The sequence below is a fragment of the Choristoneura fumiferana genome, chromosome 2, assembly GCF_025370935.1.
Source record: "Choristoneura fumiferana chromosome 2, NRCan_CFum_1, whole genome shotgun sequence".
NCBI classification, from domain to species: domain Eukaryota; kingdom Metazoa; phylum Arthropoda; class Insecta; order Lepidoptera; family Tortricidae; genus Choristoneura; species Choristoneura fumiferana.
The window spans coordinates 15,902,920-16,187,949 of NC_133473.1; the positions used below are offsets into that span (position 1 = coordinate 15,902,920).

General features: G+C 36.5%; 4 protein-coding genes across 7 annotated transcripts; 2 read left to right on the top strand and 2 right to left on the bottom strand.

Moving 5' to 3' along the window:
• Nucleotides 1–2,896: 2,896 nt before the first annotated feature.
• LOC141444844 (FGFR1 oncogene partner 2 homolog) lies at nt 2,897–12,057 on the top strand. The gene is made up of 5 exons (XM_074110566.1): nt 2,897–3,190; nt 3,266–3,400; nt 4,324–4,575; nt 4,816–4,944; nt 8,484–12,057. The coding sequence occupies exons 2-5, from the start codon at nt 3,266–3,268 to the stop codon at nt 8,595–8,597; spliced, it is 630 nt and encodes a 209-aa protein (XP_073966667.1). The 5' UTR covers nt 2,897–3,190; the 3' UTR covers nt 8,598–12,057.
• Nucleotides 12,058–12,601: 544 nt separating this feature from the next.
• Spase22-23 (Signal peptidase complex subunit Spase22-23) lies at nt 12,602–20,129 on the bottom strand. Its single transcript, XM_074110583.1, has 7 exons — nt 19,969–20,129; nt 17,564–17,728; nt 16,576–16,692; nt 15,927–16,031; nt 13,684–13,846; nt 13,334–13,600; nt 12,602–12,807 (listed from the first exon to the last, which is right to left on the bottom strand). Exons 1-7 carry the CDS (start codon nt 20,012–20,014, stop codon nt 12,678–12,680), a joined length of 993 nt encoding a protein of 330 aa, XP_073966684.1. The 5' UTR covers nt 20,015–20,129; the 3' UTR covers nt 12,602–12,677.
• A 10,606-nt stretch (nt 20,130–30,735) lies between these two features.
• On the bottom strand, nt 30,736–168,422 carry LOC141444921 (uncharacterized). Of its 3 annotated transcripts, none has more exons than XM_074110704.1 (9): nt 168,333–168,422; nt 126,276–126,299; nt 96,671–96,715; nt 78,711–78,748; nt 43,505–43,652; nt 36,418–36,588; nt 33,587–34,676; nt 32,599–33,127; nt 30,736–32,517 (listed from the first exon to the last, which is right to left on the bottom strand). In XM_074110704.1, exons 5-9 carry the CDS (start codon nt 43,548–43,550, stop codon nt 31,333–31,335), a joined length of 3,021 nt encoding a protein of 1,006 aa, XP_073966805.1. In that variant the 5' UTR covers nt 43,551–43,652; nt 78,711–78,748; nt 96,671–96,715; nt 126,276–126,299; nt 168,333–168,422; the 3' UTR covers nt 30,736–31,332. The 3 variants fall into 3 exon arrangements, with proteins under 3 accessions (XP_073966805.1, XP_073966796.1, XP_073966812.1); XM_074110695.1 differs by having other exon boundaries at nt 126,276–126,302; nt 168,333–168,396; XM_074110711.1 differs by lacking the exon at nt 78,711–78,748 and having other exon boundaries at nt 126,276–126,302; nt 168,333–168,396.
• On the top strand, nt 168,421–187,184 carry LOC141444938 (trypsin 5G1-like). Of its 2 annotated transcripts, none has more exons than XM_074110733.1 (5): nt 168,421–168,736; nt 183,528–183,720; nt 185,435–185,684; nt 186,204–186,347; nt 186,801–187,184. In XM_074110733.1, exons 1-5 carry the CDS (start codon nt 168,700–168,702, stop codon nt 186,951–186,953), a joined length of 777 nt encoding a protein of 258 aa, XP_073966834.1. In that variant the 5' UTR covers nt 168,421–168,699; the 3' UTR covers nt 186,954–187,184. The 2 variants fall into 2 exon arrangements, with proteins under 2 accessions (XP_073966834.1, XP_073966825.1); XM_074110724.1 differs by lacking the exon at nt 168,421–168,736 and adding an exon at nt 182,699–182,760.
• Nucleotides 187,185–285,030: the final 97,846 nt, after the last annotated feature.

Consider the following 285,030-nt stretch of genomic DNA (forward strand, 5'->3'; position numbering starts at 1 on the left):
ACATCTTTCTAACCATGAAAATAAAAAAGTTACAGGCGGTTAAGGTAAAATCGTTTCAGTTGTCCCCGGTCTACCCTAATAATACTACTTACCTACACGTAAAAAAAAGAAACGCTTTAGAACCTGAACGTGCACTTCTCGTAAGTACGTGTACCGTTGTACTATTTTTTTTATTAGCGTACAATTTTGTACATTTCTCGTACATTTTTTCTGATTCACAAGGATTCACAAGATGTTTGAACAGTCGACTGCTAGGTACATAGTGGAATAGATAGCACCCGCCAGAAAGTATCCTTCCTGGGTGACATATATTGATCACTGTATTCTTGTAACTACGGGTAGTACATTTTTTTAAATTAGGTTACAATTAAGTAATTTTTTTCTGATTCACAAGAAATTTTAAAACACAACTGCTACGTAATGAAATAGATAGCACCCGCCAGGAAGTATCCTTCCTGGCGGTGATAGATTGTTCATTTTTTTCTCGTAATTACGGGTACTTATTAGTACATTTTTTTCCCTTCTCATGCTCTTAAAATGTTACTTTAGTCTCTGCATATCGGGAATAAAGCTCCTTTTTATTCTCTAGGGAGTAAAGTATTTTTTTTTTTAATTTACGTTGGAAACCCCTAACCAGCCAACACGGTGTTTGTGAATGAAGGATTTTTAGGCGTGGAAATAAAATGAAGTGTGCAAAAAATATAAGGGCGGCGCGAAGCTGGCGCTGCCAAGAGCGCAGTCAGCGGTATCGGCACTTTACTTGCAAATGTGATGAAAAACATTGTATGTGGCACGGGCGGTACTAGAATTACGAACATTGACTCATTAAAGCCCTCAGTCTTCGACTTCGGGCTTCTAATGGGCTCTCGTTCGTAATTCCTTATTTACCGCTTACCGCACTTAAGACACAATGTACTAAGAAGAATTTACAAAAGATATTTTACAAAAATATTTCTGACCTAAGTGGCAGCTGACGTAAGTGGAATAATTCTTTCATTTGTGATTTTTGTGTTAAATATTTGACTACCTATCGATGTACAAATGTATGAATACATACATTTGAATTCAAATAGGTAAACTAAGTGACAAACAAAGACTGTGCGACCCTTTCAGTGTTAAAGGTACAGACAGTATAGCTTCGCAATGTGAGTACAATCCAGGTCAAAGATTAGGTACTATTACTTATTCTGTGCCACCACAAAACAACTTCCTACTAATATTATAAACTTAGATGAATGATTGGTCTCGAGCGAGCGCGCGAGACCAATCATTCATCTAAGATTATAAATTTAAATGCGGAAGTTTGTAAGTCAGTTTGTTTGTTTGTTACTTCATCACGTCTAAACCACTGAACTATTTACATGAAATTCGGTATACTTACAGATAGTTTGAATCCCGGAGAAGGACATAGGATAGTTTTTATCCCAAAAAAAAGCATGGTTCCCGCGGGGATAGCGATAAACGAATTTTTCGCGGACGGAGTCGCGGGTAACGGCTAGTAATAAACAAATTTCAAATTAGTGTACTAATAGGTCCTAATGTTAGATTGATCGAAATAATTATCGCCAGTATTTTTTATTTCACAACTGTTATGATTTTCTCCGCTTTTGTTTTAAATATTCCCGCGTCTGGTTTCTTCTTTCCTGCTTATAAAGCAAAAGTATCTATGCCTATACAGACATGTCTTAATAACTATAATAGCATTTTTCCTTCATTTTTCTGATGAACTGAAACTCAAACTTTTATTTGTCTTTCTCCATACAACGACAGAATAAGTATACGAAACAAAATATTGAAAAGCACAATCTAGATTATCGTGTTGTGCTCTTGCTTTCTACATGCCCATGAACGGTTAAGTACAATAGTTTGAGCAAGTTTTGAGTGACAAAATGTAGCAGCCGTTATAGGTCGACGTCATCGACTCGATGAAGCGGGCAGTGGCACAAAAACGCTTTGATTCTAGGACTCATTAGCTCATTTCGGAGTAACTTAGGGGGGCTACTTACTACTTACTCCGTAATTCGAAATAAGAAGTTCGTAATGAGGGCTATCGCGAAGGAATTCGCCGCTAGAGGCGCTAGTGTAGCATGAGGTCTCCGAAATGTCAAATCTCATAGTTTTTGGGTGAGCTACGCGGGTTTATTTATAATTAGAATAATTTTGTGAATATTTTGCAATATCTGAAATTAATTATGGCAAATATGCGTTCCGGGGCAAAGAATTTCTGTGTTTTGAGACAGTTTTGTCTTTCGGAAACCTTTGTCCTCCCTTTTTTCCGAACAAAACAGGGACTATGCAACACTGTGACATGCTCGATATTTATATGGTACGGTTTTAAGGTGTATTAAATATGATTTTAATCTAAACTTTGTTTTCACGCCCGTAATAACAGACTTTGAAAGCCACACTTAAAAACCTCACGCAACAGTGCGCCATCTAGTGAGACAAAAAAACGATAGCCCTCATTAGAAGTGAGTGCTCACTCACTCTCGTTCTAAATGCCATTAGCTTGAGTGTGACTGCACGAAACGAAGTTCGAATTTTGAATTTCGTAATGCAAATCACTCATTCTCATCTTTAGTGACCTTAGTGGCAGATCAACGGCAGAATGAAAAATAAAATAAAAACGAATGAGATACCGTGCTACTATTTAAAATGTTTGTAAATAAATATCGATTTTCAAATAATTAGTCCTGAATAAGATTTCTGAACAGTCGCCTTCAAGGTCATGTCGGATAGTCGGCAAGTTTCCGATACTTTCTTCAAGCCATCTACTTTCTCTTTTACACTAATGAAAAGTTACGACAACGTTGCTTGTACCTTTCAACTGCTTTCGATTCGAACGCCTTCTCTGAATTATTGGGAGTAAATTGCCTGCAAGGCTACTACGAAACTCAAAGTTCGTTCGTGTCGTGCGGTCCCTCTGACACTTTTACTATTTAATACGAGAGCGAGAGGGACGGTAAGACACGAACTTCGAGTTTCGAAGTAGCCAAAGACTAATACAGTAGTAGCCCTGCTGTGCCTGCCCGTTCGCTCCATGAAAGCTAATGGCCGCCAAAGTCTATCCACGAAACAGCTGATGTGCGTTGTTGTTTCTCAATTTTAAATTATTATTTCCACCTAATTAACAGTGGCAAATTACTTAGATGATACGTTATTTGTGTAACTGTTTGGTGTGGAATTCAGGGTTTGTTTATTTCCGTTACTAATCTGTTTTAGGGGGCATGTTTTAAGCAGATTTTATATTGTTGGTTTTTTTCAGATGTCACTGACCATACAACAAATCATTTTGGATGCAAAAAGACTTGCAGGGCGCCTCAAGGAACGCGAAACAGAATCGGATGCTCTGTTAACTGAAACTCAATCTGCGTACCGACAGATTCATACCATGAAACAGGTACTCTATGAGTGTTGAAATCTTACTATAATTTTTCCCTCAACAATTCTTGTTTCATACACTGTTATTCCACGTATGAAACTTACTTCTTATAACATTGAAACATACTACGTTAAACTGCATTGATTAACCCTGAAAGATTCAAAAATATTCAGTAGAATAATAAAGTTCTAATATATTTTATAGGACTTATGATTTATATTTAAAATAACTTCCATGTTTTGCTTGCGATTAAGTACCTTTTAATAAGCTAATAGTTTTAGTAGACTATGTGTTGATAATTAGAAATTTAAGCATACAATAGGTACAAGAATGTTTACTAGTAACCCATTGTTTTGTCAACATTAGTGAAAGTGTAGATTTTGTCATCCTTACATTACATACATCAGTAATAATCATATCCAATACTTCTGGTGCTTCTGAAAGACTGTCTATGTGAAAGACTTTAGAATGAAGTGGCTGGCCACTTCAACAATTATGGTTTAGTTATAATTGTTATAAATCATGAATGAAGGATTGTCATGTTTACATATACATATTTATGAGCTATATGGTGTTTCTAAAATTATGATTTAATATTAGTGAAGACATATTATTGCACATGTAGCATATACATACTTATCTGTCAAACATGTCTATACCTACACATTTAGATGTTCCCAAATCTATGATCTTAATGATGATGCCATTTTTTGAGACTTTCGGCTGTATAAATATGTTTGCTCTTGACTGTACTATTTATACTTTTTAGTTTGTTGTAGGTATTTTATCAATTTTAAGGTTCTATATAATAAATAAATGTTACTTATACTTCTGTTACTGTGTTACTTCTAGATCAATGATACCACGTTGATGAAACAGAATTATGGCCCTTTTTAGTTATGCTTACTGTTGTTTTTATAGTAATTTCAATCCCTCCACAGTACAAAGAAGAAGTTGATACATTGAATGAGGCATCCCGTGAGCGTCCGCGTGGCGCCCTCATAGCCAGCATAGAACGGGAGTCCCGGTTGATGAGAGATGTGCAGCGAGAGAACGGAGAGCTTCGTGCTGCTTTAGAGGATCACAGGAGGGCTTTGGAGCTCATTATGTCCAAATACAGACAGCACACAGAGAAACGAGTTTGGGAGTCCAGAATAGACTTTACGGCGGCTGTTAATGAGAAACAACAAGAGGTAAGTTACTAACATGATTATTGCTAACTGCAGAAATCATTGCATCTCCTTCTAGCTCACATTAGGAAGCACAAAAAATTACCAGTAACAAGATACGGGGAAAAAAATCAACTTTCTTATTGAAATGCCCTTAATTAAGTATTCAGACTAGTCTAGTTTACTCAACTTATCATTTTAGCTTGACCTTATAATAGGACCATTTTGAAAGAAAGTGTTTTAAATGCTGGTTTTTTCCCTCAGCTTATTCGTAAGCAGGCAGAGAGGATCAATGAGATGACTAGTATTATGTACAAAGCAGTGAATATGGAGGAGAACCGAGTCGCAAGGAGGGAGGAAGAAATCTACCACAGACTCATTACTGAGAATAAGGTAACAAAACTCTCATTTTTGGTTTTGGGGTTCCATAGCTCTACAAGGAACCCTTAATGTTTCATCTTCTCCATCGGTCCGTCTATTTGTGGCTTAGCTTAGAGATTTATTTGGGGGTAATAGTCAATTAAAACTAATATTTAATATTTGCCTCATATTAGTAGAAACTTACTTATTAGTAGTTTTTATTTTTGATTACATTAATCTCATTAATAAAATCAGATAGTTAAATACATTTCGATGGTTGAAAGGAGAAATTGATTAAGCAACATTTTGTCAAAATTTTGTAACAGCTCAAATGACAGCGGTCGATTTGTATTTTTAAGAGAGATGATTTACACAAGGTTCGCTACCGGTTAAATTTCTAAACTGTTATCATGTACTTGGCGCAAAACCTTTTCATTTTGGTTTCGTTCGCGAAACCGTTATTTTAAAACCGGTTTTTAAGGGAACATTTCCATAAAGTTCTTGCCAGATTAACCATTTTAGAACAATAAAAACCGGTTTATTCCGGCGCAGGATAAACGTCGCCGCCCGCCGCCGGCCGGCCTGCTGTCACTCGTCGAATAAACCGTTTTATTTAGGTTATAGTTAAGTTCTTAAAGACGTTCGCGTTCTTATGAAAGTTCGGAGTTAAACCGAAATAAACCGGTATTTACCGCTATTTTATAAACCGGTTCCTAGCCTTAGATTTACAGAGTTGACTTTTATAAAAATTGAATACAGTATTGATACTATACATGGTTTGGATAGGTATAGGTACTTAACTAAATATAAACAAACTTTAGTTGCCAGATTTGGTACATTAAAGGATTTTAAACAATTTATCTATCATTGTAATACAAACTAGACTAGTATATTGCAATACAGAAATGTAAACGTTTAGATAGTTTAATAGGGGAATTTCAATATTTAAGACACCAATTGACGTTGTTTTGTTTACATTTAGTTAAATACCTATCCAAACCAAGTTCATTACGCAATAATAGCGAAATTCAAAATCGAATTCGAAAAAAAAAGCAGTGCATACTTTTAAATTTGGAATAAATGGCATTTAAATAAGTTGCCAGTAGTGTTATTTTTGCAACAAAAAGTTTTGAAATCTTCGCACGGAAAACAAAAAGTAAATCGGGAAAAATGTGGGTGAGCGTGTATTTTTAAATTATTTTGGTCTTTTGAATTTAAATTCGAAAGGTAATTACTATTTTTAAATTGTCAATAAATTGGCATTTTTTTAAGCTTAATGGCAACAAGACGGTAAGTAGTTTTTTTTTTATCACCATGAGAGCTGAAAGTCCGATCAATGTAGTAACTAATAATTCTCAAGCAAAATTAACCGTTATAGTTTTCCTTGAAAGTTTGATAAACTTACTACTTACCATCCTGAATTTTTTGAAATTTTTCCACCCACCGGTTTAGATTTTTAGAGGGGGGGCTCGATTTTAACGAAAATTTGCACTTTAAAGTTGAATATTTGGCAAACAGATCACTGAATCGAAAAATCGTCTTAGAAAACCCCTAATGGTTTTAAAAGACCTATCCAACGATACCCCACACTATAGGGTTGGATGAGAAAAAAAAATCACGCCCACTTTACGTCTATAGGTACCCTAAAAAAAATTTTTATTTTTCTTTTTTACTATACCATTTTGTCGGCATAGTTTACATATATAGGGGTTCTGTCTAGTAATATTTTTGCAAATACCTTGTATATGTTTGACATCAAGCTTATCGGTATATAATTGCCAATATCTTGTCTCCTTTTTTGTGTATCAGGATTATTATATGGGATTCAGTCCACTGTTCTGGAATATGACCACTTAATAAAATCTGGTTGAATATTTTTGTTAGAACTGGTATCAGCTCCTCCATTGTTCCTTTCATTAGTTAATTGGTTATCTTATCTGGGCCTGGTGCCTTAGCACTCTTTTGGCTCACAATGGCTTTCTAGAGAAAGCCTCTTTTGGTAAGATGCAAGGAGGGATTTCTTCATCTACAACTTGTGTGGAATCTTTGTGGCTCCAGTTGCAGGCTTTTACCCCTACAGGTTCTTGTTATTTGTATAGTTGGCGATAGAAGTCTGTTGCTAGATCCTTAATGCTTTTACGCTTTGAAACGGTCTTTAACTTCTTTTTTAGCCTTGGTATCCATTCTTTCCCTGTCTCCCGGAGTTCGTTTAGCGCTTTTTTGACGCCTCCTGTTCTCGATATATGCGATTCTAAGGTTTGTATTCTTTTTATTTTGTGGTCTTTCCTGATATTTTCTCTTATCTTCTTGCTTATTTCATTTTTGCGTTTCCTTTTCCTATCTGGCTCGATATTAATTTCTTTCTTTCGCCTGTAAGGGTTGGATCACTAAGTTGGTATTTACTATGTGATTTGTTCCTGTTTGCAGTGATATGCTTTTGCAGTTGTTTCCCAAGCAAGTTATATTTTTCCTTAACTTCCATCGCTTCGTTATTTTCAGGTCGTCGACTGCATTGTTGTAAGTTAGTCAGTCAACTAAGGTTTTGTTTGGGTACTTCCTAAGTGAACCCCTTACCATGCGGTGGTCTGTATTGAAATTAAGCGCAGATATAACTGCAGTATCTGTGAGTGCCTTAGGGTTGTTGCTTTTTATGAAGTCAATCTCGTTTTTGTAAGTTCCATCTGGAGATATCCAAGTCCATTTAGTTTCTAACAAAAATTCCACCAGCTTTTTGCCATTTTTGCTTCTTTTGCCGCTTCCAAATTTTCTTAATATTGTGCTCTTCTCCAGGTATTCGAGCATCCACTTGGGCGTTAAAATCTCCCATGACTACTACATAGTTTTCGGAAAGTTTTTCGGTTACTTCGCTTAGGTTGTTGTAAAACTTGTATATATCTGTCTTGGTCGCTTGTTCCGTCGGTGAATAAATTTGAATGATAGTCCAGGGTTTTGTATATTCTGGTATTTTGATGTGAATTGCTGCTATCCGATCCGATATTCCTTCAAATCCTATGATCTGGCTTTAGAGTTGACTAGTTTTGATCAGAAAGTCTATTCCTCTGTGTCCAGCAACTTCACCTTTATAATACATAATATAAATAGTGACTTCTCTCATTCCTTCGCATCTCGCTTATGCCTTGATTGTTTCGATAGCCAACTCTAGCTCCTGCAAACTTTCTGGTGTTCTCAAAGTTCATGTGTTCCGTGTGCATAAATATAGACAACAATCTTTTCATTTCTGCTTGCCTTGTTTTGTTGATTTTGTCAGATTTGTTGGAACGTGATGGTCAGCTTCCCCCACGGTGACCAGCCGGCTTGGGGTGTGCATTATTATTATTGATCTCGGGAGGGATTTAGTGTTGTAATTATCATTAGTTTCATCATCGACAGTTTTCCTCTAAATCAAGCATTACCATTGATATTAACAATAATATTAAACTCTGTCAATGATGTTGTCTATAGGTACATACGTACATATATAACAACCCATCAAACAACTATTGATAGACACTATACGGCATCACTACCTCTAGTAGTGTGGTATATATGTATGTCTGCTGTTCCTATTCCAGGGACTGCGGGAGATGCTGGATCTGTCAAGGCGGTACGGCTCGGACCGCGCAAGCGCGCCGCCCACAGAAGACAAGGACGTGCAGACGGACGGGCCGCCGCTAACGGGCGCGTGACGCCCCGCGGCGGATCCCTGCCGCCTCTGAACATACTCATAAGTAGCCCTCACGACTTCTGGCTGCACATGTGAACAATCCCGCTCACCCAACACTTGTACACAACACTCGCCCTTGTGATGTGGCATATCAGATGTGCCGGCACGAACGTCCGCCCTGACGAGTCACACGGGTCACACCTGCAATCTACAACTTGTACTCTACAGTTACACAGATTTTGGAACTTAGGTCTTTTGACAGATATTAAACTCACATGTCTCAGTTTTGAAAAAGGAAATGAGAGCCACAAATACAGCGAATAACTTATAGCTATCAATCAGGTAACAAATATGTTGTCCTTTGGTTGTATTGATATTGAATATGATTAGAAGTAAATATGCTTATACTGTAAAATTTCAAGTTAGCGCTCATGTTGTACGTACATTATTGAGAAACATAGTTTCTTTTATCAAATCAAATTGTAACATTATTCTTCTCTTAAATCACACTTATGGCAGACTTTGATCTATTTAATACTTGCCGGTAAATTAACTTTTAAATCATATTTTGTGACGAAATATATACTTAACATTCTTGTAATCGATTTGTCACTTTAAGAAGTTTTGTTTTGGTTTTATTGTACATTATTTGGTGTTTATTTCTTTGAAAATACCTGGCATAATAATTTAAATTCAATAATGTTACAGGTCTGTGTATTAGCTTTCAGTGGCATTCTATAGGTTTTATGTAAATTCCGTAATTAATCTCGAATCCTTCATACTGAATCTGTTCATTAGAACAGATGTAATTTAATTATAGTGATTAAATTAATCATAGAAATAAATATTTTGCAATACTTGTTCATGCAAAATCCTTCAATATTAATTACATCTTGGGCATTATGTGATGCAAATTATTTACTTCTATGTTAATTACCTATCGAAAATTAATTTGATTTTGATCAATACATTTAATGGCTTTGTAAGCCATCTAGATTGATTCAGACTGGGACCCACTACCCATAAAAGATTTAGGTAAAATCATATTTTAAACATATTTAGTTCAAATTCAATCATCAATAAGTATCATTATTACAAATAAATTAATATCCTAAGAGCTAGTCAAACTCTATTTCTTGGTAGGAGGCAAATAATCCATTTAAATCATTAGTATGAATTGTGGTGACATCAATATTAGTCTTAACCTATATTTTATCTCCTTTATCAGTAAATGTAAAAAACTGAGCTAACCATTTTTTATCTTATAAACATTTTGCAATTTAATTATTTTCATGATATATTTTGTAGGCTTTTATATAGCTCTCAAGAAAAACGCTGATTTTAAATGTTATCTAAACAGAAATATTAAGAATGTTAATTAGAACCGTTTTTTGAATATCTGAAAATATCCCGTATCGTGTATAATATTCATAACAAAAAAATGTTAGTCATGTTTGTGGCTTAAGAAGGTGATTACCACTAAAGAATTCCTTAAAATAAATATTTTTTCATGCTATCTAGTAAGGTCGGCTTTAAATGTTAGGAGCATCATAATCATAGAATGACAGTCGTAGACACTAATTCTTCATATAACTTAGCGAGGTTTTTGTCTCATGTTAGTCTCAGTCTCTTCAGGTTCTTGACTTGATCATGTATGTAACTTGATGATGATGATGACCAGTACATGAATAAAAGCGTATAATAAAAAAATGCCGTCCTTATTTTTAACATCATCTGGCATAAGGTATTTTTCACTTAATCAATCATTCATTACTTTCAAGTGGCATTTGCTGTTTATCTTATTGGCATTTATGAGTGATGTAGGCGTTTTGTAATAGGTACCTTAATAACTTAAATAGTATTAGAGAGTTGGCCAAGCCAAATTATACAATGACTATTTAGAGCCAAAAATGTATCTGCGTGAATGTTAAATTTAAATAAGAACTTCATTCTTTGTTTTGGGTCTCTAAATTGCGATTTAAATTAATTAATAGTAGATACTGATTATGTTTATTTAGAATTTAACTATAATTAATAAAATAATGTAAATCTTTTCGCTAGTTCACAGTATGTTGTTATTAACATTACACAAAATATCAAGATTTACGAGTCAGGTCATAGTAAAAGTTATTCGAATACAAATAAATATATACAAATGCATTTGGTGGTAGTGATTAGTAAAAATATTTATTTTTAATTTGAATCTGAGCAAAGCACAAACTGTTGCAATGCAAACATTGAGAAGCAAAATTTCTTCTTCATCATTCATCAAATACCTAATTTTGCTAAAGTGTAGCTGTATTTAGAAAGTGACAATTTAGTATTAGCACAAGTAAGTATGATTAAAGTGAAACCCATGACAAATGTTTTGCTTTTAATAGTGCCAAGAAATAAAACGATGTTGGTAAATAAATATTGTATCTGTGTTTGCGAATTAAAATCTAACAACTTTTGGGTCACCTTTGCCATGACTACAGACACCATGTTGACATTATTCAACTCTGCTATGTAGCCATACTGGTTTCGCTGCAAATAGGAAATGAATAATTGATTGTAATAAGTATATAAAAACCGCGGAAAGTGATTATGATAAAATTAAAATATTTAGTTAAATTTAAAATTATGATATGATAGTATAATTTACACTCTTTTTTTGGCTCTAAAATAATGAGATTTAAATGCATTATATATATAAATAATGCATGTAGGATGGAGTTTAACAAATTAATATTGTTACCTGGTGGTCGTATAACAGTGACGCCTCATTCGAAAAGTGCTTTTGTCATCACTGTGATTACATACATACAATTATTTGGTTAATATTGTATGGTTATAAAGTCTGTTGCACAGCGGATTGGATTATTGATAAAAAAAATAGCTATCAGCTAACAATGTCTAATTTTTGGAAAACCACCTGTATAGGTATAATGTAAGACATTACCTCATCTGCTTATGCGTGGGAAGTTAAATATAGAGTTAAATAAATAACGTAGATTACATTTTAGATTGTTAATTCTACTGTATCCTAATATGCGTATTTCCGTTGTCTAAGGGGACATCCTGATTGTTTAAAATTGAAGAGTTAGAATATTGTACTCTTACTAAATATCTTTTATCCTGTTGAAATTCACATGTCCTTTATTAGACTAGACTATCTAAAGTTGTTTTGAAATTCATCCCATTACTTATGAACTTGATTTAATGTTGTTTAAAGGACCACTTTCCTCTTTTTCGAATTAATGGACAGTATACTTATGATAATCATAATTTGTAAGTAATGGGGTAAATATTTTGATGAATATACTTGAGGGTACTGCAACTATTAACAAATTGAGGTTGGTAAAATGTACCTTACATAGATATTTTTACTGCAAGCAAAGCAATGATTGAATATAAATGTACTAGTTTTTTCTGCTGTAGAATGACACATAGAGCAAAAATTATAATAAATGTATCTGATAATATATAAAAATTAAAACTGGGTTTTAGACTTTTATTTTTCGATCTCTTTTTATTATCAATTATATTCCAGTGAGGATAAATTATAAAGCTTCCGTTAGGTACCCTGCAAAATTTATAATTAATTCAATGCGTCGGTGATACTGTACTGTACTAACAGTATTAACATTGTACTGTTCTGACAATGAAAGTTATAACTTATGGAAAATGCTAGTTGCGCGGTATTGCAGTATCACTGTTGAATGACATCAAATGTTTGGGCTCCATAGCAAAATGTGGCAGTAAGCATATCTTTAGGTATTCAATATCAATATTTAGGCTATAACAAGTACTTATTTATTATGAATGTCATAAAAACTTGCTTACTACCCAGTGAATCTATGCCCACCTTGTACTATGGAATCTGAAAAGCTGAAACTGCATAGTTTTTCCACATATAATGTTGACATGGATTTTTTGAAATTGTACATTTGTTAGTTCAATAATTTAGAAAACAAGAAATCAAAAAAGGTTGACATACTATTTAAACACAGCAAAGGGTACATAAAGGTAAAAAAACTAATAAGACTTGTTTCAGAAATCATGTATTATCTTATGATTTTACAACATCCAACACAATCTTACTGAGATACTCTACAAGTGATCATACCCTCGTTTGAGTGTACTCTGTGGGGAACCTGAATGAGTGGTAGCCGAGGGCCATGATGTTTGGCAGCAGGCCGGCATTGGGGATGATGTTCCAAGACAGGGTTAAGGTGACATTGTTGTGACCTCTGTAATTACAAAAAAAAATCATAGGTACAAAAATTTGATTCTTAAGAATACTTTTGCAACAATGGAGTCCATGGAAACACAAGCTAGTTTTAATACTGGTTGGTAGTTTTTTTTTTTTTTTTATTCGAAAGGATGGCAAACGAGCAAGTGGGTCTCCTGATGGTAAGAGATCACCACCGCCCATAGACAACTGCAACACCAGGGTATTGCAGATGCGTTGCCAACCTAGAGGCCTAAGATGGAATACCTCAAGTGCCAGTTATTTCACCGGCTGTCTTACTCTCCACGCCGAAACACAACAGTGCAAGCACTGCTGCTTCACGCTGCGCTGCTACAGGCGCAAACTAATAACTGCCTGGGATTGACCCACTGTATGGCATTGGAATGGACAATATAAAAACATATCACCCATATGAATCTATGTTTCACAGAACTGTGAATAAAGAATGGTTATCATAATTTGGATCAATTTTTACAGACTGTTAAAAGTGGTAGCATAAATTTTAATTTTATAAAATGTCTTACTTCAAGCCTTTGCCATCATCCCAGAAATAATATTTAGTGTTCATATTCTTGAAATCTAGAACAGCATTTTCTCCTCTCAGGATGATCTTGTCCCAGAGAACAATTTGGTTCAGCTCGTTGTTAGGTGTAATGTACTCTGCAGTAAGGTAGAGGAACAACTGTTTTACGTTCCAGTTGAACAAATGAGATAGGTCCGTCTTTAGATCGAAAGTGAGGAAACCGAGATCATTCCTTTCCCTAGAAACCCCGTAATCCGGGACGTTCTTACTGTAACAGATAAAGAAATTGCTACATCTAGCCAGATATTTGAAAAAAACTTCATGAAATTCCAATTTTCCTGTTATACTTACACGACTACTTTTACTGTGTTCATTTGTGCATTTGTTCTGTAATCCACGGTTAATGTGGACAAAAAACACAAGAATGTCAGGCATGCTAACACGCTTAGAGTGTACGTTAATATCGCGTTACCTCTCGTTAACACAGAATACATTTTTAAAGTACCAATAAAAACTATCAACACAATTTTCTTGTTGCAGTGCAGTGGCTAACCTCGATTCATCGGTCCTTTGACGTTTCGTTTCGGGACACGTCAATTGTAAACGTCACTAAATAACAATGCGTTCGAAAACTACTTTCATTTAATACAATGTTTGGGTTACATTGACGAAGCGATTCGCCCGTTAAAAAAACGATGTATAGTCTGGCAAAAAAGAATAGAAATTAAAAAGTGGCAACACTGTAGTGTCCTCCCTTTGGCTTGGTTAGCACATAATAGGGCCATTTTTAGGGTTCCGTAGTCAACTAGGAACCCTTATAGTTTCGCCATGTCTGTCTGTCTGTCTGTCCGCGGGTAAGCTCAAAGACCGTTAGTACTAGAAAGCTGTAATTTGACATGAATATACATATCAGTCACGCCGACAAAGTGGTACAATAAAAAAAAAGTAAAAAAAAAATTTTTTAGGGTACCTCCCGAAGCTAATAAGCTCATGTCAGTTTCTATGGGCGTGTACATGGAAAACAGGGTTTGGTACATGTCAGTATTATTCGGCCCGGTAAATAGTGTCACCCTACGAATAAATAGTGTCACCTGTCAAAACGATCGAGTCAAAGAGGGTGACACTCTTTCCCGGCCCGGATATTACGGGGATGGAAATACCGACTCTGTTTTTCGTGTAAACGCCCATAGAAGCTCCTGTCAGTTTCTATGGGCGAGTACATAAAAAACAGGGCCGGTATTTCCATGTCGGTGTTATCCGGGCCGGGAAAGAGTGTCACCCGTCAAAGACACATAAATTCTTTTTTATTTCATGTTTTTTATTCTAGACTATGGAACAACCCGTAACAGACCGGACTGTCGTAATTTGGCAGTAAGAAAAGTCTTTAATTTTTTTTAATTAATTAATGCTACTTAAAAATCTGATATTTTTTTCTGTTAATTAGAAAGGTTCCTATTGATATAAAAAGTTGCAAGCGTTTCTAAAGTTTTCAGATATTCTATATTAATAATTTCGTCAAGGGGTACGGTAGACTCGAACGAAATGCACATCAAATTGAAGAGTGTAAAAAATTAGTAAATCCGAGTCGACAACTTGTAGGCGGAAAATTCGGATTATCGAGTATTTTCAATATAAACTTGAATAAATTACTAAGTCTGAGTACGACAGACTTTACTGGCAAAAATTTTTTTTCAAACATATTGTTATGAGTCTACATTTTACCCGAGCGAAGCCAGGTTTTCATCTAGTAAATAATAATTATAGAATGAAGTGAAAAATGTGTAAGTAACTACGCCGAACATTTCGAACGCTCGTCTACATTTTTTTTTATTCGACTAGATGGCAAACGAGCAAGTGGGGTCTCCTGATGGTAAGAGATTACCATCGCCCATAGACACCTGCAACACCAGGGGGATTGCAGATGCGTTGCCAACCTAGAGGCCTAAGTGCCAGTAATTTCACCGGCTGTCTTACTCTCCATGCCGAAACACAACAGTGCAAGAATTGCTGCTTCACGGCAGGATTAGCGAGCAAGATGGTGGTAGTAATCCGGGCGGACCTAGCACAAGGTCCATTAAATGAGATGAGATTTCATTCAATGTATTCAACTTTATTTTAAGTTGGTTAGATTCTATTACGTAGCATTAAGTGTGGTATGAATAACTGTAGGTAAATCATAAAAAGGTGGGTGTAACAATAATGTTATTCTTTTTTTAATAATTGCATTAACGGAGCAGATTCATAATATAGTTTCGTGAGTGACGAAGGCGGCAAACGCAGGTATGCAAAGCCAAGTGAATTGTAGTGAGCTATAAGAAATATGACTGCTGAAAGACAATATACCTACCTACTGCAGTTTTAATCAAAATTGGAGACGTGGGGTGGGACACTCACTTATTGCCAATAAAATGTCGAAAGTAAAACACGCATCCAGCCACGCAACCAAATTTATTGCAGTATACTGCTGAAACAAAAGTCAATAAAGCTTCAGTGAATGACTAAAGACAAAGCTAGTATAACGGTGAAGGTAGACAGGACGGCAGAGACGTTGGAGCTATTGCACGGCACTCCTCCAGGGATGGAGCGGCAGAAACAGGCCCTGGTGGATGAACTGCCGTTCCTAGACTCGAAGCAGCCGCTGTTGATGGAGTGGCCCAGTTGGTCCACTGCTCTGGTGCACATGTACGTCGAGTTTTCCGCTGTAACATAAAGCACATCGTTGGATGTTACATGATGATGAGGGACTGATTAAATCCAAAAGACTCTAACCTAGGTACATACTCGGCTAGAAATCACGTGGGTAGTAAATAAATCGTGAAGTGAATGGTTCATTTTGTGCAGCTAATTCTCTACGTGTACTTTCGTTTTTAGTTATCTGCTTAATACTTTTCTTGGTCTGTGAACATCAGGTTGTAAAAACGTTAATTGAGCAACCTTGAAGCATCATCAGCTAAGAACCATCTCGAAGGATATTGATAAATTATGTAGATAGGTACCAGTGGCGTAGCCCCGTAGCAACTTGGTTCCCTTGGTTGCTTATATTTTCACCACTCGCCCTCATTTCTCTCTAGTTTTTAAGTAGGTAGAACTCTTTTTCTATGTCCTGGTTGTCTACCATAAATTTTCAAGCGGCGTCACTGTAGATACTTACCTGCTTTAAAGGTAATAAAACGAACAAAATAATGTACTGTTATTGACTGTTTTCGGGTGAAAAAAGGAAAATATATTAGCTAGTTAAGTTACCGATTCCGTTGAAGTAGTAGGTGTACTGCGCGCAAACGTCATTAGAAGCCATTATGCAGGAAGCCTGGAGTGAGTGATGGGTCCAAATGTACTCCACGTCAGGCCACGAGCCGTCAACTGGAAATGGAGGGGTAATGCCGTCATTCAGAGTAGACAAATATACGGAAGACTATTTGGAATGATGCGTTTATGTTATAGATTAGCTGAGGCTGCGGAATGATATTTTTCAAATTGATTCACTTCACTATATTTGCTTCTTGCACCTCACAAATGTAGTCCACTTAAATTGTATTTTTTTTTGCTCTTTGTACTTAATTGAAATGTGAAGGTAAAGTTTTGGTGGCCTAGTGGTTTGACCAATGGCCTCTCAAGCAGAGGGTCATGGGTTCGAACCCCAGCTCGTACCTTTGAGTTTTTCGAAGTTAATGTGCGAAATAACATTTGAGATTTATCATAAACTTAGTGGTGAAGGAAAATATCGTTAGCCAACCTACATCAGCGCGCGCGCCGCCAGTTCAATTTAACTACTTAAATTAAATCTTACAACGAACACCTATTTTTATCGATATAAAAGAAAGCTACACTAAGCGTATTATCACTAGCTTATACTAGCTAGTTATTATTACTAGCTTTCGCCCGCGTGGAATTCGGTTATCGCGCGCTGTTCCCTCGGGAACTGTGCATTTTTTCGGGATAAAAAGTAGCCTATGTCACTCTCTGGCCCATAAACTATCTCTATGCCAAAAATCACGACGATCCGTCACTCCGTTTCGACGCGAAAGACGGACAAACATACAAACACACACACTTTCGCATTTATAATATTAAGTATAGATATCATAGGAGTGAGGAGGGTTTTATTTTTATATCATAGGAGTGAGTGAGTACTCAACATAGGTATGTATGTCTAAAAACACGCCCTATTGTTTGGGGGCACCTAGATGGTTAAGGCCGGCCCTGCCCTGCTTAATCCATAGCCAATACTTACATGATGCCACTAGCGGTTCCTGGCACGGTACTCCGCTGGCGAGTCTCGTAGCATCTTGGCAGGTCGCGTTCAGGAACACACTGTCGTTGTGAAACCGCGGGCCTAGCCACGTGAACTGGAAGCAGCGACTCACTGCATTCGTCCGAGCGACTACTACAGCAGCGCCTGTAGTCGGTTGACGGAAAACGTTTAGTTATTTGAAAATAAAACTCACAGAAAAACGGCCAGTACCTACTTACTAAGAAATTAAGAACTAAGGCGTACCCAGCTTCTGGCCTAGGGGGGAGCAAGTCAGATTTTTAAGGTCAGATCGCCCGCGCTTGTTTTGTCACACACACTACACAAAGACACAAGTTATATGTGGTGTGTAGGGCAAACACCCGCAAGGAATCCTGCTTCATAGGTAAACGGGGCATAATATATTGTAGAACATACAATTTCCAGGGGGGGGGGACAGCTGCCCTCCCCTGCACCCCCCCCTGCGTACACCCATGGGTCCATCAAAGAACTAAAACAATTGCTTTGCTCGCCCGCGACCTTACCCGCGACCTATGATAGGTATTTAGCGTTTATGCAAGATATGCGTGTTCATGGAGTGCCTCCTCTACACTGTAAGAACACACACAAATCACATAAACCCATCTATCACCACCACCACATTACACTGACGCGTTTCGAACTCAACCAGAGCTCATCTTCAGAGCAACTCAACCGTACACCATAGCAGACGTTAGACACACAGTTCTGAGGTGAAGGGACTGCATGAACACGCATATCTTGCGTAAACGTTGCCATCATAAGGTCGCGGGTGAGCAAGATAATTGTTTTAGTTCATTTCATAAAACATTTACTTAATTGGCCTATGCATTCGTAACATTTAGAATGGGCACAATAAAAAAGGGATTTAAAAACCCACACACAGTCTGATTTAAAATATGTACTCTCAGGTTTTCAATGATTTAACCTAGTATGTGTCGCACCGAGATAGCTATGATATGTGGATTGTGTTTTTAGTGGATTAGTAAGAGAAAATAGTGCAGTTTATTGATATGAAGCTGTGTGGCAAAAGTAACGCCTGAATCAGTCGAATATTGAATGCTGATCTGCCGGTTGCATTATTACCTTAAGCCTAGATTAAATCCGTCCAAATGGATATGCCAGTTGATTTTGTGATTCCCAATTGCACCGCAAGCACTTAATTTAAGTGCGTTCTGTGGTTATTTTACTAAAAGTGAAATCTATGGCTGAAATTCGATAATTCAGAGCAAATCTATGATATTAGGTGTTGTGTTTGTCTAGTGCCTATCAATATAAGTGTAGTGTATTACTTATTTGGTTATAACTAGTTAAGTAGTAACATAACAATTATGTTCATAATGGGAGTTGAATGTTTTATGTTGCCTCGAAACTAGTGTAACAGGTAGGTACACTCCGTGAGCTCTTAAAAAAAACCTTCGGATTTTAGAAGTATACTTCGGGTATTGGCGATGACACGTGATCGTGATTATGCGGTTCTGTTCTGTTATCAACTTGCAAAACTTTTCAAATTTACCGTAAAAAGTTATGTGTAAAGAAAATAAACAATATCAGTACAAAATAAACCTTACTGTAATAATATTACGCTTCTTTATCTTTTTCTAATTTTAATACAATATGACGTTTTGACATGATACAAATAAAACAAAATCAGCATTTTCGAATTCTTCCATCGATTATTTAATAAATAGAGAAAAAACGCACCAGGGCATCACTATTTTAATAAGTAGGTACTCGAGCTGTCAAAAGTTAAATAAACGATTGGAACAATTATAATATTTGGGTTGATCAACTTTTTTTTGTCACTCGTTGCTATAGTTACGTTCTCCAGAGTCATTTAAAACGTAAGTTTACTTATAGGATTAAAATTTACCAAATATGCAATTTTGTGGCTGACCCCTTCTATAATATTGATCATCTAAATAAGCATGTCAGTATAATGTGACCCAACATTTCTTCTATTAAACTGTACTACGTTTGTCCCCTCGATGATGGGACAGAATAACAACAAGAAATAGTTGATCCAACCATTTGTTGATGTCAAAAAACATAATTTAGAACGCTAAAATTTGTATTTAAATCGAATACTTATTGGAAATACGTTTTGCGAGCTTGGAATGTTACAATCTCAAGTTTTTTCAGACATATAGCGACCCGGTGGGTTGCAACACATTGCTTGCGGAGAAACAAAATAATCACTCTGTATAAGTATCTACAAAATGACGTCATCCGCAATAAAGTTCCTACCTACCTAACATGTTCTAATTTTTAAATTATGCGTAGAAAAGAGACAATCGATTAGCCGACTTTTTGAACAAATAAAAAAATACAATAAGGTTTAACATTAGCCAGTTACAAGTAACACTTACATGATACTAAAACTATCGCAGTGATCACCAAATGCACTCGAGTCATATTTAAAAGCAAAAGAGTTGTAAAAACAGAACAAAAAAAAGATAATCAATTTCAAGACACCAAACTAGGCTCCGTTTTCATTTGTTTGTCGAATGCAACTAATTATTTTCCGAACGTCAATTTACTTATCGACTATAAGATATAAGAAAATAACATACATATTTTATAGATAAACGCTATCTGAATTGTGGTTGATTAGATTCATCATCATCACTTTAACAGGAATGATTGCGTTGTTTTTGTATCTGACAAATGACAGGAAGTGAGATACTTATTTAATTTCATCAGATTTTTCTACATCATCACATGAATACCTACGTACTCGTATCTATTTCAAAAATGAACTAATTTCAATCTTATATACTTTTATTATTTTTCCACAAGCGAATCGAAGCGTTGGCAGGTTTCCTCCTTGGTGGACGATGACACCGTGAGAGTTGTGGGCGACCGGTGGGTTCAAGTGGCGAGTCACTAAAGTTTGGCAACCTGATTCATTTCGGAAACTCTAACAGCCTTATTCATAAAAAAAACCTTAATTGAGGTTTGATCGGTCTTTTACTTAGCAGACTCATTAAGCTTGTTAGACGGTTGTCTAGAAGTATGATTCATAAACGCTTGCTAGCAGTCTGCTAGTTGTTGAGCTGCCGATTGACGGATTAGACGCGTTATGTTGGCCATCTTGACAAATCAAAGACAAAAAATGGCCTCATCGATAATTCAAAAAAAAATTTGACGGCAGTGACAGCAAATTAGCAGGAAAAAAAAGAATGCCACCAAAAAAAGGAGTGATAATTGGACAGTGGAGTATAAAGTAAGAAAAGCAATTCATTTACCTTACCTAGCTTGCATTGTCCCGAAAAGATAAAATTTGACGATACAATCACAATATCAACTTTAATAAAAAGCGAGATGTTTGTTTTCCCGCCATTTCCGATCCGCATGTTTATGCTGTACCTAAGTGCAAAAAGCCGTAATTATGTGAATCATCCTAATTTTATTTTTTTCATATTTATTGTTATTAAAGTATTAAAGTTACTACTTTACAATTACTACTGTAATTAATTGTATCATTGTCTGTGGTAAAGAATGATTTAAAAAAGATTGTCTTTGATCGAACATGGCTGGTGTCTGATTTGCACTCCTTTCCAAATTTTAATTAAATATATTCAGAGTCGTCGAAGCCCACTAAAACCTACATCCCAATCACACAGTAATAAATACCTAATTTAGAGGATTTTTAAATAAAAATTACAGAAAATAAATTTTCCCGGATTTTTTTTAATCTTTGCGTAACCCTCCCTTCACTAAAAATATCTTCGGTATGGTTTTTTGCTCTTGTCAAAGTTAGCTGTTTGCAAACTTGTGGCGGCCATTTTTTGACTTAGCAGGGAGATAAAGAAGAGTCTACGGTCGTCTAACTTTAGCAGAGCCTTGATCGACTGATTAGCGCTAACAGACGTTTATGAATCATGTTGTTTAGCATCGGGCCTTCAAGGAGCCTTCAAGGAGGCTCTAACTTTTTATGAATAAGCATGTGAAACTGTAAATATTTCAGGATTTATTTCAGGGTCATCGTGTAGAACCCTTTAGGTTAGGTTAGTAACTAAACTAACCGTTAGTTTTATAAAAATACTGAAATATTAACAGTTTCAGAAATATTAAACGGTTGCGAAATGAAAAGTTGCGAAATTAATCAGGTTGCCAAACGTTAGTTGCAAAACATTAGTGAATCCTTTATCCTTAGATGAATGATTGGTCTCGCGCGCTCGCTCGACTAGATACCGCGGTAACTAAAAACAAAACGTTCGTGAATGCGGCAACTCAATATTGTAGTGTGCGTAAGAACGGTGTAAGACAATTTGCAAGGATGCTAGTGTGCGTGACGAATTGTGTTGCCAGCTGCTCCACTGTTACCCGAATTATTGGGAAAATAAATTATTCTGTGGTCTATTAAGTTACTGGTTACAAAATGTATCTTGGGAAATACTTAGAAATTAAGAAGTAATTAAGAGTAAATGTATTAATATGTTTGTGTATAGGATAGGCGTAGGTTTCTTCTTTAAAAAAATGGTAGGTATGATGTAGGTATATCAATAATCAGGCCTCACTTTTAATTAAAAAATATATATATTTAAGGACATTCAATATTTACAAATTATTACTGAAAATTCATGGACTGAGTCACCAACTAAGAAGTTTTGCGTTCTTAACACGTTGCACCTATAGTGAAACTTAATATAATTTACAGGTTAATTAAAACTAAAATAAAAATAATTGTTTACAAAATATACATACATAGGTACATGCATACATACATACTTACATACGCTTGAAAAACATAACCCTCCTTCGGGCAGTCGGGTAAAAAGTTAAGATTTCAGGAAAATGGGTAGAAATACGAAAAAAAAAATTTTTTCGTTTCCCGTAATACCTAAGTAAATCAGCTGATCGGGCTTTTGACTGGGAAGACGAATAACATTTTTAATTTTAAGACACATTCACCCCTTAATTAAATAGTGTCGGGTAACAATTTATACACCTTCAGTGTATAATATCACAAAGATAAACATTAAATAATATAGAACTAGGTTATGTATATATAATAATTACGTTAGATACTTAAATAAAATAAGTTATTAAATTTATCATCATTTAATGATGATAACAATAAAATTCAATTTATTAAAATCTCAACCATGGGGAATTTGATTCTTGTGTACGCGGCAACACAGAATGGCGTTTAGGGTTCATGTTATTTTATTTTGTAATTTCGAAATTATACGATATTTACTGATGGTATGTGATCCCAGTGTCCTTCTTATTTCTTGTAGTATTATTTTTAAACAGTTTCATTGCGAAAACTGGCATTTTACTTCGGTTTATGAACAAAATTTAACAAAAATTCGGGACATGCACATTACGCACAGTTTGCAACGCGACTGAGTCGCCTCGGGCTCAGGTACGCCGATTTCGGCGTACTATTTGTTGCCGCATTTGACAAGTACGCCGGCGGTATCTAGTCGAGCGAGCGCGCGAGACCAATCATTCATCTAAGCCTTTATCATTATAACACGGGCCAGAGCATGCACATGCATTGTAAAAGAATCTTCGTATGGCATTTAACCTAAGCTAACTTAAAAAAACTTGTAATATTTTTACCTTAACATTTAAACAATACACAACTGTAATCAACAAAACAAAACAAAGATTTACCGTTCGAAAAGGATGATTTACTCACGTATAATGTCTAAACGAATTTTTACTTCAGAGTTTTCTTGACATTCGCGGAGATTGTACGGGCCCCTTATAGCCAAACGAAGGGGTTGGAAACAATGCCATTGCGGGAGACTCAAATTTGTCGCTCCATTTCGGTAAAAAAATTACCAACTTCAAATAACTTTGGTGAAGAAGCTTTTTAGCTTTACCTAATGAAGGGTGTCCCTGATATTGTAAGGGTTTTCCTTATTTGGTAAAATATTTTTGGATTTTTAAGTATAACCGAGGTTTTCAAACCATTTATCTACGCGGTATTTACCTAGTAGAGGAAGTTTTTGTCTGCATAAGTAATATGATAGTACCTATGTATTGATTAAAAAATAATAGAATAGTCATTCTTAGGGCCCCAGCATTTTTTACAAAGATGTTATATATAATACTCGTATCTCGTATAACTTAATGTTTGTTGCAGCTTACCTATTTACTCACCATATTATATAAGCACATCACAACATTTCTTACGACACTCATTCTAGGTATGTAAAATTGAGAATATCCAGTAAATTTGCATGGCGGTGGGGAGGCCAGTGCATACTGAAATGAAAATATTCCCCATTCGCCATCGGCGGACGATAAGCCGATTTCGTCTAACCTCGTTCAATCAGTGAGCAGCTCCACAGGACTCGCGTAGATTTGCGGCAGCGCAGAACGGACGTGCCCGTTTTTAGATAAAATAATTCTATTTACATTTTATAAATGATGAGGCTCGTTGTCTTTTGTTTGTGGCAAAAGTGTAGATACGAGTAGGTATTATATAGCAGAAAACAGAATAGGTACACGATTTAGATAGATTTAATGATGGATGTCTTTAATAAAGATTTTTTCTTAACAATTTGTTGTCAAGTTTTTAATTTTTGAAAAAAAAAACATTTTCTTGGAACCTCGATAAAGATAATCTGGTTTAAACATGTCTTTGTGATAAAAAGTAAAAACCGGCCAAGAGCGTGTCGGACACACCCAAGCTAGGGTTCCGTAGCCATAAAGATAAGAAAATCAAGTAAGTAATATTATATGCGTTATAACATAATTAAAACACTTATCTACTTATCTTAATCTATTACCAGAAAAAGAGCGTATCTTCACGGAACTTACGAGTACATCCTTTTGTTGAGAAGCGCATTTTTTCGGCAATAACTCAAAAACGGTGTATCCGATCATTTTAAAAGCAATTTTCGTTGAAAGTATTTATTAAGCGTTACCTTTCCATATTTTATGCATATTTTTTGGACAAACGGTTTACAAGATAGAGGGGGGGGGGGCACAGTTTTTGCTACTTTGGGAGTGATTATTTCCGGCAATCTTCACTTAATCAAAAAAGATTTTGGGAAACCTTACTTTCTTTTCAAAAGAGCTGTCGAACTATGTGCCACACGTTGATGCGAGTTAAAAAAATATTTTTTCAATTTCTGTTACGTGTATGGAGTGCCCCCCCCTATAAATATTTATTTTTGTAATTTAACTACAAAACTAAATAGCGGCTTTGACAAGACATCTGTACTGCAAATTTCATTGATATACATCTTGTAGTTTTCGAGTAAAATGTCTGTGACATACGGACGGACAGACAGACAGACGGACTTGATGAAACTATAAGGGTAAAACGACCCCAAAACACTAAAGAGTACGGGACCTAGTTTCTTTAATTTACTTACCAACCTTTTCTTCTCATATCCTTGCGACGATCAATCTATTAGAACAATATGTATACAATTATTGCTAGTTTCGGAGTCGGTGTCTTCCTATTATTTCTTATGAGTTGAGCTACCTTGTCTGGCTAAAATATGGCTGGTCAAAATGAGTCTGACCTGACTAATCTGTTTAAAGTCGTTGTCTCAGCACGAGCCAGCTGGAATACATCTTACCTACATACAAGTACCTCTACATACTATCTTTGGGCTTCTATCACTCCTGCTGACTCGCGCTGATGCACCGACTTTAAACACATCAATAAAAAACAATTATCGTGGTATTTTGAAATCGGTTCTATTATATTTTATAATGTTGATTACATTTCCTCAGTGTACGAGTTTAAAAGCTTTCTTTGATTGATAAGTACGAGTACCTACTGTCAGGAAGAATCATCAAGATGGCTATAATTTTGCCAATATTCTACTAAGTCTATGTCTGCGCATTAAAATTCAAATTATAACTGGATCACTTCAGTCCGCGCTGAGATTCGAATTCCGATTGGGATTTGTAGAAAAGGAAAATAGAGTGAGCTTAGTCGATGATGCCAATATGATTAAGCCGGTTTAGGTCGCATTCGCAGCGAGTGTGCAAGTCTCAAGTGAAATCGATCTGGTTAAACTGGGATATGGTATTTTGAGCTTTGAGTCAATACTAGCTTCTACCCGCGATTCCATCCACATAGTTATGTAATTAACTATTACCTAAAGCCAAAGCTAAAGCTAAAGGTAGCTCATGTGTTAACTCAGATCCAACTTTTCACATCCCACTAATATCATAAATGGGTCATTTACAGAAAATATGTACCCTTCAATGTGTCCTAAATTTTTTTATAGTAAAACATTTCTCATGTGCATTAAGTTCATAGAAATAAAAAAAAAATCATACAAAAATGTAACGAACCGAGATGGAAAATTTGGGGCATATTTTTCTTGTGTGAAAAAGAATCGATTCTGAATAAGATAAGCTTCAAAAACAATTTTCTGAAAAAAGACTAAAGGCATATATTTTCTGCAAATGATTTAAATGCGAAAGTTTGTAAGTCTGTTTCTACGAGTCTGTTTATTTGTTTGTTACCTTTTCACGCCTAAACCGACATAGGATAGGACATAGGATAGTTTTTATCCCAGAAAATTGCATAGCTCCCGTGGGATAGCGTTAAACGAAATCTACGCGACAGGAGTTGCGGGAAATAGCTAGAGTATAAAATAGTCAGTCAATAAAATATCATCAGCTATCAGCGTCTGGTTGAACATTCAATTACAAAAAGGTATATAATTTTTACCTAGTTACCTATGGAATAAGTGTAACAAGTTGTTATTTTAGTAGTCAATCTATATCTATACTTACTATAATATTATAAAGAAAAAAGATTTAGATTTTTGGATTTTTGTATGTTTGTATTTTTGTACTTTTGGATGTTTGTTACGAATCAACTTAAAAACTACTAGACCGATTTTAAAAATTATTCCAGTGCCATAGGCTATATTTATTACCAGAAAAAAATAGGGTTCCGTACTAAAACTTCAATAATGTAACTCAAAGTGTAAAAAAAGTTATGATTGGTTTTTTGGAGTATTTTTGTAATTTTTATTACAACTCCAAATTTGTTACTTTTACGGGTATCTCGTGAAACCATATCGAAAATACAAACTGAGACATGGATGCACAGAAAAACCAGAAAAAGAGACTAGCACTGGGAATTGATCCCAGGTCCTCAGCAATCCGTGCTGCGTGCTTTAACCCCTACACCACTGCTGGACAGTAATCTAGACACGAATTTTTCCCATGCATACATATCTCAGGTTGCTTATTTCTACTATGCTACTTAAGTAGTAACACTAGCGACATCTATGTTTCGTCGACAGACGTCACATTCTTTCGGAACTAAATGCTCACCCAGACAAGAGATGTCGCTACTAAGCAATCAAATTATGATTGTTTTTTTTTGGAGTCTTAATACTAAAAACAGAATGAAATAAATATTTAAGGGGTGCTCTTTACGGCAACAGGTGCGTTTTCATTCACTTTACAAATAAATAATTAAAATAAAATAGAGTAAATATTTAAGGGGAGCTCCCGTACAGCAAACGTGTTTTTTTTGTCGATTTTTGCTAATGTCTAATGTAATATAGGTACGGAACCCTTCGTTCGGGAGTCCGACTCGCACTTGGCTGGTTTTTTATTTTGCCCGTGCGAAGCCGGGGCGGGTCTCTAGTCTAATAACAATTTGACTGACTAGTTCGGTAAAGGTTAACCAGACAATGAAATATTGATCACTACGATGTCAAAAGAACCCTTAATGTCAATTATTAGGTATCGTAGAGTCGTTTCTACTGCAGAGAGTAGATTTCGTATTTTATTTGCTAATCAATTCGTGATATAATGCGTCATTTTCCATATGAAATCTATGTAAATTTGCACAAAAATTAAATAATCTTTATTTAATTTAGGTTATAATACTTATGAATGTCGAAAAAATCTACCACTGGTTCGAAATAAAATCTCTGTAGGGGAGAATCTGGTGAAAAACTACAATATTTGCGATGAGGCGGTGGTATCTTAGTAGTCTTAGTACGTAGACAATAGGTAGCTACGTACTGGATAGCGGTGAGTTTCCTGATCATATGATGTCTTGCAAGTGGTCAAGTAACAAAGGTGCTTAATTTGTTAGACAGACATGTAATTCCTTACCTCTTGCTAAACTAACAGTATTTTGCAGATTCGCACTCCTCAGTACACTTTCAGAAGCCGGTAATCCTCGCCGTCGTAGCTAGGTACTACGTCGCCGGCAAAATAGAAAAATATCAGGCAATATTTGCTTTGTGTATTTTAGGAGGCAGGTGGCGGATATTGAAGATGTGGAAGCAAAGAGAAATGGTCAGTCTGGTGCGCGTTAGCGACGTTTGTTCGGTGCACGGCTTGTTCTTATTTTTTTATATAGCATTGGTACAGCATTTTAGGAAAGGATTAGGATGAAAGGTTGCTATTTGTCCGTGTAATGAAGTTCTCAGTGTGTTTTATTTACTGTTTTAGTGATAAAATACCTGAATCACGTTCCTTGCTGCTTTACGACTGGATAAAATATTTACCGTAAAATGCTGCAATTTTGCACGAAGTTTCATATTACTTTATAAGAATATTTGTTAAAGTATACGTTATCTGTGGCACTAGTTGCTGCGTAAGCTAATTGAAGATATGAGTCGCAGAAATCAGGGTTCAAAATGCCTAAATTAATCTTATTTTCAACAGAAGCAGACAAAGTTGGAACCTAAAACTGCAACATTGCCTAGAAAACAATCATTCTTTCGAACAATGAAAAGAGTATATTTTATTACCACAATAATATTCACGGATTTACATATCTACAATTTCAACCTCAAAATCAAAAGTTGCGAAGACTCCTGAAAAAAGTGTACCTTACTTCTGCGTTGAGTTTGACTTCTGTGGATTAATAAAAGACAGTATTTCTCCCATTACAATAAAGTTAAAAATAGATAGCCTTTAAGAAAATAATCGTAGTTTTTAAAAATTGGAAAAGTTGCACCGTATTGGAATTGCTGCAGTAGGTATTTTATGATTGACTGAGTGTAAGATTACACATGACTCAAAATTCAAGAGTAGGTAACATAAATTTGAGCAATAAATTAAACTTCTTCATCTATTCTGATTATTTATTTGTACCTAGTCATTTTTAAATAAGTCTGTACACACGCCCTTGCATCAAGTGTTGGCTTTACATACTAGAGTGTTAGTGTTAACCTTTTATACACACTTTCCGGATTGTATAACAAAACTTATAATTTATCACAATATCACAGGGATTTATCACATTTAGCATGTTTTACTTGGTAAAGCCCGGTTTACCTTTTTGAAAAAGCTTTCCTTACCTTGACTTGGATGGCAACTGTTTTCTCCTGATGCTGCCACAACGCTATCGGATCGCGCCAGCAAGACAAAGCCTGTCATCGACAGCACAGCCGAGTGATGGAGAAAAGAAACTATTACATACCCTGTGAGCGCTCAGGTAACGCTTTTATTTTGGCTTTGTAGTTTTATTTATATACAAAACATTTACAAGTATGAAAAGTACCTCATAGTAAGCAGACTTTACCAGCACTGTTTTTTTGTAAGCCGTATCTACTACTGAATGCGCGTTAAATAGCAACTAGGTTTCCAAAATGAGAACGTGCCAAAATACAAAAAGTTTAAATTACACGAATTACACAATATAGCACATGGTCATTTGATATCTAGGTAATATCATTTTCGATGAAACTATCAATTAAACGAGCTTTTTACCCGACCGCCCAAAGGAGGTTTATTTGATCACCTAATCTACAGATTGGTTTAGATTGAGTTAGAGTTATTTCTAACAATCCGGTAAAATTGACAATTACTGAAAAAAAAATGAAACGACCATTATATTCTGTCAATTTTTTTTTTTTTTTATTTTTTTTTTATTCGATTGGATGGTTAACGAGCAAGTGGGTCTCCTGATGGTAAGAGATCACCACCGCCCATAGACACCTGCATCACCATTGTTCATCTTAATGTTATTTGCTACGTTCCGCACTACAGGATATTTCGTTTCAATACATGTTAGACGTTCATTAACATGCCATCTTCCAGTACAGTCTTGCTTTTTATGCGGAGCTAGCGTCAAATCGAATTATTTATTATATTTATATTTATATAAATCAAGCAAACATATTCTGCGTAAACTATGACGCATATTTAACTTAACTGTCAGTTTTGGCAATAATCCAAGTAAAGGCTTAATAACATCATTACTGCCTTAATTTTGAACAAAAAAGTGCGAGAAAGGTTTATTAAGTTTACAAAACAGCTTACATTAATCTTAGTTTCATAAGTTGAGGCCGCTTCGTTTCTTTCCGCGCCCCCGCGCGGTGTGGAACGACTTTAATTAAGATATCATGGGAAATAAAGCAAGCTCTCAGTTCTCTGAAATATTACACGGCGGAGTAAATTTGATACAAACACAATATTGAGTTCTATCATAATATTATAATACCTCCATGGATACGAATTGGTTCGGCAGTACAAAGGCACCAGGCTCTTTACAACCGTCATTATTAATGAAGGGAACGTGGGATCATTATTTCGCTCATATGTTTGAGCTGCTTTTGATCTACCTGTATATCTCATACAATTAACAGGAACAAAAACGTGTTTCATTTGTGATAGGTACCTTAGAATGTATGTAGAGTAATAAAATTAAAATAATCGGTTTTAGCTTCATTTTGGCTCTTTCGGTGTTGTCGTCCGGTAAAAGTGCAATAGCCTATCGGTAATAATAGGTATATGAACTTTCAAATGTAACCAAATTTTTCTGCACGCAAGTTTTCTTTATGGACAAAACGATTCGAGACAAAATCTTTCGAAAGGAAGCGAGATGGGTTAAGAGAATAAATTGGTGAGCGCTCAGATTGTGGCGACAGGTCATTAGTAAAATGTCTCTGTCGCGGCCGCCGAGCAAGCTTCCTGGAAATATTAATGACACTACACTGTGTGTCACATCCTACTTACTTACTTACTGGTATGGAGTTAAAGATATATCAGTTGAACAAGTACAGCCAGCAGCAGAAGTAGATGAGAAGTTGTGGTGCTCAAAATGATCTAAACACTATCTTATTACCTTGGCAGTAGAGTCATGTGTAGATAATTTTGAGCACCGTCACACATCCACTTCTGCTGCTGACTGTACAGCAAGCATTTCGGGATGACAGAAAATCATATTTACGACGCACTAAGGCTTAATTATTTATTGAATTTACAAAAATATACAAAAAGTACAAAAATTGTTTAAACTGTACTTAATTAAGTGTAATTCTAGTATTGTTATATCTAATTATAATTAAGTATGGTTTATGTACAACGTCATTCCAATATAAATAACAATATTTACACAGCAATAACTAAAAATTCGTTCATACGTTTATATGAATATTTTAGCTTTGCTTAATTACTCCATATTACACATAGTAATTACGTTACTTCTATATCCCTACCACAGGTACGAAAAATGGAAAGCCACATAAAACTGGAAAACTTCACAAGAAAATACACAACTTTCAAGTTTTCGTGATCTTCACAAAGGCTATAAATCTCAACATTCTGCAGCTTTTGCACTGTTTACTGCTTACCCACTCGCAATATAGTTTATCACATGTTCTACAAATAACAACGCACTCGCTTTAAAGTTTGGTTTTGAAAACTAGCGTGCTATCATAATCACAGTCACTGAACGTTTCGCGCACTGAGTTACACACGTTAGATTTATTTAAAGTTTTTTTCTAAAGAGGAACCTACATATGGGAACCCGAGACATCTTTTTAACCTACATATGGAAATGGTGCGAATGGCGCTGGGAAATATCCAGGGAAACCGGCGCTTGGCTGAACAGGCAGCGAAGAAGTGACGTAGGACGTGAGCACCGTGGGCACAACTTTGGTCGTGTACAGCGTTGTGTAAACAGTCTTCGCACCGAATGTCAATTTCAAGACTTGACTGTCTGTTGCTGTCACTTCCGTGTTCATGACAACTGGCGTCGAAGTCAGTGAGAATTGTTGTTGTTGAGGGAACAGTGGATTCAGTTGCTGTAATGGCAGGGCGGGAAGACTACTGGTTCCTATTTCGTATTCCGTCTTGGTTACAGTAGCCACTGGTCTAGATATAGTGCTATGGACAGTGCTCTTGCCATCAAAGAATGGAATCACATGGGATTCGTAAATTGTTTCGTATTTCAGGACTGGTTTAGATGTAGTTACCACGTTCGGTATTTGTGCAGCAGCAGCTGGGTTAAGGAGCCTCAGCAATGCCAGTTGTTGTGCTTGTTCCGGAGTTAGAGCGGGCGTCGGTGGTGATGGTGCTTCGGTAACATGATTGCCTTTATTTTGGCCGTGAGCTTTCTTGAGCCTCAAGTGGTTATCTGGTAATCTGTATTTATCTACTTCAGCTAAATCGAAATCAGATCCAATGTTAGCCAGATCTAGGTCAGGTGGGAAGACTCGTCGTGGCACACCGTCTTCTTCTTCATTACTGTCTCCAAAATCTAATTCCAAATGTAGTTCAGATCCTGCTTCGTCAAGCCGACTGTTAAATTCTTTGAGAGTTTTACTAGGTATAAATTGGAAGTAGTCCATTGGTGGCAAAGTCTTAGTTGCAGTAACAAATCTTGTTATTTGATATGTTTGGATGAATGTTAGACTGCTTGTTAAGTTTACATCCCTTACGACAGGCAAAATGTGAGTTTTCAACATGTGCTGTGTTGTGCTGAATGTTTCGGTTACTGTTTCTAAAGGTGGAGTTTCCATGTCCGAAGACAATGTTATAGCCGGCAGGGTAGCTATGCTTGAGTCCAAATTATGATCTTTACCATAAGGAGATGCAGTAGCTAGTATATTTTCAGTCAGTGGTTCGTTCAAAGAGCTTGGTGTATTAACGGATGCTGTTGGTTCTATACGTTTTTGAATGGTAGACGTGACGGTGATAATGCGAGTATTTTTGACGCGTCCAACCTGAAAAAAAAAACAAAAACAATTTTTAGCACTACGAAAAAAGAATAACAAATTTGTGGTTTTTCAAGTAGAAAATCTAACCTGGAAAGTGTAGGGAGACTTGATTGTAGCAATTTCGTAATAAACGTCTTTAAAGTCAGCAGGGGTAGATATTTGAACCTTTAATGTTTCAACTGGCGGTGGTTTTTCAATTGAATTATCATCGTCGTCATTTTCTAATAAAGAACTGGCACCGTTTTGAGACCCTTGTAATTCTAGATCGTTGTCAACTCTAGCTTGTGGAGAAAGATCGTTGAAATTGATGTCCTCAAGAAGAGGATTTGCATTAGGCGTCGTTGGTTCATCATCACCCATGATCTTTCTGATCGTGACTTTGGGTTTGGGGCTTGTTTTATATTGCCAACGTCCGGAACCTGGGGTACGATTAAGTTTAAATTTATAGACACTAGTCGATGCGACCGGTGTAACTTGTTCGACGGGAGTAGCTTGTACACGGGGTTTGAAACCGCGCCTCGATTGGTTGTCATTGTTTGAAGGTGTGACAATTGTTTTATGACTAGAGTTGCGGTTGCTCTTTCTCCTGTTGGAGAACCCTGGGGTGGCGCTTTCACTGAAAACAGAGATAGTTGCCAATTGAGGTACAATTTGTGGTCTGCCGAAATGGTGGCTGAAAATCGAAAAAAATCAAAATATTATATTGCTTATGAAATGAAAAACCTGTTATCAAATTGTATCTTTAAAAAATATTTGTTTTAGGCGTTACTTTGCGGAGAACTATTTTAATGAATTACATTTTTATCTTGCTTCTCCACTACCAAACGTGCACCATAGCCACGTATGTGCGACATATTTTTAACATGCAGAACCAGACTTTCTTCGCATCACATGTGTGGTGTACTTGTTAGTTGGATATGTGTGACTTTTGTATTGTTTTATGTGAAAAAGAAGGAAGGCGGGTAGTGGAGAAGCAAGTTTAAAGCAGAAGCACATTTAAGTTTAAACTGTTATTTGATCAATATTCGTGGCAGCTGATGATGATGAAAGGTCCCTTAAAAATATTAAATATTACCTTTGAGCTCGTTGAGTATGTGAAGAATTACGGTTTTTAAATTTCTTGCTTGGTGCAGGAGCTGGATCGTGGTTTTCGTTATCAGAATTGCTTTGTGGACGATGACGGTTTTTAAATGAACTACCGCTAGACGTTTGCCTACGTGGTTTACTGAAACTACTTTCTTCATCGCTTATTGAGGGAGTTGGCTCCAAATTATGTCTGTGGTTCTTTGATATCGAAGGCCCGACAGTTTTTAGTATTCTATGAGTTGGGCTAGGAGCAATTTTTGCTCTATGACCGGAGGATTGTACTATTTTCGAGTTGCTGTTTAGAACTTGAGCATACTTTCCAGATATAAAAGTACCAATGACGCTAGTTTCATGCACAGTGGTTACGCCGTCTTTCACAATTGTACCTCCAAGTGTAGTCACAAGGCCGATAGGATGTTCATCGTCATCCAAAGGCGGATTTGGTCTGTGTTTCGGTCCATGCTTAGGTTTCTGTCCGTGAATTTTAGATGGACGTAAATTAATAACTTTGTATGTTTCTTCTACAAACTCTGATGGTTGGCGAGACAAAAAGTCATATTCCGGTTCTCCAATATTGTTGTTCGTTACAAGAATAGCTGGCTCTTCATCAGATTGACTTGATTTGACTTCTACAACGCTACTTACTTTTGAATTATACACAGATTGTGGCGAATCCTGTTTTACTTCAACTTTACTACTTAAAATAGTTGGTTTTGTTTTAGGAGCGTCAGGTTTTGACTTTTTATTGGACTGAGAACTTTTAGGTTTCGAAGAAGCTGGTTTTGCCGCAACACTTTCTACAATTTTTGATGGCCCGGCTACTACTTCGACTTTTGTTATTGTTTGTTTCTGTTCTTTAACAGCCGATTTGGGAACGTTGGCAACTTTGTCGTCATTTTTAGAAGTAACTACCGAAACAGCACTGGACACAGCAGCAGAACCAGCGAGTTTGTTTGTTTTGTCTTTGTCCGCAATTTTACTAGGCTTGATAGCTTCTGGTTTTACACTGGTAACTGATGGCGGTGGGGGTTTGGTATCAATTATGTTTTCTTGAACAGATTTTTCGGTTTTCGGCGGTTCTGAAAAACAGATGATAATGTTAATAATATTTTTTTAATATGTAATAAGTTGTGAATTTTCCTATGGACCTCACATATCTTAGGTTTGGTTAGGTTTATATTCTTGGGTTTCAGCATAGCTGGACGCTATTACTTAAACAAATAGTTCACTTCGATAAACGTTAAAGCGTTACATTTCAGATATTTCTTTGTTTTCTCTTGAGACACACCGCCGGCCGGCAAGACGTTGCACTTATTTATATCTCAGCTTGCGTCGACACTGCCAGTTTACCTATTTGCTGGATTTTTGTGTGAAGATATCGGTATTATAGAATTGAGAATCAGTAGCCCAACATCCTGGCGAAGGCACTAGACCATACTGGGGTGGGCACGGCCCACCCGGCCCCCCTCTATACGCTGTTGCTGGCCCGAACGAACTTGTCAGAACAAGTATTGCGCGGCGCGTGTCTCTTTGTTAAATAGTCGGTACTCGGTACTTGACTAAGGATAAATGGACTTGAGGAAAGTTAACGAAACGTAACGAATCTGTTAACTTAACATTTTTTTTTCACATAAAACTGACCGTGATTAACCCTATCTCACCTGAGGTTAAGTAACAACAACTACTGAAATATTTTTGATACCGAAAGCTCTGGGTTTGAGTAACTCAAGTGTTATAGTAAAATGGGACAAATGAAATCATTTGACCTAGTCCCAAACTAAGAAAAGCTTGCCCATATTCCTCGTAGTACCTACCACCAACTTGTACTATGAGTAGGTATTAGGCAACGGATAAACATACATATATAAACTAGGGTGGAATTTTCAACAACGTTAAAATACCTACGTGTTTTTTTTGCCCATGACTTTGTACGCGATATAGGATAAATAATTCCCGCAGGATAAGAATAAATGAATTCTACGCCCGCGGGCGTTTACCTTTACTTGCCCGAATTTCACTTGCCATACCAACGTTTGCCATAAAATATATAGAACCGTGCTGTTTTCAGGATTTTTTTAAATGTCATCATATAAAATGCAATAGGTTAGGTTAAGTTAGTTTAATATCAACTCTGAAGAAATTACTATTTCAGAAATAAATTACTTTATGGCAAATGAAAATTCTAGAAAACGATACATTCGGGCATATGAAATTCGGGCAAACGATAAAGAACCGCCCGCGGGATAGACAACACCTTATGATTTAAAATAAACTTTTTTAGCTACCTACTTTTTCCTCGGGAAAACGTGAAATTCCCGAGAGATAGAAATAGTGACCTCTGCCTTTAGAGTAATAAAAAAATCTTTCACTAATAAGAATTGTAGCTTTTTCTGATTGACAAAGCGTCGGTGATACTGCAATACCGCGTAACTAGCATTTTCCATAAGGTCTAATTTTCGCTGCCAGAATAGTACCATATGTTAGTACTGTTGGTACAGTGGAAATTATACCTTATGGAAAATGCTAGTTACGCGGTATTGCAGTATCACCGACGAAAGGCTACTTTTATCCCAAGAAAGTGTAAAGTTTCCGCGGCATATTAATAGGATCTATTTTAAAATTCTTTAAATGTCAATAAGAGACATGGTAGCTTTATATTCTTTCGAAGTTGAATTCACTTATTTTTATACCGCGGGAATTTTGCATTTTCTCGAATCTAATATTTGTCCCGGTCGGGGATCGAACCCGGGACCTCAAGCTTCGTAGGCAGTTCATCTAACCACTAGGCTATCATAAATAAAAAACAAATGTATATTTGACCTGGTGGGGGTGCTGACTGTGGTGAGAACACCATTACGGTATTGCCTATCGTCGTAGTGAAGTCCAGGAACCCGTAGACTGTCTGCGTGAGGAAGTTCCCGGCCGGCGGCGGACTCGGCGCTTGCGGTGCTCCTCCATCGTACACCGGGCCGTCAGCTAATACTATGCTATCTGGAAAACCAAAAAATATGGAATATTATTAATTGCACATTAAATAAATAATTGCCTATCAATTTATTATCATCATTTATATACTTTTGTACATCAATTAAATTATTTCAATACAAATAAACTAAATGTTTAGCAAAACTAGTAGGTATTGCAGATAATTCGAAAATGTACATCAATCTACAATTACAAAAATACTACAATCACATCAAAAACACTGACTGCACAGCAAATTAACTAGAGCGTGCGTAGATGATACTCATTCTCATAGCAAAATAACTTTTATTGACAATTTGGCACCGGAAAATTAGGTGCGACCACAACGTGCGAGCCGAGCGAGCGAAGCGAGCGCGCCTCGGTAGCGGTCGGCGAAGCGTCAGAACCTAATTTATTAAGGAAATATGGTTATGTAATTTAACTTGATGTTAAAAGTATAGAAATGCTGAAAATAAATTGATAGGTAATAATTATGGTGTACTTCATAAATAATAAGATGATATGTCAAATAAAATACTGTTTCATTTATGTAAACTGCTGTGCGTTATATGAATATAGAAGCTAGATTTAAATAAAAAAGAGTTACAGGGTATGATGTGCGTTAGTCATTTTTAGCTGTTCAATAATAAAAATGCTTTACTTTAAGATAAATAGCGGTGCGCCACGAATATAAGTTGCGGTTTATTACGTAATATTTTGAGTGGAGTATTTTTCTGTGCAATCAGTAATTTTGATGTGAATTCGGTTTTTTTTTTACATTTTATAATGCTAGCTTTAGACACTAGTCCTCAATCTCGTAGGAATTTCGGAAAATCCCTCCCGTCTTTGTGCTCCTGTATGACCCTCAGGGAATATCTTTATTAAAATTCAATTCTCTAGCTCCAGTGGTTTAGGGTTTGCATTGCCTGTCGTCAGTGAATCAGTCAGTCAGTTACGCTACTCTTTTATAGGTTTAAAACAACTATAATGTTATAAAAAGGTTGTCTTAAGTCTTAATCATAATTAGGATTAAGCAACAGGTCTGTTTACCGTACATATAAAATTGTTTCGATGATCACTAAAACTTTTGACTTGTATTATAATTTGTCATTTACTTTCATCGATTCGTATTTAAATCCATTTGTGCCAACAAAAGCTTCAAACGAAGTAAGTACCCTGATAAAGAAGAAAACCAGTGTTGGTATTATTTCAGTGCCATTGGCTGGCAAATGATCCGTGATAGCACCTTCATATGGCTTAAAAAAGAGGGTGTGTAGGTACAAAACAAAGCCATCGAAGAGATAAGAGTATCTTAAAACTAATGACGTGTTATGCCGTTTAGCATGGCAATGTTATGTAATGTTTCTACACAAATATGATTACAAATAGATCAATATTCGATCAGCTATGAGGTGTTAAGGTTAATACACTTTACATATTCTGTGGCTGTAAGCTAATATTTTCGTTACTCAAACCCGACAGACAATCTAAAAATCTCAAACATAATTTAAGAAATCACCATTTATAGGGCTTGAATCTGAGTGTTGGTCGTATTTGTTGGAAGCCAAGAGAGACTTCTATATTACCATAGGAAAAATATAATGTTGCTATGTACAAAAATAGATTTCAAAACTTAAGTACAAACAAAATAGCAGTAGAGTCAGATAAAGCCAGGAAGTTGTCCATAAACATAGGTAAACTATCGGAACATTTTGTTGAAAACTGTCTCCGAGGGTAACATTGTCGCCGTGCATTTAATATCCGGCTCCAAAAGGTAACAAATTCAAAGGGGATTGTGTTGCTGTAGCTCTTCCCTTCCGGACCATTTGCCAGCAAGTGGGCTGAGATAGTCTGCCTCAGATAAGGACGGAGAACCTCAGGCCTTGTGATGTTTATACTTTCAATTACTTAACTCCAAACATTCCTACCTATACACTTAGAAGCACGATATGTGATACCATTCCGTGGAGTACGTGTGCTTAACCTGTGTAATGGTTACGGTTCCCCGAAGTACCTTCTTATCTTAACAAAGGAATACGCAATTGTAATTGAAAACTGCCTTGTTCGTTCATGTAGCTTCGATACGAGTGCCTGAATGCATGCCGAGTTTATATAGGATGAGTATAACATTTATTTATAATAAGAGTGTACTTGTTAATAGTTTAAGAATTGAGAAACGATTTAAGGTAAGGTTTGGTTGGATGAGTTTTTGAAGTATTATAGTGGTCTGAAAGATGCAGAAGCACGAAAATAAATGGATTTTCCTACCAACGAATATAATTCAATAAAATTCTGTTTTTTTTCAAACGGTTGAATCTGGCTTTTGTATTGAAATTCCGGGATTTCACATATTTAGTTGATTAAAAATAAAAAATAAATATCACGGGACATTTGACACAAATTATTGGCCTACTCCCAAAGTAAGCAAGGCTTGCGTTATGGGTACTAGGCAACGGATAAACATAGATTCCTAAATAGGTACACGCATACGTAAATACATATTACACCCAAGTCATGAGAATAAATATTCGTATTTTTCATACAAATCTCTGCCCCTGCCGGGGATCGAACCCGGGGCCCCAAGCTCAGTCATTTCCATGTTGCATGAAGGACATCCGCGTCGAGCTTAATGCCTTTGGGCTTTTCGATTATGATACTCATCGAAAATTAAACTAGCTATATTCAGATCGCGAGAATGTCAGGATAAAAAGTAATCCACGTGTTTAAGCTATTTGGATACGAAAGTGTCTCCAAATCTGTTCTGATTTAGCGTGACTTAGTAACAAACACATAGGTACACACACAATCACAATAATAATTAAAACCCGGATTTTTAATCCCAGGGAAAAAAAAAATTTCGTCATTGTAAAAGTGACTTTTCAGGGGATTTCAAGGTATGGGCCCGCTAGAAATATTATATAAAGTTCTGTTGTTACCATGTTTTGTCTATTTTCGACAAAAGAGTCGTTTTTACGGGAGACAACTTATAAAAGTCGTCTTTTGACCGAGAAGCACCCGGACTGGAGTCCATCCTTTCATACAACAATGAACGAAAAATAACGGAAACCCTAACAATGAACAACTTAACTACAATAAAACTATAACACCAATGTGGACAGCGTGGACAGTAAAAAAAATTACAGAACAAGAGTTACAGGAAAACACTGAACTGACGTCTAGCATCAAGTGGCCCACAGCCACAGCTTAAAAACCCGGGTGTAATACCAGGACAATAAATAAATTATGCATACGAAAACAGTATTATCTTTGTAAATTAATATATCAAAGTGTAAATGCCAAAATAAAGATCAGTAAATTAAAATATTTTATCTTGATTAAGAAATACAGTTTTTTAATGGGAAGTCGATTTCTGGCAAATGTGGAAAGAATAAAATATCTTGAATTCTGCGAATGTTTTTTGATAACAGCAACACCTTTGCTTACGTTTTATCCATGGGATTAAAAATCCGGGTTTAGAGATGGGCCGAACATGGGTTTCACCGGATACTAATATTCGGCCGAATGATCGGCAAAACTATTACTGAACCAAATATTCGGCATAATTGATTCCTTTACGTAAACAATACAAGTCTGATGCGCGGATGGAAAAATAACCCTCCCGCCCGCTAATCCCGCTGTACCTACCCGATGTTGTTCTTGCATCATCTAGTAAATAGTAAAACTTCAACACGTGCGTTTGTTTTGCTTATTATTTATTTCAAAAGTCTCTTTTAATGAGTTTCTTTTAACATAATATAAAGCCTCACTGTACCTCAAAAAAATAACACATTTAACTAGGCTCAATACAGTAAAAAGTTTAAGTACCACTTTGCCGAACATTCGGTGATTTAGCCGAATACTCGGCCGAATACGTATATTCGGTAAACCTGCCGAATATAAAACGAATATTCGGCCCATCCCTAATAATAATACTACATATTAGGACAAAAAAGTCGCCCACCCAGTATACTCGTACAAATTATAGAACATCACATATTTTAAGCCGATCCAAACTTCGATTATCCCTTGACTCGTAAAGAAAACACGCTTCAGTTCATGTAGATATGTCTATAAATTCCTCTTAACCTTTTGATTCAACCTTTTCATGAGCTTTGCATATTGAAATGTTTACCCTGTTCGGATCTCTTTGGAACTCCTTAATAACCGCAACGATAGGTATTTAAACCCCTTTACTGAGTAGCGTCGACGTCGTTATTGGAATATTTTTGAAGGTAAAAATATACGCAAAATGAATTCTCGCTGGCGTAAAGGAAGAATACAAGAGTATAAATAAAATTCAACGTCAAGGGAATTTTATTTACTTATAACTAGCTTTTGGCCGTGACTTGGTCTGCCAAGAATTCGTGTAGCGATATCCTGCGGGAACTATGCAGTTTTCCGGAATTTATGTGCAAAATTACATCTGAAAATTACGGTGAAGGAAAACATTGTGAGAAAACCTGCGCTAACTGCGAAGAAATTGTATGGTGTGTGTGCAGTTCCCAATCCGCAATACTGCCCAGGTACCCTCATTCTTAGAGAAGGCTTGTGCCCTGCCCTGGACGTACATAGACCGTGCTAAATATGTTCTTCCCAGGATCTTAACTAATCTTTATCAATACAAAATTACATCTCAGTCAGTTCAGGCGTTAACTTAATAATTAAGTGTGAAGAGCTAACAGACAGACAGTTACTTTCGTATTCATTATACTTATTATTAAGTATGGATTCCACAAATAATTATGCTCGGTGATTCATTTAATTTCAAATCAGAAGATTCACAACACATAACCGTACGTTTGCATGGAATGTTGCGTGAATAGCTTTAATTAAAATTGTGGTATTAACATTTACTGCAAATTGGAAATGTAAAATGCATAATGTAAGTTTCCTAAGAAATTTTAATTAGTCCGTAAGTTAGATCAGAAAATATTGGACTCGGGTTCTTTCTTTTGCCAATTAAACAAAAAAATATGAAGATATACCCATTTAAGTTTCCGCGTGACGACACTTTTAGCACGGCGTAATGCCACGGGCGTCGCTCTCGAACTTTGACCCGCTTCATCTTCGTCTTTCTTTAGGGTTCCGGAGCCAAAATGGCAAAAACGGAACCCTTATAGTTTCGCCATGTCTGTCTGTCTGTCTGCGTCCGTCCGCGGCTTTGCTCAGGGACTATCAATGCTAGAAAGCTGTAGATAATTTTGCACGAATATATATGTGAACTATGCCGACAAAATGGTACAATAAAAATTAAAAAAAATTAAGGTACCTTCCATAGACGTAAAGTGAGGGTGATTTTTTTTTCTCAACCAACCCTATAGTGTGGGGTATCGTTGGATAGGTCTTTTAAAACCATTAGGGGTTTGCCAAGTCAATTTTTCGATTCATTGATTTTTTTGCAAAATATTCAACTTTAAAGTGCAAATTTTCATTAAAATCGAGCGTCGCGTCGGTGGGTGGAAAAAATTGAAAAAATTCAAGATGGTAGCAAGTATATCAAACTTTCAAGAAAAACTATAACGGCTAAGTTTGCTTGAGAATGATTAGTAGTTTTACTCTTAAATGGCAGCCTAAGGTATAAAATATATGTAAACTTGGAAGATTCCGTATAAAATACGAAATCCTTAGAAAAATATTACTTAATTTTTTTGGAATGGCTACGGAACCCTATTTTGGGCGTGTCCGAAACGCTCTTGGCCGGTTTTTGTTGTCAAATAAATTTCCAATATTTACTGATAATATAAGTGACGAACTAGAACTAAATAGTGTTAAAAACTAACTAAGTAACTCACTAGTTTGGCTCAGTGACCCAAAATGAGTCTTGGCCTCCGAAACGAGAGCTTGCCACTTAAGCCGATCCTGCGCAACTTCACGCCAATTGCCGGCTAGAAGCTGTCGCAGATCCGCCTCCATAGCGTCAGCCCAGCGATACTTCGGCCGACCAACCGGACGACGACCAGTTGGCCGTCCCAAATACGCCCTCTTGACCCCTCGATCCTCCCCCATTCGCAGCAAGTGGCCGAGCCACCGAAGCCTATGAGATTTAAATTCGCCGATTATATTAGGCTCAGCCACCAACTCCTCAATCTCGGCATTCTTGCGGATCCTCCAGGTGTCATCGTCTCTTCTGACGGGTGCCAGGATCTTCCGAAAAATCCTACGTTCAGTCACCAGAAGCTGGTACTCTTCCTTCTGGGTTAGAGTCCAAGCCTCGCACCCGTACATAAGAATAGGTCTTATGACGGTCTTATAGATACGCATTTTTGTACCTTTGCTGAGAAGCTTGGACACCAGTACCCTGTGGAGAGCTGCACTACACCGCAGAGTATTTTGTATGCGATTTTTTATTTCCTCCTCTCTTGTGTGTGTATCGGTAATAGTGCAGCCAAGATACCTAAATTTTTGGGCTCCCTGGTAGACTGAACCCCCAACCCGAAGACAGTCGCGCCGAGCACGCGTGTCTCTGTACCGCCTCATGTGGAGATACTCCGTCATGCCGTGGTTAATCCTGAGACCAATCTTTGACGCCTCGTGCTCCAACACCCCCGCAGCCTCCACCACCCGCCCGCGGCTTTCCCCTAATAAAGCCAGGTCATCTGCGTACCCTATCACCCCTACTCTACCGGCCTTAAGCAGGGTGATGCCTTGTCGCCTTTGCTTTTCAACTTAGCTCTAGAGCATGTCGTAACGGCAGTGCTGTCATTGGATGTAGGTTTGGAGCTGGGTGGGGTTAATAGTGTTAGTAACATAAAAACTTTTTTATTTGGCGAAACCTAATTTGGTAATACTGGCCATCAACGATGCCAAATATTTTTTAAAATAAACAAATAAGGTTGCTTTTCTATCATAAGAAAGTTAACACGCATTTTTATTTTACAAATTAAATTAATGTTGTTATAAACAAATATAATATTTTTTATACGAAACTACCAAATGTACTTACACAATTGGACGCTCACACCGAGTAGCACGATTAATTTGAGACTCATGGTGGCGGCGGAACTGCTTGAACCAGAGGATTATCAACACGACTTGGCTTGATCTTGACGTGTTGTCATTTTGAAACACAAACGTGATGCTTGTGGCGACACCTGTAACAAAAAGAAACACTATTAAAATCACGATTAAACGTTACCATGTAGATGGAATGAGGGGTTTCTGTGACAGACTAGTCGGCACTAATTGTCATGAGGTCCATTTGACAATTTTGACATTTGTGCGACGTTTGTGATTGGTTGAATAACAAAATGAGCCAATCGCAGCAAGATTGTAACGTCATGCGGACCTCTCGACACTAACGCCATCTAGCGATTTTTGGCCTGTTAAGAAACCCTCATTGAGAACTTTACTAATGAAAGCTTTTATTTAGGTTCACCGCCTTGACATTTAGCCGTTTGTTGCGTGTGTTTTTCTAATAATAAACTTGTGAGCAAAGATGTGATCAAAAATATCTGAACCACGACTCTATTGTTAACGGCGTAGAAGCGTGTTCAGATATTTTTGAGCAAATGTTTGCTCACAAGTTTATGAACTCGTGTGTGTTAATCCAGGTTGTAAACTATCCGCGTGTCTATTTCTTTCAAATCTGTTCAGCCGCTTATGCGCGATGGAGTACCTAACAAAAATACAAACATCCCAAATGACTCATTTAAGACAGAAGCATATATGTGAAGATTTGATGACAATGCGAGTCCAGTAAAATACAATAACCAAAACCGGCTAGTACCTATTAAGAACAAAATTTCGTAATAGTAAGGAGAAGGTAAGGAGCACCTGAGCACCCGAGCTTTTCGAGTAGATACTCCAAGAGAATTTTAGTACCTAATAGATAGTTCATGAGCTGTTATTTTTCTCACTGTAAAATATATCTCGAACAACTCATTGCTTAACTACATCGAAAAATTGCATCTAAAGAAATCGTTAAAAAAAGATAGGTAAGCATGCTCATTTAAATTAATACCATACATTATGTGTATAAAACGTAATGGCGACAAAGGAAATGCGCTATCGGAATGGGCAAGTGAATGCTAGTGCATATTTAAAACGTCCCCAAACCACAGAAACATACTAGTAGCTGCGTTGGACAATAACAATTATGGCGGCACTGAACGATCGGGCAAACATGTTAAATTTAAAAGCGATATTGGTTTTGCACAGCGAATTGTTCGTTGATCCAAATGGACACCGCCACCGCCGTTTTGCATATCACTGATTATATTGTTCATTAATGTTGATCCTACGATCATATGCGTACTCACTTAAGTTGTAATGTGTTCACAATATTTTGTGAAATAAAACCATTTTGACTGAGCTCGTGTTAGCCTCTTATGTTTCTTAAAATTGTGGCATTTGTGTTATTGTTCGTAGATTTTTAAATATATGAGTTTCTGTACGACTGAAAAAAAACGGAGTACACGTATTTGTCAAATTAAATATAATAAAAAAACTGATGAGTTTACTTATTTCTATTCTTTATTTTAACAAACACGAGAAATAAACACTCGTAAAATCTAGGTGTTTATTTTCAGACCAATTTAGTTAACACTACGTCAATTAAGTTAATTTTACTTGGACAACAGTAATCCTACACCGTTAGCTAAAAGCGTTAAATCGGTATTTATTCATTAATTAATATGTAATACCAACCTGAAAATGCTATGTGACAATGCAAATTCCACTAATACATGGTACTAGTACGAGTAATATTAATAATAATAAATAAATAAATATCATGGGACACTTGACACCAATTGACCTAGTCCCAAACTAAGCAAAGCTTGTACTATGGACACTAGGCAACGGATAAACATACTTATATAGATAAATACATACTTAAATACATATTAAACATCCAAGACCCGAGAACAAACATTAAATTAATAATTCATACAAATATCTGCCCCGGCCGGGATTCGAACCCATCATATTACATCAACCTATATTATATATTGTAATAACCCTTATTCCATGTAATACCACATGGCACCACCAACTTGTTCCACCAGTGGTAATACGCGATTAATGTTTATTCAAGCTTTTCTTTTCTTTCTTTTTCGAGATACTATCCTACATGAAATTACACAACCAATGAAAATGATTTTAAATAGGTACCTAACCCTAAAAAGTACTTGGAGGTCCTTAGTTATCTTAGCAAAAAAATATGTACTCAAAACAACATAAATCGCAGGCGATTACAATAATAATAATATAGTATAGTCTATGTAGTCTATTCATGTAGTAGGTATACGATGTGTATTATTACCAGTAATCGTCTTATGTAACTTTAATAACTGTTTTGAGAACATATTGTCAAATTTCCTCGTACCTATATTATGTGCCTAGATATCAATTGCTCAGATTAGTGTAGCTAAATACGGGCATTTACGTATCACGGAACAATGAAGAGCTGAGTTAGATTCCTAGTCTCAGAGACTCACAGTACTTTTGTGGTTCTAGTTTTGGTATAATTTAGTAAAAAAAGTATTTGACGTGATATATATATATATATTTATGAAGTAAGTAAATCATGCCATCCGTTGTCTGCTAAACATAAGCCAATAAGACACTGACAAAGGCATTAGACTCGGTACATCAACTGGCAAAGTTTCGTGTTATTATGTAGAGTAGACAATATGCATCTTTTTTTCTAACTAAACTGACATTATGTATTGAATTTACCGTCTAACATTCACCAAAAATTCCATTTCTATGTAGTATTTAGTTCTTGAAGTGCTCGAAAACATTCCATGAATGCCAATACATAGTCGGCATTATTTCATGCTGAGCCTTGTGGCGTAGTTTATTGAATGAAGCATAACCGTAGGTTCCTACCTAGGTACTTGGCGCGGTATATGTATGTGAGTAAATAATTATTTCACGCCACTCAGCGTCATTCGCAGTTTTTCTTTTTTTCTTTCAACGCTGATATGCGAGTGAGATAATACACATTCAATATATGAAATCCAGCCAACCGAGTACGTAATATGTCTCGAAAGAGGCACTGAAATCAATGACTTTGTGTATGTATTCGATGTCGCAACTAGTGAAGTAGGGAGGGTAGATTTCGACAGTACAAAGAAAAGCGAGCAATAGTAGTTATTTTAAAAGTGGAAGTAAAATAGGACACCTTATACATATGATTCGAATGTTAGATTACCTAGTTCAAGCCAGTGCTTAAGTCGCCTAGCCCTCACTATTACCATCAGAGTCTATTGACTGATCACTTCTGCAGATGAAGGCTCCAATTGTATCTGGCGTGTTGGCGACACATCCAAGTGTAGGTAAGCACAAAGCATCATCCAAGCCGAATTTCCGTGTAGATTGGCATCTATTGTTCGAAGTCCAGCCTGTCGACTGGCATTGCTGAGCGGTGAGCGTATTGAAAGCATTTGAATGGTTAGTAAGTTCCGATTGGAGGCAGCAGGCGCATCGCTGGAGTACTGAACTGAAATGTATGCACTGGAATTCTGTGTGACATTTACTTCAGTGATCTGAGCTGAGCTGATTTATAGATAGTTCAGTAAAAGTAGTTAATTAAAAACAAGGTAAAATATTTGAGAATAATTAATTAAGTCAGGCATTATTCTGCGGAGGTTCATATACATTAACTAAAACCTTTTACAAGTTACAACCTTCGCTTCTGGAAGTGAAGTACTAAGGTAGCAAAGATTGTAGTTTATTTTAAATACTGCTGGACAAAGATCAAAACCTTTACGGCACAAAAGAGGCATGAAAAGCGGCAATTTCAGCTGTCCCACACGCTGCACTCAGCTCAAAGATCCGTAAAGCAGTTTGCTTGCCACTCGAACGGTACCGTGACGATCGCGAGACACCTCATCGGCGCGTGAAAGGCTTTTGTGCGGTGTTATGAGCTGTGGAGTGTTTGCGCGGTGATGGCCGCGGCGGGGTGTTTGGCTGGCGGCCGTCTGGGCCATTCAGACGACGCTCATGTTACACTGGTAAGGACAGAGCAAAAATGTCTTATGCTTCAGAAAAAATCAAGCAAAATAATGCAATTAGCTCTGGCAGGTTACTCTCAGTCGTTCGTCTGCATCGCTTTAACGCCCACTGCGAACTACGGACACATACCTAGTTCGCACACTTTACTGATATTTATTTCTCGCTTGTCCGCAATATGAACAAAATGGTAAAACAATCAAAAATAAATAGCCCACTCTGCCTTAAATAAATCGAGTCATACCTAATAGCGAAAGATAACAAAATAAAAACGAATAGCGAAATAATAGCGAATTTGTTGGATAAGAACATCAAACAAGATTTTTTTCTGTTTAAACAATAGACTACATAATAAAGCCAAATTAACGTTAAACGTCTAGCCTGGCTCAATATATACATACACATATTGTGTGAAACCGTGGTTTAAAATACGTTTGCCATTAAACATTTAGCAGGCGCCGCTACGAGGCGTTTTAATGACTGCTACGCCGCGCCGTAGCCGCGCTCGTAGATAGTACACGGGTATCAGTAAATATATAAGTTTCTTTATAATGTACTAGCTGTTGCACGCGACTTCTTCTGCGAAGAATTCGTTTATCGCGCGCTGGGGATAGTAAATTTTCTGGGATAAAATTTATCCTATGTCGTTCTCTGAGTCTCACTGTCTCAAAGTATCTCCTTGCAGGTTACCGGGAGTTGGTCAATAAGGTCAAAAGTAAAGGCTTTTGTCCAAAAACTAGACATTGCTGATGCAGTACTTTTGACACCAGTCAAATTATAGCCAAGACATTACATCCTAACCTATTTTTCTTTATCAAGTTAACTTCGTCTGTGGCATTAATTTTTAAAAGTCGGTGTAAGAATAGATTGCTTCGGAATAGAATCGATTGTATTTGCCGTCGGTACCGGAGCAGAGAGCCGCTGGTTCATCCCTCTATTCAAACAAAATTTAATGAGGCGGCCTGCGCTGAAAAACTTAGCGGCGCTCCCACCGCACGCCGTGCTTTGTTCATATGATAAAAAGAATGACGATATTTTGAATACGCATATTCAAATTGCAAGTTTTTTGGTTTCATCCTTTAGTCGCGTACCAGCAAAAATATATTAAATTTCGAGACTTTCAATTTGGCAGATTCTTGGTAATTTATTTGAAGTTACAAATCCAAAACTATGATGGCTCGATCGTTTATTAATTATATAAATATTGTATCATTGCCAGCTTTCCCACCAGATGAAACTAGCATCTTGAAATGATAATATCTTTATTTTTCAACAATATATATATATATATAATGTGTGTATACCATGCATTTTAATTATATATTTTAGTCTCGCTATCGCAATAAATCATTTCAGGTTTCAGATTAGCAAAAAAACATAGTCAGGAGCACATAGAGTCTTTTTATTGTTATTTTGTAAAGCCTTTAATCTGTCTCAGAAATGTACAGATGTGCGTCACAATACATCACACCTTCGCGCCATTTCTATAGAGTAAAAGGTACCATTCTCCATCTAATTCCAAGAAATATAATGTAATAATGGCTTCGCGACTGAAAGGATTTCATAGCGTTTAGAAAATCAGGAACTGTTGTGAGCTAATAAGTACTTATTCCGACGATAAAATGGTTTATGTTACGTTGAACTGAATCGGGTTGTTGCAATTTCTACCTATAAAAATAATGTCCCATGCTTTGATAAAGAGAAAAAAGGTCGTGACCTCAAATAGATCCACGTATGTCTCAGAAGGAAAAACAACATCCAAATGTTATATGGGGTGTAAATCTGTCGTGAGTCGGTAGTATGTAAATATTGGGCGACCCCTGTAGATAAACTGGAGACGAATGTTGTCCGGTAATTTATGTTGGCAAGCCTGCGCCTATTGCCGGCGGACAAACAACGCGTCCGTTCGAGACCAAATTTATATTCCAAGTTTTGGCGAGCCGACGCTACCCGCAGGAACGTCCCGCGCCGACCGAAACCGATAAAGAACTTACCAGAAGTGATACAAATGAGCGTAAATAACAGAAAACCCCGATGCTTATTCTTTGTTTGCCAGAGAGTTTTCGTGTTTACACAACGGGAAACTTTGCGGGATCACGTCTGAATTAGAAACGATGTAGCGATGAGATGTTTGATTCAATGAAACGTAAGGATGCCAGCGTATACGAGGTTGACGCTATATTATGTTAAATATACAAGGCTCGAGGACGCGGCCGGCGGCGTACAGCCGTTTTGGCTGCATCCCAGACACGTTTTGCATTTTATTCAAAACGTTGACTTGGAGGATAAAGTTTTATTATTTTACTACTCTGACGTGATCCGACTGCACCTGGGCCGCGTGTCTGCAAGAAGCACTGATATGTCTTACTCTTAGTCGGATTCTCGCAGGTAACGTATAAATTATGACTAGGTACGTTTATAGCGAGGGAAAATTAAATCGTTGAAAGTTATTATGGCTGGCACGCACTCTCCGGACTATAATAAAGCGAAAATCGTTCAAGGGTGAGAAGGGGCTAAAAGGTTATGAAAATATGTTTCAGAAGTTTCAAGTCTATGTTTTTGCAGCGACGTGTTAAATGAACAAATCGTCTGAAATTATAAGTGTTGTGCGTCGATTTAATGGCATGGTACATACAAAACAAGAGCGTGGTTAATCGAACTTGTAAAATAGCTGAAACATCTAGGTTATTACATTTGAAAACCCCGCACCTTGACCTATAGCACTGTACCTACATACCTGCCTGGAAACATAAAATCCGATGATCTTTCTGCATCTAAATGTGGCAGACAGCCCTCTGCGCCAATGGTAACCGTGGTCTTACAAATTGACCTTTAGCATGTTTGCTAAAGTTGAACATTCCAGACGAGATTCCGTTAATCGAATACACATTTTGGAAAATCCCATTTCGCATGACTTAGGTTTGAGCTGAATAATGTTCTGTTCATTCAAATCCAAATCCATTACAAATCCCATTGGATATTTTTAAATGGATAAGCGCCCCACAAAATATACACAGTATAATGTACCAGCGTATAATGTCCAACCAAACCGCTTTTCATTTTAGACATTCGACCGCATCTCATTCGAATGCAAATCCATTATGCGTACCGCGAAACGTCCAATACGAGAATACGTTTTACATGCGCAATGAATATTAAAATAACATAAGCGGATGTTTTATACAGCTTTGCCTTTAAACTGGAACATTGACAAATGCGTTCGAAAATAATGCTCATAGCTTTCGTGTTTCTCTAAATCATTTGCATAGTTTACTAGCACTAATAAAACTTATCGTTTCCCAGATTGAGAGGGATAAGTTGGGCACGGCGCGAACAATAACTCATATTAATCAGAAATACAATCCATGCATTCGCTAAAAGCGAATAAGTCGAGGCGGGTTGGTAACTTCCTCGACACGATTCGAGTTAAATGCTTGGGTAATTTCGTAAGGCGAAACCCGTGGGCTCGAGGCATTTGATCAGCACCGCGGCAGTGAGTCATTGGCGCAGGCCACGAGCCGCGAGGGCGCGCCTCCGACACAGTTTAGCACGATAACAACAATAGATCCTACCTAACAGCCAGCTAAAGGTTATCGCCGAACCTCCCACGTTTAGATCCGCTGTAGACAGCGCGCCGTTTATGAGCCTAAAAGCGCCCGAAATACAGACTTTAGGATGTTTTGATTTCCAATCAAAGCGATTGCGCTAAGTAGTTTTTCAATGTTATACAACGGTTAAATATCGTACAATAAGTCATAAATTAAGTCAATTAAGGCGCATAAGAAAACGCCCTATCCACTACGTGTCTTGAGCGCACCTGCCTCAAAGGTCACATTAGTCACAACAATATGAAACCACGTATTTATTACAAGGTTGGATGGGTACTCGTTTGAAATTATGGCGGTATTTGGTCGGAATCGATTGCGGGAACGAATTATTGTACGGACCAGAAATTCATTCAAATTATATTTTACGGCAGATTGCTCGCGAGGCAATCGACGGATCTTAATGCCGCCCAAAATATGACATATTTTATCAAAATATAAATTTAATTTATTTCACGGTTTGTAAACATACCTATTTTATTTTTCAAAGTAATAAATACAGCACTCTTGTAATATAAAATTGATTTAATGTAATTTATTTATATTAGACGTAGTAGAGGAACAGACAAATAATATTGAGCGATGTATAATAATTATTATAACCGGATGAAAGTAACTAAGTATTACTGTGTAAGATTTTGCTATGAAACGAATGGTTATTTCACTCTTATTGAGACCTTTTGTAGTTAGGATTGTATAGGAGCATTTGGATGTCGAGATTTATTGCACAGCGTGGCCTACTTCCCGATGTTTGTTTGTCGGCGCAGCAAGGGTTGCCGAGCTGGTGGGTAGGTAAGGTTTGCGCGATCTCCTAGTTCGTCTATTGTGCGCGGTTGAGCGGCGACAGAAGCCTCTTGGCGAGATCTGCGTGCCATTGTTGGAGCCGATCGATGCCCGTCTGCGGCACAAAGGATAAGGGAATATTGTTTGTCACAAAATTTATTACGAGGCACCGCGCGATGGAAACACGACCAATAATACCGCGCCGTTGAGCAAAACATATTTCGAATATGCCAGCTTACGAGTAAACACTAAATAGCTTCCGAACATTATCATACACGTTAACATCCAGAGAATAAGATTCGTTTTGACGCTCATTATAGAACGGCATTTGCAAAAACGAAATAAGGGGTAGGCTTTCCGTGAATGTAACATTGTACCAGTTTCTAATGTTGGCGAAGGAATCACACGACTTTGTTGGCAGTGCTTATGAATTGTTGAGACTTCAGGCTAGACGGTTATGCTATAAAATTTTAACGACCCATGGAAGCTGGCTCCCGTAAAATGGTCGCACAACAAATTGCGATATTAATCTCAGGTAAAGACGGAATAAGTGCTTCTATAACGGTAAATGCTGTTGAATGTGCCGTTAGAACACTTCCAGTCAAAATCTAGATAAAAGATGTTTTGATTATGGAGCGCTTGCAATACGAGTAGGTACATTTGTTTTAAAGTTTTTCGGATAAGTTTCGTGAATGAACGTTTTATGACGTATGGCAGTCGCTGCTACAATGCAAAAACAACGTGAGTCTCTGCGACTGGCCGCGGCCGCGTCTGCGCCCCGTGTGGGACGGCGACTCCTCTCTATACGGGCGTAGCGAAACTAATTAATTAAGCGCTACGAAAACTAACGCTACGAAGGTTGACATTCTTTCCTCTACTACCATCGTTCGATTAATTATGCATGTGCATAATGAATACCATTTAAATTCATCAGTATGACTGCACTCCGTCCGAGAGCTCTGTTTTGTTTCATCGTCGTTAAAATCAGAGCAAAGGAAAATTTATAATTTCCCGTTGCGGTGATGATTTTCATTTGCATTGTAAGTATTGACAGAAAAATCTCTGTAAATCTGTGGGGAATTGCGCATTAAATAAAACATATTGGGTAGCTTGTGATCGACTTAAAATCAGAATATGATTTCCATTTATCTGTTTCAACAGAATTTTGAAATTCAGATTGGTGGAGCTCCTAGCCATTAATGGATGAATAATACCGTCTCTTCGAGCGCGCCGTAATGGTCGCTAAAGTATAGGCCGGGCTCGTGTACAAACTACAAACGTTTAAAGTTTTTATTTATTTTATATGTAATTGTTTCACGGCATTGTGTCACTGATATTGGTTGGCGTTTTTATTTTTTGTTTTCACTTAGGTATTTGGTTATGGTTAATTTCAGGGACCGAGAAAGGAATAGTTGCCCAGTTTTAAGGGTAAATTCGTTTTATCTTAGTTATACTGGGACTAGCTTATCCCTAAAATAGCTAGCTTGACCCTAATAAAATTAAATACAAATAAGTTACAGGTCCATCTAAGGACCCAATTGCCCTAATGTATTTTACCAGACACAGTATTCTGATATTCAGATCAGTGAGCAGGAATCGATAGGACGGGCGCCGAGTTTAGACGCCACATTAGACTTCGTGACTCAACTAACTTACAGCCCCACATGCATCTACTCGCCACTTAAAATGCACAAAGATTAAAAAAAATACAACTATAAGGAACAGCAACAAATATATCTAGTTAAAAAATGTCTTGTTGTTAAGTATAAAGGAACGGGAGAAACGCTTAAAATTATCAAATTATTCAAAAATAAGACGTTTCCTGTGCCGGTCAAATCTGCAACTATGATAGTTTCGATACCTAATAATGTTTTATACTCTGTGGCCGTGACACGAACTTGGCAGCGTAATTTGGGCTAATCGACGCACGTCGCATGTTGATGCATACATTCGAGCTGTATTAAGATATTCCATGTTATTGATCAAAATTATCATACCTAAAACCTGGCAGACACTACAATTGTATACTAATGTGCGTTAACCTACCGACCTCTTAAATGATTATCCGCGGTTAAGACTTCGAATTTGGCACGAGGTAACGCCGTCTAAAAATATCTGCACAAAGTTATTATGTTCTCATAATGTACTAATACGTCGCAGAAATAAACATACATAATTGGAACATCAAGAACATTTATTTGCGAGTATAACTGTAATCCGATTTAATACAGCAATCAAAAAAATGTTTTACTTCTTTTTGAAACTGACTTACTTTTTGAACTGGATCATGCATTGAGTTGCTTTGCATCCAACACCAAACGACGGATATATAGACGACAACAGAAGCTTTGACTACGCCTATGAGTCAGGTACAAAGGTGTGCATTACGTAGCTCCACATAACACGAAAGTCACGTTCGGCTTTCATTTGTGGCGTGCACGTGTATCGGTATTGGTTCTAGTCCGGTCGGCAAGTGCTCTCGTTGCTCCAGCGCTTTGCGGTCCGAATACCACTCATTCAAATAAGCTAGTTTATCCGCAGCCCAAACTCGGCGAGAAGGAGCGCCCTGCAATATCGACAGCCCTCGACCGATGTAGTACTTACATTTCATTCACTTTTACGAGAGGCAACGGACGCTCATTTTGCTTATATCGGTAAAAAGGTAAACGGGAATAAGTGGGGTTTAGTTTGATGAATCTTCAAATGTTGGCGGGTGTGTAAATAAAGGGTTTTCTTCTGCATGTTTTGCAGGTTCGGGGATCTGTGAAAGGATTCTATTGATGATTGTAATTTACTCAGACGTGCCTGGTATAATTCAGAAACTACGCAGAATAGTAAAATAATAAAACCATGACGCGGGTGCTCAGACTTTGTATTAAATTCAATTTAATTTGTCATTTATTTGTGACATTAATTTATTTCATTTGCTTGTTGACTTAGAATTGTTTGTATATTCATTCATTTTCAAGTATTTATTTATTAAATGTGTATTCAAACGTTTATCGGAATAAATAATAACTTAACAAGATTTTCTTAAGTGTTGCAATACTTGAGATGCTTCTACTTGGAGCGAGCGAACATTGAGCTAAATCCGCAGACCCGTTTAGGTCATTTCGTTCAGATTATAATCAGATGGAAACGTAAACAAACTTTTCCAGCCACGTGACCGGCATCGCAACGGCCGAGACGATTCTAATTTCACGGCGTGACTAAGAGATCTCCTCATTTTCCTGACGGTTGCGGATATTTTCAATTTTCCCAACGGCGGCTCCTTTTTATTAGTTGTTGTTTTGTCTTGAATACTAATCGGGAACGAATTAACATTCACGTGACATCTTCCTTTGTTTATCCGAAACGCGGTGTGGGCTAGGTGCCACCATTCAAACGTCATTGCGGAGGCAAGAATGTTCAATCCTATGTTGGAGTTTAGTTTACATTTATTTGTATCCAAGGTAAGCTCTCTTAATAATAAAGACGAGTTCGTGGAAAAAGTAGTAGGTACTTTAACCCTCGACAGCATACTCTAGAGCCTTTATCTGTACACATTTAATTGTACGGACCGATTATTATGTTGTCAGTGCCTAGTGTAACTGTAGATCATTGCTTGCATGTTCCTACCAATTTAGCTCTTTTAGCGATAACCTCAAAATATCATATATCCTTGTTAATGGAAATTCAAGTAAGTTTACTCCTAATTTAACCCAGTAATTGTACACAGCTTCAAACAGTTCCAGCAATTATAATTAACGAACGTTGACCCTGCTGAAGATAGAGCCATTTCGGGCGGAGGCCGCGTAAACAGTATCGATGTAGCGGATTATTAAACCGTCCTCGCAGTTTTAATTAAGCGAGGTTATTACATCGGCCCGCCTACACTATAAACACCTATTAATTCAACCTGACATGGTGCATCTGTTTATTACCCAACACTGTATAATGAATGCTGTAACTTCGAATGGGCGTTCTTGCTGCTACGGATGTAATGGCACTACATTGTCAGACGTCATAAAGCACTCAAACCTCCCTTATAATTCAACGGAGCACTTGCTACAAAATCGCTGTTTCACTAGACTCTTTGAAATGTGTTCGCCAAGTACAAGAATAAGAGGTAATGTCGGATTTCAGTAACAACTAAGTCATTCGGAAGAACATGTTTATGTGGCTATTAATTCAAGTGGCTCATTTTGCGTTTTATTACCACTGAATAGAGATTATGAGCAAAGCTACCTCAGTCTGAGTTTGTGGAGGTGTGCGGGAAGTTAAGTAAATAGTGAGTGGAGTGGAATAGTGTTCTATAATTAAAGTTCAACTCATTATGGTGTCACCAATTCGCGAAGTAGTGCGTATCAGGTGTCCTGGCTGTTAAGATTTTATATCGACTCATAACCGACCTGTGGTGGCCTAGGAATCAAATTGGTTGACTATAAGTACAGTCGAACAAATTTAATTTAATACAACCTTTGTGCTACTAATGTCATGTTGACATCCCATACTTTTGTCAAGGAGGAGTATGGAAGGATAAAGGAATGGAGGAATAGTTAAATTGATTAATAAAGGGTACCTGGTACATGAACCCGTTTGTTCGACTACATACCTGCCAGACTTTTAAAAAGGTTCTTGGTGAAAACAGTTAAGAATTAAACTTATTAGTGCTGTTTGAGTCAGTATCTACTTCTTCATCATCATCATATCAGCCCTAGGACGTCCACTGTTGGACATAGGCTTCCCCCATACCTACCCCTGTACCTACTTATTTATCTTAATACTAATATTATAGAGGTTAGACAATATTAGAACTGGCACATGTACAAAATTGGTTCATGGATTTGCAAAGCTTTAAAAATGTTATAAGCAAGCGCTAGAGCATCCAACCTCTAGGGGCGGCTACTTGTGAATCATAGACGGTGGAATCAACCAAGTTGACTTAAGTGGGCCACAGCGAATCAAACAAAAATAACATCTGCCAATCAAGTTGCTTCATAAAATGCACGGCGTGATTTAATTTATACAAGAATGTAGCGGGAGCTGGAATCGGAGTTCAGTCGGCCGTGACTCGTGCGGCATTCGTAGCTACAGACTGTAAGTGATTCGAGGGGTTTTGCCGCATGAGTAGATATCCACAGATACACAGCTTCATACAATCCGAGTACGATTGGTACGCATGTGCTACTACGCGGTGCAATGAGCGTGTAAGTCCACAGGCCGAGCTGATGTTAAGCTGAGGAGGTTATAATGTACGTGAACTTAACATACACACAACCGCTTTTGTATACAGAAAGGGAGCGCTACATATCAATATTGTTGTATTTTAAAATACTTATTTACCTCAATTCAGTATCAATATACATACTTATTTTGTTCTAATATATCGACAATAATAATTAAGTCGATGAACACTGTTTCAGGCACGAAGGCGTTTATTTTTAACCCCCGACACAAAAAGAGGGGTGTTATAAGTTTGACCGCTATGTGTATCTGTCTGTCTGTCTGTGTGTCTGTCCGTGGCACCGTAGCTCTTATTGTTCATCTTATTGCTCTTTATGCTTGTATTCACCATTAATAGGAAATAATTTCAATGAAGGTCGCACTCCCCCTCCCATTATGACATTGACATTATGACCCCCATTTTTAGACCTCGTTTTTTTTAGAGTTTGACTAAGCGAAACTGGGGCGGATCGCTAGTGTACGATAATTTAAAATAGTTCAATTGTCGTAGTGTAATAATAAACTACTGTACGTACAGTCACCAACAACATTATCTGACACAAAAAAGCGTGCATAAATAGCTGATAGGACGTGTCAGATATTTTTGGACGCTCCGTGGTGCCAGATATTATTGCAGGTGACTGTAGCTTTGACTCTGTACTGTATCGTATTTATTCGAGTGTTTTCGCCGCTAGTAGCGGACAATGCCGCGGGGGCCGCCCGGGACGCGCTGAAGATAACCTTTGCCCCAATATTTTGATTGAACCGATGTTATAGAGCCCAGCAAGGTCACCCATTGTACCTCAAATCTCCGATCCCATTCACGACCAACCAATTATATAACTGAAACGTTTTGAAACCGGTACGTTCTGAATTAAATAATAGCGGACAAAAGGTTGGTGACTCTCGTGAGACAAGGTTTAGGCCTAAATAACTAAAAATTAAACGGTCAGGTTAGTATCGTGTTATTTGGGAGCTCTGAGTTCTTATCTAAAGTGAGTACATTACAACTGCGAATGGAGAAGTTATTTCTAGTTAAGGTTAAGCGTTTTTGTTTGTTTTGAAATCAATCTTGAAACAATTTTCACAAGATTTTTATGGTTTCTTTTTCAATAACACTTTTCCAGTTCAGTCAGATTGCTTTGAACTTCAAAGTTTGAAGCAGAAGCCTGGATGCTGCATATTTTCTGTGCAAGCGACCCTTAGTCCTTACAATTTATTTCTAAAAACAATTTTTAAATTAGTCATTTTGGTATGGTCGCTTATTGTATAAAACCAGCTGTCGTCCGCGACTTCGTCTGTGAAGATTTATTTTATCGCTATCCTGCAGGAATGGTATAGTTTTCCGGGATAAAAACTTTCCTATGTCCTTTTCAAATGTCATCTAAATTGGTTACGCGAATTAAGAGGAAACTGATAAGGTAACAAAGGTAGGGTAAGGTAAGGTGAAAGGTAACTCTGTTCTCTGTACTGCTTACTATGTGCTGGTGTTCATTAAATAGTTATTGTATTGTATTTTAACAGACAATACCGACAGAGTCACATTCGCCAAAATCACTATTAACTGGTATTAAATAGTAAAGAATATTGCGAATACGAATTACTATTATTTGAAACAATATTCGCTGTTGGATCGGGCAATCAATCGATATTCGATTATTCGCCATATCTACTATTCACAGCATCTCTACTTAATTGGTGATAGAGAAGAAGGGTAAGTTAGAAGCCGGAAACCGACGTAACGTATCTGAGGCTAATGAGCGGGCAGGAAGAGGGCGCCCTGCGGTCAGCCCACTCCGCAGGACACGCTTGTGTTGGGCGGAACCCTTAATTAAAAGGCTTCAAATATTCATTTAAAGTAATTTGCAATTAAGATTACACCCAACTTTAATTAGTTCAATATAACGATGTGTCTCATGTGGTATTTGTTCGGAAACAAATGTCCACGGGAACCCTGTTTGTTCAAATTGCTTATTTATTTTGCGGTGGGCAAATACATTATTTATGAACGTCTTCTTTATTTATGAGCCAAAGCTAACAAGGTATTTTGAGGTACGACTCAATTGTATTTATTAAATTGAATCTTGAGTTCAGTAGGTACTTGTGGTTAAAAGGAATTGAGGGCCGTCAGCTCTCATGAACAGAAAAATAAATATCGAATGAACGAGATTATAATAACACAATATATTAAATCGTATATAATTATGCTGCAAAAGGATGTCATACTATAAATAATGCAGTATATAAATACATAAGATATATTTAAACATAATAGACAAATACGCTCGATGGTTGATCAATCAACATCGGTCGAGCTAAAAGTGAACTTCGAGTAATGCCACTAATGCACTTCCCTATTCCAATTAGTAGCAAGCAAGGCTAAGGAAATACCAATTAATATCTGTATCCATGACTGACAACTACAAGCAGTTTACGACAAGCACGACACGGCAAAGCAAAGGTCACCTGCCATCCGTTGGCCACAATAAATCGCAATGTTTAGTTACCTCATGCAAGTAATTAGAACTGTCATCGTTACTTGAGCGGCCAATCCGATGTCAGTTACACCTCCGTGACCTCTGCGCCCACACGATTCCAAACAGATTGATGGCCTTTTTTATCCATTTGGAGAATCAAAACAATGGCCATTAGCATAGCAGTCTAAGCGTCTAAAGCTTCATGATATCGATAATTCGTTACTGGCATTCTTGCCACGGCTTTCTTGGCTAGACCATTACATCCAGCAGTTAAATTAAAATTCTTAAATTTTACTGAATTCCCATGAGAATTACAAAGAACAGGCTACCTATGTCGTATTCCAGAGTTTTGGCGAGAAAGAGGTCTATGATCTAAAGCACTAATTGTTTCACCTCCTTTTTCCCAAAACTGAACCCGCGCGAATTCGGAGCGCGTCGCTAGTAGGTACTATATGAATCATGTATATAAATCTTCAGTGAAAAATGATCTAACTGGTGATCAACGCCGCATTCAAATTCGTAGCTAAGTTTAAAAGATCTAAACTTACAGACGGCGGAAAGTGACTTTAATTTATATATTATGACTATGTTAAGTAACTAATACTGTATCTATGTATCGATTATTTGGAATACTCACCTGATAAACTCTAAGAGCACGGCGTCGGAGAGAATCGTGACCATAGCTAGTGTGATTTTCAATGGTGCAAGAATTTTCCGAATCGGGTTAGAAGTCAAGCAATGCAGAGTACAATGCTCGCTGCGAGTTACCTTGATAAAACGTTTCGTTACAATTTGTCGAGCCAAAGACGAAATAAATTGCATAACTTCCTATAACGAACTTAAATCCATTGACAGGCCAGCTTCGGTTAATCTAGTACAATAACACCATTACAGCCCAACCTTGACTATTTGACATCGAAAAGTCAAGGCGTGTACGTAAATAATCTATTGTAATTGTTTACTAAAATACGCGAAGGCGTTTAGCATTCAGCATTATTTTATTATAAATTGAACGAAGATGAACATCTTTAATGACGCTATCAATCATTTTTACTTAAAAGCGATAATTGGTACTGAACGACGAATTCATAGACGCCTCTACTCTTACATTTTGTGAATAAAGGAATAAGTATCACCTATTGTTTGGAAAACGTCCATTTAACTCCAGATAGACAAGCTTAAATCAATTTACTGTTATCCCTAACATTATAACATTTTAAGGAGTTTACTTTGTGATTAAATTAATGCGATCTTATATATAAGTAACAATTCATTGTAAATATGACTTCTTCTTTCGTCTGAAGTTGCAATTTTGTCTGGTTCAGATTTCAAAATAATTCAAGGCACTGCTCAATTGAGTACAAAGATATGCATTTTAACAATTCCTTACAATCTAAAAAGGTGGAAAAGTGTTTGATTTTTTTTATCTTCCAGTTTCAGTATACTAGCATATATTATTTATTCGCAATGATTTAAGTTAGACAGCTCCTCGATAGAAGAGTGTCTTCAGCAGCTTTGATCCCTTTTGTTAAGTTGAACTACAGCAACTACAATCAGTTTGTTATTCCGCGATGGGTTACCATTCGTGCGTCGTGCCTAACCTCGTGCGTTACCGATACGACATGTAATTATATTCACGACTCTTGTTAACCGCATCCGCCGTTAGAATAGGATGAAGTAAAACTGTACGTATTACTCAAATTGTTAATTGCATTAATGATCATCGTCGCTTAGTTATAAGCCGTAAAGGACAACGGGTCGATTGCTTAAACGTGACTGTTCGCGATGGGCTGGGTCGTAAATTGTGCAATTGTTTCTCTATTCTTTTAAGATAGATTAGTTCAACAATTCCGAGGATATTAAATACTTAAGCTTTCGTTTATCAGTCCTTACAAAAACTCAAAACAAAAATATTACTTTAATAAGACGAAATAATTTGGTTATATCTAGATTTTCCATCCGGCGATTTAAAATAGTTAATTTAAAGTTATTTCTCGGTAATAAGTGCAAAATAAAGCTAAGCTTTCATCGCATTTTTTTCTGCTTCTCACTAATAGATTTTTTTCACCGCAGTAGGGACGGCGGCGAGCGAGTAAAATACCTACTTCCTGGGAATTAACATTTGCGTTAAGAAGTTTCTATTATAGCGAAGATTAACTTTAAACTATTCCCAGGGAAGCGATGGAGGAGAGAATATTACGTGCAGTTTTCTATTTTTACATTTAGCATCTTTTATATGTTATAATTTTATCTTTTGTATTTAATTGACTTACTTTGCGTACATACACACTTCACCAAATCAGTGTTTTTACTTTTTTACTTTTTTTTAGGAAATATAGAACCTCCTGCACACAACTTTAATTCATATTTGATAGTAATTAGGGTAGTTCATCGAGAAAATCATTGCGCTCTGTTGATATGAGTCTTTGTGCCGGCTACATTTTCTAGATTAAAACCATGCACTCTGTGATATTATGCTCAGAGTTGTCTACATAAAATCAGAGCCCCAGCCGGGATCCGTCGGTTTCCACTTGACCGCCTTTTCTTATCCCGGCTGCATTCACATGCAAGTAGGTCGCAGTAGCATACATCAGCTATGAGTGTGGGGTATAACTCTCCTAGTAACGAGGATCTGACATCCGGCCACTGCCGTAAGACCCGGTGAAATACCGTACGTCTTTTTTTTATGATGTAGATTACGGCGAATGTGAAAAAAACCCTTACTTGATAATCTTGATACTTGATAAAGTAATCATAAAATATTTGTTTCTGGCAACTTTTAGGTAAGTAACAGATTCGTTTGTTCCTTGTTTTTTCCCGTTCAAATAGCATGCCATGGAAGCTTAATGCTATTCCTAAACACCTACACCCATTCGAAGATTATAAAATATGCCTCAAAGTTACAAGGATATCATTCATGCGTATGCTGGATGGTTCGAAATACCACTCCGTAGTAAGCGAGGACACCCTTTCACTCCGATTCTTTGTTTCACATTGCGGGTATGACGTGGAACACGATTAGAGCATCGGGTTGACCCCGGAAGCTGCAGCCTATCCATGATGGCCAGTCATTAGCCAGCCCCGGCAAACATGTTACATGAGAAGCAGGAAGAATTACCGCTTCTGTGGTTTCTGAAACCACTGATACTCTCACCTGTGACTGCTTCCGCCCAACAAATACAGTTTCTACGAGTAAGTTCATCTTCCATCGCTAAACGGTTACAGTTATTTGCTCGGATCGTGTCGCCTCCGTTCCAACATATTCAACCCACTAACTTTTAATTATTATTGTTTAGTAACAAAAATAATTGACGTGGGAAGCCCGAATAGCTTCGAAGGTCTCGAATATGAATGGATTTCGTGATATTTACTTTAATCGCGATTATCCTTTCATGAATAATTTATTCGCGGTCCCGCCGAGTCAGCACTACGCCATTGTAATTATGTAGGGAGCTGTCGAAGTTTAATTACAGAGGCGACGATACAATGTGCGAAGCTGTGGCTCTAGTTCCGATATTTGATATTGCCGGGAAAACATGCAAATGAAAGGGTTTACCGCTGAGCGGGGAGGCATCGCCGCGCTGTACTGTACTTATGAATTTATCTCATGCAAAGCTCACACTATTTGAAATGCCGTAGATGTGTTACGTAATACGCAACGCATGAAGCATCTTTGAGTCATTTACTTCTTTTGTCTCGCAGCAAACGTTACCTTTTTATACCGATCTTGCAAAATGAGGTTAAATAAGCTTAAGTGTAAAGATTAGAAATCGTAAGTACTTTTATTTACTATTGCATTACGTAGACTGGCAGAGATACTTGAGCTTGAGAACCTCGTAAGTTTATATAAATGCATTAGGTCAATTAAAAGATTTATGCCTTTACAAAATATATTTGGATTCTGAAAGAGGATTTTAATGCTGTCAGAAAATAAATAAAACAATAGAAGCAAAAATTTTAAAATGCAGACTGCGCTCTTGTGGAGATTTTATTACCGCGGAGGCTTTTATTCGTTGTCACGCGTGCGTCAGCATCATTATTCCCAGACATGCGGCTCGGTCTGGCTCGGGTTGAGCTGCAGCTAAAGAACATGGAGCAAATTAAATTCTACTCTAAGGAAAAACGTTGAACGCTATCTCACATCTATTGCTTAGTCCGCGTTGGTGTGCGAAGATAATTGAGATACGTATCAAGAGGCTTACATTTAACAATATTCGCATAAGCCGTTATACGTGTGTAGCAGCCATTGACGAGGCAAGTGGATGTCTTCTATCTTTGGTGCTCATTAATAGTTGAATGGAAGTTTCCATCACGTGTCGCCGGGCTTGCTGAGAGGCGGGCGGGATTGACGGCCCATATTATCCTGCCATTCCGAACGACCACTTAACTACTTGGCCAAGCCTCGACAGCGACGCTTGCACTGAAACTTTTATGAGGTTTTGTATATATCTATCTCGATTTGTGAGTTACTTGTAATGCCAAAATTTAAAATTTTATATCATGTAATCTAAAACATACGCCTGAGGTTTCCCTTCCACATTCATGAGATTATACGAATTTGTACATAATTTAGAGGTACTATATCTTGTGACCAAGCCCAGAGTAGTTAGTTCTTAGAATTCCGTGCCCAAGGGATCCCTATTACAAAAACTCTACTGTTTGTCCGTTCATCTGTCAGCTGAGATTTTTTGAATCGTAGGTAATATGTAGACACTTAACATTTTCACACAGTGTATATTACCGCTTTTACCATGGCCGCTAAAGAACAAGTAAATAATTATTATTTGGAAGGATTCCATACTGGAATAGTATTTTTTTGCTGGAATAATGTACGGTGTTTTGTAATGTACGTTGAAATGTGTTCGAATCACATTTGGCCGTTTTTTTTATGTCTGCGACAAAAATATTTTTCTGTATGTAAAGTACAGTAGTTTAGGTACTATCTTCTCCAATTCTTTAGTCGTTACAGTGCGACGACGTTATAGGATTTCAAACATAAAATCAGTGGCGTAGCTAGGTAACCGAAGGCCCTGGGGGTAAAAATAAACTAGGGCCCCAACTAAACTAGGTATTTAAAATCGTTTATTCTCTATTCGCCGTGTTGTAGTGTTCCGAATTCGACGTACCTACTCCAGATTCGTCATTTATAGTTTGTAAGTCAGAGTCCGAGGGTCTGAGCTTGGGGGCCCCGGGGCACTGCCCCGTATAGCTCTCCGCCACTACATAAAACAAACTTTTGAAGACCAGCTAATTACATTTTTTTAATTCTTAGATTATTCTTAGATTTTAGTTTTTGAGTTTAAATCTCGCAAGTTGAATTTCACCCACGTCTAATGGCTGACTTGAAATTTGGTACAAATACGTACTCGTAGTTTGGATGACAATGCAAGTGCAGTCAACAAGAGTACAGTCAGCAATAAAAAGCTCTTACATAGTTTTTTTACAAAAACTATACACTGGCAGTTGTTACTCACGACTCCGTCTGCAAAGAATTTGTTTATCGCTATCCCGTGGTAACTATGTAATTTTCCAGGATACAAACTATTATATCCTGGAAAATTACATAGTTATATTATTATTATTATTATAACATCCAAAAAACAACGGATTTTTGATAAACCTTTGTTTTGAGATATTCAATGAATAATTAATATTTCTACATGAAGAGTTTGAATGGTTTCGAAGAGGCACTGCTCTTATTTTAACCTTTTGATTATAAAATGTATAAAGAGTTCTATAAATGTATGGTTATCGCTCTTCAAGCGCCGCGGTCGGACGGCAGTCATCGATTAGCATTGATTAGTCCCGTACAATGGACCTCAGCCATTCGCCTACACCGCTACCCTCGGCTGCGTTCCGGCACATAACATAATTAATTTAGATCTGCACAACCCTGCCGATTACACCTAATTGACGTCTGTGTTTGATTTATTTACTGATTACAACTGATATCGCATTGAATATTTATTTAGTGAAGGGAGCATTGTTTGCAGACAAAAACAAAAGACGGTGGCCTAGTGGATTGACCTATGGCCTCTGTAGCAGAGGATTGTTGGTTCAATCTCGGGCTCGCGCGTCTGAGTTTTTCGGAATTAAAGAGCAATTTTTTTTTCTTTATGGTGAAGGGAAACCTGCACAAACCTGCAACGCAATTCAATGGTGCGTGCAAAGTTCCTGGTCCGTACTAGACTTGTAGGGGGACTACGGCTCAAACCCTTTTATTCTGAGAGGAAGCCTGTGCCAAACCGCGGGTCGTATATAGGCACGGATGATGATGACGATGACGAAAAGACAAAAGGTATAAAAGAGTCTTGATTAAGGACGTCGTCAAGACGTTTTGCATTTTCAGCTGAAATATGAAGCGCCACGCATCGCCCCGCATCCTTTGTGTTCGCATTCGCACTCTAAAAAGACTGTCATAAAAGTCGCGTAATCAGCAGGTCTGCCTCGTATATATATGCCATGCGGGATGCTCGCGTTTCTTCTGTGATTACCCGCGAGTGCAAAAATGCTTGCGTATACAGAGAACGGCCAGGCGAATTAGTGGAAATGAGCACACAATTCACAGGGAGGGCGATCTTATAAAAGCATTTTTTTATATAAAATATTGAAAACGTAATATAAGTCAGTGCCGTGACTGATTTTAGAATAGGACGGACTCATCTCTTCCCGTGCGTGTGGTAAGAGTAAAAGGCGACTGAATGTTAGAGAGGCAGCAGCACTCTCTATTGCTAACTATGAACTCCGGCGGACTCCAGAGGCCGTATTGTCTAACGCGCGGACACTTGCTATTGCATTAATTATCTCTTTCTGTCTCACGGTGTACGATGGCAAGAACCCACGCTTTAGAGTGTTTTCACATTATCCGATCCGATATCGGGGCAAGTAAAATTGCCCAGCCCGATATCGGATATCGGAGCCGACACTGATATGTTGGCGGCACCATCGGATGCCCGTGGGCTGTCGAACGATAATGTTTGTATGTGTGCTATGCGTGTATCTAAATTATCTCTGTGTGCGCGCGCAGAGCCCGATGCGTGCCGGCCGTATCGGAATGATTTTGTCGGAAATATATATGAAAACAGCACATGGTGTCGGCTATCGGGTGTCGTCCATCGTTGTCCGATATCGATATTGGATCGGATATTGTGAAAACGCTCTTTGACAATAAGGCCTTAGGACTGCGGTGTGGAAGGCAAAGGGAAAGCACCACACTATTTTCTCAACTGACCATACTCTGTGAAGCGTGTAGCAACTCAGAAGAAGAAATACTTTAACCCTAAACTTGGCAGCGTATCTAATAAGATACATAATTTTAGATCACCCTTTTGTATTTTTTTTTAAAGTTAATTTTGTTAGCTCTACCAGAATCCAACGATTCTTGAATTCAGTACACTTGTCTCAACTTGCCAAGTTTAGGGTTAAATAGCAAGGCAATAAATTAAAAGATGTCCCTGATCCCTGTACAAGAAACGGATTTTTTTGCCGTTTTGAATATTAGACAGTATAACTAAATCGACAATCATCTAATGAGGGTTTTAACAGAGGTGAAATATCGCTAGATGGCGTTAGTACCGTGAATTCCGTTTGACGTTTGCTTGTGATTGGCATTTAGTTATTTAACCAATGGCGAGCAAACGTCAAAAGGACCTCACTACGTTTTTATCCCTGAAAATTGCATGATTCCCGCGGGATAAACGAATTCTACGAGGACGGAGTCGCGGGCAACAGGTTAGTAAGTTAATAATAATAATAATCTGTTTATTTCTTAGAATATGGTACAAAAGATGGTCGAATTACATTAAGTGCGTCATATCCTGCCTCATCGGCGTAGAAATGTTAGAATTACAAATTTTATATTCGTTAAATTAAATTAAATTATCCAATTATTGGCGCAAAAATTAGCTAAGGTAACTATGTAACGTTATGTGTAGGTAAATATGTAATGTTTTATATTGTATGGTGTACAAAACCTTACGTGTAAGAGTCGGACCCGCACTTGGGCGGTTTTAGCGAGATAAAAGCATTTTGGTCAACAAAAAGTCGTTGCCAACCGCAAACGACATTATTAACTAGACGAGGTTAACGATTTGGTTTTTAATAATGAGAAGTCAGACTTATTAATCACAGTACCTAACTTCGTTTTAAATTGACGACACAAATTGCTAGATCTGTTCTTGAGCAGCAGAATGGGTATTTGTGAGAGATCAACAGTCTATTAAATATATGCTAGCTGTATTAGATTTTAGTTAACCTTTCAAGAGTTTTTTGTTATTTAAGCATCAATTACGAATACGTCAAGATTGACCGCTTGTATTTATTACAAGCTTTTATTTAGTTTCACCTGTCCCGTTGTTTGTATGTCTAACTGTAATCAAATCTTGCAAGTTAAATTCGACCAACTTTCAGTAGTTGGATTGACTTGAAATTTGGTATACTTATGTAACTTGCGTGACAATACATCTGGTATTCCGGCCAGGATCGTCTTCACAGGACGGAACTCTTCAACGGTTAATGGCACCGATTTAAAATTTGGTATGCAAATGTAGTTTGGGTGACAATACAAGTACAGTCAACAAAAAGTACAGTTAGAAAAAGCTTGTATTAAAAATATTTTTTTTACCAAGAACTTATTATTGAACAAGCCTGTTGCCCGCGATTCGCCGCGATTCGTTTATCGCTTTCCCGCGGGAACAATGCAATTTTCCGGAATAAAAACTATCCTACAATCCGTGAGTTCTTAGAAAAACCTTCGGGTTTCGGGGGAAATCGGAAGGATTCGTTAGTAGAAAATGACAATTGCCTTTTTGACTTACTAACAATCCATTACGCGAAGAACTCGTTGTGTTTTCATTTAATTATATATAGAGCAGTTAAAACCACCACTTACATATTTATTTAGTTTGTTATTTTTCGGAAATTGATTTCCATGGCGAGTCAACTTTAACAGGGTATTAACTAACTGTAAATTGCCAATCACGGGAAATTGTTTATAATGTATGTAAATATTTTGTAAAGAAGCTGAAAGTTTTAAGAAAAGTGTTGATCGTAAATATTTTAATAAGGTTCAAGACCGAGTTATGGAAGCAACGGGGATTTCGAAAAGTACATTAAAAAATATTAACGAAAGCAGATCAAAAAAATTCATTTGACATACCCAAAGAGAAGTAGATACAGTATAACAACAGCTCTATATACTTTCAAATAAAAGTAGAGTGTTAAGGCGGGGTGTTCTCAATTTAAATTAACGATGTAAGGATTCGAAAATGCTAATTTTGTTTTATTAGTATCATGACAAAAAGTCATATTGTATTAAAATTAGAAAAAGAAAGAAGCGTAATATTATTACAGTAATGTTTAATTTGTACTGATGGTTATTCTTTACTTAACTTTTTACTGTAACTTTGAAAAGTTTTGCAAGTTGATAACAGAACAGAACCGCATATCACGATCGCGTGTCATCGTCAATACCCGAAGCATGCTTCTAAAAACCGAAGGTTTTTTTAAGAGCTCACGGAGTGTATGTCCTTCCCCGGGACTCAAACTATCTATATATACCGAATTTAATCTGAATCGGTTCAACGGTTTAGACGTGAAGAGGTGACAAACAAACAGACTTACAAACTTTCGCATTTATAATATTGGTTGGATGTTCTTTATTAACAAACACCTACTCCGGTCTAAGATTTGCCATAGACTGGATCGCAGTTTCCAGTTATTTTAGGACAGGCGATCACGGGCAGCTACAGGCCAGTCCCGGGCGTCCGGGCCGTCTGTCCGGTCCATCGACGGTAATTATGCCGGGACACGTCTCGCCGATTGCCACACGAGCCGTGACTACGCATCATCTATCAAGTGTCGTGTATGACGACGACGCTTGCCCTAGATGGGACATTTTTAAATAGTTACGTTTTTAGGGTTCCGTAGCCAAATGGCAAAAAACGGAACCCTTATGGATTCGTCATGTCTGTCTGTCTGTCTGTCCGTTCGTATGTCACAGCCACTTTTTTCCGAAACTATAAGAACTATACTGTTGAAACTTGGTAAGTTGATGTATTCTGTGAACTGCATTAAGATTTTCACACAAAAATAGAAAAAAACAATAAAATTTGGGGGTTCCCTATACTTAGAACTGAAACTCAAAAATATCGAGATTGAATCTCAATTTGTATGGAAACACTAACATCGCAAACGTTCCGCTAGAGGCGCTGTTCGTGTTTCCAACTTTCCATACAAATTGAGATTTTAACGCGAACGCGATCGAGACGTATTTTGTAACCGAAAACTTACACTAAGGGTATTGGTTAAGATCGTGGGATCGCGGTGGATGCGGAAAGCACAAGACCGGTCTGAGTGGAGAGCCTTGGGGAGGCCTATGTCCAGCAGTGGACGTCTTTCGGCTGACATGATGATGATGATGAAGAAAATATTACGCATTTACGCATTATGTATTTTAATAAGAAACAGCAGTGATTGCCTATTGTCTACCTGTTTTTTTATTTTTGTAATGTCTCTGTACTGTTTTTGGTGATCAATAAAGAATATTTGTATTATATTGTAATGACCAACATGCAAAAAGTTTCGACAAATATGTTTCAGTTTCAAAGTGCGACCCGTGCGGCTGCGCGACCCGTCGCAATATATTCCAATTTCAAGTTTCGATTGTGAGTGTGCTAGGGAATGGAAAAAACGGTGTAAAATCAGTATTGGATCAAAAATCGTTATAATAGCTTTAAGCTACAGAATAATTCGGGAGTTTAAACCAAACAGTGTGACTGTTGAGGTTGGGGGCATATACAAAGTTGCAAACTGAAGCAAGCAGCAGTAGACATCGCCTGAGAAAGAGGATTAGGAGAGCCAATTCCGTTGAATATATAGTTGATGCGTTCCGTTGTATGTGTGTTGCTGTCAACTCCCGAAACTTCTCCAGGCAAAACTTTGTTGGCCATATTACAAATCGGAAATCCTACTAGCAATTAGCATTAAACTAAGTACTTACTTACGATTCGATTTAAAAACTAATTTCCGATGTTCCATTTTTAACCGAAAATAAAATAAACTTATGTTATTTTGTCAGTTAACATTTCAGCAATCCCTAGTGCTTACACAGCGCAGCGAATCCAGTAATCGCTACTATATTTGCCACTTCGGCAATTTTCCTTCGAGTGACAAATGCATTCGTTGCAAGAGCGAACGGAACAGCGATAGTGTTGCATGTGTCAAGTATGAACTATGTGTCGTTACACATTCGACGCGCGATGCCGGCACTTTTTAGTGATGTCCGAGTGAAAACATCGATGTTTTATGGTTCTCATAAATCGTGACGTGCCGTTGCGTCGAACAAACATTATAAATGTTTTCATCTATTTTGTGTGGCTGGTGCATTAAATGATGAAATAATCCATACTATAGAAGTAGATTTCTTAACGGTGCTGCTCGCCCGGTGCTTGAACTTGGCTTGACATGCTACCGCGTGTCTAGATTTATTTTACTTTAATGTGCCACTTCTGACTGCGCTGATAAGAGTCGAAACTAAATTACTTAATTATGTCTTCTTTCCAAAATGAACTTATCAATCAACATTATGAAAATGAAGGTTAATCTAAACTCTATCTAGTCTAGATATAAATAAATCAATTGCTGAATGTATGTAAGCAAACACTAGATTGTTTGGAAAAACAAGATAAATATGAAAGAAAATATAAATGAATTATGTACCCATGCAAAGCCGGAGCAGGCAGCTAGTGAAATATAAAAAATCAGTCGTGTATAATTTGATTCTATGTTCAACAAAATACGTCATCGATGTTTTCCATTGATCGATGCTTATTGAACATCCCTAAGGCATTTTGTATTCGTCACTTGGAAATCATCCACTTACGCATTACCGGAGCCGTGCGTACGGGGAATATATGAATCGAATTTCCAGATTTTGTTTTGTCGAGTTGATTTTTACAACAGTTGGATTGTCGCTTTACTACAGGAAATAATCGCTTTCCGCATGGCTTTTATATCGTTAAACTGTTAGATTTAATAGATTATTTTATTCATGAAATAAAGATTTGAATTGTTACTATTCCCTGATTGACGGGCTCAACACACATGAAATTAAATAACTTCACCGTATAAAGACAAACAGATCTCAAAAATTTTGAACATTAAATTACCGGGACACTCACTCATATTAATAATAATAATAAATTCATTTATTTCGGGCACCTTGGCCCATACAATAAATACCTTACAGACAACATACATACTTATAATCAACAATATTTAAAAATAATTTAGTGACAGAACACTGGTAACTCACGTCTCAAATCGAGTTCAGCTCGACTTGTTTCAAGTTAATTCGTAGCCCTTCCTCTGGGAGCTCGTCACACGGACTACGAATTATTACATTAAATATTACATTATATGTATGTATGTAAACTCTTTATTGTACAAAATAAGTAAACAAACACAGATGACAAACTATGAAATATATGTACAAAGGCGAACTTATCCCTTTAAGGGATCTCTACCAGTCAACCTTTGAGTGGATGAGAGGAGCATTCAGTCAGGGACAGACAAAAAGTGAGTTTAAAAATTAAAAAAGATAGTGGAAGCTACAATACATTGCTTTAAATAATATAATACACAAATCTATAATAGAATCCTAACATAAAAATACATTATATTTTTGGTTTTCGTTTTAAAATATTTTTGATAATTGATTTTCTAAACTACTTATTGACAGCTACGTCTGTCGTGTAACTTACGCAGCATTAAAAATGAAATATTCCAACAAAAGCTTATTTTAATAGTTATGTGCCATAAAGTATTTAATTATACTCTTCATGTCTATCTAAATAACAATACGTCGGCTGGAGTCTAAAAGCTTTCAACGTTTTAACTGAAACATTTGGATATATTAATGGATAAAACATGTATTCTGTCCATTTTAATACTGTTGTTATAAGGAAAGCGATTTGGGAAGCGTTCAGCCAGTGGTCTGACAGTCGGAAGTGGAAAATGTCTCTACAGGATTTTAGACTAAGGGGCTGTTTCACCATCCATTGATTAGTGTTAACTGGCGGTTAGGTGTGATGCCGTCTCTATTTGATTTGTTCGAATAGACGGAGACGGCATCACATTTAACCGTCAGTTAACACTAATCAATGGATGGTGAAATAGCCCCTAAATATCATATTAATATTAAGTGAAGTTCTAAGTTTGTGGGTTTGAGTTAATTAGTGGTTCTTTCATGCGTCGTCGACTGGGAGATCATACGATCAGTTTTTTCCGAATGGATTGTTACTTTTAACCTCAGCCTCAGCCCCAACTTACCGGAGAGAATTTTTATTTGTAACTACGTCTAGATGTTGCGGAACTTTATATTTTTGCCGTGGAAAAGATCTCTACAGACCTTAACTGAAACCTTTATCGTTTTACAAGCAAACTAAAAAAAACAGTAGAAATATCAACAATATACCTCGTCACAACGTTCGACTAGTTGCAATCTTTTCGGAAAATCATTTCAAGGGTGGGAATGTGTTCACGACGGTGGCGCCCCCCGTAATTGCTTGCGGCGCGCCGCACGCTGCGCTCGCGCAGAGGCAACAGGGAGAACGGGTACTGTGTCGGTGTTGTTATAGCCGTATGCGGCAAGCAAAAAGCTAACCGTATTAAAAACATATTATCCTGTGTACCTACATCTAGGTGTACCGGATGTCCATTTGGAAACAACTGGCTTCCACGCCACATTGCGAGTTATATCGTTTAATTCTGTACCTAATTTTAAATATATCACGAGAAATTAAGTAACCTAGCAACAATATTCTTTGAATTGCTAGCCAGAATTAATAATACCGTAGGCTATCGTCACTTCAAACGGTAAATCCCGATTTACCCGAACCCGGGGTAAATGGGTCACAGTTCGCAGCAGCGGGGTGAGTCTGACGCGTGTCACCCGCGCCCGGGGCGGGGATTATGACTGTCACTCATAGGCCGGAGTTCAAAATTGATCAGTTAGTACGGGCTCTTTACCACAAAACGGCAGTTTGTTAAATAAAATTTGCATTTCGCAACGTAGTCTAATTACTTACACAAATTTGAAAATTTAATTGTAATTTCATGAGTTTTAGCGGCAGTCAATTAAAATATTGTTTTATTAATACAAGACTAAATCTACTATTAAATTAAAATAACTAAAACTAAACCTTAATTAAAAAAGAGAGGTGGGCCTCTTGGCATGGTGCCTATCACAGCAGTTCAGCGCGGGAATGCTGCCTGCGATTGCGATTCTTTGCGCGAAAAAGCTGCCGGCGCGAGGGTTGCCTGTTGCCTCTCTTAACCTATTGCTGAGCTTCTTGTGTAGCTCCAGCGCACCCTTACCCCAAGGAGGAATCGTTTCTTTGAACATTAAACTACCGTGAGACTCACTCATATTTAATGAAAAAATCGGACACCTCACGTCTTAAACCGAGTTTAGCTCGACATGCGCGAGCAGAGCGATAGCGCGCAGTACGCGTGTTGGAGCAGCCGCCAACTCGCGTTGCTCCGGCAGCGGATTATACGCTGAAGTTCCTTTGGCTGTTCCTTTGATGGAACTATTGCGTTTTTTTTCGCACTAGTTCATTCACAAGACTTGGAGGAACTATGCGAAAAAAAATCGCAATAAGCAGTTCCATAACTATAAACTATAAAAAAACAAACTGAGAAATATTTTTGCTTTCGGAAAAATTTATAGTTGGGAAACGAACCATTTGTCAAACAATAATTGTGCGAAAACTTAGGATACCTGTGAGGGGTGTGTAATGATCGGTATAACAAGATTTGATATAATTTCAAAGGATGGGAGCTTCACAGGACTTTTTTATAAAATAAACCTAACCTAACCAAACCCAAAGTACATCAAATCGAATTAATAACTACAGAAATAAGTTTGGTTTTTAAGATAAATTCCAATATATCAAATGAAAATTATATAAATTGTTGCATTATATCAATTGTTGTTGTATATCCTTCGTTACGCACCGACCTGTGAGTACCTATAATACCTATATCCGGTTTTTCATTAAAAAAGAGGAATTGTCTTTATTGTCTAATCTCATTTTGGAAAGATAAGTTGCCTGTGTACATAATATCTCTGTTTATCTATTTTTGCAATAAAGAATTTCCGTTTATAAATAAATACCCACTTGCATAGAGGTCTATGTATATACTTCAAGTGCCTGTCAATTACCGATACCCCTGTATATTCACTGACACTTACTCAACCACCAATGGCGTTGCACAAATTGCCTGTGATCCACGACTGCACAAATGCCAGCCTCTTAATGCGATATATTAGCGCCCCAGGTGACCCAAGGCCCGTGAGTACCAAGCTCCCCTTGCGGCTGCATTTGTATTGAAGCTATTGAAGGCAATCTATTCAATTGAAGGGTTATATGGAGTTACATATGCTAAACTGCATGTATATAAATTATCAAAGTTATTTCCGATATCGGTCAATATTCATAAAGTAGTACGGAAATTATAATAACCTCTAGGGCTAACCACAAGCCAAGGCTGCTGTAATATTTTTATCCTAAGAAATTAAAGTAAGTAATAGAATAGTAAAACAGATCCACATTTTCTTTGTCAGGGTATTATATTGGTAAATATTTATATCGCATGGTGGGTATTTTAAATTACAGATTTTACTTAAGAAATTTAAGAACAAAATATTTAATACATATTTAATGTGTCCATTCGAGGGTAACTATTGGTCAGCGTTGTGCGCTAATTAGTCTATCGGTACAGCTGTGTAATTAGTTAATTGCATCGTTAATGTAATCAAAGGTAAAACACGCATTGGTATGCAGTATAGTTAATACTTATGCTTCGTGGACTTTAATTCGTTACTCGTGTTTATATTAACGTTGTAATGATATTTAATATTTACCTGCTACAGGGAGAAAAACGTATCCAAAGTCACCGCAAATACATGAAAGAATTGCTGAAATTTTAATTATTTTTCATGCGGTTTTACCATGGACCATGACTGAACGAACAAAATATAAAAATAAAATGTATTTTTTAATAAATGACATAAACATTGTGTTAAATCAGAATTTTATGCAATAATCTTTGACATACTAACAGTAATTCACAATTTTCACAATCCGATAATAATCAATTCGCTGTTTAATAATCATAATTTCAGTACGCTCCAATATTGATATCTGAAATATCATCAGTAATATTGCGTATAGCTATAAAAATTAACGAAATTAAATAAAATAACCGGCCAAGAGCGTGTCGGACACGCCCGAAATAGGGTTCCGTAGCCATTACGAAAAAATTAAAGAATATTTTTCTAAGGATTTCGTATTTTGTACGAAATATTCCAAGTTTAGGTATATTTTATACCTTTGGCTGCTATTTACTCTCAGGGGCTGTTTCACCATCCATTGATTAGAATTAACTAGCGGTTAGGTGTGATGCCGTCTCTATTTGTTTAGTTCGAATAGACGGAGACGGCATCACATTTAACCGTCGGTTAACGCTAATCAATGGATGGTGAAACATACAATACAATACAATACAAAGACTCTTTATTGTACACCAGACATAGTAAGCGATACAGACAACAAATTATTAAAATTACAAGGTGAGCAATAGGCGGCCTTATCGCTTAAGAGCGATCTCTTCCAGGCAACCTTTTAAACATCCCCTTAAACTACTTATAATTCGGAAGAAAACTTAACCGTCATAGTTTTCCATGTAAGTTTGATTTACTTACTACCATCCTGAATTTTTTCAAATTTTTCCACCCACCAGTTTATTTTTTAGACGTTAGGGGGACGCTCGATTTTAATGAAAATTTGCACTTTAAAGTTGAATATTTTGCAAACACATAACTGAATCGAAAAATCGTTGTAGCAACCCCCTAATGGCTAAATTACCTACCCAACGATACCCCATACTACAAGGTTGAATATGAAAAAAAACACCCCCCCCGTTACGTCTATGGGAGGTACCCTTAAAAAATTTTTTTTTTAAATGTTATTGTACCCACTTCCATTGTGTCGGCATAGCTTATATATGGGTCAATCAACTTTTTCTTGTTTGTTATTCTGTCCCGTTATCCAAGAGACAAGTGACAGTTTTTTAAAAAAAACTTTTGATATATGCGACTAATATGCAGATAGTCTATACAATTATGACCTTGTAACTATGGTAAAAATTTATACTCGATGCATTTTAATCACAGAAAACATATAGAAACTCGTGGTTTTAAAAAGCTGTCCAGGGGACGTAACCATGGCAACGAGGTACAAGAAAAGTTGATCGACCCATATACACGTGAAAAATTACAGCTTTCTAGCATTGATAGTCCCTGAGCAAAGCCGCGGACGGACAGACAGACATGGTGAAACTATAAGGGTTCCGTTTTTATCATTTTGGCTATGGAACCCTAATTAAACACAAATACAGACCAAAATCAAATAAATTGGCTATAAGTATAAGTATTTTACCTAAACAGCAACGTCGCAATACTTATATTTATAACTTTAATGACACATCACTGAGACTATAAAACGTGCATACTGCTCAACAACAACTTAAGTGGTCTGACTAAGGTACATGTCTTAACACAAACAGTTAAATAGTTTTGCAATACACTAATTAAGCTTCGTAATTAATTTTAAACGTGAGAATATTTCAGGAACTTTAATTTGATTACATCTGAATAATAATTGTTAAGTTTTTATTTGGCAGATTAAACAGATGTGATTTCTAACAAATGAAACAAAAATATTTAGATACCACTGTTCTGGATTTAGCTTCTAAGTACTTAAATACATTACGGATACGTCTTTTTTACGGTGCAGGTTCACTGAATCGGACCAGTCAGTGGTAATCCCCATGAGCGAAGGACTTGAAACTTAGATGAAAAAGTTCATTATCAAAACCTATTGTTTCTTTTCTTTGTTCATAGTAAAAAATAAACGTACCTAGTACCTACACTTATTGATCCAGGAAACCGAAAAAAAGTTTTATTCGCAGTTTTTATTAATATCAGCGGCAGAGGCCACCTGCATAGTTAAGTCACCTGTCTACTCCAGAAGTAGAATAACTATCATCAAGAACTGCAGGTAATTATTATTATTTAGCAATTGCATTCGCTTCAGCACTTAGTTTAATTCCACATTTATGTTTTATGCTTTTTTTACCGATATCCATTAAGTACTTGATCGGTTTATAGCTCTAAACTCAATGGAAAAGACCTCACTAACAGTGCGTTATTCCGTATTGCTTCGATTTTATTACACTCTAAATCTCATTCAACGTAAATCTTCAGAAAAAAACTCAATATTGTATCAACAGTGCGCATAGACTTTTAAATTTTGGCTCGTGCGGGCACTATCGTGTGTAATGGACTAAAATGCAATAAACAGGATTTATATCGATAAAGTTGTGTGCAATTTCGTAAAGTTTACAATCGGATAGCGATCTGTGCCCAAAGTGAACTAACTATAAATAACAGTCAGTTTGCTAACAACGAAAAAGGGTTTCCGGAAATATTGAAGTTTATTTGAAAACGTTAGATAAGAGAAAAAAGATTTTCGGCACAATTAATTAGTTCGTAGTCATTAAAATGAAGCAAGTTATTTTACGTTTCATTGTTGCCAACAACGTGGCCATTATCAGTTCAATTTACGGCCGGTCTCCAAGGCAGAAGCAGGCGTTAGTTACGAATAACATCGTTTAATACCCAACCTTTAATCCCTTTCACATCGTTTGATATTCTATTTATGATTTTGAAACAATGTGAGTATCCAATTAAAGTCTTAAATGAGCACATTCCTGCCCAATTACATCTGCTGGGCGTCGGATGGAAAAGGCTTTATTTACATCGTGAAAGGTCAGCGGGGGTGCCGTGCCGTACGCCCACGGACCGTTAACTAAAGTACCTACTTAATTAATTCTTCGCCAACTATGTGCTATCGGAAGCAAGCTGTGCTCTCGTTGCCAACCTCACTGTTTCATCCACTACGTATTATGTGATATTTTTTCTTTGCTACAAAACGTTCAGTGTCTTCTGTTGATGTGTTTTCAAAAATTCGTATTTTATTCTTTTACGTTTCCTTACCTTTACGTGTCTGTGGCAAATAGGCAAACTGCGTGAACCTAAAACAAAAAAAAAGTTCAGTGATGGAACTATTATTAAAAAAAAAAATATTTGTGTCTTTCAGCAATTTTGTCGAAACTTTAAAGCATAATTTAACAGAAGACAGCATAGGTATAATATTGATATAGGTACTGTGGGGACTGTAACTTGGTAAGAGCTTAGGTAATGGGGATATACGCGCGTGACTTTAAACTCAGTTCAAATAAAATGGATATTTCTTCAATTATTTACATTTATTGTAGAACTTGGTAGAATTTATAATTAGATTACATAGATAGTTCCAGCCGCTCAGGCTGTCGGGAGCAATCTGTGCTCCGGCATGTATACCGCTGTCAATCGTCTTTTTAAAGTCAAATTCTAGAAACATACAATATAAAAATATTACCCTTATACATAATAAAGTCAATCTAGCCTGCTAGGTGGTCAGTTTTACCACATGCCAGCAGTATACAGCCTAGTCCCTACAGTACCTTTAAATTACGCTGGTTCGAACAATTATCGAACCAACCTTATTTAATGTTTCACTCGAACTTCAATACCACTTCATTAAAGTTATTCGGTGCAGACTGACAACATCGTGAGAGTTGCGGCAAACCCGTGGATGCAAGTGGCAAGTTGTCGTTCATTGTGGCGTTATTCTAAGAGCGGGGGGGGGAGCTTTGTTCAGCATTTGACGTCCCGGCTGATGATGATGATGATGAATCTTATTCGTATAAGGGTACGATTCCTAAGAAGCGGAGCCGAGCGGAAACATAAGAATCGCCCAATCACAGTAGTTGAAATCCATGTCATATTGTCACGTTACAAGTGGAGCGAGCGGAGATGAGGGTTTGAGAACGAGGGTTTCTTGACAGGCAAAATAACGCTACAAGCCATTAGTATCTTGAGGTCTGATTGACGATACAGTCCTGCTTACGAGTAGCTCATTAAGTTGTTTAACCCCTTGTATAATGAGACTAGAATTCAGTACTATTTTTAGTTCCCGCATACGAGGAGTTAACCAATCGCAAAAGTAACACGAATGTTGAAGGTGTCAAACGAACCTCACGATATTAGCGCCAACTAGACCGTTAGAGAAATCCCATTACTTAATTGGACTCGAATATTTCTCTGTTTCGCTCCTCTTTCCTAAAGGGGCGCTCTTATGTCCTTTGCATTATGAGCGGAGCAGACTCCGCGTGGATTCAGTTTACTTACGTCAATCAACTTCTTGGAGGTTGGTTGGAAATACTTCCATACAACCGATCGTTGCACGTTAAGAGTCCATACGGAGTCGCGCTGTGCTTGCGGTGGAAAGTGGACAATAATTGGCAAATCTAACCACCTGCCGAAATATTGATTGTATTGTTATATACCATATACATTTATTATATTTACTTAGTAGCAAAATTTCCATGCATCTTGCATTTTCAACCATATACTCATATAGGCATAATATAATATATTGTTATTTACAACTATTGCGAAATGTAGCATCGATACAAACCGTGATGAGGTTTAAAAATGCCATAAATAATAAATTATATTCTGATAAAAAATATTCTGACCAACTTAGGAATATTGAAAAGCTCCCGACATTGTTGTGTCAAAGTTTAGTGTCACAAAAACGATAGAATCGATTTTAATAGCTAGCTAATAGATAGCTAAACAACCACCACAAGAAAACTCACTTCCACGTAACGTAAAAAAACGAAATCGGTCCATCCGTTTGCGCATCGTAATGCCACAAACAAATACACAGACAGACAATGCCGTCAAACTTATAACACCCTTCTTTTTGCGTTAGGGGTTAAAACAGATTTTGGATAACCTGTTCACGTCTCACAGCAATTAGTAACACGCTAGAACAATTTGCATGTAATATAATAACATAACAACAGTCATTGCACTCTCATTACAAAAGCGCATATGGCTGCGAGTTAAACTAATAATAGTAAATAATCCGCGGCTCCTGCGAGACGGCCGCGCGCCGGGAACCAAACTCAGTTAGCGATTATATTATTATATCGCAGTTTTGCTCCATTTTGCGAACATGTTTTTGTATAAACGCAAATCGAGTTACAGACTTAAATACGGGCGCACCGATGAATACGAATGAGTTGCATTCGCGCACCGCCGTATACATAATAGCTCGGATTGACAGTTAATGGGTTAATCAAAGCGCGTCTATTCCGCCTATTGCGCGCAATTTTCGGGTTGTCATTCGGTTTCAGTGCGTTTGCATAAATCTAGAATTTTCAAATGAAGCGTGAGCGCGCACAATGTGGTTTGATTGAGCCGGGGGACCGGCAAACTGGCGGTTGTTATGCGAATTATAATGACCAGGGGGTGCCGATTTCATAGTTTATCTTCATCATCATCATATCAGCCGTAGGAGGGCCACCGTTAGACATGGGTCTCCCCCATAGACCTCCAGTTGCTTCGGTTCGAAGTAGGAATCCACAGTGAACCCGCGGCTTCAACCAAGTCATCTGCAGTAAAGTTAAATAAATTAAAGTTAAGTTAAATTATTGCGGTCGGTTTGTTGATGGCAACCCTATCTCGTAAAAGCTTCTAGGAACCAAGGGAATAAGGGAAACCAAGCTAAATAAGCTAAATATTAAAATCTTTACAAATCAAACAATTATTCTTGTAATATAATTCATCAAAGCTTGTAATATAATTTTTCTCAAAAATGTCCGTAAAAGTTGACATTATTCTTTACATATCAGAAGGTGAAGTGCGTAGTTTATGGTCAGAGAAAAATTAAAAAGTTAAAAAGATTGCAGGCGCACTAGCTCGACAATAATGAATTAGCGCGCCTTCAATCAGTCACATTTTTTTTAAAGTTAAAAAGGCCATGGAAATGTTAAGATTGGTTTTTTGGAATCTTTTTGTATTTTTTTATTTCAATTCCAAATTTTTACTTTTATGGTCATCCCGTAAAATCTAAATTGTAAATACAAACTGAAATATAGATGCACAGAAAAACCAGAAAAATAAGACCATCACTGCGAATCGAACCCAGGTCCCCGGTATTCCGTACCGCGTGCTATACCGCTACACCACTGATATTAATGCCTCTACTTCCGCTCATTTATTGTTTTACATAGGTACCTAATATAAAAGAGGAACCTGAACAATATAGGTACACCCAGGTACAGCCTTAGTCTTAGTCACTCTAAATAGAGAATTGTAATTTGACACACATCTATATGTGCTTAAGCATCATAGGTTAAATAGAAGAGATCCTTTATGGGATGAGTTCTCCTTTGTACATCTGTTTCTCATTGTCATCTATTTATGTGTTTTATGTTGTGTGTTTTAAGTTGTGCATACTTACATACATGTATAACTATATACTAAGAAAATTTTGACAAAATTTCACGGGAAAGGGATTGCATTTTTTTTCTTTGACAGGATGAAGTCGCAGGCTTAAGTCAATTTAAAAATAAATCCAAACGTTTCCAGGTTCCAAAACATCATTTACGGGACTGAAGTGTAGGTTTTTGTAAAAATAAATCAGCTCGAGTTTCAAGCTGTAAGCATAAATTATACCACGAGCTATTATTGGCGTTAGGGTTGATTACGCTGGAAATGCACGGGACGAGTTAAGCGACCCTTGCCCTGAAAGCGATCGTGCAGCAGCTTAACCGGCGATAATCAACTGTGAACCGAAGGAAGTAATTAGTGTTGAATCAGCAAGGCACAAAAGGTAGTCGCCTATTACGTGTACGGATTGGTGTTCGTTGAGTGGATGGCAACAGCACGGAAAAAAGTAAGTTGTGAAATAGTTGATGATGTCGTTTGTTATCAGTCTATTTTATGTGGTTTTATTTATAAGTGAAAGATAACTGGAGTAAAATTCAAACAATGAAAAAAATGTTAATGTAGAAATATGACATAAGTATTCAGAAAATTTGCTATTTGTAATGTTCTACCAATTTCCATCCAACTTGTCTTCATCATACGTAATAGGAATCGTTGCGGATGAAGCCAAAGAAATTACTTTGAACGTTAACACCGACTAGATTGCTTTCAGAGCGCAGTTTCCGGGAGTCGTCCAATAGCAGGTCGCCGTCGAAAACATTTCCAGATTCCAACGAGACGTGATTCAGATTGTCGGTACACAGACCTGGGCTCGAATTCCGAACTACGAAATTCTCAACTTTCTTCATTCTCTCTCTGTCACTCTCAAGAGAGACGTAACCAGATAAAAGAAACAGGACGAACATAGTTCGAATAGTCGCGTTGCGGAACAAATTTCCTGAAAATTTTACGGAGTCGCTCTCCCATAAACACTCGCTTAATTTGGATGTAATTTATATCAACAAGATAGATTTGTGATACTTAAGTGCACAGTGTTCCGAACAATTTAGTGCATTTACTTTTAAATTGTGCTTTATTGAACACAGATATATTTGAAATGGTTTAATAAGTTTTTAAAGGATTTGTTAAATGCGTTTGTTCTTGATTTAATAACTAACAAGGCTCTCGCAAATAATATATTACAATTTTTGTTTCGAAAATAAGGTTTCTGTCGACAATAAATACCTTTTATCTAAAGAAACGTTTTCGAACCCTTTAAGTAAGTTAGCTTGTAATGTGGTAGTAATTACATACGAGTAATTATTATACGGCTACCGCAAAGCGAATGAACAAATAAACACAATTTCAGAGGAAACGACATTCATAGTTTTCAGACGTGGAATTGAAAACTGGCAGACTCTGCGCAATTCGCAGCGAGATTACCTTAACTAAATTATACAATCAAGTGTGCATTCATGATGGCTCCACCAAGCCACTGCTCTGCAAAAAGATTTACACGTTCTGGCACTGCGAACACACACGTTCTCTATTTAGGTACTTATTTCGCATGGGGAAATATATTTTGTCCACGCTTAGTAAACCATTAGAGCCCTCTGAAGACACGTTCAGCGCTAAAGTAAGCACTGTAAGTACGCCAGTTTAGAGATTCCGCTCAGACAATATTCACCCGCATTATACTTGTACATCTCATTCTCTAAACAAATTGTTTTATCGCTACCTTCTAAAGTGGATACGCTTCGGCGCGTACGTAATTCTTCTCAGTCCGCATACAAACAGCCCCTAAGGAGGCGACAATCCTCACCGCAAACAATAAAAATATACATAAAAATAAATTTGATACTTCGGAGCCGCGGTCCGTGAGACATGCAATCCCGGGTCGCGGCGCTTGCTGCTCGTGCTTTTGTGGATGAATGTGTCAATTCGAATATCGAGCGTACCATTTGCACAAAAAGCATCATTCATTTGATGTTCGCGGAGATGAAAAGGTGGAAATAAGTGTACGCACGGCGTGCGCGCGTGTTGTAACGTCGAATAGCAAATTGCATTGTGCCAAATTGTAGTGCGACGCAGGCGTCGACGTCAAGATGAAATTGGATTGCGCACTATCTAATAATCCCGATCGTGATTTTCGATGATGATATTCGTGACATGTAAGTTGATATCGAACATCCGCATTCGGACAAAATGTCTGCCGTGTTTAAGAATGCCGTTCTATAAAAAATATTGGCCTTTATTACAGTACCCACTGTAAATATGTACATATGGCTATTTATATTCGCTTATCATGATTCTTGTACTGCATTGTATAAAATAGAACGAATAATATAGTTCACTTAACCATAAACCTGACTGTTGAAATATACGAGAGAAAAAGTTGAACCAGCCGATGATATTATCTTAGCGTATATACAGGCTCAATTCATATGTGAATTATTCAATGATATCAAACTAATTAATCTGATACAGGTGTGTTTCGCGCAGAGCACAAAACAATTAATATTTATGAGGATATGCTTAAGCGTCCTAAATGCATAACACTTCAGACTCAGAATGACATTAGCATGAGTATAAGCAGAACAATAAGTCGAGCATAATACATCTGAAACTGATATGATACACATTACACTGACAAATTGAGTCATGCGCCTACTGTCACAACAACTGGATAATTCACTCAGATGCTTTACGATCGGGTGACAAATTGCAAATTTATAAAGCGCCCCATGTTAATAAACTAGTTTAGTTCGGAATAACTACATGGGCATTTGTGAACTCTATGTCTCAATTGTTTCATTGTATCTGTCTGCGCAACCAACGCAACGCGGATTGTTTACGAGTTTGTTACTGAGAATGAAAGAGTGGTTTCTTCACGCTTTTTAATTGTGAATTGTGCTTAAGCGTAAATTGTTGTTTAATGAGGGATTAGGTGTGGTCTCACGCTTCGTGGGAACCTCACACGGGTGCATAGTGCGCTGCAACGGCGCCGCGGCGAGGCGTCTGGTGCAGTCGCGATAACGCACTGTTGCTTGCGCGTTTTGCAAACGACAACGAGCCGCCGCATTGTTTCACACAAAATGAGCTGTGTAAGACCGTCCCATAATTAAATTGTAAGCAGCTGATGAGCTGGCGTGATACTTAGTTCAGGACGCATTAAACCATTAAGATCGGTATTGTAACTTCCTTATTCATAAACTCTTCATCATAATCACCTCGGGCTATATGAGCTTCATTGCCGGCACAGGCCCCCTGTCAGAATAAAGCTTGGGATGTAGTTCCCATACGGGCCCAGTGTGGATTGGGAACATTACTTACACCCTCAGCATTAAATTCTCGTGGTTAATTTCAAATTTCGCGCTTGACTCTGAAAAATACAGAGGTGCGAGCCCAGGTTCAAACTTGCCCACGATCCACGGTTCTCTGCTTGAGAGCATGCCGCATAAACGCTTTTCGGTGATGATGATGATGATGATGATTATGATGATGTAGTCCATGTTGTGCCCGACAAAGGCAAACTTTTAGGCTTGTTCATTATGTGCCCGAATATTGGCTTGTTATTTTGGCATTTGCTTTTGTCAGACGCGAACATACATTTCGCTATACACAGGTTAATATATTTTCACAAATAAGGGAGTAGTTCCTAAGAAATTCTTGTCCGCTGTTTGATTAAGTGTATGTTACGTTGAGGCTCTACATGATATTCAATATGATAATACAAAAGGTATCTGGTAACTTGACTCGCTTAGAGCTTTTTGATTGAAAAACACTTTTAAGGAAAATGTTCCAATTTTCTGTAGACCTCTGTACAACTATTAGGCTCCGTGTTCACCTGATATGTGCGAGGATGTGTTGCGAGGAATATGTTTTTCATGAACCAATAGAAACGCTTTATTTACCTCACCTCGCTCCTCTCAACTCGCACATCGTTAGTGGAAACGTAGCCATAATAGAGCATAATGAGAAAAGCCTGCAGTTGCAATCGTGACGTATAGTATATTATATTATAATCGTAAAATTTCCTTAACTGCACTAATGAAAACCGACAGTGAGGGGGTGGGACAACTCAAAAAGAAAATAGGAAAAATTATTATTTCAGGTGCAATGTAAATAGGTATCATAAAACTGGAACACTGAACAAGGGCCTAGTAGGTTTCTTAAGAATTGCTACACCTGTTAGGCAAAACCTGCGCTCGCGCTGCGAAAAATAGAAATCTCCGTTCTCAAGGCGAATTCGCTTTCGCGTTACACCTCTGTGAACAAAGATTAGTGCACGATTAGTGCTCTGCTCACAATTAGGCACATTTCCTGCAGATTTAGGTAACATCTGATTATCTATTACTAACGACCAGCCCGGGCTTCGCGCGGGCGCAACTTTGAAAAAAAAAGGTGAATAAATAAAGTAAGTCGATAAACAAGGCGGTAACTTCATATTTTAGCACGGAGCTAGGGCGTGTCGCTAGTTATTATAAATTACACATTCCGTAAAGATTTTTAACAAAGATTATGAAAATGAAAATTTTATTATTACACACAAGAAATTTTACATTTTTACTAGTATACAGTGGACCCCAAACTATAATAGGCTGAACCTGTATCTTGGGGCCCGATTATAAAATCGATCGTTCGATTAATGTGCACTAATGCTCACCATCCGCCGTAAGCGGAGCAGGCTCCGTATGGACTTAGTTTAGCTCATACCGATCGGCTGCATGAAAGCACTTCCACCGAACTTCTATGAAGTTGACGTTTCAAGTTAACCTGGGACTGTACGGAGGAGTCCGCTCCGCTTTGGGTGGGCACTAAGCCGGGCTATCACACTATGTGTAGAATCATCCGAGTAGCTATAGATTGCGGGGCTGTCGAACTAGTTATAATGTGATGGAATATTCAAGACCTATATGTTACTAGGATAATTTGACTCGTAACGTGAAAACTACGCTTAAAAATTCAAGTAAAATTTTCTCGTGAATTGATTCTAAATTGCAATCGCGTATCAATCGCAAATGAGAATTGAGAATACTTTTTGTGAAATTATTACAGAAGATATCTCGGCCATTGACGATTGATAATTCTAAATTACGATTTTGCTTACCGCTGTGCAATAATTATTAACTTTAATTAATACATTGATAGAGCAATACACTTTAAATTAATACAATGGTGCAAACTTCAGGGTTACTTCGGCAAGCTTCACGGCTCACAGCTCAGTATATAGTTTCACTTTTCTTGATAATTGCGTTTACATTTTAAAACATAATTTATGGGCTGACATAGATTAAGTGAAATTTAATTATATTTTCTCGGATATTTTCTAGACTCTGGTTTTTTATGATTGTTACAAAAGTTTTGCTATACTGTAGCCATTAAACACTGTATCAATACCGTCTTAAACTGAAGACATTAATTTCATCTGCTACAATGCTTTGTCGGCAAGAACATAAAGTTGTCAGATCATTGACCGATGACTTGAATTGCAGACAAATTGTTAGTTATAAGTCAGCGCTGACAAGTTAGCTGAATTCTAAACCATTCCCGGCGTACGTCTTTTACAAAGGGAGTATTAAGTCACAAGTGGCAGCGTGTTATATGGTTTAGATTTAGAATATGACCAAAATTAAAGGGACAATTTAAAAAAAAACTGTCTAAAATGACTTGATATTTTTGCTGAATAGACTAGAGAAAATTAATTAAGAAGAGATTTGTTTGTTTTTCTGATCGTGTGAAGCAAAAAGAAGCCAAGCTTACGATATTTAGTACATTAAGACACTTATTTCTTAACAAATACAGGGTGGATGGGCTTGGAAGATGACCTGATAGCACAGGTGGGTTTAACGTAGAGACAGTTCTGTCACATCATAACACCTCTCTGTTAGGTACCAAAAAAACCTTCGATGAAGTGACCTTTCTGAGCAGACGTATGATCATAATTAAAACCACTCTCAGAACTTAATCGTCACAGCTTCATTCGTAGCCACGTGTAAGTAGACTTAGGGGCTGGTTCACCATACATAGAATAATTTTATTTGTCAGATAAATGTGATGCCGTCTCTGTTTGTTTTGTTCGAATAGACGGAGACGTCATCACATTTATCCGTCAAATAAAGCCAATCAATGGGTGGTATAGATTGTAAAATTGTTTAAATGCGCGAATTGTCCTTCTCCATTTTTACGTGCGTGGTAATATGGATGAGTACGTGCCGTGCCTGATTTTCGAATAGAGTGGATTCATTTCTTCCCGTGGGTGTCGTAAAAGGCAACAAAGGGACCTAAGCGAGCAGCAGCAGCGGATGGATGCCAGAACTGCAGCGTGGAAGGAAGGCAAGAGGAAACTATCGCACTATTTTCTCAAGAAAATCGTCACGAAGGTTCACTTCTGATCCTCAGCGGACGGTCACGACTACTCTGTCAAGAGCATAGTGACTAAGAAGATGAAGAATTATGGATGAGTATCAAGAAAGTTTAAAACATAGCGTCTATCAGTTTGTAATTCAAAACATTAGTCACTCTAGCCGTGACCCAAAATGTTCTAGGGTTTCACCTATGTCTCATAGCATACGTGTCTGCGCGTGCGGTGTTCCCAGCGTGTTCAGCGCAGCCGTGCCCGCGCCCGCGCACAATAAACAATGGAGCCATTGCAAAACATCGCATTTCGAACACGAGGCATGCACGATCAGCTTATTTATGCCCTACGGACGAACCGAGCCTCGATCCTCACGGTACCAGTGCATTATTGTTGCGAAAACCGCGAACTTCAATTACTAGAAGTTAATGCGCTTCTGGTTACGGCTTATTTATGGGTTTAGTCGTTGTTTGTGTTTATTGTTATATTAATTTTTTGACCCTTCAACGAAAAAAGGCTATATAAGTTTAAATACCGGTTTGATATGTGTGACTGTACGTAGGTAGCATCGTAGCTTCCGAATAGATAGGCCGATACCGATCCGCAGTCATTTGCGGTAATTGTCTTTTATGACAAAGTGAAAAACTGAAACTGATTTATTAGTCTAATAGAAAAGTAAATAGTTTATTTAATAAGGCATGTATAAGTAAACCATTTCGGCATAGTCAAACTCAAGCCAATTCGGACCTCTCAAATTTTCGAAATTTATTATGCGAAATAACATTTTAAAATGACCACGAATAACACGATGAAAAACATCAAATCTATACAAAACTGCGAAACAATTCAATCAAAGACCCTTGAAAAAGTAGGTACCTGTGTGTCAACTATATCACCAGTACGGCAAATAGATGTGATTGAATCTGCACATCTGACCGACAACTTGCCAGAGCCAGAGTGGCCAGAGGGATTCGAGGAAACTTCGCGAACTCCGGGACATCACGAGCCGTCTAATCAAGGGATGGACTATGATCACAGTAGAATTACAGGCAGAAGAGGCCAGACAGTATAAACGATTTTTGGCTGCTGACAGTTGGAATAACAATTGTTGGACGTAGGAAAAAACGACTATGTATATCCAGGAATGGACTGAACTCACAAGTGCCGCGAAGCTGTTCAACTTCACCAAAAAATCAGAGGCCTTATTGCACACTTGGAGATAACCGAGTCCATTTCACACGGAGTTGCAGGAAAAATCGAAAATACAAACTGATACATGGATACACAGAAAAACCAGAAAAAGAGACCAGCGCTGGGAATCGAACCCGGTCCTCAGCATTCTGTGCTGCGTGCTATACCCCTACACCACCACTGGACAGGAGCAGACACAAATTTCTCCTATGCACTACATATCTCAGCTTGTTTTTTTCTTATTTAGTCACTTAAGCAGTGACACTAGCGACATCTATGTTTTAGCCCTCATCGAAAAACTTTGAAACACTCCTTTTTAACTAACCGCTCACCCGGACAAGAGATGTCGCTATTAAGCAATCAAATTAAGATTGGTTTTTGGATTTTACGGGATGTCAAAATTTGGAGTTGAAATAAAAAATACAAAAAGACTCCAAAAACCAATCTTAATTTGCAGGAAAAAGTTCGTTACTATATATCTCAGTTACTGTACTGTTATTTCTCAGTTTTATTGCAGTGTCGGAAACATGAACTGCAGATGTTTGTGTTATGCGATGCGCATCGACTGAGACGGCTGCTTTTGAATACTCGCAGTCGCTCTGCTAATATCATGCAATTTATCTATACAGGATGTGCGTCGCTAATTGGACATAAGAAAATAACGCGTTCATGAACCTATTTAGAGACTAAAATATAGTATCATGTCAAGTCTATTCAACTTAGGTACCTTTTGTAAAATAATTCTAGAAATTCTTAAGATAAGATATATTATTACAACACTAACATATGTTGTGGCAAAGGACATGCACTCAGCATATATGCAAGAAGGGAAATAAAAAGGGTAGTGAAATTTAAGTGACCTATTTTTAACGTTTACTAACTAAAATGTGTCACCAACACAATAAATGGTAAAAATAAACGGTTTAATCAATCGGAACGTAACAAGAAAAAAGTACCAAGTTAATTGGAATGTTATCAAATTATTCGAGCATGTTTTTTGAGATTGGTATAAATGACTGTTTGACAAATAGAATCCGTCCTTTTATTAACTTGATATCCCAACGAAGAATTATGTTTACATTCGTTTAGGCGAAATTGTCAGAATCATTTACAGAGGGAGAAGGTCGTTTAATATTCCATTCATTTGTGGTTCCATTAAGTCAAGTAGGTACTCATGTTTATCCTTTGCTGTTCTCGTACAGGCGGGTACGTATTATAATGTATAAATTTAAAATACATATCGGTTGAAATACATACAGTTAAAATACCGAAAATTGTAAAATATAATGGTTTAAATAAACATTAATCAAAATTCATAAAGCACGTTTTTCATATTGGTCGAAATACGTACAATTAAAATGACTAAGTTCACAATGTATATGTTCAGAATATATACAATCAGAATATATAATAGTTAAAAGAATTAAAAAATAAAATTCCTATAGTATGTTTTTCATAATGGTCAAAATACATACTATAATGCCTAAGTTCGTTCTATTTACGTTGTATTTACATAATAAATTCTGAAAAATCATGGACTGTAAGACAATGTCGACGGAGCTCCGCGAAGCGGAGCTCCTTTACAGCGTATTTAAGGCGCTGCGCGCCTGGACAAAACTCTAACCTAACCTAACCTATAAGAAACCGACTGATCGGAAGCCGTATTGTCTAACAAGACCTTGCATTTTAAACTAAAGTCTGATCATTAATTGAATAGCAACTTTAGGTGCGACGACGAGCGTAGCGAGGAGGAGCGTGTTAGGTTCAACTATGACCAAAACAAGCACGAGCCGAGCGAGCGAAGCGAGCGTGCCGCGGCAGCGGCCGGCGAGTGCCAGAATTGTAATATATGCATTTTTCTTTGTGAAAATTCAGTGTCTAGTATGTATTTCAACCATTATAGAAAACATACTGTATAGATTTTGAACGTATACATTATGAAAATATGCTTTTTGTGCCATATGACTAAGAACCATTATGCATTGTAACCATTATATATTTTGACCACTATGCATTTGAAGCTTATGCGTTTAGAACTTATGTCAAATAACTTTATATATTTTGATGCATTATATTTTATAATTTTCGGTATTTCAACTGTATGTATTTCAACCGATATGTATTTTAAATTTATACATTATAATACGTACGCTTCGTACAGGCACTTAGTTTAATCATATTATTACTTTAAACGAGCAATTATTGTACGTATTGGTTCCACTAAAACCGTTTTAACGACTTGGATGACATTTTATGTTTAGACAAAATTTTAGTACACACCAAAAGAATAGTACATTACTGCAGAGGCCATGTTCGAGAAAAGCACTATACTATCCTTGGCCAGAACAAGGATTGCTGGACTTGTTTTATCCGGCTTCGTCTAAGACTCGGCCGTCTACCCCAAACTCGATCAATCCCTGTTGTGGCCGAGGATTGTATAGTGCTTTTCTCAAACACTGAGGAAATATTTCATCCATCCATCCATCGCATCGCATCGCATCGCATCGCATCGCATCGCATCGCATCGCATCGCATCGCATCGCATCGCTTAGCATCGCATCGCTTCGCTTCGCATCGCATCGCATCGCATCGCATCGCATCGCATCGCATAGCATCGCATCGCATCGCATCGCATCGCATCGCATCGCATCGCATCGCATCGCATCGCATCGCATTGCATCGCATCGCATCGCATCGCATCGCTTCGCATCGCATCGCGTTTGAGAAAATAGTTTTTTTTTACATTGTCTCCAAAATACTAAGGTGCTCAGAATACGCCCCGTTAAAAATAGCTACCTTATAACTTGATCTAGAAAGAATAGTAGGAATAAACATGAAAGATGTCGAACGAATTTGCGTCGCCCACGCACTGAATTACGGTACGCTTGCTTGTTTACAGGCTGAGGATATGGTAGGTACTTATATCATGAAAAGGACAAAACAGATGCTGTGTCGTATCAGAAGGTGAAGGAACTCGTATTGAGAAATCAACTGCATCAATACTTACTACAATTAACTTCTAGTAGTTATCACTTCCTGACAATTTTATTATTACGGACTACTTATACTTATTCCGTTGTATATCCGGTGAGTGTACATTTATGTTAGACAATATGTTCCTGTTTTAAAATATTATCAGGTTTTCCACGACGTATTTTAGAAGAATATATAAAAAATATAAATAAACACCTACAGGGACTAATTGTCACGAAATGATAATTAGATAAATGAACGCTATCGAACATTGTGTACATCCATTTTTCTGTTGTTTAAAATTATTTTTATTAGGCGTTCAGTTCGTGGATCAGGGTTATATACAGGCTACGAACAATCGTTACAATAGATGGTTGGGGGTAAATTCACCCTTTGCATTGCTATTAAATAATATACAACTTAATCAGATCATCTGACTGACAGTGATAAAAACATAATGACAACAATCACAAGATAAATTTTTCTGCGTCGACCGCTCCTAAAATTTGATTACAAATAATACGCTGTTGAAGAACTGGAACGAATTGCCTCGATACTTATAAACAAATGTAGGCATTTCCAAGCTTTGTATAATGGGTTTTGATACGCATAATATCCGAATCCCATTGTGCGACGCGGCAAAGTTCGGTTTGGAGGCATCTTCGACAGCCGGTACAGATATAATTAATGGGTTAGCTTGTTCCGTGTGTTTTACATCGCACGATTTTTACTCCGTAATTTTTATTCCTTTTTAAGAATTTTAAAAATAAACAAAGCGATTCATGACATTATAGAATTTGCATGAACTAAAATATAAATATCGTGTTAGTTTGTTCTAATAATGATCGAGATTCAAACTCTTTATTGCAATAAATGCTCACTCGGGCTAAATCTTTATGAAACGCGTCCACATGTAAGACCAAGCCAAATAGATTGTTAGCGCTCCATCACATAGCAAATTCTATTGACATCATTAATTTCGTTTTCGGGATCACCTTACTAATATTATAAACAAATATCATGGGACACTTGACACCAATGGACCTAGTCCCAAACCTAAATAGAGCTTGTATATTAAGGAAATTAGGCAACGGATATACATACTTATATAGATAAATACATACTTAAATACATATTAAACATCCAAGACCCGAGAAAAACATTCGTATTATTCATACAAATATCTGCCCCGGCCGGAAATTGAACCCGGGACCTCAAGCTTCGTAGTCAGGTTCTCTAACAACTTCATCAACTATGAACTATGCAATTTTCCGGGATAAAAACTATCCTATGTCCTTCCCCGGTACTCAATCTCTATGTGTACCGAATTTCATCTAAATTGGTTCAGCGGTTTAGACGTGATGAAGTAACAAACAAACTTTCGCATTTATAATGTTAGTGGGACTTAGTAACACAGATACAGATATAAACGAGACTAATCCCCTGTTCCTGTTAATTTTTGTCGCCTTCCGTGAAGTCGCCAAGCGGTCAAGCGGAAGACCAGCGTTGGCCTACACGGCCACTAGCTGGGACCGTTTCGCGATTTCGCATATTGTTTTTTTTTTATTTTTATTCTATGTTTTATATATTTAATGTGCGAAGAGCGAATAAAATATTTCTATTTCTATTTCTGTTTCACCATCCATCTCTGTTTGTTTTGTTCAAATAGACATTTTGCCGCCGTTTTTCCACCAAATTAGTTTTCGTATGTAGTTTTAGTTACCTTTATTTTGTTTTATATTATACAGGCATTTCTTCGAATGTGTTAAATATTATTGATTATAGGTATGTTAGTCTGTAAGGTTTTTATTGTATGGGCCAAGTTGCCCGAAATAAATGGTTTTTTTTTTATCCGTCCGTTATCGATATGTTCTGAAGTAAGTGTCCATTAGATACTCGTCTTATTTTAAAACAAAGCTTTAAGCAGCGTCTCCACCAATAATATGCGAGGATGTGTTGCGAGGGATGTGTTTTTCATTAAACTATTGAAACACTTCATTTACACATCCTCGCACAGCACATCTGGTGGAAACAGCTGAGCTGGATGTGTACATTATTGGCGAAAACGCCGCTTTACGATCGCACGGTATAAACGCCCTGTTATCCGTAACAGCAAACAGTCGGCAGCGATCGTGCGTCAACCGGCCTGAATAATGACATCGGGTGACATTTAATTTCGGATACAAAAGCTTCTTTATGCTGTTTACCCTAATCCATTCAGAACCCAGGCCATGGTGACACTGAACCTTTCAATAAATTTAATAATTATTTTCAAACTAACCCTTCCTCGGCCCGGTTGCGTCAAATCTAATGGGGTATGTCAGTTTATTTCATGCTCTTGTATGCATGGAGAGTGGACACCACATTATTAAATGCCATTAAAAGCGCTCACCGTAATGGATACGTATCAAATCGCATAATTATGAAAAGAATAATGGAAAATTTATTTATATACGTCCTACTGCTGGGCACAGGCCTCCTCTTACATTGAGAGGGCTTGGGCTGTGATTCCCACGCGGGCCCAATGCAGATTGGGTATTTCACTCACGCCATACGATGTTTTCCTTTACCGTAAATTTCGTGGTAAATATCAAATGTAATGTTGCACTGCATATGAATTTCGAAAAACTCAAAGATGTGAGCCAGGTTTTGAACCCACGATCCTCTATTTGAGTCAACCATAATCATAAACCTAACCTGTAGATCACAGGATAAGAACAAACTAACAGTTTCACCGAAAATTACCGCTCGCTCGCTTTTATTTTTGACGTAAAGTCGTCCAGTTCATTATTTTTTTAAACTTTACGCATATGAAATTTCATACGCTAAAAGAAAAATACTATCTCAACGGTCGTCCCAATTACTTAGCTAATTGAAAAACTGCACATACTTTCGAATAAATTCGCTTGAATATCTTTAAATCATAGACAGAACTATGATTTAAAAATGCTTTACAAATGATTTGTGTAACTGATGATAGAGATCGACATTGATGTATTTACGATTTGAGATGCTCTATCAGTTATTGAATATAAATAAAGGAATTAAAAGGTGTTGATTTACGCTATCGGCTACATCAACGGTTACGGTGATTGGTGAACATTTAAACAACTCATTACGTACTCTCATTTTCATACAAAAGAAGATAAGGCGGAGTAGATACGAAGGTCGTAGTTTTTGAAATACTTGTTCTAAGCATTTGGCAATATTTTTGAAGCGTACGTCATGTCATATCATCGTGCTCAATTGTTGGCTTCGGAATAGTAATTGCGCTGTTTATTTTAAGTTGAGCAATAGTTCAAGTTTGAATCTGTCAATTGGTCTACACTTGTGTCATCTGAAGACAATGAAGGTTCGTCTAATTATAAGATTCCCAGCGAGAGGCTGTCGGAAATCAAGGTAGACAATGTGTTGCGTTAATCGGTGTGGAGGTCACTGTCACTGCAAATCTGCGTAACGAATAACTTCGAGGCTCCGAAATTGCATGGTTTTTTTTATTTTTTATTCGACTGGATGGCAAACGAGCAAGTGGGTCTCCTGATGGTAAGAGATCACCACCGCCCATAAACATCTGCAACACCAGGGGTATTGCAGATGCGTTGCCAACCTAGAGGCCTAAGATGGGATACCTCAAGTGCCAGTAATTTCACCGGCTGTCTTACTCTCCACGCCGAAACACAACAGTGCAAGCACTGCTGCTTCACGGCAGGATTAGCGAGCAAGATGGTGGTAGCTATCCGGGCGGACCTTGCACAAGGTCCTACCGCCTGCAAAAGGGTTATTGAAAAAAGATAAGCGTTTTATTGCTTATTAGTAATATGGCATGGATTTTTCAACACCTTTTTTAGAGTTACGTACCTGAAAGAAACTGCACCTGCTACTGAGTCTTTAGTCTTTTTATGTCAATGTGTTGAAGATGTGTTGTATCTTTTGAATCATACACCTACTACTTGGGTTGATTTGAGAGTTTTTTATGATGCTGGTAACGTTTCCGGCATACACTCACACAACAAAATTCTTCGACAAAGAAGCGTTTCCGAGATCCCTGTTGTAAATAAATATACAATAATTAAGTACTTGTTTAAAGGAATAAGATTTTTAATTTACTTACGTTTAAGGGCAGCTCTTCATAACCCCCCAGCAATCGATTGCAGATCTGTAACAAAAATGCGCCATTACAGCTTGATTCATATAAATTAGTCCGCACCCGTGTAACAAGGCTATAATTTGTCCCGAATTCCGAATTAAGGTGGAGGGAACAAATTTATACGCCTTTAAAATAAACGTTAAGCGGAGTGTACTCGGAAATTAATTTTATGATCCGTGAGACGGCGAGGGACGCACACGTTGCTGAAACAATGGGGCGCTGTGTTTGGGGCGACCGACGAACACTGTTGCCATTTAGCTTTTATAAAAGTACATAGATATGTTGATAAAGCTAATTAGGTAATTAAACAATTGGATAAAATGTAGTAATGCTCGAAAAAATATTGTTAATGTTTAGTTATGTTAGTCCCAAAAATTGGTAGATCTAAAAATTATCTATCTAATACCTGATACGAGCAAATTGAAATTGAATATATAATATAATATAATATAATATAATATAATATAATATAATATAATATAATATAATATAATATAATATAATATAATATAATATAATATAATATAATATAATATAATATAATATAATATAACATAAGATAACATATATATTTCTGGGATCTCGAAAACGGCACCAACAATTTCAATGAATTTGGTATGTAGGGGTTTTTGGGGGTGAAAAATCGATCTAGCTTGGTCTTACTCGTATCTCTGGGAAAAAGATTGCTAACGAGTTTTAGCCCGAAAAAAGCTCGGTCGCCCAGGTACTAGTTATAAAAATGATTAAAAGGGCAACACTTCGCGGGAACGCTAAGGATTACAGTTTTGTCTATGTTTTATTAGATAACGTACCTATTTTAATTAAAACTTATCCTGGTTGTGATTTCTTGCCTCATCATCATCAAGATTATCATCTTATATTTGTACATGTGATGAAATTTCTATACTACGATCAAAATCTTTCTTTTTAATCAACATCACCAATAATCACCATTGAATGAAGATTTTTTTTAAATATTAATAAAAATATCGGTCTTACCAACTAGTTGCATTGAAAATCTTTTAATCACCTATATGACAGTATACACCGTGGTTTTCTTGATTTCTTGATAAAAGCTACCTGGTAACATTTTGAATACATAGAGAAAAGTGATTCAAACAATATAATAACTTTACAGTCATTGTGAGTCAAGTTGTTAAAATTCTAAAAACCACAAACTGGTGACATTGACGTGACACATGAGAAACATCAGAAAACTTACTCTTTTTACTTATTTTGCTAAATATTACGTAGATCAAAAACATTTTTTACTGCTCTTAATTAATTATGTTAATTCTTAATTTTCTTTCAGACTCTTACTCAGGCAAACTAATATCTTGGAGAAAATTACTTCATCTAACATGTTGGGTGTCCGCTCAAAATTAACGGAAGTCAATAATAACACGTTTTTCCGAACTCAATTCTCGAACTTCGCCGGGATCAACAGAACCTCAATATCTTACGTTTTTGTGTGTTGTAGATTTAAGACGGAATATTTTGAGGCAACTACGAAAACAGAGATAAAACGTGCGTCTCAGTAATCCGTAACTTCATTTGCCAGTTGGGATATTTTGATCTGCGGCATACGTGTTCGAGGAGCATTGTTATTCAGTATCGAGCGACGCGATAGGCCTGGCTACGGCAGCGATTGTCACAACTCCGAATAATTCATGAGTTCCAGAGGGCGGTTCTTCGAGGAGGTGTTCTTTCTAGACATTTTGTAACAGCGACAAGCTCGTACAATTTCGCTCCATTGTGCCATTATTATGCAAAACTCGCTGACGACTGCCGATCGCGACGAAATTCTTCTCGCGAACGCTGAACTGCATTTGTTAAAAGGTTATTAGAATGTAGGTCTCGGTGTAAACACTCTCAAGGTTGGGTGGTGTTATTGTTTGGGAATTGATTTATCCTGCCGCGTGGAATACGACGGTATTTCGGAGTGCCGTGAAATGCCGCGGGTAATGCTAAACATCCATTGATTTAAACACGATTGGCCATTGAGCCGAAGTAGCCAACGGGTAATTCATGACTGGTTTTAAAGAGCTAGTAAAATGGGACATAAACGCGAATTCAAATATTTTATTGACCGCGACCAGATCGAGTGCGGGGTTCGTAAAAGTCGCGTGGGTTACGACATTGGAGCTCTATTTGCGATAAAAGTAGTGCAAAGAGATAGAAACCCTGAAATACATGTTAAATTTAATGTCATGCACGTTCTAAAGTTTTAAAGTAACTAGTCAAAATAATTATACTTAATTTAATTAATGAATACCTGGGCTATCGCTCAGATACACGCGTTTTCCCAGAGGTAAGACCAAGGTGATTGTACCTCCTACACCACATAGCAAGTTTTATCGAAATTGTTAGAGTCGTTTATAAGATCTCCGGAATAATAAATAATATACAAGATTTGGCCTTTTAAAGGTCCTACAGTACTGGGGCGCCCGAGTTTTGCTTGGTGTTTTCGAAATCAGAAAAAAACATTTTTCCAGGGATAGAACCAAGCACGATCGATTTCATCGAAATTGTTAGAGCAGTGTCCGAGATCCCCGAAATAAATTTACAAGAATTGGTCGCTGAAAGGTATTAGATTATATACTCGTACGTAGGTATTGATTAAAATCAACGTTGCAGCTGAGAGCGTTCAAATCGCTAAATAAGTCATTGAAAAACTTCAGCACGTCTACGATCCTCTTCGAATATTTCACAACTCACACTGCATTATACCGAATTAAATTAGTTCCTGAGCTATTATAGTTGTTCTCGGGCTTGTTCATTATTCATTAATATTTCATGCTAATCGAATGTAAGATTGATTACGACATGTTCCTGCTATGTTATGGTTATAAGCAGCGTTACCTATATCATGGTAATTGTAACATCACAATACGATGTAATCAGTTAATCACATTATATTGCGGTACACGGCATTAAATGGATTTAGTCGGTTCTACAGTTGTTATCTCCATTAATTTACATCTTACATTTTAGAACCCGTCTCCTGCGATTAAGTAAAGTATGGCTGCTAATCGGGCCCCTTTATATTCTAGGGAGTTATGAGCTATAAATATTTTACGAATAGTGCTCTAGTTGGAATGGAAAAGGTAAAGTTTCCATGAATTACTTTGGAAGCCAAAGCAAACACAGGAAACTTAACTCCTGTATTGATAGCAGTGTTTGTGGCCAGTATTCCCTTCCCAATTGAAATTGTCATCGGATTAATTCTCCCCTACGAGTAAATAGATGGTATTAATCTCAATTAGCAGTGACTTCCTAAAACCCTATTTGATGGGACTCACGAAGAAAAATAATTAGGAAGTAGGAAGCAAGCCGCTAAGCCTGGCGGTGGTTTACCTATGCAGGGGTAGCGGCCCGGGATCACTCTGATACAGATTGATGACCCCTGTCCGTGGGCGGCCGATGCTAAACTACAGCTGGTTGCGTACCCCTGACATATTTGCTGCTATAATTTTGGTCAAAATGGACATGTTTGTTGCCACGAAGGCGCGACACAATTGCCGGATTGATTTACTTTACAACCTTAAGGGGCTGTTTCACCATCCATTGATTAGTGTTAACTGACAGTTAAATGTGATGCCGTGTCCATCTATTCGAACAAAACAAATAGAGACGGCATCACATTTAACCGTTAGTTAACACTAATCAATGGATGTTGCCACAGCCCCTTAGAGTTACGATGTTTCTGAATTTCACTGCGAACCTTTATCGTAAAACTAACGTTAGTAAATAGCCAGAAGCTTATCTAGAACAATTAATCTCGACTCCTTGAAGTTTTCGTAACGCCGTTAAAAAACTAATTCCGGCCGCCCGCCCCTTTTCATTAAAAATCAAAGGCGATTGCGAAACTCGTGTCAATAAATAGTCCCAGTATGCACAAGTAATTATACGATTTACGGGGCGCGGAATGTCGAGCAGTAAAGTGACAGCAGCCTTCACCTAGCGCACCGTATCAAGGCCGTGTCAAATGTCATGACATGCCACGATCGCGATCTCTAGCCAATGAGAGGCGCTCCATTATACGGCTTTGTTTACGTGGTATACCTAGTGCTATCCACGAAGACGCGTGATTTTCTCAAAATTAAACATTAATGACATTGTAATAAGAACCACGGCACGCGTCATCGTGAATGACTCTACCTATATTTGCAGAATAAATCGGCCACCGTTATTAATGATCGAGGTATTAAATTAGGTTTAATAGTTTAGACTGATCGTTGATTGCGCTGACGGGCTAATCACGTTCGGCTATTCGCTCATTAAGCGCAGCTGGCGTGTGCGCGAATAATCACACGTTTAATTAAGTATTAATTTAATTAGTAAGTTTATTGTATGTAAGAAATCCATAATATGTCTTTACTCTTACTCCCATAAAAAGTGAGAAACCTACAGTAAGTAAGTCTGTCTGGTAAATGTTAAGTTATGTCACGAAGAGGAGCAATTTACATTAAATAACTTAAGTTTAAACTTGAGAAGCATTTATAGGGTTAGTATGAGGGGCGGGACCAAGGGAGGGGGAAGGTTGTTATGTTTATCTTTTCAATGAAAATACAATCACTGAATAAGTAGACCTCCTTGATAACGTGTTCTATGTTTCCCAAATTAAAGTCAAACTCTTTCATCATTGAGTAAAACATGCTTCACTAAGCAAGAGTCCTCATCATCAAATATACCGTTGACAAAAGCCAGGGGAGTAAGCGCTATTTCATTTAGGGGCTGTTTCACCATCCATTGGTTACTGTTAACTGACGGTTAAATGTGATGCCGTCTCCGTCTATTCGAACAAAACAAATAGAGTCGGCATCACATTTAACCGTCAGTTAACACTAATCAATGGATGGTGAAACAGCCCCTTAGTTTTTAATTATTCAAATTCAAATTCAAAATTCAAATGATTTATTCAGTAAATAGGCCGCAATGGGCACTTTTACACGTCATTTTTTAAACTACCAGCGCTTTCGGAAAGACCATCATTGCCAAGAAGAATGCGCCGGAAGAAACTTGGCAGAAAGTCATTTTTTCGTAATAATATAATTACAAATAAAATACTTAAAAACTATATTATACACTTAAAGAAAAAAAATACAAAAAATAATAATAATAAAAATACAGGGATGTATGGGGTCCCTTAGTTACAATACTAAACACTAAATTAAAGGTTAAACCTAAAAAAAATCTATGCCTCACAAATATACCTATGCGGTCAAGGCGCGAAAAGCCACCACAAAATTACAACGAGAACGAAACCACCGCCCTGAAGACATTGGAAAACTATTACACGACTATAATATGTCTTACGCTATCTAAAACGTTATTTATCAAGCCTAGGCATCTAAATTAATGACTAGGACCGGCTACTGTTGCGAAACGCGTCAAAATTAAATTCATGAAATGTCAATTATCAATGTGACAGGTCATTTGCTGATTCCAAAGGTCCAGCCGCTTTGTCTCCGTTATTTTGTTATGACATATCATTAGCAGATAATGTCTTACAAAGACCCGTGCCGTGTTACACTTTCGCTCTTCGCCGCAGAGGGTCAGTCGCTGACAATGAACTCAAAATGTCCACATCTGATGATTGTCGATCGAATGAATTTCTATTGTCGATAGCATGTTTAATAACGGACCCATTGTTTGTTTGCACAATGACCCGAATTAATGATCAACAAAATAATAGCAAGTACAACGCCGTAAAGGTTATAACAAAGTACATTCTGTATAAATACCAAGGCGATGTTTCTGGCATTTCCAATGAAATATTCTTCATTTGATTGTAAACCGAAAGCTTGTATAGCAACAATACTATATCTAGATAAGAGCGGTGCCAAGTTGAGATCATTATCAGACAATACAACAAATCAATAAGATATCGGAACGAGCCGATGACCGAGTCACGACCGCATGCTCGCTCATTGTGGATATTTTATGCATGTTACGTTACTGCCAAACATTGAACCAACTATTTTTGGAAGTAATATCTCAATGCCGAAGGTTGCCCTACCTATATGGAGCAAAGAGGGACATTCATTCGTTAAGATACTTTAGCGCGTACTCGATAGATTATTGTCACGACCAGCAATAGGAAGTTTGCATTCGAGAACATTTATTTTAAAACTTACTTCATAAATCAGTCGAGTCAGGGTCTGAGCGTTCGTTTACTTGCCTATATCAAGCTGAAACTTGAAATTCGTTGACGCATTTAGCATAAATTGCCGGTACGGGAAATTTAGTAATGAGTCACGATTTGGACGCAGTCTAACTATCAATTATTTTATTATGGCAACCCATTTAGGCAATGACTAGCCGGAAAATTTAAGTTTGTTTGATCAGGTTGTTGTTTTGTGGGAAATTAGTAATAAAAGTAATTCAAGGTTTAAATAAAAACTAAAAAGAAAAAATAAAGAAGTCTAGAACTCCGTTAAGTACCTAAGTCAAACTTGAACAGTCGGGATCCATTCAAAATTGTGACCAGCTCAAATATTACCAGTAATGGGAACGGCTGTTGAAGTTGTACTTACCTAGGTGCTTAACAGAGTTCTAGTGTAAGACCTATAGACTTGTTTTTTTCCTTTCTCGTTTTTATTATAAGTTTTTTTAATTCGTTTAGTTTTTTAGTTTCGTAGTTTTTTAGTGATTTAATAAAAAAATATCTCGTATTTTTTGATGTTCCAGTGATAAGAAGTTAAAAAGTGTATTTAACATCGATATATTTCAAATCAGTTACCTATTAGAATTTATTTCATACCGATTTGAAATATTATTTAGGTACATTATTTCACACCGACAGTTTTGTCAAATCTAATGATACCTCATATTATGTTGAAAACTGTCCAGCCGTTTAGGCTACAGAGAGGGCCAAAAACAGAGATATATGTACATAGATACAAATAAGAAATTACCCACCTTGGGGCAGTCGGTTACAAAGAGAGTTTATTTTGCTACGGACCGAGACCGAGCAGGTGGAATGTTGAGTTTTTATGAGCGCGTGTTGGCCGTGCGAAATAGTGCTTGTGCCGACAAGCGCAGAAATTTTTGCTCACGTTAATTCCCCTTTCTACAGCTGCAGGACAATTTGTGAAGGAACGTGTGGTCGAGTCGTTAGCGAAGAACACCAGTTTTGCTTCTTTAAACTGACCACTGGCGTTAACAATTTTGCAGAACAATAAAACCCAACACGAGAATACAAAATAACGTACTGGCAGTCTTGAAATAAAAGCAACACTTTTTAAGAAATAAAACTGGGTACGTACTTGAACAGTAAATACTAATGAATTATGCGACTACCGTGTACTGAAAAGGTAAAACGGTAGGTACTCCTGCAAACTGTTTAGAGATGAAATGCACAATCAAGCAAGAAAGCAGATGATACAGTCAAGTTTGACTGAATATCGCCACAAAGATGCTCCGTCAGAATGAAACCAAAATGAAGTCATGAGGCATATAGTAAATTGAACACTGCCAGTTCCGATTTTTGAATGTACTTAGGACCATAACTAATATTGTTTATTCATGTGCACACAGATATAGTTATAAATAAGGCACTTGATGTGAAACACAAAATTGACAAAGATTAATAAAAAATAAATATCCCGGTTAAAACATTTGATTCCGATAATTAGACCATCTTCTATAAAGTTAATTCAAACGTTCATTTTATGATCATCGTGAAATGGTTCTGCTACTGCTTTACAGTATCAACGAGCTATCGATCAAAACGTTGGACAATGGTAGCAGTCGTCAGGCAACAATTAAGCGTCGAAATGTTTAAGGAATTATGTAACGTCGGACCTTGGAGCTTGACCCTAATCGTGATCTGAGCTGACCGCTGGCGTCGTGTGGCCCAAATGGGAGAGATAGCGGGATGCTAAATGAAGTTTAAATCACTCCAACAGAAACATGTTGCTTGCTACAATATGCTAAGTCTCGGTTGAGACTCGATTGATTAACTGATGATTTAACTATATAAAAAAACCGACCAATTGCAAGTCGGACTCGTATACCGAGGGTTCTGTGCAAATTTTTAGGTATCTATAAATAACCATGGTTAGCAAAACGATTTTAGATTGGTTGTTGACATTGACACACAGACGTAAAAATATTATTAAGGAAGTAATAAAGATACCGCAAATTGCTTTAGTGAAAAGTGAAAAGAGGTACGTACCATAATATATGAATTTAAAAACCATCTACCTACCTATATGATTATATTTATAAACCACCTTACTTTAATTTTTGATCATTGTAATTTGATTGATGATGATTGTGCAATGAATCATTTTTATCTACTTAAAAAAAACTTTTGAAAGGACAGGTAAATGTTGAGCGACCATTTCCATTTCCTTATTGCCTTAAGCCGGGCGATCGAATCAAAACGAAATAAACCAAAACACTGACAAAGAACGATAAGTACGACGACGACATTTCATTAAACGTGAAATTAATTTTGTAACATTTCCAAATAAATAAACCTCCATCAAACGTTAATTTAATACTCGCGCAAATAAGAAATCGACAAAGGCAGAGCATCCTGACAGGTTAAAAATAGCTGAAACAGCCGGAGTTGAAAAAAGGACAGGCGCGTTGAAAACATTCCTGATCCCATCCGACGGGAAGAAGTTATAAGCGCGTTTATCTCAAGTAATTTATCACTAAGTTGGAGGCGGTTTTGTTTACCGCGGCTGCTGGCGCCGGCGGGGCACAGGAGAACAGTGATATGGAAAGACAACTAATTATTGTTATTTGTTACTGTAGGTATGTTTTCTCTGTTATTTGTGCGGTATATAATGTGAAGTTGTTATTCGTTGGAACTAATCCAGCAAATGTTTTGATAGCGGCTTAATGGGTAATATAGTGAGCATAAAGGATAAATCTAATAGTGTTATTGATCGTAAGTAATGGTTTGATAGAAGTGGGTATTTTTTAACTTTTTAATGCTTTATTTTAACTGTAACGTAGCAAGGAATCTCCCTCTTCTTAATCGGACACTCTTGTCAGAGTGGTCGTGGTTGCGCAGACGAGGTACACGGAGAGATGTTCGGTGGGTCGGAGACTTTTTCGAGGACAGCCCTCTTAGCAATGTGCTTCCATTTCTGCTGCTTAGGGGCGTTGCGAGTACATTGGACCATGGTGGACTCAGTATCTTTTTTAATCAGGCCAGTCCAGCGAGTTGCCCCTGAACCACCAATCTCTCCATTGAGTTCACATTCCTGAAGATGTGACCAAAGAACTTTAGTATTCGTAATTGCACAGTCGACAAGCAAGGAATACTCGTAGGTAAATAAAAGTCCTCCTGCTGGGGTGAGTGACAATTTGCGAAAGACGAGTGGCAGAAGTTCGATGCGAGAAACCGAAGACAGAATAACATATTTTAGCGAAGGTCCATGTCCAGTAGCGACCGATGATGATGATAACGATACGAAGATGACAAAACATTCCTCGTTCCGCATGCCCATTTTCTTCTATATAATAGATAAAAAAAACTAAGACAACAGAACTCTCGAAAACTTAAAAATAATAGCGATAGTAAATAAGTATGTAAAATTTCAGCTCAATCGGAAATCGGGAAGTGGGTCAAATTTAGTTACCAAGATTTGACCCATACTAAAAACCTTTGAGTATTTATCTAGAAACCTTTGAGTATTTTTCTAGATAAATACTCAAAGCTAAAAACATACATAAAAGCTTATAAAAAGTATTCGCCTCCTGTAGTTTGAGCCGCATTGCAAGTGAGTCGTGATCGTCCGTGTTCTACTCGAAACCAAATCTACGTCGCCTTTGCCCTGGCGTGACAGACTCGGCTCCTGAAGGGCGTGTAGCACACATGACAATAATACAAAAGTAGGTCCACATAATTTATTAAAGCCCGACCAAGTGAGTCACATGATAAATTATGCTATGTTACGGAAATCGTAAGAATTCACCTTGAACGATTGTTCCACTAACAGTGACAAATGACCTGATTTTGGGTAAAACAAATACCTGTGCATATTACCATCTTATTCAGAGAGCTTTTCGTTGGAATATTTGTCTGAATGGCAGTCGTTGTGGTTTTAAGGACCGCGTGGTGGATTTCTGAAAGCATTACGAATATTGTATATAATGATAGTTTTTAATACCTTAATAATTATGACAATCTCGGCATCGGTCTGTTGCATGTATTTTCTGTTCCATACTACACTAACTGGTTTGGTAACGGTCTTCAATAGTACTCGTACTTCGTAGCATGCAGTGCTTTGTATACTCCAAAATAAATGAAATAAATGTTAGAGAATAGCCTAGAAGCTTTTACTTACTAAAGCAAGTAGGTATCGAGTGTTTTTGGCACCTAAATATTTTTTCATGTCGAATATGACGGACGATGTATTTTAAATAGTTTTGATTATTATTTCACTTTACGTCACAATGTGCACTATTGTGCACGAGTATGAAAGCAAATCACGAGTTTTAAAGATGTTTAATTCAAGTTCTATTATGTCCATTTCGGATTTGGCGTTTTGTTTTGCTATAATTTTAATGACTAATGAATTTTTGTATCAGATTAATAGCAGAATTTAAAAGTAGCACAGTTTTGTTGGTCTAAATGAACCCACAAGCTCTATTAAAAGTGAAACAACATTTTGCTTAATACGTCTGAAAAGTTGCCGGGATTTTACTTAACTAAAATAAGGAAAAAAATAACGTGACCAATGCTAGTTTTCCAAACTTTGCACAAACAACAAAAAATGTGTTCTATTTGTGTAGAAATATATTCAATCATGCACGTTTCCAGTCTCTCACGTCCATTAGTTAATTAAAAAGGCTTTGTTCTTGTTGAGTAACATCTGAAATGATTTGCAGTTCTATTCAGTGATTTTCAATGCTGCTAATTGAATTACATGCTTAAGGTGAACTATTTTTATCTGCTGCAACTAAATAACTATCTTCATTCATGCTTAGTCGTTATTTCCATTGTTATCGACTTAAAAGTAATGATAACACCTGGGAACTATGTTAGAAACAGAATAAATGGGATCCACCACAGTTTGTGTTACAAATGTCTACACTCTGACTGACTCCAATTGAAAAGCGTGCAAGAAATAAGTAACGAATTTATTTACATTATTTTGTTCAATTATGAGTTTACATAATTAAGTTTGAGTTTATTAATTAAATTAAGTAATATTTTTTAAGGATTTCGTATTTTATACGGAATCTTCCATAGTTTAGGTATATTTTATACCTTAGGCTGCTATTTACTCTTAAACTACTAATAATTACAAACAATTCTCAGGCAAACTTAGCCGTTATAGTTTTCCTTGAAAGTTTATAAACTTACTACAATCCTGAATTTTTTCAAATTTTTCTACCCACCGGTTTAGATTTTAGAGGAGGGGGGACGCTCGATTTTAATGAAAATTTACACTTTAAAATTGAATATTTCGCAAACAAATCATTAACTCGAAAAATCGTCATTAGCAAACCCCTAATGGTTAAAAGACCTATCCAACGATACCTCACACTATAGGGTTGAATGAGAAAATAAAAATCACCCCCACTTTACGTCTATGGGAGGTACCTTAATTTTTTTTTAAATCTTTTATTGTACTATTTTGTCGGCATAGTTCACATATATATCCGTGCAAAATTACAGCTTTCTATCATTGATAGTCCCTGAGCAAAGCCGCGGACGGACGGACAGACAGACAGACATGGCGAAACTATAAGGGTTCCGTTTTTGCCATTTTGGCTCCGGAACCCTAAAAAGAACAAACCTATTGAAGATATCTTAACTAAGTATAACAATGAAATAAGTATTTCATATAAACCAAGGTATTTTACAAGCTTTTATTTAGTTTTACTTGTCCCGTTTTCTGTCTGTCTGTCTGTAATCAAATCTTGCAAGTTAAATTTGACCAACGTCCAGTAGTCAGATTGACTTGAAATTTGGTATGCAAATGTAGTATGACAATGCAAAAGTACAGTCAACAAAAAGTACAACCAACAAAAAAGCTTGTGTTAAAAATATAATTTAACCGGTTATTTGTCGATCAGTTTTCAAATATATATTTTCCTTGTCAACGGGAAATAGGTAGGTACACTATATATTTCACTACTTCACGGGTAGAATTCCTACTTGATTCTTCAATGTGTTTCCGATAAAGAGTTTGACAGACAGACAAACAGTCGGACAGCCATATAATCCTACAAGAGTTCATCAAAAAGCGCTTAGGGATATTTTATATCCCTAGACAGTTTTGAATATTTTAATATACAGTGTGTTACCGGCAGCCAGGCTTTTTTTAAGGGAGGTTAAAGTAACATAGGTATTTCTGTAACTTAACCATGAAATTAATTTAATTAATAAACTAATTAGACTTTGTTAACTTTGTAACAAAATTAAAATTGCCAGCAATGTACAGCAAAGTAAATTGACAAGTAATAATCAAAGCATCTGTCCGCTGTCATTTACACTTACTTGTCAATTTACTTTGACCGCACACTGAATCTACCGAACAACGGCTTAACCGATAGTGTCTTTTCCAACCTCGACATTGGCGGAATCATCGATAGTATCGGTGAAGCTATACGTTCAAGAATTGAATTTACTTTGCTGTACATTGCTGGCATTATAATTTTGTTAGAAAGTTGAGAAAGTCTGAATTTTAGTTTATTAATTAAATTAATGTTATGGCTAAGTTACAGAAATACGTTACTTTAACCTCCTTTAAAAAAAGCCTCGCGCCGGTAACACACTGTGTTATTATTACTACTTAGTGAAATTATCAAATTTGTCTAGGGATTATGAGTATCCCAAGGCTTTATTGACGCGAGTACTTTAATTGAATTAACTTGTAAAACTGAAATAGCTGAATGTGAAAATTGAGAAGTCGTTGAGATTAAAAACATTGTAGCTGAAGTGAGAAAGATTCGTGTGCTGAAAAAACGTACATCTATCTAATTATATATACATCTACTACTAGTGTGCTAAGTACATACATGAACGTGATATCACCTCTACCGGACATGTAAAGACCTTGATGAACTCAGAAACGGCAAAAACCATATACTCGTAAATTGTTGTTATCCACTAAAACCCAAAGACGTATTAATTACAGCATATCTATTATGAGGCTTGCGATCCCTTCGACTGACCGCAACTCATCAGGCAGCCACGCCCGCTTAACTCGTGCCCCAACTGTATTCTAGCACATTGAGGTTCATATCTATTTTGACATTTATTTAATCATACTCGTTACTTCATCAAGTAAATCCAATTTGTAACTTTCTATGGCCGCGGTGAGAGTTTTAACGACCTGCACACGCTTGGTTTAATCCAATCCGATAGCCGATATCATTGTATTTTATGACACTTCTTATTTTGCCTATTTCTAAGTTTAACATTAAATTAAGAGCAAGAGAAAGCTGTTGCGCAATACAGATTATCTGCGTTGGGCTCTGATTAAAAAGAATATAATTTTGGTCCAAGCCTATTATTTACTCACCCGTCTGTTTTCGCATCTTGAATTGAGTAATTGTCTCGGGTTTGACGTAACGTTTTTATGGTTACTTTAACAGTGGGTACGGCCTACTCGAAATTACATACTATGATCTACTACTTATCTAAGTGCAATCGTCGAATAGTATCCTCAATTTTAGGAATGAATAGTTAAATTACTTATCTTCGAGCCCTAATTTTCTATGTATTTATTAATAATTTCTGCACCCAGAGGTCATATTTTATGACATATTCTTAAATGTAAACCAGAATATACATTAAATATGCAGGTTTTCATGGCCGCAATGACAATTCCAAGCAACAGTTAACAATGCTTTTACTTATTACGTTTGTTGATCGGAGTCTTGGCCGTGACTCGGTATGGATCAAAGTTATTGACTTTTGATAATGAAACCAGTTTGCGGCGAGCTGACCGAGAGCCTACGGCCCCGTTCAATACCAGTTGAGCTTACATTGAAACTGTCCCATCATCCGACAAATTATACTATTTAATCATTCATTACTAATTTTGCTCAGATCGTCAGAGATGAAAGGCAAATATAGCGAGCAATCTATAACGTAACAGCATTGCCACCGCGGTATCTGAAATTATGGATCGTAAATTAGTGAATGCCTGGCTTATGGTCAGTGACAGCAAGTAGTTTGCTGTTAGCTGCAAATAGGTATGCGGAGCTTTTATGCAATTTTCAATGTTTTTTAATAAATACATTAGGTAAGAAAATTGCTGTTACGGTTTAAGCTCATCTTTGCTTTGTGTAAATATAAATTTTTATTGGCTTTTTTATGCTGATAGGAAACATTTTATTGTCAAATCGACCTTTAAGATCGTGACATTATTATGTAAATTCCACTTTCAACTTGCGTAATAACGCAAGTGAAGTCAATTAGAAGTTTTTGACTAAGTGATTAATTTGTGCACACCTATCAATTTCGCGAATTCGGGTCGATACTTGATACTAATGCAAAAAAGTCAAATGAACCTGTTTAGAAAGTTTCCGAGTTATGAGTTCTGCGGCGGTGCACTACAATGTACCACAATGCTGGTCGTATCAGGATTGCCATCGTCACGTACGACGGTAATTTAATAACAACAGATTTGAAATATCAGCCGGCTAAGTGGGCCCAAGTAATAAAACTGCTCGACGCGGAAAAGCTGCGGTTTTGCGATCACGACAAGTTTCGCAAAGTTCTCGCTTATTTCTGGCAACGGAACAGATATTATTGTGTAAGGCGTTTAGAAACGTAGGCACGGTTTTTGAAACATTTTTTTACAAAATTTAAGTTTGCTCCAAATACAAGCCCATGCTCTTGAATATCTAAAATGTAATTGCTATGTTACTGTAGCGTGACCGAATGCAAATTGATTGCGACAGCTTTTAAGTACAGGTTTGTCGTGTAAAGTAAAAGTAAGTAAGCGTTAGTAAATGGCAGGTAGATTCGCGTTTGTACGATAGTTTACAGAAGAGTAAATATGGAAAGAGATTATGTGATATTTTTGTCGTACGAAATCAATGTATAGATTAGGCTGATATAAGCATTGACATAAGATGTGAATTTACGCATTCGTAATGGTGTCGTAACATAAGCGAGCTGAACTGACTGACATTAACATTATTTACGCGAGCGACTCCGTACATTCTTCATCATTATGTCTCACAAAGGAGTATCAATTTGTGTCTTTACTTTCTAAATAGCTGGAGATAAAGGCGTTCTTTAACTAATGCGACATTATTAACGTATGCGCATATAAAGCGTTGATGTGGAGATGAGATAGCATTATTTATCTGGTGACGGAAAGACGTGGTAACACCTTACTTTCTCGCTCATGCAGGAAGGAACCATTGTTCTGTCTTCGCGCGAGGCGTCCGCGCCGGACTTTATAATGATATATCGCGTAGATCCACATAACACCGGGTATTTGCATAAACAATTTCATTAGCACTGAGCGTAACTTTTGTTATTCAAATACGTGTCATCGATCGCACGATAATTTTGATAAACAATGCAGGCTCCCGTGCACAGCGAAAGCGTATTACGTTAATGACAGTGTTCGAGCTAACACGGTTTCGAGCGGCTTTCATCGCACTGTGTAATTTTCTTAAACGCTCAACGAAAAGGTACCTAGTTGGAAATAGTCTGGTTTGGTTGAAGCGGGAATTTATCGTCTAGAGTTTCTAGTGTAGGTAATAATTCTTCTGCTCCGTTTTAAGACGGTAAAAATACCAGCACGTGTTTCTTGCTTCATTTTTGCGCGTCTGTCAAAATTTCAGTTTTGCTCCTTTAGTAGGTACTCTGCCTTTATTTCTTTCCTTTTCAGCACGGAAATCTTCAGGGGTGGACTATCTTGATGATCGCAATTATAACCAGAATTACTTACAGGCTGACCACGATGTGTCAAGTGATCGTGGTAGGTAGATAATACGGTGTGCATTGCCTACATTATTTATACTTATACACACAAACATCACGCTTGTATTCCCGAATGGGGTAGGCAGAGCACACGAAACGTTACCGCTTCGGAGCCACTTTTAGCAGTTTTAGGTTTTAAGTTACAACATAAGTAGGTACAATAGTATTATTTTTCATTTATGTAAGTATTTTAAGTCTAGGATATTTTTATGTCCATAGTTTTAATTTAATCTGTTGAAAATAATACTGACTTAATTTATGGAATTCAGTTAACCTTTTTTTGTTAATTTAGAGCTTGTTTAAAACTCTATGTTCACCTTCGGATCTCGCAAGGGTTTATTTAGATACATCGATTTCACTATAGATTTAATATTATATTGGACAACAAAAAATCTTGTTTTACGAGCAGCTTGAATTCTGTGAGCATCTGAGCTTAAAAATCTTTTTACTTGGAAAATAAATGTTAGACATCTTGCCTGTAAATTTGAATTGAAATTCAAAACTGAGATTAACAGGACAATATTAAAGGATTTCAGGGCAAAACGGAACTCACGAAAAGGGTTGCGCTAATTTTGGTTTTTGTAAAATCCTCAAATCTAGCAAAATAGGGTAGGCATAAAAATATCTTCTCATTTCACGGGCGAGCATTAATTATGCAGTTTTCCCGCTTAGCCGTCTGCTTAACTTCATCACACTTCGCAATTTTTTAATTACCTTGTAACTCTGAGTTAAACGTTCTCATTCACGCGTTGCCCTTTTTATTTAATCGGAGGACGTGCATTACGCTACAAAAAATTTAGATAATGAAAGAATACCGTTTTAATATTCACCTCGTCTGCGATTATAAGGACCTATTTTATAATAATACATTTTATTCAAAAGTGCCTGATTGGAAGTTCGGAGGCGCAAGGAAATGCTTTCGCTCCGTGAATAGATTCAGGCTGAAAAGGAAATTGAAGGGTCGTTCCGTACTCCGTCTCTGAATGCTTCCATAAATTTGCGAATATATTATTGATATTTATACAGAATGTCACTTCTGATTTTTGTAACGTTACATCTATTGTGTCACTGGAAACGTTCCAATTAACTAACAGGTGATTTGTGTGGCAACGAATGATAAATGGCGCAGCGGCATAGCATAACGCGAGCACCTCTTTGCGAAACTGTAATGGCGTACGAAGTACGAAATTATCAGAGTGTAGTACCGATTTTCTTTTTGATGGCATTGAGTGTTTTGTGGAATTTTGCAACAGTTGAGAAGTTTATAGCTCAATTTAGGCGAATGGGTTACCTTACGGATTAGGTGATCGCGGGAGCATGAAAATATATGAGGGGCGCGAGGCTGGCCCTGTCCGCTTAGGAAACGGTTTGTCGCCGTGTCGAAACGTCCGATTATAAAGAGGAGTTAATGCAGTGGTGTGCTCACAGCCGCAGCCCGCGGGCCTAGAAAGTATTACGTGCGAAACGACGATGTTGTTTTTACCTAATAACCATTTTTGTAATGAAAGTAAATCTCAACGGAGAGAGTCGAGAGAAATTAGCGATCTATTATTCCACATTTTTATCATTGTGCTGATTATATAAGTCAAGTTACTTAAGGTTTACGTCTTAATTATTTTATAACACCCTGTTTGAGCCAGTTCGGTATTTAATTACGCCTTCTTGAGCCTCGAGGATGGATGACAACTGCAAACTTTATAAGCAATTACTTAGTTTCGCTTCGTTCGCACACGTCAATTATTTCTCAGCGCTCATTGCATATTCGCTTGTATTAGCATAAGATTTGTCAGTCCATTAAAAATTCTGACACATACCTGATCAATTAGGCAGGTATAGTTTGTACCTAATGTATCAAAACTGAGGCAGGTGCCAATTACTCTATCTGTATGAAAATATGGCACTGTAATTGCAGTGAATTACATTCCTAAGTGTGTAATAAGAGCTATAATCCGACACCTTGAACGTGCCCGGTGTTCTAGCGTTACTTCCCTTTCCTGCGCCTAAGCCCGTGCAGTAATCATTTACAGAATAATCATACCTAATGACTGCCCAGCGTGCGTGAAGGTCGAGTTTTCTATTCGGAAGGTCAGAATTCAGAGTATTATCTTCATTATATTCAAATTTATTGTTTATTGCTTTTTATGCCAGCGTGTGAAGTCAGTTGAGTAATTACTGGGTATAGTTACATTACGGGCTTGGCGAATAATCACTTAATTGGAGACAATGATAATGGTGTTGCACCCGCGCTTGCTTAAGTAATTAAAACGGAGTAAAAAGCAAAGTTGAATTGTACAGGTGTTTAAGGTGTTGTGTAGATGTTCAGTTAAGGTCAGAAATATGATGTACGTTACCAAGGCGTCAGAATTATGTATAACACATAAAGGCATAGGCCACTAACCATAAGGTTGGTGTTTACACGTGTTTATACTATACATTTTTTGACATGAAGGCTGTACGAATACAAATTTCTGCCTTTGACCGTGTGATAATAGAAGAATGTACTTGTAAGAGAGAAGATAATAAAGATAATAACGTAACCAGGGACTTGTACGGTCACGATCGTTAATTTGGGACCCATTTCGTGAAAAATACAAATGCATACAAAATGACAAATATTCGATCTTAAGTGGGTCCCAAATTAACGATCGCGACTGTAGAACAATAATATTAGTGATGTATCTACAATGATTTTATAGGGGGACGTATCTGAATATCGAAAGCTAATATATCTAATGTTAAACAGTCGACGATCAAAATATCGAAAGTAGGTTAGGTAGGTAGTAGGTAGGTTCTATATTTTGACCATCGATATTTTAATTATCGATATCTCAATTTTCGATATTCAGATACGTGTCCTTTTATAGTTCTTTCTTAGACACGTACCTTTGAGAAAAATCCAGTCAATTGTGAGGAGGACTCGCGTAATGTTGCGCAGTAATTTTGATATTATCATTTTTTAAATATAAGTACGTATTTCTGTACCTAATCTAATCTATATGTTTTCTCAAACAAGTTAAAAAAAATATTACCTACAAGTTTTAATTTGTGTCATCTACGTGTAAAACGAAGTTGTCGTCTTGACACATAAGTACCTAACATTTATCTGCATTAGCATTAACTCAACATACAAATACTTCTATTCAGCAAACCGCGTCGCATGGACATTGACCCACTATTCTGCTAGAATCTTAATTAGTTTATGCAACGCAGGAAACACCAAGGGCTTCGGATTGTTACTGTATCTTCGCAATACGAACTTTACAAATTATTTGTTTTATGTGTTAAAACTTTGTATAGTTTGTGCAGCCAACCTGACATTGTTGCGTTGGAAACAATAGTGAGCTTATTGATGAAGCCTGCTCTTTTGTTTCTAGGTAATTTCTTTAACTTGACTCATCCTGAGGCTTTCGGTTAATTGAGCTCAAATGGTACCATTAACCAATAATTCAAAACAGAACAACTAATGAAACACTTAATTCTAGTCCTTCAGCAACGTCACAGCTTGTTATTGCCACACATATATTATTTATTTTTGATATTTAATGTTATTAAAACTATGTTATTGATCGATGGAAAGATATATCCTAATATTGACGCAACGTCTACTTTTCACGAAGATTTTAATTCCAAGTAATTACCTACATCTCATTCCTTAATTTTAGATATCAATTATTACACAACGAAGGAAGCGCCGTGGAGGCAGTTTTACCTAGGCATATATTTTTTACTATTTATATATTCCTCATAGCACACTTGCCTATAATACTCGTATTATTGAAATAATAAGCTCGTAATATCAGGCAGTACAAAATGATATTAAAAAATATAGCACAGCAAGCTCATAAATATCCAGTGGGCCCACTGTACTCGCGATCACTTCTGATAATGAAAAAGTTGCCTCTTGCCAGCCTACTCAAAAACTCCCCAACCACTGGGAAAAATATAGCAAAAACTTCTTCGTTCTTTGTAAAAGTATTCCCATCACGTTATACAATACGGAGCATGTTTGCGTATTTTTTGTCATGTTCACGCATAATTTGTTTTTTCTAATGATACGAGACAAGCAGGTTTCGTAAGTATGTGACACTTTTCCTTTTAACTAACGCATGCGCGGAGTGAAAGTGTCCTAACGCTCTTTTGATGTGTTGTCACCTTGTTTTAGACACGGTTTTACTAAATTCGTCATATGAATTCCATTTCTCGTATCTCTGTGTCGTTGTTTGCTTTGATCATTTCGCTTCTTGGCTTTCTTTTAAATTATGATTGATGAGACGAGACGTGATCATATCATTATCAGCTGGGATTCTTTTGTTTTTGTTTAGCGGATGCTTTGTGTAAGTGATTATGTATCTGTGTAAAAAATAATTTTATCGTATTAGTTTTTATTGATGTTCGTTTAGTAACCGCTTAATCATAATATAGGTAGAGTCATTCACGATGACGCGTGCCGTGGTTCCAATGCAGCAATGTCATTTTTGACAAAATCACGCGTCTTCGTGAGTGGCACTAGGTATAATTATTGTATACAAGGTATAAGCTGAAATACGTAAGTGCTGAAAGGTATTATTATAATGTTATTTCCACGATACCTTTGTTTTGTTTTATTGGCTTTAAGTACCTTAGCCAAATCTTTAAAAATACTTGTGAAATAAGTGACATCATTATCTCTCCGCTGTCACTTTCAGTATTTTGACATATTGCAGTTTTTAGTAAAACTTAAGTCTTTAAACGGACTCTATACAGTTCTTTCCACTTTGCGTTAGAGGATTATGAAATATGACCAAAATAATGTTGTGCTAAGTGCATGCAATTTGTAAGATGTCATACCGTAAATAATTTGCGAAACTAATGGCGTATTCATCAGGTGGCATTGTAACTGTGTTGTACAAATGTGCATAAGTTTATTTTGTTCTATTGTTTATTGAATAAATATTCTTAGTCCGGTATGGAGATCCGTTAGTGCGTCAGTTTACGTGTAAGTGTCAGGTGTCTCCCTGCCCTTACATGAAGGCGGGAGAGATTATTAGCAAAGGATTTCAAGCCACTGATTCTTACGTATATTATTTTAATGTTTTCAACCGACTTCAAAAACTATGGTTTTAAACAATAAACGTTTCTTATTTCTTATGTTTTTTTTTGTATGTTTGTTATGCGATAACTCCGCCAATTGTGAGCCGAATTTCAAAACTCTTTTTTCGTTCTAAAGGACATACTTCCGAGGTGGTCCCATTGTCACCAAGTCAGGATCTGATGATGGGATCTTATAGAAATCGAGGGCAAACCTCAAATTTTATAAAAAACACCTATAGCGATTTTGGCATTTTTAACATCAAGTTATGTATTTATATTCAGAAAGTATCATTTGGTGAACTGGGCCTGATGAAGAAGACCGTGGGTACCAGTACCCTGTTATAAAATAATATAACTACGAGTATGCCGTGTTGGGGCTTAATGGAATCGTTGTCAGATGCACTTTGGCAAGAAATCACAAAAAACTTTTTTTTTTGCAAATAAGGAACAGACTACAAAAACCGTTAAAATAACTTTCTACTGGTTTGAAGTCAGTGCCTCAGCGCAAGCCAGCAGGATTGATTGAAGCCCAATATATATGTAAGTGCGGTAGACGACTATACTTCCACTTCTGCTGGCTCGTGCTGAGGCACCGACTTCAAACCAGTAGAAAATTATTTTCACGGTTTTTGTAGCCGGTTCCAGTTCTCGTTATTTTTTTATCGCTTATTGTATTGAAAACCACACATCACAGCGGCTGTGTGTTTTTGATACGCAGAGCAACGTATATCCATCAGCATACTGGCTGCAGTCTTTCTTAGGCTCAGTGTGATGAAAATGTTTTAATTTACACGTCCACATTTAACCAAGACCGCTGATTTTGTTACTCGATCATCGGTAGGTTTACCTTACAACTCAAGATCGGCATTAGATATACTTAGCGGCACAAAATTTGGCCCACTACATAATTACCTATAACTCATTTGAGGGCCAGATTTTTTGCCGCTCAGTATATATATACATTTGCAATAGGATGTAGACGTGATATCTTGTAATAAGCTTTCAATATTTCGACGGAGCTACTAGCCTAGCTGGTCAATAAAAAGAATCCATATAGCACCATGATCACGGGCACACCCGGGATGTCATCCTCTGCTTGTAATGCGTTGAAATATCGGGAGCACATTAAAGGTAATTATGGTCTACATCCCGCAGCAAATATGTCTAAGGCGCATCAAAATCTTAACGCTTTAAGTGAACAAGTTTAATTTTATTACTATGCAAGCTAACAAAATTTAAGGGGTGGAATGGTGCAACAAATGGTCGTAACCCATAAGATAAAGTGGCTAAGAAATCCTGTCCAAATAGACAGAAACAAGCTACTTAGGCTTGTTTTGTACTTGACGTTAACTAAGAACAAGTGTTAACAACCGGCTTTCCGTGTCAAGGGAAGCATCGTAGGATGAACTGCGAAGAAAACTACGAACATCAAGACTCAAGGCGCAAGTAGTAACCTGTCAATGTTACACTACTTATAAGTCAAACTGCATGACTGAGAGCTTGATTTGCGCATAAGTGGTTAATTGACTATTACACGAGTCAGTTTTTTTCTATAATTTGTCTACTCATTTTGTGATGCATTTGACGAATTTGACCTGATGTGGTCTGTATGGATGATGGCTCTCAAGTAATTCACTTTTAATTAAGCCCAAGATTCCAGGACAACGTGCTTTGATTTCTTATAAACGTTATATTATGTATGTCATGATGGCCGTCTTGAAGATTGGTTTTATTTGCAAACTACACAGCAAAATTAAAGTCAAGTAATTTAATTGAATTTACCTACCAGTGGCTGCCAAAGTATTCCTTTATTGATTGTACCATCAGCCAAATATGTGGTCTACCACCCTAAAGTTGATAATTTTGCATGTCATAAAACAATAAATGCCAATAGACGTATCTGTCAACTTGAAAGTTCGACTTTATAGTGACATATTCATTTGATAGGAACTTTTTTAATAATTGATAGACCACTTATTTGGCTGATGGTACATAAATAAGTTAGGTACCGTAACTTATACCGGGCGTGGCCTGTAATACGAGCAAAAAATTAAAACAGATCGTCCTCGTCAAACTAAACAAGATTTAGTTCAGCGACTTTTAAAAATAATGGAGTCTTTGAATTTTCCTTTTTTCATACAAATTAAATACTGCTATCAATGTATGCCATCCTAGAACCCAACTGACGTCAATCAGTTCGCTTTACATTGCTTCTTCGAATAAACTTAAAAGTGTAATAAAAATTAAAAAATTAAATTACTTTTAAAAGTCGCTGAACTAATCTTGTTCAGTTTGAGAAGTTTGATCTATGTTTTAATTATTTGCTCATACTTATTACAGGCCACACCCGGTATAGTCGAGCAGATTTCCGCTTGTAATATATATGTGGATGTGACAGCTAAAATTCATCGTCTCAATGTAGATTGAAATATTATCACAATAAAATGGTGATTTAGCTACAGAAAAGCCGGTCGGCGTTAGAGAGTGGGTTATGTAAGGGGTGACTTTATTAGTCACATGAAGATTAAAATTAGGATTTAATATTGATTTAATACGTTTGGTGATCATCTGTTTTAGGACATTTTTAACATGCTGTTTCTAGTTTTAGTGTATTTTAATATTTAAAATACGTACCTGTTGCGTTGGTTACATTTTTGGTAAGAAAAAAGTTAATATTAACCAACACCAACATAGTAACAACAGCATGATTTTTGGCAGTTTTTCAAGCAGAATTGAGCTATAGGTACAGGCAAAAAAAAAAACAGACAAGTGCGAATCAGTTCCGTACCCATTTGTAGGCATCTATGATTCAGTGTTAGCAAAACTGGGGTCATTTTAAGTGGTCTTCAGACTTTTTATATTGGTCTTACTATAAGAGCTGCCACAAAATTTCAAGTTTCTAGTACAACTTCAAGTACCTACCTACCTTATAGATTTTGATTCGCATGTAAAAATTTTTTTTAGGGCTCCGTACCCAAAGGGTAAAAACGGAAACCCTATTACTAAGATTTCACTGTCCGTCCGTCTGTCCGTCTGTCTCCAGGCTGTATTCCATGAACCTTGATAGTTAGACAATTGAAATTTTCACAGATTATGTATAACTGAGGCCACTTTAACAAAAAAAATATTATTTAAAGGAGGCTCCCATACAAAAACGTGTTTTTTTGCCTTTTTTTGCTAATGTCTAATGAATGCTGTATAGATGGCACGGAACCCTTCGTGCGCGAGTCCGACTCGCACTTGGCCGGTTTTAATGAATTTATCTTTTGATTGCGTTGATTCAGACGTTTAATTTGTTTACTATTTCAAGGGACAGCAGGCCTGAGTATGTGATATTCATTTCCGATCGATACCTCCATGCGATTTTGAGAAAAACGTCTTAACGGATGGACAGACCGACAGAAGAACAATAAAATTATCCTGTAAGAGTTCCGTTTTATCCAAATGAGGTACGAAACCTTACAAAAGCAGTTTGTAAAATGCCATCGAAGCTTCAAATATAAAAACATGATTTCTGTGCACTGACCGCGCTACGAGTATACTAGTAAAAGCACATAACATTATGGAGGGAACAAAAAGCTCTTGTTTAAGCCACCAACTTCGATACTGAGTGCATTCAAAAAGTAAGCGCAACCATAAAAGCTGAACCATTGCGAATAGGAAGGTACGCCATAATGACGTGATGCAAAGATGGCTTTAGCTCTGAAAATGGTGGAGAGGATTTTTAGCTTTTTAGCAGAGTATAAACGAAGTTGAAAGAAAATTCCTTTTGTCTTCGTTCCACTTAAGTATCCCAAAACAACAATTTCGCTGACACTAACCAAATTTCACAGTTTTACCCTAAAAAACGTTGAAAAACTGAAGTAAAAAACAAACTCTTTCTTCACGACTACTACACGCTTATAGCACCCGTTGATTCTAAGTTTCGCACCCAAACATTTTTGTTAGGATTTAGATATTTCAAGCCCCACGTGCGGCCGTCACATTTCCAATTCTCATGCGTATCTTTTTAAATTTGACATTTTTCGTAACCCCTGGGCCGGACGTGAAATAAAAATCCAACCGTTATTAGAAATACATTGTGACGTGAACACGCACTGTACGAGTCAACATCGAGACGTGGTCAGTGGTATCTCGTTTCTTAATTTCCCACGGGATAGCGCCTCCGTCCGCGGACAAATCGAAGTGTTGGAAACATGTCATCCACATACATAGCCTCCCCATACACGTATCAGATTACTTTTATAAACAACATTAATGCTGACGGGACGCACTTAGCGGGATAGTAAACACGACTTTACCGCCATGCCCAATTATTTAGAAATTCGCCACTAATGGAGGTCGAGGGTAAGCGGGGTAGGTACTTCACAGATTCGTTAAGAAAACATTAATAAGAAAAGTTTTAAAATATAGATAAGTTAATTCAGAGTATAGTATGTACTGTACTGGCTTGCAGCGTATTTAAAAAAAAAAAACCCGGCCACCACCACGGTTTCAGGTGGTTTTCACGAATTCGCGAATGTTAGAAAAATTGCCATATGTTTATAGTTGTATTTTATTTGTGATATAATACTTTGGAAATATATTTTACAGAAATATGGAGTAGATCGTTTGAAAGTAAAACGAAAGGTTTCAAGAAAAATTAAACCACAGCTAATTCTCTTAACTTGGCTTAGTTAAGACCCATGTCGGAAGCTCATCTCTGTCGGCCTTTCAAAGCCACAGAAAATATTTTCTTAAATAATATTATATTAAGTATTTAATTTAAAGGCTTTTTCTTCAAAGGCCTCATACTACCGGTTTCATATAAAACGGTTCCAACGTAACATCCTTGACAGGAATTTATCTGTAACTCGTCAACTTCAAAACATAAAAGGAACGATATACTCGTATTTATCCTTATTTAAAGCAAGCCTTTGTTATAGCTACTGTCGTGAACTGTAATACATTATTGCGAATACTTTCAATATAGAAATAAAAATCATGTTGCATAGCGCTTCGAGATGTATGAGTAAAGTAATTTGTCTTGTTCAGTCGTATAGGAGAAAGAGTCGGCCTCTGAGTTTTTCGAAATTCAGAGGCGTGATTGAGCAGTGGGACGTATATAGGCCGTAATGTGTGAGTCAGCTGGAGAAATCTGTATCCACTGTTTTACGTTAGGTAAGTATTGCTATAATACTTATTGCTTGCATTGGAATAAAGTTGGAATAAAGTGCACATGCCTGCTCCAGCCATTGAATCCTATCCTATAATAATCATATTCATATTTTTACTGTATCTTTGTTATGATGTAGTGTGTTGTTTTATTACAGTAAATGTTGTGTTTGAGTTTGAATAGTTTTTTTTTGTCTTTAATGTTTTCTCTTAAGTCTTTACGTTACGTAATGTTTGTCAATTGTATTGTATTATATTGTAAAACTCTTTATTGTACATAAAAACAATTGTGTTTGTTTACTTATTTTAAAGAGTTTGTATCCTTAAAATAATGCGACATCAACGAAAATATTAAATTAAAGGGATAAATAGAAACTCAATTTCATATAAAGCTTCGGATCGGGGCGTTAGGTGGGCCCGGCGAGAAATTTAATAAAAGCGCAACGGTTCAATGGGTATTATTAAAATTGGTCAAGACCGACTTTCTGGTAAATGATTGGTTCAATCCACGACCCTTTCGCAATTTTTAAATATCGTATCACAAGTCGAATGCCAGCGGGTACTTGAATTGAAACGATACCGTTTCTTTCGTAGTTATACCAAATGCCACACTGGCATTGTAGTACTAAAACGTTTCTGGAGTGCTTAAATGATCGCACCCGCATTGGGCACAGGTGGCTATGAAATTGATATTGTATTGGTATTTTTGTGCATAGCGTGGTGTAATCATGCCTAATAACGAGTTTATGGGAAATTTATTGCGAGCATTTGCGCTGTAGCGGCGCGGATCGGGGAAATTTATAAAAAGAGTTAATCTAATACCGCTATGGTTTTATTTTCTCATGGATGCCTACCCATGCAATATCCAAGCAACGTTAAAATGAATACGTTTGCATACGATTAATAAAAGTTAACGTGCATTTTTGTTAAAATGACGATTAAGAGGACGATAAATAGTTTTGTTATACATTTGTACTATCGCGTACTGTAATTATGAAGCGGACATTGTTAATGTTTATGTTTTTTTTATAAAAGCAGTAGAAGAATAAAGAATGTTAGATATAATGCGATAGCGTTCCCATATTACTCTACAAATACTTCCAACGACGAATGAACTTGACTCAATCATTATCACGAGTAATACTTCAACGCCGGGACTCGAGTGCCAAACGGACTCCTAAAACCCCGCCTTATATAGCCAATGGTTGAGCGGCAGAACACGTGTCGTGCTTAGCTGAAATCCGTTATCGAGAACGACTCTCAAAGGATTTAATTTCCTGTCGGCGAAATGAAAATCGATTAGTTTGATTTCCGACGCCCGCCGGCACCCGAGGGTCGATAGTTTCCGATGTACCCGGGGCCCAATTTAATAAGACATGCGAGTTAATCTAACTGGGCTACCTTTGGCTCCCACGCCTAATGGCCCGTCCTACCGACTGCGCCAGTAAAACCTAATCAAGTCAATTGTTTTGAGCATATTGGATTGATTTGTATTCAGTTTCAATAAGATTCAGTTTGTAGTCACTGCGTGCCAAATTGGTGTACCTACCGACTTTGTTCTTCAATATTAAGACTTGATGATACGTATAATACGCGTGAACGGCTGGACCGATTTCGCTAATTCTTTTTTTGTTGAGTTTTCTATTGTCTTCTTGGTTCTTGTAAAAGAAGATTTAGAAAACTAAAAAAAAAACAACACCGGGGGCGAAGCCGCGGGCACCAGCAAGTATTGTATAAACATGAATTTGACTGTACCAAATTTATGTGGTGAAATCTTTAATTAAAAATTCAATGCTGCCTGTGACGACAGGTTATAGATATGCACCTTTTTTTAAAGGTAAGAAGTGGATCTTAAAAATGAGTCTCTTAACCGTGCTTAACAAAACATACAGATAGCCTAGTTATGAAAAGAAAATCACCAGAACCAATTATTTACACCAAAATCGCCTCACGAACACCGGCTTATAAATGTTAACTCGTATTTACAGCTTACTAGAGTAGCGTCAAGGTGATCCTTGGAGGAGACCTATTTCTAGCAGTAGAGTATCTGTAGAATAAAAGATAGTGATGATTTACAGATTTCATTCAGGTATTTGAAAGCAAAGCCAAAATAGACATAAAAGCTTATTTTATGTGGTGTTTTCTGATGTTTAAAATTATATTAATCGGAATTGGGAATAGCACTTAATTCGATGGTTAAACTGCTTTATGTTAATTAATTATAATACTTAATGTTTGTATTTTCGAATGTAAAAATATTTCAGATTAATTTTCATAGTTCATATTCGGATCCTAGGTTTTTAAGCACTCATGCATGAGCAGAATAGAGCTTTGACACAGCAACAGTGTATTTAATATGCAACACCCAAAATTTTATATGCAAAGTGCACAGTCTCATTTATCATCCCAGCCTATATACGTCCCACTGTTGGGCACAGGCCTCCTCTCAGAATGAGAGGGCTTGGGCCATAGTTCCCACGCGGGCCCAATGCGGATTAAAAACTTCACACACAATTGAATTGCTTCGAAGGTTTGTACAGATTTCTTCACGATGTTTTCCTTCACCAGAAAACTCGTGGTAACTTTCAAATGTAATTTCGCACTAGTCTAAGGGGCTGTTTCACCATACATTGATTAGCGTTAACCGACGGATAAATGTGATGCCGTCTCCATCTATTCGAACAAAACAAATAAAGACGGCATCACACCTAACCGCCAGTTAACACTAATCAATGGATGGTGAAACAGCCCCTAAGTCTACAGAGTAATATTACAGGGGATTGAACGCCCCTGTTCTTTTTCGAAATTTTTGATCCACGTTGTAGTCACGCCTTTCAATACCTAGAATACCTTGAAGTACATAAAATAAAATAAAGTACCCGGGTGGCCGAGCTTTGCTCAGGCTAAAACTCATTAATAAGCGTTTTCCCAGAGATAAGACCAACATACCCCGAAAACCCCTAGGTACATACCAAATTTCATCGAAATTGTTGGAGCCGTTTCCGATATTCTTATTATATAGAAGAATTGCACGTTTAAAGGTATTAGGTAGATAAAAACTTAAAAAAAAATACGTCTTATTGAGCCAATGACAGCAAATGTTTGAGCTAGTAATGTTAGGATTATGGTCTTGCAGATATTGGCCATACATATTGAATTGAAAATTATTAAAATTGTTAAATATTAAAATTGAATTAACTTAAACAATAAAACAATTAAAATTGGCAATGCTGTCTTTAAATCTAAAATCACAGTACCATTTACCAAGGACCAATCTCCATTTTAACGAATTTCAAGCGTATACGAAACATTCAACGGTATTTAACGAAAACTTCATTAAGCCGAAAATAACAAAGTCATTCCGAAACTCGAATTGTTATTTAACACTGAAAATTATTGCGGGAATAATTATTTACTTACCAAACAGGCAGGTAGAGCTCTGTCCTTCTGGAACAAAAACAGATGAAACTTTTAATTAAAATCGTTCGTTCCAAACTTTATCATTGTTCTTAATAATTACACGGAATTTTAAAGACGAAATCGAATTTGCTTTTCTGTATTTGTTATCCCTAGAATCAGGGATTCTTCGCAGGCTCATCTGAATACTGCAGCTTTGTTTTCCAATAAAAAACCGCAGAAAAATTGTCAGTACGTCAGGAAAACAAAATATTTCTTCGTGGCTAAAAAATTTAAATTGGCTATTCACGAATACCTCACATATGTTTGACAGCAACATCGTCTTCATAATCTATTTTTATAGTTGATCCCACGGATATATACTAAATTGGATGACATAAGTGCGGTAAACTGTATAAACACCGAGTGTGTTCATTTTTATCATTTTATGGAAAATATTTGCCTGTAATTTGAATGATGTAAGTACTTAGTAGATTAACATTATTCAGCATATTCGCTGCTGTTAAACTAGGATGTGTTTATTACAAGAAAATGAAATCTTAGCGTCATTCAGTTGAATACAGACCCGTGATTTAAATTGCCCTTTTCTCTGCCGTTATAAACCTTTTTTAAATAAATTTTATGCTAAAGTATTCACAAAAAACAATTAGTATATCATATTATAATTAGTATATTATGCTAATTTTAAGAAATTTAAGTACCAATGAAAATGTACACCATCTAAATACTAACCAAAGAACAATTTACGCAACTGCGCTATATTTCTATAATTTCGAAATAACCTTTATACCTAATGCTAGTCACCAATTGTGCTGTATAATTTAATTTTAAGGGCTAGTAAATACTACTAATATATTATTAGATTTATTAGCCACAAAATGTTTGATTAGCGGACTGGTTCGTTACCTAGTGGTTGCAGCAAAACAAACCGCCTTAAAGCATTATTAGCACAGTTTCCAAACTGTCAAGAGTAATTTTCGATGAAAAGTCTTATGCCTAGTCTAACACATCATTATTGCGAAGCAGGATATTATCTCTGACTACATTTTAATATCCCTCAAACACACTGGCATGGATATTATATCGATTTCATTGATAAATTCTTATATAATTATCGTAACCAAATGTTAGCTCTCATGGATGTGACAACTTAATTTTCGAAACATAATAGTTTGCGAACGAAACAATAATATTAATAGTCAATTTACATGAGACTTCCGGACAGGTATTATGTGAGTGACATAATAGAATAGCATAATGGTTGTGTAAGTCAAATGGGTGTAGGTAGGTATATTGGGGGTCGGAGGTCGAAGTGAGAGCGGGAGGGAACGACCCTGCCTCGCCGTGGCAGGCAAGCTCAGTGCACACTGGAGGGTTAAACGCGCACACTACTTTGCATAAAATGACTTTGCCTTTGAAAAAATTGTTTGTAAATGTTTGTAGGAAAACGTAAACAAAGTTTTGATTTTTTTTTAAATCCTACTGACGAAAGAAACTAGCGGATTGATTGTTTTATGGACTGTGTTTTCGAATCGAATTTTATTGACTCGTAAGTTTTGCTCGTCCGTATAGATAATTAGATTTTTATTAGTCACTGGCATTAAAATAGTGCCTATTGATGCGTATTTTGAAAATAATTAACTAGTAATAAATTACTTAAAAAGTAGGTTTTCGTAGTGATTAGCTTTGAATTGAAAATATTCATTTACGAAATTTTAAAAGTAAGATTAAGTCATACATGAATAAGAAAATTATTACACTGATTCTTAATGTTAAGCAAATTATAGAATATCTTAAAAAGGATGCCAGCTGAGACATGTAGATTTTTGGAGTCAGTATACATTTGTGCAAAAATAATAGTGTGTCCTAGTCCTTATAAAACCACAAGAGGAAGAAGCGATGCATCACTAAAACCGGTACTCTCGCGCAGACCCGCTCCACTCGTGCCAAACTGGTTTCAAAACCAACCGATAGTGTTTTAGTTAATTATCTTTGAAATAATTAAAAAATAAGCCTCAAATAAAATGTTACACAACTTATGACAAATTAAGATGAATCACTATTAAAATAACAACTCAACATTTCAATATCTGGAGGCATGATAATCTTGATACCTTGTAATACTAATTAAATTTTGACGTGGATGGATTTGTGGTTTAAACTTTTTATTACGTACTTATTATACCTCTTTATTACATTAAAATACTGGCTGGATAAAGATTAAAAGAAAGTAACGTTCAGTATAAAGCGGTTTAAATTTATAATCATGTAGAGATACATACGATTAATAATGAGAATCTCCATACGTAAAATAAAATAAAAACCACAAAAAAGAAACGATTGCCTGCAATATGAAACGGTTTAATTGACTGTTTTATTGAAAATGAGAACAGCAATGCATTCCTGACTATACTCGTAAACATTGATGTAAGGACAAAACGACAAAAATTGAGGATTAGGTCCGCTGTTACGTTTAAGATTATTTCGTGAATAATCCACGGGAGGAGACTGATCTCTTCCCGTGGGTGTCATAAAAGGCGACTGAACTGAGAGCTGAGAACGGCACGGTGGGCTCTTATCACCCGTACCCGCAAGTTTTTTTGCATATCCAATACAACAATGACTCTTTATGGAACACCTAAACGTAGTAAGCAGTACATAAAACATAGGTATTTAGAGATTTTCCTGGATAAGCAATAGGCGGCCTTTTCGGTTCAGAGCGATCTCTTCCAGGCAACCTTTACAGCATATTAGAGCAATATCAAAAAATACACAAAAGCTGACCACACAGAGGTAGGTTCAATACACATACACAACAAATCTAAATAGACAGCAATATTATAAATAAACTAAATATAACATTCACACGGAAGATGACAGATAGTGCTCCTTAAACATAGATTAAAAACTACTTAATTTAATTGGATTTGGGTGTTACGTTACAGAAATTTTCAAAAAGAACGAAAGCGTTCAACTAAAACTTATTAAAATGCATTCAAGTTATTCTGCCATGGCAGGCAGTATAAAGTTTTCAGCTCACCTGCACTACGTGCATAATAATCTTGTCGCAGGTATATTTTAGCAAAATTATGAAAATTGCGTTGTCATGCGGGTGGGCGCATGAATTAGTTGTTTTAATTTGGATAGTTTATGTGCATATTTGAGTCTAGACGTTGTTTGGAATATTTTACATAAATGAAAATATAGACACAAATATCAAATTCAAAATTCAAATTCAAATGATTTATTCAGTAAATAGGCCGCAATGGGGACTTTTACACGTCATCTTTTTTTAAACTACCAGCGCTTTCGGAAAGACCATCATTGCCAAGAAGAATGCGCCGCAAGAAACTTGGCAGAAAGTCATTTTTTCATAAAAATATAATTACAAATAAAATACTTAAAAACTATATTATACAATTAAAGAAAAAAAAATACAAAAAATAATAATAAAAGAAATACAGGGATGTATGGGGTCCCTTAGTTAAAATACTAAACACTAACTATATCTACGTTCAGTGGAAGTGTAGAATGCTTCCACCGTCATAAATTTTAAAATAATAATAACAATAATTTAGTTCTGAAATATACATTTCAGGTCAAGTAACCATTAAGCTTTTGGATTTCGAAGGCAAGTTCACGTATCGTTTGAAAATAAAAATTTAGATTATGCCTTCCTTGTTATAAATACTTGCTAGGAAAGCTCTATGAGATAATCTTGAGGGTAATATTGTAGGTTTTCCGGACTGTAATTGTTGGCCATTTCCAAGCAATGTTAGTTACAAGAAACAAAAGCTATTTCCTTTGTTGTTAATTTTCCCCTTAATTAAATCACCGATTCAGTAAATCATGGTTACCCTATTTTTAGAATCATTACCTCTTTGGATCCTATTTAGACTGTTTTATTCTTATATGACTCCTTTGCTATAGTGGAAATTCAAGTCAGTCATTGTCAATTATTTGTTTTGTTGTATCGAGGAAATAATTTGATCATTGCATGTTTTTAGGATCCCACTTATCTTTAATGCTTCATTAATTCATATCACCTGATCACCTGTTCGATGTCCCCATGTACCTATATGCGGAATTGAATTTGAAATTTAGTTGAAGTAATTTGTTTTCTTTAATAATTGTTTATTGACTCATTAGTTATTAATTAGCATTAAGTAAGTACTATATTAACAGCACTTGACCTAGTTCTATATTATTTTTCGTTATTTCTATGCTTTACATTTTTTTATTCTTAAATATTCGAGCCGAAGGTACTGCTAAACAAATGCCTTGTTTTCTGGAAACGTAATTAACTTGTCATAAGCAAAGTCACGCAGAAACCAGAAGGATTACAAAATTAAAAAGCTTTTCAATACGTTCAAGTGAAATTTTAATTTTGCAAGTCGCAACATTGAACTCGGGAGTGTTAATTAAACTCGTCTCATTCAATGAAACTGAGAATGAGTTGCCGAAATTAATCAGTATTTGAATAAGTCAAGTAAAGAAAGTTCTAAACGGGTAGACTCGGAGAAATTGAATTTCATTCTATTAGAGAAGTTCTTGAGTTGATTAGCATAGTACAAGGCGAGATGAAATGAGCTTCACCTGGCGCTGGTCAGCTGCGCCTGCGAAAGCTGTGACCTAAAAAACTTGGATAATCTATTCGTGTAACGGTATTGAAGTCTCCTGTAAAGATTATTGAAGCATTGGCTATAAAAGCTTCATATACCGAGTGTGCCCTGTAATACGAGCAAAAAATTAAAACGTAGATAGATCATCCTCGTCAAACTGAACAACATTATAGTTCAGCGACTTTTAAAAATAATGGAGTCTTTGAATTTTCCTTTTTTCATACAAATCAAATACTGCTATCAATGTACGCCATCCTAGAACACAACTGACGTCGCCTGTCACGCTACAAACATCAAGCATTTTGCTTTACATTGCTTCTTCGAATAAACTTAAAACTGTAATAAAAATTAAAAAACTAATTACCTATTTTTAAAAGTCGCTGAACTAATGGTGTTCAGTTTGACGAGTATGTTCTATGTTTTAATTATTTGCTCATATTACAGGCCACACCCGGTAGACATACGAGTGAATCCGAGTATTTTTGGCTCAGCGAGCTTTCTCTCGACGGAAAAACAACGAGCGGAAAACTCGCCTAGTCATAGTAGTCATGTAAGTACGTGAAATTACGTGTACCTGCCTCAACAAAATTTATTGATTCAGGCATTACTATCCGGAAGTCTATATCAATAAACTACAATTTGACACCGAAATTTAACAAACTTTTTTTTGCAACAGGCGTCCTCAATAAATGAAACTCGAATTATAAATCATCAAATACAACACTACAATTTGGTATATTACAATTTGGTTGTAGAGAAGCAAGGTAAAAATATGATAGTTCACCAATATGTAAACTCTTAATTGTACAAAATAATGTAAATAAACCACTTTAAAGTGTTCACCAATAGAAGATGCAAATAAAAAAGTTATTATTTGCGAACTGACTTAAAAAAAAACTGCTGGTGATTTGCAACTGAACTGGTTTTTAACAATAAAAGTTTTTCTGTACTGGTGCGTTTATTAGCAATTATAGCAATATTAGCGCAAGATACGAAAGTATTATCACAGACTGAGTTTAGTTAGTGATGCGTGACTCTCTTGGGCTTAAGGTTTTCGAGTAATTTACTAGACATTTACGAACAAAAATACAGGAAAAATTGCCTTAATGTCTCATGATTTTATGTTTTTAGAGCAAACGAAGAAATAAATATCTCCATTTCTAAGTTACTCGTATACCTATCATTTGCAAAAGAGATATGCAGGCGTTGTCTTGAACTGCTGCAGGAACGCTAAAGCAGAGTCATAAAGTAAGTTGTTAACGATTATCGCGCACCAGTATTACGCCAGGTAAATTTCATCGTAGAAATCTTAAGTACCATTTTTAACATAGCTTGCGTTCGCTGATTTCATGGCATGTATGCTGTCGTCAGTGAATTGCAAAAACATATTGCCTTGTAAGTATGCGCAAGTAAGATCATCCATGATAATTTTAAACGAAGAAAAAGGTTAAATACCTAACTTTATGTGCCAGTGGTTTAAATTTCAATTTCTTATTATACTTTTTATATCGATATAAATCTTGCAATTTAAAAATTACTTTAAACAAATAATAAATAAGTCTGAGTACCTCCACAGTATTTATTCAAGACGAAGCATCTTTACTGACTCATCAACAAGCGGCGAAACAACGAACTTGAAACTTTGTGAGTGTTGGCGGGCCCCTTGAAGCATAAGCGCTTATTAAAAATGGATATTTAGTAATTAACTCCCGGGGGATCAGAGAATGGTGATAAGAGGGGTCCTAACAAAGAAATAAGTTGTGAGGAATACTGCGGGGTGAGCTAGTACGCAATGATTCATTTGGAATATTATTTTTTGCACATCAAATAAATAATTGCCTATATATCAATTTATTCTCATCATTTATATACCTACCTTTGTACATCAATTAAATTATTTCAATACAAATAAACTAACTGTTTAGCAAAAGTAGTACTGCAGATAATTCGAAAAAATACATCGACACAAACTATACAAAAATACTACAATCACATCAAAAATACTGACTCCACAGCAAATTAACTAGAGCGTGCGTAGATGATACTCATTCTCATAGCAAAATAACTTTTACTGTCAATTTGGCACCGGAAAATTAGGTACGACAACGAGCGGAGCGAGAAGGAGCGTTAGGTACAATTGCGACCACAACGCGCGAGCCGAGCGAGCAAAGCGAGCGCGCCGCGGTAGCGGCCGGCGAAGCGCCAGAACCTTATTTATTTAGGGAATAATTTGGCCCCTACTAGTGCTGGTTATGTAAAAAGTATATACATGCTGAAAATAAATTGAGAGGTAATTATGTATTTGATGTGCAAAAATAGAAGCTATATTTAAAAAAAAGGAGTTACAAGGTATGATGTGCGTTAGTCATTATTAGCTGTGCATGCAATAATAAAAATGCTTTACTTTAAGATAAATAGCGATATAAAGATTATAATTTGCAGTTTATTACGTAATATTTTGAGTGGATATTTTGCTGTGCAATCAGTAATTTTGATGTGAATTCGGATTTTTTTTGGATAAAAAAGGACTTTTTTGCTGTGCGTTTAATTACTACCCATTCTATTTTACCCCTTTATTAGCGATGAATAAAGCAGTTGACGGCGCCGGGGCACACGTGTCGGGGACTAGTTCCGCGATCCCTTCCTGTTTATTACGTGGCTGTTGCCACGCGTATTCTCTAGCTATACTATAATTATAGACGTATCGAACGTACTCGTACATCTGTCATTTCACGTGCCATCACATTTACTTAATTGAGTTCGACAACTGACTTTTATACTCAATACCTTACTGGCAAGGTCTCCTCTAAAACTTGTGATTTAGTTTCAAAGGGAATTGAATGGAGCACCGGGATTCCGACTTCCTCTCGGAATATTTTAATGAGAAATTCTCATAGCTTTAGAAACAGTAAATGAGGGCCGCGATCTCCTGCGTCAGTTTATTTTGTCTCACATAAAGTTTGTACAATTTTGGGGAATTCTCGGCAACGTCTTATTTGTGTGCGTCGGCTGGGATTAAAATATAATGTTTGGAAGTTGGGTCGTTCTGGAGTTTGCGAGTGGACCAGATTGGAATTATTACCTGGACGCAAGCGGACCGACCGCGGCGCGGACGCCGGAATTATTGCAAGTGCCAGATGCTGACAACAATCGCGATGACAAATGACTTTTACGCCTAAGTCTAAATTACAATTCTTTGCGCTACGGCTCTTTTTATTACTTCTGCAACTCTGAATAATTACCTTTTTACGTTTCCCTAGCCGTAACAAGAAGCGTTATGATTTACTTCAGTGCGTCCATCTACAATATCTACATGTTTATCGCGATTTACATTACAGCCATTAACATTCAAGGGAGGTGAAACAAAAGTTTTAACGATAGCGGCCGTCAAAAACAAATGAAAAAAACCTTTCAAACATAATTGGAACGATAGCATTTGAATTGCAAATGGTTTAAAAACAAAAGCACTAATCACATACGCTTATGAACGTATAGCCTGCGTAATGAGTTGTCTGTGCATCAGACCTCTTCGTTAATTAAAATCGTGTGTCAAGATCAACTGTGAACGTCCTAATTATATGAACTTGGCTAACGTTGACCTTGACGTTGCATCGATTCATTCATAAAAAATTATGATCTAACAGACGAGGGAGCCTGCATGTTGTGTCACGTCAAAATAAAAGCATTACTTAACACATACGCGTGAGTCGGCCTCAGGCCTCGAGCGCTGGAGAACTTTTTTGGGGATCCGTCACTGTACAATTTAATGCAAGTTAAAAAATGATGAATATGCAAAAATGTGTGATTATGTTTTTGTTTACATTATCGTATAACCTATGAATAGATTTGAATAGCATCAGGCGCGGCTCACTCCGCGATTTTATTTCCCGCTACAAGTAGATGTCTGGGGCCCCCTAGAGTGTGCTATTCAACTACAAGTGCCGCGTGCGAGTGAATACGAGTTATGCGATGGACTGCACAGAGGCACGATTCTTATGCCTAACTAAACGTCACTTTTATGCGGTAGTGAGGCTTCTGTACTTTGTGTGATAGCAGATGATGAGAGTATCAATACATGTTAGTTATAAAAGATTTCAGTAATTTTTGGCTGGCTTTTTATATATCCATTCATATTGTGGGGTTACGGTATTTTGAAAAGCCACCTGTTCAACAAAAGGCTTGAAATACGCGATAAGCAGGTTTTAACACGCCATATTGTATTGAAGGACTAGCATCTACTTTAATCCATAGTACCTACACAATGCCACCATATTAAGCCATAAGGTTGCTGAATCAATGTAAGTTTAGCATGACCTTTAAGCTTAATATGACTAATGGAAATCTCATAGTTATTGTGTCTGATTCATTGTTTTATAAAACGGCTTATTAAGCTACTTAAGCCGATGGATGGTAATCACTGGCTGCGTAATAAAATGATTAAAGATACAGGAAACGAAATGAGTACATATACTGTGTAAATCTTGTATTATAACCGTGTGCGGAACCACTGGCTGGCGTGACCGTTTCGTTTTTAACCGGTTCCTTTGTTTCATGTTTTACACATATTTTTGACAACGACTTGTTTGATGGTTCGGCACGTTTAGCTTGTTCTTCCGCATTCTCAAACTTTAATTAAAACACACCCTTAGTTTAGTTGTTATTGTTTTCAACATCCGTAAAAAACGTCACGGTGCCTTTATGTTCCTTATCTCATGCTAGATTAGATTATGGACGTGTCTAAGTTAAGTCCCTCGATAGGTTCCTAGTAGTTCCTACTGTGTACGTTCAAGGACTTTAATTCATGAGCCACCTTGGAACCATTTCACAGTAAACGTTATAGTGACATCGCATTCGTTAACAATGAAAATCGTAGGTAATGACTTTTCTTTTGAAAAAGTTCCATGGTGGCTCATGAAAGTCCTTGACCGCAGGTACTGTAGTGGACGGACGGTCCACTATTCTATTATTGCCCTATTAAGTTATTAAGCAATTAAAAACACTTCCTTAGGATATTTTCCTGTGTATTTCCAATCAACATGCTACGTTGGCAGCTCGGATACAAGTCTTTGTTTTACACCCTTGCGTCCGTTCCATATTATTATTCAAAAATGGAACTATGCTGCCAGCATCGAACCAACGGACACAAGAAGTTAGTACAGTACGTGACAGTAACAATCGTTGTTACTATATAAAACTACCTTAAGGGTAGTTGACTTTGAGAAACAAAAACGTCTATTAGAAAGGTTCTTTGTGGTAATAAAATAGTATTATCATTTTGTCGCTCTTCTATTTACAGTGTCATAACTTTACTTTGCTATTTCTATGGGCAAGTTAATTGACTTCAAGAACTTTATCTCCCCTTTTACAAGAAGAACCACATACCGGTTGCTACGAAATTCCCACCAAAGGTGGCGAGGGAGTGAAATGGTCCCTTGTAACAGTCCATTTTACAAATAAAAACCATAGTAGGTACAAGTATAATTCTTTGAAGAACGGATAAAATGAAGTTTGTGCAACCCTATTTTAAATAGATTATTGAATCAGGCGTTACTTTGCGGAGGTCCATATCAATGAACTAAATGAATTTGATAGCATGGTGTACGGTTGTTACTCTGAAGATGAGCTCTGGTTGAGTTCGAAACGTGTCACTGTGGTGTGGTGGTGGTGATAGATGGGTTTGTGTGATTTGTGTGTGTTCTTACAGTGTGGAGGTGGAGGAACTGCATGAACACGCATATTTTGCATAAGCTTAGCTATCGTAAGTTCGCGGGTGAGCAGGGAAATTATTTTAGTTCATTTTTCAACCCTATTTTAGTAAAACTAAAGAATAAATATCACAAAAAGTCTATTTTATGAGTACACCTCACCTTATATCCCCGGAGTGACAAATGACAAGAATAATAGAAACAAACTCAATAAGTCAATATACCTTTCAGTTGAAATCATCTACGACAATTCAGGCTGACTGACAAGAAAGCCCGCAGGAGTTGACCCTAACATTAGTTTTTGATATTTTTGTGTACTTAAGTAGCACGTCGTACAATAATTCCCTTTCACATGTAGAGTATCTCATACAACTTCGACCAATGGCTCTCTCTGGCCACAACAAGTATTTCCGCTTTCATGCATGCATCTCGCCTTGACAAAGTTTCTGTCTCATACAATACATGCATAAACGTGAGTATGCTATTACATACGTTACTTGTGACAGCAATATGCAGTAGAAAGTTCAACGTACTTTGTATGATTTAACGAAATCCGGTGTCAACTTTATGCGGTCATTAAATTGCTTTTATCGGTGAAGCGCATCGGTAACGTAACCGGCGACTCAAAGATATTGAGACAGATAATTTGAATTCAATTGACGAAGAATGAAAGAGTTGATATTTGGCTTTTCATATAAAAAGTGACAACGGAGAGCAAGTTCGTTGACTTGGTCATGACTTACTTTTCAGTGGATGTTATAAAAACAGTTGACTACAGCGAATCAGAATTTGTTGGAGCTCCGTCTATAATAGTTGCTTGCAATAAGTTAGCATGTGTAATTTTTTTTTGGTATTGTAATATTTAGATTTTTGTGAAAAAAAATCTTTTTGAAATTTTGATTTTTGTGAATGATCATTCTATAGAAAACTATAGGTTAGGTTAGGTTTGTTTTATAACAATTCTGAACAATCATTGGATTCAGAGAAAAAAGAGTTATGACAAACGACCATTCTGACAAACATTACATTCGGACTTTCAATTAGTATGCGAGCCGATATGGACCCAAATAACAAAAACTTAAAAGTTGGGTGAAAATTTTGATAAGTAATTATTTCAATAAGTTATTGTGTCTTATTTAGTAAGATCTGTCACAATTTTTTATTATATTAACGGATCCATCGTTCAAATTGAGTTTTGGTTCCATGTGGACCGTGCTATAAGAATCGATAAGGAGTCAGACTGGCCAAGTACGAGACGGACTCATACACGAAGTTTATTATTACAATGGAACAAAAAACGCCATGAATAACAAGTTATATTAAAAGGGTTCCTTTTAATTTAAAAATTTGTTTTATTTTTAGTAATTGGTGTTAAATCGCCCAGAGTACGAGTAAATATAGTATAATTACTACATTAAATGTTTATGTTGTATCTATTATAGTTTAAGAGACAGTCCTATTGCGCACTTTGTGCGTGGAACCCTAAAAAGCAGCAAAAATATATTTAAATACTTTGTACTTTTTCCTGTTTTCAATGTAGCGAAAATATTTTTGCAATAGGTTTGCGATAACTCGTAGTCGTATGTGACCTTTCTGGATATTAAATGTACTTATCAATATTTTTATTATTTATCTAACTTATACCTACTTAACCGTAAAAGTTTAGCGGATCCATTATACTCGTAAATAAATTAGTTGCAAATGTCAATATTATGCAGTTTCACTCTTTTATTGCAGTTTTGCAAGTTTTCGTGCACTTCAGATTACCTATTAATTAACTGAAAGTGTATAATTATGTATTTTTAACGATGTTCGTGTAATACAGGCGCTTGTTACAGCATGAAGTAATTAATACACGTAATCATCATGTATTATGAGATTTGATACTGAAAACGTGTAGGAAATTTGTAACTGTAATGCATTTGTAAAATTACCCGTGAATTGCTTTGATGTTCGAAAAACGTTTTGATATATAGTCGAACACGTACCTAAAAGTAATTACGTCTCAGGGAATCCTTTATAATCTTGTTTAAAGTTTTGTCAACAAGTTAATGAAAAAAAAAACACTTAACAAAAAAAGATGTATTTTTGACAAGTCATACTCATAAAACATGCACACACTTAATAACCGAAAAGTGATACAAAAACCCAATTGTTAAAATACCCCAGAAACAAGTTGATGCGCTTGCGCAGAGTGCGCGTTGAACTCTTTTGTATGGTCAATTGTATTATCACAACAACGACGTTTGATTATAGTCCGATTTTAATGAAATGGTGATTAAGATAAAGACAAAGATAATTTATTTGTCAAACATGAGTTCCTATATACAATTGTTAAATTGAATATATAGATGTACAATAATTGTATGTCCTGTCCTTCATGTCTTGCCTTGCAGCATACAAATTTTTACTTATGACTTTAAATAATTATACAATAAAAAAATAGGAAATAATTAAATTATAATCAATATTACATTAATGTTATATAAATAATTTTGCATTTCATACTAATGCTAATCAGTGGAACATTTTGAAAACAATATCTAGTCTATATTATCTAGTAGATATTCGTTAACAGAGTAATATGCCTTGTCGGTTAAAAAATCTTTCAATGCTTTTTTGAAACTAGGTCAAGTTAAAGCTTTAAAGAAGAACTTATAATCATAAGAATAATATTAGTTACAAATAGGCGTTTTTCTTGCCGTTAATAATTTCTATAAATAAATACCTATTAATCGACTCCACTATTAAGTTCTATGTTCTCACGTTGTGATGATCTCAGTTTGAATTCATCTTGACAGTTAATGTATTTATAATTTGGTTTTATACTGGTATTATATAAATCCAATATAATAGTATTTATAAAATGCAACTGCGGTTTCACAGTCTGCCACATCCTGTATAAAAGGTGACGTCATAATTATTGTCTATGAGTAGGAAATCATACTGCGCTGTTTCACTATTTGTTCCTCATTGATGTCATCTTCCAAATCAACACCAAATATAAGATTTAGTCTCTGTTTCTCAAACTTTTTTTATCTTAAATAGCACAGAATCAGTGAGTTCTTAATCTACTGCTACTGACTTTTTTAACTACTAGTTGTTACCGTAGGCGACAGGCTAGCAACTTGTCACTATTGTACCGTTTTTGTCAAACTTAAAACCTATTTAATTGCTAAAAGTGGCTCCGAAGCGGTAACGTTTCGTGTGCTCTGCCTACCCCATTTGGGAATACAGGCGTGATGTTTGTGTTGTACGTAGTTGTTGATGGCGACTTTGTCTGTGAAAATTTTTGTTTATCGTGTACCTGCGGGATAGTTCCGGATAAAAATATATATACATTTCCGGGATAAAAATTCTATATCCTTTTCAGGGTTTAAATCCATCTTCAAACAAAATTTTTAATGCGCATGGTCTTAAAGTTAGAAATGGAACATAAACCAATTAAATGTCTTAGCGAGGTTGCATATTATTTAGTTTACTATCTAAGACTGGTCGTTATTCTGTATACCTGACAGGTACAAGTGTGTAGAGTTAGGAGTTAAGTGAAATTCCAAGCTTAGCAACATGTACGAATATTTTTTTGGAATTCTTGAACATAAAGCATTAAACTAACTTAAAATAAAAAATAAAACCGGCCAAGTGTGAGTCGGACTCGCGCAAGAAGGGTTCCGTACCATTATTTATACAACATTAGACATTAGCAAAAAAAAGACGTTTGTTGTATGGAGGCCTCCTTAAATATTTATTTCATTCTTTTTTTAGTATTTGTTGTTATAGCGGCAACAAAAATACATAATCTGTGAAAATTTCAACTGTATAGCTATCACGGTTCGTAAGACAGACGGTGACAGACGGACAGGGACAGCGAAGTCTTAATAATAGGGTTTCTGTTTTAACCCTTTGGGTACGGAACCCTAAAAAAAAAGATGGCGTGCGTGAGGTTTTCAGTTATTTAATTAACACTTTGTAAAGATAATATGTGGATACAGGTCGCTTCCGACCGAAGCGACTTGGAGGTCAAAGTCAAAGTCAAAATATCTTTATTCAATTTAGGCTATAACAAGCACTAAAGAATGTCAAAAAAAATCTACCACCAGTTCGGAGAAACCTTTGTTAAGAAGAATCCGGCAAGAAACTCAACGAGGTATATATTTTTTTGTAAACAGATTTACAATATTATTAAATGCTATCTACACATCACAAGCATTTAACACATTTTATTTTTAACACAGTAGGTTTGCTATTTGAAGTAAGGGATCGCCAATGCGGATCGGAATTATTATCCATGCCATAATATAATCATTAACTTTATTATACGCCTTAGATATTAATTTATTCTTGACAATAGATCTGAATTTTGTATCCGTTTCATTGGTTATATTCTTTGGAACTTTAAGCTTCCCTGGGTTTCTATATATTCTAAGGCTACTTTGGCTTATTGACGTTAGTGCGAAAGTCGCATATGTTCTTCCTAACATACATGATTATAAATAATTTATTGAATCAGGCGTTACTTTGCGGAGGAGGAAAAACATAAAGCGACGGCAGTGTTAGGATAGGTTAGGTCTATGGAGGAGTCTTATATCCAACAGAGAACGGCCTACGACTGATTATGATGATGATAGATGTCATAGATGATGGGTACTCAGTTAAATAAGCCACCAAGTCCACCAACATAATCGCACGCCACGGTGGTCGACCGATCGAATCGATGGGCACCGATTAGTGCACGTTACGCAAGTGTCATTGCCGTCATTTGCATAAGAACTGTGAGTAATCGACATCGCAATTATTGTATAACTTGAGGGAAAATTCCGTCGCGATCCGAGTTGTGGGGACCCGCAGACCTAAGATCAAGATGTGTTGTTTACGTTGTAAGTGATTTATTGTATCAGATGTTGGTTTCTAGAGGTTTCAAAAGCGAACACTGATTTTAGGGTTCCTACCTCAAAAGGAAAAACGGAACCCTTATGTAGGAACACTTTGTTGTCCGTCTCAGGAACGGGTGGATCCTGAATTTTTTCAAGTTTTTCCACCCACCGGTTTAGATTTTAGAGGGGGGGGGGGGGGGGGGGGACGCTCGATTTGAATAAAAATTAGCACTTTAAAGTTGAATATTTTACAAACAAATCACTGAATCGAAAAATCGTTTTAAAAATCCGCTAATGGTTTTAAAATACCTATCCAACGATACCCCAGACTACAAGGTTCGATGAGAAAAAAAAAACACCCCCACTTTACGTCTATGGTACTCTAAAAAAATTTTTTTTTTTTTAAATTTTTTGTTGTACCATTTTGTCGGCATAGTTTACATACCTTTATATTCGTGCAAAATTACAGCTTTCTAATATTGATAGTCCCTGAGAAAAGCCGTGGACGGACAGACAGACAGACATGGTGAAACTATAAGGGCTCTGTTTTTGCCATTTTGGCTACGGAACCCTAAAAAGACGGCTCCGTACCTCAAAATCGATATTTTTTCTGAGTGAACTTTGTGAAAAATTTATTTCAAGGGCCAGTTTTGTTGACGTATTGATTTGAGATATGAGATTTTTTCAAAGTAGTGATGAACAACGGGGATCATAGAGATTGCCAATTTGCTGTTAGTTAAAGAAGCACTGAAACAACACATAAAATTAAGTAACACCTAATTAAGTACGAGGAGGTTTTACTTTACAATGGACAGTTCTCAGTGCTCTAATTAAACGCACAGACCTTATCTTTTTCGGGTGAAAAAATCAGTGTCTGATAATATAGCACTAATTGAGATTTCTTATCGATTACGTTACTTTAATGCTGAAGACAATGGAAGTGTCAAAAGAAAGCGATTAAGATTGCGATTAGAATGGTGGCTTCTTACAAACTTTTGTTTTTGTTTTGGACGTCGTTTTTGATGCTTGCCTAACTGTTGCCATAAGCAAGGGGAGTTGACTTTTTACATTCAAAAAGATATCTTATTTGATATCTTACTCAAGCTTTTTACTGTGACATTATGGGCTAACGACAGAAAATACCCATTTGATTTAATTGAATTTGAACTTGACAAAGATCAATTAAACTTGCAGTCTATTTACAAGCATTGTTATGAAAACATTAATTTAACAACAACAAAGAGAACATTTAGTTCTAAATTGGTTTCCAAAAGGACTTTTTTGTTTCGTTGCCGTTCTAAATGAGTCATAGATTTTTGCTTGTCTAGTATCCAAATTTATAACCAGGAAAGTATTGATGGAACTACTCTCAGTTATAAACAGGTATACTTTTGACATGGTCAAGCCCTCTCGGACTCCGAGGAGGCTGGTGCTCAGCACTGGGAAGTTAAAGCTGATAGGCCAGAGATACATTGTATGCGTATAAAATAACACATGGCCATCACTGGCAACAGTTACGCCGTGTGACGCTGTGCCAAGCCTATTTACGTCACTTATCAATTATCAACGCTTTCGCACTCGGTTTGTCAACTAGAACTGAAACAAGCGAATTGACCATAAAACCTACATTTGGGTTTCTCACGATGAATATGATGTCACTATTTGTAACGACATGATTCGATTTGGTTGGAGAATTAAAGAAATTTTTAAAGCGCTGCGGGTGTCTATGGGCAGTGGTGATTACTTAAAATCAGGTGACCCACTCACTAGTTCGTTTGTCTGGCCTCTCTAACATAAAAAAAAACATCAATAGGCATCTTCTGTTGTGCTGATTCCCCTAGGAATTCCTCTAGCCTCTCTAAATTGTCATTTAGAGAAAAGGGATCAAAAAGCTGCCATCTTCGGAATCTAGTCATTTTTAAGTTTTTTTTTTAATTTACGTTAAGTTTAAAATAGTTGTACTCATATATAGATAAAGAACCTATATAGAATCTAGAATCATATATAGAAAAGCATCTTCATTATCAAGGTCAAAGGACTTAAAAAAATACATTTAATTTCATACTATTATATGTAATAGGGAAACGTCCGAGTTACTAGCCATTGTCCCAATAGTTGCTGTTTTTAATTGTATGACATTAACAACAGTAGTGGCAGCAGGGCGTCATCTATTGGACAATAGCAAGTCGAGTAACAGGGCATTTACCTTATCCGAGTGTAAAATTGTAATACCTAGGTGACCGAGTTTCGCTCGGGCTAAAAACTCGATGACAAGCGTTTTCCCAGAAATAAGACCAAGCTAGATCGATTTTTCATCTCCGAAAACCCCTACATACCAAATTTCATTGAAATCGTTAGAGCCGTTTACGAGATCCCAGAAATGTATATAAATATATACAAGAATTGCTCGTTTAAAGGTCGATTAGATATAAATAAATAGATAGTGCTCTGTAAATGTTTAGAACTTCAATATTAATACTATCAAAGCCTGTTTCGCCACACAGATAAATTTCTAATATTTTTGTTAAAGTACTTCCAGTAAACGAGTCTTCTAGTGACTTTATAGAAGTCTGTGTTTGATATCTGTGTACGGTTGCTATGACTTGTTATTCTAAAATTGTTGATTGGTCTTTATTCCAATATATTTTCCCTTAGCAAATGCATTTACTTTAATATGGTAGCAGAGCGCAAAAATAAGATTTGAAGCTTAAACCGGATAACGGTCTATTTTTTCAAAGAGTGCGGAACAATCAAATCGAACGAAAATGGGTTCAAACATTAAATTCGAGATTGGACGACTCGAAGGTAGTACCAACTGGCAAACCTGGAAATACAAAGTTTCGTTGCTATTGCGGAGCATACCAGGTACGCTAGATATAATCCAAGGTATAGCGACAAAGCCTGATCCGCCTGCGGCAAAGGCGTCATCTGAGGAATTGTTAAAATATAAGACTGATTCGGACAAGTACCAAAGTCTCGACAGTCATGCATTGCTTATCCTTACGACCAACATGACCGAAGAAACCTTAAACAAGGTAATTCGATGTGGAACGTCGAAAGATATGTGGACAGAGCTACATCGTCTTTATGATGGGGCAAAGGAAGATCGAAGCTATGAACTTTGCATGAGGTTTTTCCGCTTTCAACTTGAAGATAATGATATGGCAAGTCACATCTCGACACTTAAAAACATATGGTACGACTTAAACAAGGAAATTGATGGAAATGAACTCCCGGAAATGCTTTTAATTTGCAAAATCTTGGATACCCTTCCAGATAAATATTTTAACTTTAAGTCTAGCTGGTTGTTGATGAATAAGAGTGATCGAAATATCGAAAATTTGACGACTCAGTTGTGTGCGCACGAAAGAGCTTTAACGAGTGGATGTAAGGACAACATCGAAGAAGCATTAGTACTGAGATCTAAAGGAAGAAGTAAGGATAAATTTAAGAAAAGGAAATGCAATTATTGTAGAGAGGGATTCCACAAGGTCACATCATGTCAGAAGTGGATTGCGGATGGCAGACCTCCTAAGCCTCCCAAGCAAGCTGCGAATATTGCGATGTTGACAGGCCTGGCTTTAGCATGCGACAATCAAACCACTGATAAAGACACTTGGTATGTCGATAACGGTGCGACCAGTCACTTTACAAATAGAAGAGACATATTCCAATCTTTTGAAAACTTCGGAGAATCGCGTAATGTATTGACGGCGAACGGAGAGGTGATCGAATGCATAGGAAAAGGCTCTATTCAAATTGAAGCTGACATAAAAGGTCATAAGGAGTTAATAACCTTAAAAGACGTATGGTACGTTCCAAGCATTAAGAGAAATTTATTTTCTGTGTTAGCCGCGCAAGATACGCTAAAGAACAGCATCTTTCAGTCAAATGCTCAGTCATGCAACATAAGTATTGATGGCAAAGTTGTTTTAATCGGAAATCGTGAAAAGTATGGCGGTTTATACAAACTTAATGTCAAAACACTTATGCCAGAACTTGAGATTAACCAATTGACAACGTCACAAAATCTTCAACTCTACCATGAACGCCTAGGACACCAGAATAAGAGACATGTAGCAAAACTGATACAAAGAGAACTAGGAGTGAGTCTAGACTCAAGTTTCACAGATATCTGTGAAGGCTGCGTCTTTGGCAAGACACATAGGCAAAAGTTCGGCGAGAGACCAAGAGCTACAAAATCTGGAGAACAAATTAGCGCAGACGTATGTGGACCATTCCCATACTCGATTTCAAAGTGTAGATACTACGTTCTGTTTAAAGACAACTACTCAAAATATCGATGGATCTACTTTCTGAGACACAAGTCTGAAGTTCACGCATGCTTGAAAGACTTTCTTGCTGAAGCTAAAACTTGCGGACACGTCGTACAGGAGTTACTCACCGATAATGGAGGAGAGTTCGACAACGAACAAGTACGAAATACTTTGAGACAATTCGGGGTAAGACAAAGATTTACGATGCCTTATACACCTCAACAGAACGGTTCTTCTGAACGCGAAAATCGTACGGTTGTAGAAATGACAAGAGCACTAATGCATGCTCATGATGAGATACCGAAAGGTTTATGGGCTGAGATATCCAAAGCTTCAGTCTACATACTGAATAGAACGGGACCTACTCCAATAGAAGGAAAGTCACCGCACGAACTTTGGTACGGTAAGAAGCCAAGAATAAATCATTTAAAAATTATTGGTAGTCATTGCTACGTGCATGTTCCAAAAGAAAAGAGATCAAGTAAGTTAGACAGGAAGGCTGAAAGAGGGATACTTATCGGATATGATGGTGATGAAGGATATCGAGTATTTGATTTGAAGAATCTCAAATTGATCAGATCACGAGATATTGTTGTTGATGAGATATCTTTGCTAGACAAGAAGAAGACTGATACAACTTCAAAAATACCTGAACCTGATACAAATATCTACGAGCTACCTGTTCCTTCAACGAGTTCTCCAACTTTTTATGAAGAACATCATCCACAAGCACAATCAGAGACAAACGATAGTGTTGAAGAGTATGAGTCATTTGAAGAAGATGAGACAGTTGAAAATAATATAGATCCCAATGTTATGACACGACAAAACGCCGACTTGCCAGTGCATGGCGAGCGTCAACTACGTGATCGAAGCCGGATTAAACCTCCACAAAGATTTAGTTTCGAGCAGTTCATTAACGAGGCTATATCCATTCCTGAACCATCTTCATATCGAGAAGTTTTACACAATCCTGAAAAAGATAAATGGATCGAAGCGATGGACAAAGAAATACAATCCCTTAAAGAAAATCAGACGTGGGAATTAACTAACCTGCCTAAAAATCGGAAAGCACTACCTTGCAAATGGATATTTAAAATTAAAAGAAACCCTGATGGTACAGTCGACAAGTACAAAGCACGTTTAGTTGCTGTTGGCTACAATCAAAAGAAAGGTATTGACTATGACCAGACATTTAGTCCAGTTGCGAAAATGAGTACAATAAGACTTCTGTTAAACATTGCTGCAAATGAAGGATTAGCGCTTAGACAGTTTGACGTTTCTACAGCTTTTCTATACGGTACTGTCAAAGAAGAAATTTATATGCGACAACCAGACGGCTTTGATGACAGAACTGGCCGAGTATGCAAGCTGAAAAGAAGCCTATATGGACTTAAACAGGCACCTAAATGCTGGAACGAGTGCATTCATGATTTTCTTATAGAATCTGGTTTTATCCAGAGTGAAGCTGATCCCTGTGTCTATGTCCGAGAACGTGGACATAATAAGATACTAATTGGGCTCTATGTTGATGACGGTCTGCTGGCTGCATCAGATGAGAAAGAAGCAGATGATTTCATCCAAAATGAATTGAAAGGTCGATTTAAAATAACGACAAAAATTCCATCTTACTTCCTTGGGCTCGAAATAGAACAAAACAATGAATGTATTAAGGTTCATCAAGCTGCTTACACTCAAAAATTGCTAGACAAGTTCGGGATGAGTAACTGCAAAGCTGTTGGGACACCCATTATAAAATGCGAAAAGGAAATGGAGAAAGAAGAATGTCCTGATCAACCGCCAAATTTTCCATACCGACAAGCTGTTGGATCTCTAGCTTATCTTATGGTTGCAACGAGACCAGATATAGCATATGCAGTTGGGGTGGTATCAAGAAGCCTAGATAACCCTACCAAAAATAATATTCAACAAGTAAAGAGAATCTTTAGATACTTAAGAGGAACTGTCGATACAGGACTCGAGTATAAAAAAGGCGAAAGTCGTCTTGTATGTTACAGTGATGCAGATCACGGTGGTGACGATACAAGCGGATGCTCTACGAGCGGAATGTTATGTCTTTATGCTGGATCGGCCATATCCTGGCGAAGCTCCAAGCAAACCAAGGTTGCACTGTCGTCTACCGAAGCGGAGATAGTAGCGGCCAGCGAAGCAAGTCGAGAGATTATTTGGTTGAAAAGGTTGTTACAAGATCTAAAAGTAAATATTGATACGCCTACTTTGCGAATTGATAATGAATCAGCAATTAAACTGGCATACAACCCTCCATCGGTACAGCATCGAAAGACTAAGCATATAAAAATAAAACACTTCTATGTCAGACAGTGTATATCTGAAAATGATATAGTCATTGAACAAGTACCGACAGCAGAACAATTGGCTGATATATTCACGAAGCCTCTGTACAAGCCAAAATTGATTAAGCTTTGTGAACAGTTTGGCTTGAAAAAGGCAAGGAAATGTTAAAGTACTTCCAGTAAACGAGTCTTCTAGTGACTTTATAGAAGTCTGTGTTTGATATCTGTGTACGGTTGCTATGACTTGTTATTCTAAAATTGTTGATTGGTCTTTATTCCAATATATTTTCCCTTAACAAATGCATTTACTTTAATAATTTTATGTGAGAAAATCTGTTCCATTTCTGTTTAATTTGTTCGGATAAACAGAGACAGAATCACTGATATCTATCACATAAAATACAAATGGTGAAACAGGTCCTGGAATAATTAACGTAAGTATAGTTGTGTTTCCATTCCAATACAAACGGGTGCATAAACGTCATACTAAAACTAGTTACATAGAAAACCAATAATAAGACCCTATTAAACCGGTAGCAGTTCTCATGAACTTGTTCTGGTAAGAAGGCGCAGTGACCGTATCGCTAGCACAAGTGATATGGCTTGGTTTCTTTTTCTCCATGTCGCAGTTGCCGTGGCTGTTCCGCTCACCTGCCAACCTGCCAACCATCCTCACCTGCTTCACGTAACTTTGGACCAACTTCGGGTGTCTTACCCGATCCTACGGACTATCGCCCAGCTTCCATCTTCATTCAACATCAGTACAGGATACGTAGTACTAGCTAAACTGAATCATAGGAATTAGATTTTTGCTGTTTTATCTAACAGATTCGAATCACACCCCAGATTTATTATTATCCTCCTTTGTTAGTAATTTTGTTGTTTTACTCGATTACAGGCAAATCCAAAACTGTAACTGTTTCTAAGAATTACATGAAGGACGCGAAAGAAAGGGCGCGCTTGCTAGCCTCTTAGGTTTTAATCAAGCATTATTACGGCGGAACACGGACCGAACAGTCGCCGAGTGCACTAAGCACTTGTTGTAGAACAAATTGTACAAGAAAGATCGCTAGCATGAAGGAAATAACAACCATGGCAGAATATAGCTAGTCTCAAACTAAGCAAAACTTTTTCTATGGAGAGGCAAAGATAGTTTTCATTTGAAGTTTGTGCAGAAAATTGTTAGTGAAAATCATTTTATGACATAATGTAACGTAGTTTTTATGTTGGACTTCAGTGACCACATAAATTAGCACATACCTATTTATAATTCAAGTCGGCCAAGAAACTGCTCCTAAGGTTAAATGTAAATTTATACGGTTTTAAAAATTAAAGACAATTATAAACTTACAATTTACGTTTTGATTTTTTACATAAATTTTAACCGTCATTATCTCCTATTCACCTGATATAAACTAGTAGAGCTTAATTAGCAGTTTATGTTATCGACTATACACTGAAGTTGGCAACTTAGTAACTGTGCAATGTATGACATGTTGTGTTCGAATTTTATAAGTTGTCTCACTGATAATGATAGCTGTGTCTAAGTCAACTGATTAAGCTGGTTGAGACGGCGAAGTCGCGAACATTTGCTACCTAGTGCAAGGGCAACCAAATGTAGCAGTTTTACGAAGTTACTTGCAGAATTCGTGATTGGATTAAAACAGGAATGTCTTTTCTAGGAATTGTTCACTAAAATACGCAGCGCTCGAGCATCATTACTGGATCAAATAAGGCTTTCATTCTAAGCACTAGAGAATTAATCAAAATTATTCGTTGCTAAGGGCGCAACCCGCCAACAGAACGCACCGCGTCAAAGATACCACTGTTTCCCTTTACTTGTTCTTGTTCATTTAAATTTTCACCGTTCAGTGAGATTTGAAGAGGGTCCGATTTGTATGACAAAGAGGAGACGTTTAAATCATTTTTGAGCGACTGACAGCTGATTAAGGCATTGAAAGTGGAAATTGAATACAATTAGGGAGGTATTGGTGTCAAAAACAGCGTGAGACAGATAAGAGAAAGAGTAACACAATAGAAAATTTTGTAGCGAGCTAAAGTAACAAAAGGATTGTTAAATTTCTCTCAAGTCATAGCAAGACGTCTTTAGCAAAAAAAATATTTAATAATAACTATAGATAATATAGCACAAAAAACAATGAAATTTACAGTTAAGAAGAAGACAAAAAGAACTAAGTACTGTAAACATTAAAAATATAAAAAAACACTCCGTCTAAAAAAATAAATTTAAACATTGAAATTAAGAAAGAAAGAAAGAAAGAAAATACATTTATTTAACGCCATAAAAAACAAACATAGAACAAATAAAGACATACATGACGCTAAACAGGTCCCCACTCAGCATAATGCCACGGCAAGCCGTGGCGCTGATTTTCAGTGAGGACCTTATCTAAAAACTAACTTAAAATAAAAATTTAAAATAAAATAAAACAAATATTAAATTGTATGGCAACACCGGCTTAAACAGTTCAAACGTGTGCAGTTGAAATGTTTTAAGTCACCGCCAAAAGTATACTTTGCAAATATGAATAATGCATATTACTGTTAAAATGGTTATTTAAAAACAACATGCTACATACTTGACTCCTTAAAACAAAAACACAGGTATTTCTATTAAAAGTATCTTACTTGACTAAATAATACGCCAACCAACAGTGGATACATTTTTGAGATCGTAACGTAATAAACCGAACTCATTCAGTCTACCGCCAATTGGTAAAGCGAAATCGACGTTTCTAGCTTATTTATAAGGACGACAAACATTATGAGCGCCTAAAGTGCAAAAAAAATAAATAAAAAAAATACAAGGTAAGATTGAGAGGTGCCTACTTATTCATTTTCTCAATTAAGAGGAAGCTTACGGATATGTCGGCATGCACACCTATACAATTAGTTTCTGTGTTGTTAGTAATCGTTATATAAGGATCTGTCTGTCAGGGAGGATTTGTTACAATCAGACTCATAAGAGAGCTCAGGATCAATAAACAATGGATAAGAGCTATTCTCGGAGTATCTAGGCGCGAATCAGAAATGAGAAGATACGTCAAAGAACTAAAGTTAGCTCAGCAAGTTGGACATTTTATGCTACTAGTATAACACACAAGTTGCAAGCCCTAGTTATAGTTGTTTTGAGCATGAGCTGTAGATTTGTATGGCTGATTGATTGAAATACAAGACTGAATTCACTGAAGTTAATTATAGGAGACTTTGTTGCCACCATCACAGTTGGAAGCGGAAGTTAGAGAAAAAATCTGTCAACATAAAAACTATATCAACTCGTGTTGCCAGCAAGGGTATTAAGAGTCACATACTCATAGAACTGGTAGCCACTGGGAAAAGGGTCTTGGAATGGCGCCAAATAGATAGACGATCTGTCAAAATTTGCAGGAAGCCATTGGCTGTGGGTACCTCGCACAGGACCGATCGTCGTGGGGAGGGGAAGTCATAGTCAGCCTGAAAATAGGCGATGATGATAGTTTCTATATAAAATAACAGAATTAAAATTGTCTGCTAATAAAGCAATTTTGCTAACATAACTGAGATAATAAAAAAACGATAAAAAATATCGGTGCATACTGCGTGACATTTATCTACAGTCGTAGCTATATAAATGCAAATTGTAAGATAATATCAATGTTTATATTACCAGTAGCCCTAATATCCCAGATGGCATTCCTCTGGCCCCTTGGAGCAAGGCCGCTGTCACTTTCATTGGAAAGTGCGCCGGCGCGGCCGGAACTGACCGCCGCCCGATCATAACTCACTGCTCTTAGGGAGGTAAACTACTACGCATTGTCCAATGGTGTAAAAAACTGCACGTAAACGGGGTGAACTAAATAAAAAAAATAGACGGAAAGAAAACATTTATTCGTGACAGTATAAATAAAATAAAAATAGGTATCACAGTCACGAAATAGAAATTAAGAAAACTATTTTTTTTGTTTATTAGTGCTTTGGAAAATCTGACGCCATATTCTGTCGCCTTATAAACGGTTCAAAAGATTAAAAAATATATAGATACTTGTTTGTTTGACTATGTTTGTATTTCATGATGTTTTTTTTAATTAATGAAAAAATGAATGACTTTATACTTAAAGTACTTAACCAAACTATTTTTTTCGATATTTTTTTAAAACATTTTATAATAATTTCACAGTCATTGTTAAGGTCAAATTGTGAAATCCACTAACCTGACGAGTGACATTCACGTGACATATAAAAGAGACAAAAATAAAGCTCACTTTTTAACCTACTTGTCCTAAATAGGTATGTGTGAATTAAAAACACTTCAAAGAAAGAAATACATTTATTCAAAACACAACCATAGACAACACTACACAAGACACAACAATATTATTAAGTACGATAGTATCTTGATAGTATAGATAGGTAGTAAGATAGTATATGTCATTGCGGTTGTGTTGTTGTGTTCAATTACCGACTTTAAAAAAAAACACAAATTGAGAACCATTATTACACTCTTTTAACTCGAGTTTTTGTCGAAATTGAGTTAGATACATATTCAGAATCAGCAAAACGAGTTCTACAACTTCTTTTTTGACGTATATTATTATATTGTAAATCGTCAGGATCCATGATTTACAATAAACATAACTGCAGTAACTGACAGTAAGTATAGATACTGCACTGACCTTTGAAGTCGTTGTACAATATTACATAGTCACTCCTTAACAAAAGTGCAGCTTCTTAAGTCACTGCGATTGTAATTTGGAGAGATCGCGTTTAGTGCTGTTGAGCCGTGAAAACATAACTGCAGCTTCTAAAGTTACTGCAGTTTAGTCGAGAACTTTTTCTTATTTAACCATTAGAATAACTGCAGTATCCACTAAACTGTAATCATAACTGCAGTAAATGTAACAGTTACTGTAGTTATGAATATGATTAGAAATTGTGGTATTTCCGACTATGGAATTCGAAGGCATAAGCGCATTTGACGTTAAATGCCACACATGCCAGTGATTTTTAAATTGTAATGCTAAATATACAATCTGCGTTAAAATAATTATTATTTTGGTATATGTTTCATATTCGTAGCTAAAATAGGTTACGAAATACAATTCATATAAAAAATAAATCTTTGGACCTCGTTTTCTCAAAAACTAGTCGGATCGAGTTACTGCACTCTTCGTAACGGGGGCAGAATTATCTTGCTTATCTTTTGAACATTAAGAGTTAGGCCCATTGTGTCTTGGAGAAATTAACTTCATTTGACCTGTTGATGGCCCCCTTAAAGTTGACTTTAATAAAAAATAACACGGTGTATATATCAGTGCATCAGTTCACATAATATATTATATGAACTGATTATTACGCTCATGCACGCATCTAGTAATTATTATACCGATTTTCCATGCAACATTCTCTAATTATGTGTATACGCAAAACTAGAATTCAGCCGAACAAAAGTTATCATGTAATTCACCATATAATTGCATGGTACCTATTCAAACTTGGACTAACAGTTGTTAGTAACATACTCATTGGATACAGCCCATCTCCGGTTTGCTGCATGTGTGTTAACGCGTACAACTTGTTGTCTATACTATATGCACACAGAGATACTTCGTACATACACGATGACACTGTGTCGTGCGCAACGTACGTGCACACTGAACGGGGTAAAAGTTCAGAGTTAGTTGGTGCCCAAAAAAATGGCATATATCGGTCACTGAGAGACGTCACATGTTTTTTAACTTCATGAAATCATTATAATATCTATTTTTGTATCACTTTAGATTCAGGAAAATTAGACAAGACGGCAAGCAAAACGAAACACAACGCGTGAGCCGAGCGAGCAATGCGAGTTCGCCGCGGCAGCGGCCGGCGAAACGCCAGGAGGAAATTATGTTATTTATCTACGCTGTTATTCGATCAGATGTATTCTTTACCTTCGGGATGACAGTCTAGGAGTTTGTAGACTTTCGGCCAAACGTACTTTCGGAATTTACGATTTCGGTCAAATAAACATTCGGTTTTTCAATATTCGTACTTTAATTCATAGGTCTTCTGAAAATCGGTTTCTTTGCTTCGTTTTTATGATGTATATCGGTCACATTGCGGGGCTGCGAGGTTATATTTTATAAATGTTCGGCAATGCAGTGTAAGTTGTATAATAAATATAGCTTTCTTACCGTGTAAATAACGCCTTAGTCTGAAGCTCGGGTCGTACCTACTAACATTAGTCAGTGTGCATCGGCTATAAGGAAGTGATCTCGTTCTAATTACTCGTAATTACACGAGACGTGTACTGTTCTTGAGCTCGATGTCTGTTGATTTAATTTGCGGTTTTGTTGATAGACGTCGGGTATGTGTACTCGTCACGACTTTTTTGTTTTAATTCGTAACCATGTTTAATAAGATAAATTAGGTATTTTCCGCTTTATATCCGACTGCGGCAAAGCAAACGGAGGGTTATGATTTTAACTAGTATGTGTTTGTGCTTACGTTTTTGTTAGTGAACTCTCCTTAAGTACTAACACTGTAAGACAGCCTAAACTAATTTATGTTTTATAAAATGAAGGTTCAAATACATAACATCCATCTACATTCGACGTTAATAGAAGAAAACACTGCTGGACTATTAAACTAAGAATAAACAAAGAATAAAGGTGGTGTAGTACGATCATGTGTGATTAGATCATGATGATAGGATATTTGAGTATATGTAGGTTACTTATGAGAAGTATGTATGTAGTAAAGGAATTACAACTTGTTTCACACATATCGCTTCACATTTATGCCCTCTGTATTTCTGAATAAATTTAATTTGGAGCCATTTGAAGTCAAACTAATTAGGTTGGTATCGAACTAGTAAGCTTGTTAAAAAGAGGTTAATCGCTAGTTGGTTTTAAATAAGATCGACGCGGAAAATAAAAGAGAATAATTAAAAGCAATGACTAAATAAAAGAAAAACAAAATGTACTTTATTGCATGGGTGGTTAAATTCTCGTTACTTGGGAGATTAACAAAAAATCTTTTGTTCAAAATTTGTTGCGGTATGACAAATGTAAAAATGTGGTCCAAGATTTATCTCGTCGGCCGCCTCGTCATGCAAAAAGTGCCCATCAGATTTTAATCATGTTCACGGGATGACGTGGAGGAACTGGAGTCAACAGGCCGTTAACGCAACAAGGAATAAGATAAGCCGATGTTTTGTCTTTATTGTTGGTTACACAAAAACAAGGTGTATTAGTTGTCAAGGAAATGTGAGAGAGAGACGTGGAGAGACTTTGGTACTTGAGGGTCGCCTCTGTCGCACGAAGCTGAGCTGTGATTCACGAATAAAAAAGGCGTATTGCTCGTCACAACTAAATATTGTTTACAAAGGTCAAATAGCATCACTTTCTCTGTAATCATCTTTTGACTTCGTTCATCAATAGAAATAGCATACCAACAGGCTGTTTCTGTTTTTATTCCAATACTCACAAGTGATCGGAATGTGGAATGTATGCATGTATAATCCCGAAATGTAAACCTAGAGGCTGATACGAGTATTTTGATCGAGAAATCTTCATAAATGAATCTTCATTTATGATTTTTGAAAATCCAATTTAACTGCCATCCTTAATAGTTCAAGCAAGTAAAATTATTGATGATATATTTTAGTATCATCATCTTTTGAAATGTCACTGACGTATGTCGACATATTTAAGTACAATGTCTAAAAGGGTTTCAAATTAACCAGAGTGAAATTTTCTATTCTGCTGCTGCAAAAGTTAGTAACAGAGTGAACTATTATTATATTAAAAGACACAAGATAAATCCTTGTTCATCTTATTTAAAAGTTACAGCTGGAAAGCTGCTCATCTTGAGTTTTCAAGCAAAGTGCAAGGAACCGAGCTTCTTCGAACTTGTGAAGTAATGGAATGGACAAGCTACTGGACTGCAGTATCAACTAAGATTAACTCTTAAAGTTCCCGTATTGGCAGCTAGGTATGAACGCTATTTCGTGTCCGCGAGTCCGTACGAGCTAAACATGATAAAACTTATTTCGATTCGTCGAGGGATAAACGTCGACTACAAATAAGTGCACACTTTTAATTATTTAAATACTTCGTAGGTAGGTATTAAAATGTGTCATCGACTTAGACATTTTACAAGGAAACCATTCTGGAAAATCGAAGGTAGAATAATGGCATGTATGCATTGATATGACGACCTCTGAACGTTAGACTTGTTACAAGAAAGTCGTTCTGGTAACCACTTGAGGCAGAGCCTGATATAAGGTTCACGGAAGTGGTTAGGTCTGAGCAGACGTTGTCGGGTCGCCATCTATTGGACAAATGTATTAACAGATTATGCAAGTTTGTTATCACCTATAGTCAAAGGAAGCACGTAGCTTTCGTGATGCAGCGTACTTAGTTGACAGTTTCGTAGGCGGATATTACATTACATTATGTCATAGTCATAGATGTTACTGTCATATTACTGCAACGATTTATCATGTATATAAAGTAAGACAAATCATGCATCATAATCATATCACCTTGTCATAATCATTCACTGGATATGTAATACGCAGGTATTGTTTTCCCCGCAAAGTGTATTCAAGCCTGTTTTTACTTTGGAATCGTAATAGACTTACACGAAATTGTATAAAACACTGTGCTTATCTGGCCCCTATTTTAATAAAAGTTACGAGTGCTACAATTATACATAATTGTCACTTTTTTGTATGAGAAACTTAATAATTATGTAAAATTGTAGCTTTTGTAACTTTATTAAAAAGGGGCCTGGTTACTTATTTTGTCGTTACTATGGAAAACCGATTTCGTATAATTTTCTAGGAATAGAAGTTTGACTTTATGACTGGTCCAAAAGGTAGCAGAACTGAGTATTTGATATTAATTTCAGCTTGATCCTTTTTCACAGGAACAAGTGGATACCTGTGTGTGTATATGTGTGTGTGTGTGTGTGTGTGTGTGTGTGTGTGTGTGTGTGTGTGTGTGTTTTGCCGGTGGATGCATGTGGCGAGTTGTCGTTCATTAGTGTACGTCTTCCAGCTGATAATGAGTGGGCACCTCTTCAAAACTCAAAAAGGACTTAAAAGACAGACGGATTGACGGACTACAAAGTGATCCTATAAAGATTCCGTTTTTGCCAACAGAGGTACGGAACCCCAAAAACGGTCCATGATCAGTCGGTCAATCACTTACTAATTGAAACATTACTACTCAGAATTAATCGGAACAGAATTACCAATCCATCAACGGGAAACCTCGATGAGTGCTGTCATGTATTCAAAACAAACATAACTACAGTTACATCATTCTTGATTTGGCTAATCACTTAACAGCAATAATCACGCTTAGTTACGTCGTATTAGCATTAATATAATGCCCCGAGGGGTGAATTGAACACAATGAAATAATAATTTGTCTCAGGGTTATTTCAGTTGTAAGTTAAATACATAAGTAGTAACCGGTCTCGTTGCTGTAGTACCGTAGTTCAACTTTGACAGTTCTATAGTAGTAATTTTGTCTTTGACAAGTCGATAATTATTGTTAGTGCTTATTTTGCCTTTGGTGTATTAAGTAAATTATATTTGCAATGTCATGATTCATGCAAATAAAAATAGAAATTTATTTGAATGTTAATTATCTTTCGTCCAGTTGTAAGCTCACACTCAATTGTACTTAAAGGAAATGCGCTTTTTAATTTTTTGCTTTTTTTTGTCGTGTGTATATTTGAAAGTTAAATGAATAAAGGGAAAGTTATCAGCACCGCTCGGATCGGAAATTGAAAATAAGAATTCTATGCGTGAAAAACTTTTAATTGAAAATTTAAAATCTGAGTTTAAAAGCTTACGATTTGTTCAGGATACTTTCTTTGTTTTGATTAAAAGTTGCTTTTGTTACATAATCCTACGTCAATTTGTTGGAAATATAATATTATGGAGATAGCTTCTTTTATGTCTACCGTTTATTCTTCCTTAAAACATTTAGATGCTCATGCTATTATGTAAGCAGGCCTGTGCCTGACAATGAAGCGTATATTATTATTATTTTTTCGACAAATAAGTACGTGTGTAAATATATGAAATCAGTTTTTAGATGGATATTTCAAACAATGTATTTATCTAGACAAATCCTAGCCGACTGTCTATCTCTTCAAAATCTGACCTAGAACATTCCTTTTGCGATATTGATTTTGTAAAATTCCTATGGGATAGGCAGTTCTACAGGGGGGTACAAGCAACCAGCGCAATCCGATTTTTTTTTCATTTTCCAGTGCATTGCACTTTGATATTTGAACTAGATGATCACATTCTAAATTTAATGACATTTCCTCAACAAAGAGTGAAAGAACGAGGTAAATACGCTGCGTTCTGGCATCGATTACCTTGCTCAAGCAACAAGCTTCACTTGCCCACTGGGAGCTATTTTTGCATGAAATAAACGAGAAAATCTGTTTCTATTTCCATTAGCCAGTTTTATCATAAACCTAATGTTTCAAAGTCAAACTCTAAAGTAAACTGTCCCGTAAATACTTGAAAAGCAAAATTTTGTTAATCCGTTAACGTTTTAGTTTTCAGAAAATGGCATGTTACATGGTGATGACTTTTTGTGGGTCAGTGACTAAGTAAACATGGCTGACAGTGCTTGCGCTCCTTGATCTTGACATAGATGCGGCCAACTAAATCCTTGCTGGAAACCTGTTTGGTTTATTTGCAATAAGTTATAGGTATTGATGGTCTGCGTGTATAATCGACTATGCATTTTAGAAACTCGTGATTTCTATAACGATGTTTGTTGGGTTGGGTTCGAAAGGAGAACAGGCTTTGTTACTATTTATGTTTGCTTTATGATTCACATATTTCTGGTTTGAAACGAAGGTGAAGGTGGGAAGGTATTTGCACGATAATTAACACAGTAGTTTTTTTCATCATGACATTATAAATACTAGGAACGACGCATTTAGATACTTTAAAAGATAAATATGGTCTGTAGTCACGGCGGTCTATTATAAGGCCGTAATCAATAAGGGACTTCCGATATTTCGACGCATCTGCTAATCTCATGATCACGGGTATCACTGTTAGGATATATATAGGTATATTGTTTTTAGTAGGAATGGTTTAAAGTTGTTAACATAAACAGTTTTTACGAGTTGATCTTATTTTTTTATATTTATTTCATGCTGCACAATATAAATTTCCTGGTAACGTTCATCGCCAGGCGCAACAAACGTTAAGTTTTGACGTTAAAGTAACACGATAATTTTTCACTAGTCCATATCTAGCAAAAGCAAAAGTAAATAAATACTATTACTTACAGCTCGCTGCTGAGACAACAGCAGAATCCATAACACCAACGTAATATTTTGTTTAAAATGTATTTTGACCGAGAAGTTCTATTTTTAGTACCACAATAAAACTGTACGTAAGTTACGGCGATAAGAATAAAAATGCACATCTCCGGCCATTAAACTCTGGGATGCTGTGTAAAATCGTATAAATGTATAATTATGTAAATGCGGTATGGAAGTCTGTGTACGGACCCTAAAGGGCTTACGTGCGTTTAAAGTTAAAGTACATGCGACTTTTTGATGTTCACTGTACCCGTAAGGGTGGTCGTGTCGGTTTTCACTGATAGAAAGACATAAAAGTATACAAGTACTGTCATTCCGTAAAAAGGTTGACAATGTAGGAGTGATATGTATATAATGAGTATTTTTTATCACATTTACTTTAAAATGTTACGGGACAGTATCTTATACCTAGCGACTGCAACTAAAGAGGATCGGGAAGGTAAAAGTTTTACTTTCATAGATATTATGGATCTTAAAGTAACGCTTGAATTAGTCAGCATAATTATTAATTAGTTGCTCGCAACTCTACCTGCAAAGATTTTCTTTATCGCTATCCCTAACTAAGCAATTTTCTTGAATAAAAACTATCCTTATCTAGCGTGAAGAGGTTGCAGGCACATAGACAGACAGACAGGGTTACTTTCTCATTTATAATCTTACTTTGGATTAAAAATTTAAATTAAAACTTAGCTTTTAATCCAAACCAAGTTTCTTACGTTCTGTGATTGAAAATATAACCCTTTTTGTGCACAATATCTCCTGAAAAAAGGTTTAAGTCTGATATTCTTGATTACCAGTATCTTAACGATAAGAGATACCAATCATTGTTAGCTGAATGAAATAAAATAAAAAAGCATTTATTTCAGATCTTATAAAAAACGATCTACACGTAGACACGAGACAATAAACAGCTCACAAAAATAAATGTCTCAAACAAGCTCCGAGCTCTCTACAAACAACTAAGACGTCTCGCCAGCAATAGTTTATTTGAAGCGACCACTCATAATAATGGTTTTAGGTGTACGTAATGCAAATATTTGGTTTTTTAGAAGTAATTTTGAACATGAAACTACCGTGAGACTCACTCATATTAAATGATATTATTAAATGATATTATAACGGATAACTCACGTCTTAAACCGACTTTAGCTCGACATGTTTCGGGCTATTTCGTAGCCCTTCTTCTCAGGAGCACGAGACTCGGCGGCTGCCGCAACACGCACCCTACGCGCCACCGCTCTGCTCGCGCGACTGCCCGACGAAACTAACACCGGCGCACAACTACCCTCATTTTTATTGTCAATGTCTAATGTAGGGTAGCACAAAACACTAACAACATCGCTCCGTAAAGGCACGTTCACACCAACCGATAACGCAGCACGAGTATTTAAAACTGTTTTCCAACTCGGGGGTACCGACCAACTGCAATCCCGGTTAAACTTCGGATGACGACTAATCCCAATGGCTTCACGCACTTTCCGCGGAATGAAAAACTTTTCTCTCGCAAGTACAGACACCTTATCAAACCTGATGTAATGCGTCAAATCTAATAATGCTCGGCCACAACAGAGCCCCTGTCGTCCTGTTTCCTGATACTACGTATGTGCTCCGATACCCTAGTAGACACGTTACGCCCAGTCTCACCGAAATAGCTCTTGCCACACGAACACGGAATCATGTATACCTACCCCAGGACGACTCAGGGGCTCCTTATCCTTCGGCGATCGCACCAACTGTCTAAGCTGCATATGAGGACGGAAAATCGACTTGATGCTATATCTTCGGCGTAACAAGTGCCCGATTTTAAACTAAACTCGGTTTAAGACGTGAGTTATCCGTTACAATATCATTTAATATCATTTTTAGAAGTACTTGGAGTGTTTGTGTCTTAGTTTAAACTCTATCACATAATGGATTCTCGAAGCACTGTCTGATCGTAATTAACTACAATGTTAATATATAATGTAATGTATAAACAGAGTAATAAAAAATAAATAATAAGAAACGCCAAAACAAAACTAGGTAGGTTACAATTGGCGGTAGAGGCTAAATTTTGACTTAAAAGATTCGTTAAAATAATTGCCTCGATTGAAGCGAAGCCAATATTCCATCACTTTTTGTGTAATAAGTGTTAAATAAATCATAATAAATAAACATCATGGGACAATTTTCACCAATTTCCTAAACCACCCAAATTACCCAAAGTAAACAAAATGTGTACCTACTATGGGTACAAGGCAACGGATAAACATACGTATATAGTTAAATACCTACGTACTTAAATACATATAGAACACCCAAGACTCGAGAACAAACACTCTTATTAACTATTCATAAATGTCTGCTCTTGTCGGGGACCGAACCCGGGACCTCAAGCTTCGTAGTCAGGCTCTCTGACCATTTGGCTATCCGGTCGTCTAAATGTCGTTATTTATAATATTTCCATTCGTAACCCTTCTCTGCGTTAAGTTCAAAACTTTCTAGAACTAATAATGTAATATTAAAATAGAATTAATATACAATGTATTGTTTACTACTTACTTACTTACTTATTACTTACTACTTACTTGTTCAGAGCATTGTTTTTGTCTGTTTGTATAACGCTTTAATTATAAACAGTTCTAGCTAATTGAAATTTATTTGATATGGTTGGCTGAAAAATGATCAGTACACAGTAGTATACAAGTATACAAAGTTAAAATAACGTGCTAAAAAGAATAATTTAATGAATACGAGTATATACTTTTCAGTATTTCATGTTGAGGGTAGGAGGAGCATAACGAGGGTTCGCCATGATTGTTAGTTTTTAAGAGCGTTTATACCTGCCGAGCTGGCAACGTTGCATTTTTGTTAGTTTTTCTCGATTATTCCATAAAAATTGAATGAAAATTAAAAATGTTGTATGATAGTTCTATCAGACAACATTTTTAATTTTCTTTAAAAACCGTTCATAAATATTAATTCGTTTTTAAAGAATAGAAAAGTCTATCACGAATAATTATTGGAGTACACACATTTACTTATAAATTAAGAAATGTTCTTTTAGACAACATTTTTAATTTTCATTCAATTTTTATGAAATAATCGAGAAAAACTAACAACATGCGTCGTTGCCAGCTCAGCAGGTATAAACGCTCTTAAATCAAACTATTTTTGTAAAGATACCTACTGTTAAAACCGGCCAAAACGTGTCGGACACGCCCACAATAGGGTTCCGTAGCCATTACGAAAAAATTAAGTAATATTTTTCTAAGGATTTCGTATTTTATACGGACTCTTCCAAGTTTAGGTATATTTTATACCTTAGGCTGCTATTTACTACTAATAATTCTCAAGCAAACTTAACCGTTATAGTTTTACTTGAAAGTGTGATATAATTACTACCATCCTGAATTTTTTAAAAATTTTCCATTCACCGGTTTAGATTTTAGAGGGGGGGGGGGGACGCTCGATTTTAATGAAAATTTGCACTTTAAAGTTGAATATTTCGCAAACAAATCACTGAATCGAAAAATCGTCTTGGTTGGATGAAAAAAAAAAATCACCCCCACTTTACGTCTATGGGAGACAGGTACCCTAAAAAAATATTTTTTGAATTTTTAAGTTTACCATTTTTTCAGCATAGTTTACTTATATATCCGTGCAAAAGTACAGCTTTCTAGCATTGATAGTCCCTGAGCAAAGCCGCGGACGGACAGACAGACAGACAGACAGACATGGCGAAACTATAAGGGTTCCGTTTTTGCCATTTTGGCTCCGGAACCCTAATAAACGAATATTATTATTAAGTCACTATGCAACTAAAATAGCATCTTTGCGAAAACAGCGATTTCCACACGATACGCTTAGGTTTTGTAGAGCTCATTTATCACGAAAACTTACTGTAAACTTTAACTTCCAGTAATTAGTACTCTTAATGAACCAGTCCGACTTCACCAACCAGCAATAGCGCATAAATTTAATGTTAAATTTTTAATTCAGTTAAATGTTCGGTTTAAAATAGTTTTTAATGGTTAGCTACCTATCGGATATTTTATAGGATTCTGACTATGTTTTACTTTTGATTTGCACTGTTGTTTTTTTTGCACATTGGTATCTTTACCTACTTCAAAAAAAGAGGTATTTTTTGCGTTTATTTGTATGTAAAAGGGAAGCTCTAAAACAAAAAATACTGACCCGTTTTTAATAATTATGTCACGAATTAAAAGATACATTATTTCTGATTAACATAGTCTATTTTTGTCTAGCTAAAGTACAAAGCTCTCACAAGATGCATAGAGAGTCACGGGCAAGAGCTAGTCGGCTAATATCACAGGAGAGTGTATCTTGATGTTTTAACCTTATCATTATAAGTACCTAAGAAATACTTTAACTCGTGTTAACTGAATTACTATGTTCTTGTAGGTAACGAGACACTCAATTGACTATATTTATGTAATTACATCGTCATCAACTACTGGTAGGCAAATAGAACCATTTTGATGTTTAAAGAACTATAAAATGAGTTTATGTATGCAATCAATTATTGAATATTTTTTAGACGATTGCCCAAAGAAGAAAGTGTGTATTTTTTATATTTTTGCTACATTTCCTTTGAGGTTAAAATAGAAATTTATTTCATGATTGTTATGCGTATTACTTAGACCAAAGCTATTGACGCGTAATTTAAGAAGACTTAGAAGGTTGTTTGAGTTCGAATATCATATCACTTTTCACTTTGCTAATATAATGAACGAATAGTACCTACTAAACTAACTACTAAACTATCGTATTTCAATAAGGACTGATGAAAAAATATACTTGGTTTTTGATTGAGTTGGTAATCGTTTTTTACGTTGGTTACTTATTTGACTACGTCATAATATGATTATTTAATGTTGTGCTAGTTTACAGATACACGTAATTCCGAGCATTTCATCAATATCACCGTCTTGTAAAATCGGATGATGGCATTAATTTACTATTAATGCGCTCGATTGTATTTACCGTCCACATTTTCTTCGACGCGCTGTTTCTTGAAGAATGGCAAAAACAGGCAGAATGCACTGACCGACTTTTCACCTACGTATAGTTTCTTTTGCAGCGCAGAAACTGCGGCATGCTGCGGCCTTATGTTTTGAATTCGCATCAACACTTCTATGTTTCTTTCAATATTCTTAAAGTTTTCAAGGTGTCTTTTTTTGCTTGTTTTGTGTTTTGTTTTACAAATAAAATATGTTTCATGTTTGGAACGTTTTTTTTATAAACGGTTTTACTGGAATGATTAACGGCTTGGACTTTGTAGTCACCTAAAGTGAGTAAAATATTCTGTATAACATCGTTGTAGAAGTTATAACAAAAATAAAAAACAATCAAAAAACAGAGTAGGTACCTACCTAACGAATTCGCGGATTGTTCAATCCGAAAATTTGTTTCAATTTGCTTAAATAATGCTAGCGGATAGAACAATTAAAATTTCGCTGGCAAAATATAATTGTTCATTTAAAACTGGTGAATACAATCTGAAGTGCACGTCAGATTAATCACAATCTCACCAGATCTTTACGCTCGGCTGCGAAAGGATCCACGTTATAAATTTAATATTTCTCGGAAACCGCACGAAAGTTCTGTTCATCGTTACTGTCACATACGTTTACCTGGCGACTTGGTACATGAAGCACATTTAGCACGTGTCCGGAATGTCAGGTGGAGTGAACTTCGTGGGTGCATTGACTCGCCCGGACGGTACTTTCCTCGGCGGTACCGAATTTATGTCACCGCGCTTTATGTTTGAAATGGAATACAAAGGTTTCATGTGGTATCTTACTTTTGTGGCTTATTTTTGACTGGTATTTTAGGTATTATTATCTTGATGGTCATATTTTTTACAATTTATATTTAACGTACAATCTTTGTTTGTATGTTTGTTGAGGTCAAACCTTGCCGAATTCATAGTGATCGCATTGACTTGAAAATTGGTACGGATGCTGCAATGTAAAGTACGAAACTACGAAAAAAAGTCAGTAAAAGCTTCTATTTTTTTTATAAAAAATTATAATGATCAAGTTACACAGAATTCCAGCGCTACTGGCGATAAGAGTCGATGAGACTTAGTTGTAAACTTACAAATCAGTTCATTTTAGTACTGTAACGCAAAAAGTATCGGTAAGAAGCGCGAGGTTGAATGGTAGTTTCCAGCTGTGAATGATCTTGTTTATTTACATAAAAATAAGCACAGTGCTCGTTTATGCGAGACTGATCCAAGCAGAAAGTTTAAATCGATATCGATTTTGATAGTTTGCATTTTTTATGTAAGTCTCATGTATATAAATTTTTAGATTTACTGCTATCTTGGTGCTGCACAAATTTATGTCTGTGAAATGCAAGTGGTAACATAACAATAAAACGAAGCATAAATCTTTTGATAGGCGACACAAGTTCGTCGACATTTAGGTGCTATATACTACTCAGCTTATAATTTGGGTAGAAATTTAATCAAACAATTAAAACCAAATAATCGTCAAAAATTATTCGTGCAAAACAGCTCAAGGCGATACTTAAGAATTACGTCCAACTTTCGCTTCGTAGATTCGTTGCTTCAATTCGAACTATTGAGGCGTTATGTATAATTAGTTACGTCAGTACCGCTACGTGCCTTACTGGTGCCACAGACGGCGTGTGAGGAATAACGTATCTACTTTCACGACTAGCAAATGTTTCGGCCACGCATGTCGCGATTATCACCGGTATGGTTACACAAGGTGTTTACTTTTTTTGTTACGTCTAAACTAGACTTCAGTGACAATGACACAACATTTATATCTGCCCTTTATTTACATTTGACACACCCTTTGAGCTGACATTAAATGGTTGCGTGCAGCAGTTGCATTGTTGAAGCCAGTCTTGATGGAGCTAGTCAAGTCGCCGCATCCTGTTTAAGGCATTTTCCTTCAATTATAGTTTTATAGTTCGCACAAAATGATTTAAAACATTAATTTGAAGTCGTAACAATTTTTTTATAGCAAAATATAAATATTGTAATCATTACTTAACGAAACTTCAGCAAAAATTAGTACCTACGTGCCCACGTTGTAGCAGTTCTCTGGTAAAGTAATAAACCATAATTATCACAGTAATAAACATAAAAGAGTTATGACCAGGTGTGAGTGCATGATAGAACTTCATTTGTCACTGCCCATATTAATTATGCACACTCCAATGCAACCGATTGCATAATTCCATAACATGTTAGACACATTTCTTATCAACGCACTACGGCGTAACGTGCAAAACTTTTTACTGAAACAAAATTGCTTGAACTCGCATATTCCTTGTTTACAAACATTTCGTAAATTTTGGAGCAATTAAATTAACAAAATAACTATTTTTACCTTCGTTGCTGGCCTTTATTATACTCGACTATGAAATATTCATAAGTGTAATTAAACGATTTGCAATGCCGTTCTGGGTCATAAAATTGCTGGTTTTTGCTATTTTGCACTTTCGTGTAAATTTAAATTAGATAGTTCGTAAGTAGCTAACCTTGGTTTTTGTTTGGTGACTGTTGCATAACGCTATCCCAAGATGTTAAGCGGCCGAATGCGTCCAACAGTGAGAGTATTTCTCCACTTTGTAGGTCATAGTGATCTCAATGCTCGGAGATATAGATGACCATATCTGTCTGATTCCTCAGTCAAATTAAAAGGAAATATTGCAAATTATTAATAACTGCGTGTAGTTATGTGAAAATATTGGATTAGTTTGCAAATCTTGCGAAAATCAAATTAAATATTTAAAGTTTGCGGTATCATCATTTAAAAGGTCATTTTTAATGAAGCCTTAAATTATTTATCTAATTATCTTTTATGATTCTGGAAAAAACAGTTTTTAGTAATTATTTTTTATTGGGCTTATAATAATCATATATTTAACAACATCATGTTATTATTCGAGCCTTATTAATTGCCAGTTAATTGTTAAAAATTTCTTAGCAGTCGATATGTTTTTCACAAAAAAAATCTAGTCAAATGAGTAAGCGCGCGATAATTTCTTTCGTACTTTACCGTTGTTACACATTTCGCGAACCGAATCGTTGCGCCACAAAAGGTAAAAAACCGACTTTACCGATAAATCGGTTACGGGCATGCTAATTTCCAGCGCAATGCATTTCCACACTTTGTTAGCATTTGTCTGGAATCAATTTCATAATCATAATGAAGAGTTTGATGAAAATTTGCAATGGTTCACAACGATTTTTTTTTCTTGACCTAATAAAGTATTTTACTTTCATGGATACTCTCCGAAATAAACGTATTATTATTATTATTACCTTTTTTTTGATTAGCCTAATGTTTATTCACAACTTTTTGACATAACTGTGAATTTGGTATTTTTATATCTGTATAAAATAAAAACAAAAAATTTAAAATATACAGTATCCTACTCTCGCTGTTATCCCTTTGCAACTTTGTGTGGACATACCTGTTTCTGGGATAAAAGAAAATTGATTGTTACGCTGATAAATATAGCATGCTCCGGATGAAAAAAAAACAGTTTATTAATTATTAGTTTTTATGTTTACTCATTACAAACAATCAAACAAATAACCATTTTTTATAATATTAATTTCGATTTCAATTCAATTAATCACAATACGCACATATAGATAAAAAAAACTTCGCGGGTAAAAACATAAAATATTCATAACAGACAAACACAATTCACTCAAAAGCTCGCAGACCATTGTTTATTTTTCTATTAATTTAATTAATTTGTTTCGCGCGCAAAATCCATTTATCAACCGGCAACGAACCGTCTAATCTCCGCTTTCTTTGATTATGAGGAGAGAGCCGCAGCCGCAATCGTTTTTACGAAAGTTTGCTGCGCCCCATCATTTGTCATCCCAGCACCGAAAAAGGAATAAATAAAATACTTACGGTAAAAAAACACAAGTCACAAAAATAGAATCACAAAAAGTTCGTCGTAAAAAAGTTCGGTCACAGTGCACAGGCGGCTCGCGTTGTTCGTAGTTGGAGGGTCTGAGTTCGTTCTCGGCCAGTGTCGTGGAGGCACTGAGCGGCGGAAGAGTTGTGCGTGCGCCCAGCGCCCGCGCACGTACCTCTCACCTAAAACTAAAACTGAATACGCGGTATAAACCAAAGTAATCATAGAATTTGACACCCTACACAATAAGGTTAAGGATAGACAGTAGCTATGGTAACGCGTTTTTTTGTAAGCTATTGCGTTGCTCGTTGATTGGTGATTAATAAGTTACTGGAGCGTGAGAGTGTTCAAACGCATTGAATGGAATTTGTGTTGTCTGAAAGAAAGTGCCATTCGGGTAAGTGTGCCGGCTCCGGCGAGCACGTATCGTGAGATTACTATGATTATCGCAAATGCATTTGCATTTGGATTGAGGGGATTTTCAAATGCTAAATTACATACGCTGTGTTCTGGTTACAACTGTTTCATAAAAAATACAGTAGATTTAGTTGTAATCTCTCAATAGGCATGCCATCTGCCAGAAGAGAGATTACTCTATTGTGGCGTGCCGTACGCTATACAGGATATTTACAAAATCATTCAATCAATTTGTGATCACTCATAGCGTGAGTGATTAAAAGTAAAACAAAATAAATACAGCATATTAGAATAAAGATTTCCTTGTAATTTCCATGTAGTTTCGTTTTTGTCGTGTCGTTATCTCATTTGATTTACTAAAAAAAATATTAATTCAAGACAATGATTAAATGAGTATCTATTAGATGAGTTATAAGTTCGGGTTATTTAGCTATTTTTATATCATGAAACAGTGATATCGTTTAATTGTCAATATTTCTTTTTCGATATATTTAAAAAAAATAAGGAAAAATCAGCATAAACAAACAAATGGTCCATGACTTTTTTTTCGAACGATTGCTAAACTAGAACTAAAATAAGTATTTTTATTGATATTTCAAAAATTGTTAGTTTCGTATAACTTGTCCTTAAATTAAAATTCGAAATTCTAATCACAACACAAATTTAAATTTAAATTTGCACTTTGATTAAATCAATCCCGATAGCCAATAGCTGTATGTGGATCGAACGATACAGTGGGAACATAATAATCCTCCTAATCTGCGATACTAAGACCGACTAGTCGTGTACTCCGCCGCCGACACAACTGATATTAGCTCTCGACGTAACTAAGTGCTCTCAGAACAGCTCTCTTTGCTAACTGAGATGGTTTTGTACTTTAGCGATATCTAAGTATAGACAACATTAAGCATCGGGAACCAGTTTGAGCGAATGCATTTTTAGAGATAAGGATCATCTTGTATTTCAATCGATTTACTATCATGGTGCAAATGGAAAATCGTCCAGATTGACTTTTTGAATTCCAACCGAAATAAAATTAATACCGTCCAAAGTGAATCTTGGCAAAATATGCTGGAAAATATTTAGTTCCCACGCGGGCCCAGAATGAAATGAAAACTTAACACCTACCATTGAATTGCTTCGGAGGTTTGTGCAGGTTTGCTCACGATGTTATCCTTCATCGTAAAGCTCGTGGTAAAAAATGTAATTTCGCATTATGAATTTCAAAAAACTCAGAGGTGCGAGCCCGGGTTTTAACCCACGATAACCCACGCTTAAGAGGCCATAAGTCAAACCACTAAGGCCACCACGGTTATCCTATGTTGATCAATGTGTGGAATCATTAATTATCATACAGAATAAAAAATCCTGTAAAACATTCAGTATATTTTGGTCAGCTCAACTGACGCTACACTTGGTCCTTAAAGCCAGGAGATGCGGGTTTACCGGGAGCAGCGTACCCCAAAACTATAATATCAGAAAAATCTTAGATTTCGTTAAGCAAACGTACCTACAGGTCGATTCACAAGAGCGGACGAAACGAACGGATTTAATGAGTGAATGAAAGTATTTGCGTGTTTCCTTTTTGAATACACTTCACACAAATATGAAAATGTCATGCATCTGTATTTTTCCAACAAAAATCTCTAAGTGTCATTACTTTCGTTCAATCCATTCGTGCCAGCTCTTCTGGATTGATCTATACAGCTAATAAAACAACAAAATAATATTAGAAGTATAGTTAGTATTTTGCCAAATCTTTAACGATCTTCAGTGTAAGCTGTATCAAATTTGAGGTATTAAGTATTAAAATTATCATAAAATCATAATTTTCATTTAATTTGTTTTTATTAAAGGTGTTGAGAATACTTGACGTGAACAATATTTCAAGAAAGATAGATGAACAGTGAGCAACGCTTAGTCCGACGCGGGTGAAGCTCGCTGGCATATTTCTTGTGTCATATCGCATTTATCATATCACAAACGTAATATTTACTTTAGGGTTCTTTAACCGACTAGAAATATTATAGCAAGGTGTTTTTTTCTAAATAATTTATTGAATCAAATCAAGCGTTACTTTGCGGAGGGATATATTAGTGCACTATAAACAATTATTTTGCTCACCCACGACCTTACAATAGCTACATCTATCTATGCAATAAATGTGTGTTCATGCAGCTCCTCCGCCTAATAATCAGTGATCTCAATAGCCAGTTTAACTTAATTAAGGAAATTTATTAAGTGGGTAGGTGAGTCAAGCAGATTTACATACTGGTAATTTTTAGGATTTCGTATATTATTATGGAGTCCAAGCTTTCTATTCATTCATCAGCCACAGAACAGCATGAATTACATCTATTGAACCTTTATAAACTTTGAGACGAGATATTAGCCGGTTAAGGTATACCCGCTAAGATCGACCGCTATAAAAAATATTAAACATAAAGCTAAAACTTCAAGAAATGTTTTTTTATCGGTGGGTTTGCTTGATCTTGATAAAAGCAATTGTCAGTGGTATAGCGAGCCCTTCGTATGCGAGTCCGGCTCGCGTTTGATCAGTTTTTTGCAATCAGGGTGCGAAAATAATTTAGAGTTTTGTGCCTGTATCGATATAAGCATGAATTATATCGAATGTAGTGTGAAACAGCTCTATCAGTGAAACTATTTATCTATTCACAAAAGGCCTTAATTACAAGTTAGAATTTCGACAGTTGCATTTTGTTGTCCTGTGTTTCAAATTGCCTTTAACATTGCGTTCTTAAGGCGAGTGGGTGGACTGACGTATCTGCCATTTATATCATTTTACATAGATACTCTAATTGATATCATTAATACCAAAGTGTATTTTAGTCTATTTTCTATAATTAGTAAGAATTGACGTACCTATGTATTTTCTTAACAAATTTAAAATAACGTAAGTAAGTACAAAAAACTGAAGGTAAGTTCTGGTCTAAAATAATCGCAACACAGTTACAACTCATAATTCACTCATATCCATCCCAGAGTAATATATATTATTGTTTTACATTATATTAAACAAGACACACGACGCAACTGTCATATCAAAATGTACATTTTACACTGTATGTTACATGTAGTTTTTTGTGGCTGTCAAAAGTCAAGCAGATAACACTGTTTTAGAAGACTGTCAAAGCAAATTCTTCATTTTTATTGTTGTCACCAGTAACCTAACGTTCTCAGGTTATACTATTTTTTTTATTAGTAGATAATACAAGAGCACCAGTTTTAGATAAACTCTCTATGCAGCGGACGAGCGTACGAAGCTCACCGGATGCCCCTACACATGTAGAGATACATGTGGAAGTATCCATTGCAACATAATTTAAAGCTATAATGGTGTCGCCACACCGCAAATTTGCAATTTTGTGGTTACCGCCTCCATCAGACGGGCATATGAGCCGAGACACTCCATCGATACATTTATTATGGAATCGATTTGCATTCAATATCATACTCGTTATGTGAAGTGGGCCGTTACGAAAAGTAATAAATGGTTGCAGAATAGTTTCGCTCATTGTCGTCGGCGATTGCTTATGGGTGAACTATTGTTCTGCAAATGATAGTTTTCGTCGTAGTGAGCCATAATAAATGGGTGTAACATATTTTTTGCTATAACATCTTTGTCTGATATTTATTTATATTTTCGATGTCGTCACCCGTTATTCGTCACACGTTATTTTAGTTTTTTTTTGTATTTATCTCTCTTGAAAAAGTGTTTGATTAATCATTCTAAAGAAAGAATCCAAATCTTGGCTACCTCACACGATAGATACCTAAGAAAATTGAATATAAATATTCCAGGAATTATCAGTAGGATCTCAATAAAAACCGGCCAAGAGCGTGTCGGACACGCCCGAAATAGGGTTCCGTAGCCATTACGAAAAAATTAAGTAATATTTTTCTAAGAATTTCGTATTTTATACGGAATCTTCCATAGTTTAGGTATATTTTATACCTTAGGCTGATATTTACTCTTAAATTACTAATAATTCTCAAGCAAACTTAACCGCTATAGTTTTCCTTGAAAGTTTGATATACTTACTACCATCCCCACCACCCACCGGTTTAGATTTTAGAGGGTGGACCTCGATTTTAATGAAAAATTCCACTTTAAAGTTGAATATTTCGCAAACATATCGCTGAATCAAAAAATCGTCTTAGCAAACCACAAATGGTTCTAAAAGACCTATCCAATGATACCCCAGACTATAGGGTTGAATGAGAAAAAAAAAATCACCCCCACTACGTCTATGGGAGTAGCCCTAAATCCGAAAAAAATTTATTGAGATGGCGAAACTATAAGGGTTCCGTTTTTGCCATTTTGGCTCCGGAACCCCAAAAATGATCAATTCTCTCGCGTCGAGATGGTACATCTGTGAAGCGACTGGTGGTACAGGGTAAAGTTGAGGGCACAAGAGCACGAGGCTGATCGCCTATGCGCTGGACCGACCAAATAAAGGCAGCACTTGGCAGTTCGCTGCATGAATGCACTCGGAAGGCACCAGTGAGAGAGGAATGGCGACGTATAGTGCGCCGTATTACCACCCCGGGTATGACGACCACAACCACTCTGACAAGAGTGTAACGACTAGGAAGAAGTTAACTACTTAGGTAACTTGATGTTAGAATTATATTATATGTTTAGTTAATTTATGAATACATTAAAAGAAGTGTGTATGCATTAATTACACCGTTTAACAGACATTTTCACGTACTGATGAAACGAAACCACAATTTTATTCACAATGCGTCATTAGCATAAAAAGTTCATCATTATAAGATTTAACGGTCCTGAGATTAATACAGCATGTGCGAAAATAGAGTCATATTAGGCAAGTGAAACCGAACGTTTTGAGTCAGGTCACAAAAGAATAAACGAGAACTATTGTAACATTTATAACACAATCGCCAAGGTTAATCGTTTTGAACTACGGATACCATTTTCTCAGCTGAAATCTTGTCACGACATGCGACGGGTGCGGTTTTCGATTAACTGTCTGGAAGGCTTACACGTTACTACAAGAAATTTAATGGTTTTAGCTTTTTAACCTCAGAAGTGAGCCAAAGAACTAATATATTTTTGTTTTTTTATTAATTATCAAAAACGTTACACGACCTAACGAGATACACTAATGGCCAATACGAAATAAAATGAAGAAATTTTAGTATAGGTATTCTTTCGACAAGTTTTCGACGAGAGTTCAACAGTGATCAAGGTCCTTATATGGGTAGAAGGTAACAAAATTCCTTTTGATCCTTGTGGAATTTCAATACCATCAACAAAAATTTCACTGCCTTTGTCGCTCAAATATCACAAATATATTACGAGAAATTTTTTAACTTCCAGATACGTCAGATTAAGCGAAGAGTTAAAATAAAAACTAAATAACTAGAATTCCGGCTGCAAGTGGCTTACTAAGAAAGCTAATAAAAAAACATGGCGCGGTGAAAGAAACTCGCGCAGCTAACACCTGAAAACATTAAAGATAGAAATGATTTCACTTTTTTCCACGAATAGTATTTTTTTAGTTTATGTTTTAACTATTGCATTTGACTTCTTAGCCAATGCCAGTTTTTACAAGTTCTATGCTCTCACTATTAAGAAATAAAGTAAAGTTGCTCTAAATGTTTTTTTTTTTATACTGGATCAACAATCACTGTACTTTTTAACTAAGTTCTGAATATTTTTCTTTAATTTTATTAAAATGTTAATAATAACGCTAACTTGATTTGTTATTGGAAAAGGTATCGTGACGTGCGTGCACACGTCTGCTGACGAGTGTCCAAGTGCAATTAACGCAGAGGCGAAGGCTCTGCGCACGCACAATTCCAAGTTCGGGCTCTTGCACGTCTAGAAGCGAATGAGTGACTTTGGGTGTTTTTAATGCTTGATCCTGTTTTTTTTTAGTGGTCATAAGACACAGCTTTTTGAAAAAAAAAAACAAAATAAATTAAGATTGTTTTTTTGGAATCTTTTTGTTTTTTTTTTATTTCAATTCCAAATTTTTACTTTTACGGTAATCCCGTAAAACCTAAATTGAATATACAAACTGAAATATAGATGCACAGACAAAACAGAAAAATAAGACCATCACTGGGAATCGAACCCAGGTCCTCGGTAATCCGTACCGCGTGCTATACCGCTACACCACTGATGGTCAACGATACCGACACGAATTTCCCCTATGCACCTCATATCTCAGCTTGTTTGTTTCTTACATAGTCACTTAAGCAGTGACGCTAGCGACATCTATGCCGTAGCCCTCATCGAGAAACTTTTTTTGGCACTCCATTGGAACTAACCGCTCACCCGGACAAGATATATCTTTACTAAGCAATCAAATTAAGATTGGTTTTTTGGAATCTTTTTGTATTTTTTATTTTTAATTCCCAATTTTTACTTTTACGGTCATCCCGTAAAACCTAAATTGAAAATACAAACTGAAATATAGATGCACAGAAAAAACAGAAAAATAAGACCATCACTGGGAATCGAACCCAGGTCCTCGGTAATCCGTACCGCGTGCTATACCGCTACACCACTGATGGTCAACGGTACCGACACGAATTTCCCCTATGCACCTCATATCTCAGCTTGTTTGTTTCTTACTTAGTCACTTAAGCAGTGACGAGCGAGCGAGCGAGCGAGGGGTGAGCGGTTAGTTCCAATGGAGTGCCGAAAAAAGTTTCTCGATGAGGGCTACGGCATAGATGTCGCTAGCGTCACTGCTTAAGTGACTAAGTAAGAAACAAACAAGCTGAGATATGAGGTGCATAGGGGAAATTCGTGTCGGTACCGTTGACCATCAGTGGTGTAGCGGTATAGCACGCGGTACGGATTACCGAGGACCTGGGTTCGATTCCCAGTGATGGTCTTATTTTTCTGTTTTTTCTGTGCATCTATATTTCAGTTTGTATTTTCAATTTAGGTTTTACGGGATGACCGTAAAAGTAAAAATTTGGAATTGAAATAAAAAATACAAAAAGATTCCAAAAAACCAATCTTAATTTGATTGCTTAGTAACGATATCTCTTGTCCGGGTGAGCGGTTAGTTCCAATGGAGTGCCGAAAAAAGTTTCTCGATGAGGGCTACGGCATAGATGTCGCTAGCGTCACTGCTTAAGTGACTAAGTAAGAAACAAACAAGCTGAGATATGAGGTACATAGGGGAAATTCGTGTCGGTACCGTTGACCATCAGTGGTGTAGCGGTATAGCACGCGGTACGGATTACCGAGGACCTGGGTTCGATTCCCAGTGATGGTCTTATTTTTCTGTTTTTTCTGTGCATCTATATTTCAGTTTGTATTTACAAAATAAATTGTTAGTACTTATTTATAGGAGTTAGCACCCTCGCTTCTTTTTATGAAATGCCTGTAGAAAGAGGCACCTTTCTTCCGTGAGAGGTTATTAAAATTTTCGCCAATTTAGTAATATTACATTTTTACCACTTCTACACATACCTATTATGTTACCTATTATATGTGCTAGTTTGAAATAAGCTTAGCAATACTGTGCGAATTTCAAAATAACATCTCTGCATAATTTAGATAGACTGCGTGAGTGTTAATGGACGTGAGAAAAAACTCCACTTTTTGTGAAAGTTTTCTTTTGAAATATCGCGATTTACCGCTTTGACCTAAATGTAGTATAAAATGAAGCATTGCTACTATTTAGTATGTTTTGCGTCGGCCAATGTCAAGAAATTTATTAATTCAGGTTTTTATTTTACTTTAAATACCTACTGAGCTTATGAGATATCGCATAACCTTTGTTTTGTTTAGTTTGTTTTTTCTTTTCTTCGATCCTCTTTGCAGCCCGGCTGAGCGAATTTTAACATAGGGGTATCATTAAATTCATCATAACTGTCGGAGTGACATAAGGTATACAATATTTCAAGATAAATAAAAGTATAAATAGTTTTGTATTTAAATAAATAAATAAGATAATGTACACGAAAACCACATGGGGTGGATTAAAAAAACTTTTGTAACAAGAGGATCAAATGATAGCTGATAATTAGCCCATTATAAATATATAATTAAGTTAAAATAAATAAATAAACATCATAGGACCTTTAACACCTTGACCGAGTCCCAAACTAAGCAAAGCTTGTACTATGAAGATAAATACGTACCTACATAAATACATATTAAACATCCAAGATCCAGGAACAAAAATTTGTGTTATTCATACAAATATCTGCCCCGGCCGGGAATCGAACCTGGGACCTCAAGCTTCGTAGTCAGTTTCTCTAACCACTTGGTCCGGTAGTCAAAAACCGGTCCGGTCGGTGTTATATTACTTTTAAGCCACCCTTTTCACAGGAATAGATATTTATCGAAAAATAATAAAAAAAGAAGTGCTCTAGAACTTTGTTAAGTAACTTACAACAGTCGGAACCTGTAACGGAACTGAAGTTGTTTATTTTATTTTTATTTTTAGGGTTACGTACCTACCTCAAAAGGAAAAACGGAACCCTGATTTATAGGATCACTTTTTGTCCGTCTGTCTCTCTGTCTGTCAAGACCCTTTTTCTCGGGAACGCGTGGAGGTATCAAGCTGAAATTTATATCAAATACTGAGGTCTACTGTCCCTTGGAACTGTGAAAAAATCAAACTTCTACGCCAACGCAATCAAAAGATGCCGCCGTTTATGCTGCAAATTTCCGCAAATTTTCGAAACTCGCAAGGGAATCAAAACCTACAGGATACTTCCGTGAACTCAGAATCTTGAAATTTGGTACGAAGCGAAGGTTCCTGAGAAAACTTAAAACGACGCAATAAAACAACGACAATAAAACTTACTTTAATAAAGTTACTGATAAATAAATAAAGGGTCCTGATAGACGGACGGACGGACGGACCACAAAGTGATCCTATAAGGGTTCCTTTTTTCCTTTCGAGGTACGGAACCCTAAAAAATAAGCAATCTGGGAAACTGACGCAGAGCAACCCTTCCATTCCAGAAACACGCTAATTACGAGTCCAATCAGTTCACTTCCTGAGCATCAATACGGAACAGACATAGATAAATATCTTCATCTCTTGTATTTATTCTCAGTACCTACGCCTCAATGAACACACGGCTTCTATTCTCATCTGTTGGAGATATAAAGCGAGACTTGTATCAGCCTTACTCATTACGAATTGCATGTAAAAGTGAGATAGTGGATTCGAATCTCGCGCACGTGCTGTATGGCAATATCCCATGCGTGGTGTTGAATCCGGTCTCTATTGACGTCTTCCAGATATCATTAGACGATACACTCTGTCTGCCAATTAAAACTATATCGGTACTGTACACAATTTGTCTGAATATGATATTGTTAAGTATAATGCTTTGTAATTACAATACAGAATTAGATATTTTACGTATAAATTGTTGACATTATTCGTCGGGAATTTATGTCTTTATAGATAACTAGAGTTTACCCATGGCTTCGCACGCGTAAGCTATTCGATCTGGTTACAATTGAAATTCTGGGATTTTACAAAATTCCCCTAGCAAATCCCAAAATTTATATCGTGATCTTCATTGAGGTTTACTGTCCAAAATTTCAAGACTCTAAATCCAGCGGTTAAAATTAAAGTTTTTATCTCTATCCCTTGGGAATATCGGGATAAAAAGTAACCTATATGTTATTTTAGAAGTCCAGCTACCTATATACCAAATTTAATGACTCTAAGCCCAGCGGTTGTTATTTCGAGATTCTATCCTTATCCCGTGGGAATATCAGGATAAAAGCAGCCTATGTGTTATTCCAGACGTCCAGCTACCGATATACCAAATTTCATGACTCCAAGCCCAGCGGTTGTTATTTCAAGATTTTATCCCTATTCCGTAGGAATATCGGGATAAAATATAGCCTGTATGTTAATCCAGACGTTCAGCTACCTACATATCAAATTTCATGACTCTAAGCCCAGCGGTTGTTATTTCAAGATTTTATCTCTCATCATCATCATCATCCCAGCCTATGTACGTCCCACTGCTGGGCACAGGCCTCCTCTCAGAACAAGAGGGCTTGGGCCATAGTTCCCACGCGGGCCCAGTGCGGATTGGGAACTTCACACGCACCATTGAATTGCTTCGCAGGTTTGTGCAGGTTTCCTCACGATGTTTTCCTTCACCGCAAAGCTCGTGGTAAATTTCAAATGTAATTACGCACATGAATTTCGAAAAACTCAGAGGTGCGAGCCGGGGTTTGAACCCACGACCCTCTGTTTGAGAGGCGATAGGTCAAACCACTAGGCCACCACGGCTCCCACTAGGCCACCACGGCTCATTTTATCCCTATCCCGTAGGAATATCGGGATAAAATATAGCCTGTATGTTAATCCAGACGTCCAGCTACCTACATACCAAATTTCATGACTCTAAGCCCAGCGGTTGTCATTTCAGGATTTTGTCCCTATCCCGTGGGAATATCGGGATAAAAAGTAGCCTATATATTAATCCAGGGTATACTGGGTGATTCCGGGGTCATGAGCAGGAGTAAAAGGGGTGATGGGGACGACATTCACACTCAGCAACTTTTACTATTGGACCAGCCTCGAAATCGCGAAAAAAAACCATCTAATCAAGAGATAATTGATCGCTAACTATCTGAAATGTATGGAATAGCAGTTATTTTTGCCATTTCGTGGCTGGTCCCATAGAAAAAGTTGCTCAGTGTGAATCACCTCATCACCCCATTCACTCCTGCTCATGATCCCGGAATCACCCAGTATATTACCTGTATGCCAAATTTCATTGAAATCCGTTCGGTAGTTTCTCCGTGAAAGAGGTAACTTTTTTCTACACGTCTAGCTGATGTGTTGGCTTGAAATAAAATTAGTGATCGAAATTAGTTTCAAAACAAAAACACCATGAAGCAAGTTTCAACTGTTTTATTTACCGGGCGTGGCCTGTAATACGAGCAAAAAATTAAAACATGTACTCGTCAAACTGAACAACATTAGTTCAGCAACTTTTAAAAATAATGAAGTCTTTAGATTTTCCCCTTTTCATACAAATTAAATACTGTTATCAATGAACGCCATCCTAGAACCCAACTGACGTCGCCTGTCATGGTTCAAATATCAAGCATTTTGCTTTACATTGCTTCTTCGAAAAAACTTTATAAAGTGTAATAAAAATTAAAAAATCTGATTATTTTTAAAAGTCGCTGAACTAATGTTGTTCAGTTTGACGAGTATGATCTATGTTTTAATTATTTGCTCGTATTACAGGCCACACACTGTATAATGATATAATTCAAATTGATAAATCATAGCGGTAACTGCGATTAACAAAAGATTTCTTAACCTATAAAATGCAAATGTCGATACGGTTTGATAGCCATATAATATTTCACACGAGAATTTCCCAATAGTGACCTTCGCTGGGTCGTAACTGCCCACGTACGTGACAATATTCGCTATCACAACTGTAATTAGTTGCTAAATAGGTTAAAGTTTATTTGAAATTACAGCTCTTAATTAGGTACACTTCATTAGAAAGTATTCATGTTCGGTGCCCACATAACATAGGTAATTTGAAAATAACCAGGGGTAGGGCAGACGCGTTGCCAACATAGAGGCCTAAGATACATCAAGTGCCAGTAATTTCACCGGCTGGGAGCAAGATGGTGGTAGCAATGCGGGCAGACCTTGCACAAGGTCCTACTACCTGCAAAATGGGCTAAGAAAGAAAAAAAGTCCTTAGTTATTAAATCGGCTATTTATTGCACAAAATTAATTAATATGAAATCCGGAAGGGTTTTAGTTTAGAGGGAGGGAAAGATTGAAGTTACGTTACAGTATGTAAAATTAGGCAGGTACAGTAAACAAACAAAATAGAGAAAATTGTAACAATACATTTTTGTTCTGATTTATAAAATTTTGAATCGTCCTAAATCCATAATATAGATTCTATTGTAGTCTTTAAATGTACAGTTAACTAGCGGACCCGGCAGGCGTTGTCCTGCCCGAAAAATAACATACCAACAACAGCGCCATCTTGCGGGTCCAATTTATTTAAATACGTTCTTTAATTTGAGGGGAGAGCTTACCGTATCGACGGGATGAACATTAAATGTTTGACAGTTAAGAAACCTATGAACATTTCGTATGGGAAAATGTTTTTTCTTTTATTTTATTTTTTCGTTAATTTTCCAATGATTTTAATACTTTTTATCCTATTCCTGACGAAAACAAATTCAAAAACACAAAAATCATAAAAATTGGTCCAACCTTTCTTGAGTTATAAATGTTGTAATAATACAACTTTGTTTTATATATACAGGTTGTAACATTCAGATCGGTCAGTATGGGAAAGTCTGAAACTATACGATATACGAAGATCTGTTCTTAGGAACAATGTCCAAAAACTGCATTCATCGAACCCAGTTGATTTGAAAAATTTAAATTACATAAGTAATTTTTATTTGGATATCGATAGTGTACGTCATAAGCAATAAACGTTACTATGAAACACGATATCTAGAATGAATAAAACGCATTGTACTTATTTCATATTATGTAATAATGTAGGTATGTTTTACTTTTAAAATCGCCTAGGTTCGATTCCCGAGCTGAGTATAAGTTTTTTTTTAATGTTTGAATGCAGTTTTTCTTGTTACTAAAATAACATGGTTCCTAAGAACAGATTTTAGTATGCCTTATACTTTCGGACTTTCCCATACTGACCGATCTGAATGTTACACCCTGTATATAAACAACTGTAATGACGAGAGCCTCTAAGTAGTCCTCTACCAATGAATGTAATATAGGAGACTATTATTAAGTTTAACGTCTTATGTTTACGTGCCATATTTATCCTCGCTCGTGATTTATTCATTTTCCTTTCATGCAAATTTCCAAGACTCTGATTGCTTTGTCCGAATTGGAAAATGAAAAATTCTGCCGCCGGTTGAAAAACAAACGTCATAATGATTCGGACATATTTTCGAGATCATAGCCGGGATAGCAAACAATAGGGGGATGCCGGAAAAGCGAAAAAAAGAAAGAGAATAGGCACCCATCTGCGGAAAACGAAATGAAAGGAGATTGGTGCATTTAAAAAGACAATTTAGATACTTTTATTTTTCGTTTACATTTACTCTTCAGATACTCAAGACGTGGAGGCGGCCGCTTAAAACTTTTGATTACTAATTTGTGGGCTGTAATGTATTTACCTTGTTACGTTCATGATTCCCTTTTCCTTGCCAAGTATAACTGGCCCTGAAGAGGTACCTCCTATGGTATAATTATAAAATGTGTACAAAAGGATTAAAAACAAACTTCGAAACAATTTGATTTTCAATTAAACATAAGACATGCGTCACGACAGCGCTGGCATTGAGCTCTCAAAATCGATTGACGTCAGACGTTTTGTTGCATTAGATGCAAACCTTCAATTACATTTCGACAAATTATTGTAGTAATTACGTACACCAAAAGAATTCCGCTTTTCAAAATGATAATTTACTTATTGACGTCGGCCTGTGTGTTGGGGCACCACTTCACAATTTTTATTTACATGTCCATAATTAAATGAGCTCCAATCTTCTTATTTCCGTTACGAGTTATTGAATACGTCAAGGTAAAAAATTATATCTGGACGATTTAGAATGAAATGTAATGTGCCGAATTTGGATACATTTATTTGAGCGTCTTTCACACCTTGGATGTAACCTTATACAGCGTAATTAAATAGCTATTACGTAAAAACACATGACACTGCAACACATGCATGACATTGACAGCCACAAGGATGCGTGTAAGTATACGAAAATTGCATTTTAACAACTCTCATATCACTCTTGTCAACGTTTATTATTTGTGTAATGACAAACGTTTAACTGAAAACAATTTTCCTGTGAAATATATAAGAATTTAAAGTTGGAAACATTCTCATTACTTAGCTTCAAGTCGAGCAAAGACATGGATAAAGTATTTTTCTGTTTCGTTCTTTTTCTTTGCGTGGCTCTCAACGGAGGTGAGGACAATAGTTTTAAAGCTTAAATATGGTATACTTACAAAGGATTTATTTCACACGAAGTTTTATTCTTACAGTGTTGGTTCTGTCGCCTGCGTTTGCGGTGACACATTATTATATTTTATGTTACATTCTTCACGTCTTTAGAGGCTTTTATTAGACGATACATATTTCGAGTTGGACGTTGTTTCCATAAACATAAATAGTAATAGTGAGTTTCGCATGATTGGGTAACAAGCAAGCCATTTAACAAAGCTGATTGACGTTGAAATGTGTTAGTAGGGTTTTCGGAGCGCAGTTGTTTTGAAACTAGCACGAACAGGCAGATTGACACGACAGATTTAAAATTGCTGGTCCACCCGGAACCTACTAAATTTACAGCCGTACTGTGGCTTTTCAAAAACATAAGTAAATCGAGAGGTTTCTATTTAGGACAAGTATGTAAAGTACATAAAAGTGCATACTATGTCAAAACGTTGAACTATGTTTAAACTTTAGTCCAGTCTCATTTCTTGCAAACTAGCATAGAATTCAACCCATTTATCTTTATTTATCTCTAAAGTAAATATTATACGACTAAATTAATTTCATTTTAGAATTAAGTTTATTTCAAAATCGTAGGATTCGACCACTTTAAATAATTTTGTATGATAATTTATTGTTCACTAAATTACATTTTCTGTTATCTATCTTTCATTTGTTTGTTAAATTTGTATAGTTTGGGTTTTGTAAGAGTATTAAGTATCTTCAGTTTTTCATTATTTCAGATGTCTCGTGCAGGAAACATGGACGTACTGCGAAATCCGATGACGGTAAGATAGTCGGCGGCTACAATGCAACGATACAGCAATTCCCCTACCAAGTCTACCTTATTGTACAGAAGGGGAACGACTACTATGCGTGCGGGGGATCCATCCTTAGCTCTCGATTTATTCTGACTGCAGCTCATTGTCTAACTGGGTAAGACGTTTAAACCTCGGCTAGGAACCACTTGATAATTATCCCAGGTAAAAAACGTGTTTTATGATGCGTATGACGTGTTTTACGCTAGATGATAGGTTAAGGTATACCGTAGGCGACAGGCTAGCACTGACCTAATCTGTCACTATTGCACCGTTTTTGTCAAACTTGAAACCTATTTGGAATAGCTAAAAGTGGCTCCGAAACGGTAACGTTTCGTGTGCTCTGCCTACCTCATTTGGGAATACAGGCGTGATGTTTGTGTGTTGTGTGTGTGAGAAACTAGAAAGCATAGTAGGTACAAATGAGCAAAGGAAAGAAAGAAAAAAGACGCTCATTCACTAATACAGAAAATTTAAACAATTACACACAAATAAAATATAAAAAAACATAAAAACACACATGAAATAGTACATTATACAGAATTTTGTGAGTCCTGCAAAAGCGAAACGGTCGCTGACTCAGCATTTTGCTGAGGCGTTAAACGCGAGTGTGCTCTGTTAATAAGGTGTCGCTAGTCGCAAAAAAGATAATAGAAATACAATTATACTTGATCCATATTGAGGATCGTGGGTTCAAACCCTCACCTCTGGGTTTTTCGAAATTCATGTGCGAAATTACATTTGAAATTTACCACGAGCTTTACGGTGAAGGAAAACATCGTGAGGAATCCTGCACAACAAACCTGCGAAGCAATTCAACGGTGTGTGTGAAGTTCCCAATCCGCACTGGGCCCGCGTGGGAACTACGGCCCAAGCCATCTCATTCCGAGAGGAGGCCCGTGCCCTGCAGTGGGACGTATATAGGCTGGGATGATAATGACTCATATTTGTGTCAGCGGGAAACGGCAGGTTAAGGGTTGAACAGTCACCGCAATTTTTAAGTGACTCCAGAACAGGTCGTGAGGTTGTTACGATCGTGACATGACCGAAGGCGCATGTGTACATAATTTTGTACTCATATCACGTTAATATCGCAATAGTGCCGATAAAATAATGGCCGAGTACTTAAGAAAATTACAGGTCAAAGGCCTCTACAAAATGACATGTTTATAGGTGAAATAGCTTTTTCTCAATATGTTAAATGTATAATTAATATTTAAGTTAAAGGAAATCTATAAGTACTACAAGTTTCCACAATAGTATCTACGCTACGCGAACAAAACCAAATAGCACAGCTGGTATCTAAGCTAGCGAAGAAGCAGTCAATATAGTCGCTATCGTTTTTTTGTTTATTTTTTGTTTCATTAACTAAGAAATTAAACAAAAAATAGAAACATTGAATTGATTGAATGATTTTTTTATTGAATCAGGCGTTACTTTGCGGAGGTCCATATCAATGAACTAAAAGAATTTCCTTGCTCACCCGCGACCTTACGATAGCTAGGCTTATGCAAAATATGCGTGTTCATGCAGTTCTGCAGATGAGCTCTGAAGATGAGCTCTGGTTGAGTTCGAAACGCCTCAGTGTAGTGTGGTGGTGGTGATAGATGGGTTTGTGTGATTTGTGTGTGTTCTTACAGCGTGGAGGTGGAGGAACTGCATGAACACGCATATTTTGCATAAGCTTAGCTATCGTAAGGTCACGGGTGAGCAAGGAAATTCTTTTAGTTCATTGAATGAATTTTCATTATTTAAATTGATTTAGTATTGTTTGTTGTTAAATAATTTTTACAAAACATTGAATTGGAAATACTTAATCATTTTTATTTCAGCGTCTCAAGAGTTTACATCAGAACAGGCAGTACCAACTCCGGCAGCGGCGGCAATGTGTATTCTACAACACTTTACACGCAGCATCCGCAGTACAACGCCAGAACCTCTGACTATGACGTGGCGGTTGTTAAACTGTTGCAGGCTATGACATTAGATGGCTCCAACGCAAGAGCTATCAAACTACCGCCTTCAAATACTAATATACCAGCCGGTACTCAAATTGTAGTATCAGGGTGGGGTACAACACAAGTAAGTACCGACCTACGCGACAACACTTCCATCCTCACCATTTAGATGGTTGGCGGTCCTCTACTGTGCGTTTTTCCAGAAATTTCCTGCCTCGCACAGCAAAACTCTGGAATGAGCTATCGCCTGCGGTATTCCCAGACCGCTATGACCTTGAAGTTTTCAAGAAAAGAGCGTACTCCTACCTTAAAGGCTGGCAACGCACTTGTGACTCTTCTGGTGTTGCAGGTGTCCATGGGCGACGGTAATCGCTTACCATCAGGCGATCCGCCTGCTCGTTTTCCCCCTATACCATAAAAAAAAAGTACGAATAATAGCCCCTTAATCTTCACGAGTAACATTAATATATCAGTTAGGCACTAATTAGCAATACATTACCTCTTGACTGTTTCTTTTATCTTTCTTTAATAATAGACATCAAGTAATATGTTAATAACGCAAGTATGAGATATCAGTGCTCATTTGAATCCACAATGCCATGCGCTGAACACCTCTTTTCTATCATAATTATATATTTTTTAGGAAAATGGTCAAACGAGCAGCACTTTGATGGCTGTGAGGGTCCCAACAGTTGCAACTTCAGAGTGCGAGAAAGCGTACAACAGCGCCATCACCAGTAGAATGTTCTGCGCTGGAGTGCCTGAGGGTGGAAGGGATTCGTGCCAGGTAACGCTTGATAGAGATACTTGTAAGGCTATGATCAAATTGAAATTACCCACTACATACATTGTGACGTAGAATATATGAATAGCTTGCTATTTTGAATTAACGTTCTTAGTTCGAGAATATTCTGTTATGCGCACTTTTTGTCAAAATTAAGTCAAGTAGCTATGAGCTGCTCACCATTTCTTTGGCTGCCTTGTCAAAGATATTTAATAGGAAAGATACAAAATATGTGTCCTTGGATGAAAATATGAGGCTAAAAGTTCCAACTTCATGGAAGAATAGTCTTGTGCAGTATCAAATTAATACTGAAGAAGAAATATTATAAATAGCAAAGTGATCTGGATGAGTCTCAACAACTTCACACATACCTTTCAAGATTAGGTGCGACAGATGGAAAATGACTGTGTAAATTTACTATACTAATGACAAAGAAGAATGTTTTCTCATCTACAGGGAGACTCAGGCGGTCCGGCTGTATCCAAAGATTCAGGGCTGCAGTTGGGAATAGTATCATTTGGTCGCGGCTGCGCACAAGCAGGTTACCCAGGAGTCTACACCAACGTGTCTTCTGTACGAACCTTCATCAAGCTGCAGACTGGTATATAAAGATCCACATGAAAGCCAATGTCTACGGAGGCAGCACAAATGAAACGAAATCTGATTCTATCTTATTTTATTTTTCTTTTTTGACAACACTTATGCACATGTCATAACATATTGTTCCTGACTAAGAGAATTCCACTTACAAGCTTGAAAATTTTACTTTGTGCTTACCATTTCCTAATGCTAAGTATGAATAGAACTATTCCATTTAATACTTTGTTTTGTTAGCAATAAAGGCGCTATTTACTGTTAAATAACTTTTTATTTTAACATCCGTACTAATATCATAAATGCCAAAGTTATTGTCAGTTTCTTTGTGTTACGCCGGATCTTTACGCTTAAACCGCTGAACCAATTAAAATGCAATTTGGCATGGAGATAGTTTAAGCCTTTGGGAAGGAAATAGGATAGTTTTCCCGTAACATTTCAACGTTCTCACGGGATAGCGATAAACAAATTCTTCGCAGACGGATTCGCGGATAAAAGATAATATAGGATACAAGCTAAGACGAAAGTTATGTTGTTAAGGAGAATTTAATTGCACTTTTTTCCGTATCAAAAACGTGAAGTCAAAAGCCAAAATGTAAATACGGACACGATGCCAATGTTTTAAACAGATAAAAAGTAAAACTTTTCTTTGATTGACAAAACTCTAAATGAATACTAACACCGGATCCCTTAGCATTTAAATGAACGGGACCTGCCAAGTTTCTGTGTAGCTGAAACTTTTTTAATTTCGACGAAAAGAGCCAGGTGCTGAGCTCACGTCAGTGGCAATTCGACAGACAATCCCCCTCGCTGGATCCTTCCGATAACGTACCAACCTCCCTACACTTTGTGAAGAAATGTGATCGTTTCCTTTTAATTGAGATTCTGTTGATTAGCAGCTTTTGTGATTTATTAACTAACTCTTGAAAGGCCGTTTTATAATTTCGTTATTTAATAGGAGAATTGGAGCTCGAGAGAGGCGATTACCGATTGATTTACCATTTACTATTTACATTTGCTATTTGTGGTGTGTGTTGTAAAAAATTATAGCGAGATCAATGGCGGAAGTCATTAGTGCGGTTTTGAACGCATTTTATACAACGTATCTGTTTGGTTTATGCGCACTGGAAAGTTGTTGCTGATAAGTTTTTCATACGGACATCGATAGTAAATTATATAATAGTAAGCGGTAAGTACAACCAATGGTTTTCAATGTAATAGAAAACGCAACAGACTTGTTCTCGGAAGTCTCGTTTCACATTAAACGAAACTAAAGATAATCCTATTGGTACTATTCAAGATTTCCATTCACAACATTGAGTAGGTACCTACATAAGAACATTTTGATTCCTAATACCTACTTAATTCAAAGGAAACATTCTTGTCCATTTATTTATTTATTTTGGGGCTCTGGGAAATAGCTCTAAAGCCGAGTTTAGACTTGCAAGAAAAATAGTGCAAGTTGCATTACATTGCGAGGCCGTAAAGTCAACGAGTTTGTAGTGGTCAATCGAGCGCCGCAATGTAATGCAACTTGCAAGATTTTTCTTGCAAGTCTAAACTCCGCTTAAGAATTTCGTTGCAATTTGGTACTTATATTGAGGGTTTTCAATCGATATAAATTTTTACTCGTCTTGCATAATTATAAGTACTCTCGAGATTAACTCTAACATTTGAGCATTATTTCATACTAACTGTTGGCCGCGACTTATGCGGCAGCAAAGAATTTGTTGTAGTGTCAAATTATCTCCATACCAAATTTCATAATAATTGGTTGAGTAGGTACTTTGACTGTGAAAGCGTAACAAACAAACTAACATTCACATTAATAAATACTAGCTGTTGCTTGTGACTTCGTCGGCAAAGAACTGGTTTATCGCGCGCTCACGAGAACTGTACAATTTTCCGTGATAAAAACTATCCTATATTCTTCTTAGAACCTCCCAAAATCCCCATACCAAAACTCACCACGATCGGTAGGTTTTAGGTTACAAACAAACATAGTACTTACTTTCGCATTTATAATACTCGTATCAGTAAGGATTAACTAGCATCGCAAGCGTTAGGATTCCTTAGGACGGTTTTCCACAACCAAATACTAACATAAAAGAACGCAGCTGACAATGAAAGGTCTCTGAGTGAGAGGTTTCGCGCAGATTGTAGCTACTGTAGCAAGAAAACAAGCCAAGCCATTCTTCGCGGAGCGTGTTTTGCAAATCGCCGCAGTTTTAACAGACTGCCGGATGATACGGAAGATAAATGAAAATGTAATTAAGCACAAGGAAAAAGTTCAAGGGAAACGATAAAAAGTTTTTAACTGAAGCTACATTATTTATGTCTTGCCAGATAATCTTGTTTTTTGACTCCTTGTTTCCTATTTTTACTTGAGTTATGGTTACACAGTGTCGATGTAGCATAATAAAAAAAAAATGCGCATATCTGAAAACCAAACACGGTTCAGAATATTTGAGCTTACTCTCAACAATAACTTTTTCTTCCGTAGTTTTCAAGTAAATGCATAAATTTAATATCAAATTAATTTCAAAGATTCATTTCAAAGTTTTCACATCTAAGTATTCGTAATTGGCAAGCTACTTTTTAGCAGGGACTTAATATTTATTCAATACTTGCGACGTCGTTTATTTACAACTTGGCTCCTACATTTTAATTCCATTAACGATACCAGCAAGCCACATAAAGTAAATAACTGTACAAAGAACTGTATCGTTTTTCTGTATTTATTGAAGGGTAAGTAATCTGGAAGAAACAAGAAAAAGGTGGATCGCAACTTGCAAAATTACTTAGTAAAAAACTGGAGAGGTTAAATATATAGCTTTATTTTGCGGTAGCTTAATAGACGATGTCCACTCCTTTTTGCTATCAGCTTGTAGCTGTAGTCTTTGGCTTGTAGTTAGCTCTCCATTATAGAGTTACAACACAGTTCTTTGTTTTAATTATTCAACAAGATGAGAACGAAGAAGAAAGGTATTCATCGAAACGCGCCATATAACTCGCTTGCGTATCGCGTTTTATTGATACGTACGCGCGTCGTCGGCGCGTTTAAAAAACGCGATGTGCAAAGGCCCTTGAAGTCACAAGAATACAAGATTTGATAAAGAAATCATTATCAAATTAAATCAGCCTTACCAATAATGAGTGAACAGTTCTCTTTAGACAGAAAGTGTTAGTCCTTACTGCGCCAGCAAACCATTCTTAAACGCTTTACAAAACAGATAGCGATTTTGAGCTTTGATTGCTTTAGATTTAGAACATCAACAGAAAACGGGATCTGGGCTTTTTGCAGAAAATGTTTTTCCCAAATTATTTATTTCCCAATTTAAACTATAAACTATTCAGGATATATTTCAGGACTATCCTCTAGAGCCCTATAAGTAAGGTTTGATTAGTTTTATAACAACCTTGAAGCACCTAGTTACGGTTTAAAAAAATCGTGAGTCTATACATATGAAACAGTTGGGAAATTAATTTGGGATGAATAAATTGGCGAAAAATCACATCAAAAGGTTCATATTAAGGTTTCTTGAAAAAAAAGATGAAACATAACACAGTACTTACCTGTGCGATTCCAATTGAACGAATAATAATTATTCTGCATTTATTCTGACAGATGCAGAGAACATAAATTTTGCCCACCCCAAATGACAAAAATCCTTAATCGTTCCAAAAACACGAGGTTAATTTTGCTGTAGCTTATATTATTTATTCTTTTTGCTTAAAGGAATTTCAGAGGGCTTAATTACGTCGAAATATTTCTTTGCCTCCACTTTTCAAATTTACCGCTTTCGTAATTAGCTCCTTCATAAGAAGTAGAAACGTGCGGGTGTTATATCACTCGCAGTGGATTTCTTTTTGAAATACATTTCCTTGCATAATAATGGCGCTTTGAACTTTTAAAAGATTAAATGTGACTTTCAGGGTGCTTCTTTAGAACAGCAATTATGTTATTTTATGATGCAGTTTATCCGCTAACGCTTGTCTGTTTAAATTGAGGCACGTATACATTTTTTAGTATTAATTAAAACACCTTTGTCGAAACCAAATTGATGTGCTTAGGGATAAAGAATATTAAAAGTTTAAAACAACTCCCATACCTAGGCACATACAATCACGCTTCTTTCCCAACGAAATAATAATAAGCAGAGATAAATTTTTTTCCGCAACATCACTCAAGTTATGAAATACATCGAAATAGTAACTTTCTCCTACTGAATGATAGACGGCTGCTTCCTTACTAATATTACAACAATCAAATAATAAATAAATAGTACAAATTAAATTCAGTTATGAATTAAATTGAATCACAACAAATTATTATTCAATCAAAATTAAGTTAAATTTAACAAATCAAATTGAATTAAATTACAAATTAGTTTAAATTAAGCAAATAAAATTTAACTAAACTAAAGCAATGAAATTAATTTGATCAAATTAATGGGGAATTTAATTTAAAAGGTCGGCCTGTGTTAGACCAACATTGCAGGTTACCCCTATCCCATGATGACCGCTTTATGGTAGCTCCACCAGAGGTCATGAAGCGGGCTAGTGTCTCACTCCTTTGGCCTCAATTCATTTTGATCCTCACTAATTCTGTCTTTCTGTTACATCTTCAAGCTTAAACCGCTGAACTAATGAGACCCTGCAGAGGAATAGGATAATTTTTATCCGAGAAAATTGCACAGTTCCAGCGGGATAGCGATAAACGAATTCTTTGTAAACAGAGTCGCAGGTGACAGCTAATGGGATATAAATTAACACCATTGATAGAACAAAAAACTATTAAGCAACGCACCGTTGTCTTGTTGTAACTGCTGTTCAATTTGAAAACTCTGCTTAAACTCAACCAAAAACATGAGACGCGTGTAATTTACGAGTTGAGTGCATTTACAACAGTATTTTATAACATAACGTGATTCCAATTTCTTAACAAGAGTTAAGGTACCGTAAGACTCACTCATATTAAATGTTATTATAACGGATAACTCACGTCTTAAACCGAGTTTATTTTAACCGGGATTGCGATTGGTCGGTACCCCCGAGTTGGAAAACAGTATTAAATACTCGTGCTGCGTCATCGGTTGGTGTGAACGTGCCTTTACGGAGTGATGTTGTTAGTGTTGTGTGCTACCCTACATTAGACATTGATAATAAAAATGACGATAAGAATGCGGGTAGTTGTGCGCCGGTGTTAGTTTCGTCGGACAGTCGTGCGAGTGGAGCGGTGGCGCGTAGTGTGCGTGTTGCGGCAGCCGCCGGTTCGCGTGCTCCTGAGAGGAAGGGCTACGAAATAGCCCGAAACATGTCGAGTTAAACTCGGTTTAAGACGTGAGTTATCCGTTATAATAACATTTAATAAGAGTTAAGGTGTCAATTATAACAACATAATTATCGGCTTTTAATGTTACGCCAACAAAATGCAAACTTCCTGGCGGCAAAATGAAAATTAATTGGGATTATGATATCCAGCGTGATATTCCTATTTATATCGGAAAATCTACGTCAATCCGGGCTGCCATGAAAAAGGCGGGACTTATCTTTGATAAGAAGTTTAATTTCCTCCCAACCTAAAATGATGACGCGAAAAAATGAAATCGCAATGAAAATCTTACCGGGATAGGTTTAAGATCTTGGTTTATGGAATAGATTATTTTAAAGAGTTTAGAGAAAAAAAATTTGAAACACAGGAAGTTAAAAACGAAACTGAAGAGGCTATTTTGGGTATGATTAATAACTTTAAATGTTAAATTTAAGCCTGTCGTTTGTTAATCCCGTCAAACGTTGTATAGTTGAAATAAGTCTGCATTAAGGAATGTACCTTCCCTAATATTACCAACCTTTTTATTTTGCAAAAAAACGCTTTCTGTGCGTCTCAATATTGAAAGCTTAGACATTTTCATAAGTAGTTTGCTAAAAGGATTCGACGGCGCTTGCAGAATCTCAGTTCGCACAAAGAGATGCAATTTGCATTACAATAAATTTTTATAGGAAGCTTTAGAGTTTAAAAAGCTCATTTTCAATAACGATAAAATTCCGCTGCACCGTGAAGATATGACGCGGAGCGCATTTTGCTGAACTATGATGGTAGTTGTACATGTCGGTAAATTATGAATTTACGGTTGAAGTAAAGAAAACTTAAATAGTACTTATGTTTTGAAAATACAAACTGAAAATATAGATGCACAGAAAAACCAGAAAAATAAGACCAGCGCTGGGAATCGAACCCAGCTTTCGGTATAGGTTTTACGGGCTGACCGTTATAAAAGTAACAAAAAATTTGGAATTAAAATAAAAAATACAAAAAGATTCCAAAAAACCAATCTTACTGTACTGTTTTGTTCAATGTGGCTTAGGGCAATTATCACCTATGCGTTTTTATTAAGTGATCTCGTATAAAATAAACTTTACTCACATTAAAATCAAATCAGAGCGTACGATTGTAGGCAAAGACTGTATTATTTAAATTATAATTTTCTAAACTCACGAAAAAAAAACACTTTATTCATCATAAAAAAAACTCAATCAATATTTTGCCTAATTGTTTCAATATTTTACGATTTCTAGCGTGCTTAGTTTTAAAAGTTTCATGGTGTTAGAAAAATGTACCAAAAGCGATAATTCAGTAATTTTACGATGTATTTTATGTGTACTCATTTTTTTATGTATTTATCATGTAGGTAATCGTTATCAAAGAGCATTACTCTGCTGGGCGTACGGTTCTATAGAGCGGGATGTGCAGCCGCGGCCCGTGGCGTGGCAGTTATGAATGGGCAACTCGAAGCGATGCCTAAAGTCACATTACGAATGAAAAACCGCAGGATTGCCGTAATTGAAAATTCCCTGTGTAATATACGACTTGCAATTTCGGAGAGGAGCCCGGCCGTCCTACAGGGCGCCCATTTTTCTTTATGTTTAACGATATTATTTTTAACGCCACAAATTTTACCATTTTTCTTATGGCGCCCGCAACCGCTTGCAATTTCATTATCGTGATCGCGTATCATGCACATTATTCTTATCTGTTGAATCTCGCGAATTTTTATTAGAATTTACGCGCTGTCCACTGGAAATATTACCAGTTAAATAAAAATAGCTTTCAGATTTTTAAGTGGTAATCATTATAATTATACCTAATATTATTCCAAGATTAAGCATTTAAATGTTTTTAGAATACCTAATTCTAAAGTTCTAAGCCTAAAGTAGAAAAAAACAGACTTTTTTTCTATTTTTATTTTTCAATATAATCTCCCTTTAATTTAATGCATTTTTTTTAATAATGTTTTTAAACCGTTAAAAAATAAATTTTATTTTGGCTGTCGAAATGTTCCTGTACAGCCGCCTTCATTTCTTCTCCACTGCCAAATCGCTTTCCCCTTAAATCGTTATCCAAATTGCTGAATAGAAAATAATCGCTAAGGGCCAGATCTTTCTATCTTGTAGATCCAGCCAGTGGCCAGTGGCTTGTGGCCAGATCTTGTATATCTCGAGATGTAATAAAAGAAACACGGGTGACACTCTTTCCCGGCCCGTATAATACCGAGATGGAAATACCGACCCTGTTTTTCGTGTACACGCCCATAGAAGCTCCTGTCAGTTTCTATGGGCGTGTATACAAAAAACAGGACCGATATTTCCATGTCGGTGTTATCCGAGCCGGGAAAGAGTGTCACCCAGAAAGACGACATTTAATTATTTAGTTTTTAAATGGTCTTTTTAGTGGCCAGTACCGCTAACACATATGCAACCTCAAAATACCTTAGGCTTATAACTTTTCAGCCGCCCCTCGTATGTATACATATTACAGACCATCTTGAGTAATATTTTCAAAAACTATAATAGACGCACATAGGTACCATCAACCAAATATGTGGTCTACCACCCTAAAGTTGATAATCGTTTGCATGTCATAATATCAGCGACTGTACTCTACGAACTTAAACAGGTACCTATACTTCGTTTTTTTTAGCATTAGAAAGAAAGTGAGCGATCTTGACGTGTCTTTTTATTGAAAAACACTTTTGAAAAATAAGTCACAGCAAATATGTAACAATTAGCAAGGTTATAATGATCATTTACATTATTTTGGTAACATAAGTCATAGTTACTGTTTTTTTAAAAACGTTATTCAATAAAAAGACTCGTCAAGTTTGTTTACCCTATTTTCTTCTAATGCTAAAATGAAAAAAAAAAACACTTTTCTTGTATGACGACCCCCTTTAATTTGTAACTTTATTTTATTTTTAGTATTTGTTGTTATAGCGGCCACAGTAATACATAATCTGTGAAAATTTCAAGTGTCTAACTTTTACGGCTTAAGACATAGAGCCCTGTGACAAACGGACGGACGGACAGATAGACAGACAGACATACAGACAGACAGCGGAGTCTCAGTAATAGGGTCCCGTTGGCTCCCTTTGGGTACGGAACCCTAAAAACGAAGTATAATCGGTTTGATTTTCTTTTGTGTTGTGGTGTAAAGGTACCTATAGTATTTTTTGCATCTGACTGTATGGATTCTTCGGTGATCGAGCTTGAATCACACTTGACCGGTCGTTACACTTACCTACAGTTAAACGACATATTTAGACGCCCGCGGTTTTTTGTACTTTTGGGTGCCTACTATATTGGTGAGAATATAATTATAATGAACTATAATCACTATTAGCTCCCGACCCGCTTGCTCGTTTGCCTCCCTCTCATAATACAAGACATAAATGACATAATACAAAAAAATAGCTGATGTCTGCGATTTCGTATATGAAGAAATTGTTTATCGCTATCAGAACTATGCAACTTTTCAGGATAAAAACTATCCTATGTCGTTCCTCAGGACTTACACTATATCTTCATACAAAATTTTATTGCATGTTTAAGTTACAAAGATTTTGAAAAAACTTTCTCGTTTATTTCATAATATTAGTAGAACTTCAGCTCAAGTGAAGATAAAGTAAGTAAAAAAGTCTTCGATTTTTATTAAAACTTTTACTTAAATTTAGTTTAACTGCCAAGTTAATAATGAGAGGTAGATAAGATACGAATGGGTATTAGGTGCTGAGTGCCAATAAAATGAAGTTTTATTATTCATACTTATGGCTCTGATTGAACCTAGTTATCATAAGTAGATTCAGGTCGCTTATAAAGTGATAACACACTGCATTGCACATAATCTACTTATACCTACCATTTCAAAGCATAACGAAACGTGCGATATATGCATACAATCGCTTTCTACAGTATTGTATAAAGTGCAGTTAGTTAAATGAACTTAATGGAACTAAGAATTGCTCGTTTACGCTCACGGCTCTTGTAGTACTAAACTTTCTGAACTAATTAACTCGTTTAGTATGCGAAGCGTTTGCTTAGCTATGATAATCCCCCGCATAAAATGGTCAACAACCCTGTTCCAAAATAGTTGCACCTTTTAAATATTTCAGATGTGCCTTCATTTGTTTTTGCGGCAATATTACCACGCCCAATTGCCCTACTAAAAAATAATGTTACATGTCCTTTAAACCCATCATTACAGAGCTACTTACAAAGCGAGCTACTACGCCTTGAGACAGAATAGATGACAAGGGGAGGGAGAATTAACCGTAATTAAGCTGAACGAAACTCTTTCAGGAGAAAGGGAAAAAGTATTCTTAATTAAAGCGAGATACCTCTGAAAAATGCTCTGTTTTTTTAATTATAACAGGTTTGCTGGTTAAGCGCGTCTTTGAGTGATGTAACTTAGTCCTAATGACTACGCAAGACTGACCCGTCAGACAATTAAATAAATACGACTTTAACAACTACAATACTACAAACTAAGACTACAATCAACAATCTAAGTCTACAATTTGTATGCCTTGCGGCGCAACATAGAGCAAGAAATCTTTTTTTCACACCCCATGTACTCTGTACTGTAGTTACCTGTTTTGAACAAATAAATGATTTTGTATTTGTATTTGAATACCAAAACATAAAGAAAAAATAAGAGAAATAGACAAAATAAGCTATAATATTCCATTAACTTGCGAAAAGGATAAAACCTGTGTAATATCGGTTGATTTGGATAAGTAAGTACATAAAAACTCTATTTCTGACAAAATGTACCTGATTGAAAGCGTAGTTTCCCATTTTGCCGTCGATTTTATCAATTCCAATTTATTCGCATTCAGGTACCACCTTTTCGTTGTATTCCTGAATTCAGTACCGTTTCTACTTCACCCCTTTCAAAAGTTCCTCCCTCGTTATATGCGCGGAGCCGCTAAAACTGAGTCAAGCCTTTATTGAGATTCACCTTTGGAGGCAATTTCTTTCTTTTTCTTTTTTACTACTTTTTTATAGGAAATCGTTCATCGACACGGAAGTAAGAAAGAAAGCAGCGCTCTTTGCTTTCTGCTCATCAGTCTTTGAGTAGATCTGAAGTTCCTGGCGAACTTGCGCTAGCAGCATGAGGCCATTTTGTTTTATTAAAAAAACTTTTAAGATTTTGATAGATTCTAGGAAAAATGTTATTTTAGGTTGTAAAGGAGAGCCCCTGCAAATTAGATTTTTATTCCGTGCAACCAGGACGAATATTGGCACAGGAAATTACAGTTCAAGCCAAATAATTGTCAATGAGGATTAATGTTTTTAATCAAAAAATATCATATGCGTAGCGACCGAAAAACACGTTGCTATGAATTGAAATAAAAACTAAACAAATAAACACTGACATCAGCCGCCCGCTATCAATTATCAGCTATGCGGTTAATGGGCTTACCAACTCATTTATATCTCGATAGCACGCCAATAAGCACAATAAATTTATATGTATAATAAACCCGGGAGTAGCCTATAAGGTAGGTGCATGAGGGCCAGTTGTGAAACTATTCCACTAAATACTAAGGCCCAAAGTAACAATGCCAGCAAAAAGTAGCTTAATTTATGTGCCGAGTTCGGGGTGTGGCCAGTTTGATTATGCGTTTACGATATTGGTCACAGGAGCATTAAGATTAGTTTATTGATCAAGCTTTACGAGGTTGGGTCCTTATTTGATATTGACAAGAACATTATTTTTGTTTAGTTTTTGCAAATATCTGTATCTGTAAAAATAACGAGTAAAAGCAAACATTTCATGGATAAAGCCTCATCAATCAATTACAGTTGAAATCCATCATTTAAGAGCTTTAATTATTTTGAGGTAGGATCTCTTAGCTTAGAGGCACGTAATTCTGACTGATTTTTTTTCCTTTTAAAAATGTTCATTGAAATTTATACAGTGTGTTACGAACTTTTTTATCAGCTACTTATGAATTTGTTTAATTACAGGAAAACCGTTCGATAATAATGCATAAATGAATATAGGTGATATAAGTACGTTGTAAATCGACATTAAGGCTTTAATGAAGTATAATGAACGTTTTCTGGCATGCTCGGTGAAGGCCTTTGTCGTTGGAGGCTAGTAACACATTCTTATTTTACACTACACTAGTCTACTATTAATCAATCATAGCAAATACATTATACCAGTGTATCAGTTTTTTTTTAGTGAGTATGCATATGTGGATAAAAATAATTCACAGACCCTACTCGCTTGATGAAAGCTAGAAGCAACGTATCCGCAGGGCTACTACGAAACTCCAAAATCGAAGTTCGTATCGTACCGCCCCTCTCGCTCTCGTATTAAATAGTATAAGTGTCAGAAGGACCGCACGACACGAACTTCAAATTTCGGGTTTCGTAGTAGCCCTGCTGATTAATATAACTATTGTTTATATTAAAACCAATTATTGATTAAAGAAACACTCGAGCAACGAAATGTGTCAAATAAATTATTTTGTCGACTATCACTTTAGGCAGGCCTTCAATCAGATTGTAATTAGAAATTAGTTGCGTCCATGGCGATGATCTCGCCGCAGTATCCATCTGCTGCAGCATGAAAGCCTAAAATATTGATCTCGGCAGTCTTAAGCACGTACTCACAGATATAGATTACAATAGATTACGCAAATGCATCTACTTCGCGTGTCCGAACCCCGACCAAACGCTGGGGTTGGCCCCATATAAAAACTGACCGCTAACTGACTAATCATGACTAGTGACTGAATCGAGCCCCACGGCGCGGGCAGGCGGTGCATTTTAATCGATTTTGCGCGGACATCGGGGAATTCACATCGCTAATTTGCTCTTGAGCCGTCACAGAAAAAATATAAAAAAGTGACACGGTTGGTTTTCATACAGATTGAGGTGTTTGCGTTATCTAGTGTAATCTATATCTGTGCACGTACTGTATACCAAGGTGCTGTCTGCAATAGAAACAATAAATTAAATTAATATTTTTTATGCAGCTGTTAAAGTTTAGTTCACAGTCATTACAGCTATTGCTCAGCGCCTTTTACTATTCATAGAGCAGTCATACAACTCGCGTGCGTATAGCGTCTATATCGATACAAACGCGCGTCGATAGTGCGTTTAAAGAACGCGGTGTGCATAGGCCCTTAAAATCGCGATATGGTCACCAGCCAGTCGTTGGGCGTTTCGTTTTTGTTTTACCGTGTGTTTGCTGTACATTGGTGGTGTGATTAACTTTGTTAGATTTTTTTCCCACGAATTAAATTAAAACCATTTGGACAGATTTATTGAGAGCAATAAATACCTTTTACTTATCGAAAATACAAACAAAAAATAAATGAATAGAAAAACCAGAAAAATAAGATCAGCGCTGGGAATCGAACCCAGGTCCTTGGCATTCCGTGCCACGTGCTATACCGCTACACCACCGCTGGACAGTGGTATTGACATGAATTTCTCCTATGCACCACATAGCTCAGCTTGTTTATTTTCTTATTTAGTCACTTAAGCAGCGACACTAGTGACATCTATGATGTAGCCCTCATCGAGAAACTTTCAGCACACCATTGGAACTAACCGCTCATCCGGACAAGAGATGTCGTTATTAAGCAATCAAATTAAGATTGTTTTTTTTGGAATATTTTTGTATTTCTTATTTCAATTGCAAATTTTTGTTACTTTTACGGTCATCCCGTAAAACCCACATCGAAAATACAAACTGAAATATAGATCCCAGCGCTGGTCTTATTTTTACAAAAATTTGGAATTGAAATAAAAAATACTTACAATAAGATTCTAAAAAACCAATCTTAACTTTTACTTAATTTATTGTACCAATTATAAGAAACACACTGTATAATAAACCAAATATAATAGAGCAATTTATTGGTGGTAACAACTGGGATGTTTTTTCCCAATAGTTACCACCAATTTATTTAGTGGGTATGAGATGGGAAAAATCAAATTAGTTACCACCACATTCATTTTAATTTTTAGTAGTTTATTGTCAACATATTGAAAAAGGTTCTATTCTTTTCAATATTTATGGAGTTATTTTATCTTATCGCGAATATTTTTCCAATCTGTTACCACTAAAGTAATTGGTGGAAATTACTGGAAAAAAAATCCCAGTAGTTACCACCAATTGCTTTAGTGGTAACTACTAGGATTTTTTTCGCAGGAGTTACCACTGAGTACTTTAGTGGTAAAAGATGGAAAAAAAATCCCAGCTGTTACCACTGGTAAAAATTTGTGGTAACAGGTGGGAATAACCCGAATCAGCTATACCTCTATAGTATTATGCTAGAGATATATAAGTGGCGCTATTCAACGACCAAACACTGCAATCATCATGATATAGTGAAAGATTAATACGTGAAATGGTACCATTCTTTTTTTAATATTTCATTAAATTTATAAAAAATAAAGGTAAGAGGTAATAAGTCCTTAAGCAATTTGAAACCGAGGTTCCCAAGAAAATATATATATGTTACGATCCGATATTATTATAGCCGCTAATCAATTGCAAATGCGTTTGAGAGAACTTTGATTGATAGACAACTTTGTTCTCCTAATGTATGTTTCGTGTAATCATAAACAATACAATTTTAGTAGTTCACCTTAGAGGTATAGCGTACAAGGGCTCCCAGGTAATTTGGATGCATTCAAAACAAATGAACGAACTAACTTCGTAACAAATGAAATCAGATTTTTATATCATACTTAACTTACGAAGGTATGACCTACTAACCGCAGTTCACATCCATTTTACCTCAGATAATTATATAAAGTACCTTCAGAGAAAATGACAAATTAGTTATTGTTGAAGCAAAAGCAATGATGAGACTTTTGGCGTTGAGTAAAAATGTGTTAATGCTAACAATGGATACAAAGTTGAAATATTTTCGTCACAGTAGCCTTTTATTTATTAAATTTAATTGCATATTGTGCGATGCAACGCACAAAGTTGTATTCTTTGAAATTTATTCATGAACTTGAGTAAGAAATAATCGATTATTATAAAGCTATTCAATCGAATCTATTAATCAATCATCTACACTAGATTCTTGTAGTAAGTTAACTAATAACCGTTACTAATAATAACATCAATCATATCTGTACAGTACCTATTCAATATAAAAGCCGTATCTTATAAAATATCAGATTTATATATATCATATACTATATATTGATATTTATAGTTTGATTAACTTACACATTGAATTGCTATACATTAACTAAACTAACATTTATTTTTATGTTACAATCAATACAAAATATTATGAGTTACGTTATGATCATAACTTGCCTAACCCTTTTCATCAAAACTTTGGTATATTTATTACCTTATCAAACAACTTAATTTTTATTATCAGATTAGATAAGAGTGCCTTTATTTTGACGCCATTTTAACGGATTACAAAGTAGCCATTATTTTTTTTTATTCATAGTCAATCAGTCAGTATTTTTGATCAACTTATGACCTTTAAGTGAGTAATTTCTATATTGTATATTTAGAGAATATCAGCAACGGTTTTAATGATTTCGATAAAGGCAAACCTCTCTATGGAAAAATACGCGTTATCTAAGTAGTTTTAGCCCGAGCGAAGCTCGGTCGTCCCGGTACTTACAATGATGCACCATTTTACTTTTTTTTATTCGACTGGATGGCAAACGAGCAAGTGGGTCTCCTGATGGTAAGAGATCACCACCGCCCATAAACATCTGCAACACCAGGGATATTGCAGATGCGTTGCCAACCTAGAGGCCTAAGATGGGATACCTCAAGTGCCAGTAATTTCACCGGCTGTCTTACTCTCCACGCCGAAACACAACAGTGCAAGCACTGCTGTTTCACGGCAGGATTAGCGAGCAAGATGGTGGTAGCAATCCGGGCGGACCTTGCACAAGGTCCTACCACCTGCACTGCACTTTACTAGTTTGTGTTTGTCATTTCAAAACAAACACCTACTTCTTTTTCAGGTCCAGGAATATATTTTATTCACATTTCACCAACGCCACTATTAAAAAAAAATAGCTTCATGATACTTTTATTAACGTCGTTATATTTGAATGTTATTAAAATGGCAGTTACATTGGTAACTATAATACTTGTACATTCAGAGCTAAAGCTTAAACTTGGTGCTACTTCCGGTACGTGATGACATCACGGTACTCCACCACATCGTGTTCAAGCGACGTATGATACGTGACAAGTGAAATCCAAGTTTCCGCGGGCTGTTGTCGATCCCGACTTACCTCACCTATATTTTCACAACTTCTACTCGAGTAGTTTATTCAAAGTTTTGAGTGCAAAGATAACAAGTCCGGGCAAATGCTTTGAATAATGCATACAGTTTCAGATGAACTGTGTAATATGCGGCAGAGTAGAGAGGTGTTAAAGGAAAAGTTCCCGTAGTTGTGTGAAGTTGAATTATAATTTTAATGGAAACAAATAAAAGCCTCAGGCGATTCACGAGGAAATACTGTAGGTATCTACTTGAATTACTTTCCGGTTTAAATAAGTCTGTTCAGAGCACGAAAAAAAAAACATTTTTAATCGTCAATACGAGTATAATTATTTAAGCTGCACATATCGTCACTACTTTTTAAAAAACTCGTACCTTATGATAGTTTTTCCGAGTGAACTTATGCACATTATTTGAAGGGTTGATTTTGTTGACGTATGGATTTGAGATACGAGATTTTTTTAAAGTAGTGACGATATGTATTCAAGCGCAATTCTTGTGACTTATGGTTATTTTATGTTAATTATGAAAAAACTAGGCAAATCATTAGAAATCAGTAGAAATCTTGCAAAAGTATACAATTCAAATATTGCACCATTCTAATTTATTTAACGAAGTCAGTTAACAATTTTTATTATATTTAGTAAAGCAAATAAGTTATTTTGTCCCATCTACGATGCCATTGTACTGTGCCACTGTGCACTACCTATATCTACAATTGAGCATGGTGACTAGGTACCATGGTACAAGTGTAACATAGATAGTTAAATAGTTAAGACATAAATAATCTACGAAAGTAGAACATACCAGCCTACCTATTAATAATAGACAGTTGTTGTTGGCTATCTGTAAGGTATCAGCTTTACTCGTTAGAAATGTCCCAAATCTTCTTGAAAATAATTCGCCGTAATCTGCAAATTAAAATAAAATATTCTGTTTAATTGCAGCTACACCATTTTATTTTTCATTAATTCATGATAAGCATCTCTTGATATCAAATTTATTCTCAGCCAATTTCTTAAGCTGTAACAAAACAAAAGAAGTAAAATAGTCTAATTAATTTCAAAAATAAGCTACATAATTTACACTAAACATTACAGTGTGTTTAAATGTGACATTGTATCGATATCAATCACACCAATCGACGAGTAAGTCGTGTTTGTTTATCGACTGATAAAAAACAGCGATCATATCACACCATGTCGATAACTAACTAATAACCAGTCGCGAGATATATCAACAGAAACTTTTTTGTCCCCTTTCAAATAGTTCATTAATTCGATAGTTAATTAGGTGCTGTAGTTTAAATTTACAACCGGCCATTTTTGGTCTTGTTCGCACGTTCCACAAAAATAACTCGGGTTTATTGCTACTGGTAAAAATGTTTATGGATCGCATTGAGATTGATATTTATAAATAATGGAGCTCCAATTTGATATGAAAATAAACTAACTACATTGACAGATTGAAATGTTTGTGTGTTGTTGTTGTTATTTTCTGAGTGAACTTTATGAACATTATTTCAAGGGTCAATTTTGCGGACGTTTTGATTTCACATACGAGATTTCTTCAAAGTAGTGACGTTATATGAGCTATTAACGTACAATCAGGCACATGTTCATGGAAATCTGTTAACTGGTAAAAATAAGCCTTTTCAAATAATCTGAACAAAGTTGTTCCGCTCTTAAGACTAGTTAGTTACTTCCAGTTCTCCCGTTACGACTTAAAACTCCGCTTACTTTTTAGTAGCTGCATAAAAATAGAATGCAGCTCTAAAAAAGAGAAAGGGCTTACGGTCGGGACAGTTGGAAATTTACTTTATGGGACCAACAAGCGCTATTGGCACCATAAACATTCATATTTAGCGGGATAAAGTCTGGTTAACGCCATAGTTGGAATAAAAAATACTGCTGACAATGTGCTTTGATAACATTCGCTGGGACTCATTCGACTACACCTATTTATGAAAGTTTAACATTTTTTCTCTCCCGTTTAAAGAAAAAGTGGAATGGTTAATTACAGGAGTACTAAAAAAAGGATTTAATTCACACGTCGTCAGCTAATAGTGTGAGACGCCCATCTGGCTATAATAATATATAATAATCAACCCTCAATCGAAGATTGAACTCGGGACCTCAAGCTTCAAATTTAGTTTCCCTAACCGCTAGACTAACCGGTCGTCGAATCATCATCATCCCAGCTTATATACGTCCCACTGCTGGGCATAGGCTTCCTCTCAGAATGAGAGGGCTTGGGCCGTAGTTCCCACGCGGGCCCACTGGGCCCAGTGCGGATTGGGAACTTCACACCACCAGGTTTGTGCAGGTTTCCTCACGATGTTTTCCTTCACCGTAAAGCTCGTGGTAAATTTCAAATGTAAGTTCGCACATGAATTTAGAAAAACTCAGAGGTGCGAGCTGGGGTTTGAACCCACGATCCTCTGCTTGAGAGGCCATAGGTTAAACCACTCGGCCACCACGGCTCACAGTTTAAAAAACTACGGACCAATCACGAAGCCCTGGTAAAAGTTACTCTTACACATTACGGTCATTTTACCACATTAAAACAGTCTTAACCGATATTACCAATTTGTTACAGTTGAATTACCAATGCATTCGGCAAATAAATTTCACTTAACTCAAAGTAATACAAATGCGACTGTGTAATGTACAGTCGAGTTCATAAACTTGTGAGCAAGATTTTGATCAAAAATATCTGAACACGACTCTATTGTTAACGGCGTAGAAGCGCGTTCAGATATTTTTGAACAAATTTTTGCTCACAAGTTTATGAACTCGACTGGTTGTTTCGTCGGGCAATCGCGCGAGCAGAACGGTGGCGCGTAGTGTGCGTGTTGCGGCAGCCGCCGAGTTGGGTGTTCCTGAGAAGAAGGGCTACGAAATAGCCCGAAACATGTCGAGCTAAACTCGGTTTAAGACGTGAGTTATCCGTTACATTATAATTTAACTCGACTGTACCTAGATTGCGGTTAGTTCGATGCGGTAACTCCCTCGTGTGGTGTTTAGGAGTAATGAGTATTTAAACAGAATTGGTCTAAGTAGTACCAACCAAATGATTGTTTTTTTTTTTTTATTCGACTGGATGGCAACCGAGCAAGTGGGTCACCTGATGATAAGAGATTACCACCGCCCATAGACACCTGCAACACCAGGGGGATTGCAGATGCGTTGCCAACCTAGAGGCCTAAGATGGGATACCTCAAGTGCCAGTAATTTCACCGGCTGTCTTACTCTCCACGCCGAAACACAACAATGCAAGCACTGCTATTTCACGGCAGGATTAGCAAGCAAGATGGTGGTAGCAATCCGGGCGGACCTTGCACAACTGCAAACACCTGGTCCTACCACCTGCAAACACCTGCTGCCTGTTTGGTTTGTCAATAATAATAAGATATTAATAAGATATTATGTAGATATTAGTGTTCACCCGCGGTTTCGCACACGTAAATCATTAGATCCAGCAGCTGAATTGATATTTCGGTATTTGATATTTCCGAAAATTAAGTCGTGGTTTTCATTAACGTTACATTAAAAATGATCATGTCAAATTCCATCTCTCTATGCGGTTTTTATTTCGAGATTTTATCCCTATCCAGAATATCCAGATGTCCGGCTATCTACATACCAAATTTCATCGTTTTATTGTGAAGGAGTAACAAATAAACACACATGCACACACACACGCACGCACGCAAGCACGCACGCACGCACGCACGCACACACACACACACACACATACACAAACTGTCGCATTTATAATATAAGTAGGATAATTATCAGATTGGGAAAAAATACGGTCATTATTATTACTATTGTTAACCAATTCTGTCCCACTGCTGAGCAAAGGCCTCCCCCCGATACTTCCGCTGCTCTCTGTCCCCTGCATATAAGGGGCAGTCCTTCAATCTTAGTCCCGTTCATCCCGCCATCGCCGTCTAGGTCTGCCAGGTAGTGCCAGGTCGCCTTTTCGTTAGTATATAGGCGTCCTGCCAATATGTCAGGTACAAATTCACAAAAGTATCGTCAAATGTACCCATATACAAATAAAATAATGGATAATAATCAACAACCAGTTATTAAACTGGTATCTGACTTTAGTCCCCCAAAAGTAAATTTTAGTTGTCGTTCACGTATTTGAACTCTTCACATACGCTCACACACACATCACATGCTTCACATGCGCTTCGCTTACTATTCATATAAAAAAAAGAATCCTACTTAATATTATAAATGTGAAAGTTTGTGAGTGAGTGAGTGTGAGTTTGTGAGTGAGTGAGTATATTTGTTACTTCTTCACGATGCAACGGATGGACGGAATTGGGTGAAAATTGGCAAAAAGTTAGTTTATAACCGGTGTTGGCGACTGGCTGCGGTGTGACCTTTTTTATAACTATACTTTTTGACACTTGCTTTTTTAATATGTTTTTACGATCATGGTCAGTTGCGATTTGTTTGCCCGATCTGTCGGTTCCAATATATAAAATTGTGCTTTTATTATTAAATAACCTATCATTTAACCCGTGTTTCCATCAATCTTCCCATTACTTCCCATACAGTCCACCACTAGCTATCAACCGGGATTAAAACATAGAATACTATTTATCCCAATATTCCCACGGAATAAGGATAAAATCTTTACATAACAACCGCTGGGCTTAGAGTCATGAAATTTGGTATGTAGATAGCCGGACGTCTGGAATAACACATAGGCTACTTTTTTCCCGATGTTCCCACGATATAGGGATAAAATCTCGCACTAATAACCGCTGGGTTTAAAGTCATAAAATTTGGCATGGGTGTTTTAACTTAATGTCAATGAAAACCATGATGTAATTAGTAATATTACCTAATAATAATAATAATTCATATAAAAATGATACCAAACGGTATCATTTTTTTATATGAATAGCCAGCGTTTGATCACAATCACGCCTGATGGTAAGCTAAGATGGAGCACGCTTGCCCAATAACTGCCCATTCACTCTAGATTTGAAGATAGACGCTGGCAGGGCATGGCATTCCACTCTTTATTATTCCTTATTTGGGAATCCATAAATACTTGTAACTTGACATTTTTGTAATTTATGATGTATAAATAAGTAAAATATATTCAATGAATAAATAAACTAAACTAAACTATTATTTTGGAAGCACAAAAAAGTTTTTATATAATTTAATTCTATTCATTCCAACATCCTGGCCGAAGTGTCGGTTGCAGCGGCGATATCGGGCGCATATTAAAATTGATTGCGCCCTGTAACAATCGAAGCGGTGCAAATTGAGTTCGGAGCAGCGCCCACCTGCGCCCCTGGCGGCTCTAAAGCTTGGACACTTTATGTTTTGCAGTTCAATCCGAATTTATTTTTAGCTTTTTCTGATTTTTTTTACTGCGGATTTCAGAGGTTTGTGAAGAAAATAACTTTTGAAAAGGTGTGATAATTTTGTTTTTAACTGAGAGTAGCCGTGTTTTTAGACGATTGCCGAAAAGTTCGCTTGTGCAGTGAACTATTTATTTCTCAAAAAAAATGTTTTTTCACTTCTCATGTTTGTAAAGTTTGTCTTTATGCTGGATCTAGGCGACATAAAATTATTGTTTATGCTCTAATGCATATAAAGTAAAATCTTCGTCCAAGACCAAGACCAAGGTAATCAGGTGTCAACAGCCACAAACAAAAAAGTATCTAAATATTTTTTTAATATTTTTTATTTTATGTAAATTCAATCAAAAAAATCAATAAAACTAAAATGTATAATTATATAGCAATACATGAAAAATAAAAGGTACATAGAAAGTGAACAATTGTTTCCACTGTTGCTATTTCATTTCCTCGCAATCTAAGTGTAAAGTAGAGTGTAAAACTCGAGCATTAAACCCATTTTCCCCCCGACGTAGCTGTCCAGCCTCGCCGTAACGGCTCGGGTGCCTATATGAACGTCTTGGGTAAAATGGCTTGTTTTATGCTCTTGTTGTACAATCTACTATTTTGGGGTTGAGTCGCCTTAAGAGCCAATTCACCCAATTTGCCGATAGATGGCGTTGTCTGTACCCCGACATTGAAATTCTACTTCGCGCTGTTACGATTTTTCCTGTCCTAAGGTCACAGCTCATTAGAGCCACCCGGCACCCGACCAGCACCGCCTCAACTTTTAGCGTCCACTCGTTGTCGACAGGTGGTCCACGGGTGGACGCCGCGTTGACAACAAGTGGACCTAGCGTGGTCCACGAATTTTCCAGTATTCACTATGGTGGCGAGCAGCGGGCTGTCACCGAGTGATCCACTCGCCGTCCGCGCGTGGCAACCTCGCAGTGAGGCGATCCGGTGTCGCTACGGAGTTGATGTAGTGAGCGTATACCCCATAGAAATCCATATTATTACGAGTATGAGGAATACTAATCGCTCGAGGCGAGGCGGTGCTGGTCGGATACCGGGTGGCTGTAATGAGCTGTGACCTTTAAGCAGCGTTTCCACCAGAGATGCGCTGTACGAGGATGCGTAAAGGAAGCGCGCGTATCTATTTGTTAATACTAAAGTATGTACATACAATTGTTGTTGATTGTGTATAAATCGTAGGTAGGTGCTACTCAGAAAACAATTGAACAAATTTGCAATCAGCGGTTTAAAATGGAAATAAAATGGTTGTTTTACTCAATCAAGTCCCAATCGAATAGACTCAGTGGAAAACAAATTTTATTTTCCATACTATTTTGTATTGGAAATATTGTTATTTGAATGCATGAAAACACAATGCAATCACTGGAAGTAATCATTGCTCGTATGAATAACTAACTAGTCAATGTGGCGTCACATAAACAATATTTTTAAATCACAACTACAAGGTAGGTGCCTGTTACTAAACGAATCTTAATTAATTTAGCCGTTGGGTAAGTTCTACTGAATACCTTTACCCACCCTTGTGAAAAGCATGCAAGAACTTTAAATTACGGTTTACAGATACGTAGGTAATATGCTTCCGAAACAACCTAAAACATTCTCCAAACGTGGGGAACAGCACACACACACACACACACACACACACACACACACACACACACGCACACGCACACGCACACGCACACGCACACGCACACGCACACGCACACGCACACGCACACGCACACGCACACGCACACGCACACGCACACGCACACGCACACGCACACGCACACATACACGCATACGCACACACAATACATGCGTTGTGTCCTTTTTACTCCCGTTATGAAAAATACGGTTGTCATTTTCTTCGACAGACTCCAATTTGGTGCCATTTTCACACTTCATTTTTTGGCGTGCTTATAATACTAGCAGTTGCCCGCGACTTCATCTGCGAAGAATTCGTTATCGCGCGCCTTTGGGACCAACTCATTTTTAAGGTTCCGTAGTCAACTAGGAATCCTTATAGTTTCCCCTGTCTGTCCGTCTGTCTGACTGTCCGCGACTAAGCTCAGAGACCCTTAGAAGAAAGCTGTAGTTTGGCATGAAAATACATATATAAATATATAAAGCGGTAAAATAAAAAAAATACTATATAAATTTTTTTTAGGGTATCTATGGGGATAGACGTAAAGTGGGGGTGATTTTTTTTCTCAACTAACCCTGTAGTATGGGGTATCGTTGGATAGGTCTTTTAAAACCATTTGGGGTTTTCAAGACGATTTTTCGATTCAGTGTTCTGTTAGCGAAACATTCAACTTTAAAGTGTACATTTTCATTAAAATCGAGCGTCCACCCTTCTTAAATCTAAACCAGGTGGAAACATTTGGAAAAATTTAGGATGGTAGTAAGTATATCAAATTTACAAGAAAAATTATAACGGCTAAGATTGCTTGAGAATTATTAGTAGTTTAAGAGTAAATAGCAGCCTGAGGTATAAAATTTACCTAAACTTGGAAGATTCCGTACACAATACGAAATCCTTAGAAAAATATTACTTGATTTTTTCGTAATGGGTACGGAACCCTATCTTGGGCGTGTCCCACACGCTCTGGCCGGTTTTTTTAACAAGTTTTTATTTTTGTAAGCGCTAAAAAATGACGTTATGACGTAAGGGTTACAATAGGCAGCGCTGCTACTGCAAACGTCAAATACCAGCTGGTACCCTACCCTGGAATTGCTCCACTCCACGCCAATATTATGACTATATTTGGTCTGCCTAGCCCGGACTGAATTCAGCCAGCTTCACTTTATGTATTTTACAAACTTTTATTAAGTTTCACCTGTCCTGTTTTCTATCTGTCTGTAGTCAAATCTTGCAAGTTGAATTGGACCAACTTCCAGTAGTTGGATTGACTTTAAATTTGGCATACTTATGTAAATTGCATGACAATACAATTCGGCCAGGATCGTCTCCGCAGGACGGAACTCTTCAACGGTTAATGGCATCGACTTGAAATTTCGTATGCAAATGTAGTTTGGGTGACAGTGCAAGTAAAGTCGACAAAAAGAATAGTCAACAAAAAATGCTTGAATTAAAAATAAAATTATCACCAAAAACTTATTTTTAAATAATATTGGTAGCTGTATCATTAGACGCTACTTCATTATAAACGATGAGGCGTAAAGTTACACTGACGCACCACATCTCCTGTTCCCTTGTTATACGAAACCTTTTGTTCCTAAGACATCCATCACGCATCCCTAAATTATAAACTCATGGGTGTGTGTGTACCGTCTATTATTATGTTTTAGCTCGTTAAAACGGTGGTCACATGAACCCGTATTGCCAGTAACACAGAAATTTGAAATTAAAGACTACGTGACGATAGATAATAATATAGTTACTAACATAGCTCAAAAACTGATGCCTGCAAAAAAGAGAATTAAAGAGAAATTCAAAAATTGTTTTTGTTATTTTTTTCATTTCACTTGTAATGTATAATGAAATAACTGTATTTAATAACCGGAATATTTGTTTTTCTTAAAATGGCTGAAAAATACATTTAAAAACCATGCCAAGTATTAGTAAGTAAATAATTCATGGCAAAAATGTAGCAGTTGGCAAAAGAGTTTTCGTTTAACCTGGACTCTTACTCGTATATTATCAGAATGTGTGAGTAAGTACCCATAAATAAATAAATATCATGGGGCACTTGACGCCAATTGACCTAGTCCCAAACTAAACAAAGCTTGTACTGTGGATATTTGGCAACGGATAAACAAACTTATATAGATAAAAACATACTTACATAATATATTAAACATCCAAGAGCCGAGACCAAACATTCGTATTATTCATACAAATATCTGCCCCCAAAAAAATAAAATTAGCTGTTACGCGTAACTTAGTGTCTCACGGAGACTGAAATTTCACGGGATAAAAAGTAATGCGAAAGTTTGTAAGTCTGTTTGTTTGTTTGCTTATTTGTTTGTTACTCCATCACGTCAAAACCGCTGAACCGATTTAGGTGAAATTCGGTACACAGAGAGTCTCGGGGAAGGACATACGATAAATTTTATCCCTGAAAATTGCATAGTTCCCGCGGGATAGCCATAAACGAATGCTACGCGGACGGAGTCGCAGGTAACAGGCTAGTCTGTTATATATTCCTTATCGTCATCTCGCTGGCCTATATAATGTCCCACTGCTGAGCACAGGCATCTCTCAGAATTAGATGGTAAAGGCTGTTTCAATGTTCCCAAGTTTTTTAGTGATATAATAATAATTATATTTAAAGTCTGTTCAGTGGTACCAAAGATTATAAACATGATTAATCTGTAGTAATCTTTACAGTACGAACTGTAAAAAAATATTCGGTCAGTATCTCAAATAAAAATTCCCATTTTAGGCAGCATTCGTTATTATTTGAATTGAAATTAACTGTAATTAAAAAGAAGGCCTCGCCAAAACTAAAGTACGAAATTTCTCCACATTTTCACACCATAGAATAACCGAAGAAAATTTCCTTCGATAAAACACGCCAGTAAATTGAATAAAACTATAAAGAAGTTAGAATGTGTGGGGACAATAGACACCTGCGCCGCGCTAGGGTGACCTTATCAAATGATTGATTGTGACAAATGGTACCATGTGCATGGGCGCCATTCGCTCCGTGATTGAAGATTCAAATTTAGATAAACAAAATGGATTACATGACACTATTACCCGCGAAAACTTCATTACTGACCGCTTTAATTTCTGTTCGTTAAGTAGTAGATAACGAACTTTAATGTTTTATCGGTATCGTTTTTTGTACGTCTAAGTTACATGCTGACAAAAAACGTTGTACTTTTCACAGCATGTCACTTTTAGATCATTGCGATAAGACTTTTGACTGACGGAAACCAGTGAATTGAAAATTGTTCTGTGGTTATCTATTAATAACAGTAATAAAGCAAAATCAAGATCAAACGACGAGACTTAAAGTATTTTTTTTTATCATCGGACACTTGACACCAATTGACTTAGTCCCAAACCAAGCAAAGCTTGTACTATGGACACTAGGCAACGGATAAACATACTTATACAGATAAATACATGCTTAAATACATATTAAACATACAAGACCTGCAAACAAACATTCGTATTATTCATACAAATATCTGCAGAATCCCTAAGGAAGGAAAGGAAAATCTTAAAGGACGCAGTGTTGTATGTTCTGTTTTGTGTACATATGTGGTGTATATGTATATGTGTATTTTGCATGTAGTTTATTGGTCTTGATATTTATTAGTTTATTGACTTTATTATTAGTATTAGTGGGTACACACTAATACCAACAATAATTTTTGAGTTAATTTAAATTTCGGTTCTTTTACCTTTTCATTGTACTTGCAGTGTCTACTCTTGTGTCTGATATCCTGTCAATCGTTCAAAGATTAACTGGAAGAGATAAGTTCGCCTTTGTACATCTTATTATCCTGTGTTTTGTTATTTTCATGTGTTTTTATGTACAATAAAGAGTTTATTACAATACAATACAATATCTGCCCCGGCTGGGATTCAAACCCAGGAACCTCAAGCTTCGTAGCGGTCTCGAACCACTTGGCCATTCGGTTGTCACCGATTGGAACCGACTACAAGACACGAGACTTAAATTTTCTCTTGGATTGGGTGTAGAACAAGTTTGCCTGGCGCTATCAATTACCGTACCGGTCGGTAGTGCTATTTTGGAGCATTAATAATCCACCGACGAAATTGAGTTTAAACATTTTGAAGGAACACATTAAACAAGTTGAAATGATAACAGCAATAATTATTTAAGCTTTAATACAAGTATAGATATATACACATAAAATACATAACATAACACTAAATAACACTAACCATAACAACACATAACACAACAATAACAATAACAACAAATTATACATATATATAATACATAACAAAAACACTACGAGCGTAAATTTCCTAGTTTCATCTTGTTTTTTTATTTCAATTGTTTAATTATGTTTTTAACCCCTGACGCAAAAAGAGGGAGTTAGACCGCTATGTTGTGTCTGCATGTCTGTCTGTGGCACCGCAGTTCTTAAACACCTCTTCTTAGATATGTTTTATCAAAATCGGTTCAGCCGTTTTGGAGATATAGAACTTTGAATTGACAAAGTCGAGGGTTTCCAACTTTTGTTGGTTAGGTTATATATAATTTATTAGAATATATATTTTTCTAAAAATGTGAAATTTTTTGTACTTAAGTATAACCTTTTCCGCAGATTTGTACCTCTTTATAAGACGACTAAGTAGCGAGGATAGTAAGTCGCAGAATAACCCAGTGGTGTTATCGAAGTGGAAGTAACGGCTGGTACGAAGTTTAGTCTTTGTTGTAAGCGCGTTTAAGTTACGTTACGGGTTAAGTTGCGAGAAAAGTGAGGGCATGTACTTGTTTTCTAAAGATAATAGAGCCGCCAAGGATCTTAAAAGTATATAATTTGAAAGGGGAACCCTGTATAGTCGGTGTGTTTGTTTAAAATACGTATTTAAAAACAACTTGTGAATTCCACAAAAATCACCAGGTTCACACCTTCAGCACCAAAGAATATCTAACGTCTCCCATTTTCCTTCGAATCGCCGAACGTACAAAGAAACAAATTTAAAAACCGGCCAAGAACGTGTCGGACACGCCCAAAATAGGGTTCCGTAGCCATTACGCAAAAATTCAGTAATATTTTTCTAAGGATTTTGTATTTTACACGGAATCTTCCAAGTTTAGGTATATCTTATACGTTAGGCTGCTATTTAAGAGTAAAACTACTAATATTTCTAAAGCAAACTTAGCCGTTATAGTTTTCCTTGAAAGTTTGATATACTTACTACCATCCTGAATTTTTTCAAATTTTTCCATCCACCGGTTTGGATGTTAGGAGGGACGGACGGGGGGGACGCTTGACTTTAATGAAAATTTGCACTTAAAAGTTGAATATTTTGCAAAAAAATCAATAAATCGAAAAGTCGTCTTAGCAAATGGCTTAGCTAATGGTTTTAAAAGACCTATCCAACGATACTCCACACTGTAGGGTTGGATGAGAAAAAAAACACCCCCATTTTACGTCTATGGGAGGTACTAAATTTTTTTTTTTAATTTTTTATTGTAGGTACCATTTTGTCCGCATAGTTTACATATAAATCCGTGCAAAATTACACATTTCTGGCATTGATAGTCCCTGAACAAAGCCACGGACGGACGGACAGACAGACAGATAAACAGGCAGACAGACAGACAGTTAGACAGACATGGCGAAACTATAAGAATTCCGTTTTAGCCATTTTGGCTCCAGAACCCTAAAAATGACAAACCTGCCGGCCAGGCCATAAAAAGTTTACACAAAAATAGTCCTGTAGCAAGAGCTTGCTACAGTACCTACTGATTGCTTTTAAGAAACAATACTTATTTAAGTCTTATTTTTATGATTTTTGTCCCAGTCTAAAAAGCTTCGTGTTTTAGTTTTTCTCTATACATAGAAAGTTACAATATAAAGAAAAGTTAAGAAAATAATGTCTTGTCACATCAAATATTAATAAACTTTTCTTTTAATAATTATCCTAAAGAGGTCTGGAACTCCGGACTAACTTTTAATTAGTATAATAACTGAAACTCATGAATAAAGTATGGCACCAAAATGTAAAAAAGATTATAAAACTGGGGCTACTGTTTTTTTCCACTCGATCATTCTAATGCAGGTTATACACCTGTACAGTCGTCATCACAATCATCGCAGCTGTATTGGTATACGACCGTATTATTATAATGTGCGTTTCGATAGTTTTGAGAAAAATACGACGACCCGATGGCCAAGTGGTTAGAGAACCTGACTACGAAGCTTGAGGTCCCGGGTTCGATTCCCGGCCGGGGCAGATATTTGTATGAATAATACGAATGTTTGTTCTCGGGTCTTGGATGTTTAGTATGTATTTAAGTAAGTATGTATTTATCTATATAAGTATGTTTAACCGTTGCTTAGGATCCATAGTACAAGCTTTGCTTAGTTTGGGACTAGGTCAATTGGTGTCAAGTGTCCCATGATATTTATTTATTTAATAATGTGTTTAAACCAACATGCCCATTTCGATGTGTGTGATAAAAGCGAGTTCCCATGCGATAGTCCCTAGCTTTGTTTCATTAAAATCGGTTCAGCCGTTTTTGAGACATTAAACTTTGAAATGACAACGTTTGGGGTTTCTCAACTTTCTGAATTGGTTAAATTAACTTAAATTATTAATCTGGGCTTACGTGAAAACCACGGTACGAGTATAAACCCTCTCATTATGAGTGGAGGCCTGTGCCCCAGCAGTGGACGTAAATAGGCTGGGATTATGATTAATCTAGTTCCTGTTACAGTGGCGATTGGACCTTTTATTTTCCTGTTCATTTCCAGAAAGCGAATGCTATCATAATGCTAAGAAGTCAGGTATAATAATATAATTGCACTCCAGACCTCGCTGCTTGCCATGCCGCAGTCTTACAAAGGTTCTAACCGGCGCCCTTTGAACCCGCTCCCACGCCCAGAACGCTTCGTGACGGATCGACAATTACAGTTTTCAAAGTCTTGCATGCGTTTGAGTAAATCGCCGGTTGCTGCAGCACTTTGGCACGTTTGATTTTTGCTCCTGCCAACATGTATTATAAGGGGCTGTTTCACCATCCATTGGTTAGTTAGTGTTAACTGACGGTTAAATGTGATGCCGTCTCCGTCTATTCGAACAAAACAAATAGAGACGGCATCACATTTAACCGTCAGTTAACACTAATTAATGGATGGTGAAACAGCCCCTAAAGGTATTATTGTTATTATACGAAGTGTCTAGAATTATTTAAAGCTAGCCTGTTGCCCGCGACTGCGTCCGCGTAGTATTCGTTTATCGATATCCCGCGGGAAATATGAAATTTTACGGGATAAAAACTGTCCTATATCCATCCCCGGGACTCAAACTATCTATATACCGAATTCCATCTAAATCGGTTCAGCGGTTGAGACGTGATTGAGTAACAAACATCCAATCCTCCAAACAACACAATCCTACAAACTTTCACATTTATAATATTAGTAGGATAGGGTCAGAATGCTTATAATTAATTTAGCAACATTTAATTGCTTGCACAATTTTTTTTTATAGCTGGCTTAAACATTTTAGTTTATTTTAAAAAAATAGCTGTACCTACTTTTGTCACAATTTCCCTTTAAATAATTTATTGAATGAGGTATTTCTTTGCGGAGGTTCATATCAATGAACTGATGAGATGTTAGACTGACATTAGGTAGCACGATGAACGGTTGTGTTGCTCTGAAGATGAACTCTGGTTGAGTTCGAAACGCGTCTGTGTAGTGTGGTGGTGGTGATAGTTGGGTTTGTGTGATTTTTGTGTGCTCTTACAGAGTAAAGTGGAGCAGCTGTATAAACGCACATTAGTTGAATAGACGTAGCAATCATAATGCGGATAAGCAAACTAATTGTTTTTGTTCATTAAAATTTCCCCCTTACGTTATTAACAACACAGGGCCCCTTATTTTTTAACCCCCGACGCAAAAAGAGGAGTGTTATAAGTTTGACCGCTATGTGTGTCTCTGTGTCAGTCTGTGGCACCGTAGCTCTTAAAAGAGTGAACCGTTTTTTTATTTGAAAGCAGGTTTTTAGCAATGGTTCTTAGACATGTTTTATCAAAATCGGTTCAGCCGTTTTTAAGATACCTACTGAGCTTTTAAGTGACAATGTCAGGGGTTTCAAATTTTTGTTGGTTAGGTTATTCCCGCGTTTCAATATTACACAATTATCATTAGTTAATGCTGTTAATTATTTAACAGTTTTTACAATCACGATTTAAACTAGGTGGCTTACATCGTGCCTTTTAAGGTTAAAAGACAGCGTCTAAAATTGCAGAAAGCTATTACAAATAGGTAAGATCGCAAAAGTATTATTTAAATTCTTAATGTAACGTATTTGAAAAATGTTGGAACCTAGGATCATCAGTAGCCTCGAGTAAAACTAAATTACACTTCGCGAAAGCACTAAGAAACTAACAGAGATGAATAACATTTAACTTAGCCTGCGCTATGTGGGTAAGGTGAATTTTAAAATGAGTATGAACATTACAAAACTTGGTTTGTTTGAGAGCATTACGTGTCTGGAATGGCTCAGTGTGGAGCCAATAAATTCATCTCATACGCGAACTTTCATATCTAGCTACCTACACTTCCCAAGCTATCAAACTTCGCCCAGTAGACAATCTAATGGTGAAGTGAGTTTAAGAGCGACTTTTGCATACAAACTTTGTCTGCAGATTGTTCGTGCGATGTCAAACCTATCCAGACAATTGAACCAATTAATCGGTTTTCCTAAAGTTTCCCTGATTTATACAGGAACAATTTGCGAGTCAACTTCTGATATTATCGCCGGTTTGAACAAAGAAATTTATGTAAATGTAACGGCGCTCCAGTGCCGTATGTAGATTGTGTTTGATCTGATTATTACCGTCTCACGACTCCAATAATACGTTGTCTTAACTCATAACTGACCCACGAAAATAGTGCTTGTTAATTAATAAAGCACCTATAATTACAACCTGTATAATGAGCATTGTTTTGGCAATGGAATAATTATAATTATAAAATTTTAATTGTAATAAATGTCCAAGGTAATGTACAAAATAATGTAGGTAGGTGCTCTTTACAATTAAAAATATATTTATTTGTTATTTGTTTTTTTATTCTACCTTTATGTTAATGATATAAGTACGTACTGTTTTTAAACAAGGGTAATAAAACATTGAATTGCATTTTTGTCCATTTTATCGCCAGTTGGCTATAACGTGGGTAAAGGGTTGATTTCCTTATTAAACAGACGAGCAAAAATAACGATGCCACTATTCATACATCTCTTCTCTTCATTTTATGCAAAGTGACTCGTTAGGTAGGTATTTTTTGTCATTGGTGTGATGTGTTTACTTTGTTTTAACTGGAGATTTAACAAAATGAAAATACACCAGTAATAAACGCAGCATTGCCACGGGATTGGATATTGTAACAAGTAAGTATCAAGCAAGTTACAAAGTAGCGTAATATTGTTTAAAATACGTCTTTTATTTCGCGAGCATAAAACTAAGGAGGGCGATATGAACTGGCGCGCGACTACTTTGTACGACGTTGACATTTTGTAGCACAAAAACTATTAGCCTTTGTCTTTAAAATACGGGAATTGTGTAATTGCGAGTACAATAAAACGACGAATTAAGAGTTAAATAAATGTATTATCTTTCTTTCTTTCAATACTTTTAGTAATGACTAAAGTGAGACAAGTAAAAATAGATGGTGTTAAAATATTCTGTACCTACTATGAATTAACCCAAATTAAGGCTGCTGATTTAGTAATCAGCATTATACGATAGGAACAAGTGGAAAAACATTGAATTTAGAAAATAATGTTTTGTATGGAGATAAAATCTTGTGAATCAACTTCCATTTATTAAATTCGGCCTAGCCAGCCATATCAGAGCCCACAATAGGCGTATTAACTCATAGAGGATAGTTTTGTGGGGTCGCCGTCATCGAAACCGATGAGGAGGACTATATAATATGTAAGTAAACCCTTTATTGCTCAAAAATAACACAATTGACAACCGTCGAGATACATGTTCAAAGGAAAGTGGAGGTAAAAGTAATATGTATGTATGTATGTAAACTCTTTATTGTACAAAAGAAAAGATACAAAATACAATTGACAAACTTTGAGATACTTGTACAAAGGCGGACTTATCCATAGTAGTTAGCATTTTTATAATTAAACTAACTTCGTACCGCGGCTTTGCTCTTGAAAATAAATAGCATACTCTTTTCTCTGGGAATTTAGGAAAATCCATTCTTAGCGCGCCATGACCCTCGAGGAATATTTGTAACTTCAAGTAGGTACCTACATAACTTCACTGATTTAGGCTACATTTTGTCAGTCACTAACGCTACTATTTTATAGGTCAAATAGAGTTGGTTATTAGTTCATAAACGTTATACCTATATACTCAATTTAGAAGTCCATAACCTAGAACACACAGTTAACCAATTACATTATCCTCTCTAATCATGTCCCGGCGCGTACATAATACGCATTATATGCAGGCGTGCAGGTGATTACACTGAATGTACACACCTTATCAGTAGAGCCAGACGTTTGACTGAGGCTTGTCAGCTAAGTAAACAAGCATTTGTGTACGCAAATATACACGTTATACTGGATGCTGAACGCATGCATGTGTTAGATAGGCACCTACCGAGAATGTTTAGAGAAAGGTGATAAATAAGACTCAATTCTCATTCAAAATTTGAACGGCCACTTGCTATACAAATATTGTTCTAAGATTGATAGATTGGTGGATTGGTTTTTGGGATCTTTTTTCGATTCCCAGCTTGGTCTTATTTTTCTGGTTTTTCTAGTCCAGCGGTGGTGTAGCGGTATAGCACGCGGCACGGAATGCCGAGGACCTGGGTTCGATTCCCAGCGCTGGTCTTATTTTTCTGGTTTTTCTGTGCATCTGTATTTCAGTTTGTATTTTCAGTATTGTTCTAAATAAACAAGGTCATCAAATTACTCTGGAATATTTCAGCTTTGTTTGAATAAACACCCTTTTAAATGTTTGTTGGTATTTTTTTATTGTCGTGGTCGTGGTTTTAATCGTGGGTTCACAGTCGATGCAGGCCGCTTTCAGCCGCAGCAGTTGGAGTTCTATAGGGGAAGGCCCGTGTCTTATTTGGCTTTAAACTAAGTTTATTAGTGTCAAAATGAACCGACTTAAGGATTAGATATATCTATAGGTATGTAAATCTAATACACTAAGGGGCTGTTTCACCACCCATTGGTTAGTCTTAACTAACGGTTAAATGTGATGCCTTCTCTATATGTTTTGTTCGAATAGACGGAGACGGCATCACATTTAACCATCAGTTAAGACTAATCAAAGGGTGGTGAAACAGCCCCTAAATTAATAAGATGTGTCATAGAAAAACAAAGAACATGTAACTGTTTAAGGACGACACACTTAAGATTTCGATAATCTGCAAAGATACATCAATTTACTTACTCATAATAATTTCCATCCAAAATTAGCTGATAACACCGTACGGGTTTAATCTCGGTGAATACATTAGTGGAGGAACTCACGACAAACTGTCTGAGCGTACGAGATAATTATTACATACACTTGTTAGACACAAGACGTTTCGAATCCCATTTAGCAAATTCTATTTCAGCTTGCTGTTCGCGAAGTAAATCGGATTTATATGTGTTTAGGAGTTTAGTTGTAGCTTGGAACTCTGGTGTCTTTGTTACATCTATACCTAGTATATCTCGTTGTATCACACATTTTAAGATGAAACATGCGTTTTTCTGTTTTTGATAACATTACTTTCGCAGATGCATTATGTTTTAAAATTTGTTTTGAATAACCTATTATCAGCCATAGGACGTCCACTGTTGGACATAGGCCTCCCCCATATTTAATACTAGTGTGATGTAATCCAGGCTAATAACAGTGGCGTGCTAACACGACTAAAATAAGGACTAGACGATTCAAGAGGACAACATAATTCGTTCACTAGATGTCTTAGTATATAGGATGAACCCCGGCCCGCATGTCCCTTTGTCGGCCACGTAAACAAGAAACCATCTAACTGCGGCCGACGGGCGACACGATCCCGATACGTCGATCGTGATACCGTTTGTTGCTTTTGTAGCTTTTCAGGGGGATGTCAAACGCAGACGATTACCGTTCCGCTTTGCTTAGTTCTGTCTCGTGCACTAAATTATTATATAACCCATAATATTATCAGTACCTGGGAGAAGCTTTGTTCGAGCTAAAACTCGAAAACATGCATTTTCTCAGAGATTAGACCAAGCTACATCGATTGTTTTCCCCGAAAACCTTCACAAGGAAAATTTCTTGTACTTATATTATGATGATAGCCGTTTTCGAGAGGCCTGAAATAAATCTCTTTAAATTTGTGGGTGTCTGTGGGTACTTAAATACCATCAGTTATTTGTGACGCACTTTTTTATAAAAGGGGGCAAATGAGCATGTGATTGAGGTGCGGGGCACTTGCTTATTTCGACCCTAGATGCCATAAAAATCCATCAAACTTTTTAGCGACAAAATGTTCCAACACACTTTCCTAAACTTTCGCATTTACAATATTAATAATTTTAGATTTATAGTCGACCGAGAAAGAGATATCTACGCTTATTGCGAGCCCTATGCATTAAAGCTCCTGCTGAAGGACCATCGGATATCATCATCAACACCATTAAGAATCACCATGATATTTTATCGCATCAAATCACGGATTCCACAATCTGCTATGGTTTATTAAAACATCAAACAAGAGCCATAGCAAATGAAAACGGAAGGTTGTGTTGTCCTTTCTGTTAGCCATAATGACTCCATTGTTTATTGAGTTTGTTAAAATAACTATTAGAAGGCTGTGTATATTGTGTACTTGACCTTCTATATCAATTTCCAAAGATTAGTCTTGCTCAGTGCTGTTAACTCGTGATGATCGAATGATTTTGGTAGTGGTATTATTAAGTATAATGGGCTTGATGCTCACGATTTCTAGTTTCGCACTCTTTAATCATAACAGTTTACTTGATCAATAAGCAATTTTCAAATTTTGATTTACAATATTTCTAAATGACTTTTGTTAAAGCTGTTAAATACTTAAACTTATCTTTTCTGGAAGTAACCGGTAATCAAATAGACGCTTCGATAATGGAAAATCCTTATGGAAATAGGTTGCCAGAACGACACAAAATAATGGATTATTACACTGAGTTGTAACGGAAACAATTATAGAGTTGTTTGTTTTGATCAATAAAATGTAGAGTAATTATTTGCTAAATATTTTTAAAGTTTTATCGTATAATATTTGTGTGTGTAGATATATGAGGGGTGCCCTGTTTATTGTTAATAACATTAACTTCGGTGTACAGTAGCTTAGTTAAATTGATAATACTCTTACGTAAGCATATTACAACTTTGTGTCATATCAGTTGCGACTGCTTGGAGCACAATGAAAATTACTTTGGTCCTGTCAGTTTGCGTCATGAACGTGATTCAAACTAGATAGATATTTTTTGTCTAAATAACTCCTCAGCTTTATAAGAATATAATGGAGCACTTCTTTCACTTTGTGCTATTTTATTGTCGTTTAAGTAGCCTAGCCCCATAACAATCAATTAAAGAAAGAAAGAAAAGGAAAGAAAGAAGACATTTTTTCATATTCACAAAGACATAAATGCAACAAACAAAAAAACAGTAAATAAGATAAGTTACGATAATTTATTGAATGATTTGCAGTACAAAATTACAATATATACAATGTTTTTCAAAATTCTATGTTACACGCAAAACACACACAAACACAATAAACAGCAAACACAAATATAACAAAAAAGGGCTAAAAAAATACATCTTCGGTTTACCTGTACTTTACCTGTAGTAGATATCTGGTTACGTCGTCAATGATGATAGGTCTGACTAAGGTTGTGTAAGGTGGTGTGTGTAGGCCATATATGTGGTATTTGCGTATACCTACTTTATTTTAAGAAAAAATACGATTAATACAATAGTAGCCAAGCTGCAAGGACTAGTTCAAACTAATATTATTTTGGTACAAAAGTTAGAAATAGGTAATTCAAAAAAAGTTAGCAATTAAAGAAATCCGGTAGTGAAAATTAAAAAAAAACTCGGACCAAATATGTTTCCCGCGTTTATCGGATTCAAACCAAATTGTGCCTTTGAAAAAATACCAATGTTCCGCAAACATTAATATTACTGACAAGTCAAATAAAAGATGAGCAATAAACGAACATCGCAACTGTAATGCAAGCCATATTTAATAGCCATTTCACTTTGATCCTTTGACATCAAATTGATGGCCAGCGGCGAATCGAAAACATCCCTCTGAATTAGTTTTCATAGTCGATTTTCGGTTGAATTTATGTTTGGTATTGTGTTGGTCAAATTTTACCCACTTCTAATAATAATATTAATCTGGAATTGGGTACGCATTTGAAGCTCGGATGACGATCAATTACAGTTAACAAAAGCTATAGTAGTAAGCAAACGGCTCGTATATACAAAAACTTCATTAAATATTAGCAGAAAACAGTAACGGAGGGGGCGTTTCGACTGAGAGTAATAACGTTTTCATAAGAAACGTTTAGCGCAACTACAAAATGGTAACTATTGAAAATCATAATTTACGTTTAAATTACATAACTCTCACTTAGCATAACAACTTTTTTCGTAATGTTCATATTGTATAATTCAATTTTGTTAATTAGTTTAAATGAAAATGCATAGGTTCACGTTTAAGATTAAAAAAAAGTGTCTTACGTAATCAGTTAATTTCATCACTTTGGGCCACGTCAAAAGTAGCGCCTAAATTGTTAACTTATCTTTAATTTGTTGCCAGGTTAACTGGTTCGAGTAACTGTTCTAGATCATCTTTAAAATACTGTAGTCTTTAAATAACTGTATGTATTTGGAAGTGATGAGGCCCATCTGTTTTCAGTGGATTTCAACTACAAGCCTATATTTTTAAGATAAGATAATTTGTAGGGTTTTGACGATTGGAGAGCAATCCAAACAACCAACTCGGAGTAAATATGATTTAATACTGCTCTAAAATACAGGTTACATGGTTTATATATGAAGTGCTTATGTACTATACCACAAATTTATTCAATAAAGTATTTAATAAAGTATTTATTCAACAATTTGTAGTAGACGATAAGATCAGATACAATATTTTACAAAAGTTCAATGTATGTAACACGTGTGCATACACTAGAGTTACTAGAGAACTCAGCATAGCAGGCTAAAAGAGCTAACATAAATAAAATTAAAAATAACTATCTAATCTTAACTTTGCAAATAGGTATTATGAAAACTAAGATATACCTATTCTAAGATAATTCAATATCTTAAACAATCCCTATATTGTATCTATTATATTAATTTTAGAATAAAATCTACATTACATGAAAATACATATTTAATGTACGTCTTTAAATAATTTCGTATTAAAGCGATCAATTTATCTCACCGAATAAAAATGTTATTAAGCTTTGCCATTCACATTAACCTTTTTAGGGCACAATAGTGCATATTTTACGATATTTTTTGCATTCCTTAAGGGTCTTTTCGTACTGAATCAGCCCTCGATAAATAATTCATACAGACGCTGATATAAAGCCTAAAACATGTTTTGTCGCAGATATACAGCCGATATCCGCCTAACTACATATTATTAAGCCTTTATACGTTGTAAGTTGAAATTAAACAAAAAATCAGGGCACATATGACAAATTTTGAGTAACACGCTGTTTTAATTTAATTGCTGGTTGTAAACCTAGTTAAAAGATTAATTGTAGAAATGTTCATAGACAAAATAAATACAAGGTCTAGCAATAACAGTTAAAAAATAGTCACGCGCGAAAGGCATTACCCTCGTTTTCGAGCTCGTAGAAGTAAGAAATTAGTTTATTCTTTGAAAATATTCCATGAATCAGTGTATTTTGAACGACTTTGACCTTCATTGTCTGGCAACTCTTCAAAACACTTACCCCCTTATTCATAAACGACAATCAAACCTATTTTAATTAAAATGCCGCTAAAATTCGTTTGTCCTTATCTGTCACTTCGACATTTGTATTTATTAGAAAGGGACAAAGCATTTGTTAGTTAACATAGGCTTGTTAAGTTTTATGAATAAGGGGGTTATAAATTAGCTGTTTTAGTTGTTTTCAATTCCATATAATTTGAGTTTACTTACGTCAATCATTTAGTAGGATAAATATGTCATAATTGGGCAGTTTTATGTGAATTGAATAGACTTAACCTTAAACTAAACAAAGTTTGGACTATGGATACTAGACAACGGATAAACATTATTATTTAGAAGAATACATACTTAGCTGGCATGACTTAGGTACACAACTTCGTTTTTATCATTCCTCCAGATTCATAGCCAGTATCATAAACCATTAAACTATGGTCGTCAATTGAAACAGTTTGCTTTTGTAGGTATCAGAGTAAAAGCAGACCAAAAAAAATTTTATGACCAAAACCTGCCGTGGTCCGAAAAAAGAGAATGGAAGCACACACGCATTTTCCAAGCAGCAAAATAAGTTCATCACCACCTAACGTGTCTTAGACCCAGCCCAATTATCAAAGTTAAGGTTCGAAATATTTTAATTATCGAGTTCATAAATCTGTGTTGGGATGCCGTAACGCAACCGCAGGGTAAAAAGATCCATTAGGCTTTTACCTGCTCAAGTTATAATGAAACTGAGTGGTCGCGAAAACTGAGCCAGTAACAAAGGTGGGCAGTTTTGTCGGCGTAATTGATTTACGCCTGTGTACGGCCACATATGCATTACGGAGAACCCGATATAGGGAGAGTGGATAACACAGTTTTCACTTAACGCAGAATGTTACAGTTTTATTACCATTTTATGGGTTGGTAAATTTAAGTATTGTGATTGAATATAGTGTTTCACTTTTAAAGGCAAGGCTATGTATCTTGCCCTGTTTGTTGTATATCCAGTTTCTGTTGGCCAAGTCATGCAAGTTCATTTTAACCCTCTTCCAGTGGTAGGATTGACTCGAAATTTGGTATAATATTATGTAAGTTGTATGGAAAATCTAAATTTTAAATGATTTTTTTTGAGTGATTTGTGGCTTGCCGTGGAATTATGCTAAGTGTGTATTTGTCCTATGTTTGTTTTTATGCCGTTAAATAAATATATTTTTTTTCTTTCTTTCTTTTTTTATTTATAAGTAATTGATTTTAAGGTGTTAGTAGCGTGCCTGAGTTAGATGTCTTTGGACACAACACCACGAAGTTAATGTACCTACACAAGCTTTGCCATACATTACTGATGTCACCCAAAAATTTAGGTAGTTTGATGGGAATCGAGTTGTCATAGCACCACACCACTATCAACTGTGTTCCATAAAATCTAAAATATTTTCTCTGGAAGCTATTTGCGTAGGTACCGATTACTAAAGACGGGTGGAAAATAATAAGTTGAAATTGTTGTTAAAAATTAACAAAAATGTTTTTGAAACAAATAAATGTGCAAATAGATTTACTTACTTGGATTTATTGATCCTTTCCTTATTCCTCCACTGAATTTAAATTCTTGAAATATATTTAATCGAATTAAATTTGCACCCAGTAATTAAAGGTAATTAATGACCCAATATCCGATTTCAACGAGCTCAGTTGCATTTTAAAACCCAGCCTCTATTCACTTTGGTCTCGTTTGATAATTTACCTGCACATACACTGGAGCTGTGGTGGCCTAGTGGTTTGACCTATCACCTCTCAAGCAGAGGGTCGTGGGTTCAAACCCCGGCTCACACCTCTAAGTTTTTCGAAATTCATGTGCGGAATTACATTTTAAATTTACCACGAGCTTTGCGGTGAAGGAAAACATCGTGAGGAAACCTGCACAAACCTGCGAAGCAATTCAATGGTGCGTGTGAAGTTCCCGATCCGCACTGGGCCCGCGTGGGAACTATGGCCCAAGCCCTCTTGTTCTGAGAGGAGGCCTGAGCCCAGCAGTGGGACGTATATAGGCTGGGATGATGATGATACACTTCTTAGGCATTATGCGACGCGGCGTGCGCGCATAGACGTTGGAATTTAAGGTTATTTCTATACAAACACGATGGGTTCGTGAGTGTCCAAATGAGCATTTACCATAAAGCTCATTCTCTCACAATCTGTCTCGTTCCAATAAATTACAAAAGCACGACGCCGACGTTAAATAAAGCATTTTTGATACAAATGTAATATAGATGTCAAATATCACCTTGCTGTAGCATAGTTTTAGAATAGCCATGAAGTGTCAGATTTTAGAATAAGATGGGTCCATGTCTTACACCCCAAGAGAAGACATGGACCCATCTTATTCTAAAATCTGACACTTCATGGCTATTCTAAAACTATGCTACACCCCACGAGAAGACATGGACCCATCTTATTCTAAAATCTGACACTTCATGGCTATTCTAAAACTATGCTACACCCCACGAGAAGACATGGACCCATCTTATTCTAAAATCTGACACGTCATGCCTGTTCTAACTATGGCTACAGCAAGTTGATATTTCACATCCATATTAAGTTTGTATCAAAAATGCTTTATTTAACGTCGGCGTCGTGCTATTGTAATTTTTTGGAACGAGACAGATTGTGAGACAATGAGCTTTATTTTAGGGTGTGTAATGATCGGTATAACAACATTTGATATAATATTCAAGGATAGGAGATTCACTAAATCTAACCTAACCTAACCCAAAGTGCATCAAATCGAATTAATAACAATAGAAATAAGTTTGGTTTTTAAGATAAATTGCATAATTATGAAAATTATATCAATTGTTGTTATACCCTTCGTTACGCACCGCTTCCTGTGGGTCTCGTAAAAGGTGACTATTGGATAATCGAGTGGGCAACAACGCCTCCTACAGCCGACTACGTGTGGAAGACAAGGGGAAACAACTGCAATATTTCCCCAAAAAAGTCGTCACGAGGGATTGCTACTGAACCTAAACCGAGGACCACATCCACTCTGTCAAGAGTGTAGGGACTTAGATGAAGTAGAATAGTTTTAGATTAGTTGTAAGAATAGATACTTACAAAGTTTGGCAACGTAAGCCGTGGTGGTCTAGTGTTTTGACCTACGGTCTCTCAAGCAGTGGATCGTGGGTTCAAACCCGCGCTCGCATCCCTGAAATTTTCGAAATTCCTGTGCGAAATTACATTCCAAGTTTACCACGACTTTTAAGGTGAAGAAAAACATCTTGAGGAAACCTGTATAACCTGTGAAGCAATTCAATGATGTGTGTGAAGTTCCCAATCCGCACTGGGCCCCTGTGTGAACCACTGCCGAAACTCTCTCATTCTGAGACAAGGCCTGTGCCCAGCAGTGGCACGTATTCAGGCTGTGATGATGATTTCAAAGTACAGAACCCTCGGTGCGCGAGTCTGACTTTTATTTGGCCGGGTTTTTAGCCAAAAGTTGCAGAATGCAAATAATTTATACGGTATCTGAGTCTAGACATATATGCGTCAGCTAAAGCCTCGCGCCAATAAAGTTGCGAACAACGGCTAAAGCAATAACTCTATTCCAATTGGCTCGAAGTATAAACATGTAGCCCTACTTTTCCTTTATTCTTACATGAATATGCAAATAGGATTTATTTAGATTAATTGATTTTGGTGTAATCTGAGTGGTTTTCGATTTATATTGCTACTGGAAAGCGTTACCAATTCACAACACAGAATGTTAATCCGCCTGCTTTTGCCTGGTGATTCTGCGTTTCCCCAGAGATGTGCTAGGATGTGTTGCGAGGAACATTCCTACATATATGTACATACTTGAAGTAAATATTGTCATTAATAATAATTAATAAAAAGGATAAAAGTTACACGGTCAATTTATGAACAGCAGCAAGTCGCTCAACAACATAACCCCGCGTTCTGACTATAATAGCTGGAGGCATGACCAATGAGTTTCGATTGGGAATTGACCAGAGCTGGTTAGGAGCTCGCTCAAGGCGTTTTCCAATTTCAGGCTTCACAATAATATGAATTTATGCCTGCATTGGTTAATGTCAACAATAGTGCGCTAATTATTTTATACAAATAATGTAATGCGTGCGCCGTCATAATTAATACAGCGAGGATAAATAGAGTAGCGCTATTACTTTAGTTCACTTTATACATCGTGATTTGTACTTGACTTTATTTGTCAATGGTCCTTAACTAGTTTAGGTCTCTTGGAGAGACTTAGAGTCACGCAACGAGGTATGTGATGGATATAGCCATGCTTGAAGCTTCTTTGCACGAAATTCGCCGAAGTATTGGGATAGGCATTAGGTATAGGAACCGGTAATTAATTTTATTTTACTTGACTATTTTACCCTAAGTACTTTTTATTTTATTATGCATCCATACACAGTTGACTAATGACAACATGAAAATAAATTCAATCAATAAATGTATCTATCTGTTGGTAACGAAAAACTTTGTATAATATAGTTTGAAATACGAACACAATTAAAGTAACGATATTTCCGTTTGCCAATTGCCTTCTAAATAATTTGGGTGAGTCCGAAGGGAGAGTAAAATTGACGTAAAAGAAAGTTAATAAAATCTATCCTCCTGGCAATGAATTTTAAATAAAAGGGTTTGCCGGTTTGGTGACCAGTTGAAAAAGTTTCGATTAGTTCATTATTTGTCTTTCACTGTTCACTGTTTCACTGTGAATGAATTCACAGCCTGTGTATACTTTTTCGAACATACTCACATGAATCAAATATGTACAATCACCATCAGCTAAATATGTGGTGTTTTTGGAGTTTCTTACAAAAAATGACAACATCAATAAGACGATAGACAGTTGTTTACATTCAAACTGTAGACAACCTATTTGACTGACGGAACCAGAAGTTGATTTTCTTCTCAGCTTAAAATAATTTAGGTTTGTCTGATTTTGCGACCCCATTTTCAGTGTTTCAATATTCAAAGAGAATGCTGGCTGGCATCGCAAGATCCTTGAGCTTGACGATTAACTTAAAATGTTTAAAATTCTTCCCCAATTCCAAATTTTGCCACGTTCAACGCCGCGCCGCGCGCCGTAAATGATCAGACGGCAATATCCGCCGAAATCCCGTTGGCAATTCCGCATTTACAAAATTGCTCCGATCGTTGGGCAGTCGACGCGACAAACATCGAAACACGCATGGAATGCATTTATAATTCGGTCAGATTCTAATTTCAAAATCATAAAATGTAAGTGTCGTGCTGCGTAGACGAATGCGTCCACTTCCGTTCGGAAGTGCAGCTGCCGCGTGCAGATTATGCGTAATGGTTGCGCGTTGGGCGCGGGCCGTCGACATTAACCTCGCCGTGGCTGACTCCCACAGCCGTTGCGTTTCGCAACATAATTATCATTGTGCTTTGGAAAGGAACCTAATACGGGGTACGCGCAGGATTTCCTATTACCTACTATTACAGTCAAGATAAATCGGAAACGTTCGGAAACAGCACGCCCGTCCATATCGACAATTATTTCGTGTAGGTAACTGGCATGCCCTGTGTCGAAATCCAACCGTGGCACGGATTTAAATCTCAAACTAGATTGTGTTAAAGAGATCGGTGCACTGGTGGAGTTTAAGATATCGTGCTTTACGAGTTGGTAAAATTTTTGCATGCTGCGAATTATTATGAAATTGTACTGCTGCTTTGTTATTTATCTGAAATTTATTAAAGCCACTGGTTGATTTTGATTGGTGTCACAGCTAATACTTTACAGTCTTAACGAGCTTGCCTGGGACTAGAAAATTTCGCAAACCTTTTATGATTGGTGGCTAATTGACAGATCACGTAAGTCATAGTAAGCAATGATTATTAATAAATTAAGCAATTGACAGAGTTTTTTTATGAATACGTATTTTTGCTACATATTCCGGGTCACCTGTCGTTTGGGTGTGCAAAGCGACCTGCGCGGGCGCCGGCTGTATCGCTACAGAGCACGTGCCGCGCGAACGGAACGATCCTACCATTCCGCATTGAAATTCCAACGCTTTTACGATAAATTATTCGCTTCTTGGAGGACAAATTCAGTTATTTCAAATAGAAATGTCGCAACGCTCGCCGCACCAGTTTGTTTATGCCCAATTTATATCAATATAAACATTCTTATCACAATTGCATAATTAAATTCATTTTTAGAGACTGTGACTCACTAATACAGACAATTATGCGTTTATACACGTGCCGCCATAAATATACCTTTCTGCATGTAATTAAGACGAAAGCCACTAAACGAACTGGCTATTGTGCTAACAGTATATTAAGTAACAGTCTAGTATTCATTTTATATACATGTGTATTTACTTTTACGGTTCAGGTGCAGCGTTAAGAAGCTCCTTCAAGGTGGAGCAAGGTGGAGTTCAGTGAGCGGTTAGTTCCAATGGAGTGCCGAAAAAAGTTTCTCGATGAGGGCTACGGCATAGATGTCGCTAGCGTCACTGCTTAAGTGGCTAAATAAGAAACAAACAAGCTGAGATATGAGGTGCATAGGGGAAATTCGTGTCGGTACCGTTGACCATCAGTGGTGTAGCGGTATAGCACGCGGTACGGAATACCGAGGACCTGGGTTCCATTCCCAGTGATGGTCTTATTTTTCTGGTTTTTCTGTGCATCTATATTTCAGTATGTATTTTCAATTTAGGTTTTACGGGATGACCGTAAAAGTAAAAATTTGGAATTGAAATAAAAAATACACAAAAATTCAAAAAAAAACAATCTTAGATAGAGTCAGCCATACGTGGGTACACATGCGGCGGTCGTCCGACATATCCTTTTGAACGCCACTGTCGGCAAAACACGACACCTAAAAATCTTGCCATAGGCGTCATGTCGGCATTTCGTGGCGCCTATGGAACGATTTTCAGAAAAATTTTTTTTGGTCGCCTGTGGCCGACCGTGGCGTTCAAAAGGTTAAAGCCGATAAGTATTAAAATGCAGCATTCATTTTTTCTTAAGAACGCGTAGTGGCATCAATTACTTACATCGAAAAAATATTCTGACACGTGTACACAATAGTGCTACTCTTTTCCTATTAATAAAAATCTAATCCCAGATTATATACTAAATAAATTTCATACCTCCACAAAACCATCATAACTAATAAAACGACACGATACGGCCCAACAAAACCTTCGCAGCTCTACATGACATACAAGTCCTAGTAATTTGTACTTTGACTTTAGGCTACAAACTGGAACAACTGTTTCGAAACCTCAGGCTATTATGGTATCCACTAGAACCCGTATAGCCTTGATTGAGTGCCCGTTACTTAATTATTATGCTCGCCGAATTTAATAGGAGCATTATTTTTGTGGTCGCATAGCAACATTCACCCTTGGTTAAAGTTATATATTATTTTTCCAGTATGGATATATCTGTTATCAATAAAGATTTTAAGCCATACGAGCTTGTTTCGTAATATTTTGAAGATGTAGGTAATACAAAATACATACACTTAAAGCCTGGCTAACGGTACTTTATTCTGACGTAAGTATATGCGCAAAATCGTGACTTTGAATGAAATTAAAATAATTTCAAGTAATTGCAATTAAAAGTAAAAAAAAAAAAACTGAAAAATAGATAAATAAGAACCAGTAAGATCAGTTTAAATAGAATGGAATTAATTTTGGCCACAAATAAATCAAAGAAGAAGAGTTCACATTGATTTTGTGCATTGGGTAAAGAGCAACAGGTAGGACTTTGTTTGATCAGGGTTGCCTTAACCCAGTAGTTGTGGAGATCAAAAGTAGACCTAAGCTTTTCAATAAGTTAGTAATACAGTAGTAATTGAAAAGGAATACATGGAAATGGATTAGATCTTGTTTTTTGTTGTAATTTGTCCCAAGATATAAAAAAGAAAGAAAAAAAATCCAATATACAACCATTTCAAGTAGTAACAATTTCAAAGTGATCAGTAAGGTAGGAAGAAAAAATCTACTATGTACTTAGTATCTTAGAAGTACATTTTTTCAAGTGTGTTGTTTAATTCATTACAATTTTTATGACTAGTCAGCAGTTAGTAGCATACTTTCCGTTAATTTATTCGAAGGTCATGAACTTCGAATTTGTATTTTTTTTAAAAGAACATCATACAGCGTTGTGAGAGTGATAAGTCTCTTTATATCACACGATTCTTCTCGCTGGAGGGCTCTTACCCTATTTTGGACTTCCGCCCTTTACACCGCAACTTCAGGTACTACAGTACTGGCTTCCCGGCGACGTACTTGACTTGTATGCATGGTAAAATTAAGAGCTTATTATGTTTTTGGAATTTCCTTAAGTTCACCTTCTCTGTAGATTGGCTTATTCAAACGAGAACCGGGTTGCGTGGCAGGCTATCAGACTCCGCGGCGAAGTATCATGTGTCGCATATTTAACATGTTTATGCTATGTGTGACCTATTTTGTTATATTTTTAGGTTACTATTGTTGCGTTTGCGTCGTATTATTATGTATACTCCGTCCGCGTAGAATTCGGTTATCGCTATCCCGCGGGAACTATACAATTTTCCGGATTAAAAACTATCTTATGTCCTGTCCTGGGGTTCAAACTATCTGTACACCGAATTTCAGCTAAATTGGTTCAGCGGTTTAGATGTGATGAAGTAAAAAACAAATAAACTAACAAACAGACTTACAAACTTTCGCATTTATAATATTAGTTTAAGTTTGTAATAGTTATTATATGTGCCTAGTTGCCTGTAGCGTATATTTTTGAAACATTGTATCAATCTACTACGCCAATTTTTTGTTAACATCTGTTACCGACAACTTCGTCTGAACCCCACGGGAATTTTGAAATTTCCCGGTATAAAAGATGGGTCATGAAAATCTTCAATAGTTTGGTTTCACCCAGTGAAAGATTCAACATAGATTAATTGGTTCCAGATAATAATTATATAATACAAACAAATTACGAGTATATAGGCTCAAATAATGTGTAGATTGAAATTAGCGAAAACACTTAGATACATCCATCAAATAAAAGAAGAACATTCCTGAGAAAGAGATAATCAAACAAAAAGTGGTACTTCAGAGGTGCTTTCAGCTCTTTCCTCCAAAACTATTTCTAGACATTAGACTGGTGACAGCTTTCAATCGTAGTGCACTCGAAGTCGAGCGTCTCTCATGCATATTTAAACACCCGTCAATGTTCCGGCTCAAGATATCGGATTTTCCGCTAGAACACGCGATATTAGCGTTACTCATATACTAGTATAGTGCAATGTGCCTGATTGAAATTTGGCATCGTGCATTTGCAATTTAAATCACTACGTAATAGTTCAATATTTGTGAACTGTTAACTCTACGTAAGTAAGAAATGTAATGATGTAGATAGATACCAAAGAAGCTGTAGGAATAAGAAGCTGAAATAGCAGAATACTCATCATCAACGAGAAGACGTCCACTGTTGAAAGCCTCCCTTTAGAACGCCAAAATAAATGAAAACTCGCCACTTGCCACCAACTCTCGCGATGTTGTCAGTGCACCTAGTGGGCGGTCTGTCAACGCCTCGCCCGACGTTTGTGATAGCCGCTCGAGAACCTTCCTCTCCCAGCACTGTTTTACGAGCTATGTAGCCCGCCCATTGCCACTTCAACTTGCATATTCTTCGATCTATATCGAACAGCAGGTTTTGCAGGTGGTAGGACCTTGTGCAAGGTCCGCCCGGATTGCTAACACCATCTTGCTCGCTAATCCTGCCGTGAAGCAGTAGTGCTTGCACTGTTGTGTTTCGGCGTGGAGAGTAAGACAGCCGGTGAAATTACTGGCACTTGAGGTATCCCATCTTAGGCCTCTAGGTTGGCAACGCATCTGCAATCCCCCTGGTGTTGCAGGTGTCTATGGGTGGTGGTGATCTCTTACCATCAGGAGAACCACTTGCTCGTTTGGCATCCATTGCAGTTGAATAAAAAAAAAAACAAAATACTATTTGGTTAAAGTTGTTTTATTCTTCACTTCCAACGGTTTGTAATTAAAGGCTAACCAGGAATATAAAAAATAAAAAAACCTGACTCGAGGGCAGCAGTTCTAAGTTTAATATTGCAACAGTCATTACACTTACTATACGATAGGTACTGTAGTGGACGGACGGTCCACTATCCTGAATATTTCCTGTTTAAATTAACAACACGTCTTTATAATATTTTCATGTGTATTTCCAAATAACTCGCTAAGTTGGCAGCTCGGATACAAGTTATTCAAAAATTGAACTATGCTGCCAGTCTTAAATGAACGTACGCAAGAAGTTAGTACAGTACCTACCAGTCATATTGACAACGGTGTCGGTGATGTTATTTAAAGGAATATTTTATAATTCTTCAGACTTTTTCTATGAGAAAAACTATTATGCATTGTCAATTATTTTCCTTCCAAGGCTATGGATAATTTTCGGCAGTTTAGCGCACAAAGACACAAAATAACACTTTAAAATACCACGCCCAAACAACGTTAAGCTTTGACAGCAATATACAGATGACATTTGAATTTAGTGTTGCCAGTGCAAGAGATTAGTCTTATCTATGGAGAAAATTTTAACATAATCGGGATTGAAAATACAAACTGAAATATAGATGCACAGAAAAAACAGAAAAATAAGACCATCACTGGGAATCGAACCCAGGTCCTCGGTAATCCGTACCGCGTGCTATACCGCTACACCACTGATGGTCAACGGTACCGACACGAATTTCCCTATGCACCTCATATCTCAGCTTGTGTTTCTTACTTAGTCACTTAAGCAGCGACGCTAGCGACATCTATGCCGTAAGCCCTCAAACTTTTTCGCCATTCCTTTGGAACTAACCGCTCACCCGGACAAGAGATCGTTTCTAAGCAATCAAATTAAGATTGGACAAAAAACCAATCTTAATAATCGGGATTGATCACATCTTATAAATGGCTAAAATTACTTCGATATTTTCGCCTCGTTGTAGCGGCCACGAGTACTTAGGCTCAAAAATTAGATATTTTAAAGTGAGCGATGAGGGTAAGGATTAAAGATGAAAATTGCCAAGGTTCTGAATATTATGTAAAGATACATTGAAGCCCTTTTATTGGTGTAATAAACAAGGTGTTTAAAATGAATTTGGAATATCGCAACAGATGGTTGTGCTATTTTGACTGAGCACCCCTAAAGGTTTTATCGGAATTTTGATTCAGAATATAATCATCCGGGTATTCTTTGAAAAAAGATAGCATGGAAAAATGTTAACCACAGTTAAAAATTCAAAAAACATTGACAGGGGGTTTTAATCAATGTAATCTTACCACCTGCTAAGGTATTCCAGATTAATTGCAATTGTACTTGCTCATTTTGCCTGTCTAAAGGTCTCATGTAACTCTCTTCATTTGTAGGTACATTTACTTTAATTATCAGCTCGCTTTTTTTCATTAAATGGTTGGTGACTATTTTCTTAGATCAATCTTTAGATACGTGCACATACATAGTCTAAAGCCGAGTTTAGACTTGCAAGAAAAATCGCGCAAGTTGCATTACATTGCGAAGCCGTAAGGCCAACGAGTTTATAGTGGTCAATCGAGTGCCGCAATGTTATTCAACTTGCACGATTTTTCTTGCAAGTCTATTTAAAATCGGCTTAAGCATTTCGTTTTTGTGGAAAAAATGCGAATAAGTACGTTAATCAAATGGACTGCACAGGAGGATGACGAAAGATGGAATTTTTCTTGTGCCAATTAAATTTCCCCATCTATATTTAATCACTGAGTTTTCTTACCTGCATTGCCTTGAAAAGGTTAAATGCAGCAATTAAGAGTGTTTTGAAGTAAAAACGAAACTAGTCTTTTCGTTCAAACAGTTATAAGATAACGGTTTCCATCTCTGAAACTTCAACCGGTTTTTACCATTTTTTTTTATTTTTACCACTACGATGTCACTCGAAAGAAAGTTTAGATTCCTTTTTTGCACCTATTTCACTAACAATAAACATAAAAACAAAAATAAGTTTTTTGTAAAAAACTGAAACAGTAAAATTGATTTACTAATTTTAGCATAAATCCAGTTTGCGCTACCAGAAAACATCAAAAATAGAACATGGTCGGTCAACGCTTTGGGAAACCGTTGTCACTGTTGGTATGAAAATGGGACTACATACTTTTACAATAGGTTTAAGGATGCATGTAATTGTATATATCCATCCGTACGTAGGTATTATTATAATTAATTATATGCAGCACTCCGTTATCCGTTTCATAGTAGCATAAAATGATCTCGGCTGATGCCTTTTAGTGTATGTATAATTAAAGCAAATATTGATCTCTCCCGAAAACCGTCTTCAATATTAGCCCAGCAGGGCTACTACGAAACTCGAAACTCGAAGTTCGTGTCGTACCGTCCCTCTCGCTCTCGTATTAAATAGTATAAGTGTCAAAGGTACCGCATGACACGAACTTCGAGTTTCGTAGTAGCCCTGCAGGAATGCAGCTTGTCTCGCAAATACGATAGTGTTGCACCAATATTATAGTAAGGGGAAGATGCAGGCGCATTAGTTATGTATTCATTAATAGGTGTGTAAAATCTGAGCTTCAGTGTGCGTGCGTAAGTAAATATGAGAAATATGAGTAAAGTATAGGTAAAGTGAATATGTCGAGAATTTACCGCGTAAATGATTACAAATTCCACAAACTACCTCTTTTGTGTCAATGCTTATGGTCTTTTCCAGATACCTACAGTACAAAACATAGATTGTATAGTAACTTGAATTGCTTGTTATGCGTTCTAAATTGAATAGTTTTAATAAATAAAGCAAGCAATCTTTAGGATACATTTTTTAGTCATTTTTTCAGCCATGTTTTTGAGTTACAAGACATTAAATGACTAAGAAAAACCGATTATTGTTCACAAACCACGAGAGATTAGTTGGTAACAGATGGAACAAAAATAATTATGTAAAGTGTACGCTTTAATGTTATAGATGATGGAAAAAAATACAATTGGACCACATACAAAATAGCCCTAAAAATGCTTCAATTGAACTTCAATTGGGGGACCGTTTCAGCCTGATTTCCACTCGTTTTAAGATATAAAGAGTGCTTCATTAACGTGAAGAGCATCGACAAATGGCGACCAGTCGTCGCTATCGTCGGCCTCCTCGGATGCAATTAGTGACAGGAAGCCGACGAACGAGCCAAGGATTGACTCCTCGTGGCCCACGCTAGACCCTCCCCTTAATTAATATACAGATCAGGTAACGAAAATTACTTTTGTTTATGTTTAGCAACAATGTTTTAAATTTCTTGTATATCTTGTACAAGTTTATTTTAACTTAGCCGATAAAATAACAACAACATTTTGCTGGATAATAAGTGGCTAGAAACCTACGTGCGTACAATATTATACTGCCATTGTTTAGTCTTCTCGTACAACCGCTTTTCTTAATAAAGGTTCGTTTATAACAGGGAAAAGTATCAGAGATTTAAACAAAATATTCCAGGATCCAGACTGAAACCAAATTCAATAGAGTTGAAAAGTTTTTTGGGGTTTCGTATCTCAGTTGGAAAAACAAACCCGTATAGAATCACTTTGTTGTTCCTCTTTCTGCCTGTCTGTCTGTCTGTCCGTCCGTCTGTCAATATCCTTTTTCTCAGGAACAAGTGAAAGTATCAACGTTAAATTAGTATCAAATACTCAGGTCTACTACCCCATGAAGCAGTGAAAAAATTAACATCTTCAATTCACGCAATGAAAAGATACAGTCCGATAATTATAAAATAATATTTTTTTATATCAATTTCTGCGTGAATCTAATTGGAACAGAAAACGGTAATTTTAGCAATGATCTGTTGCATTTGTTCCAATTGCAACAATAATTATGAGTGTAAATAGAGGAAATCTTAAAAGCTCATTGATATGGACCTCCGCAAAGCCGCCTATAATCATTAATATTTGTAACACTTTGTATTGTAATGAACATAAATTACACAAAGCATCTAACCAATTGGGGATAGTTTTAGTAGTTGTAGTTGTTGTAGTGGGCATTCTACGGCTAATAATGATGACGATGATGATGACATAAACCACTTATCATTCCTAGATTCTGATTTCGGAATGATAAGTAGTTTCTGTCATTCTGGCTCTGGCGTTGTATCCGCATAAAACTTTTAATTCAGCAGAGTGCAGAGACAGATTTATACTGCTGTATCCAGTGCAGCATATGATTAATTTAAAAAACATCACATCGACGTCTGTGATTAATGACTACCACTTAACGGCTCAAATTATAGAGAATCATTCACGGCGCAGTATTTATTAATTGCCCAAAAATACGATAAAACGTTCGATGTGGATTTAATAAAATATGGACCGCGACATATTTCGATGTCCGAACGACATTTTCATAATTCAATTGCCTTTTAATTGTTCGTTAAAGCTGTTGTTGGAAACGAATGCACGTATTGCAGCACAGTGTAGTACGTGTTGCGTTACATTGCTTTGCTCCTTTGATATTTATAAATTCTCACCCCAGCGACCCCGTGATGTACCGCATGCACGATCTAATTCTCGCGACGTGTAAATTAAGATAATGAAGCTACTGCACTTACGTGATAGAAAAGTGGTGCGTAACTTCGCAATGAAAGCAATTAACCTTTTTGTACGCGGTTCGAAACATCGCGACCCAAATATTATACTAAGCTGTTGGCAGTGATAATTGCTCAGGTAATTAGTTTGAAACAAATTATGCGTTGGATTAATTTACTGTTATTTTAATTAAGCCGCTTTTATCAATTAACGTTCATTTACTTGGATTTCAAACGTAAAATGTGTCGACAATTATTTAATTAATCTACATTGACTGCCATATAATTAAAAATCCCAAATGAACTCTTTGTTATGATGTTCACATTTAGATTAGATTTTCTGGAAATGTGTTATTTCATCACAAATAACACTTACCAACTCCTGCACTATACGGGACCAAGACGCGCTTCCACCTCGGGGGATTTTGCGATCCAGTTTCGATGCGCTAGTTCCATAACCCAGCAGCTACAGCGTAACCTGTAGCTAAGTCCTCCCTAGGAGGGCCCTACACCGAGCGCCTGTAAAAAGCTTTAATTGGATTGCTTTTTATTAGCGTAATAAAATTGGATTTACTCAGTTGAAACCGGACGCGTTTTCGCCTCCTGCCTGCCCTTTGTTTCGTTTTTCCCCAAAGGATTGTTTAATCGACAACTGTATGAGTTTTGGTTTTGAAAGAGTTACCGCGATTTATAAATTGGCCGTTTGTGGTTATTTTGCCGTTTTAATTTGGTTGCGGTAAACCGTTGGATGGAAGTTGTTTAAGATACAATATAATACAAATATTACTTATTAACAACTACAAATTTGTTCGGGTGATTTAACAAAACTAAAAACAAAAGGCAGGGTAGGCAATATTAGGTTATCTTATCGCATAAACGCGGCATCTAGTTAAATATACCTAGTATGTGCACAAATACTAGGATGTTTGATATTTTGAGATGTTCGTGACACGAGCTTTTCTTAGTCCTTGTTTTGTAAAAAAAACGAGAGAACTTAAAGCAGAAGTACCTGTACCTGCAGTACCTGTAGAAAAACCTTATAAGAACCGAGATGGCGACAAATAAGAGTTTTATTAAAATAAAACATTCGTTACTAAAATGGCTATCAACTGCTGGGCATAAAATTTAAAGTCAAATAGGAATAGTATTCAAGCAAACAGAACGAGAGTGAGAGAAACTGTTACTGCGTTTCGAAACGGTTCCGGTAATATTATTGCCAAATCCATCAAAATCGCCAAAGATCTTCCTAAATGAAACCCCGAACAAAAAACCTTTCAAATAAAAATTGTAAAAATATGTAAATCCAAAAAGCACTGTTATTTCGAGCCATAAAAGAGCAGACAGAATCAACGAACCGATGCTGGCCATTCACGAATATATCCCGTGGCATGTCCGACTCCAATGTGTCTATTTGGCGGAAAAAAATATAATTGGATTGTTCCTGACAAGATAAATTGGACGCCGGACATGCCTGTTATGCATGGATCAGCCATTTATTGCAAGGATAAAATGCAAGAATTATATTACGAGATATAAAATTCTCCGACCGAAATGTAACAAACGGAACGCTTGCGTACAGGAGATGGAGTCGTTCGGTACGACTACGATATTTACTTAGTTTAATTTATTGTCCATTAATTATTTAAGTTATTATTTGTTTAAATTGTAATAAATTTAGCCCATATTTTTCAATACAATTTTGCAGCTAGTGTTTGTGTTGGCGATTAATTTAGATTAATAAACTAATATCGTAGAAGACTCAAAATTCGTACGTCGGCTATTGATTCGATTATTAGTAAGTATCGAAATTTGATTTAGTATTTTGTTTTACATAGAATAAATCGTAAGACTTCTGATAATGGTAAAACAAATCGAAAATTACTTTACTCATTTAAATTGCTTCAGAACTCTGCTTTTGTTGAGGTTTTCCGTCACGATATTTCTGAACAAAGGCTACCTGAAATCAATAAATAATCCATTACTTCGGTCAGCTGATCGTTCCGAGCTATTTATTAACAGGCCTCACAGTATAAATTTAAAGCGAAGAAACGATCGCTGGAAATATTTCACGTGCGTTTTCGGCACGCAGCGGCTCATGAAAAATATAGTGTCATGAAATTAAATTGAACCATTTTTGTGACAAATTTGTGCTAATCAATCACGATATCGCCTGTCAACATAAGCACGTTCGTATTGAAAAATAAATAAATCTCAAGGCGTTGCGACATTATTCTATGTAAGTATATGACATAATAAAACTGTTATTTTGAAGAGTGATCGAAAAATACATATGTATTTATTAATAAATCTACGTTTATTTTACGAGAAAAGCTCTGTGAGAATAATGATCACACTATACAAAAAATACAAAACATTCAATTAATATTTAGAGTCCTTTGTTTCTGAAGTCCACGCGAGCAGTGGTGCATTTTCAATAACAATAACATAATCATTCATTCATATCATTTGGCACCTCATTCAATTCGTTTGTAGGTTTTCGTACGTCTGCTTTTACAGTCACCTACCTACATAATGAAACAAATGAAATATGCTTTATGTTGTGCAAGTAAACTATCAGCAAATGTCTAGTATAATTTGAGATGAGAGCCATCCCCTCATCGCTGGCTTATATCTCGGGGTTTTTATTAGCTCCCCGGTGTTTTTTCTATCGGAAGACTCGAGAGCATCTGCTATCTTTAGCGGTGCTCCTACAAGATTAATGATAATGGGTTCACAAGGCGCTAGGTGACATTTACCCGCAGCGGGCAAGGAAAATATTATGCTAAGCGCTTAGTTAAAGAAATACTCGCCTGTTTAAGTCGTTAGAGATAATTTAATTGATCGTGCACCTAAGTAGGTTCAATACATCCATTTCTTAGAATAGCAGCTAGTTATAATCGGCGTTCGTTTTCTATTTATTTAAACCTCTAACAACCTGGTGCATTAACTAGATGATAACCCGTTCTGATGCGGAAAAGTGTGCGGTTAAAAGAAAGAAAACGAGGCGAACAGGATGCGATAGGTGAGGTCAAATGACGTTTATTTACGTAAATAGCGATAAATATTATGTCCTAGTTACAATCAGAATGCATTCTATGAACGTTTGATTTATTTGTAGCGTTAATGCAATCGCTTTCAAGTGAAAAACTCGTTTCCCATAACAGGTGTTTGGTTCTTATCATCACTTACTTAATTTACCCACTTCCCAAAAAGTTTGCAAAATGAAATGCATTTTTGAATTTTTCGATGTTGGTTTGGTACCTCATAATGGTGTGGGGTCGAACAGATACAGAGTTATTTTTTTCTTATATGCTAAATAGGTGTTTATAAATAATTATAAATTCCAAATGAGATTTTACAGGTCAACTGTTACCAGAACTTCTAATTAAGAACAAATGAAAAATCTTGTAGGAGCCTGTAATATGTAGGTGTGTATCAAAAGTATAAACATATTTCGAATTAATTTTAGTGTATTTATGACAGGTGAATTGAGTGTATTTAATATTATTAATTGTATCTAAATTCATTTTCAATTCGTTATACCTAATACGTGACAATTTACAAACAAATTTTATGTTGTTTAATCGTAAGATATTTGAATAGATAATGCTCAATTGAAAATATGTGACTGTAGACAGAGTTATTACCCCACGTTCTTTAGAAATTAGTGCTCCAGTTCAAAATGTAAATCGCTGACTCAGGTCACGAAGTTTCAAACAATAGCAAGCTAATAAGCAGTTTAGGTTAATTACCCAGATAGTTCTAGTGGCTAATAGGATTGCAGGTAAATAACTTGTAACTTTGAGGTTATCAGCCCTGTCAATCAGCTCAAAAAGCACGTCTTAGGAGCTACAAGTTTGACTGAAAATACCTACTACAGAATAGTAAATATATTATCAGTAGTTTGTTAAGATATTGAATGATCTATTAATGTTATTTATCTTGCAACTTAGTGTATAATTTGATCAATAAAATGTCACTTACTTTGATGTCATAAAAACATCGTGATTTGCAAGCTCTACATTTTTTAAGTGCTTTGAGCAAAATTAAATTAGTATATGTTTTCTTAAATTATCATATTTAGAATGAGCTCTATGCCGACTGTATTTTTTGTAGATTATACGTATGTACAGCCAAGTCCAAAAATAAGTATCAATTCGAACCACTCAAAAATATGTTACTACGACCTTATTGCGACGGAATAAGATGATCAGTTGGCCTAGTGGTTAGATAACCTGACTACGAAGCTTGAGGTCCCGGGTTCGATTCCCGTGTCGGGGCAGAAAAATATGAATATTTGTTCTCGGGTCTTGGGTGTTTAATATATATTTAAGTATGTAGGTACTTATTTATCTATATAATTATATTTATCCGTTGCTTAGTACCCATAACACAAGCTTTGCTAAGCTTATTTTGGGACTAGGTCAATTGGTGTGAATTGTCTCGTGATATTTATTTATTTATTTAATAAGAGTCTGTGGTACTTATTTTTGAAACTTTGAATTAGTTCATATTTTTACACCTGACTGTACTTATACTTGCATTTTCATCCAAACTACATTATCCCTACCTACCAATTTCAAAAACAGAATGGGGCTAAATTTTAATCATTAGATGAACTAAATATGTAACAATTGAAGCCTGTTAATTTTGTAGTCATTGCCATTGTATATAATAATTATTAGGTAGCTATATATCTACATAGATCTTATATGCTAAATCTGTACTTGGATCGTTGCCGCTCGGTGACAGCAGGGCTACTACGAAACTCGAAGTTCCTATCGTACTGTTCATCTCGCTCTCGTATTAAATAGTATAAGTGTCAGAGGGACCGCACGACACGAACTTCGAGTTTCGAGTTTCGTAGTAGCCCTGCTGACCATGCTTCATCCATCATAATAAAGCTGTGCGCCCACCGGATCAAATTGGCTGCAAAATTTTGTCACGTCTACCGAATCCTGTATTAGTTGGATAATACAGTTTGAAACTCTAAGCATAACTACATAGGTTGTTAAATCCATGGCTCAGGTAATAATAACGGACTTTTGATTGTATAATTGACCTAGAAATTTTTTACAGGGTTTTCTTATGTTTTTTTCACTTACTTCACGTTATTTTTATTTTGATATAAGACCTGCCATAAAAAATGGTTATAAACGATAAAGCACATGGGCGACTAAACACCAATAGGTAATTAAGCTCTTTGGCTTTGTTAATGTTTAATTTGTGTCGTCTGTTTATCATTTGCATCACAGTTAGCAGTATCTATTCAATAAATTGGTGCAATTAAAATGTTGTTCAGTCATTTATTCAGAAATAATTCCACAAGCGCAATATTTACTTCGATGAGCGCAAATAGGTTCACTTTATATATTTATTTAGGTTTATTTGATCTATATAAAGATATTTGTTAATTCACGCAAAAACCAATAGATATTTGTTTAATTGGTGGCATTCATAAACAAGATTTATTTATTACTTTCATACACGTACAAAGGTACTGGAATGGTCTAAATGTGGGTCAAATATGATTGCCGTCTGCGGCTGCTGTCAAACAGTGCAACAAAATTAAACTGTAATTAATTTGCTAATTGTAAAATTTCAACTGGGTACCTAATGTGAAGGTATTTAGACAGATTGACATAATACAAGTGTAATTTAGTCAAGTTTACGCCAGTTCAATTTAGAACAGTAGTTAAAATTTTACGATCTTTTAATTTTCATGTTTTACTAGCCGCTTAGAATTTGTCCGCTTAGAATTTGTTTATCGCTATCCCGCGGAAACTTTGCATTTTTGCAGTCTGAAAATTATCCTATATCCTTCCCCGGGATTTAAATTATCTGTATACTTACCGAATTTCATCTAAATCGGTTCAGTGGTTTAGATTTTTTTTATTTTTTTATTCGACTGGATGGCAAACGAGCAAGTGGGTCTCCTGATGGTAAGAGATCACCACCGCCCATAAACATCTGCAACGCCAGGGGTATTGCAGATGCAGATTTGGTGAAGAAACAAACAAACATACTTACAAACTTTCTCATTTACAATTACCTTTTATTTTTACCTAGTTTAACATTAACAGTATCAATGTCCGGAATACGGAAATTCGTCGCAGAACTAAAGTCACTGACATCCTAGCAAGAAAAATATGTAAGTTGAAGTGGCAATGGGCGGGCCACATCGCTCGAAGAACAGATAACGGTTGGGGTAAAAAGTCCTCGAGTGGCGACCACGAACCGGAAGTCGAAGCTTTGGCAGGTCGCCCACTAGGTGGACTGACGACATCGTGAGAGTTGCAGGCAACCGGCGAGTTGTCGTTTATACCTTTGTTCAGCAGTGGACGTCTTCCGGCTGATGAGTTTCAATTGAAGTAAAATACATTTAAAAACTGTCAAAAACAATTACGAGAGCAACTGCGTCCAATAGTCGTAATTTACCTTACTTATTTAGTGTAATCAACCGTAAAACCAGTTTTTCCCTCAAAGTTACACTGTAAATTTATTTTCCTCGCCAGAATTCACCATAATTTAGTTTTTAAAACGTGAACGCGAGACGTGTGCAAATGCGAGTGAATAGCAGTCGCAAAGGATGCGCGGCTAGTCAAAAGGTCCCCCACTAATGAGGAGGGGTGGAAATTTTCCCTCTTGAAAAGAAAAAAATACTCTACTATGATTCTGCTAAACGTGTGCTACATTTTGAAAATGCCTACAGTGAGTTTTACTGCGCTAATTTAGAATTATATTGTTTAAGTGTGATTTTAGCTATCACAAATTGCTTAATTGATTCGTTAAAAAGTTTTTATTAACTATGTGTTTTAGGAGGGGAGCTGTAATTTTAAAATCAAAAATGATTGAAACGTGAGTTATTTAGTACCATATTATGCTTCTGATTTTTTTATATTCTAGATGAAACTTAATTTGAGACCCTGGAAAGCACATAGGATAGTTTTTACCTCTTGCTTTGCTTGCTCTTTGCTGTTTTACACTGCAATATCAAATTCCAATCTCATGTTCATTTACACTAAACCTACACCAAATTAGTTTTAATTAGGTAGCACCACCATTTTTCTTGAGCTATTTTGGAGACGAGCTCAAAGATAAATCACGACAAACGTTAAAATTGATCTTAGATAGAGGCGGGTAGGGTGAATGATTCTGGGGGGGCTACAACGAAATCCGAAAATCGAAGTTCGCGTCGTACCGTCCCTCTCACTCTCGTATTAAATAATATAAGCGTCAGCGGGACGGCAAGATATGAAGTTCGATTTTTGCACTTCATAGTATAGGACCTGTGACGAGTGGGAAGAGCGCGCGGGTGGTTTCCGGAGAGGGCTATTCTGTACCGCTGGTAATTTGCAGCAAACATGACTGGCTGGCTCAATCGAAAGGCATAGTCAAAACTTAAAAAAAAAACAGCAAGTTTGAGTGTGCGTAGGTTTGGTTGAAGTTAGTGAACATGTTTCGTAATGAGCGATACAATCAGTGTTCACCCAATTGAAATCTTCTCTTATATTTACGTCTTATACCTAATTATGATGAAACTAGTACTTAGGTTACCTACCTATGTTTTTTTACGTAAAAACAGTTTTAATTTAATTTTATCCCTGCAGAAATAATTAGGTATTTCTTTTTAAAGTACTTATAATATTCATTATATATACTAGCTATTGCCACCCCGTTGATTTTTTTTATATTTCCTTCCATAAATACCTTCTACTGACGATACCGAACACAACATAAAAAGAATAAGCGAAATCGGTCCAGCCGTTCCCGAGTTTTGCACTTAGCAACACATTTTACGATTCATTTTTATTTATTACAAACTATAAGCTTAGTCTAAAATAAATAGACACGATAAGTTATAAGTCAGCAGATCCGCCGGAGTCAGATTTAATTCAATGAACCCGTTTGAGTTCGACGAATGTACCTAAAAGATATATATCTGATTACAAAAATGTATGCACCGTAATGCAATACCCGCTGCCATGGAATCCAGAAATACCAATACTCGCACACATGGGTGTCTCGTTATATGACGGTCATTTGCTTTTACAATTTCCATCTAACAAGGTTTCGTATGATACGGCATGGATTCTCGATTCATTTTAGTAGGAAATTTCAGAATTTTCAGACGCTCACTGGATTTAAAATTGGCTGTTTCATTGGCTTTATTCGCTGATTCGATGTGTAGTTTTGGCTAGGTTTTGGCTTTCCACAACGATCATGTGTTTCAAGTCTAGCCTGAAGCCGTATGGTTTAACGCTCGGCTGCTCGTGATCGCATATACCATCTCTTCTACGCTCATCTTATATCTACCGTGTGACCGAGACAAGTGGTGAAATAGTAGATTACTGTAGAGGCCGGGAAGTAGGGGGTTTCCGGCCAAGCAGATATAGACGGTCGAGCGTAGCGAGGTCGGATAGGCATGCGTGGCCGGCAACCCCACATTCCGTCCGCGGCTTGTATAGTGCTTTCCTCAAACATGACATGAAATAAAAAAAAAAAAATCGTCAATCGGCGAGCGCGCGCCGTGCCGGAAGAGCGCGCGTTGAAATAAAAGACGCAGACGGTCCCATTGCCGGCTAGTAGCCGGGAAAGTAGTATGAAATCTCTTTGCAGGCGGCTAGAGTGACCGCGCGCCGGAAGCCGAGCCGCAGAAACTGCAGCGCGATACTTCCGCCTATTATTTGTAACACAACGTCAATATTCCATGTCATGTTTGACAAATTGCGTGGATGCTCGCGACCACATTGACCATCTCCTTTTACCAAAAAAAGTGATAAAACTGATCAGAAGAAATGCAGACTGCACCAAATTGTTATATATTTGAAATTTACTACATTTTTGTATGTCACGAGTGTCGTAGTCAGTCTTTTGAGGCAGTAGGAGCTGATGGTAGCACGAAATACTATAGTACATGAAAAACCAGTTAATAAGACACAAACGTTATATACCAAGCTTACATGGGAGAAGGGGAGGGATAGAACCAAAAGTTGCCAAATTAGAATAAAAAAGTCGATAACTTTGTTGAGTTGGCAACAATGACATCTGTATAATTTAGCACTTGGATGGCGTATACAAGCAATACAAATATTTTACAATGATATTTTAAATGTTTAACAAATCCTATAAAAGTAAGCACTTGTTTCATAAATACGTTACTGATGAATATTTACCAGTCACCACGTACACCCAGACACGGCACGCGTTCCAGCAGAATTAACAGCGCACAACACAAGTTGTCCTGAATATTTTTTAGCTTTTATTTCAGTAGTATAAGGTTGACACTGCGATTTGATCGCGTCGCCCACTGTTCCCACACACCTCACGTCGCTTGTATCCAATTTGGAGAGATTATGCAGCACGCGCCGAATTGTTTGCGTTTGTTTTATAATGTACGGAACCGGCTTGTAATATCCTCATAAATGTTTTATAACGACAAAGCCAGTAAGTATTTGTATATTAAATTCCTTTATTTTGACGATGGGCTCCCGCGGTATCCGCGGATTACGTAACAGAAATCGAAATTTGGATTAGCACGTGCTGGATTTCCGTAAGAATGGAAATTGGTTTTGGGAACAGTAGGTAATTATAATTTTGTAATTTTTAAAGTTAGTGTGTTTTCCTGGTATCCATTTCGTTTCTATATTTTTGGGACCTGTTTTTATAATATAGCCTTTTTCGTCTAACTCGCATTGTTTTACTTTGACAGTTGAAAGTTTCAACTCAGTTCATTTCAAGTACAGCCCGGGATTCGATTTGTAGCATTCGAACATGGCGGATGTAAACGATATCTAATTTTGGTATTTCTGCTTCTTTGGCTAGTTTAAGTGTATCCGCATTAGCGATCCCATCAAATAGCGAACCTAATGTGTTAAAATAAAGTGGTGTTAAATACTTGTGATGTATAGATATCATTTAATAATATTGTAAATCTGTTTAAAAAAAAATATGCCTCGTTGATTCTTCTCAGCAGAATTTTTTCCCAACCGGTGGTAGTTTTTTTTGACATTCATAAGTGCTTGTTATAGCCTAAATTGAATAAAGATATTTTGACTTTGACTTTATAATTTTGATAGTGTTTTATGCGGCAATTAACCTTAACAGTGAACAGTGATCACAAAATTCTATATTGCTCTCGTGTCTGACATTTTTTAATGCGCAAGTAGTCTCCGCGTGGTTTCCGGAATTTTGCCATCAAGTTGCAAAAACTACAATCACCGTACAACGTGAAGAAGAAGAATATTCATCTTTAATTTAACTGACATTGGCCACCATTGAGGGGAATAATAATAAAGCACAGCCCGCTACACTTTTTCTGCGCATGTGACAGTCGCGCACGCCAGTCTGCGGCAGTCTTACGCTTGCCGGTCCCGCCCGCCCCGCGCATCAATCTGTACCCAGCTATACTTCTTTTGGACTTCTGCGCATTAACAGTCAGCGCAAAGCTTCAGTGCTGCTGCTGCAGTGGGCTGTTTAAGTAGTTTTTATAAAAACGCACTTGGTAGAAACTTGTATTAAATATTAGGTTTTTTGTAAAAAAAATTGACAAAACACGCTTGCTATCACTTTTTTTTATTCGACTGGATGGCAAACGAGCAAGTTGGTCTCCTGATGGTAAGAGATCACCACCGCCCATAGACACCTGCAACACCAGAGGGATTGCAGATGCGTTGCCAACCTAGAGGCCTAAGTTGGGATACCTCACTAATACTTGACTAATATAAGGCAAATTTGCAAGAAAACCAAAGTCGGGAGTTAAACAGTATAAAACTCAGTTGGCTGAGAGTTAGCGCTTGCAAATTGTCAGTAATTTTGAATGAAAGCGGACTTGCTAGTTTTACGAGAAGGTACTTTGGAACTGCTATAAACTTTGTTTATGTTGTAGAACACTTATTTCCGAGTATTTTCATAATTTCCGTACTTATCAGAGGTTTGCTTATTATACACTAGCAGGTGATTGTATTTATGGCGTAGCATATACCTACGCACGTACCATTACTACAGATTACATTTCGCGTTTATGCTGTGACATTGGCGTATGGTTTGTAAATTCGTATAGGTATTATTTAAAACTACTCACAACATTTTACTATCATTATAGTTAGTTAAGATTTGTTTTTATACGTATGTTAACTCTTAATTGTACAAAATAATGTAAATTGAATAAATATATTTAATTGCTTCATTAATATTAGTAGTGTTTTACTAACTAAACTTAGCTAATGAGTATTGACGAGTCAGAGTCCCGCAACAAAGCTGAGGCGAGAGATTTATACTCAGTATGTCCTTGCGAATTATTTTTTTATTCAGATTGTATGCACAGGAAGGAAGTTATTGTTTTTGAAGTAGGTACGCTCGATCTCTTGTTTGCCCATTTTGTTTTTAAGTATGTTACTCAGTGTACTGCTTCATTTAGTAGTACAAGTTCGTCAACTGTGACTTAAAATTAACCTTAAACGAGTATCCCTTAAGCCGTGGTGGCCTAGTGAAGCCGTGGTGGCCTAGTGGTTTGACCTATCGCCTCTCAAGCAGAGGGTAGTGGGTTCGAACCCCGGCTCGCACCTCTGAGTTTTTCGAAATTCATGTGCGGAATTACATTTAAAATTTACCACGAGCTTTGCGGTGAAGGAAAACATCGTGAGGAAACTTGCACAAACCTGCGAAGCGATTCAATGGTGCGTGCGAAGTTCCCAATCCGCACTGGGCCCGCGTGGGAACTATGGCCCAAGCCCCCTTGTTCTGAGAGGAAGCCTGTGTCCAGCAGTGGGACGTATATAGGCTGGGATGATGATGATGAGTATCCCTTGATTTATATTTACAAACAAAAACTTTCTAATCCCAAACTGACTAAGCTTTTACGTACCAAAGCCTCTTGCGAGTCAGAGCTAAAGACAGATATACCCAGTATTCAATAACCGCGAGTGTTTTACTGTACACCCGTATTTTTCTTCATAAATTCACGGCTCAAGTAACATTATCCATTACAAGCAGTCACATAGCGTAAAAAGCCGACTTTACGCACGCTGAGAGTACCACGACACCCGAAAAGATAATGGGACTCCATATTGACTTGTTATGCGCTGAATATCAACGCGGGTAGCACATTTACCTGTTATTTATTTATGTTATTCTTTGTTTGATGGAGTTACGTGCTTATGAATTTTGTTCAGTCCAAATATTAGGGAGAAAAAAAAACATGTGTAGGTATGACTAATTTATAATATTGGGTGGCTTACGATAGAAGATAAAAAGATACCTTACTAGCCTAATACAGTTATACTATACATGTGTTGTTGTTGTTTATAAATGAAGAGAGGAAAGTATTGAAATCTGTCATTTTACAATATTATGTGGTTAGTCGAATGTTTTTAGACCAAAAAGCGATTAAACCATCATGCTAGAAGGCAAAACCACCTGTAGGATAAAAATGTGGCCATATATAAAGTAAACATAGCAGCATAATAGGATTAGGGCAAAAAACATACCGAGGCACAATGCGTTATTTTTTTAAATATATGTCACCTGATGGTAAGTACGAACCATCACCCTTTGACAGCCTTAACATTAGGGGATGGGATTGCAGATACAAGTCATCGCACGTAAAAAGAGCTCTGGGTGGCTAGTGGAGGGGATACTTTTGCGCATCTGTCAACTAACTACCCAATGGCGTGACGGCCGCGCGCGCGCTTCTACGCCCCTCCCGCGTCCCCCACTGCTCCGCCGCCAATTTGATCCGTATTTCGCTCACTGCGCAGGTATATCGCCAGGAGCTCTTTTTACATGCGTTGATTTGTACGTGGCTGCGTATCCGTAACGTTCATTCGTATCGTGGGGGTTGACTGGCTAGTCTAGAGGGCTAAGAAACATTACCTCATGTGGCATTAATTTCACGGTCTGTCTTATTCTCTATATACCAGAATACAGCTGCTTGGTAACCGGATTAGCGATCAAAATAGTATCGATGAGAAGGACTTTACGGAAGGTGCTACCATCTACAAAATTTACAATACAATACAATGACGTTTTAAACAATACATGAATAGGCAGCTTTATCCGTTCAGAGCGATCTTTTCGGGCAACCTTTACAATAGAAAAAAATAAGGACTAGATTTCAGCAGGTGGTGCAAATTACAACAGATTACAGAAATTTAGTATATAGCACGTAGAACAGCCGGCCGGCAAGTTCTCGAATGGAGATCGCGGATCGAAAATCGCAACGTAGGACGTCCACCAACGAGATAGATGGATGACCTGGTTAAAGCTTGGTTAAAGGTTCATGGGGGATGCAGGCTGCTTCTAACCAAAGCAAGTGGAGGTCAAGGGGGAAGCCTATGTCCAACAGTAGACGTTCTACGGCTGATTTGATGCTGATGATAGAAGTTTAGCCTTTTAGATAGACACTGTGAGAATTGTAGACATAATTATGTAAATTTATTTAGGTAGTTCACTTATTTAGAGTTCATAGCTATGGTGAAACCTAACTATGTAATACCACGATACCAAGCCACAGAGATGCCATTGCTACAACGTTGCATTAGTGAGATAACCTAATTTGAATTTAATTTAAATGGAATATCTGATACAGTAATTGTATTTCCGTGATATAGGCCAATCGTTATTAACCCCGAAATCTTCTATCTCCGAAAAGTACAATCCAAAATCGCTCATATTTTACGTCTCGAACCTAACATTAGAAAAAATATATGAGCACCCAAAATGCTGGCGTTGTGTGCTCGCGAATCTATGGCCACTTGAGCATGTGTGTCACGTGCCGGATTATAAAAGCTTTTTCCAATTCTCCATTGTAGAAGCACTCGGGATCTCAGGCGACCACGTAGGCGCTATATCTTACGCTCTCTGTACGCTTTTATTTTAACGAAATTTACCCCCTCTACTGTCACTGTCGATTACTTTCCATTGTCTTGCCGAGAGCCCCAACGCCGTATCAAATTGGGAAATATTGAAAGAAAACGTGCAAAGCGATCCAGTTATACCGCGGGACGGATCGGTTACCGCGGTTAGAGGGTTACAAGGGAATGAACCGTTTTATTGTTTTTATTCAGTCAATACGCCACTTTGAAACAACACGTTGCTTCCAATTCAGGTTTTGAAAAGTTGAGGACTATAAAAGCTAGATTTTGTTTGCTAAATGGCTGTAATTAAAACAGTGGAATATATATAACAATCAAAATTTGATTCCCACGACGCAAAAAGTGGGGTGTTTAATTTTGACGCCAATGCCTGTCTGTCTGTATATCGACACATCGCGTAATCAGTTTCACGAGCTCTATCGACCTGTATATTTAAAATGTTCAAATTTGCAAAAAACAATATTTTACAAGCAACGTGATCTCAGATCAAATAAAAAAGTAAAGATGGAGAGCGGTAAACAGCCAAGTGAGGCCTGTTTTATAAACATATGTTCGTAGGCCGGTGTTGCCATAATAATTCTCATTACCTCGCAACTACAAAAATATCGTTATCGTTAATAACGTTTTAATTGCGTTATAATTAACTTTACGTTACGTTTCACGTTCTCAAGTTTTAAGCCGTGCTAATAAAGAATAGAATTTAAAAATAAAAAATAAAAGATTGTATTACATAGGAGACTTTTACCCAATAATAGGGTAACTACAATTATTATAATGGCAACACTAGTGTTGACGTTTTGTGTTCAAAGCAAAATTCAAACCAAATTATTTCGATTTTTAATTAAAATATTGGTTTTCGAGTTTACTAACGTGTGAAAAGTGATTCCATCCTGCTTTTTATTTTTGGACGGATAGTTTTTACATCCTTTCACGACACAATTTGGCATTATTAGTTATATTTGTCGAAGTTTCGGGAATGCGTTGCTAAGTAATAAGATTTTGGTGTAGTTTAGTTGCAAGTGTGTGCGTGCCACTGTGTAAGCACACGGATATGTGTAGTTTGATCGGCCTCACTCGGCTGTTCACCGCTCTCCATCTTTACTTTTTTATTTGATCTGAGGGCATAATGATCACAATTTGGGGAGTATCGTATCTTCACGCTATTAGCACTTTTTAAATCGGTCGTGATGGAGTCTACCTTTTTCGGTCTTTTATTTAGTTCTCCGAAGCTCTACAACTTCGGGCTTCGCGCGCGCTGAAGCGCGTCCTTTTTTCCTCTATCAATAATATTTCAATTTTCACTTAAATCTTGCCGTTTCTCTGTTAGGAGCTTGAGACCAAAATTTGACATGTTTTGACGTCGTTGTTTATATGGTTGTCATGGCAATTTATTTTCAAATTAGTTACCGGTCTGATGTTATTCGATTAATACTTCTACAAAAATACTTTTTTCTTCTTGGCCATCCACAATAATTTATTTTTATTTCAAAATATTTCATGTTCTTATCCCAGATCTGCCGTCGAGCGCGGAGCTCCGTAAAAAACTATAAAAGCGGAACAACCGCCTAATAAAATCAGTCTTGCTTCAGCTTTCCAAACGGAAGAAATAAAGTTGTATTAAATACTTGTGATGTATAGATATCATTTAATCATATTGTAAATCTGTTAAAAAATATATACCTCGTTGAGTTTCTTGCCGGATTCTTCTCAACAGAGGTTTTTCCGAACCGGTGGTAGATTTTTTTTGACATTCATAAGTGCTTGTTATAGTCTAAATTGAATAAAGATATTTTGACTTTGACTTTGACTTTGAAGGATCTCTTAAAGGCGTTATCCCGGGGCCACACTGCCCCGGGATCCTGAAAGCCTCTGCGTCAAATATCTTAAGTCGTTACGTGTGGTGCATCGCCTACCAGTGTCCGCGCCGTTGCCTAGCGGTGTTCACGCCGTTGCCTTGCGGTGCACACGCCGTTGCCTAACGGTGCCCGTGCCGTTGCCTAGCGGTGCCCGTGCCGTAGCCTAGCGGTGCCCGCGCAGTGTACTGGCGGTGCCCGCGCTACCTCCAGGCGCTGCGAGCGCTATTGCAGGCGCTGTGAGCGCTATCTGCAGGCGCTGTGAGCGCTACTTCCAGGCGCTGCGAGCGCTATTGCAGGCGCTGTGAGCGCTATCTGCAGGTGCTGTGAGCGCTACCTCCAGGCGCTGCGAGCGCTATCCCCAGGCACTGCGAGCGCTATCTCCAGGCGCTGCGAGCGCTATTGCAGGCGCTGTGAGCGCTATCTGCAGGCGCTGTGAGCGCTACCTCCAGGCGCTGCGAGCGCTATCCCCAGGCACTGCGAGCGCTATCTCCAGGCGCTGCGAGCGCTACCTCCAGGTGCTGCGAGCGCTACCTATAGGCGCTGCGAGCGCTATCGACAGGCGCTCTGAGCGCTAACCCCACCAAGCGCGGAGTGCCTTTTCGATCTTTGGTCTTGAATCTTCGGTGTCCGCTCTTCGTCGGTCTACTTCCGCACTCGATTCTACCTCTAAACTTACATACATACCCACTCATTCATTATAATATTACCTATCACCACTTCACATTTTTCATAAATTGTAAATAATTTAAAATTTTAAATAAATTGTTGGTTTCTTTTTAATTTCTTGTTTCTTTTCAATTGACGCCTTTTGACACGTTTTAGAGATATTATAATGTCGGGGTTATTCAACTTATCTAAGTTGGTTAGGTTAGTTAAGGCATTCCGACATTTCCGACATTTAGATCGAGATTTTATCACTGCTTTTGTGACCCTTTGAACATTTTTTTATTAAATTTCATATCCTAAATGAAGTAAAGAAAGAAATAATTACCGTTGAGCTCCGTTTAATTAAACAAAATGTACTCATGTGCGCTCGACCCTTGTCCGTAATCGGAACCCAAAACAATGCTGGCGAATAAAGTCATAAAGTTGCCCCCGAAAATAATAGGCGCAAATTTTTTTACGCTTCAGTCCCACAATGGAGGGCTGTTTATTGTACTCATTCATACAAATCCGGAAAAAATAAAACAGATATTAAGAGGCACCCTCACCGACCGGGCTTCCCGCCTCGCACATTAGTGTCCCCGAAAATGTCCCATTCTTATTCAAATATTTCCGGCAATTTGTTTGTCCTATCGTTCAGAAGGGTATAAAATAGGTTAGTAAAGAAAACGGACCTTTCCGTTACAAATCTACGAATATTTTTATTTAAAATTATCAGACCCTTGCTTTAATTAAGTAAACTAAACATACTGCCGTCTATATAGCTGTTCCTGTCTTTTTTTAAATTTAATGTTTGTCTTAATTATATTTTGTGAATGTAACAACCTAATAAATACTTAAATGATATCGCCGGGACCTTCTGACTTAAAGGCACAATATCCTACATCAAGCTGTTAACAGAATAAGAAAGATTTATAATGAAAATCACATCACATTTAAAAATACATAAATACCAAAACATATACAAGTATTCAAACTAGATAAAGTTAAATTATGTTTTAATAGCGAAATTTAAGTAGTTTTAATGTCAGTGAATCCCGACAATCAGACTAAACTAAAAGCCTCAAAGTACACGGAAGTATCATGCCAAAAAACTTGGCACGGAGTTTATTAATGCAGTCAGACGGTATTACTTACGCCGAACTGATTCCTTTGTTTGCCGCGACTTGTCTTTTTGGATGCACAAGTAAAACAGAAAATTCGAGTAAATTATATGGAAAGTTCGCCAGCACAGCGGTTCAATTTAAAGCGTCCGTAAACCCACTTTCGAATATTGCTAAGCTTCGAACTCTTTGTCTACAAAATCTTGATTTAGATATTGTATTCTGCGGGAGTCGCTGCGATTCAATTCGAGACAGTGGCTCTATAATGCGATGAGCAATCTTTCTCGCTACAGAATTGCTTCGCTGTAAGTGCACTGAACGTCAACAGCTTAGCGACAGTGCAAAATATTTCTTGAAATAACAATATGGCCATACACAGCATTCCCTTGTCACCCGGTGACGCGTCGGGCGTGCTTTGCGTAGCAGCTGTAGGATGCCTTAAATGCCTAGACAACGTGTTTATAAAAATCGATCTAGTAGCAATACGTTGCGGCGGTCGATTGACTGTTTAAAACGCCTAAGATATACAGGCAAGCAGTGTAACATTAGCCTAAATGAAAACGACTCATTATAATATTAGTGGATAAAATATGCTTTACCAATTTATGACAGTTCCCGCATTACACAAAAACAATAAAACTATCACTTTGACTCAAGGGTGAAAGTAATTTTCTTTAAAGTTTTCATTTGTACAACTGACCTTGAACTTTAGAGTAAAGGAATTTCTAGGTCGACTATACCTACATTTTTCCAGACTAAGCTACTATAAATAAAAGAACAACAGTCTAGTAAACTGGTTTTAAACAGGAAAAAAAATACAAAAATAATGCTACAATACTTTTCAAAATCACGTTACCATGAGAGATTTGGGTAGGTACTCAAACGAGCTTTACTGGCCACACATTTAAATATATTTTCCACGTATATATTTTTATCATCAATCTGCCTCACGTGAGAAATAATACGTGTTTTTTTTATTGATTCGTTTCTTTTGTTTTATCCCTTCTTTCCATCTTATTGAATATGAGACAATAAGCACAATACTTGTCTTTGTCAAAGGTACGCCTTTGAATGGATAAGTAAGTAAATAATTGATTGTACATTTGCTTGGTTTTTTCATACAACAATGGAGTTTAAATTTACGATGCTCTGTCTATAGTGTAGACTCTACACGAACGCCGTATATACATGAGTTGTATGCAACACAACGTGAATATCTGTAAAAATTGCTTTAATTTATTTAGCCTAAGCGGCCGTAACGAAACGGTTATTCCACAGATATATTTGCCATCTTTTTATCAAGCAAATGTTAGTTAGTTTATATACCTTATCTTTATCTCACGCATACTTAATTGAAGTTAAGATAATCGTTTACCACTTTATCAGTATTTGGAGTAAGAAATTTCTAAATTGGACAAATTCTTATCGCGCCGATAGCCGCGCCTAAGTACGAACTTTGCATGCAAATACTCCGGAACGAGCTGATAATACTGACAGACCGGATTTTATTGCCGCCAGGGGCACGGAAACTTGCATTTATGCTTGAATTAAAGGTTTTGTAAACACACTATGAAGACTTTTTTAAGGCACTGTTCCACCCAAAAGTCAAGTTAGGTTGTAATATAACGGCGTGTGAATGTAAAAGGTAAATACTTCGTTTAGCCATGACCTAACCGCCGTAGAGGCAGGGCCTAAGAGACAACAACGTCGGGATCCACAAAACTTTTATGACGTTGCCTATAGATCTTTGCACTGCATTTTTTGCCCACGTCGCAATGGCAAAGACTCCATAATTCATAGGTAGGTTGTTTGTTTTGTTCTGCCCAAAACTAATGTTTTTACTTTTTTGAAATGGTTTGACCGATTAGAGATAAATTGCTAAAAATTGTAACTCAACAATTAACAATAGTTCATAGATAGGTATGCTAACTCGCTAAAGGCCGTTGCAGTTATCGTTTTTCCAACTTTGAACTAACTTTTAAGTTATGAAAGTTTTTTTTTAACTATGTGATAACGCGTTTAATAGTGGATTAAAAAAAACTGTCTGTATTCCTGGGAAGCCAGGTACAGTCACCTGCATGTCTGCCGCAGGGTAGCATGCAAAAATATATCTGGCCCGTCCTACTTATCCTAAAAATAAAGTAATATCACATATTTATGCACGCTTTGTTGTGTCAGATATTCGTGCTGGTGACTGTACAACAAACATGTCTACAAACTCATACCTGTCTAAACGAAATCTTGAAATTTTGAATCATGAACACAACTAAACATTTTTCATGACCAATGTAATTATCGTCTCTTGTTATGAGACTTTGCGACCGGAACCCATTGTTCACTCATAACTATAATAAAACAACACGCTTTTCCACTAACCATTACACCGTTGTTAAATATTAAAAGCCATATATTTTCTATACTAGTTTGAATAGTTTTGAATAAGTGGGCAAGATAAGTGGTAATTTTAAGCGGCTGGGCCTACATCTAATTTCATGGTTTAATGGTAAAATACCTGTTAATTTACGGCGTAATTGGCAATTACGATTTGTTTCGAAACTGTTTAAAATAATGAAATTTAATGGGTCGTGGGGGTTCCAGACAAGTTCAAGATACGAAAATAATCTAAATAAATAAAAATGAATCGTAAAATGTGTTGCTAAGCGCAAAACTCGGGAACGACTGGTCCGATTTCGCTAATTCCTTTTTTGTTGTGTTCGATACTGCCAGGAGAAGGTTTTTATGGAAGAAAATACAGAAAAAATACAACGGGGGCGAAGCCGCGGGCACCAGCTAGTAATAAAAATACAATAGATACTTACAGGTTTACTGTTATTATTAATTTATTGTTGTTACGCAAATTAAATTTTAATGTGTCTAAAAGAAAACGTGCATGACTACGGAATGAATAAAAAAAAATTCACAGTCTCATTTTCTCAAATTCAACGTGAAGTATTCATGTAGTTTTTCCGCTCCATTGCATAATTTGCTGCACGATGCATAAGTTTATATCTGTGCCTGGCATACACACAAATTCTATGTTTACTGGCCGTGTTTGCTGAGCCATACTGAACTCCAGTGTTCTTCAAACATTGCCTATCCATAGTGAGCAAATAAAATATAACAGGCCGGTACTTAAACAGCAACGGTCTAGATTTTGCCTGAAATTGCAATAAATTGTAAAGAATATGTTTTTGCTGATGTTTTTTTTTTTATTTACAACAACAATCTTTCATTTTAAGAAAACCGGCCAAGAGCGTGTCGGACACGCCCAAAATAGGGTTCCGTAGCCATTACGAAAAAATTTAGTAATATTTTTCTAAGGATTTCGTATTTTATACGGAATCTTCCAAGTTTAGGTATATTTTATACCCTAGGCTGCTATTTACTCATAAACTACTAATAATTCTCAAGAAAACTTAGCCGTTATAGTTTTCCTTGAAAGTTTGATATATTTACTACCCATCTTGAATTTTTTCAAATTTTTCCACCCACCGGTTTACATTTTAGAGGGGGGGGGACGCTCGATTTTAATGTAAATTTGCACTTTAAAGTTGAATATTTCGCAAACAAATCACTGAATCGAAAAAGCGTCTTAGCAAACCCCTAATGGTTTTAAAATACCCATCCAACGATACCCCACACAATAGGGTTGGATGAGAAAAAAAAAATCACACCCAATTTACGTCTATGGGAGGTACCCTAAAAAATTTTTTTAAAACTTTTATCTGTACAATTTTGTCGGCATAGTTTATTTATATATCCGTGCAAAATTACAGTTTTTTAGCATTGATAGTCTCTGAGCAAAGCCGCGGACGGACAGACAGACAGACATGGCGAAACTATAAGGGTTCCGTTTTTGCCATTTTGGCTCCGGAACCCTAAAAAAACTGTTATCATAATTTACAAGTCAAATAAAAAAAAACTGTACCCACACTTGTTTCCGAAAGTTAAATCTCTGCACCACCGAATAATTTCTTTCACAGATTTATTACCAAAAACAAGGAAGATTGTGTTCTTGCTTACCGTCCCGACAAATTTAGCTTCGTAACACGTACTCTGTTAAATTATAAAGAAAAGACATTAATCTTAATGCAGGATTTTCACTATTTATCTTACTTCTTTCTTAGCCTGCGAGATTGGATCCCTAATGAAATTCAATGAGGGAAAAAGTACCTTAGATAAATTAATTCTAAAAGTCTTGGGAATTTTCTTTAATTTTAACATAGAGTTTAAAAAAAAGGTATAAATCAAAGCTGTTCTTAAGAGCGTTTATACCTGCTGAGCTGGCAACGTTGCATTTTTGTTAGTTTTCTCGGTTATTCCATAAAAATTAAAAAAAAAATTGAATGACAATTAAAAATGTTGTCTGATAGAACACTTCTTAATAAGTATATAAGTTAATGTGTCTACTCAAATAATTATTCGTGATAGACTTTTATATTCTTTAAAAACGAATTAATGGCAGCTATTTCGGGCAAAGGATTAGCCTTGCAATACAACGCGGGAATGCTGCCACAGCCTTCTGGGTTCAATGAACAGCGACGGTAACTTAGGAGGGATTTTTTAATTATAGGTTAGGCTAGGTTATATTTTTTTGTACAAAGTCATATTTTTAAATGTTTAATGTATTGTGTTATATTGTTTATTGTTATAAATAAATATATACACCTTATAATAATGTTTATAAACGGTTGTTTAAGAAAATAAAAGTCTATAACGAATAATTATTGGAGTAGACACATTAACTTATATATTGAGAAGTGTTCTATCAGACAACATTTTTAATTTTTATTCAATTTTTATAGAATAATCGAGAAAAACTAACAAAAATGCAACGTTGCCAGCTCAGCAGGTATAAACGCTCTTAATACAAACTATTAAAAATGGGTGACTGGGGAAAAATACCGCTGGGAAAATATGGGAACGGAATAATTGCCACGAAGAAAAAATGATTATCGGAAATTTTGGGCCACAGTCGTTTGATTACTTTAAAGCTTTCTGAACTTGAAGTTATTTTAGTAAAATAATTTGATACCTAATTAAAACTAAAAATCAGTATGTATGTTAGCCTAGTACAAACAATATCCAAAGTTTGGTACGCAGGCTTTATCCTATGTTGAATACAAATATGACACATGAGTGATTGTACACCGAATAATAAATCGTAGCGTACTTGCGGGCCGTGTTTGTAGTTCAAATATTGTATTGTAGCTACCATATGGCGTTCGTTAATAACTGGCGGAGTTTATCAAAGCTATATGATAGCTATTGTTTATAAAGCTTCGATGGTTTAGATAAATAATGCCGTTTCAAACTCGAAGTAGGAGATCGAATATGAATAAAATAAAGGTTTAAACACACAAATAAATATTGCATAAATATAATGAAGTAATGATTCACTTAACTGGACTGATCAGTTGACGTTTAGATTATAGTTTAGGTGTATTAATATAAAATTTTCGTAGTTGCATAATTTTTGAAAGTCATAATGCAATGTTTGTCATAATTTTTGTTACTCAAAAAATTTTTTTCCTCTTATTAAACATTTTTTAGGAATTTAGTTAGGTTTAGTACAACAATCTTGAATAATTTTATAGATTCAGACATAAAAAATAAAAATGATTTAATTCGGAAAACGGGTTCCATATGTTATTAGTGTCAAGTAGCTTACATACTACGAGTAGGTATACATAATACTATGTTAGTTATAATAGAAATAAAATAAAAAGGGCCGAAAATAAATAAGACAAACACTACATTATGACTTTCCACATTATGCGACCCCATAAATATGGATGAACCCGAAATTAACAACTCTTTGATACATAACACAGAAATATCAAAAGGTAAATAAAGGTACATTGAAAAGTTGAAATGACAACTTGAGGTATATTGATAACCTCATAATTCGTTTATCTAGTAACACTGTAAAGTTATTTGATAAAATGTACTTCTATAAAGTATCAAAGTATCTAAACATGTCGCGAGCCGGAAGCCGCCGGGTAAGAAGGCTTTATTCGCGTAATTTCATGTGATGTAAGCTGGTTAAGTGATAGTTGTTCCAAGGGCCCTGCACTTGAGTTTTCAAGGACTGCCGACGGTTTATGATCATAGATACAGGTCTTTGCAGCGGAGTACATTCTTAGAGATAGCTAAATGTATTTGATATTATGACGACCGGATGGCCAAGTGATTACAGAACCTGATTACGAAGCTTGAGGTTCCGGGTCCGATTCCCGGCCGGGGCAGATATTTGTATGAATAATACGAATGTTTGTTCTCGGGTCTTGGATGTTCAATATGTATTTAAGTATGTATTTATCTACGAGTATATAAGTATGTTTATCCGTTGCCTAGTATCCATAGTACAAGCTTTGCTTAGTTTGGGACTAGGTGAATTGGTGTGAAGTGTCCCATGATATTTATATTTTTATTTATTTATTTATATTTTCGACAGGATGTACTGTGTTTACCTTACATGAGACCTGATATTGAGACGCAACTACCAGCGATTATCGGAAAAACAATAAGGTATCTAATCGCAGCCTAGCGTATAACCTGTAGAAAATATTTTTTTTAATGTCATTAGCCGTGTATCAATAAAATAGTCACAATATAATACAATAAATCATTATTGTGCAGGTATGACACAAGAAACAGTTCAGAGCAATATTATAGTGGTACAATAATATAAAGTTATATTTTATAAAGTATTTTTTAAGGCAGTGTACGAAATAAAATGCAATCATTCACGACTATGTATCCATTTATATCTATTAACAGCTTTTCAACAAAACTGTTGTACTTTATGGATAGACAAACCTCACTTCCATTAGCGGGGGTAGGAAATTCTGTACTCGTATACCTATTAATCAACAACTTTGCCACAGCTTAAACAATGAAAATATCGTCTTTAAAACGTCAGCCAGATGAACAATGGAGTTTAAACGGTTGCTAAGTGTTGCAGAAAAGTCACGGAGACAGTGCCCGCAAACAAAAGCGGGCAAATGCCGCGTGTCAAGTCTTTAGATGGGACACGTACACGATACGACTTATTTCCGTGCAGAACGACTTAGAGCTTTAGTTCGTAGCAATTGCATTGCAGTTTAGTTGTTCTTGTTGATTTATTTTTTGAAATTTACGATGTTGTTTACTTTTTGAGGCGCTCAAAATAAACAAGTTTTTGACAAAAATATATTATAAGTACTAAAACAGAAGCTTTTCTTCTCACTGTACTTGAATATCATTCTATCTATACTTATATGTACCAAATTCAAAGTTCAATCCTACAACTAAAAGTGGGTGAAATTTTAAGACAATTGACGTACATAGGAACTATTCAACTAATTTTAGCTTGTAAAAAGCTTAGGTACACCTACTCGTGCGTACCTACATATAAAATCCCTACATTGTACATAAGGAAAAATGTTTCTGATGTGAATTCAGACAACGTAGGTACTGTTTGTGAGCATTCTATAAATAATTTTAGCCTTCTTGAAGTAATATTATGTATAAAAGTTTGAATGTTACTAAAATATAGTTTAATGGCGGTATAATATAAGCTACTTGCGCATTGTGATTTTTAGATTATGACGAAGCATGTTGCCCATATAATTCTTGTAACGTTGACGAAGTCTGCATAATTAAAACTTCTGTTTACTTTACGCTACATATTAGTCACCAGCACCAATATCTGACACAACAAGCGTGCATAAATATTTGATACGACTCTATTTCTAGGGCCGGAAGGACGTGTCAGATATTTTTGCACGCTTCGCTGTGGCAGATATTAATGCTGGTGACTGTACAACCCCATCTCCAGCAGTGAATACGGAAATTTCAATGGCTGCCTCCCTTGTTAACCAAATGCAGCGCAATTGTACCACTTTCAATCAAATCACTTAAACAAACATTGATTGGTACGTGCGATAACTCTGGACTACAGGATATTCAGGCGGCTTCATGCTATGAAGTGAAACGAAGTTTACAATGTATCACAAAATAAATCCTTTTCTATTAAATAATAGTATGTACAACAGTATAACTGACATAGGCGCAACTATGGAGTCTTCTTATTCGCTTCGGCTTCATGAGTGCCATTGGACCCATGATCGGAAATCCGTACTAAAATGATAATATTTAATAATACTCGTAGATCTGGTAGGTGCTCGTTTTTTATCACGTCACGCCTCGTCAATCTTCAAACTGATTTACATTATCACTATATTTCATCGACACAAGAGTTGTACACCTGGTTTTAGAAGCACTTTCTCTCAAGTTCTTTTATGTGTCACAACGCGAATTTCTGTCATATTAGCGAGCCATCGTGCTGTCATGTAAACAAATTGACACGTACGTAATGAGTGCAATGACATGTGTAAAGTTAGCAAGTATGTACGTGTTATCTAATATCACTTCAACAATACATACACTTGAAACGGTGACAAGAGTGACACAGGCAGCACAGATTTCCGTAACCATTTTGCCTTAGGTAAGTATTAAGTACGGTTCCGTAACCACGAAATATGTAAATACTTAAATATTCATCTGAAGTGGAATGAACATAATAATATATTTCAGCTTGAATGCACTTTGAATTTGTATAACAGAAGTCCTTAAGCTAGGAAGTAACAAATTATTTAAAAAAAGGTTGCCTGAAAGAGATCGCTCATAAGCGATAAGGTCGCCTATTGCTTACCTTGTAATTTTCTCTCTATGTACCTACCTGTTTTCTGTATCGCTTACTATTTCTGGTGTACAATAAAGAGTCATTGTATATATATTGTATTGTATTGTTTTCGTTAAGTTCAGTATACATGTTCAGGATTTTTTTACCAGTTCTCTGAAACTTAAGACGACCGGATTGCCTAGTTGTTAGATAACCTATGTTAGGTTCTAGGTTCAATCCCCGGTCGGGGCGGATATTTGTAGGAAAAATAAGATTGTTTGTGCTCAGTTGGACGTTTAATATATACCTATGTAAGTATGCGTGTATATATTCTTCCCAAGAGTTATTTTAATTATTTTATGTAAAAAAACATCAATAAATACAGATACTTTTTCTGTCCTTGTCTTCTGCAGATCATAAACGTGTAGTGATGTTCCTGCGTAAATATCTAATATTGCTGTCTTAGAAATAATAGGGGAGAAGTTAAGCTAGAGGCGTTTATTACTTATTATATTCGATTGTACCACTATCTTAAAAGTATGCCGTGACCTCTAAGTGAGTACAAAAAACCCCCCAGATTCCAAAGAAACAGCATCGAACTTCAACAACTGCAAAACACTTGATAAGTCTAAACGCCGCAACCGTGTTGACACAGGGCGGGTCGTACAAATGGAAGTTGTCAGCGGCGGCCGAAATGGAGCGCGGGCCGGGTGCGAATCGACCGGAATTTGGCATGTCAGTCAGTGACACATCCTTTTACGCTTTTATCTCGGCGGTATCAGTTTCATGTGGAGACATCCTTCCATCAATAGAATGAGAAAATGGGGGAGCCACAACTGAGAATAAGGACTTCAAACGAATACTGGCACATAGTGATGTATGTAGGTAAGTGAAAAAAAAACTTGAAATTAGCTTTTCTTTAGAAATGGACAAATTATTAATTGAATTTAATAAAACGCTAAATTTGATTGTTTGTTTGACCGTAATTTTAGTAGGCACATCCACTTGGAAAGAGCTTTCTCCAATGTGGTGACCCCCACGCTATATAAGGTTCGGACGGGCAGGGCAGGAAATCTTCGTTTGTAGGTAAATGTAAACATTAGTGCATGTTGCCAATTATTTTAAGTATTTTTTAAATAATTATCAAGAAGAAGATGGTAGTTGAAAATTCGAATTAAAAAATAATAATATCAACTCATGTTGAATGATAACTATCTAATAAACCCCACAAAAAAGTCATTTTTTTACAACTCTACTGACACATATTTGGAACGTTAACAAGATGACACCGCAGATAATTATGTGGTGTTGGCAGCCGCATGGTATCTGAAAATTTGGCAAAATACCAAAGGAACTACACTGTTGCAATAAGTGAATGCATGCATCAATGACACAGCCAGATCGCGTCTTCAACATCTATAATTAGTGCGGTGCATATACTGATAACTTTATTTCTCATTTCTGTGCTCAGTTACTTCCGTAATAACCCTTTCTGATATTAAAAGAAAACGTTATTCGTAATCTTATAACGTTTCGTAAATCATTCGTGAACCCCTCGTAAAATTAACACTTTTTCGAAGTAAAAGTCTTAATTAAATTTATGGCAGTACGGTGAATATTCAGGCGTTTGTACCGCCGTCATTGTTCTCGACACTTTTTTATCAGATTTCAAGAAACAGGTACAATAAATGTCAACATGTGTCAACATAATGTTTGTTGTACCTTTTTGCTTAAGAAATCATAAAAAAAAGTGTTGAGATATTCACCCAGTAACATCCATGGAAATAATTGTGTACATAAAAATTAGATATACCTATAAGGTAAATGTCTCTGTGCTCGAAACAAGATTAATACTCAACAGATGATGACAATGTTTTCCTTTACCGTAAATTTCATAATAAATTTTATTTTATTTTTTATATAATATTATTTTATCAAGAGATGCGAGCCCGGCTTAAACCCACGGTTCTCTGCTTAGCATACCACAGGTCAAATTACTAGGACACCACGACTTATACATAGATTATCTGAACCACTTCAACGCTTTAAACACAGGTAATCCATTAGACGATCAGAAAACACTTACCTTACCTCAGACCTCTCATCGGTTTGCATCGATTGACAATAACCTTGGCCACATGCATTGAGAAGAGACAATCACTGCATAGCTAGTGGACGCACCTAGATTGGACAATGTGAATTATAGCAGGAGTCGGCTGAGGAAGGCCGACTCGTCACGTTCAGGTTAAGGACATAGGGCCGATTGACGAAGATTGTTGCACACGGAGAGATATACCACGCTGCGGTTTATTAGTGTTGCGTCCTGTTATCCTTACCAAGGATACAAATGCAAAATCTACTTTGTTTCTTTTACCTCTTCACGTTAAACTGCTGAACCAACTCAGTTTGGAAATGATGATGATGATTTATTTTCTGGTAGGCTTTAGTGGAAGCTCTGTTGATTATTTATTAACTTATGACGTGTTTGTTTGCTATGTCCTTTCTAATAAAAAATATAATCGAATATTTACCTCATCATCATCATCAGCCTACAGCCGTCCGCTGCTGGACATAGGCCTCTTCTATGGCGCGCCACAACACTCTGTCTTCAGACCCTCGCATCTATCAACCGCCAGCGACCCTCTTAAGATCGTCCGTCCTACTCACATACATTTGCGAGACAGGGATAAGGTAAAAATGTATATAACTTTTGTTTATGTAGTTGCCAAGTTAGGAACATTTAACAAGTACGTGATTAAATTATGTCTAGATTTTTATGCTTCCAAGCAGGATATATAATAAAGATAACGATGTAAGAAACTAGATTATGAACAGTATTTTTATAAACTAAAGTTTCTAGTTATGTTATGATATGGCTAAAAGTTTTAAGTATACGAGCAAACAGCGCAAGGAGAAAGCAAATATGACATACCTACATTAAATACATTTGATCTCCCCGCATTTTTCTTATCCCTTCAGATTCTCTCAATTCAAGACCGGCAATTTTTGCTGATTTGGGACCATTTCGTGACATACAATTTTCTTAATTTTTAATACCTTTTTGTTATGCTACGCTACTTTGTCACGAATAAATTATTTCTATTTTTCTATTTCAATTATGTTGAAAGCCTGCAGTATCGCTTAGCTTTAATTAATTGACAATCCTTACAATGAGATAATCCATTAAAATATTATATCATGACCTTTTACGATTGTTTAGGCGGTATACATAATGCGTAATGAATAACTGGCAAACACAAACGCATTCATGTTCATTTAACAAATTGAGATGTTTAGTTATAAATGAATCAATGCCATTTGCATTTCACGCATCCATGGACATCATTGCATTCTATTAATCATTGATTACGGTTATTTATAACAAACAGTCGTTAATATTATAAATGTATGTATTTTCATCAAATATAGGTAAGTACCTACGTAATTGTTGTCGGTACAAGCTTCACAATATTATGAACATCATTTTTACTTATACAGAAATATTTCAGCATTATTGATGGAAATAACGTTTTTGATAAATGATTTGACTAACATTTACTCCAAAAGTCGACCATCAAGGTCTACTAAGCCTTGATGGAACAGAAAAAATAAAGATAAATTAATTAATCACAATCTCACGGTAGCGTACGACGCCGCTGGGAAAGACTACATACTCGTAAAACATTATTTCGGCATCAAAATAAATCTGCCGCAAACTTTACAAGTCACGTTCGCCAATGTGACATTTTAACTATGACATCCGAGACCTAAATCACTTAGGGCTCAGAAGTGCCTTAATACACGTGTTTACCCGCACATATTGACTATTCTACGTCCCTTTGAAATTGGCAACTATATGTGTAAACAGGACATGAATTATTTCACAGGCAAGTTATCATTGCAGGATGAGTGAGCGGGCGGACGTGCCGACCCTTGCCGGTGCCCCAATATATTGTAGTAATGCCTTCAAATTTGTCCGCCCACTACAATCCCGTCAACGCGGCAACATGAAGAGGGGAGCAACTTCAAATTTGCGGTTTTATAGTGACAAGGCTTTGGTTTCGGCAGTTACGCCGACATTGAGCGTGATTGATGAGGAGAGATATGCGTGAACTTGGTTGTACAAAGATTCGTACGTATAAGTGTGCTAAACAAATTTATAAGTTAACTATAAGTAGGTACATTGATAGAGTGTACCTATTCTAGGACGGATTTTACGCATCTTTTTTAGGATCAATAACAATAGTTAAATGTATCTATATCTACAAAGTTATCAATATTGTATGAATTCGCATACTTATTTGATCTGTACACATTAAACGGCACATTTATGAAAAATATCGTAGTAATAATTCGATTGCTTTATTCGATGTTTAATAAATAAACTAGAAAAAAGAAAGAGAGCCAAAAAAAGAAATTAATCAACAGGGAACGTATATATTTTTTTATATAAAGTGATTAAAAAGAAACTCCAAACCATTGCGGCGATTGCTGTACTTGATTAGCCGATCCAAGCTTAACCTGGACAAGAAATTTGGTAATGAAAATATTAATGAACTAAAATAATTTCCTTGCTCACCCGCGACCTTACGATAGCTAAGCTTATGCAAAATACGCGTGTTCATGCAGTTCCTCCACCTCCACACTGTAAGAACACACACAAATCACACAAACCCATCTATCACCACCACCACACTACACTGACGCGTTTCGAACTCAAACAGAGTTCATCTTCAGAGTGACACAACCGTACACCATGCTACCAGTTGTTAGACCAACAACTCTAACAACTGTTGGAGTCTAACAACTGGTAGCATGGTGTACGGTTGTGTCACTCTGAAGATGAGCTCTGTTTGAGTTCGAAACGCGTCAGTGTAGTGTGGTGGTGGTGATAGATGGGTTTGTGTGATTTGTGTGTGTTCTTACAGTGTGGAGGTGGAGGAACTGCATGAACACGCGTATTTTGCATAAGCTTAGCTATCGTAAGGTCGCGGGTGAGCAAGGAAATTATTTTAGTTCATTGATATGGACCTCCGCAAAGTAACGCCTTCTTCAATAAATTAATGAAAATATTACTAACGAATTGTAATTTTAATAATTAAAACTATGCTACGATATTAGTAACATATCAAAATGGGTTTTGAATGAGGGCTATCGCGTATGAATTCGCCACTAGAGGCGCTAGTGTAGCGTGAGGTCTCCGAAATGTCAAATCTCATAGTTTTTGGGTGAGCTACGCGGGTTTATTTATAATTAGAATAATTTTGTGAATATTTTGCATATATCTGAAATTAATTATGGCAAATATGCGTTCCGGGGCAATGAATGTCTGTGTTTTGAGACAGTTTTGTCTTTCGGAAACCTTTGTCCTCCCTTTTTTCCGAACAAAACGGGGACTATGCAACACTATGGCATGCTCGATATTTTTATGGTACAGTTTTAAGGTGTATTAAATATGATTTAAATCTAAACTTTGTTTTCCCGCCCGTAATAACAGACTTTGAAAGCCATACTTAAAAACCTCACGCAACAGTGCGCCATCTAGTGAGAAAAAAAACGATAGCCCTCATTGGATGACTCATACCTATTACCAATCTAATAACCTCGTCCATTAACCCTTCATAGGGCAAGAGCAAAAATCGATCGCTCTTATAAGACGTTGTCCATAATAATTATCGTAATCCATAAGAGTATTAAAATTGTTTGTTCTAAATATTCTCGAAGTTTCTATCGCTTAGGTAGACAAATGAAAAATCATATTTCACACGCAATAGTTTGCTTTATACTTTATACCTCATATATTTTACGGCGCCTTTATTGCCCCACAATTCAACCAACTGATGCGAAATTATTAACATGCAAAATATTTCATAAGGTGCGATGTTCTCCCCAATAACTAGGTACTTGCTTAACTACTGCGTTCAATCTTGGTTATATTAAGATTGTATTACGAACATAAATCTTATGTTCTAATGACTTAATAAAGAAAAAAAAGAAAGCAGTGTCTACTTTTTACGCAATGCGCCAGGAAGAAATATTGTATGTATTGCAACGACGGAAATCTTAAAACGAATTTTTCTGATGTTTTTCTTTCAAAAGTACGTACGTAATTTTTACGTTCTTATGATTTAGTTTAATGTAGTTTACATTGAGTAGAGTCTTATTGAGCCTTAAACTCTAAAATTCCTACGACTCCTATTAATATTAATTATTAGTTAAAATAAATTAGGAAATATCTAAATTTAATTACGCGTTTTTCCTAAACGTCAGCTAGCCAGCTGTCAAACTCGACAGCAAAACAAAATTATGCAAACGCCGAGTTACGTCGTTTTATAACAATATCGCGAGCAGCCACCACGTTCCAGCAAATGCGCAAAAGTGATAAATTTGTCAGGTAACAGTGCGTGTTCAGAATATGCGGCGCCGTTTAGAGCATGAAACCAAACGGAGGCGTCATACGCACAGAATGTTATTTCTGTAAGAATACTATTTTGAAAGAACGCTAAGGCAGTGTACGCATACTACATTTTGATAATAAAAAACAATAATAAAATATTTTAGTTGAAGCAACATGTCTCACATAATAAATATCTTACAGACTAACATACATACGTAATAATGAATAAAAACACAATCCTTAAAACTAAAAGTAACTAGGTGGTAAAATGGCGTGACCCCATTGAGTCACTATCAAAGTCAAAGTCAAAGTCAAAATATCTTTATTCAATTTAGGCTATAACAAGCACTTATGAATGTCAAAAAAAATCTACCACCGGTTCGGAAAAACCTCTGTTGAGAAGAATCCGGCAAGAAACTCAACGAGGTACTATCTCTGACTTCGCATTCGTCTGGGGCACGGTGCACCGTTGGAACACGAAGTATTTCGGCTAGAAGACAGCACTCGCGATGGTTTCCATCAGTAGCCGCGGTATGCGTACCACAAACGAGCTAAATTGTACGTAGTGCGCGACTGCCTTCTTTCGTCGGACGAATACCAAATGTCTCACATTTATATAAAAATACATAAAACAAGATGACTGTGGGTCATTATACTTTAGGTAGTTAGATGAGCCCGTCGTTGACAACTCCAGTTAGTTTAGTGCTTTAAGTGGTGCGGTGCAAATCACCCGAGATATTGTATGAGATTGAATCACACCTACACGGGATATTACGCACTACGTACACGTCATAGAGCCTGAAGTCCTGTCAAGCGGAATTTACAAGAGCTTTATGAATGACGTTAGTTTGCGTATCCGTACCCTTAAAGTGGTAAAAACAGGTCCCTTTCTGCTTTCTGGTTCAATAAAATGTGGACGAATAACTTTAGACCTTTGACCAATGGAGTAAATAATAATAATAATAATAATAAATTTGTTTATTTAGGCAATGATCCCATTATGACAAAATACAATACAAAACAAAACAAATACAATTAAATTACAATTATATTAAATTAAATTAACCTTCACTAAACTAATCCAAAATCCAAAATCAATCATTCATTCATTCATACATGTCAATAATTCAAATTAGGGAAAATAAAAATCATAAATGCAAGCTTTTTAAATTTTTGGGCATCGTTCTATATTTAAATACAAAAGTTTGTAAACTTTTGTTTGGGTAAAAGTTTGTTTGTATTTTATGTGTTAGGGAGACTACGAGCGTGCGTGTCATTTGATGGGAAGCTATCACCGCCGCCCATATACACCCGCAACACGAGGGGTATCACAGGCGCGTTGCTGGCCCTTTGAGATATTGATAGGCTCGTTTTATTCGTTGTGTTGTTAAGATTAAAAACTGGCCAAGAGCGTGTCGGACACGCCCGAAATAGGGTTCCGTAGCCATTACTAAAAAAATAATTAATATTTTTCTAAGGATTTCGTATTTTGTACGGAATATTCCAAGTTTAAGTATATTTTATACCTTAGGCTGCTATTTACTCTTAAACTACTAATAATTCTCAAGAAAACTTAACCGTTATTGTTTTCCTTGTAAGTTTGATACTTACTACCATCCTGAATTTTTTCAAGTTTTTCCACCCACCGGTTTAGATTTAAGAGGGAGGGGGACGCTCGATTTAAATTTAAATTTGCACTTCAAAGTTGAATTTTTTGCAAACAAATCACTGAATCGAAAAATCATTTTAGCAACACCCTAATGTTTTTAAGAGACCTATCCAACGATACCCCACACTACAAAGTTGGAAGAGAAAAAAAAAATCACCCCACTTTACGTCTATGGGAGGTACTCTAAAAATTTTTTATTTTTTTTTATTAAGTATACCATTTTGCCGGCATAGTTTACATTTATATTCGTGCAAAATTACAGCTTTCTAGCATTGTTATTCCCAGAGCAAAGCCGCGGACGGACAGACAGACAGACATGGCGAAACTATAAGGGTTCCGATTTTGCCATTTTGGCTACGGAACCCTAACAATTACATAAAAAATTACAGAGTCGTGTCGACGATTAAGAACCAATACCGTCTATCTACCATCTTTTAGCATTATAGTTCGGTGTTATTGATTCTTAACCGTCGGTATGGAACGACCTCCTAGTCTAAACATCTTTAATATATATACGTTTCTAAACTAGAATCTATATTTAACTCTATCCATCCTCACCATTTAGATGGTTGGCGGTCCTCTACTGTGCGTTTTTCCAGAAATTTCCTGCCTCGCACAGCAAAACTCTGGAATGAGCTATCGCCTGCGGTATTCCCGGACCGCTATGACCTTCAAGTTTTCAAGAAAAGAGCGTACTCCTACCTTAAAGGCCGGCAACGCACTTGTGACTCTTCTGGTGTTGCAGGTGTCCATGGGCGACGGTAATCGCTTACCATGAGGCGATTCGCCTGCTCGTTTTCCCCCTAGACCATAAAAAAAACTATTTACGCTTATGCATGCAGTTTAATGCCCTATCGATATAAGCAGCTACTGGCTTTTTAGAAGCTTGAAATCATAAATGTTGCTATACAGGGTGGAAAGTTGAGATGGGGCAGCAAGGGCAGCTACTAGATCCCTTGCTGCTACGCGAAAATGCTCTTAGAAGACCTTTACTATCTTTTTGAGTGATGACAATCGACATTCACAGATTTTTGATAAAATGTACAGTCAGCGAGAAAATCGACAGATTTGACTTTTTTTTTTAATGCCAGTCGGTCCCATTTCTATCAAGGATTAAAACACTCTTTGAGACCAACTAAGGTTAGAGTACTAGAACACCCACAAATCAAAGAAAACTTTTTACACACAGTTCGTAGGGTACTAATTTGCAAAGTGAAACTTTCGCAAGTTCTTTTTTTACGAATATGAATCCTTTATGCTTAAAGAAAATTATACAGTATGTAGACAACTAAAAACTGAACATTTTAACAAAAATTAGTGTCTTAACCCAGTATTGCTGCCCCACCTCAACTTTCCACCCTGTATAACAACGCGTGCTGAACAGTGGCACGCTAATAACGTTCTCGGCAATACCTAGGGGTTCTAGAGCTTTAACATTTAGACAAATTATGTTCCCATTCTAATCAAGTTTTGGGATGTAATCTAATTCAGGAGGCTGACGGCGGGAAACATTGCATTTGCCTGTGTCATTGCATTTCTGGCTGCAATTTAAACAGAGGCAGGGACGCCGCTGGAAAATCTACTTCCTTGCAATAATAAATTAAGTCTAATGCAGTTTTCAACTTAGTCCATTAAAATTGTTTTATGAAAACACAAGTTTCGCCTCCATTTTGGAATGATTAATAAGTTAACGAAAATGCATTAACGCTGTGAGTTATGTGGTATTCCGCAAAAACATTATTTTAAATATAAATAAATATAATATAAATATATCACGGGACAATTGACACCAATTGACCTAATCCCAAAGTAAGCTTAGCAAAGCTTGTGTTATGGGTACTAAGCAACGGATAAATATAATTATATAGATAGATACATACTTAAATACATATTAAACACCTAAGACCCGAGAACAAACATTCGTATTTTTCATACAAATATCTGCCCCGACACGGGAATCGAACCCGGGACCTCAAGCTTCGTAGTCAGGTTGTCTAACCACTAGGCCATCTGGTCGTCTAAATTTTAAATAATATACCTAAATAAAAGCTTTGTGGTCATTGTGTATCAAGTATTGTTGTATGCTAATAGTATTCAAATTCTATTTTTTCACTTCAAATACTAATTAACCGTTTTGTTATAATTTCATTTTTAGTGCATGCTTTTCGAGGACAAACGGTAAATTTGACTCTGTCTTCATTCTGAGAAAACGCGTTTGTCGAGTTTTATCTCGAGCGAGCTCGGTTACACTGGTAATATACCATTAAACTAACTAACACGAGACATTCAATAAAAGTTTGTAAAAATAAAATAATATTACACAATTGAGTTATAAATTCAAAATAATCCACGGATGACATGTTTAAATAACCGGGGTAGTTTGGGTCTAATTTTGAACGATAACTTTACATTGCCTCATAAAACTTGTACCCTCCCATAGTGAACCCCAAAATGGTTCGACCACAGAACTATTAATAAAAGGAATAGAAATAAAAGGAATAGAAAAAAAAACGCAAGCTAAAAACGCGGCTACGCTACGCATATGGTTAAAATGCCATATATTTTATATTTTAGGGCAGTCTGAAATCATTTAATTACTCAATTGCTTTGCAATTGTTCATTGATGAGGTGATTGTTCCAAATTTACTAGGTCATTGATGAGTACCGCACTTCTTATTTTCGGAGAGTCAAAATTAATATATATTTATTCAATTTAGGCTATAATAATGAATGTCGATTCTATCACCGGCTCGAAAAAACCTGTTGAAAAGAATCCGGCAAGAACATCCGAAAAGATGAAAAAGCAAGAGAGGTGAAAAAGCTATTACAATTATGTAAGGAAATACGCACGGTGACGTTTCTATTTCTCTTATTGGCTCTGCGGGTAGGTACATGCACGTAAGAGGCGAAGAAACGGACGTTTGGCGCATCGGACCAGCAATGCCTTACACAATGTAAGTTTGGAAGTGGATTGCATTTGTCCAATGCACTTGGCAGAACATTTTGCTGACCGCGCGCGGCATGCATAACCAACTACTCGCCGCAAACAAGTTAGCTGAGACTGAGTAAATATACTCTGATACTATTCCAGACGCGTGGTGAATAAATATCTTCGCACTTTAAGTTTAGTTTTCAGGGGAAACAATTCGTGATTTAATGGATTAAATAGAAAAGAAGGAGACAAACTTTTGAAACATTTATGTTGTGTTGCTCAATACATAACAAACAAAATCTACTTGGGATTGTGATACAGGTAGGGACAGAAAAACAGTTTGAAAGCGTAGCTAGTCATAAAACATTCAAATTACTTTCAAAATATGGCAGCGAATTGGAATTTTTATTTTTATTTAAGGTCAACCGAGGCTATGTCGTTTACGGGGCTAATGCGTCAATTCCAATTATCATAAGAAAAGCATCCTTTAGAAGAACTTACGTCATTTTTTTAAAGGCTTTGGCACTAAAAGTACAAAAAATGATCACTAGATGTCGTGCGTGGCTGAGATCTTTTAATCTACCGTCTTTAATGAATCATTACATTTCGACTCTACTTATGTGCCAACACGAGCATTTGTTTCTAACAAAATCTCAGTGTCTTTAAGTGAATTGATGTTTCTGAACCGTTCATTGGAATATAATGGTGTTTTGATTATTTTGTGTAATTAGCTTAAGATTTGCAATTAATATGCAATTTAAAATGTGTAAATTATAGTAATAGCCTTATAGTAATAGCTTCGGGGCTATTGCGTGCGTCCTGTTCGGGCTATTGCATCTATTGTAACGCAATAGCCCCAATTTCTTTGGTTCAAAACCTTTTATTTTAAGATAACATTATAGCTGTAATAAAGGAATAAATATGGAATATATTTGTAATCTGTACCTACAATACCTACATATCTAGAAAACTTAGTTTGTTAAAAAAAATTGCTGTTTAAAATTCATATCTGTTTGTTGGTTTCTTTTTATCAGCATCACGTTAAAACTAAGTGGTGATTTGATTCCAATATTATAATTATTTAACATAATATAATTATTTTTGTTATGTCTTGATTCAATATAAATTTTTTGGCTAAGAGATGTAAAAAAAATCTCGAACCTATTAGAAGATAAAATTGTTTGGTACCCCTGGAATCTAGGAAGGGGCTAATGCGTCTATAAGAAACGAGGTCAATCAGACGCTATAGCCCCGAATATTTTTGTTCAACTAAATACCCTAAACTAAGGCTAGAATTTAGCGTACAACCTAATAATAATTATCATGTGTGCTTTTATAAAATTATCTCGATTAAAATCATTCCGACCAATCCGATCACATAATACCAGTAAAAGACCCTTTCACCCCACCTGCGGTTATACCGTCTAAAAATCCCAGCTTTTACAGAAACGTTTTAATGTTTAAACGTAATTTACACGTAGAAGTTATTAAAAAGGCCATAAAATGGCACTAAAATGTGAACTTAGATAAAATATGCTAGCTTGTATCATAAGTTATAGCTTTTAAGGATACATAATGTGTTTGTTATAATCTGATATATAAGCTGTTTAAAGTATTGTGACGCATTAGCCCCGGTTGACCTTATAGTAATCTACAAAGTAAAACGCTACAGCATACACAACTCTAAAATCACACAGCTATTGTCAATTCTCCCGCTATGGATTTCACTTTGAAACCACTAAAAACTAAAAGTCATGGTTGTTTTTCAAAAGAACGATAGTTATTTTCCGCAGCATACGACGGGTATGTATTCGGATGCAACTATTAGCAAATCCGAACAATTCGGGCGGCTAGCGGCACCGAAACAATTTGCGTGCCAGGCGTTTTGAGCCGGTCGAGTACATTTTTCATTTTTCATAGACTATGGTTCAAGGAATGAGATCCTGGCTTTTTTCCAAATTGGAAGCCGTGGTGGCCGAGTGGTTTGACCTTTGGCCTGTCAAGCAGAGGATCGTGGGTTCAAACCCCGGCTCGCACCTCTTGAGTTTTTCGAAATTCATGTGCGGAATTACATTTGAAATTTACCACGAGCTTGGAAAACATCGTGAGGAAACCTGCACAAGCCTGCGAAGCAATTCAATGGTGTGTGTGAAGTTCCCAATCCGCACTGGGCCCGCGTGGGAACTACTGCCCAAGCCCTCTCATTCTGAGGGGAGGCCTGTGCCCTGCAGTGGGACGTATATAGACTGGGATGATGATGATGATGATTTTTCCCAAATAATTCATTTCCCAACGGTTTCATAATAGACGAACGATTTTTTTTCTGAAACTGTAAACTATTCATGATATATTTCAAAACTATCCTATATGTTAGTTTTATATAACAATGATGATGATGATGATGATATAACAATGTTTATCTACATGCATATCATAACTTCCCTATTATATGTTCAGAAACGACTATCAAATGGCCTTTATTAAGAAACCTGGTATCTGCGGTTGCATCTTAATGTTCACATTAAAGTAAGTACAGTGCATCTTAATGTTTACATTGAAGTATCGGTAATACTTTTTTTAACAATGCATATCTGTACATATTGTAGAAAACTTATGACATGCATGTAGATAATAATTATTATTCAAAGTCAAAGTCGTCAAGTCAAAGTCAAAGTCAAAGTCAAAATACAGGCCATATCTGAACATATTATAGAAAAGTTATGATATGCATGTAGGCAGATAAAGTTATGTATGCGGCTATACATAATTAGGCATTAAAACACTCGTGTGATCTTATTATGAAACTCGCCTTCGGCTCGTTTCATAAAATCACACTCGTACTTTAATGCCTCTCATTATGCACCAGCCACATAAATAACTATTATATACTTACAGTTTTAAAAAAATCCATCGTCCATATGAAACAGTTGTACAGTTACCCTGGCTGGGTGAAGGCCTCCTTTGATTGTCTCCATCCTATTTTGAGCGGATCGTATGTATCGCAGATTTTTTGTGAATTTTTGTCGCCTTCCGTGAAGTCGCCAAGCGGTCACCGCGGAAGACCAGCGTTGGCCTCTACGGCCAGCACTATGCTGAGCTGAGACCGCTTCGCCATTTCGCAAATACCTTAAATACTTACTTTATAATTGTTTATTTTGTCTTGTATGTAATTTGCGAAGTGCGAATAAACATTTCTATTTCTATTTAGATATTTCTCAGTTTTTTTTTGAAGTTTTTTTTCTCGTTTTTGTGGTATATGTCTGCAACAACTTTTGAGAAAAATTGTTATCTTCTGCATTGATTGATTGATTTTCTTTATTGAGTTTTCCATTTGACGAATAAATAACCACGGAAACGCTAAAGGGCTGACTTTGTGCCATATATTTTTGTACCACAGGCAAAGTCACTGCCAGTCCATAACGATATTATACGCTACTAACTTCATTGTTCTAGCCAGCGCCATTGATACATGCAAGATTTCCCATGAAATATGAGAGAACAGGTTGAATGGATAATCCAGATTTTTATTTAACTGGCTCTAACCATTACGGAACAGATGAACTAAAAATGACTTCATCTGTATAAAATCATGTACTAATAGTATAATATGGTTAACATAGTAGTTAAAATAGTAGTCGGTAGTCTACAGTGTCTAGAGGATTTTATGGTTGTTCAGTAAAAATAAAATCTAGAAAAACCTGTTTTCAAAAAAATATCGCATTCGAATCGGTCCACCCGTTTAAGAGCTACGGTGCCACAGACAGACAGACAGACACATAGCGGTCAAACTTATAACACCCCTCTTTTTGCGTCGGGGGTTAAAAAAGAAATATAACAGGTGATAATGGCTGGACGACTTCTTTTTAGACGATGACCTTATTTCTTTAGCTAGTACGTTGCTGTAAAACGACAAAGTACAAAAGTATGCAGCTACTTCTGATGCTGACCGTACAAACTTAGAAAAAAAAACTCTCGCATAGTAACGCCAGATATATGAAATAGTTTGTATACCGACAAAAAAGTTCTTTAATCTTTGTGACACTAAGTTTACGTTCAATCAAAGATGATTTGTCACTGTCATGCAAAAATGTTGTCAAGAACAACCGGTTGAAATTACGCGTTTCCAATTTTTATTTAAAAATTCTCGTGTCTTAATGCGGAACAAATAATTAAGTCGTCATGCTGATAAAAAAGACTTCGGAGGAGCTCACACAGAAACTAGTGTGCTATGGTACAATACTGTTATGTTTGCTGTATATGATCAAGTTTCTGAAGAGTTACCTGTCGTTTAGAAAATCCTCGTCGCAGCCAGAGTTGAGACCTATTAAGAGACAGTCGTGTCTGGTTATCAGTCCTGCTCAATCCCATGTGAATGTGAAGCCACGCCGCCAGAGACACAAGCGCCGGCAGCATACCATGGCCGAGCAATGGTTGCCCAGGGATGACATCAGTCACGACCATGACTTTGATGAACAATGCGAGTACGTCGCCACTGATCATTATCCTGAACAAACGACGCTAGAAAAGGCAGTGGAAAATCCTTCAGGCTCCAATCTTGCAAGAGCTTAATGCAATTCAAACCATTAAGATTTTTCTCCTCTCTTACACATTAGTGAAAGATAGAAGATAGGGAATCCCATTATGTGTGTGCTTATCACAGCCCGAACTTGTTGTTGACAATATTTTCCATTTGATAGCATCATTGTTTTAATAAAAAACGTGTTTTTTTTAAACAAAACTTTTTTCTTGACGGTGTATAAAGACGAGTCCATATTCGGTGAAAGATAAACAATTTCTTTGACGAGTGCCGGGAATGTTTCGGCAACTTTCTTTTGGTGAAATTGATTTTGGAACTCTCAACTTCTTCCTGCGTAACAAAGGCCAGTCATTTTTAAAAAGACATCGTTTTTGAAAGTTTATGTCGTTAATATAATGGCAAATGATTTGAAAGCTCTTTTTATGACATTGGCCTCGGGTAAAGAATATTTTTTGCTTATAATTTATCACAAATAGGCTTTTAGTCTAAGTGATGTTTGAATTCGAAAAGCTAGACGTTTTAAAAAAGCTATTAAATAAAATGGCTTAAAATAAAGTTACAGTTTAAATAAAATAAAACGATTCAACTTATGATTATTAAACAGCAACGGTCCGACTTAGTTTCGAACCTCTAAGATGATCTTTTTCATGGGTCCGTTCCTGACTTATAATCGTTAGTTGAATCGTTTAATATTGTATTGTTTTTTATATGTCTTACGAGACCTTATCTATATTAATATTATAAAGAGGTAAAGTTTGTGAGGTTGTAGGGGTAATCTCTGGATCTACTGATCAAATTTAGATGAAATTCAGTATACAGATAGTTTGAGTCCCGGGGAAGGACATAGGATAGTTTTTATCCCGGAAAATAGCAAAGTTCTGGCGGGATAGCGATAAACGAACTGATGATGTTGATGATGATGATGATGAACTGATTTTCACTACCAGCACTGGCGTACTAACTCTGCTTGCTTGCATTATTGCTTGCATGCTTGCTTGCTTGGATGCTTTTTTTCATGCTTGCTTGCATGCTTGCTTGCACTATTTCTTGCACATTTGGGAGTATGCTTGCTTGATTTTGTTGTTTGCATGCATGCTTGCCTTCTGGCTTGCGCGCTTGCTTGCATGCTTGCCTGTATGCTTGCTTACATGCTCACTTGCAAGCTTGCTTAGATAGTTATTTGCATGCTTGCTTGCTTGCTTGTTTGCTTGTTTGCTTGCATGCTTGCTTGCATGCTTGCTTGCATGCTTGCTTGCATGCTTGTTTGCACTATTTCTTGCACATTTGGGAGTATGCTTGCTTGATTTGTTGTTTGCATGCATGCTTGCCTTCTGGCTTGCACGCTTGCTTGCATGCTTGCCTGTATGCTTGCTTACATGCTCACTTGCAAGCTCGCTTAGATAGTTATTTGCATGCTTGCTTGCTTGCTTGTTTGCTTGTTTGCTTGCATGCTTGCTTGCATGCTTTCTTGCATGCTTGCTTGCACTATTTCTTGCACATTTGGGAGTATGCTTGCTTGATTTGTTGTTTGCATGCTTGGTTGCTTTCTGGCTTGCACGCTTGTTTGCATGCTTGCCTGTATGCTTGCTTGCATGCTTGAATGCATGCTTGCTGGCACTATTTCTTGCAAAATTACATGCTCACTTGCAAGCTTGCTTAGATGGTTGCTTGCATGCTTGCTTGCTTGCATGATTGCATGCTTGCTTGCATGCTTGCTTACATGCTCACTTCCATGCTTGCTTGATTACTTGCTTTTTTTAAATGTTTATGGTTCACGCGAGCGAAGCCGCGGGTAAAAGCTAGTGTAATATTAAATTGATAGTGTCTTCTTTACCCTTAACATATATCTGTCTGTCTCTATCTCTTTACGCTTAAACCGCTTGAATCGATTTCAATGAAACTAGTAGTTTGAGACCCTGAAAAGGACATAGGATATTATTTATCCCGGAAAATTTCATATTTCCCGCAGTATATCGATAAACGCAGTCAGACTCACGGGCAAAGTAGTATTAATACTTCAAATTGCAATGTGGTTGAATTATGGTCACTAATTTTAGTAAATTACTTTAATGAATAGATTATTCAAAGCTAATCACCAGCAAACAAAGCAATCTGGTATTGCTAAGCATGTCGCCTGCACGCTGCGGTTGCGGCGTTTGAGCGCCGACCGCAACTTCTTGCTCTTGACGGACGCTCCGCTTGCCAGCAACTTTGCACAACTATCAAATAATACAAGACTGCAACTCTGCAACACGATAATGCTAGATTATCCGGACGACAAGATTATTTTACCCTTTTATAGTTCCCACAAATTTAAATAACTTCTATAATAATGAATCTTAATTTTATTGCTTACCTATGAGGGACTAATTTAAAAACTAATTTTATTTTTAACGACTTCAATTGTTTTTTTGCCATATATTGTAAATTTAGCAAGGTAGAATATTTATGCATACGTTTATGTGGTCGATATAATCTACTATGCATGGAAAGGGGTTAATTAAACTATTGATTACTGGTGGCCCTAAGTGCTCCATGTTCAAATACTGGATATCATTCTTAATAGATAAGTTTTTAGTACAAATATCATTTTTAATACAAGCTTTTTTTGCTGACTGTACTTTTTGTTGATTATACTTGTATTGTCACCCAAACTACATTTGCATACCAAATTTCAAGTCAATGCCATTAACCATTCGAGAGTTCCGTCCTGTGGAGACGACCCTGGCCGGACTACCAGATTATTGTATTGTCACGCAATTTATATAAGTATACCAAATTTAAAGTCAATTCAACTACTGGAAGTTGGTCGATTTAAGTTGCAAGATTTGATTACAGACAGACAGACAACGGGACAGGTGAAACTAAATAAAAGCATGTAAAATACACAATACAACACAACACACAACAACAATTAATAGTTTTAGAAGCCCAAACATGGTTAGGTTCCATTGTTCTATCTTGGAGTTCTCTTGGGTTCCATTTCCATCGCTATTGTATTATTGTTAGAACTACACCATAACTACCCACAAAGTTACGTGTCAATACAACAATATGAAGTGGGTGAAAATCAAGTTCAAATATTCCGTCAGATATATAAGTACATACTTGTTACAGGTGAATCTAATATACTCAGTCGCACAAAATTTCGATGGTCCAAACGAA

Excerpts from the sequence above, each read along its gene's own strand:
- LOC141444844 (XM_074110566.1), top strand. The coding sequence starts at position 3,266 with ATGTCACTGACCATACAACAAATCATTTTGGATGCAAAAAGACTTGCA. Across the intron at positions 3,401-4,323 it reads AGATTCATACCATGAAACAG|TACAAAGAAGAAGTTGATAC; the intron begins GTACTCTATGAG and ends ATCCCTCCACAG. Across the intron at positions 4,945-8,483 it reads GACTCATTACTGAGAATAAG|GGACTGCGGGAGATGCTGGA; the intron begins GTAACAAAACTC and ends TTCCTATTCCAG.
- Spase22-23 (XM_074110583.1), bottom strand. The coding sequence starts at position 20,014 with ATGACTCGAGTGCATTTGGTGATCACTGCGATAGTTTTAGTATCAT. Across the intron at positions 16,693-17,563 it reads GGAACCGCTAGTGGCATCAT|TTGACGGCTCGTGGCCTGAC; the intron begins GTAAGTATTGGC and ends CTCCATTTCCAG. Across the intron at positions 16,032-16,575 it reads CTACTACTTCAACGGAATCG|CGGAAAACTCGACGTACATG; the intron begins GTAACTTAACTA and ends TTTATGTTACAG.
- LOC141444921 (XM_074110704.1), bottom strand. The coding sequence starts at position 43,550 with ATGAGTCTCAAATTAATCGTGCTACTCGGTGTGAGCGTCCAATTGT. Across the intron at positions 36,589-43,504 it reads CGGTGTGAGCGTCCAATTGT|ATAGCATAGTATTAGCTGAC; the intron begins GTAAGTACATTT and ends TTGGTTTTCCAG. Across the intron at positions 34,677-36,417 it reads ACAGTCAGCACCCCCACCAG|AACCGCCGAAAACCGAAAAA; the intron begins GTCAAATATACA and ends TCTGTTTTTCAG.
- LOC141444938 (XM_074110724.1), top strand. The coding sequence starts at position 182,706 with ATGGATAAAGTATTTTTCTGTTTCGTTCTTTTTCTTTGCGTGGCTCTC. Across the intron at positions 182,761-183,527 it reads TTGCGTGGCTCTCAACGGAG|ATGTCTCGTGCAGGAAACAT; the intron begins GTGAGGACAATA and ends TCATTATTTCAG. Across the intron at positions 183,721-185,434 it reads GCAGCTCATTGTCTAACTGG|CGTCTCAAGAGTTTACATCA; the intron begins GTAAGACGTTTA and ends TTTTTATTTCAG.